The 288358-nt window shown below is 39.2% G+C and overlaps 1 non-coding gene across 1 annotated transcript; it reads left to right on the top strand.

Moving 5' to 3' along the window:
* The first annotated feature begins 24200 nt into the window (after positions 1-24200).
* On the top strand, positions 24201-24307 carry LOC131228288 (small nucleolar RNA R71). The gene has a single exon (XR_009162798.1). It is a non-coding gene; the product is annotated as a small nucleolar RNA R71 (small nucleolar RNA).
* The last annotated feature ends 264051 nt before the right edge of the window (positions 24308-288358 follow it).

The following is a 288358-nucleotide window of genomic DNA, read 5'->3' as shown; positions in this document are numbered from 1 at the left end:
CAGTTGAAATCATTTGGTCAATCATATCAATGACAGACATAGAAACCGCATTATTGTAGAATATCCATATTTTGTCTCCTTCAACTTCATTAGAGATGGAAGAGTGAAAACCGAGCCTCAGCCCTATGCTCACTCTTCTATAATCTCTGGCCATCGGTTCCAGGATGGCAAAAATGGAAGGCTTGAAACTCAAATAATCCTTCTCGTAGTCCAAATCATGGGCGCATTGGCCATGCCTCAAGCATTCCACGTAAGGATGATATCCGTCAGAAACATTCCCTGAGATAGCAGCCCTCCATTCCAACCTTTTAAACTTGTTCTTCCAACCACCCTCAGTTACAAAAGTCTTGCCTGACAAAGAGCTAAACGCTCCCATTCCCTCCTGATGAATGTTGGGACGACCTCCCTCACTATGGTGAATGTGATACAGGGAAATATCTACTGTAAGATCTAAAGGCTTATAAACCCTCGATGCAGCCATCTGTTAGGGCTGATTAGCCCCCTCAGTCTGAGTAAGCAGGACAGGGGAATGATATGGAGAATCAACATCACCATTCTCCCTATCATCCTCTGAGTCACTTAGAGATTGGACAGGGGAATCCCCTACCAATCTTGAGATGTAGAGGACACATCTAGCATTAGCAAGAGGCTTAGCTGAAGTGGGAGAAATGCACATATCCGAAGGTAATGGTAGGCTATAGGGAATGATTTCTTCAAAGGAGGCAGAGGCAGAGTTTTTGCGCACTTGATGGTGAAATTGTTTATTTGTTGCTTGAGGTAGAGCTTCTTATTGCCCATGAGACGCACCATTGGTCAGGGCCACCGCAGAGGGTTGCCGACGGGCTGTATAGTCTCTAGCAGGATTGGAAGTGGCTGGAGTCCTCTGAGCTGGGGAGGCAGAGTATTTCAATTCTGCTGTTCTGATAGGTGCAAGATAGATCATGGAGGTGTGGCATGGAGGTAGTAATTGCACTGAGCTGGTGTTGCCACTTATGATAGGAGATGATCGGGCGGAGGTGTTCAGATTATCCATCTCTATTACATCAGGTATTCGGAGAGGAGGTAGGTTCTGAACGTCTCCTGCGTGTGAACTGTTCACATCATGCCCATCATTCCCAGTGGCATTTTCACAGTCATCTTCTGTGCATATCGCAGACGTGCTCTTGGGTCCCTGGAATCTGGTTAATACCAATTCTTTAGTGTTGCCATGATCAAGGATAATCTTCTCAAGTTGAACATTGGTCGGATGGTTAGAGGTATCTTCTTTAACGCCTTCTAGCTAAGCCTGGATTTGAAATGGTTTCCCATTAACATGTAGGGTTTGGGTTGAATCGGAAAAGAATCCCATAACCATCTGGACCTGCACTTTAGCAAACAATTGGAAAATCCCAAATCTCGCACAAGTGTCCATCTGAACAACTTCACCGTAGGAAGATGCTAGATCCGTAATTACTAATTCTAGTCATGCATATGTGGGGATCCCAAACAGACAAATCCATGTAAATTTGGAGGCAGGGTATATCTCAGTCGACCACGGGCTGACCTCCACCAGCCCTAGAGATTCCCAAAAGGAGGAGTGCGCCACAAAATCCCTGAGCTCTGTTTTTTATTTAAAGATGATGAGGAAGCTTGTTTTGGATATCCTTGTCACATCGATGGTTGAAGCCCTAAATATGGAGGTTTTGATCCCATTAAGGATCGGTAGAATCAAAATCACCTTATCACCTGATCTGCCGTCTAGGCCGAGTTGCAGCTCATGGAGTTTTTGGGAGATGGTTACAAGGTCTGCAGTTATTGAAACACGAGTGCTCAAAGATTCAAAAGGGCGAGCAGCCGGTTTTTCCCATCCTCTCTGATGGGGGATTTCATACCCATGGCGTGTCGTGTCTGTAGATCTGGCTTCCGTATTGCTCTTCATTTCCAAAACAGGTGCCTCTTCGGGAGTATGGCGACGAGCCGAGATGAGGCGAGCATCTCTGACCGACACCACTCTTCCATCAATTTTCTTCCCAGCTAGGACCCCCTTGGCAGCTCTAGCGTCATCTTCATACATGAATTGGATGAATCTGAATCCCTTAGATTTGTTGGTACCAAGGAAATGGGGGAGATAAACTTCTGAGATTTTTCCATATCGTTAAAAATTTTCCACACATCCTCAGTCGAGCAACTGAAAGGAAGGTTACCAATGAAAAGGTTCTTCCCTTTCTCCTAGTCTATTCTCCGTCGAAATCTGCTCCTCCGAGATCTAGGGGTGGAGGACGCATGATCTCGGTGATATGTTAGCCCTGTCATGCCCTCAAATCGCGTTCGCCCATACACACACACACACACACATATATATGTATACATGTATATACACACACACACACACACACACACATATATGTATACATGTATACACACACACACACACACACACACACACACACACACACATATATATATAATATGCCACTATGTGAAAAATGGGAAAAAATGACGGATTTAGAGACGGTTCTAGACCGTCTCTAAAATTGCTTGGTTTAAAGACGCTTTAGAGACAGCCATAAACCGTCTCTAAACTTTTAGACGGCCCTTGACCGTCCTTATTATTGTCTTGAAAATTTGAACGTCCACAAATCATTTAAGATGGTCGAAAACCGTCGTTAACTGCAGATAGAAGACGACCATTGACCGTCTGGAATAAGAGAGTCCCTGACCGTCTTATATGCCGAAATTTGAGACGGTCATTGGCCGTCTCTTACTGGTAATTTGAGACTGTCAAGGACCGTCTCGATCGTTGGCCGTCTTTTCTTGTAATTTGGGACCGTCAAAAATAGTCTGTATTAGGGACGGTTCTTAGCTGTCTCTGTTTGAGACTGTCAAGGACCGTCTCTATTAGAGACAGTCATTGACCGTCTTGTATTGGTAATCTGAGAGTGTCATGAACCGTCTCAATTATTGACGGTCAACGGCCGTCTTTTACTACTTTCGTAACGCAGTAAAAAATAACCTGCATTATGGACGGTCCTTAGCAGTCCCTATTTGAGACTGTCAATGACCGTCTCTATTAGAGACGGTTCTTAGCCGTCTTATTGTGGTTATTTGAGACTGTCAAAGATCGTCTGTATTAGACTAATGCTCAAGTCAAACATTAAAAACAAAAAAAATTATGAATTTCAAAAAAAAAAAAAAAAAGTTCAAAAGCTTAGAAAAATAACTAACAATGTTTAAGAAAAAAATTTAGATTTTGAAATAAAAATTAAGAACTTTTAATAAAGTTGATAATTTTGAAAAAAAAAAAGTTTTGATAAGAAAATGATATTTTGAAAAAGAAAATTTTAAAAATTAAACAAAATTGCAAAAAAATTATCAAATTGTAAAAAAATATATGTTTTAAAAAAGAAAACTAGATTTTGTATTTTGAAAAGAAAAATTATAAAGTTGTATAACAAAAGTGATATTTAAAAAATGATACTTTGAAAAAGAAAATTTTAAAAATTAAACAAAATTGTGAACAAATTGACAAATTGTAAAAAAATATATATATTTTTAAAAAGAAAACTAGATTTTGTATTTTGAAAAGAAAAATTAAAAAGTTATATAACAAAAATGATATTTAAAAATGATATTTTGAAAAAGAAAATTTAAAAAATTAAACAAAATTGTGAAAAAATTGACAAATTGTAAAAAAATATATATTTTAAAAAAGAAAACTAGATTTTGTATTTTAACAAGAAAAATTTAAAAGTTATATAACAAAAGTGATATTGAAAAAATGATATTTTGAAAAAGAAAATTTAAAAAATTAAACAAATTGTGAAAAAATTGACAAATTGTAATATATATATATATATATATATATATATATATATATATATATATATATATATATATATATATATATATATTAAAAAGAAAACTAGATTTTGTATTTTAACAACAAAAATTAAAAAGTTATATAACAAAAGTAAGATTAAAAAATGATATTTTGAAAAAAAAAAAAGAAATTAAACAAAATTGTGAAAAAATTGAAAAAATGTAAAAAAATATATATTTTTTTTTAAAAAGAAAACTAGATTTTGTATTTTGACAAGAAAAATTGAATAAAAAAAAGGATCTATACCAAATTGAATGGATGTGGCCTACAATACACAAGTTGGGATTAAAAATATGTAAACGTGAAAAGAAAAAAGAAAAAGAAGAAGAAGAAGAGTGTTAACTCGAGGTTAAAAAAAAATATACACGTTTAACAAAGAGGAGTGCAAATCAAAGTTCCTCAATACCTTGGTAAAAAAGAAAATGGTCTAAATTCAACGGTAATATCAGATGGTTGAGATTATCCAATCATTGTGATATTAAAATAAGTGTTCTACCCAACATAATAGATATGCCCTTTAACATAAGTGCAGACCAAAGGAGATTGAAGCATATAGATGTTTAAAAAGAATAGTACAAGTCAATGTTCCTCAGGATAGTCAAAAAGAAAATGGTCCAAATTAATCCAACGGCAATTTCAGACAGTTAAGATCATCCAATCAGTGTGAACTTTGGAGAGATACAGGTATGCCAGGTGTTGCCAACATTAAGAATTGGTACCAAATGCATACATTAGTATAGGCCATTCTCATGTTATCATTTTTCGGCTATTAACTCGTCTCCAAAGCAATGAGATGTAAACTTGCACAACTTAGATATAGTTTAAGCTGCTTGTTAATTAAAAAGGAATTGGAATATAGTTTAAGCCAAATGGAATCTCAAAAAAAAAAAAAAAAAAAGACGACCGACATACCAAGACCACCAATCAAATTTTGTATTTTAACAAGAAAAATTAAAAAGTTATATAACAAAAGTGAGATTTAAAAAATGATATTTTGAAAAATAAATTTTAAAAAATTAAACAAAATTGTGAAAAAATTGACAAATTGTAAAAAAAAAAAAAAAATAAATAAAAATAAAAAAAAATTAAAAGAAAACTAAATTTTATAAAAAAAAATGTTAAATTTATTTATAATAAAAATGATATTTAGTTAAAAGAGTAAAAAAATATATGCATTTTGAAAAAAAAATGTTAAATTTATTTGTGAAAAATGAAATTACTAAATTATTAGGCACATCCACTAATTGAACCTTTAATCATTTTTGGACAATCTAATCAGTTCAAATTGAAGAGTAAATAACTTCAGATGTTTAAATTCAGTGTTGGTCAATCTTGTATGCCCAATATCTTTCTCATATATATGTAGCCTGATTGAGGCGAGTAACTAGTCAAATTGAGAATTAATTAGTAAAATAGAGTGAATGAACTAGACATGTAAAATGGGCCAAATATTCTGGTTAAAATTGTGACCCAACTTATAACTGACCATGTGAGAACCTAAGAATTGATGTTAGTAAGTTTTGTGGGCCTCATCATGATGTGTGTCGAACATCAACATCGTGGATTTGATGTGTCCCATTTATAGTTATGAGATATCTCAAAAATCATCGGAAAACGAAACTCGAGTGGGCCATACCATTTAAAACTATGTGAAGACATCCTAAAAAATATAAAAGCACTTGCTGGGGCCCAGATGAGTTTTGGATGCGGTTGAAACTTGGTCTAACCCCTCATCCAAGTGGGACACACATAATGAGTGGGTTGGATATGTGAATCACATTTAGGCAGGCCCAATATATGATTATGAATGTTTTAAGGAAACCTTTCTCCACTACATTTAAGTGAATTACTCGTTACCTTTATCAGAGTAAACTTTGTGGGGTTCACCGTTATTTATTTATTTTATCCACTCCATTCATCCATGTAAACAGATAATTTGAGGTCTAAAGAACAAACAGGAAGCATATCCAAAGCTCAAGTGGACCACACCACAGGAAATAGTGTGATTGAACCTCTACCATTTAAAATTTCTTGGCGGCTATAGAAGTTTTAGATCAAGCTGATGTTTGTGTTTTCTATTCATTTATATATTTTTGATATTATGAACAACCTTTAACTGTTTTTGGACAATCTGACCAGTCCAAACATGAAAAGTAAATAACTTCAGATGTTTAAATCAAAATTCACTCAAATTGTTGATCAATCTTGTTTGCCCAATATCTTTCTCATACGAAATATGATCGATGCGAGTAACCGTTTTTGGATGTTGGTTGGTGCTCTATGGGTCCCACCATGATGTATGTATTTCATCCATGCTGTCCATCCATTTTTACAAATCATATTAGGGTCAAATACTAAAAATGAAAGGGATATAAATCTCAGGTGGACCACACCACATGAAAACAATAGTGATTGGATATCCACCATTAAAACCCTACTAAGGCCCACTGTACCTTTTATTTGACATCCTATCTGTTGATTAGGTCATACAGGCCCAGATGAAGGGGAAAAAAATATCAGATTGATCCATAACTTTATATGGCCCCCAAAAGGTTTTTAATGGTCGACGTTCATTCAACACTGTTTCTTATAATGTGGTCCAGTTGAGATTGGGATATACCTCATTTTTTGTCTCATACCATAAAATAAAATGAAAAATAGATGGATGACAAGGATGAAACATGCACATACATCATGGTGGGGCCCACAGAGCACAGACCATGTGACCCATGATCACTCGTAAGAGAGACTCGCTCTCTGTCCTCTCTCACTCTTACTCTCGTGCCCTCTCTCACTCTCTCGCGCTCGCTCTCTCTCTCTCTCTCTCACAGATGGACGATGTGGACATAATGGACCATACCACAGGAACACATTAGGAATAATGATTTCCACCGTTGAAATCTTCCTATGGCCTACAATGATTTTTATTTGTCATCCAACCTGTTCAATAGATCACAAATACATGGATGAAGGGAAAACTAAAGTATCAACTTGATCCAAAACTTCTGTGGCCTTACAAATTATTTTAATGGTAGACGTTCAGTTTATATTATTTCCTATGATGTGGTCCACTTCAGATTTTTATAGGCTTCATTTTTGAACTTATGTAATAAAATTATATGTTAAAATGGATGGATGGAGTGGATAAAATGAATAAATTATGGTGGCCCCCATAGGATTTACTTTGTACGCTTGAGAACGGATTGACTACTCCCCTAACACTAACCAATGACTAGTGTTTAGTGCTCTATGGCTCCCACCACGATGTATGTGTTTCATCCATGCTGCCCATATATTTTTACAGATAATTTTACAATATGAGACCAAAAATGAGATATATGCATATCTCAAGTGGACCACATTACAAGAAACGTGTTGAATGAGCGTCGACCATTAAAAATATGATCAATAGGCATAAAAGTTTTGGATCAAGCTTATTTTTGTTTTTTTCCCTTCATCTGGTCCTGGATGACCAAATCAACAGATTTGATGTCAAATAAACAGTACAGTGGGCCTTAGGAGGATTTTAATGGTGGATATCCAATCACTATTATTCTCATGTGGTGTGGACCACCTGAGATTTATTTCCCTTTAATTTTCAGCATAAAGCCCTAATATGATTTGTAAAAATGGATGGACGGCATGGATGAAAATCATACATCATGGTGGGGCCCACAGAGCACCGTCCAATCTACCCCAAAATTGGGCGCGCGCTCAAAAGAGCCGCGCTCGCCCAAGCATTTTCCCTCTTCTCTCTCTCTCTCTCTCTCTCTCTCTCTCTCTCTCTCTCACCCCTGCCCTCCCTCAGCGAGGGCTCTCTCTCTCTCACCCCTGCCCTCCCTCGGCGAGGGTTCTCTCTCTCTCTCTCTCACCGCCCTCCCTCCCTCGCCGCCCTCTCTCACTCACGCGCATCCTCTCTCTCTCTCTCTCTCTCTCTCTCTCTCTCTCTCTGTCCACCGCGCCCTCTCTCTGTTTCTGTCTCTCTCGGTGCTCTCTCTCTCATACATCCACATGAGGTATCTCTCTCTCTCTCTCAATCTCAATCCAATTGAAACGATTTGGGGATTTAGGGATTTGGGGATTGGGGATTTAGGGATTTTGGGATATGGGGATTTAGGGATTTAGGAATTAAGGTGGGCCCTATTGAGTTTACTCTGTACAATAAGAGCGTGCTGAGTAACTCAGTATGCAATCCGATTTCGTCTGCAGCACCACCATGATCTATGGCCCCACCATGATGTATATATTTTATCCATGCCATTCATCCATTTTTACAGATCATTTTAGGGCTTTATCCCAAAAATTAGAGCTAGTGCTTTTGATCAGTTGAAACAGAATGCAACTAAGGGCCTGTTTGGATGCCTGTAACTTTTCTAAAATGTAAGTAAGTTACAGGTGACTTAGTTACAGTTGGTGTTTGGGGGAGGAAAGTCACCTGTTTGGGGTGAGAGGATTTTAATACACAAAAAAAAAAGAAAATAGTTGCCAACAATTTTATGTGCATAGATGGTTCTCCTACACAATAGGAAAAAGACTGGAGGATTTTTTGAATGTAAATTCTAAGGACCTGTTTGGGTTCCACTTAAAAATGAATGCATATCTTTTTAGTCGATCTCTAATTCATTTCTTATAATTACATGAACTTGGATTACACTCTAAAAATCAGTTTATGTAATTCATATTTCGGATCTGACATTAATAGAGATGCAGAACTTGTACAAGCACTTCTGCAGAAATTTGTCTGATATGTGCTCATGCATAGTATCTTTGAGCTGACTGTTCCAAGATTGTATTCCTCCTGCCTGTTCTTGGCAATGCTGGGAGCAATACATTGAAATCATACATGATGAACAGGGTATACTATTTGCTGGAAGTTCATTGAAGCAGAAGTGGCAGTGAGTTTCGCGACATTGTTTCAATGCAATCTGCAAAACACTGTAACAAGAAGCATACACAGATTTAGTGTACTAGGTCTTAACCAATCAGACATTTTGAGAACTGTACAATGTTTGTTTTGTTATTCATCCCTTAAGAACGAAATAAAAATACATATAAAATCTTATTGGGTGCAAAGAGAAAAACAAGGCCCATTGGACCAGTGATGCAATCAGCTGATGTAGCATGCCACATTAGCATGTAGTTCCTACATTGCTTATTCTTTACCACTGTTTCCAAGGATTTTGTTGTAGGAAATGAGGATTTACAAATGATATTGATTTTCTGCTGTTGTATACTCGTTCCTTGCTCATTCTATTGCCTTGGTTAAGGAAATGAGTACAGATTTTGCTGATTGGTTTCACTTGTGTTAATATCTTGATTGATTTTGGTTAAAAAATGAACTGTGTTTGTCTTAACACGCTGTTTTTCTTGTTGGTTATTCACGTTTTCCCTGATATGATTGGATTTTGTTGCAAGCAAAGAGATTTGAGCTGTTTTTTGTCCCCATGAAGAACTGTTGAATCAAACTGTAGAATCTTGAGTTAGCTCTTCTTCTTCTTCTTTTCTTTTTTCTAATCGGCAATGAAAATTTCATTTCTCAAAAAGAAAAAGAAAAAGGAGGTACCTATCCATTGAGGCAACTGATAGGACAACAGAAATGGATCGAACATGACCAGTCATAGCATTGTTTACAATACAACCTTCCACCACAATACTGAAAAGAATGGGAAAGAGGATCTCATTTCCTCAGACCCCTGGAATTATCGAATGTTCAGTCAAATGTCTAAATGGACCTGAGATCTCTTTGCTTTTCAGAGGCATTGGGTAGATTTTGGTATAAAACAGTCACCAAACTCATCAGTGTACATGTTCATTTAATGTGGACTGGGCAATTTTTGACACCATCAATTGCTTTAGCACTCTACCTGATGATTTGACCCACCTGATCACCAAACATTAGGCACCCCTGATGTTTTTCTCAGATGACCCAGACATGTGACTATGCGTTGCCTTCGTAAAGCTCTGTAAATACAAGAAAAATTGCATGGCTATTTGCATTCTTACAAAGTGCTCTGTAAATACAAGAAAAAAAATTGCATGGTTGTCCTGTTTAAGATGCTATTTTCTGGATACATACAAATGTGATGCAATCAGCAGTTGCAGGATTTTTCTTGACATCACAGTGTGACTTTTTCTTCCTTCATCAAACTGATCTGAATCCGATTGGTTCATGGAGATCCTGGTCAAGTGTCTTTATTTTCAAGTTCTTTAGCTTTGCTGTACATTCTGTCTAGAACACTGTTAGGACCTGAAAAAAAAGGCCCTCGTTTGCTTTAAATGAAATGTTTAACCTGGCCTGGATCCCAAGAAAAATAGCTGGAAAGTTATGGGGATCTATGAGAGTTACTGTGCTTGCATGTTGTACATGTAAAGCTGCAATTCTCTTGATCCTTTGATGTTTGATTTTTTGGGGATCCAAGTGTTGCGGTTGTGCATAGAGGTCTGTTTTTTTTTTTTTTTCATTATATAGCTTTGTATTGAGGGGTTAGTTAGGGCCATCCCCTATATAGGTGTATCTATTTTGTTTCATGAAATATACAAAGCAGTGGCAGTGTGGTATTATTATTTATTATCATGACTCCCTTATAAAAATTGAATGTGATTTTTTCTTTCGGTGCTGATGCCTCAAAAATTTTAAATCATAGGTATGAGTTCAAAAGCAACCATGGAGAATGGGTCATCACAGTGAAACCCGATTTAGGTCCTGGAATATCTAAACGAGTTTCAAATTTGTACATTAGTTCCAAATTTGTTAATGCTGTCAGTTCTGCTTGTCTTTTGGTCAGATAAAATATGTTTATGTCTACATAACACTGCTTGTTTCATTCTGTGCTTTTCCCAACATTTTCACATAAAAAATCATTTGTGCTGTATCCACAGCTATATGGAGTCAAACCCTGTAAAAATTGCAGCAGAAGGTGTAGAACGATTTAAGAAGGAAAATTGTGATCTGATAATTGTAGACACAAGTGGACACCACAAACAGGAAGCGGCTCTGTTTGAAGAAATGCACCAAGTGTCTGAAGCAACGGTATTCATTTTCTTATCCTAAAGGTTTATCACTCTTATTCATTTATGTTGGTTGCCAACATGCTATCTATATCTAATTTAAGTTCCTTGATGTTGTAGAAACCAGATCTTGTTATATTCGTTATGGATAGCAGTATTGGCCAAGTAGCATTTGACCAAGCTCAAGCTTTTAAACAAAGTGCCGCGGTTGGTGCTGTGACTATTACTAAAATGGATGGCCATGCAAAAGGAGGCGGTGCACTTAGCGCGTTAAGTGTTGTTTTGAAATCCACTACACATATGGGCCCCACATTGATGCATGCGTTTATCCCTAAGGTACTAGATAGTCTTCTACTTGCAGTACTGGCACTAAAAGACACCAAAGTACATAAACAAGGTAAGAAAGACAGGGCAATACTTGAACAGAAATAGGTAGCTTTGTTAATATAGATGAGTAAATAGAAGTACGTATAGTGAGTAAGGGGCTTGGAATTGTTAGGCAGGAATGGTCCATTAGGTAAGAGTGTCACTTAGTGAGCACACCTCTCCATGTATCAACATGGGTATATGCATCAAATTAGATGTGTTGATGCATTGAAATGGATGATCAATCTTAATGGGACAATCATTCTCCTTATGAGTGTCTCAAGATTTACCGGCAAGCTTTGTAGGCCATGCAGTTGCACAAATTGCCTAACTTGGTAGACATGATTAATGTGTCAGTTATGCATTGATGTGTATTGTGTTTATGTTGTAAGTTAAAGTTGTAACAAACTTATGGTATGCATTGATGTGTATTGTGTTTATGTTGTAAGTTAAAGTTATAACAAACTTATGGTATGTAAGCCATACAGTTACAACTTTTTTCTCATTTGAATTGTAACAAACTGTATCGGTTGCATTTTTCTCTGTCATACAGGTTGTGGCTATCAAAGATATAATATCCCATCCTTATAGGGAAACATTTAATGATGTGTACAGGTAAATTCATTTTTTCTTATTCCTTATATTGTTTCCCAGTTATATTCCAAATGTATCGGTTGCATTTTTCTCTGTTATACAGGTTGTGGCTATCAAAGATATAATATCACCTCCATATAGGGAAACATTTAATGATGTGTACAGGTAAATTCATTTTTTCTTATTCCTTATATTGTTTTCCAGTTATATTTATGTTGGTTTCAGAGTACAGGTAGAAATAGAAAGTGTTGGTCGATTGTGGCTTATAGACAAAAGGATGAGTAACCAACAATACGAATATGAGAGGCCTTCCCCAGGTATCCAGATGCTTTTAGATATAATTATGTTGTTTTTAAATGTATTAGCTCGAAATTGATGGAGCAGACCCGGATGTGCGTCGGAGCTATCCGGATGTTGAGCGGGGGTCTTTAGAAGGTAGGAACCGCAGTTATGACAATGATGAAGCTGTCCATTTCCTATAGACAATGTTGGAGGGGCCTGACCATTTGGACATACCGTGTTTATATATTTGATCGAAATTAGTGGAGCATACCCGGATGTGTGTCGGAGCTATTTGGAAGAGCGAGGTTCCCTGAAAAGAGGGAACTGCTATTATGACCATGATGAAGTTGTCCGCCGGATGGCCATGTTTATATCTATATTTGCAGGGACCATACCCTTAACCTAAACCAAAACCTATGACCTAAAACCTTAACCTATAACCTAAACCTCAACCTTAACCTAAACCTAAACCTTAACCTAAAACCTAAACCTAAACCTAAAACCTAAATGTATTCTCAAATCCCTAAACCTAAACCTACACTTAATCCTAATCTTAACTCCCTAACCTAAACTTATACCTAAACTTGAAAACCCAAACATAAACCCAATCCCGAACCCGAGCCTAAACCTTAACCTTAACCTATTCTCAATTCCCTAAACCTATATCTTATAACCTAAACCTAAACCTAAACCTAAACCTTAACCTATACCTATAACCTTAACCTAAACCTAAACTTAAACCTTAACCTAAACCTATAACCTTAACCTAAAACCTAAACTTATAACCTAAACTTAAATCAAAACATATAACCAAAACCAAAACCAAAACCAAAACCTGTATCCTAAACCCAAATGCATTCTCAAATCCTATAACCCATAATCTAAACCTAAACCTAAACCTATAACCTATAACCAAAACTAAAACCTATAACCTAAACCAAAGCTAAAACCTACAGCCTAAACCCGAACCCATTCTCAAATCCAAAAACCTATAACCTAAACTGTTAACCTATAACCTAAATCAAAACCTATAACCTAAACCAAACCTAAACCTAAAACCAAAACCTAAAACCTAAACCTATAATCTATAACCTAAATTAAAACATATAATCAAAACCAAATCCCAAAACCCAAACCTAAACCTAAACTTAAACCTAAAACCTAAACCTAAACCTATAACCTAACGTCAAATCCCTAAACCTAAACCTAAACCTAATCCTATAACCTAAACTCAAATCCCTAAACCTTAACTTATAACCTAACCTAAACCTATACTTATAACCTAAAACTATTCTCAAATCTCAAAACCTATAACCTAAACCTAACCTTTCCCTAAACCTATAACCTAAACTCAATTCCCTAAACCTAAACCTAGACCTAAACCTAAACCTAAACCTATAGCCTAAACTCAAATCTCTAAACCTTAACCTATAACCTAACCTAAACCTATACTTATAACTTAAAACTATTCCCAAATCCCAAAACCTATAACCTAAACCTAAGCTTTTCCTAAACCTATAAGCTAAACTCAATTCCCTAAAGCTAAACCTACACCTAATCCTAATCTCAACTCTCTAACCTAAACCTAAACATAAACTTAAAAACTCAAACTTAAACCCAATCCTGAACCTGAACCCGATTTCCTAAACCTAAACCATAACCCATTCTCAAATCCAAAAACCTATAACCTAAACCTAAACCAAAACCAAAACTTATAACCTAAACCCGAACCCATTCTCAAATCCCAAAACCTATAACCTAAACCAAAACCAAAACCTATAACCTAAACCTGAACACATTCTCAAATCCCAAAACCTATAACCTAAATATAAACCTTAACCTAAACCTATAACCTATAACCTAAACCCGAACCCATTCTCAAATCTCAAAACCTATAACCTAAACCTAAACCTTAACCTAAACCTATAACCTATAACATAAATCAAAACCTAAGCCTAAACCTAAAACCTAAACCTATAACCTATAACCTAAACCAAAACCTATTACTTTTCCCTAAACCTTAACCTAAACCTATAACCTATAACCTAAATCAAAACCAAAACCAAACCTAAACCTAAACCTAAACCTATAACCTATAACCTAAACCTAAACCTATAACCTAATGTATTCTCAAATCCCTAAACCTAAACCTACACCTAATCCTAATCTCAACTCCCTAACCTAAACTTAAACCTAAACTTGAAAACCCAAACCTAAACCCGATCCTGAACCCGAACCCGATTTCGTAAACCTAAACCTTAACCTATAACCTAACCTAAACCTATACTTATAACCTAAGCCTATTCTCAAATCCCAAAACCTATAACTATAACTTAAACCTTAACCAAAAACCTATAACCTAACCTAAACCTAAACATATAACCTTAACCTAAACTTAAACCTATAATCTTAACCTTAACATATAACTTTAACCAAATCCTATAACCTAAACCTATTCTCAAATCCCGAACTCGATTTCCTAAACCTAAACCTTAACCTATTCTCAATTCCCTAAACCTATAGCTTATAACCTAAACCGAAACCTATACCTATACCTTAACCTAAACCTATAACCTATAACCTAAACATAAACCTAAAACCTAAATGTATTCTCAAATCCCTAAACCTAAACCTACACCTAATCCTAATCTCAACTCCCTAACCTAAACGTAAACCTAAACTTGAAAACTCAAACCTAAACCTGATCCTGAACCCGAACCCGATTTCCTAAACCTAAACCTCAACCTATTCTCAATTCCCTAAACCTTAACCTATAACCTAACCTAAACCTAAATCTATAACCTAAACCTAAACCTATAACCTAAGTGTATTCTCAAATCCTTAAACCTAAACCTACACCTAATCCTAATCTCAACTCCTTAACCTAAACCTAAACTCGATCCCGAACCCGATCCCGATTTCCTTAACCTAAACATTAACCTATTCTCAATTCCCTAAACCTATATCTTATAACCTAAACCTAAACCTAAACCTATAACCTATAACCTTAACCTAAACCTAAACTTAAACGTGTAACCTATAAACTAAACCTAAACCTATAACCTATAACCTTAACCTAAACCTAAACTTAAACCTGTAACCTATAACCTAAACCTAAACCTAAACCTAAAACCTAAATGTATTCTCAAATCCTTAAACCTAAACCTACACCTAATCCTAATCTCAACTCCTTAACCTAAACTTAAACCTAAATTTGAAAACCCATACCTAAACTCGATCCCGAACCTGAACCCAATTTCCTAAACCTAAACATTAACCTATTCTCAATTCCCTAAACCTATATCTTATAACCTATACCTAAACCTAAACCTTAACCTAAACCTATAACCTATAACCTTGACCTAAACCTAAACCTAAACCTGTAACTTATAACCTAAACCTAAACCTATAACCTAAATGTATTCTCAAATCCCTAAACCTAAACCTACACCTAATCCTAATCTCAACTCCCTAACCTAAACCTAAACCTAAACTTGAAAACCAAAACCTAAACCCGATCCCGAACCCGAACCCGATTTCCTAAACCTAAATTTTAACCTGTTCTCAATTCCCTAAACCTATAGCTTATAACCTAAACCGAAACCTAAACCTATACCTAAACCTAAACCTAAACCTAAACCTATAACCTATAACCTAAACATAAACCTAAAACCTAAATATATTCTCAAATCCTTAAACCTAAACCTACACCTAATCCTAATCTCAACTCCCTAACCTAAACCTAAACCTAAACTTGATAACCCAAACATAAACCCAATCTGAACCCGAACCCGATTTCCTAAACCTAAACCTTAACCTATAACCTAACCGATACCTAAATCTATAACCTAAACCTAAACCTAAAACCTAAGTGTATTCTCAAATCCTTAAACCTAAACCTACACCTAATTCTAATCTCAACTCTCTAACCTAAACCTAAACCTAAACTTGAAAACCCAAACCTAAACCCGATCCCGAACCCGAACCCGATTTTCTAAACCTAAACATTAACCTATTCTCAATTCCCTAAACCTAATCTTATAACCTAAACCTAAACCTAAACCTAAACCTATAACCTATAACTTTAACCTAAACCTAAACCTAAACCTAAACCTAAAACCTAAATGTATTCTCAAATCTTTAAACCTAAACCTACACCTAATCCTAATCTCAACTCCCTAACGTAAACCTAAACTTAAACTTGAAAACCCAAACCTAAACCCGATCCCGAACCCGAACCCAATTTCCTAAACTTAAACCTTAACCTTTTCTCAATTCCCTAACCTATATCTTATAACCTAAACCTAAACCTGTAACCTATAACCTAACCTAAACCTATAACCTAAACCTCAACCTATAACCTAAATGTATTATGAAATTCCGAAACCTAAACCTACACCTAATCCTAATCTTAACTCCCTAACCCAAACCTAAACCTAAACTTGAAAACCAAAACCTAAACCCGATCCCAAACCCCAACCAGATTTCTTAAACTTAAACCTTAACCTATTCTCAATTCCCTAAACCTATAGCTTATAACCTTAACCTAAACCTTAACCTAAACCTAAACCTAAACCTGTAACCTAAACCTAAAACCTAAATGTATTCTCAAATCCTTAAACCTAAACCTACACCTAATCCTAATCTCAACTCCCTAACCTAAACCTAAACCCGATCCCGAACCCGAACCCGATTTCCTAAACCTAAACCTTAACTTATTCTCAATTCCCTAAACCTATTACTTATAACTTAAACCGAAACCTAAACCTATACCTTAACCTAAACCTAAACCTAAACCTATAATATATAACTTAAACATAAACCTAAAACTTAAATGTATTCTCAAATCCCTAAACCTAAACCTACACATAATCCTAATCTCAACTTCCTAACCTAAACCTAAACCTAAACTTGAAAACTCAAACCTAAACCCAATCTCGAACCCGATTTCTTAAATGTAAACCTAAATGTATTCTCAAATCCCTAAACCTAAATCAACACCTAATCCTAATCTCAACTCCCTAACCTAAACCTAAACTTAAACTTGAAAACCCAAACCAAAACCTGATCCCGAACCCGATTTCCTAATCCTAAACCTTAACCTATTCTCAATTCCCTAAACCTATAGCTTATAACCTAAACCTAAACCTAAACCTATAACCTATAACTTAAACCTAAACCTGTAACCTAAAACCTAAACCTAAACCTAAAACCTAAATGTATTCTCAAATCCCTAAACCTAAACCTACACCTAATCCTAATCTCAACTCCTTAACCTAAACCTAAACTTGAAAACTCAAACCTAAACCCGATCTCGAACCCGAACCCGAACCCGATTTCCTAAACCTAAACCTTAACATATTCTCAATTCCCTAAACCTATAGCTTATAACCTATAACGATACCTATGCCTAAACCTAAACCTATAACATATAACCTAAACCTAAACCTAAAACCTAATATATTCTCAAATCCCTAAACCTAAGCCTACACCTAATCCTAATCTCAACTCCCTAACCTAAACCTAAACCTGAACTTGAAAATCCAAACCTAAACCCGATCCCGAACCCGAACCCGATTTCCTAAACCTAAACCTTAACCTATTCTCAATTCCCTAAACCTATACCTTAAAACCTAAACCTAAACTTAAACCTAAACTTAAACTTTAATCTAAATCAATAACCTATAACCTAAACTTAAACCTAAATCTAAAACCTAAATGTATTCTCAAATCCCTAAACCTAAACCTACACCTAATCCTAATCTCAACTCCTTAACCTAAACCTAAACATAAACTTGAAAACCCAAACCTAAACCCGATCCCGAACCCGTACCCAATTTCCTAAACCTAAACATTAACATATTCTCAATTCCCTAAACCTATAGCTTATGACCTAAACTTAAAGCTTAACCTAAACCTAAACCTAAACCTATAACCTATAACCTAAACCTAAATCTAAAACCTAAATGTATTCTCAAATCCCTAAACCTAAATCTATACCTAATCCTAATCTCAACTCCCTAACCTAAACCTAAACCTAAACTTGAAAACCCAAACCTAAACCCGATCCCGAACCCGAACCCAATTTCCTAAACCTAAACCTTAACCTATAACCTAACCTAAACCTAAACCTATAACCTAAACCTGTAACCTAAACATAAGCCTAAAACCTAAACCTAAACCTAAAATCGAAATGTATTCTCAAATCCCTAAACCTAAACCTACATGATGTTTTATTTAAACCAACACGATTTAAATGATTTTTAAACTCGCAAGTATACGAATCAGATGCAGATACGGTACGTATTACGAGATCGTTCCCACGAGGACTGGTCGTCACAATTCAAATCTATGATTCTCCTTAACTAATCCAACAAATAATGGAATGAATTACTAAGCACAATTTTATGAAAAACAATTAATTAAGAACAGGGAAGAAAATTCAATCAGAGAGAGAGCACTAGGACTTTCGAATCCACCCCTAATTATCCTAACCCTTGTTTTGTCTGTTGATTCACCTTGATCTAGATTGATACCACTTATACAGAGAAAGCACAATCTGTGTCCTTAATCGTGGCATACAGACTGTCTAATTCCTTTAAGCAATGCCATGAATGACATATCCCATATCCTTGGTCGGGTACATGGAATGTACATTCATTAAAGCACCCTGTTTCTTCCTCTATAGGAAACTTGTTCTTGATCAGACACAAGCACCTATAATAAGCATCCAAACAACATCCATATATATACTTTAATCAAGTTCATAGATGGAGAAGTATAGAATTTAAACCCATAAAGCCCACTTAGAGAAAGAAACAAATTAATTGATATTCAAAGTAAATCAACCAAAACAAAAGCTAATCAAATTAGGGGCTTCATCTCAGCCCTAGCTGAGAGATTAGTGACCCATAAAATTCATAAAAATAGATGAAATAAAATTCATAAAAATAAGGAACATCAAACCGATCGATCTCTCTCTTCTTTCTTCTCTTTCTTCTCTTTCTTCTCTCTCTTCTCTCTCTTCTCTCCCTTGCTCTAGGTCTGGAATTCCCTCTGGTTCTGAATGTCTTTCCCACGTCCAAAACTCTCCTTCTATAGCTGCTGGATGGGGATCGGTGGGCGAGTCGTAGAAGGACTCGAAGTGTAATTTTTCGCAGCCGTGATAGGTGGGCCCCACAGGGGTATTTTCGGAAAATCCACCCCATCCATTGGATTCGGATGAAATTTCGATCAAGAATGAGTGGATTCGAAGGTCCATTAGCGCGGCCCACGGAAGAATCTCAAAAAAACTCGGTTGTGAACGTCCCGGGGCACTCTTTGGCCTCTGTACCGCACACGTGTGTACGCATGGGCGAGGAATGTCAACATGGTTTTGAAGCTTTCGAAGCCTTCTACACGATGGACGGATCAGATCTTCCATCTGATCGAAGATGGTGGGCTACAACCGCCCGGAAGTCAGTTCTTCGCGGACGTGCGTAAGCCTTCGCACGTCCGGCGCTGTGATGCTCGGTGGGCCCCACATAAGCTTTTTCGGGGAAATCCACCCCGTCCATTGGATAGAGGACGAGATTTCGATCAAATATGGATGGTTTTGAATTTGCGTGGACGCAGCCCAGAGAAGAAATCAGAACAAAATCAGTTTTGAACGTCACAAGACGGCCTGTTTGTGGCCTCTGTATCACGCACGTGTGCACGCATGAGCATAAACGGAAAACATGGTTTTGTAGATATTGAGCCCTTCTACACGATGAACGGTTTAGATTAACCGTACGTGCTACCGGTGGGGCCCACAGCGGTCCGTAAAAAATGGATTTCCGTCCGTTACGCGCGCTGAAACGGAAATCTCCGTTTTTGAAATAAGAAAGTCGGGTCAGCGCTGCTGACCGACTTTAGTCCGTTCGGTGCTCAAGCAGTGCACATGTGCACTGTGTACACACGCTATAGATATAGGTCCACTGTGATGATTTCGAGAAATCCGCACCGTCCATCCTTTTTCTCATATTATTTCCACCGTCAGGACCAAAATTGATGTATATCCAGATATCCAGCGGGCCCCACTTAATGAATTAAGGGGCTGATCTGGCCGTTAGACCACTTCCCGAGCTCTTCAATGGCTGAAATTTAATATGTACGGTTAATTTACGGCCCTCATCCCATGTATGAAGTTTCGAACTGATCGGATAGCGGGAACCATGTGATCTTGCATTCTGGACCCTTTTCGGGCCCCTTTGATTACTTTCCTCAGATCTCAGGCGTGTAAAATCTTCATTATTGATTCCTTGGAGTCCATCCCGTGCTCTGGAGACTTTGGATCATGAAATCCATGCCTTTAACATCAATTTTCAATTAACGCTCCTGACTTCATTCTGTAACAAAAATACAATTAAAATACTCTATTAAGCATTTTTATATACGTAAAATCTGGTAATTACTGGGGTCTGATATGCAATATTTGACCCTGATCACAACCCCCAACCAGCATTTTGCTAGTCCCGAGCAAAGTATGCGAAAAATAATTTTATAAATAAAAGATGATTCCTGTAACTCAAGTAACTTGTGAACAGACAGCTGAGATGTGAAAATTCTAAGATTCATGAATGGTAAGTAGAATTTTCTCCTGAAATCAAGCTCACAGTAAACTTCATAATCGAGTTCAACATATTAATCCATTAATTAGAACATTTCTGAACATCGAGCTCCATGAATGTAAAGTGTAATCTCGACTTACAAACATTAAGAGATCCAATTGTCAATCTCATGATATCATTGGTAATTCGTGACAACCAAGCTTGAAACCAACACTTATCTCACAGATTAATTTTTAATTTTACCAGCCTTTGATTTTCTTTATGAGCAGTAACGCAAATGAGGGGAATCAAGTTCTTACCTATAGGGAGCAAACCTATGGCGAAAACTCGTCGCCTCATTTTTTATAAGTCAACTATGGAGAATCAAATCTATACCTATAGGGAGCAAACCTATGGTGAAGATTATGTGACTTAGCCTTTTAATTCTTCTTTTTACCAAGTTAATCATTCAGTTATTGAACCGAAAGCTTAATGTGTAAGCGAGATGTGATGTGTGAAATCATGACTCAATCAATGTTTACAACGTCTAATCATGGATTAACAAATCAAAATGGACTGTGAAATCAAGCAGATGGCCGAATCCAAGAGTCATTAGTTACCAACATCATGTATCTTATAATGGTAAAATCACAACTATCCTTCAAAATCACTTTGAATTTAATAGAAATTCAGAAAAAATTTAAAATTTTCACAAATTTTGCTCAAGACCAAGAAAATACTGATTAGGTAACCTAATCTCCCACCCCCAACCTAAAATCTACATTGTCCTCAATGTAAAAGAAATAATCATGCGATGCACATGGAACAACGAATAATAAAAGAGGAATGAGGGAAAGATAGTACCTGGACGGAGAATCAAGAGGCTTCCCAAAATTATCAATGTAAGAGCAAGTTAGGGCAAGAGAGAAATTAACAGAAGCAAAAATAACAAAAAGAAAAAGAAAAGAAGATCCTACCTATACCACTTTCGCAGGTGCTCTCGATTGCATTTAGCGCATGCAACAAGCCTTTAAACCCCTAGGTTACCCCTAGTGGATGAGTTGTAGTCTCGTGAGGGTTTGCAGTAATGTTACCCACAAACATTGAAGTAACTAACTAAGAAAAAGGAAAATGAATGCAATAAAAAGCAATACAATAAAGCAAAAGGCTGGGTTGCCTCCCATGAGCGCTAAGTTTAACGTCTTCAGCCAGACAAGAACGGACCATGAATGAAATAATCTTTATAACCAGGGTCCGCCAAAGAAATTACCTCAACACTTTCATTAACCGATCCCAGACAAGTGATGTGAGTTCCCATGAACTGAGCTATCTGAAATAAGGCAACTGACACTGTCGTCAAATAATTTAAGGACTTCTGCTCGAACGACTTCTTCTATGTTAGGATCACGCTTCCTTTGCATGTTATGCGATATTACCACAGCATGATCCATCCATACAGTGGGGCATACTCCCTGGATTTTTTCTATCTTTCGTTCAATTGCTGCCTTATATGCTCTAAGAACATTAAGCAGCCTGCTCGCCTTTGTCTTCTCAGAGTTACAAACTGTGTTGTCAGGAAGAGTCTCAGAGGGATGAAGAGGTTCCACTTTCGCTCTCCATTTTTCAGTCTCCAATATAGGAGTGGAGTCGAGCAATGCATTGACTTCATGGATGGGACTATCAATGTCAAAATCCATGCCCGATTGTGCTAAGCAGGTCTCAAGAGGATCTTCAAAAGATGTACGGAAGGAGTCCTGCACAAGGCTCTCGATCATGTCCACTTCAAATATGTCATCCAAATCTGAGGATTGTTGTTCTGCATTAAAAACATTAAGTTTAATATTCATGTTACCAAAGGACAATTTCATAACTCCATTCCTGCAATTGATAATAGCATTAGATGTGACCAAAAATGGACGACCCAAAATGACTGGGATCTGACTATGAAGATTCTGGACAGGCTGAGTATCTATAACTATGAAATCCACTGGAAAATAAAATTTATCAACCTGGATTAACACATCTTCAATAACACCCCGGGGCACCTTGACAGATCTATCGGCTAGTTGTAATGTTACCTTAGTCGGTTTCAACTCCCCAAGTCCTAGCTGCTCATAAACCGAATATGGTAACAAATTGACACTCGCCCCTAAATCAAGTAATGCCTTCCCGATCTTATGATCTCCTATGCCGCAAGAAATGGTGGGAGCTCCTGGATCCCTAAATTTAGGAGGGGTGTTATGTTGAATCATGGAGCTGAGCGCTCTGCAAGGAAGACTTTCTTATGAACATTCTGCTTACGCTTTTGAGTGCATAAATCTTTAAGAAACTTAGCGTAAGCAGGGACTTGCTTGATAGCGTCAAGCAACGGGATGTTGACTTGCACTTTTTGAAACACATCCAAGATTTCATCACAGTTATTTCTTTTCTTTATTGGTGCCAGACGTTGAGGAAAGGGTGCTTTGGGCACATAAGGTGGCACATTAGTGGCTCTTGGAGAGTCAGAGAGCTTTTGGACTTTGGATGCATTGGTATGGCTTTCTGCTTCATCTTGATCTTCTGTTTTAGAATTTGATTCATCCCCAGGCATCTCTATTCTGTTATCAATCTGCTTGCCTGACCTAAGGGTAGTGATTGATTTGGCCTGTTCATGATATTGCCCTTGGTTGGAATTAGAGCCAATCTCATACTGTCCCTTTGGATTAGCCTCAGGTTGGCTAGGGAGCTTGCCCTTCTCTCTCTCACTCAATGTGGCAGCTAGTTGACCCAATTGTACTTCCAGCTTGGCAATGGATTGTGCATTTGCATGTAAGCTTTGCTGGTTGGCCAGTAAGGTTTGTTGGGTGTCTTTTTGGAATTGGAGAGAACTCTGCATGAAAAGATGGAGTGTATCCTCAAGAGATGGTTTCCTTGATTGTGTAGGTAGTTGTTGATATTGTGGAAACTGTTGAGGTTGTTGACTGCCAACTTGGGAGTAAGGTTGCATAGGAGGATTTCCAGATGGTCCTCCTTGTTGTGGTCCTTTTGCCCAAGAGAAATTTGGATGTCTAGCCCACCCTGGGTTGTATGTGTTCGAGTAAGGATCATTCCCAGATTTTTGAAAAGTGTTCATAGCATGAACTTATTCAGAGAGAAGTTCTGGGAATGCTGCACCAGATGGACAAGACTGCATAGGATGGGCAGGACTAGAACATGTGGCATATGCCTCGACTTGAGCTGTTTGTGGTGGTCCACTATTTAATACCAGAGCATCAACTTTCTTTGTCAGGTTATCAAGCTTGGCGCTCAGCTCTGGCATGACTCCTATCTCATATATACCACCTCTCTTTTGTGGTTGGGGACTTCTGTCACCTCTATTTGAATAATCCCATTGCTGGGAATTTTCGCACAAGGTTTCAAAGAAGTTCCACGCTTCGACATCACTTTTGGTCATGAATGACCCTCCACTGGTGGCATCAACCATGCGACGGTTCTGTGGTGTCAGACCGTCATAGAAGTATTGAACTTGTTGCCACTTCTCAAAACCATGGTGAGGACATTTAAGAAGTAAGTCCTTCCATCTTTCCCAACATTCATGAAAGTGCTCGCCCTCTTTTTGTGTGAAGTTAGTAATTTCTCTATGGAGGGCATTGGTTTTGTGAACGGGGAAGAACTTGTTTAAGAACTTCTTAGACAGTTGGTCCCATGTAGTGATAGATCCAACTTCTAGAGAATTCAACCATGCTTTCGCCTTATCCTTCAAAGAAAAAGGAAATAGGCGTAGGCGGATCGAATCGTCTGAGAAGTTTTGAAACTTAAAGGTGGAGCAAATGTTTAAGAATTCTTTCACATGATGATATGGGTCCTCCTTGTCCAATCCATAAAAGGATGGCAACAATTGTATGACTCCAGGTTTAAGTTCAAAGTGTGCTGCCGTAGTGGTTGGCAACACTATGCATGAAGGCGCATTAAATTGGACAGGAGCTGAATAATCTTTGAGAGCTTTAACTTCAGTCTCATTCGCCATTTCAACAGGATTATTTCTCAATCTTTCACGAATTGTTCTTTCAATCTCAGGATCAAACGGTGCTAGTTCTATATTAAGAGATCTACGTCCTAGCATAAACTATGTTATTGCAATGTAAGAAAGAAACTAAACTAAGAAGCAACCTAAGAGAAATAAAACTAGACCTAGAAACTAAGAGATTCTAAAACAAGTTAAAACTATGTAAATAAGAATGGGAAGAAAGAACCCGGAAAAGGAGATGATTGATGTATGAAGAATAGGGAGCTCCTCCTTTTGAATACAATGTTATTTAGCAGCTTCCTTCCTCAATTCCTGTAAACAAAAAGAAAACAAAAATAAATTAAATTTACTAAAATAATGCTAGAAAAAAAAATCCTAAGCAAGGGAAAATTTCTAAAAAATAGGAAATTAGAAAATAAGAGAGAAACTTTCTAAAAAAAATAAAACCTAAAGACTCTTCTAACAATAATAAAACTTAAACTAGAAAATAGAAAGTTACTTGAAAGAAGAATCAGAATCTAGAATTAGAAAATAGGAAAAAATAAAATAGCTTAGAAATAGAAACTTTCTAAAAAAAAAAAAAAAAAACCTTAATTCTAAAAATAGAAATTAGAAAGAAAAAAAAAATAGAAAATTTGGAAAGAGATTACCAAATTAGTAGTGTATGTCAGGTCCCTACAAAACAGGAAATAGGTTAGTTTCTAAAAAAACAAAATTTAACCTAAAGGTAGTAAAAAACCTAAGACTATGAATTATGATAAGAGAGAATCTTAAATCCAATTGGACCGAAACAGTCCCCGGCAACGGCGCCAAAAACTTGATGTTTTATTTAAACCAACATGATTTAAATGATTTTTAAACTCGCAAGTATACGAATCAGATGTAGATACGGTACGTATTACGAGATCGTTCCCACGAGGACTGGTCGTCACAATTCAAATCTATGATTCTCCTTAACTAATCCAACAAATAATGGAATGAATTACTAAGCACAATTTTATGAAAAACAATTAATTAAGAACAGGGAAGAAAATTCAATCAGAGAGAGAGCACTAGGACTTTCGAATCCACCCCTAATTATCCTAACCCTTGTTTTGTCTGTTGATTCACCTTGATCTAGATTGATACCACTTATACAGAGAAAGCACAATCTGTGTCCTTAATCGTGGCATACAGACTGTCTAATTCCTTTAAGCAATGCCATGAATGACATATCCCATATCCTTGGTCGGGTACATGGAATGTACATTCATTAAAGCACCCTGTTTCTTCCTCTATAGGAAACTTGTTCTTGATCAGACACAAGCACCTATAATAAGCATCCAAACAACATCCATATATATACTTTAATCAAGTTCATAGATGGAGAAGTATAGAATTTAAACCCATAAAGCCCACTTAAAGAAAGAAACAAATTAATTGATATTCAAAGTAAATCAACCAAAACAAAAGCTAATCAAATTAGGGGTTTCATCTCAGCCCTAGTTGAGAGATTAGTGACCCATAAAATCCATAAAAATAGATGAAATAAAATTCATAAAAATAAGGAACATCAAACCGATCGATCTCTCTCTTCTTTCTTCTCTTTCTTCTCTCTCTTCTCTCCCTTGCTCTAGGTCTGGAATTCCCTCTGGTTCTGAATGTCTTTCCCACGTCCAAAACTCTCCTTCTATAGCTGCTGGATGGCTGGGGTCGGTGGCAGAGTCGTAGAAGGACTCGAAGTGCAATTTTTCGCAGCCGTGATCGGTGGGCCCCACAGAGGTATTTTCTGGAAAATCCACCCCATCCATTGGATTCAGAACGAAATTTCAGTCAAGAATGAGTGGATTCGAAGGTCCATTAGCGCGGCCCACAGAAGAAATCTCAAAAAAACTCGGTTGTGAACGTCCCGGGGCAGTCTACTTTTGGCCTCTGTACCGCACACGTGTGTACGCATGGGCGAGGAATGTCAACATGGTTTTGAAGCTTTCGAAGCCTTCTACACGATGGACGGATCAGATCTTCCATCTGATCGAAGATGGTGGGCTACAACCGCCCGGAAGTCAGTTCTTCGCGGACGTGCGTAAGCCTTCGCACGTCCGGCGCTGTGATGCTCGGTGGGCCCCACATAAGCTTTTTCGGGGAAATCCACCCCGTCCATTGGATAGAGGACGAGATTTCGATCAAATATGGATGGTTTTGAATTTGCGTGGATGCAGCCCAGAGAAGAAATCAGAACAAAATCAGTTTTGAACGTCATAAGACGGCCTGTTTGTGGCCTCTGTATCACGCATGTGTGCACGCATGAGCATAAACGGAAAACATGGTTTTGTAGATATTGAGCCCTTCTACACGATGAATGGTTTAGATTAACCGTACGTGCTACCGGTGGGGCCCACAGCGGTCCGTAAAAAATGGATTTCCGTCCGTTACGCGCGCTGAAACGGAAATCTCCGTTTTTGAAATAAGAAAGTCGGGTCAGCGCTGCTGACCGACTTTAGTCCGTTCGGTGCTCAAGCAGTGCACATGTGCACTGTGTACACACGCTATAGATATAGGTCCACTGTGATGATTTCGAGAAATCCGCACCGTCCATCCTTTTTCTCATATTATTTCCACCGTCAGGACCAAAATTGATGTATATCCAGATATCCAGCGGGCCCCACTTAATGAATTAAGGGGCTGATCTGGCCGTTAGACCACTTCCCGAGCTCTTCAATGGCTGAAATTTAATATGTACGGTTAATTTACGGCCCTCATCCCATGTATGAAGTTTCGAACTGATCGGATAGCGGGAACCATGTGATCTTGCATTCTGGACCCTTTTCGGGCCCCTTTGGCTTGCTTTCCTCAGATCTCAGGCGTGTAAAATCTTCATTATTGATTCCCTGGAGTCCATCCCGTGCTCTGGAGACTTTGGATCATGAAATCCATGCCTTTAACATCAATTTTCAATTAATGCTCCTGACTTCATTCTGTAACAAAAATACAATTAAAATACTCTATTAAGCATTTTCATATACGTAAAATCTGGTAATTACTGGGGTCTGATATGCAATATTTGACCCTGATCACTACACCTAATCCTAATCTCAACTCCCTAACCTAAACGTAAACCTAAACTTGAAAACCCAAACCTAAACCAGATCCTGAACCCGAACCCGATTTCCTAAACCTAAACCTTAACCTATAACCTAACATAAACCTAAACCTATTACCTGCACTTATAACCTAAACATAAGCCTAAAACCTAAACCTAAACCTAAAATTGAAATGTATTCTCAAATCCTTGAACCTAAACCTACACCTAATCATAATCTCAACTTCCTAACCTAAACTTAAACCTAAACTTGATAACCCAAACCTAAACCTGATCCCGAATTCGGACCCGATTTCCTAAACCTAAACCTTAACCTTAACCTATTCTCAATTCTCTAAAGCTATAACCTATAACTAAAACCTAAACCTTAACTTAAACCTATAACATATGCCTAAACCTTAACCTAAACCCAAACCTATAACCTAAACCTAAACCTTAACCTATAACCTATAACCTATAACCTAAACTTATAACCTATAACCTAAAACTTAATCCTAAACCTAAACCTAAACCTAAAACCTAAAACCTAAACCTAAACTTATGTTAATGATCAATTTTATTTTTAAAAAGTGCCCACTTTTTTGGAAGAAGTTTATGCAATTCTTCATGATTCTGAATTATAATGTTTTGTTGGTTTAAATTTTTTTTTTCAGGTGAAAGACAAAAAGAAAATTGTTGCTGATTTTTTTTCTTTTTTTATTTATGATGTTAAACCTATATATATTTATGTGTGGATGAATGTAATGTGGATAAGATTGCTTGTGTTTGGATGGATGTAGTTTATGTTGGATTTACGTAGTTTGGGTTGTTTAGATGGATGTGAATGTGAATATGATGAAATATATTATATAACAGGTGTATATCAGGAAGAATACGATGAAATATATTGTAACAGGTGTATATTGACCCTTTAATAAAGGACGGTCCATGACAGTCCTTTTTAAGGACGGTCCATGATCGTCCTTTTAAAGGACGGTCTATGGAGGCCCATAAGAGACGGTCCATGACAGTCCTTTTTAAGGACGGCTCATGACCGTCCTTTAAAAGGACAGTCTATGGCCGTCCTTTGAAGGCGTCCTTTAAAGGCTTATAAGAGACGGTCCGAGATCGTCCTTTTTAAGGACGGTTCACGACCGTCCTTTTTTAGGACGGTCCATGACCGTCTTTTTTTCGTCAATAAAAATGACGGTTTTCGACCGTCCTTTAAGTAATACGACACGTCAAAATTTGACGGCCCTTGCGACGGTCCATGACCGTCCTTTTTGGTCATTTGAGACGGTTTTTGGACCGTCCTTTTTTCGCAGTTTTGGCGTAGTGTGCTTACTTGCACACCTATATATGTGCACACTCATGGGCACCTTTGCACATCTGTCTTAGGCAAAAAATCTAAATGGTCCATGTGATGCGTCACCCCTCGAAACTCTATGAGCCCAATTTTCAGCTTGATCGAAAACTCTAGTAGACCATGGAAAAAGGCTGAAAATTGGGCCCATAGAGGTTTGAGGGGTGCTGCATCACGTGGACCATTAGATTTTGTGCCCATGTGACACGTGTGCAAGGTGCGTAGGTGAGGATTCCTCTCTCTCTCTCTCTCTCTCTCTCTCTCTCTCTCTCCCTCTCTTTATATATATATATATATATATAGATATCTATATATATATCTATATATATATAGATATATATATAGATATCTATATATATATATATATATATGCACACACACACACACTAATGTGCTGCCCTCTGGAAATTGATTTAGGCCAGGTACGTCTCACTTATCTTAAGTGCCAGGATTCAGAGAGAGGGTCACACATAGTCGTCTCTATTTTGGCCCGGTTTTCTGTTTTTTGCGTCTCTTCTTTTAGGTTTGACCTTTTGTTGAGTTAGTTTGGTAATTTCCTTTTTACAGTTAGTTTTTAATCAGGAAGTTATAGTATTGTTAGGTTTAGCTTGGATTATTTGAGGGTTAATTATGATTAACATACTAATCACTAAATTAGTTATATGTTAGTTAGGGTTAATCTATAAATAGAGAGAGAGAGAGAGAGAGAGAGAGAGAGAGAGAGAGAGAGAGAGAGAGAGAGAGAATATTCTCCACCTCTTGCTCCTGTTGAGATTAGGTTGCACTCTAGACCCTCGCGGACCACCCAATCTTGGAAGATTTCTGATGGCCCATGCTAGAGAGAGAGAGAGAGGAAGAATATTCTCCACCTCTTGCTCCTGTTGAGATTAGGTTGCACTCTAGACCCTCGCGGACCACCCAATCTTGGAAGATTTCTGATGGCCCATGCTAGAGAGAGAGAGAGAGGAAGAATATTCTCCACCTCTTGCTCCTGTTGAGATTAGGTTGCACTCTAGACCCTCGCGGACCACCCAATCTTGGAAGATTTCTGATGGCCCATGCTAGGTACGGTCGTTGGATTCGGATTCCTCATTAAAGGAAGCTCCACCGTGGATTTGACGCACTCTATCTGCATCACGTGTGCCCGAAACTTTAGCCGGAGGGGGCTCCTACCACACACAAAAAAAAAAAAAAAAAAGAGTAGATAACAACACGACGTTCCTGATGGGCTAGCCTCAAAACGTAGTTTGGCGTTAGCCTTTTGGACGAGGGCCCGATCTGAAATCTAGGGCCGTATATAATTGGACTGTTCCCAGGCGACAAATTTGAAAGCTTTCCTTTTCAGCCCTGACGTAGCCCGCATGCCATTTACATTTATGGCTCTCTTGGGCTGTGTCGGGATCTGACTTTCAGGCCCACGAACTAATTAAGCCTAGCTGAGGATAGCCAAGGCCTAGTCCAACTACAATCCTATAGAATGAAATGAACTCGACCACATTAGACAAGTGACTCACCGCTCTTGTCGTTCCCTATCGAGTATACACTTCCGAAAGAGAGCCCGGTGAAAAAGAGGAAAGAGGCTTGATAGCCCACCCAGCCTCTCCTAATCCGTGTTTAAACGCACCAAATACCACCACGTGTGAACTTTCCAAGTGTGGGATATGCACCCAGCGCATAAGATGGCCTCCACAGTGAAGATAACCATTTAAAAATAATAATAAATAATAAAATAAATAAATAAATAAATAAATAAATAATACTCGAGTCTACTCTCAGTTGGGCCCTCTGGCTGAAGAAAGTTCAAAGTTTCCAACCGTGCGTTCTCAACGTGCACTTGTAGAGATACTTACGAGTAGACTTCTTTGCCTATGGTCACGTTCAGACTCGGATGGTCGACAAAATTGGCAGTTTGGCACGTGTGATGATTGTGTACACATGCGTGTGAAGAGGCCGCGTGTGTGCTATCCTGCTCCCAAGTGGGGTGTGTACTTACGTGCTAACCAAAACAAAACTAAAAATAAAGGCCGCGTGTGAGGCCAGGTACCTTAGAAAGTAGAAAGCGACAAAAGAAAAAACATACTCTTGTTTGGCCGATTACCATAAATAGCGTAAAAAGTACGTGTATGATTGCATCGAACCATCATTCTCGTAATCAATACCTCTTGTTAGGAAGCATACACGTTGAAAGGGAGAAGACCAAGGGGACTAATAACGCTGATATTTTGAAAATCTTTCAATAATATCACCAAAAAAATACAGTAAATGATAATAACGAGAGATTACAAAAATTCAGAAGATTTAAAAATAGTAGGACACAATATCACAATATTATCAAGAAAAATAGTATTTAAAAATAATAATAATAATAATAATAAATTGTTATAGAAATATAATTGCATTTTTTAAATTTCAATAAACAAATTTATTTTCAGCTAGATTTTCGAAATAACTTTGTGAGGAAAACTTCAAAATTTGAAAATCTCCTGAAAAATTTTCAAGGCTAGGAAATTATTGAGACGGAGCTGATACAATGTTCCATGTAAATTTGTACACAACCTGTAAACACGTATCATGATATTATCCCGTGGAATTTTGACCGGTTTCATTATTAGTTTCGGGTAATGGATATAGACTCATTGATGCCAATCCAACAAGCAAGAAAATAAAAAATGCCACGAAATTGATAGAGAAGAAAATAAAAGATACTTTCTTTGATTAAAAATGGATGTAATAATACACCATATATATATATATATATATATGTGTGTGTGTGTGTGTGTGTGTGTGTGTGTGTGACAGGATTTGTTAGGTCATCTCAAGTATAGGACTGCGTTGTAGTAATAAATTTCGTAATACTGAGGTCGATCCACAAGAAATTGGTGAGAACACATTGACAGCTAAATGGTTTTTTGGGTTTTCAATCTAGTAAATAGTTGAATAAAGGGTATAAACAAAAAATAAAAGCAAGGATCCAGGAAGTCTCAATCAATAGAACTTAAACTTAATTCGTCTTCTCGAGTTCAGAACTTAACTAGAACCAAATTCCAATCCATTCTGATCGAAATATCATGTGCACTAGGCACATTATCATTCCAGTCATTAGATTATATTCAAAATCTCTTGAATTTACAGAAATCAAGCTTTTTAAAAAATTAGCTCAAAAGTTCTTCATTCAACAAAAATCAACAATAATTAAAGATTTTTCAAAAGAAAAAATCACCCCAAACTAAATTCTACATTGCCCTTAACGTATGAAATATATTTAATGTAAATAATAAGAGAGCAACGAAATAAAGAGGAGTGCATGAAAAAAGAGTACTTGAAGAGCGATGAATACAGAATGTGAACTTCATTTATTGGTGCTTCAACAATGAAAAACAAAACAAAGAAAACAACCTACTCTACTAATGAAACTAATTCCTAAGAAAACAAGAGAAATGGATCTCTATCAGACCAGGAGATTAATCCTAGTAGACAGAATCTTCCTAAGGTATGGACATGTTCTCTGGAAAAAAATATTTCCACAATTTGTCCATTTACTTTGAAAATATTACCATTTTTAGGATTCTCTATCTCGACAGCCCCATGAGAAAATACAGTTCTAACAATGAAAGGCTCGGTCCATCGAGATCTCTACTTACCAAGAAAAAGATGTAGTATCGAATTATACAAAAGGACTTCCTGATGTGGCTCAAACTTCTTAAATATATTCTTATCATTGAATATCTTCATCATTTCCTTGTATATCCAATTAGTCTCATATGTTGTTGATGCAAACCCTAAGTGTAGAGTTGCAATGTAGTTTTACTCGATGAGACTAAGGTCGAACCCACAGGGACTTATATTTGTGCATTTTCTAAACCATTTTAGAACTATCACTAGAACTAAAACTAATTATGAGATTGGATTTTAAGAAAGAAAGATTAAAACTACGATAATTTCAAAGAAAAATCAGTAAATAAAAGCACTAGAGTGCCAAGGATCCACTTATAACCATTCTTAATATCTAATTATCTTTATTCAATTAAATTACTCAATTGAAATCAAAGTCCTATCTTATCCAACTGGATAATAAAGCGGTTAAATTATCATTCACAAACCAAAATAGATCTGAACTTCTATTGAATTGGTTATCACATAAAACACCAAAGTATTGATCACATGGAATTTAAAGTATCTATCATGCCCTTTATTTATGATAGATCAATAAACTTTATATATCAATCGCTTACAAAATAGAAAAGCAATCACTCTTATCTTTCCTAAGCATCCAATGTGCCCGAAGTCGACAATAGATCAAAGTAAATTAAAAATAAATCTTCATTCAAACCAAATAAATATTTATTCCTAAGAAAGCAGTAAATAAATAAATGGACCTCCATCTTGACCAGAAGGTTAGTCCTGATAGACATGATCTTTCAAAGGGATGGACGTATCCTCTTAATCAAAGTTTTTAGCAAATGGTTTAAGGTGGCGACTATTTACTTTGAAAAATATTACCATTCACTAGATTTTCTATCTCGATAGCCCTATGAGGATAAACCATTTTGACTTTAACGGGGCTGGTCTAACGAGATCTCAATTTTTCAGGTAAAAGATGAATTCTTGAGTTATACAAAAGGACATTTTGATATGGTTCAAAAGTTTTCCAAAGGATGCTCTTGTCATAGAACACCTTCATCTTATCCTTTATATCCGAGAGTTCTCTTAAGCCTTATTCCAGATTTCATCAAGTTCATTTTATTATAACTTGTATAGTGAGCAAGATTTTTTTTAGATTGAAATTGAAATTCTTTATAGCACAAAATGCCCTATGTTCCAACTCTACAGGCAAGTGACAAGCCTTCCCATAGACAAGTCTACAGGGTGACATACCAATGTTAGTGCACTGATTTATGCATCTTATTTGTCAATCACATGAGTTAATATGTTATGTAGTCGATTGAGCCTTTAAAAAGTAAAGACTTAAGACAGAAGAAGACAAGAGCATCAATGAGCAAAGAACAGATAAATAGGGTGCCTTAGTGACCCTAACCCTTAACCTAAAATAATCCTTAAACATTTACATGATCTTATCTTAATAGGTAAATCTTATTGATCATCCCTTAGCCTTAAAAACATAATTAGAATATGATAAGAAATGATAAAAGAGCTGCGAAGCTGTTGTGAAATCATACGCCCAAAAATAGCAGACTTCGAGTGCTTCATGATCCCATCAAGCAGACCTCGAAAGGTCTTCAGTGACATCAAAGATCCCTGTGATGGCATCGATAGAGAATTTAAATATGTCCAGTAAGAATTCATCATTTTATCTAATTTTCTTAATGACATCGAGGTCTCCTTCGATGGCATCAAAGGCTTATCTCGATGGCATTGAAGAGAACTCAATGGCATCGAAAGGTAACTCAGATATATCTAGAAAGAAATAAACATATTATATGATTTTCTCGATGGCATCAAGGTACCCTTCAATGGCATTGAAGGTTCATCTTGATGTCATTAAAGATTAATCGATGGCATCAACGGACCTATTAAAACGTAAACTTCTTATAAATGACATTCAGTTCTTAGGCATTTGGATGGATTTTTGGTGCAATAAAAGTCTAGGATATTCCATGATCATATCTTTCGTCCCAAGCCTCTAAGCCAATGAGTTCTAAAGTCATCTTCCATGAGATTAACAATCGAATGAGGATTTCAACCTCAACCGTAAAAATGTTCTTAAACTCTGCTAATTTCTATAAATTAGACTCAACCTCTATATAGACACCATTGTCTAAATCATTTAGAAGATACATATATGTGAACTCCCTAGGAATTACAACTTCCCATTAGTTGTAAGAGATTCAACCAAAATCCCATCACCTTGATCATCGCACCAGAACACTACATGCAAGGTTTTTAATCTTGGATTTGAAGCATTGGTAAAGCATCAACATCACAATCAGGTGAGCAAAGGGCAGCTGATTGAAGCATGGGAGAGCATCGATCAAGCTACCTAATAAATTACTACAAAAGGGGCTCAATCCAACATGTTGTAAATTATGAGAGTTTGTATACTCTCTTTCCTTGTATAGGAAAAAGTGTAAGAGTTTGTGACCCAAACTCGACTACATTCTTGTATAGGACCTTGGCTCTTGTGTAAGGCATAAATACAGGTTCTTATGTAAGACATTGGCTCTTCTACAGGGTCGCAATGTAGTAATAATCTTAGTGAGACCAAGGTCAAATCCACAAGAACTAATCTGATGAGTATTCTGAGAGTAACCAGAAGTAGAACTAGAAAAAGATGTAAACCTAAATTTAGAAGTGTAGAGAGAGTAATTGTGAATTATTTAACTAAAACTTAAGAAATTCAAAGGTGAAAACTAGGGTTTCCAAGGATCTACTTGTAGAGATCAGAAAGATCTATTATTGATTCAAGAACACAGCTGGAATTAGAGTCCAACCTTATCCAATTGGAAGATATCTCAGTAAAACCAAATCTAAACTTCCTTTGACCTAATTCTCAATGGATGAGAGTTGTGAGAACTGGAAGTGATTCCATCACAAAACCATGCCCAAGAGACAGTGACTCACAATAGGATATACCAATCTCATAATTAAACATAAGAGAATTATGAAGATTAAAAGGGATTCCATCATCCATCCATGCCTAAAGGATGATGGTGAACAATAGAATTTCCTAATTTCATAATCTCAATACATGAAAAGAGATACTCAAAGCTATTGCAGATCTACTGTAATTTGAGTCACAATAAACTATTAAAAAATGAAAGTATTTCTCAAATATCAAATTAGAATAAAAGAGAGTTCAGTTAAAAACATGAATCAAAGCAACAAAAAATATCCCATCACGCTACAAGCTTCACCTCTTAGCCCTAGCTAAGAGGTTTAGCTAACCATGGATATGATTGGATCTAAAACCTAGAAGAAAGCATGAAAAACTAAGATAGAAAGAAGAAAAATGCTTAGTGACGACTCTCCATCCTTGGGCTTCGCTCCTCCAAACCCTAGATTGGTTAGATAGTTGCCCAGGGATGCCCTGGGGACTCCTATTTATAGTCATGTAACACCTCCTTTCGCATCCCTTTGTAAAAATCTGGAAACTGCTTCAAATTTATGCACTCTACATAACTTCGCGTGATTTGTTCGATGACATCAAACAGGCTTCGATGTCATCGAATGTATCTTTTATACGTGCATTTTTTGTTCTTTTGTAACTTCATCCAGACTTTATAACCTTCTGTGTCATCGAACCTACCTTCGATGTCATTGAAGAGGCCTTCGATGTCATCGAACACTGTTCGAGGAATCGATAATGTGTCCAAAACAATCCAGAGAGTTATTCCCATTTCTCTAATAAATTCAATGTCATTGAAGAGACCTTTAAGGTCGTCAAGCAGATTTTCGATGTCATTGAGGATTGCTTCGAGTAATCGAAAATGGTGCCCAATATGTCTAGCGAGTTTTGCCAAAATCTCAAAGAAAATTCAATGTCATTGAATAGGTCTTCGATGTCATCGAGTAGAGCTTCGAGTCATTGAACAAGTTCTTGAGTCATCGAAAAATGTCTTCAATTTGTCCAGTGACCAACTCGATTTTCCTTCATAAATTCGATGTCATTGACCCATTTTCGATGTCATCGGATGTGTCCTCAATGTCATCGAACAGTGCTCGATGACACAGTTAATGTGTATTCTGCACTTGTTCATTCGGCTTCGTTCATTCTTTACTTGGTTTTCTTGAATCTTAGGAACTTGATATCTTTAATCTTTGTATCCTAAGATCCATTCCTCGGTGATCTCTAAGTGTCAAATCCATGCTTTTAGAACCTTTTCCAATCCAAGCTCTCAAATTCACTTTGCAACACAAACATGAGTAAAATATGACATTAAGCAGTATCATGTTCATAAAACCAAGATATAAATGGGGATCAATATGCAATATTTGACCCTCAACACAATTCCCAACCAGCATTTTGTTAGTCTCGAGCAAAGTCTGCATGAAATAAATCTCAATGCTTAATGTTAGGAATCTTTTTCAGAAAATGATCTTTTGTGCACTCAAGTATGAATGGGTAGAAATAAGATATGAAAGTGAGATTTTGAATACCTAGAACCAAATCACATAAGCAACCAATCAATAAGTTCTTTATCCATTAAATCGAAGTATAATTTATATATCGAGTTTTTTAATGTTCTTAGTGAAAGTCAATTTATTTCCTATACAAATACTATCAATTCATCATGTGAGTTATGCTCATTACTTCAAGATCAGTTTGAAACTCAAGTACTGATTCCAAACTTATCTCATTTTCCTTCTTTTTCTAATTTTTGATTTTATATCGACAGTCAATTTTTATTCATTCTTTTTTACTTTTGCATTCTTTTCCTTCTTTTTCATGACCTCTTTGTTGATCTCATGTTTTTTAACTGGTTCTTTATATATATATATATATATATATATATATATATAAAGTTGGATAAAATTCTCCAGATTTGCTTCTTACCATCTATTAATGATTCACATACTAACAATAAAAAATTCTAGTATATCTTACAGAAGGTAGATTGAGTGTGTTTTTATTTAGATAAACATGATATTTAAATTTTCTCTTAATTAATTAAGCGTAATAACTTAGGTGATAGATTACTTAGATGGTTAGACTCCGGCAATTCAAAATTCAATCTCTATCTTATCATACTCAAAGCATTCTTAAGTACACAACTCATTTCTTCCCAAATAGATTTCAACTTTGCAACATTGAAATTTTTTTAAATTTTTACTCAAATATGAGAAGACACTGATTAGTTTACCTAATCCCCCATTCCCAACTAAAAAATCTATATTGTCTTCAATATAAAAGAATTAAGCATATAATGCAAAAGAGGCAATGAAAAGAAAAGGGAAGTGATGGAAAGGTAATACCTTCAGAAAGAATTTTGAGGTTTTTCCAATAATCTTAGTGTAAAGATGGGGTAGCACAAAATAAAACGCAATAGAGTATAAGTAAACTATGCTAAACAGCTGAAGCAAACTACCGTAGTCCTATGAAAGCGATAAACCTACCTATACCTCCATCAGACTAGAAGATCAATCCTAGAACACAAGATCATTCAACGGTATGGACATCTCTTCTGAAGCAAATTTCTTAACAAATGGCTTTAAGCGATGTCCATTTACTTTGAATTTATTACCAATGTTTGGATTTCGAATCTCAACAGCCCTATGAGGATAGACATTAGTAATAGTGAAAAGCCCGGTCTAATGAGATCTAAGTTTACTTGGAAAGAGATGTAATTGAGAATTGTACAAGAAGACCTTTTGACCTGGTGTGAATGATTTCCAAAGAATGTGTTGATCATGAAACATCTTCATCCTATACTTATAAATTCTCAATTTTTCGTATGCATCATTCCGGATCTCTTCAAGTTCATTTAACTAAAGTTTGCGCGGCGAGCCAACATTGTCCAAATTGAAGTTCAGATTTTTTTATAGCCCAATAAGCTCTATGTTCCAACTCCACATGCAAGTGGCAAGCCTTCCTATAGACGAGTCTAAAGGGTGACAATCCAATAGGGGTTTTGAATATAGTACAGTAAGCCCATAAGGCATCGATCAATCAGATTGACCAATCCTTATGGTGAGGGTTAACTATCTTTTCCAAGATGTGTTTAATTTTCCTATTGAAAATCTCAGCTTGCCCACTTATTTGTGAGTGGTATGAAGTGCTCACTTTGTGTGAGATGCCATTTCTTCATTAAGTTCGCAAATGGCCTATTACAAAAATGCAAACCTTCATCACTAATGATGACTCGAGGTGTTCCGAACCGGGAAAAGATGTTCTCTTTAAAGAATTTAATGACCGTTTGATGATCATTTTTTCGGCATGGAATTGCTTTGACCCATTTAATGACATAGTCTACGGTGAGAAAAATATATAAATTCTCAAAAGATTGGGGGAATGGTCACATAAAATCGATGCCCTAGCAATCAAATGCTTCAATGATTAGAATGGGATTCAAGGGCACCATATTTCAACAGGACAATGCTACCAATTTTTGACAACGATCACAAGCTTTGCAAAACTCATGAGTGTTCCTGAACATAGTGAGCCAGTAAAAGCCACACTGCAGAATCTTAGTCATGGTCTTTTTATCAAAAAAGTGACCACCACAGGCCTGGGAATAACAGAAGGAAATGACACTTTGGTGTTCATTGTCTAGCACACACCTCTCTAAGATTTGGTTTGGGTAATATTTAAACAAATATGGTTCATCCCAAAAGAATTTACGTACCTCGGTAAAGAATTTCTTCTTATCTTGCATACCAATGTGTCGGCGTGAAACCTATAACAAGATAATTAGCAATATTTATAAACCAAGATGAGTGGGAGACTATGAACAATTGTTCATCAAGGAACATGTCATTTATATGTATCATCTCAAGGGAATCAGAGAGATCAAGGCGGGAAAGATGGCCAGCCATTGCGTTCTCTACTCCCCTTTTATCTTTTATTTCCAAATCGAATTCTTAGAGTAAGAGGATCCATCTTATCAGGTGGGCTTAGCACTATTCTTAGAAAGAAGATACTTGAGCGCTGCATGATCTGTGTAAATGACGATCTTCTATCCGATCAAGTAGGACCTAAATTTGTCCAAAGCGAACACTATAGGTAAAAGTTCATTTTTCATAGCAGAGTAGTTCACTTGGGTAGGATTTAGAGTATTACTTGCGTAATGAATAACATATGGCCTCTTTTCTTTTCTCTGGCCTAAAACCATCATAAGAGCATAGTTAGATGTGTCGCACATAAGTTTAAAAGGAAGGCTCTAGTCGGGTGGTTGCATGATAGGTGCAGTGGTTAACATGCCCTTGAGCTTAGTAAAAGCATCATGACATTGCTTAGTCCACTCATATGGTGCATCCTTTTATAGTAGATTACATAGAGGATGAGAGAGGTAACTAAAGTCCTTTATAAATCTCATATAAAAACTGAAAGTGCCCTGGTTTGTCAATCAGTGTGAAGGTTAAGTCGGTGAGTCAAGTGAGCCTCATATGAAGATCGTTTAAGCCATTGGCTCAACTGGATGCGTGGTCCGAGATCGTCACAGGTAAATTTAACCTCACATTCCACGTCCCAAAATACCTAGGTAAATAAATCCTTAAAAGCCTTATAACATCATGGGAATTAAAAGTCTAAAAACTTATTCTTAATAGGAAAATGTTCTAAGTTTTTCAGCTTAGTTCGATAACATCGAGCTTTCATCAATGACATAGAAAACTCAATGTTAATGATATCGAAATGGCTTCGATAATATCAAATTGGCTTCGATAATATCGAATTGAGACATTTTATGTCCAACAATCACAAAGTATTTGGATAGGATTTTTGATAAATTGAATATACCTTCGATGACATCGAACTTCAGTAATCGATGATATCGAAGGTAAGTCGATAAAATCGAAGGCCTTAGAGCATTATCCAGCAAACCTTCTTGGTAAATATTCTGATACTGCTTGAGGAATCGAAAGGAAATTAATGTCATTGAAATTTAAATCCCGATGTCATCGACATGATCTCGATAACATCAAATTGGGACAAGTTATGTCCAACAAGCTTCAGAAGAAAATCATCTAAAATGTTCGAGGAATCGAAACCTTACTCAATGTCATCGAATTTCAAATCACGATAATATCGAGAGAGTCTCAATGAAATCGAATCAGGACATAACTATTCCAGCAAGCCTATAAGGAAAATGATGTGAAAATAATCGAGGAATCGATATAGTCTCGATGACATCGTAATTCAAAAATTGATGATATCGATATATGATCGTTGACATCGAATTTGGACAAAAAAATGGCCAGCAAGCTTCGTCGAAATATCCTCAGAAAAGATCAATGTATCGAACTAGTTTTCGATGATATCAGAGTTCAAACTTTGATAACATCGAAGCAAGCTTGATGACATCGATCCTCAGTAAAAAAGTTCCAGGTATGTGCTTTAGTTGAGTTCATATCATCGAACTTTAATTCGATGGTAACGAAAGTATACGTTCGATGACATTGAATCAGGTCTAATATGATCAAACTCAATCAAATTCTGACATCTTTATTACTGTTGCGTCTTTTTGTCTATATAAGGATAGGTTACTCTTGGTTGTAAAAAAAATATAGAGTGAGAGAAAATTGAGAGAGTTTTGAGAGAGTAATTGCATATCACCTACTTCAAGCTCATTTCTCTTATGGAAGTTCATCCCTCAATCCACCCTCATCATTGATAATTAATAGAGTGGATTGATGAATGAACTTCCCCATTCAAGGATCATCCAGCTAATAGCTTAATGGAAAATCATTAAGCTGGGATGTAACGACCTTGGAAATTTTTGTGCTAATCTTTCCTTAAGTAGTTGTTTTTGGGGTAATTAGCGCTTTACTTGATTGCTTGTGAAATTCGCATCAATCACTTTAAATTGTATCTGCATAGCTCTAAACGTGTAGATTAGTGAGCGCTACGTTACTCTGAAATCTGGGATCCATCGCTAAATCCAGTTGTTCTGGGGAATTTTTGGAAGATCTGGATCGGACCTAGACCGCGCGTCGAAAGTCCGATGGCGATGATCTTAGGCTGTTGCGGTCACTGAGTTGGGCTTGGTCTTCACCTCAAAAATCAAGTCGATCTGATGTTCTAGGTCGATTTGGTTGAGCTCGGAGTGAAGAGTGTGAGAACGGTTGGAATTTATTAAGCTTTTTATGAAATCTGAGTCGTGTCGCTTGCGCGACGATTTTAAGCTATCTGACCGTTGGATTCTGACCCAATTTCACCCTCTGACATAGTTGGCCCATGCATATCCTAGTGCTTGTGGACTGATCGAGTTTCCGTGACCGTTGAATTGAGTGTGGTCCGCCACTACTGATCTCAAGAGCCGGTCGGCACGAAAACTCACTGACCTAGATCCATGGTCGGTGAGCTTAAGTCCGACCTTTCGTGGTTATAGGCCCACCGAAGTGCTTCGTTGGATCGAGAAAGGCGTACTTTGGTTATAACCTAAGTATACCTTGACCCTGGGGTTATTTCCATCATTTTAAGGCCTATATATAGTCCTTAAACCCTAGCTCTCATTTCCATACGAATTTTCTCTAACCCTAGCTTGGAAAGAGAGTGGAAAAGAGAGAGTTAGTGAGAGAGATTGGTTGGTGAATCACCTTGATTCTTCCTTGTTCTTCTTCACCTTTGAATCTTCACTTTGAATCGTTCCTCTGACGATTCTGAGTTCTTTTGGGGTAAGTTAACCTAACCCTAACCTGTGTTAGAGCTTAGATTAGACTTGGTGTTGTTGTATCTCATTTCTATCCTTATTTTAGGGTATTCTAGCGCCGTTGACGAAGACAACTCGTCTAAATCAGTTCGGCGGTTCTTTCTTCGCTTAAGGTGCGGACTTTAAGTGTATAGGTTATGGTTTTCAAGGCTTTCAATCCCAGTTAGTGATTTATTCTTGTTATGGATGAGATTTCACATGTCAAATGTTATGTTTACATTGCTTTCCTGATATGCATGTGCTATATTGAGATTTGTGTATTTTAAGTGTATTTATAAAGTACCGTATACGTATAAAATACGCACTTGTGTTTGCCATGATTATTGGTCATGTATGTATGCTAGATGCATGTATGACAACTCCTTGGGAAAAGGAATTTTCTAAGTGCACGTATTTCAACATGCGTCATGTATGTTGTTCCATGTATGCTAAGTGTTTGTAGAAATGCATGAATGATCTAAGTGTAACTGATTACACTAATTGTGGGCGTTGAGAAGTGATTCTCAATACTCCTATTGATGCGCATGATTTCCTTTATGCAAGTTACATTTCAAGTTATTTAAATTCAAGCATTCCTATGCTTACATTTATATTAAGTTGATTATTCTTCAGATGTGTATGTAACATGATTTGAGTTGTTGATCCATTACTGTTTTACATTCCATATGAATATCTGTCGTAGTGTAGGATGTTTGGGACTATGCCTTAGTCCAAGAAATCGGTAATTGACCCTATGGTCGTGGTTGAGATTGCTTTCGCCACGTGAGACGCATTAGACGAACCCGAGTCGTATTAGAGTTGTCGGCAGTGGTTCGACCACGCGGAGTGTTTGCGCACTCCATGTCGTTCAATTCAACGTGCGCTCGTGCTAGTCGAGTTCGTCAAATAACCCGATTGTCCAGTGTATGTTAACCATGTATGGACGCTACTGCTTGAATCTAGGGTACCGAACTTACCAGTGAAATCCTAATAACCATGGTACCTGATCCGCTAAGACTCATGAGCCGGACATGGTGGTATGGGACACCGTGGTCGAGCTGTCGGCCTACGCTGGGGTGACAAGCCTCCCCGTAGTGACCAATGAGCAACTAAACTCGTGAGCCGATTATGGTGGTATGGGACACTATATTCGTGCTGTCGGCCTACATTGATTGGTGACGAGCCCTTTGTAGTGACCTCGAGCATACCTGGATACCGCAAGGAGGTGACGAGCCGATCTGTGGTAGTAACGGCATGAAAGGCGTGCATTGATTGGTGACGAGCCCTTTGCTACGACCTCAACTATATGATCGTATGCGATATCTAGGATTGACGACCCTAGTATGGATCACTGTTTGGATGGTGATATGAGGAAGGTATCTTAGCTTCCCAATCCTGTTGTGTGAAATGGACTAATAACAACTTGGTAATCATAACCATGCACCGCATTTGCATGTGCTTTGTAGATGTGGCGCACTTTGAGGCGATGTCATGCGTAACGTAAGATGAAGACGCTGAGGGTGTACGTGTGAGGGCACGCATCATATTGCATTCATACCTGCATTAATAAGAGTAATTAGGCTTTATTTAAGTGTTATGCTTTATCATTACTGTTTGATTGAACTGATAGCATGTTAACCAGTGCCTTATTGTTCCACTGAGTTGATCACTCACTCCCACGTTTCTGGGGCGGTGTTTCACACCCACCAGACTCTGTCTTAGGCCCTGATGTTGCAGATGTGGATGCGACGTCTGAGGCAGAGCGGGAGCTGGATGACGACGAGGCTGCCTTCTCCTATATGCAGTTTTCAGACGGGTTCTAGCGAGCCTCGGTCTGTTGCACGGGATCTATGGGATTACTATTTTGGGAACTGAAATGATGTAACTTGTACTTATAATTTTGATAAATAACACTTTTACACAATCTGGTTGTATATGAAATTCAGGGACTTACACTTGTACACATATTTTACTATAAGTCTTCCGCTTGCTTTATTCACTTATCCCTGAATCATATCTGCGTTTTGGCTTAATCTATCCCATGTTTATGTGCTAATACAGTCAACATACATCATTCATTAATTATGTTGCATAAGTGATGTTTTGAAACTCGGGAGCTGAGTTATGCTCGACCCCCGAATTTCAGGGCGTTACATGGGATACCTTGAATGCTTAATAACTTTGAATCTCTACTTCTTTAAAATATGAAAACATTTATTAAAGTAGGATTCTAACATAACCTTGACCCAATCCGTTGCCTTTATTGGAGCATCATCAAGTGTTGTGAATTAAGGGAGCTGAAAAATCTTCATTATCTAGGAGGAGATCTTCATCAACATGCTAGAACGGAGCTCATCTACTTATCTATAAGTAACTAGAGTCCAAAGATCCAGTTAATCATTTCTTATGTAGGATTGGGTCACAGGTGGTTCTCACCCTTTCAAGCCCTCATAGGAGGCCTTCAACAGGAGAGTACAGTTGGGTGCTATGTGTTGACCCTTGCTCTTATATAGGGTAAAAACTTAGAGATAAGCATACTCCTTGTTCTTGCTCAAGGTGGGAAGAAATCAGCACCGGGTATATTTCATCTTAACCTAAATAGACGTATTTCAAATAAGAGGGAAAAGTTTCAGGTCAAGCTTTGGTGCCTTGTGTCACACCCCAAACTCGAAAACCGGGCTCACAAAATTTTTGATTGCCGAATCCGGTGCCGACAGCCTCCGCAGTACCCCATTCTCGGCTCCCAGTACTCATACGCCAGATTCTAATCCTGAGATCCTGCTAGGAGAATTTTCAAACGTACATTTATCTCGTAGAAGAATATTCATAAGTTCACCTAAATCACAAAGGAAACATCATCTTCACATATCCACTAACATAAACATTTAAATACAATGCTGAAAGGGAAATAATATATTGAAAATCAAAGCTTCAGAAGATAGCTGCATGATCCAGGCTCAATGCCACTCCAACCTAAAGCCACCTGCACGCATCTATTGTGCAAAGCTTATAGAAAGCATAGAGGGTGGTGAAAGTGTGTGCGCAAGGTAAGTGCCAAGAATGCAATATCAGAGCAATACGAAAACATGCTGGTAAGTCCATAAATATCATCAGCCATATCCAGGCTATGCGATGAAAAAATATAATAAGCTAATATCATATATTGAGGATACAATATAGATGAGTAATGCAATGAGGAGACATAGTAAGCCAAATATCATATACCAAGGATGCAATGTAATATGCAAATCTTGACGAGTCCACGAATACCGTCAACCTCATTTAAGCCATATAAAATATAGAAGTATAATAAACCAATTGATATGTGCTGAGGATGCAATGTAATATGTGGTGCAAATGAAATGACTAAGTTGGAGTGTGAAGTCGGGATGATAATACGCAGTATTACAAGCTATGAGGTTCATCATATGAAACTTCTATCCAAACCAGTCCCATACCTAAATTTGGATAGATAAACTCAATATGGTAAACTCCTGATCTCAGGTTGGTCGCGCACCCCAACCGAAATCTTGGCCATTGTGAAGGTATATATATCAAATTAGTTGCGCAACACTAGCCCGAGTGGATGGTGAAGGAACGAATGAATGAGTAAAATGCTGAGTATGCAATTCATATTCAATAAGTCCACATATCAGTATTGTATATCTCTGAGATATCACTGGGGTCTAGTACACTCTACGCCAGCTTGCCGCCCTTATTTGAGCGTACAACTGGGTAAGTGAAAGAGACCTTACTATCTGCCTGCCTATATCGGGCCCGGCTCATCGATAGAGGACCCATTCCTCAAGCTGGTCAAACTTAACCTAGATATTACCCCCTCACTTAGTGGGTAAGGTCACACCCCCTCCCAACCGACCACGACACATTAGGAGACATGGACTACTGGTATACAGACCTCATGCGCCTATATATATCCACTCAATCTCGACATTGGTGCATCTCTTGACTACGGAGGTTTAGGGATTTTCACCTAGGGATATCTATGGTGCCCGTATGCTAGAATCAAATATTTTCAGTGTCCTATCTGGCCACCCATGACATGCCTGTGGAGGTCACGACCCTGATATCGCTAGGGCGGATAGTAGTCATGTCACACCCTAAACTCGAAAAACGGGCTCACAAAATTTTCGATCACCAAATCCGGTGCCGACGGCCTCCGTAACACCCCATTCTCGGCTCTCAGTGCCCATATGTCAGATTCCGATCCTGGGATCCTACAAGGAGGGTTTCTAGTATGAATTTTTTTTGTAATGAAGCATAACCACAAGCATAACCAAGTCATAAAACAACATCACCACATATCCACTATATCAAAAACTTTAAGTACAATACTGAAATGGAAATACATATGTCAAAAATCAAAACTCCAAAAGACCGCTGCACACTCCAAGCTTAACGCTGCTGCAACCTAACATCACCTGCACGCATCTATCGTGCATAAGCTTACAAAAGCTTAGAGGGTGGTGAAAGTGTGTGCACAAGATAAGTGCCAAGTATATCATAAAGTCCATAAATCATACATCATTAGAATAAACAGAAATACTTATAAGATCATGAATCATACGATATCAGAGTAAGCGAAAATATACTGGTAAGTCCATGAATGATATCAATCGTACCAGGGCTATGCGATGCAAAACATTATAAGACAATAACAGATGCTGAGGATGCAATGCAATATGCAAATCCTGACAAGCCACAAATACCATCAATAACATAGTAACCCAAAATGCTAAGTACTATGGACGCAATGTAATATGTGGTGCGAATGAAATGAACATGCTGGAATGTGAAGTCGGGATGATAGTACGAAGTATCACAGGCTCTGAGGTCCATCACAAGGGACTTTTATCCAAACCAGTCCCATACCTAAATTTGGATAGTAAAAAATAATGTGGTAAACTCTTGATCTCAGGTTAGTCGCGCGCCCAACCAAAATCCTAGCCATGCGAAGGTACACGTAACAAATAGTTATGCACCACCAGCCCGAGTGGATAGTGAATGAATGAATGAATGGATATGTAATTCCTGCTCAATAGGTCCACGTATCAGTAAGGTTGCTCTCTGGGGAAATCATCGGGGTCTATTACACTCCACACTGACTGTCTCCTCCCTAGCTACACAACCCTGCAAGTGGAAGAGACCTCACTATCTCCCTAACTAGCAGTTTGCCAATACCTACTCGGCTCTTTGATAGCAGACCCATTTATGAGCTGGTCATACTCAGCCTAACTTAGAGCCCCCTCACTCGGGCGGATAAGGCCACACCCCCTCCCAACCGACCACGACACAGTGGAAGATGCGGCTTACTGGTATTCGGCACTCAGGCGCTCATGTTCCACTCGGTCTAGACGTTGGGGCACCTCCTGGCCTCAGAGATTTTGAGATTTTCACCTAAGGACATCTTAATGCCTATAGTGCTAAAACTAAGTATTTTCGGTGTCCCATTTAACCATCCACAATGTGCATATAGAGGCCACGGCCCTGATGTCGCTAGGGTGTATAACGATCGAGTCACATATATGTGAGATGCATGAGTCACACTATCCAGTCATGCAACAATCCTGCACGTACGGCGAGATAACGTGAGTAGTCCTCTCACAAGGAGTCCCGTAAATAGTCTGCCCAATGGCATATGCTATGATCAAACAATCCTCATATCAGGCATACATATGATGCGTATGGGCATGAATCATGGTGTTATACTAAGCATGTTATAAAGTGATGAACTGTCCTTACCATGAAGATGGGCATAGATGGCCTACACACAACAAGTATGAGCCTATCACTGGGCCCTAGGGAAAGTCATAATGTGGACATTTAACCAACATTATTCTTACAATGTGGACGTCAAACCAACATTGCTCTTAAGGCACAGCCCGCCATAAACATCATTACCTGCATTATAGTGAAATCACACATTACATCGGGTGCACATTCCTCACATTGAGCCGCGTGTACACCACATTGGGCCTAGCCATGCAGGCCACAAATACCTCAAGATGGGCCTCATCACATGGGCTGGAAATATATCAAATGGGCCATAACATATGAGCCGGAAACACATCACAATGGGCCTTAACCCATGGGCCCTAACACATCACAATAGGCCTTAACCCATGGGCTCTAAATACATCACAATGGGCCTCAACCCATGGGCCCTAATACATCATAATGGGCCTCAACCCATGGGCCCTAATACATCACAATAGGCCTCAACTCATGGGCCCTAATACATCACAATGGGCCTTAACCCATGGACCCCAAATATATCATAATGGGCCTCATAAATATCAAGGTGGGCCTCAACAACAGCCCATAAATACATCAAGGTGGGCCTCCTCAAATGGGCCTTATGTATATACCAAGGTGATTTCAGTGGTAGACGTTTCAATGCTCACATTTCCATGTGGTCCACTTGATAAATAGATCGGTCAACTTGATAAATAGATCTGTCTTATATTTCGTTTCAAGCCTTAAAATGAGCTTGGTCAAAAGGTTAGATGGTTTGGGTGCAACACATGCATCATGGTGGGTCCCATATAGATGGATGACATGGATGAAACAGGTGGGTTCCATGAAGTGCCCACCATCAGGTATATATTATACATAATATATAATATATACAATACAATACACACACACACACAACACACCAGGTGCAGGCCCCACACGTGGGGTGGGTCCCACCATCCAGTACTATGGACGGTGTGGGTAAGACACATACACCATAGTGGGTTCCACGTCTAGTCATCTGGACAGTGTGGAACATAATACATACATCAGTGGGTCTCATGTGGGGCCCACCATAATGCTTATATGCCGTCCAACTTGTTGATAAGGTCACGCTGACCTGGCTGGAAGGAAAAATAAATTTCATATGGATTCAAAGCTTCTACAACACAAAAAGGGTTTTAATGGCAAACGTTCAATCCCTGTTGTGTGGGCCACCTGAGCTATGGATACAGCCGATTTAAGGGGGGGCCACCGTTTGAAAAGTGGCCCACCAGATGCACGGTGTTGATGTCCCACACACATCACGTGGTGCGCATGGCTGGGACCTGTGGTCCCTGCCCATCCAGTGTCAAACACAGCAGGACGCCTGCTGCAATGTTAGCAGTGCCTACTGCCTTAAACATTTTTTTAATGGAGTTTTCTTGGGGATTTTTCCATGTAGGGCCCGCGTCAGGTGGATCCGACCCAACCATTGGTCGCTATGGCTCAAGACAAGCCAAATGAGCCCAATATGCGATGTGTTTTGGCGCGTAGAAATATCCGGTGGCTTTTCAATGGTGAAAACCACCGTTTTCTATGCTATGGCCCACCAGATACTCGGATCAGCTTCATTTTTTGGCTCAACAGGTAAAATGATCTAGAGCATGGAATGGACGGCATGGATTAACAACATGCATCAAGGTGGGGCCTGTATAAGTGGCCCTCTCCAAAACCTTTATATCTATACATTTTTTTATTTTTCAGTACACTCACTGACAGTTCACGCATCACTTTGACGTCCATCGTCTAGGGACACTGGACGGTTTTGGATACCACATATTAAGGTGGGCCCACCTTCAGACGTGTTGTCTAGGTGGACCACTATAGGCACAGATGGTGTGGATAAAACATACACCAAGGTAGGGTCCATCTGAGTGGGCCACACGGCCATCTATCACAAAGCAAAAATGAAAAGAAAGGGAGAGAGAGAAAGAGAGACACACGTGCGATGGAGGGGCCCCAGCACTATGGGCCCTCCGATCCATGCATTCAATCATACATCAATGGGTCCCATTACACGTGGGCCCACCAAATCAAAGATCAACGGTAGAGGTTCCTTCTCCACCTAAATGGAAGGTCTAGATGACCTCTATCCACGTGAAGAAAATAAACATCATGATGGGGTCCATGGAGAATGGCCCATGGAATGATCATGAGAATCAAGGTGGGCCATCAGCCACACCTAGGGTCCAAAGTGAGATCCATACCATTAATCGGTAGGCCTCACTTGGCCCTTCATAAAAAAAAAAGGAAATATAGGCCTAATAGAGCACCCACCGTTTGATCTTCTTGGTCCGTTGGAAAGCCGATCTCCTTGTGCTTCACTTTAATGGAGGGTGATGAGATTTGAATGGCTAGGATGATAACTTTAGGGAGAGGAAGTGGGCAACACAAACTCACTTTTCTCTTATGGAAGAGTTTGGATGTGAGCCTCTTCTCTTGCTTGGAATTTGTGAAGAGAAAGATAGAGAGAGAGAGAGAGAGAGAGAGAGAGGATGTAAGGAGAGAGAGTGATGGGTGATGGAGTGATGGATGTGAGGTGAGTGATGGGTGAGGTGAGTGATGGGTTGACTTTGGTGGTTACTTAACTTGTGGAGAAAGAAAGCATGGGTGCTCTTGTACTTGACATGAGGTGATTGATTGATTGATGGGACATGTTGTAGAGATTCTCTTGGGATTGCAAATGCGCGATGTTTTCTTTGAAAAAAACATCAGCCCACATCTCCTCGCCAGGGTATCGGATCGGTGCGTAAGACGCGGTGGCGGTGCGGTCATAATGGTACATGTCTCAAATTAAGCTAATTGAAATCTATGGGATATGACTTAGGGTCGCATGCAAACATTAATTATCGGTCGCAGGTTGCTGGAATTCGACAGGAAGGATCGCAGGAGTCGACGGAACAGTATAAAGTAGGATACGAGTCTTATAAGTCATAACACAAAATGCAAGATACATGAGTCACACAGTTCAATCATGCGTCAATCCTGTGCATACCATGTGCTCATGTGGGATGACTCCGCCTATCAGGGAGTCCCATGAACAACCTACCCTATAGCATATGCAATGGTCAACCACATATCATAAAAACTATGCAGATGATGCGTATGGGTATGTATCATGATGTTATGCTGTCACATACTTATAATCAGTATTAATAACCAGCACCGATAATCAACATCGATAATTGGGACTGATATAGCATCGACAATCAGCACCAATAATCAACATCGATATTCGGCCTCAATAATCAACACCAATAATTGGCATCGATACTCATCCCTGATAATCGACATCGATGAGAATGAGCCTAACAAGGCCTAAGGGAAGGTCACAATGTGGACATTCAACCATCATTGTCCATCAATGTGGATATTCAACTAACATTGCTCCCAAGGAGTGGCCCTCATAGGGCCAAACATATAGTGGGCCCATGGCCTCACATAAGGGCTCAATATACATCACCATGGGCCTCACTCGAGGGCCTAATACACAGCACGATGGGCCTCACTCATAGGCCTAATACACATCACATTGGGCGTCATCAAATGGGCCATAAATACATCATATTGGGTCTTATCACATGGACCTCGCATATCACAATGGGCCATATCACATGGGCCTCATATACATCAAGTGGGTCGCATACAATCACAATGGGCCTAGCCTTATTACACGGGCCTATACATCACATCGGGCCTCATCATATGGTCCATATATACATCTCATTGGGCCTCACCAAATGGGTTACAAAAACATCACCACGGGCCTCATCAATGGGCCTCAAAGACATCATAATGGGTCTAATCACCTGGGCCTTAAATACGTCACAATGGGCTGCATCACGTGGGCCTAAGGGGCAGCCCATGATCCAGAAAATGGATGAATGGTGCGTACATAACACATACATCATGGTGGATTGTAGCCCATGAACGACGTGCATACAAAACATACCTTAGGCGGGTCCCGCCCCAGCTAGATGGTGCCGATAAAATACATACACCACGGTAGGGCCCACCGTCCTATAGATGGTGTAGATAAAACACATACATCATTATGGGACCCATCGTCTACGTACTAGACAATGGATGGTGTGGATTAGAACATTTATCATGATGGGTCACACCATCCCACGTACAAGGATGGTGTAGATAAAACACATAGATCAGGACCCCACTGTCCACGTAATGGATGGTGGAGTACAACACATATCATGTGGGACCTACAAAACTTACTGACGTGATAAAATAGGACGGTGGAGTACAACACATATCATGTGGGACCTACAAAACTTACTGACGTGATAAAATAGCTATGCTGCACATAGGTCCTAGATGAACAGTTGGCATATAACACATCCCTAATTAGACCCACAGAACTACTGACTTTAGTACAACAGCTAGGTTCTAGGAGGGTAGTCCTCATCATCTAGATGGACAGTTGGGATATAACATATATCTCATGATGGGATGCACAGAACTTGCATGACGTCAATACATCAGCTGTGTAGTTGGTGTGCGGTAGACCAACCTGTAACGCCCTGAAATTCGGGGGTCGAGCATAACCCAACTCCTGAGTTCCAAAACATCACTTATGCAACATATTTGATGATGGATGTATGTTGTCTGTATTAGTGCATAAAACATGGAATAGATTAAGCCAAAACTCAAATATAATTCAGGGATAAGTGAAGAAAGCAAGCGGAAAACTTATAGAAATATATGTGTACAAGTGCAAATCCCTGAAGTACATACACAAACCAGGTCATTCTGAAAGTGTTACTATCAAAGTTACAAGTAATGAGTTACATCATTTAATTTCTCAAAAATAATCCCAGAATCCCGCGCATCAGAACTAGGCTCGCTAGAACCCGTCTGAAAACTGCATATAAGAGAAAGCAGCCTCATCATCATCCATCTCCCTCTCTGCCTCAGAAGTCGCATCAACATCTACAACATCAGAACCTAAGACAGAGTCTGGTGGGTGTTTAACACCGCCCCAGAACGTGGGAGTGAGTGATCAACTCAGTGGAACAATAAGGCACTGGTTAACATGTTATCAGTTCAATCAAACAGTAATGATAAAACAGAACAATTAAACAAGTCTTAAGTACTCTTGTTAATACAAGGATGTATGCAAAATGTTGCGTGCCCTCACGTGTACACCCTCAGCGTCTTCATCTTACGTTATGCATGACACCACCTCAAAGTGTGCCACATTTACAAAGCACATGCAAATGCGGTGCATCGATATGATTACCAAGTTGTTATTAGTCCTTTTCATACAGCAGGATTGGGAAGCTAAGGTACCTTCCTCATATCACCATCCAAATAGTGATCCATTCTAGGGTCGTCAATCCTAGACATCTCATATGATTATATGGTTTGAGGTCGTAGCAAAGGGCTTGTCACCAATCAATGCACGCCTATCATACCTTCGTTACTACACCAAGGCTCATCACCTCAATGTGGTATCCAGGTATGCTCGAGGTCACTACAAAGGGCTCGTCACCAATCAATGTAGGCCGACAGCACGAATATAGTGTCCCATACCACAATAATCAGCTCACGAGTTTAGTTGCTCACTGGTCACTACGGGGAGGCTCGTCACCCCAGCGTAGGCCGACAGCTCGACCACGGTGTCCCATACCACCATGTCCGGCTCATGAGTCTTAGCGGATCAAGGTACCAAGGTTAATAGGATTTCATTGGTAAGTTCGGTACCCTAGATTCAAGCAGTAGCGTCCATACATGGTGAATATATATCGGACAATCGGGTTACTTAACGAACTCGACTAGCACGAGCGCACGTTGGGTTGCACGACATAAAGTGTGCAAACACTCCGCGTGGCCAAACCACTGCCGACAACTCTAATACGACTCGGGTTCGTCTAATACGTCCTACGTGGCGAAAACAATCTCAGCCACGATCTTAAGGTCGATTACCAATTTCCTGGACTAATGCATAGTCCCACACACATTACACTACAACAGATATTCATATTGAATGTAGAACAGTAAAGGAACAATAACTCAAATCATGTGGTACTCAAGCATTTGAAGAATATCAACTTAACACAAATGTAAGCATAAGTAATGCTTGAATTTAAATGACAAGGAATGTAATTAGCAAGAAGGAAATCATACACACTAGTGGGAGAGTTGAGAATCGCTCCTCAATGCCCATACTATGTTCAAATATCACACTTTAGGTCATTCAGACATTTCTACAAACACTTAGAATACACAATACAACATATATGACGAATGTTGAAATACACACATTTGGACAATTCCTTTTGTCAAGGAGTTGTCGCACATACCATTAGCATAAGTACACGACAAATAATCATGGCAATCACATGTTCATATTTTATACGCATACGGTACTTTATACATACACAGAATACGCAAATCTCAATATAACACATGCATATCAGGAACGCGGAGTAAACACAACATATGGCATGTGAAATCTCATCCATAACAAGAATAAATCATTAACTGGCATTGAAAGCCTTGAAAACCATAACCTATACACTTAAAGTCCGCACCTTAAGCCAGAAGAGAACACCGAACTAATTTCAGACGAGTTGTCTTCGTCAACGACGATAGAATAACCTAAGGCAAGAATAGAAATGAGATACAACAACACCAAGGCTATTCTAAGCTCTAACACAGGTTAGGGTTAGGTTAACTTACCCAAAGATGAACTCAGAATCGTCAGAATAACGATTCAAAGTGAAGGTTCAAGGATGAAGAAGAACAGGAAAGAATCCAAGATGATTCACCAACTTCTCTCTCACTTTCTCTCTCTTTTCCACTCTCTTTCTTAGGTAGGGTTAGAGAAAATTCGTATGGAAAAGAGAGCTAGGGTTTAAGGACTATAAATAGGCCTAATATTGATGAAAATAACCCCAGGGCCAAGGTATACTTAGGGTATAACCAAAACTTGCCTCTCGCGATCCAACGAAGCACTTTTGGTGGGCCTATAACCACGAAAGGTCGGACTTAAGCTCTTTGACCATGGATCTAGGTCAAGCTGAGTTTTCGTACCAACCGGATCTTCAAATCAGCCATGGCGGACCACACTCAAATCAACGGTCACCGAATCTCGATCAGGTCTACAAGCACAAGGACATGCCTAGGCCACCTTCCCTGATCAGAGGGTGAAATTAGGTCAGAATCCAACGTTCAGATTGCTTAAAATCGTCGCGCAAGCGACACGACTCAGATTTCATAAAATCTTATTAAATTTCCAACCGTTCTCACACTCTTCACTCCGAACTCAATCAAATCGACCCAGGACATCACATGGACTTGATTTTCGAGGTGATGGTCAAGCCCAACATAGTGACCGCAACAGCCTAAGATCATCGCTATCGAACTTTCGACGCGTGGTCTAGGTCTGATCCAAAACTTCTAAAAAATCCTCAGAAGAACTGGATTTAGAGTAACATAGCGCTAACTATTCTACAAGTTTTGAGTCATGCAGATCCAATTTAAAGTGATTGATGCAAATTTCACAAGCAATCGAGTATAGCGCTAATTACTCCAAAAATAACTACTAAGGAAAGATTAGCACAAAAATTTCCAAGGTCATTACAATCTACCCCCCTTAAAGAAAATTTCGTCCTCGAAATTCATACCTTCCCAAATTCCTCAAGGATCTGAGGGTAGCTCTTTCTGACCTCAGCTGCTGATTCCCAAGTAGCCTCTTCCTCACTATGATGATTCCATAGCACCTTCACAAGAGGGATAACCTTGCTACGCAATACCTACTCCTTCCTATCGAGAATACGCGTCAATCGCAGTACATAAGTGGCATCCTCATTCAACTGCACTTGCTCCCAACTGATAGTATGCGAAGGATCAGGAACGTGCTTCTTCAGCATAGAAACATGAAATACGTTATGCATGCTCGCAAGAGGTGTGGGCAAAGTAAGGTGGTATGCTACCACTCCCACTCGATCCAGAACTTGAAATGGACCAATAAATCTCAGCGTCAGCTTCCCCTTCTTACTGAACCACAGAACTCCCTACATAGGAGAGACCTTCAGAAAAACATGGTCTCCAACCTCAAACTCAAGCGGTCGATGCCTTGTATCAGCATAACTCTTCTGCCTACTCTGGGCTGTCAGAAGTCGATGTCGAATGATGTCAACCTTCTCTGAAGTCACCTGCACCAATTCCGGGCCAAGCAAACTACACTCGCCAACTTCTGCCCAGCAATGTGGTGCTCTGCACGGGTTACCATACAACGCCTCATAGGGAGCCATGCCGATACTCACCTGGAAACTATTATTATACGCGAACTCTGCATGTTGAAGACAATCATCCCAACTGTCCTTGAAATCTAAAATACAAGCTCGCAAGATATCTTCCAAGACCTAATTCACGTGCTCCGTCTGCCCATCTGTTTGCGGATGAAACCTGGTGCTGAACTTTAGTTTCACACCCATCGCTTCCTGAATACGAGTCCAGAAGATAGATGTGAAATGCGTGTCTCTATCAGGCACAATCTCCAGGGGAACTCCATACCGACATACTATTTCCTTGATATACAACCTAGCCAACTCGTCTGCAGATTTTATGACTCTGATTGGTAAGAAATGCACCGATTTTGTTAATCGGTCGACGATCACCCAAATAGAGTCTTATCCCTTCCTCGTTCTCGGCAACCCAGAAATAAAATCCATAGAGATGAAGTCCCACTTCCATTCAGCTATGGGCATGGGCTGTAACAACCCAGGAGGTCGGCGATGCTCTGCCTTGACCTGCTAGCACGTGAGACAACGAGAAACAAATTCAGCAATTTGGACCTTCATATTGTCCCACCAATAAGATCTCCTCATATCCTGATACATCTTCGTGCTACTTGGATGCATCGCAAGCTTAGAACTATGGGCTAACTCGAGAACCTCCCGTCTTAAGTCAGGGATGTCAGGAACATATAACCGGTCACGAAATCATAAGACCCCATCAGAACTAACACTCCAGTCGGAGTTCTCATCTGTACCAACCCACTTTCTCATCTTCACCAAAAGCTCATCATCTGCCTAAGCTGCAACGATCCTCTCGTCGATAAGGGGCTGTACACGAATGTGTGCGATAACCTCATACGGCTCAACCACTGTAAGCTTCTACTCAAAATCTCGCACGAACTCCAACATATCCCACTCTGCTATCATCAGCGGAGCCGTAAACTCAATAGCCTTCTTGCGACTCAACGCATCTGCCACAAGGTTCGCCTTGCCCGGATGGTAAGAAACATTGAACTTAAAATCTTTCAATGTTTCCATCCATCGGCGCTGCCTCATATTCAAATCACGCTGCGTGAAAATATACTTAAGGCTCTTGTGGTAACAAAAGAGCTCGAACTCCTCACCATAGAGGTAATGTCTCCAAAGCTTTAATGCGAATATGATAGCTGCTAACTCCAGGTCGTGCGTAAGGTAATTCTCTTCGTGTTTTCTCAACTGACGCGAAGCATAAGCAATCACCCTGTCCTTCTGCATAAGGACACAACCCAGACCAACGCGAGAGGCGTCAGTATATATAATATACTTAACCCCTTGCTCTAGCAATACTAGTACAGGGGCGAACGTCAACTTGTCCTTCAGCTCCTGAAAAGCTAACTCCGCCTTCTCATTCCAAGCAAACTTCAAATCCTTCTATGTTAGCTGCGACAACGGTCTGGCAATCTTCGAGAAGTCTTGAATGAAGCGTCAATAATAGCCTGCAAGACCCAGAAAACTCCTTACCTTAGTAACTGAACTAGGCTACTTCCAGTCCTGCACTGCAGCTACCTTGGCAAGGTCGACAGCTATCCCTTCCTTGCACACCACATGTCCCAGGAACTTGACTTCCTCTTTCCAGAAATCACACTTCTTGAACTGCGTGAAAAGCTGATTCTTCCTAAGAGTATCTAAAATCGCTCTTAAGTGCTCATCGTGTTCTTCCTGGCTCGCCGAATAAATCAAGATGTCATCGATAAAGACAATGACGAATCGGAACAGGAATGGCCGAAACACCCTGTTCATCAGATCCATGAACACGGCCGGTGCATTCGTAAGAGCGAATGACATCACAAGGAACTCATAATGACCGAAGCTACTCTTGAAAGCGGTCTTCTGCACGTCCCCATCCTTGACGCGCAACTGATGATACCCTGACTGCAGATCAACCTTCGAAAAGTACCGTGCCCCCTTCAATTGATCAAACAGATCATCAATCCTGGGCAAAGCATACTTATTCTTCACAGTTACCAAATTCAGCCTGCGATAATCAATACACAATCACAAGGAACCATCCTTCTTCACAAACAGAACAGGTGCTCCCCAAGGAGACACACTAGGCCGAATAAAATCCAAATTCAGCAAACCATCTATCTGCTTCCTCAACTCCTCCATTTCACTCGGAGGCATACGATAGGTGGGTAATGAAATGGGCGCCGCACCAGGCATGAGGTCGATAGCAAAATCAATCTCACGCTGAGGAGGTAATCCAGGAATCGACTCAAACACATCTTCAAACTCCCGGACTACCGACATGCTAACTAACGCCGATTCAGCAATACTCTCCATTAGAGAAGAATAATAATCAATACGAAGAGGGTAACTGACTTGAACTGGGAAAGTAACTGTCTCGCCCTCAGGTCCATGGATCGTCACTGATCTAGCTTCACAATCAATCTTAGCTCGCATCCTCATGAGCCAATCCATACCCATAATAACATCGTAATGATAAAGCGGTGCGACTAAAAAATCAACACGGATCGATCGACTTCCTAGATCGACCAAACAATCCATACAACGCTTACCTAAAGCAGAGGAAATCCCCGTAGCGGTAGTAAGCGTGACTCCTTGCATAGGAACAGATCTCAAACCCAAACGCCTAACTGCCGCATATGATATAAGACAAGTAGTGGACCCTATATCCACCAACATAGAAACGGGAATACCTTCAATAAGCGCTGTCACCTCGAAGGACCTTGGCACCAAGTCAGACATAGGCGCTTCAGCTGAAAGCGCATGAACTCGAGCCTACTGCTGAAGATTCGGCGGAGGAACCATGGGCCGCTGAGGTGGCCTGAAGTTAGGAACTGCAGGTCTGAAGGATGGAGGAGCTGGCGCTGATCGAAGAGGTGGAGGAGAAATAACCTGAGGCATCGGACGGCTAATCCTCTGAGGTGGAGTAAAACCACTAGCTCGCATACGGGAGAAGCAAAAATGGTCCAAATACCCTGTCTTCCCACAATATGAACAACGAAGATCAGCTCTCATCTGCTGAGCGGGCGGTGCTGAACGCCTAAGAGGAGAATCTGCTCGCAGTCTCATGCCTAGAAAAGGGGCACCCTGAATGTCCAGTCGTGGCCTAGGAACCATCGGTGCTCGCATGCGGGACGACCTATCCCCGTCCTGCTCTGCTCGCAAGGACATGCTCACCAGCTCCGTATAAGAAGAAATGCTAGCACAGCAAATCTTCGATCGGATCTCAGATCTCAATCCCTCAGAGAAACGCCGCATCCTCATCGGCTGATCGCCGAGGATTAAAGGAACATACCGACCCAGCTCAGTGAACCGGATCTCATACTCTGTCACCGACAACCCTCCTTGGCGGAGGCGAAGGAACTCACTTTCCTTCTCATGTCGGTACGTAATCGAAAAATACTTCTCGTGGAAGCGTGCCTCAAATGCCTGCCACGACCACTCAAAACCTTCCTCGACAGTGCGAAGAACACCGTCCCACCACAGACTGGCCTCCTTCTCAAATATGAAGGAGGTAAGCTCAACCTGCTCGACCTCAGAGTAGTGCAGCGGTCTCAACATCTTAGAGATGTGATCGATCCGATACTCGGCCTCCTCGGGTCTATGAGAACACGTAAATGTAGGAGGTCGCAAGCGCTAGAATCTCTCAAAAGTGCCGCTGACGCTGGCGCTCCCAGATGGAGGCATAGGTGAAGCAGGTGGAGTCGCCCCACTGACTGAGTAAAGATGCCAGCCATGGAAGAGAGGAACTCCTACTGCTGGTGCTGGTGCTGCTGAATCTGCTACTGCTGCATCAACAGCATCATCTACTCAAACCTATCAGTAGGCGGAGTAGATGAAGGTACACGACTTGGCTCAGGAACTAAGGGCGTGATTGGAGGAGCCATAGGTATCGGCCCAACATCGGCATGAGACGGGCCCGCCTATGGATCCGTCTGGCTATCGCTCAAGGGAGGAACCCCAGCAAGCGACTCAACCAAAGAGAGATGGGACGAAGTCTTCGAACCCTTAGGAGGCATCCCTACATTCAACAGAGGATGCAACCTGTCAGATTCTACGTCTACATAATCCATCCACACAGCATTCACAGCACAACTCCAAAGATAAACAACATGTATTCCATTAAACAAATCGTCGTAATACAAGTAGTGTAGCATTACATGAATCACGACTAGGAAAGCATGAGAACAACAACATCTAACACTTCAAGCAACAACAAATAACTACAAACAACTCCAACTACAAAGCCAACAACAGCTACACACAGAAAGAAAATAACAAATAAAGCAAAGGACGGCCACGACGACAGCTACTCATCAGAATCAGGAGATGGAGGCGGGGCACCCTTATCCTGAAAGCAATATAGGATAGACTTCAGAGTTCGAGTCACCTTCTTAAACTTATGCTTAACAAGGCCTCGAAGATCCATAATATCCTGGCGTAGAACAGCCTGCCCTTCTTCAAGCCGAGCAATAGGAGCATCTCTGGCAGTCTGCTCTGCGCTCTGCTCTAGCGCCACAGGAGGAGAGCTATCACTCGTATCTTGTGCCTCATCCTCTTCCTCGTCCTGCTCTGTTTCTTCCTTAATCTCAGCATCACCTTCAGCATAACTCTCTTCATCATCGCTCTCTGACTCAGCCTCACTCTCTGAGGCATGTCGACCAAAACCGATCTCCATCTGCTTAAGAGTCCTCAGATTAATATGACGAACAGGAACCGGCTTCTCTGCTCCAAGCCTATAACCAAACTCATGCGCAAGCTTGCAAATGAGGCGGCCAAATGGAAGCAACTCCGTCCTCCTAGACGAACGAGCGATGAGAATAATCTGGCGCAGGATGTACATCGGCACACACAACTTCGCTTCTTGCCCCACTTGATATAGAAAATCCACCATCAGGCGCGTACACTCGCTACGATTGCTCCACCTTGGGTATACATTGAACGTACACATGTGGTGAAGCAAACGAAAGTCGTCCGTCCTGTAGGTAGCCAGAAGACTCCTATTAGGTGGCCATTCGATCAGACGACCACACAAGGATCGGGTGTGACGATCCCTCTCACGCACACTGTTCACATTCTTCTCGCTGGCATGCACCTTACCAAGTGGCACATTCAGGAGTCAGGATATCAAAGCAACATTGACTATAACTTCCCAACAACTACCATAAGGAATCTTGAACTGCAGAGGCTCCAGCGAAGGGTCACGAATATTGGCATAAAAAGCTCGAACAGTACTAGCATTCGCGCGATACTCACCTTCAAATAAGGGACACTAACCAGCCCCTTCCAGGCGCTCCAACAACAAAAACTCGCCATACAGCCGTGGATCAACATGACCCTCAAAAAGGACTCTACGGCCTTCATAGACTCCATGCAATAGCTCCGCCAGCAAAGTTCTACCAATGGGAGCTCGAGGATCGAGGTCCCGCTTGGTCTGAAATTCACGAGTGGAGGACGTGCTAGCGGCGGCACCTCTTGGCCTCCGTGCACGGGTTGGGCGGCTAGGCCCGTCTTCATCCACGGGCGCTCTCTTCTTCCCCATCAAAGAAAGAAGGGAGGAAATGGAAAAGATGGCCGTGATAATCTTAAAGAGGGCCATGAGAAATGAGAGAAAGAGAGAAATAGGAAGATGGTGAAGCTTCCACACACTTGAGAGCCCAAAAGGGAATGTGAGAGCTCAAATGAGAAGGAAAGGAAGGGTAAACAGCAATGGGGGTGAGGGTTTTGAGGTGGGGTGATGGGGTTTGTACGAAAATGAAGAAAGAAGAAGATTTGGAAGAGATTTGGAAGGGTTTGGAGAAGGATTTTAAGAAAAAGAGAGCTTGGGAGGGGAGTTTGTGAAGGAAGTAGGGTGTAGGAAGGGTTTAAATCAACGAACCTTGGAGGGGTGGGCCACATTAGGCCTAAAATGCGTCGGCCTACACCGGCCCGGCCCGCTGATCGACGAGCCCTCGCCGAACCGGCGATGGCATCGCCGGTCTCTGGACTGACCAGCGATGCCTTGCCGTTTGGGCAAGGTCCTCCTGGTCCCCCATGCTCAGAAAGATGTGGTTCCCCCCCTGGGCCGCACAGGAAATGCCCCGATCGGCCCCTTGCATGATTTGACGCCTATCGGGCCATTCTGGCAGAAATCTGATTCAAATAAAGATTTCTTGAAGGTTAAAGGGTTGAAATGGGAAGATAGACCATCTAAACTCATTAATAGATGGTCTAGGAAAGGTTTCGGGTCTCTGTGTGTGATCAGGAGAGAGCATAGACTCGATCTTGACGATCATTTTTAGGAAACTTTCGCCGATAGAAGCTACGGAGCACAAACACACAATCTACGATAGACTCGCACCCAAATACACTAAAGTGGTGACAACGTGCAGTGTGTGACTATAACCCAGGTCCGGTTTAATCTAGATCATGCTCTGATACCAACTTGTAACGCCCTGAAATTCGGGGGTTGAGCATAACCCAACTCCCGAGTTCCAAAACATCACTTATGCAACATATTTGATGATAGATGTATATTGTCTATATTAGTGCATAAAACATGGAATAGATTAAGCCAAAACTAAAATATAATTTAGGGATAAGTGAAAAAAGCAAGCGGAAGACTTATAGAAATATATGTGTACAAGTGCAAATCCCTGAAGTACATATACAAACCAGGTCGTTCTGAAAGTGTTACTATCAAAGTTACAAGTAATAAGTTACATCATTTAATTTCCCAAAAATAATCTCAGAATCCCTCGCATCAGAACAAGGCTCGCTAGAACCCGTCTGAAAACTGCATATAAGAGAAAGCAGCCACATCATCATCCATCTCCCGCTCTGCCTCAGAATTCGCACCAACATCTGCAACATCAGAACCTAAGACAGAGTCTGGTGGGTATTTAACACCGCCCCAGAACGTGGGAGTGAGTGATCAACTCAGTGGAACAACAAGGCACTAGTTAACATGTTATCAGTTCAATCAAATAGTAATGATAAAGCAGAATAATTAAACAAGTCCTAAGTACTTTTATTATGCAAAATGATGCGTGCCCTCACGCGTACACCCTCAGCGTCTTCATCTTACATTACGCATGACACCACCTCAAAGTGTGCCACATCTACAAAGCACATGCAAATGCGGTGCATGGATATGATTACCAAGTTGTTATTAGTCCTTTTCATATAGCAGGATTGGGAAGCTAAGATACCTTCCTCATATCACCATCCAAACAGTGATCCATTCTAGGGTCGTCAATCCTAGACATCTCATATGATCATATGGTTTGAGGTCGTAGTAAAGGGCTCATCACCAATCAATGCACGCTTATCATACCTTCGTTACTACACCAAGGCTCATCACCTCAATGCGGTATCCAGGTATGCTCGAGGTCACTACAAAGGGCTCGTCACCAATCAATGTAAGCTGACAGCACGAATATAGTGTCCCATACCACCATAATCGGCTCACGAGTTTAGTTGCTCACTGGTCACTACGGGGAGGCTCGTCACCCCAGCGTAGGCCGATAGCTCGACCACGGTGTCCCATACCACCATGTCCGGCTCATGAGTCTTAGCGGATCAAGGTACCATGATTAATAGGATTTCATTGGTAAGTTCGGTACCCTAGATTCCAGTAGTAGCGTCCATACATGGTGAACATACATCGGACAATCAGGTTATTTGATGAACTCGACTAGCATGAGCGCACATTGGGTTGCACGACATAAAGTGTGCAAACACTCCGCGTGGCCAAACCACTGCCGACAACTCTAATACGACTCGGGTTCGTCTAATACGTCCTACGTGGCGACAACAATCTCAGCCATGATCTTAAGGTCGATTACCAATTTCCTGGACTAATGCATAGTCCCACACACATTACACTACAACAGATATTCATATTGAATGTAGAACAGTAAAGGAACAACAACTCAAATCATGTGGTACTCAAGCATTTGAAGAATATCAACTTAACACAAATGTAAGCATAAGTAATGCTTGAATTTAAATGACAAGGAATGTAACTAGCAAGAAGGAAATCATACACACTAGTGGGAGAGTTGAGAATCACTCCTCAACGCCCATACTATGTTCAAATATCACACTTTAGGTCATTCAGACATTTCTACAAACACTTAGAATACACAATACAACATATATGACGAATGTTGAAATACACACATTTGGACAATTCCTTTTGTCAAGGAGTTGTCGCACATACCATTAGCATAAGTACACGACAAATAATCATGGCAATCACATGTTCATATTTTATACGCATACGGTACTTTATACATGCACATAGAATACGCAAATCTCAATATAACACATGCATATCAGGAACGCAGAGTAAACACAACATTTGGCATGTGAAATCTCATCCATAACAAGAATAAATCATTAACTGGCATTGAAAGCCTTGAAAACCATAACCTATACACTTAAAGTCCGCACCTTAAGCCAGAAGAGAGCACCGAACTGATTTCAGACGAGTTGTCTTCGTCAACGGTGATAGAATAACCTAAGGCAAGAATAGAAATGAGATACAACAACACCAAGGCTATTCTAAGCTCTAACACAAGTTAGGGTTAGGTTAACTTACCCAAAGATGAACTCAGAATTGTCAGAATAACGATTCAAAGTGAAGGTTCAAGGATGAAGAAGAACAGGAAAGAATCCAAGATGATTCACCAACTTCTCTCTCACTTTCTCTCTCTTTTCCACTCTCTTTCTTAGGTAGGGTTAGAGAAAATTCGTATGGAAAAGAGAGCTAGGGTTTAAGGACTATAAATAGGCCTAATATTGATGAAAATAACCCCAGGGCTAAGGTATACTTAGGGTATAACCAAAACTTGCCTCTTGCGATCCAACGAAGCACTTCTGGGGAGCCTATAACCACGAAAGGTCAGACTTAAGCTCTTTGACCATGGATCTAGGTCAAGCTGAGTTTTCGTACCAACCGAATCTTCAGATCAGCCATTGCGGACCACACTCAAATCAACGGTCACCGAATCTCGATCAGGTCCACAAGCACAAGGACATGCCTAGGCCACCTTCCCTGATCAGAGGGTGAAATTGGGTCAGAATCCAACGGTCAGATTGCTTAAAATCGTCGCGCAAGCGACACGACTCAGATTTCATAAAATCTTATTAAATTTCTAACCGTTCTCACACTCTTCACTCCGAACTCAATCAAATCAACCCAGAACATCACATGGACTTGATTTTTGAGGTGATGGTCAAGCCCAACATAGTGACCGCAACAGCCTAAGATCATCGCTATCGGACTTTCGACGCGCGGTCCAGGTCCGATCCAAAACTTCCAAAAAATCCCCAAAAGAACTGGATTTAGCGATGGATCCCAGATTTCAGAGTAACATAGCGCTAACTAATCTACAAGTTTTAAGTCATGCAGATCCAATTTAAAGTGATTGATGCAAATTTCATAAGCAATCGAGTATAGCGCTAATTACCCCAAAAATAACTACTAAGGAAAGATTAGCACAAAAATTTCCAAGGTCATTACACAGCCAATCTGCTTCCATTATCAAGGAAGGCCCCACGTGTAGGGTGGGTCCCATCATCCAAGCAATGGACAGTGTGGATGTCCACGTACTTCATGGTAGGCCCCACCGTCCACATGGACGGTGAGGATACGACACTTACATCTATGTAGGGGCCCCACCATCCCATCTGGACAGTGGGATGAAATAAATACGTCACGGTGATCCAGCATCGCCCCTTGTTGGACGGTGTTGATACAATACATATAGTAAGGTGGGTCCTACGTGGGGCCCACCACATAATATTATATATATATACACACACACACACTTGGTGGGTCACACCGTTTAGGAGACTGGACAGTGTGGAGTGAGGGACGTTAGCCAATCAACTTCCATCTCACCGTCCACAGATGGACAGTGAAGATAAAAATAAATATATCAGGGTGGGTCCACCTTAGCGTGGCCCACCAAAGTTCTGAATCAAGCTGGTATTTATTTTTCCATTTCATACGGTCTAGTAGTAGTTGCTGCTAGATGCATGAACTTGGATGGTCAAGACCAGATGGGCCCATGGTCTAGACAAAATGGATGGACATGTGGATGTGGGACACACATCTTAGTGCGTCCAGCAGGCACACATCAAGGTGGGTCCACGCGGTGGCCCACTGGAGTTTGGATTAAAATGATATTTGTGTTTTTCCTTTATCCAAGCCTGTCTAAATGGACGGGCAGCAAGGTGGGTCCCTCAATTGGACAGCGTAGATCATACATGTATCGTCAGGTGGGCCACACATCAGAGAGAGAGAGAGATGAGATGGAGGGAAGGGGCTCTGCCATTATGAGCCCTCCCCCGGTGGGCCATGTAAATACAATACATATATCAAAATGGGTCGAACATCATGTGGGCCTTAAATCAAAATCACTATCTAATGCTATGCACACCCATCGATTTCGATCCTTCTTGGCTCCTTGGACTCCTAAACTCCTTGGCTTTCCCTTTGATGGAAATTCATGATAGTTGGATGGCTAGGATGGGAAATGAGAGGGATAGAAAGCGGGCCACACTTGGCAAAATCTTAGAGCTTGGAATGCTTAGATGGTTGCTTCTCTTTGGTTTGCTTTGGATGAAGTGAGAAAATGAGAGAGAGAGAGAGGGGTGGTGATGGATGGAGTAATGGGATGAGAGGGGTTAGTCCTGTTGACTTTTGGGTGAGAAGGAAATGGGTGTCATGCCTTGTTGGTAAAAAAGGGAAGGCTAGGTATGGGTTAGTACTTGACTTGATTGATGTGAAGTTTGATAGAGATTCTCTCGAAATTTGCAACGCGCGGTATTTTTTCTCAAAATAAATGGGGGCCGACAAGTCCTAACCTAGGTATCGCATCGGCGCGGGAGATGCGGCGTTGGAACCGTGGCGATGGCGCGGTCGCAAGGGTATAAGTGTAACGCCCTAAAATTCGGGAGTCGAGCATAACTCAGCTCTCGAGTTCCAAAACATCACTTATGCAACATATTTAATGATGGATGTATGTTGAAATACAAGCATTTGGACAATTCCTTTTACCAAGGAGTTGTCATACATACATCTAGCATACATACATGACAAATAATCATGGCAAACACAAGTGCATATTTTATATGCATACGGTACTTTATACATACACATAGAATACACAAATCTCATTATAACACATGCATATCATGAACGCAACATAAACATAACATTTGGCATGTGAAATCTCATCCATAACAAGAATAAATCATTAACTGACATTGAAAGCCTTGAAAACCATAACCTATACACTTAAAGTCCGCACCTTAAACCAGAAAAGAACACCAAATTGATTTCAGATGAGTTGTCTTCGTCAACGGCGATAGAATACCCTAAAGCAAGAATAAGAATGAGATACAACAACACTAAGACTATTCTAAGCTCTTAACACAGGTTAGGGTTAGGTTAACTTACCCCAAGATGAACTCAGAATCGTCAGAATAACAATTCAAAGTGAAGGTTCAAGGATGTAGAAGAACCGGAAAGAATCCAAGATGATTCACCAACTTCTCTCTCACTTTCTCTCTCTTTTCCACTCTCTTTCTTAAGTAGGGTTAGAGAAAATTCGTATGGAAAAGAGAGCTAGGGTTTAAGGACTATAAATAGGCCTAATATTGATGAAAATAACCCCAGGGCCAAGGTATACTTAGGGTATAACCAAAACCGGCCTCTCACGATCTAATGAAGCACTTCTGGTGGGCCTATAACTACGAAAGGTCGGACTTAAGCTCACCAACCATGGATCTAGGTCAAGCTGAGTTTTCGTACCAACCGGCTCTTCAGATCAGCCGTGGCGGACCACACTCAATTCAACGGTCACTGAATCTCGATCAGGTCCACAAGCACAAGGACATGCCTGGGCCACCTTCCCTGATCATAGGGTGAAATTGGGTCAGAATCCAACGGTCAGATAATTTAAAATCATCGCGCAAGCGACACGACTCAGATTTTATAAAATCTTAATTAAATTCCAACCGTTCTCATACTCTTCACTCCGAACTCAATCAAATCGACCCAGAACATCACATGGACTTGATTTTTGAGGTGATGGTCAAGCCCAACATGGTGACCGCAATAGCCTAAGATCATCGCTATCGGACTTTCGACGCACGGTTTAGGTCCGATCGAGAACTTCCAAAAATTCTCCAGAATAACTGGATTTAGCAATGGATCCCAGGTTTCAGAGTAACGTAGCGCTAACTAATCTACAAGTTTTGAATCATGCAGATACAATTTAAAGTGATTGATGCAGATTTCACAAGCAATCGAGTATAGCGCTAATTACCCCAAAAACAACTACTAAGGAAAGATTAGCACAAAATTTTCAGGGTCATTACAATCTACCCCCCTTAAAGAAAATTTCGTCCTCGAAATTCATACCTTCTCGTATTCCTCAAGGATCTGAGGGTAGTTCTTCCTGAACTCAGCTTCAGATTCCCAAGTAGCCTCTTCCTCACTATGATGCGTCCATAGCACCTTCACAAGAGGGATAACCTTACTACGCAATACCTGCTCCTTCCTGTCAAGAATATGCGTCGGTCGCAGTACATAAGTGGCATCCTCACTCAACTGCACTTGCTCCCAACTGATAATATACGAAGGATCAGGAACGTACTTCTTCAACATAGAAACATGAAATACGTTATGCACGCCCACAAGAGGTGTGGGCAAAGCAAGGCGGTATGCTACCGCTCCCACTCGATCCAGAACTTGAAATGGACCAATAAATCTCGGCGTCATCTTTCCCTTCTTACCGAACCGCAGAACTCCCTTCATAGGAGAGACCTTCAGAAAAACATGGTCTCCAACCTCAAACTCAAGCGGTCGACGCCTCGTATCAGCATAACTCTTCTGCCTACTCTGGGCTGTCAGAAGTCGACGTCGAATGATGTCAACTTTCTCTGAAGTCACCTGCACCAACTCCGGGCCAAGCAAACTACGCTCGCCAATTTCTGCCCAGCAATGTGGTGCTCTGCACGGGCGACCATACAATGCCTCATAAGGAGCCATGCCGATACTCGCCTAGAAACTATTATTATACGCGAACTCTGCATACTGAAGACAATCATCCCAATTGTCCTTGAAATCCAGAACACAAGCTCACAACATATCTTCCAAGACCTGATTCACGCGCTCCGTCTGCCCATCTGTTTGCGAATGAAACGCGGTGCTAAACTTCAGTTTCACACCCATTGCTTCCTGAATACGAGTCCAGAAGATAGATGTGAAATGCGTGTCTCTATCAGACACAATCTCCAGGGGAACTCCATGCAGACATACTATCTCCTTGATATACAACCTAGCCAACTCGTCTGCAGAGTTAGTGACTCTGATCGGTAAGAAATGCGCCGACTTCTTTAATCGGTTGATGATCACCCAAATAGAGTCATCACTACGTGAAAAATGGAAAAAAAGGACAGATTTAGAGACGGTCCTGGACCGTCTCTAAAATTGCTTGGTTTAAAGACGCTTTAGAGACGGCCATAAACCGTCTCTAAAATTTTAGACGGCCCCTGACCGTCCTTAATATTGTCTTCAAAATTTGAACGTCCTCAAATCATTTAAGACGGTCATTGACCGTCTTATATGGGTCATCTGAGACGGTCATTGGCCGTCCGCATTAGAGACGGTCTTTGACCGTCTTATATGCGGTCATCTGAGACGGTCATTGGCCGTCTCTATTAGAGACGGCCCTAGACCGTCTTTACCGTCTTATAGCCCCGCCAAAGACCGTCTCTATTAGAGACGGTTCTTAGCCGTCTTATAGCCCTGCCAAAGACCGTCTTTATTAGAGATCTCAAAGACTGTCTCTATGGGAGATCGTCAAAGACCGTCTCTATTAGAGACGGTCCTAAACCGTCATATAGCTCTGTCAAAGACCGTCTCTAATGCTGAGGTCAAAAATTAAGAAGCTTAAAAAAATTATGAATTTTGAAAAAAAAAGTTAAGAAGCTTAGAAAAATAATTAACAATGTTTAAGAAAATTTTAAATTTTGAAAAAAACTGTAATTTTATAAAAATCTAGATTTTGAAAAAAAAATTAAGAACTTTGAATAATGTTGATAATTTTGAAAAAAATTCGATAAAAAAATGATATTTTGAAAAAAAAATTTAAAAATTAAACAAAATTGTGAAAAAATTGACAAATTGTAAAAAAATATATATTTTAAAAAAGAAAACTAAATTTTGTAAAAAAATGTTAAATTTATTTACAATAAAAATGATATTTAGTTAAAAGAGTAAAAAAAAATATATATATATATATACACTTTGAAAAAAAAGAAGTTAAATTTATATGTGAAAAATAAAATTACTAAATTATTAGGCACATCCACTAATTGAACCTTTAATCATTTTTAGACAATCTAATCAGTTCAAATTGAAGAGTAAATAACTTCAGATGTTTAAATCAAATTTCACTGAAATTGTTGATCAATCTTGCATGCCCATTATCTTTCTCATATGTAGCTTGATTGAGGCAAGTAACTAGTTAAATTGAGAGTATTGATAGTAAAATAGAGTGAATGGACTATACATGTAAAATGGGCCAAATATTCTGGTTAAAATTGTGACCCAACTTATTGAACTCGTGATAACATAAGAATTGATGTTAGTAAGTTTTGTGGGCCCCATCATGATGTGTGTCGAACATCAACACCGTGGATTTGATGTGTCCCCTTTAGGTTATGAGATATGTCAAAAATTATCAGTAAACGAAAATCAAGTGAGCCATACCATTTAAAACTATGTGAAGACATCCTAAAAAATATAAAAGCACTTGGTAGGGCCCACATGAGTTTTGGATGCGGTTGAAACTTGATCTGACCCCTCATCCAAGTGGGACACACATAATGAGTGGGTTGGATATGTGAATCACATTTAGGCACCAATATATGATTATGAATGTTTAAGGAATCATTTCTCTACTACATATAAGTGAGTTACTCGTTACCTTTACCAGAGTAAATCCGTGGGGTTCACCGTTATTTATTTATTTTATCCACTCCATTCATCCATGTTAACAGATAATTTGAGGTCTAAAGAACAAAAAGGAAGCATATCCAAAGCTTAAGTGGACCGCACCACAGAAATAGTGTGATTGAACCTCTACCATTTAAAATTTCTTAGAGGCCATAGAAGTTTTAGATCAAGCTGATGTTTGCATTTTCTATTTATTTATATATTTTTGATATTATGAACAACCTTTAACTGTTTTTGACAATCTGATTAGTCCGAACATGAAGAGTAAATAACTTCATATGTTTAAATCAAAATTCACTCAAATTGTTGATCAATCTTGTTTGCCCAATATCTTTCTCATATGTAGTATGATCGAGGCGAGTAACTAGTCAAATTAAGGGTAATGATCAGTAAAATAGAGTGAATGGACAGAGTCGATATATATAAAATATATCAAGGTGGGCCCTACACGGTTAGAGTAACACCCACGAAGGAGTTACCTAAATAATGAAATGGTATTATAAAAGGTCACCTCATGGGAACTTCCCATGAAGTTAATCTGTGCGCCCAACCATGATGTGTGTAGAACATCAACACCATGCATTTGATGTGTTCCCTTTAAGTCCAAAAATCAGTTGTATACAAAACTCAGGTGGGCCATAGCATGTAAAATTATGCGAAGACATCCCTAAAACATATAATAGCATTTGGTGGGACACACATAATGAGTGGGTTGGATATGTGAATCACATTTAGTCAAGCCTAATATACGATTATGAATGTTTTAAGGAAACACCTCCTTACTCCATTTAGGTGAGTTACTAATTACCCTTAACATACCGAGTAAACTCTGTAGGGTCTACAATTATTTATTTATTTTATCCACTTTGCTCATCCATATTAACAGATAATTTGAAGTCTAGAGAACAAAAAGGAAGCATATCCAAACTTCAAGTGGACCACACCACAGGAAATAGTGTGATTGAACCTCTACCAATGAAAAATTCTTGGAGGCCATAGAAGTTTTGGATCAAGCTGATGTTTGTGTTTTCTCTTCATTCATATCTTTTTGATATTATGAATAAGTTGGATGGCAAATAAACATTATTGTGGGCAAGGAAGGTATTAACGGTGGAAATCATTATTTCACGTTGTTTCGTGTGGCATGGTTCACTTGAGTTTTGGATTTACTGAAAATTCAGGATCAACCCATACCGTTCATCCATTTTTCGAGATCATTTTAGAGAATTATCCAAAAAATGAATCATATCTAAAAATTAAATAAACCACACCACAAATAAGGGGAACGATTGGCTACGTTCCCTTACACCAACCATTGGCTAGTGGTTGGTGCTCCATGGGCCCCACCATGATGTATGTGTTTAATCCATGCCATTCATATATTTTTAAAGATCATCTTACAGCATGAGACCAAAAATGAGGTATATCTCAATCTGAAATGGACCGTTACAGGAAATAGTGTTGAATGAGCGTCAACCGTTAAAAATATTCTGGAGGCCATAAAAGTTTTGGATTGAGATGATTTTCGTTTTTCCCTTCATCTAGGCTTGTATGACCTAATAAACAAATTGGATGTCAAATAAACAGTATACAGTGGGCCTTAGGAGGATTTTAGTGATGGATATCCAATCACTATTATTTTCATGGGGTGTGGTCCACCTGAGATTTATATCAAGCTCATTCTTAGGGATCAACCCTAAAATGACGTTAAGAAATGGATGGATGGCGGGGATAAAACATATACATCATGGTGGGACCCATAGAGCCTACCAGATTCAAAGCTCAACGCTACCGGATCCAAAGCTCAACCGGTTGGTTTTTTATTGTACAGTGACAATGTGTGAGTTTTGTATTTGATGTAAAATGGTGGTGACTCATTCAGAACAATGGTGGCAATGAGATGGTGTTATCCAGACCATCTAAATGATGGGTCTAGTTGTAAATGGCTAATATTTATACTTTTTTCCTATAGAAGACTATCTTAATCATCTGTAAATGGTCCATTATATGTACGGCTTTTAATATAGTTTATTTTATAAATGATGAAAAACTCACAACTGTTGGATTTGAAAGTTACATTCATTTTAGAAGAGGGTTTCCGAATCCATCTTCCAAATCCATCTTCCAAGTAGAGGAGGCCGCGCCTCCCTTCAAACAAAATTCGCTGGAATTCCTGTTTAGACATTCATTTACGTTGCCAGGAATTTGCGATCGGGAGATTTTCAGGTACCTCGTTTCGATTTCCTCCTCTTTTTCTTTCTATGATTTATCATAATAGAAGAAAATCTCTGCATTTTGGTGTAAATTTTCCGAAGCAGCGATTTTTGGGGTTTCATAAACGCCATTTGATTTTTCCACGGTTTTTGCATTTTCTTTCTTCCAAATTTTTTGGTTTTCTCGAGTTTTTTTCCGTTTGAATGTCTCAAGGTCAAGACCCTAGCAGGTTTGGCTATGATTGATGAGGGGGAGCTTGATTGGAAAATAGTTGCAATATCGTTGGACGATCCGAGAGCTTCGCTCGTGAACGATGTTGCTGATGTTGAGAAACATTTTCCGGTATGAAATATTATCATTATTTTCTCCTTTGATAGTAGGTATTTTACAGATGTTGGATTAGTTATAATGTTGTGTCCTTTCTGGATTTTGGAGACAATATTGGATTTGTAATCATTTCCAGATATCTGTGAGCATAGCCCACATGGGATGTATGCCAAATGTGGACGGGAGCTTGTTTACCGGTAGATGAGAAATGATTGAGATTGGACCCAGCACTTTATCATTGCATTCTTATGGAGCAGATTTTGAGGATTGGGGGTGTTTAGCCCATCTTATCATGTCAATTTTGTGGAATACATGGGCTCTGCTTCTGCGAAATGCAGATGTCCTCGTTGGATGATAGCAGTGAGACCACTCTGGGTCTCCTGGTGGATGGTCAGATGGTCCTGCATCATTAATGCTTTTTAATTTTTGAGGATGGAGATTGAAGTGGCATAATCCATATATCGTATTTGCAAATGTTTGATCATTGTGCGCTAATGCATAAGACTCCTTCACTTTGATTATATGGATAGATATTTTATTTCAATGAATGTTGACTTCATTTTCTTCTCATATGATTTTTTCAGCTTTCCTGCTATGTAGAAATTGTACTGATGCCACCATCATATGATAAAATGAAGATTCAACATTGTATTGTCATTTGTCATCTCTAGTGATGCACTAAATCAGTACTCACATGGAATGTATCATCTAATACACGCTGACATGTCTCATTTTGGAGTTTGTTGATACATGTCTGGAGACTGCTGCTTATTTCTTATGATGTGGTTTGAACCATGAAAAACTTTGTTCAAAGTAGGTGAGATACATTCAATGGTCATTTTCATTCACAACTTGGAATTATCCTCTGGCCCTTGATTTCATCTGTTAGTTTGCTTTGATGCAGGGAACTCTCACTGCAATTCGGGACTGGTTTAGAGATTACAAGATTCCAGATGGAAAGCCTGCTAATAAATTTGGTCTTGGCAATAAGGTGGCCAGCAAGGTATATCTACTTTTGGTTCTGTTGTAGCTTTCGAGCTTTTCAATATTTGGGAAGTCAACTTACCATGTCAGCAGAACAATTACATTCACAAAATGTTGATTACTTGGTTTGAACTTTAGGCCAATCCATGTCGGCGGGACAATTACATTTAGTCATGTGATTAGCTAGATTTCCATTAGCTGGCCATTAATTTTGACTTATGGCCTGCCCAATGAGTAGATTGGCCCAATTTCTATAACAAGTTTCATGGTATGTGACTCACCTTTTGCATGTATTGAATATTTTGCAAATGCAACTCTGGTGGGAAAAAATGCAGAATGTGAAAGTTCATATATAGTTGCTGTATGTGATGATTTTGTGAACGCAACTCTGCCCTCCAATCATGTGCAAGGTATGTGCTACCCTCCAAACATCTAGATGGTCTTGACTGACATACATGAATGCTAAATGCACCATTTAAGAAACAGTGGATAGCATATATACAACTATGCTATTTTGAAGGATTGCAAAAGTCACATCCTTTTTTTTTTTTTTTTGAATGCAATAGTTGTGATTTTTTACATTCACTAGATTGAATCTGAAATGGTTTTTTATGTTTTAATTTTATTGTGATTTTCATTTGTTCTTGCATTAATGAATGGAATGTTGCTTTTCAGATTCTTTTCATTGAATCCGGATTATTTTTTTTTAAAATTTTAATTTGTTGAATTTATTTATTTTGGGTTAAATGAGAGAATAGCAACATTCTTCTTTTTCTTTTTCTTTTTGATGAGTAGACCAACCTATAAGGTAAGAGTCCAACATCATGGCCCCAACACCCATCCACCCCTTCCAACAGGTGCACCCGGCCCCATCAATTCTTTTAGATGTACAAAATATCAATTTCTCTCAAATCATCAGGTGGGCCACACAAATTCTTATTTTTTTGGGTGGCATATAATTGGATCTTTACAATGGATTGCCGATCTAATGATCCCATCAGCCTCAATTTTGAGCCATGAAATCTACCAAGTGGGGTTTAACTGATGAGTGATTCTAATCTTAAATAAGTATTCTTAGCTTATGAGTGTAAGCTTAGGGCACTTTTAAATTATATTCCTGGGAGTCATTCTCATTCTATAGTTTGAAAAGAAGAAAGACAGTTGGGTCCGCATTAGCATTCCCCAGTGCAACGGCAATCACTTTCTTTTTCTCTAATTTATTCCAATCTACTATGATGTAAAACCCAGTCTACCTAGGTATGAAACATCATAGGGTAATAAAAATATCTTAAATGTATATTTGTATGATGGATAACATGTGTTGGCTTGATTGATTTAAATTAAACATATATAGGAAATAAATATATTTTTGCCTCTTTTTTATTTTATATATATATATATATATATATATATATATATATATATATATATATGGAGGTAGCAAGAAACCAAGAACTGCGACAATTAGGAGTGGGTCAGTTCAAGTTGAAGGCTCTAAGGGAGAGGCCCCAAAGGATATGGGTGGAGGTAGTAAGTTTTTTAAAAGAGGAAAGTTTTTTAAAAGGATGACTGGGTCCACAGGTAAATACACCTGGGTTTTATATATGTTATGGACCTTTATCCCCAATTTTTCAGCCATTTATCTTTGTTTCATGCCTTCTTTATTTGCCCCTTACCCTTTAGTTTTTCCTTAGTATAAGGCATAATATGTAATTTTTCATTTTCTTCTAATATTATAAATAAGAGTGAGCTGGACATTCCAGCCCCATATGCTCTTTTTCTCACAAATTCTCTCCTGCTTCTTAACATGTTATTAGAGCCTAAGGGCTCATAGGATTTCTTAATCTTACTTTTTTGTTGGTATGTTCCTTTGTACTTGCAACCTTATTAGAATCTGTGACCTATCTAGCAATGTTACAAAAACTCCTATATTCTGTTTCAACCAAATATGCTTGCTTGTCACACATGCCAACACACTTATTTGGATAAGATCTATCTTTTTTTTTTCGTTATTTTTTGTTTATCGTTTAATTACCATTGCCTTAGCTCCTCTTATAGTTAACAGTTTACTATTAGTGCAGTTTTAATTCACATGTACCACACTAAAAAACTTTCTTAATAATTTGCACTTGAATGATCTAATACTTACAAATGGGTTTCCTAGAGCTGCAAAAACTTTCTCCACAAGCTTCATCCTTTTCTAAGTTATTTTCAGTGTGCACATTGTGACCTGATTCCATAATGTTCTTTCTTCAAATCTAGCTTCTAATCATAGGGTAGATTTGAAATACCTCAGGAATCTAGAGCTGGCAGAAAGATTTTACATGAAATTGTGATTCAGTAATCTACTTTCCATTATTTTGTACATTCCAAATTGTACCAGTTAAAATTTGATTGTGATGCAATTAAGGACACTCAAAGAGATGGAGGAGAGTATATCATCACTCCTTGCCTTGAGAGTACAAACCCTGTGAAATCCACATACAAACCCTCATGCATGAAATCCACCACTGCATATGGTCAGTAACTATTTCTTTCTTTTTATGAAAGACAATTTAAGAAGTTAATATATATAGTGACAAAGGCATGACTGTTTGTAGCTGATTAGCATGCCAGATTCCCAGGATTAACTGATTCTTTCATTTCTGATGATGAAACCAATATATTTTAGTGTTAGATGCAAATTATATATGACATGGCAGGTTGAAATGCTGCATGCATAAGATAGGTGGCATGAGGATCTGAACGAGCTTACCAGATGAAAAAGGACCGAATCACCTGCAACAAGCCTCTTTGCACTTACACACTCCATCCAGTTGCAAGAAGATGTTGCTTGGGCTGACTTGCATTATAAATGGAATCAGGTAAGTACTGTTGTGGCTTAGATGATAATGATGATGATGATTTATTATGCCAGCAGGTCTTAGACATGTTTGCCCTAGCAATTAGTTTTGCTAATGGAGAACCATGGTCAGATCGTTCAAGCCATTTAATGAGGATTTTTCTGGTTGAATGCGGGCTATAGCTTATTTCTATCCATGGGTGTTCATTTGTTAACTGTTCTAACTAATCATGTGACTTTTAAAATGTGTAGCAACATGAAAAGGCCCACCTGATTCACTACTTGGATCTCATTCTGAATTGTAAAGTGTGACTTTTAAAATGTGTAGCAACATTCTTGTTGGAGTTACCAAAAGAATTAGGGAATTTCAAGAATTTGGTTGAGTTGATGTTGCTACGAAACAATCTGACTGGTCTGATTCCTCATGCTTCGAGTAATTTGAGAAACCTTGCATTGTTACCTTACATTGTTGTTGGTTCGATTCCTCCTGCAGCTAAGCTTGCAACAGTAATTTGTTTATAACTACAGGTATATGTGTGGCCTTTTGGATTATTAATAAAATTCCATCATTTAAAAAAATGACACAACTGTGTAAATATCTAGGATGATTACATAGCTGAAATGAGAATGTTCAGATAGATTATCAGATATTTCTCATATTATTTATGTGAAGTATATCATTTCATGATTTAGATAATGCTGCTTGTTTATTTAGTGTCCAATTTGACAGAGTTGTTTTGCCTTCTATTTTCAAGGTTTGCAAAGTGAAAATCTGGCCCTTTTGAACCTTCCCTAATTGCACAAGTGGCTGAACCGTCTCTGTAAGTTACACATAATTTGTCATCCACTAGTTTCTGTAAATGAAAATAAGAGGATTGATTTTAACAGTATGGTCGTCATGCACATGGACAGAAAATGCTTGCAATGAATGTTTATGAGTACTTGGTAATTTTGGAGTCCTTGGTTAGGGTTTGGGCTGAAAGTACGAGTGCTGGAGCTGACGCTTTCGAAGTCCGAACTCATTCTTTTGAAAAATAGAAAAATGGAAATATTAGTAAATATGGATTTTCTTATTAAGAAAAAAATGGAAGGTAAAGAAGAGACATAATTGAAACTTTGCCCTGTGAAAAGTAATATTAACCATGTTACTTTCCCCATTGAATTTGACGTTCAGGAAATGGACCTTTTCCAGAAAACCATGGATTTAAAACCATTAAATCCTTCTTAGAAATCTGAGTTTATTGAACCAAATTGAATTATTACAATTCAATTTTGTTGAATATCCAAACGCAAGGTTTCCATGAATTAGGTAAATGAATTCATTCTAACCCATTTTGTTGAATAACCAAACGCAAGGATTTTTTATTATTTATTTATTTATTTATTAATTATTATTGTTATTATTATTTTTTGTGATATGCAATAGCTTTTCAGAATTCATATGTAGGTGCATACTTGTGCTCATTCACATGGACTTTGACTATCTTTCTTAAATTTCTTTGGTTTTTCTAATTTTTGTATCTAATTTTGACTTTCTAGGCCCTAAAACAAGATTCGAGGTGCCGTCAACAATGCTAACAGAATCCTCCAGGTCAGATTATTGATTGGACCTGATTTTATTTAAATGATCTTGATAATCCATTTTATTTAAATAAGCAGACTCGGATGTGCGTTTGAGCTATCCGGATGTTGAGCGGGGGTCCGTGAAAGGTGAGAATTGTCGTTATGACCATGATGAAGCCGTCCATTTCCTATGGACAACATTGGAGTGGCTTGGCCATTTGGACAGCCATATTTATGTATTTACTCGAAATTGATGGAGTAGACCGGATGTGCTCGAGCTATTCGGATGTTGAGCGGGGTCCCTCAAAGATGGGAATCGTTATGACCATGATGAAGTTCTTCCCATTTCCTATGGACAGCATTGGAAGGGCCTGGCTATTTGGACAGGCCGTGTTTATGTATTTGATCGAAATTAATGGAGCAGACCCATGTGCGTCGGAGCTATTCGGAAGAGCGGGTTCCCTGGAAAGAGGGAACCGCTATTATGACCATGATGAAGCTGTCCATTTTTTATGGACAGCATTGGAAGGGCCTCGGCATTTGTGTCGGATGGCCGTCTTTATATCTGTATTTGCTTTGCAGGGACCATACCCTTAACCTAAACCAAAACCTATGACCTAAAACCTTAACCTATAACCTAAACCTCAACCTTAGCTAAACCTAAACCTTAACTTAAAACCTAAACCTAAACCTACACTTAATCCTAATCTTAACTCCCTAACCTAAACCTATACCTAAACTTGAAAACCAAAACATAAACCCAATCTCGAACCCGAACCTAAACCTTAACCTTAACCTATTCTCAATTCCCTAAACCTATATCTTATAACCTAAACCTAAACCTAAACCTTAACCTATGCCTATAACCTTAACCTAAACCTAAACCTAAACCTATAACCTTAACCTAAAACCTAAACCTATAACCTAAACCTAAATCAAAACATATAACAAAAACCAAAACCAAAACCTATATCCTAAACCCAAATGCATTCTCAAATCCTATAACCCATAATCTAAACCTAAACCTAAACCTATAACCTATAACTAAAACCAAAACTTATAACCTAAACCAAAGCCAAAACCTATAGCTTAAACCCGAACCCATTCTCAAATCCAAAAACCTATAACCTAAACCGTTAACCTATAACCTAAATCAAAACCTAAAACCTAAAACCTAAAACAAACCTAAACCTTAAACCAAAACCTAAAACCTAAACCTATAATCTATAACTTAAATCAAAACATATAATCAAAACCAAATCCCAAAACCCAAACCTAAACCTAGAACCTAAACCTAAACCTATAACCTAAACTCAAATCCCTAAAACTAAAACTAAACCTAATCCTATAACCTAAACTCAAATCCCTAAACCTTAACTTATAACCCAACCTCTTATAACCTAAAACTATTCTCAAATCCCAAAACCTATAACCTAAACCGAACCTTTCCCTAAACATATAACCTAAACTCAATTCCCTAAACCTAAACCTAGACCTAAACCTAACCTATTCTTAATTCCCTAAACCTATATCTTATAACCTAAACCTAAACCTAAACCTAAACCTAAACCTATAACCTATAACTTTAACCTAAACCTAAACTTAAACCTGTAACCTATAACCTAAACCTAAACCGAAAACCTAAATGTATTCTCAAATCCCTAAACCTAAACCTACACCTAATCCTAATCTCAACTCGCTAACCTAAACCTAAACCTAAACTTGAAAATCCAAACCTAAATCCGATTTCGAACTCCGAACCCGATTTCCTAAACCTAAACCTTAACCTATTCTCAATTCCCTAAACCTATAGCTTATAACCTAAACCGAAACCTAAACCTAAACCTAAACCTAAACCTATAACCTATAACCTAAACATAAACCTAAAACCTAAATATATTCTCACATCCCTAAACCTAAACCTACACTTAATCCTAATCTCAACTCCCTAATCTAAACCTAAACCTAAACTTGAAAACCCAAACCTAAATTTGATCCTCAACCCGAACCCGATTTCCTAAACCTAAACCTAAACCTCAACCTATTGTCAATTCCCTAAACCTTAACCCATAACCTAACCTAAACCTAAATCTATAACCTAAACCTAAACCTAAACCTATAACCTAAGTGTATTCTCAAATCCTTAAACCTAAACCTACATCTAATCCTAATCTCAACTCCTTAACCTAAACCTAAACCCGATCCCGATTTCCTAAACCTAAACATTAACCTATTATCAATTCCCTAAACCTAAACCTAAACCATAACCTAAACCTAAACCTATAACCTATAACCTTAACCTAAACCTAAACTTAAACCCGTAACCTATAACCTAAACCTAAACCCAAAACCTAAATGTATTCTCAAATCCCTAAACCTAAACCTACACCTAATCCTAATATCAACTCCCTAACCTAAACCTAAACCTAAACTTGAAAACCCAAACCTAAACTCGATCCCGAACCCGAACCCGATTTCCTAAACCTAAACCTCAACCTATTCTCAATTCCCTAAACCTTAACCTATAACCTAACCTAAACCTAAATCTATAACCTAAACCTACACCTAATCCTAATCTCAACTTCCTAACCTAAACCTAAACCCGATCTCGAACCCGAACTCGATTTTCTAAACCTAAACATTAACCTATTCTCAATTCTCTAAACCTATATCTTATAACCTAAACCTAAACCTAAACCTTAACCTTAACCTAAACCTAAACCTAAACCTATAACCTATAACTTTAACCTAAACCTAAACCTAAACCTGTAACCTATAACCTAAACCTAAACCTAAAACCTAAATGTATTCTCAAATGTTTAAACCTAAACCTACACCTAATCCTAATCTCAACTCTCTAACCTAAACCTAAACTTAAACTTGAAAGCCCAAACTTAAACCCAATCCCGAACCCGAACCCGATTTCCTAAACTTAAACCTTAACCTTTTCTCAATTCCCTAACCTATATCTTATAACCTAAACCTAAGCCTAAACCTAAACCTTAACCTAAACCTAAACCTAAACTTGTAACCTATAACCTAAACCTAAACCTAAAACCTAAATGTATTCTCAAATCCCTAAACCTAAACCTACACCTAATCCTAATCTTAACTCCCTAACCTAAACCTAAACCTAAACTTGAAAACCAAAACCTAAACCCGATCCCGAACCCTAACCCGATTTCTTAAACCTAAACCTTAACCTATTCTCAATTCCCTAAACCTATAGCTTATAACCTAAACCTAAACCTAAACCTAAACCTGTAACCTACACCTAAAACCTAAATGTATTCTTAAATCCCTAAACCTCAACCTACACCTAATCCTAATCTCAACCCCCTACCCAAACCTAAACCCGATCCTAAACCCGAACCCGATTTCCTAAACCTAAACCTTAACTTATTCTCAATTCCCTAAACCTATTGCTTATAACCTAAATCGAAACCTAAACCTATACCTAAACCTAAACCTAAACCTATAACATATAACTTAAACATAAACTTAAAACTTAAATGTATTCTCAAATCCCTAAACCTAAACCTACACATAATCCTAATCTCAACTCCCTAACCTAAACCTAAACCCAAACTTGAAAACCCAAACTTAAACCTGATCCCGAACCCGAACCCGATTTCTTAAACCTAAATCTAAATGTATTCTCAAATCCCTAAATCTAAACCAACACCTAATCCTAATCTCAACTCCCTAACCTAAACCTAAACTTAAACTTGAAAACCCAAACCAAAACCCGATCCCGAATCCGAACCCGATTTCCTAATCCTAAACCTTAACCTATTCTCAATTTCCTAAACCTAAACCTATAACCTATAACCTTAACCTAAACCTAAACCTAAACCCCGTAACCTATAACCTAAACCTAAACCTAACACCTAAATGTATTCTCAAATCCCTAAACCCAAACCTACACCTAATCCTAATCTCAACTCCCTAGCCTAAACCTAAACTTGAAAACCCAAACCTAAACCCGATCTCGAACCTCTAACCCGATTTCCTAAACCTAAACCTTAACCTATTCTCAATTCTCTAAACCTATAGCTTATAACCTATACCTAAACCTAAACCTAAACCTAAACCTATAACATATAACCCAAACCTAAACCTAAAACCTAATATATTCTCAAATCCCTAAACCTAAACCTACACCTAATCCTAATCTCAACTGCCTAACCTAAACCTAAACCTAAACTTGAAAATCCAAACCTAAACCCGATCCCAAACCCGAACTCGATTTCTGAAACTTAAACCTTAACCTATTCTCAATTCCCTAAACCTATAGCTTATAACCTAAACCTAAACCTAAACCTAAACCTAAACCTAAACTTAAACTTTAACCTAAACCAATAACCTATAACCTAAACCTAAACCTAAAACCTAAATGTATTCTTAAATCCCTAATCCTAAACTTACACCTAATCCTAATCTCAACTTCTTAACCTAAACCTAAACCTCAACTTGAAAATCCAAACCTAAACCCGATCCTGAACCCGTACCCAATTTCCTAAACCTAAACATTAACATATTCTCAATTCCTTAAACCTATAGCTTATGACCTAAACCTAAAGCTTAACCTAAAGCTTAACCTAAACCTAAACCTATAACCTAGAACCTAAGCCTAAACCTAAAACCTAAATGTATTCTCAAATCCCTAAACCTAAACCTAAACCTACACCTAATCCTAATCTCAACTCCCTAACCTAAACTTGAAAACCCAAACCCAAACCCGATCCCAAACCCGATTTCCTAAACCTAAACCTTAACCTATAACCTAACCTAAACCTAAACCTATAACCTAAACATAAGCCTAAAACCTAAACCTAAACTTAAAATCGAAATGTATTCTCAAATCCCTAAACCTAAACCTACACCTAATCCTAATCTCAACTCCCTAACCCAAACCTAAACCTAAACCTAAACTTGAAAACCCAAACCTAAACCTGATCCCGAACCCGAACCCGATTTCCTAAATCCAAACCTTAACCTATAACCTAACATAAACCTAAACCTATTACCTGCACTTATAACCTAAACCTATAATCTAAACATAAGCCTAAAACCTAAACCTAAACTTGATAACCCAAACCTAAACCTGATCCCGAACTCTGACCCGATTTCCTAAACCTAAACCTTAACCTTAACCTATTCTCAATTCCCTAAAGGTATAACCTATATACTATAACCTATAACTAAAACCTAAACCTTAACTTAAACCTATAACCTAAGCCTAAACCTAAACCTAAACCAAAACCTATAACCTTAATGTTAACCTATAACCTAAAACCTAAACCTAAAACTTAAAACCTAAACCTAAACCTGTTTTAATGATCAGTTTTATTTTTAAAAAGTGCCCACTTTTTTGGAAGAAGTTTATGCAATTTTTCATGATTCTGAATTATAATGTTTTGTTGATTTAATATTTTTTTTTTCAGGTGAAAGACACAAAAAGAAAATTGTTGCTGATTTTTTTTCTTTTTTTATTTATGATGTTAAACTTATATGTATTTATGTGTGGATGAATGTAATGTGGATAAGATTGCTTGTGTTTAGATGGATGTAGTTTATGTTTGGATGAATGTAGTTTATATTGGATTTATGTGGTTTGGGTTGTTTAGATGGATGTGAATGTGAATATGATGAAATATATTATATAACAGGTGTATATTAGGAAGAATATGATGAAATATATTGTAACAGGTGATCTTCTCAAATTCTCAAAAGGGACGGTCCATGACAGTCCTTGTAAAGGACGGTCTATGGCCGTCCTTTGAAGGCTCATAAGAGACGGTCCATAACAGTCCTTTTTAAGGACGGTCTATGGCCGTCCTTTGAAGGCTTATCAGAGACGGTCTACGACAGTCCTTTTTAAGGACGGTCCATGACCGTCCTTTTAAAGGACGGTCTATAGCCGTCCTTTGAAGACTCATCAGAGACGGTCGACGACAGTCTTTTTTAAGGACGGTCGATGGCCGTCCTTTAAAATCTTATAGGGGACGGTCCAAAACCGTCCTTTTTAAGGACGGTTCAGGACCGTCCTTTTTTGGGACGGTCCATGACCGTCTTTTTTTTCGTCAATAAAAATGACGGTTTTCGACCGTCCTTTAAGTAATACGACACGTCAAAATTTGACGGCCCTTGCGACGGTCCATGACCGTCCTTTTTGGCCATTTGAGACGGTTTTGGACCGTCCTTTTTTCGCAGTTTTGGCGTAGTGCTTATCCCTTTCTCGTTCTTGGCAACCTAGAAATAAAATCCATAGAGATGAAGTCCCACTTCCATTCAGCTATGGGCATGGGCTGCAGCAACCTAGGAGGTCAGTGATTCTCTACCTTGACCTGCTGGCATGTGAGACAACAAGAAATAAAATCAGCAATTTGGACCTTCATATTGTCCCACCAATAAGATCTCCTCATATCCTGATACATCTTCGTGCTACCTGGATGCATCACAAGTTTAGAACTATGGGCTAACTCTAGAACCTCCCGTCTCAAGTCAGGGATGTCAGGAATACATAACCGGCCACGGAATCGTAGGCCCCCATCAGAACTAACACTCCAGTTGGAGTTCTCATCAGTACCAACCCGCTTCCTCATCTTCACCAAAAGCTCATCATCTGCCTGAGCTGCAACGATCCTCTCATCGATAAGGGGCTGTACATGAAGGTGTGCGATAACCTCATACGGCTCAACCACCGTAAGCTTCTGCTCAAAATCTCGCACGAACTCCAACATATCCCACTCTACTATCATCAGCGGAGCCGCAAACTCAATAACCTTCTTGCGACTCAATGCATCTGCCACAAGGTTTGCCTTGCCCAGATGGTAAGAAACATCAAACTTAAAGTCTTTCAATGTTTCCATCCATCTGCGCTGCCTCAAATTCAAATCACGCTGTGTGAAAATATACTTAAGGCTCTTGTGGTCGCAAAAGAGCTCGAACTCCTCATCATAGAGGTAATGTCTCCAAAGCTTTAATGCGAATATGACAGCTGCTAACTCCAGGTCGTGCGTAGGGTAATTCTCTTCGTGTTTCCTCAACTGACGCGAAGCATAAGCAATCACCTTGTCCTTTTGCATAAGGACACAACCCAGGCCAATGCAAGAAGCGTCAGTATATATAATATACTTAACCCCTTGCTCTTGCAATACTAGCACAGGGGCAAACGTCAACTTGTCCTTCAGCTCCTGAAAAGCTAACTCCGCCTTCTCATTCCAAGCAAACTTCAAATCCTTCCATGTCAACTGCGACAACGGTCTGGCAATCTTCGAGAAGTTTTGAATGAAGCGTCGATAATAGCCTGCAAGACCTAGAAAACTCCTTACCTCAGTAACTGAACCAGGTTGCTTCCAATCCTGCACTGCAGCTACCTTGGCAAGATCGACAGTTATCCCTTCCTTGGACACCACATGTCCCAGGAACTTGACTTTCTCTTTCCAGAAATCACACTTCTTGAACTGCGTGAAAAGATGATTCTTCCTAAGAGTATCCAAAACTGCTCTTAAGTGCCCCTCGTGTTTTTCCCGGCTCGCCGAATAAATCAAGATGTCATTGATAAAGACAATGATGAATCGGAATAAGAATGGCCGAAACACCCTGTTCATCAGATCCATGAACATGGCCAGTGCGTTCGTAAGACCGAACGACATTACAAGGAACTCATAATGACCGAAGCTAGTCTTAAAAGCGGTCTTCTGCACGTTCCCATCCTTGACGCGCAACTGATGATACCCTGACTGCAGATCAACCTTCGAAAAGTATCATGCCCCCTTCAATTGATCAAACAGATCATCAATCCTGGGCAACGGGTACTTATTCTTCACAGTTACCAAATTCAACCTGCGATAATCAATACACAATCGCAAGGAACCATCCTTCTTCTTCACAAACAGAACAGGTGCTCCCCAAGGAGACATACTAGGCCGAATAAAACCCAAATTCAGCAAACCATCTATCTGCTTCCTCAACTCCTCCATTTCACTTGGAGGCATACGATAGGTGGGTAATGAAATGGGCGCCACACCAGGCATGAGGTCGATAGCAAAATCAATCTCACGCTGAGGAGGTAATCCAGGAATCGACTCAAATACATCTTCAAACTCCCGAACTACCGGCGTGCTAAGTAATGCCGATTCAGCCATACTCTCCAACAAAGAAGAATAATAATCATTAGGAAGAGGGTAACTGACCAAAACTGGGAAAGTAACAGTCTCGCCCTCAGGTCCATGGATCGTCACTGATCTAGCTTCACAATCAATCTCAGCTCGCATCCTCGTGAGCCAATCCATACCCATAATAACATTGTAATGATACAGTGGTGCGACTAAGAAATCAACACGGATCGATCCACTTCCTAGATCGACCAAACAATCCATACAACGCTTGCCCAAAGCAGAGGAAATCCCCATAGCGGTAGTAAGCATCACTCCTTGCATAGGAACAGATCTCAAACCCAAACGTCTAACTGCCTCATAAGATATAATAGAAGTAGTGGACCCTGTATCCACCAACATAGAAACGGGAATACCTTCAATGTGCGCTGTCACCTCGAAGGATCTCGGCACCAAGTCAGACATAGGCGCTTCAGCTGAAAGCGCATGAACTCGAGCCTGCTGCTGACGATTCGGCGGAGGAACCATGGGCCGCTGAGGTGGCCTGAAGCTAGGAAATACAGGTCTGAAGGATGGATGAGGTGGCGCTGATCGAAGAGGTGGAGGAGAAATAACTTGAGGCATCGGACGGTTAATCCTCTGCGGTGAAGTAAAACCACTGGCCCGCATACGAGAGAATAAAAAATGGTTCAAATGCCCCGTCTTTCCACAGTACGAACAACGAAGATCAGCTCTCAACTGCTGAGCGGGCGGCGTTGAATGCCTAGGGGGAGAATCTGCGCGCAGCCTCTTGCCGAGAAATGGTGCACCCTAAAAGTCCAGTCGCTGCCTAGGAACCATCGGTGCTCACATGCGGGACAACTTATTCCCATCCTGCTCTGCTCGCAAGGACATACTCACCAGCTCCGCATAAGAGGAAATGCTAGCACAGCAAATCTTCGATCGGATCTCAGGTCTCAATCCCTCAGAGAAACGCCGCATCCTCATCCGCTGATTGCCCAGGATCAAAGGAACATACCGACCCAGCTCAGTGAACCAGTTCTCATACTCCGTCACCGACAACCCTCCCTGGCGGAGGCGAAGGAACTCACTCTCCTTCTCATGTCTGTATGTAACCGGAAAATACTTCTCGTGGAAGCGTGCCTCAAATGCCAGCCACGACCACACAAAACCTTCCTCGACAGTGCGAAGAACACTGTCCCACCACAGACTAGCCTCCTTCTTAAACATGAAGGAGGCAAGCTCAACCTGCTTGACCTCAGAGCAGTGCAGCGGTCTCAGCATCTTAGAGATGCGGTCGATCCAATACTCGGCCTCCTCGGGTCTATGAGAACCCGTAAATGTAGGAGGTCGCAAGCGCTGGAATTGCTCAAAAGTGCCGCTGGCACTGGCACTCCCAGATGGAGGCATAGGTGAAGCAGGTGGAGTCACCCCCACTAACTGAGCAAAGATGCTAGCCATGGAAGAGAGGAACTCCTGCTGCTACTGCTGAATCTTCTGTTGCTGCATCAAAAGCATCATCTGCTCAAACCTATCAGTAGGCGGAGTAGACGAAGGTGCACAGCTCGACTCAGGAACCGAGGGCGTGACTGGAGGAGCCATAGGTGTCAGCCCAACACCGGCATGAGACGGGCCCGCCTGTGGATCCGTCTGGCTATCGCTCAAGGGAGGAACCCCAGCAAGCGACTCAACCAAAGAGAGACGGGCCGAAGTCTTCGAACCCTTAGGAGGCATCCCTACATTCAACAGAGGATGCAACCTGTCAGATTCTACGTCCACATAATCCATCCACACAGCATTCACAGCACAACTCCAAAGATAACAACATGCATTCCATTAAACAAAATTATCGCAATACAAGTAGTGCAGCATTACATGAATCACGACTAGGAAAGCATGTAAACAACAACATCTAACACTTCAAACAACCACAAACAACTACAAACAACTCCAACTACAAAGCCAACAATGGCTACACACAGAAAGAAAACAACAAACAAAGAAAAGGACGGCCACGACGACAGCTACCCGTCGGAATCAGGAGATGGAGGCGGGGCACCCTTATCCTGCAAGCAACACAGGATAGACTTCAGAGTTCGAGTCACCTTCTTAAACTTATGCTTAACAAGGCCTCGAAGATCAACAATATCCTAGCGTAAAACAGCCTGCCCTTCTTCAAGCCGTGCAATACGGGCATCTCTGGCAGTCTGCTCTGCGCTCTGCTCTGGCACCACAGGAGGAGATCTATCACTCGTATCATGTGCCTCATCCTCTTCCTCATCCTGCTCTGTTTCTTCCTCAATGTCAGCACCACCTTCAGCATAACTCTCTTCATCATCGCTCTCTGACTCAGCCTCACTCTCTAAGACATGTCGACCAGAACCGATCTCCATCTGCTTAAGAGTCCTCAGATTAATATGACGAACAGGAACCGGCTTCTCTGCTCCAAGCCTATAGCCAAACTCATGTGCAAGCTTGCAAATGAGGTGGCCAAATGGAAGCGACTCGGTCCTCCTAGACGAACGAGCGATGAGAATAATCTGGCGCATGATGTACGTCGGCACACACAACTTTGCTTCTTGCCCCACCTAATACAGAAAATCCACCATCAGGCGCGTACACTCACTGCGGTTGCTCCACCTTGGGTATACATTGAACGTACACATGTGGTGAAGCAAACAGAAGTCGTCCGTCATGTTAGTAGGCAGAAGACTCCTATTCGGCTGCCATTCGACCACACGACCACACAAGGATTGGGTGTGACAATCCCTCTCACGCATACTGTTCAAATTCTTCTCGCTGGCATGCATCTCACCAAGTGGCACATTTAGGAGTCGGGATATCAAAGCGACGTTGACTATAACTATCCGACCACTACCACAAGAAATCTTGAACTGGAAAGGCTCCAGCGAAGGATCACGAATATTGGCATAAAAAGCTCGAACAGTACTAGCATTCGCGTGATACTCGCCTTCAAACAAGGGACACCAACCAGCCCCTTCCAGGCGCTCCAACAAAAGAAACTCGCCATATAGCCGCGGATTAACATGAGCCTAAAAAAGGACTCTACGGCCTTCATAGACTCCATGCGATAGCTCCGCCAACAAAGTTCTACTAATGGAAGCTCGAGGATCGAGGTCCCGCTTGGTCTGGAATTCACGAGTGGCGGACGTGCTCGCGGCGGCACCTCTCGGCCTCCGTGCATGGGTTGGGCGGCTAGGCCCGGCTTCATCCACGGGTGCTCTCTTCTTCCCCATCAAAGAAAGAAGGGAGGAAAAGGAAAAGATGGCCGTGATAATCTCAAAGAGGGCTATGAGAAATGAGAGAAAGAGAGAAATAGGAAGATGGTGGAACTTTCACACACTAGAGATCTCAAAAGAGAAGGTAAGAGCTCAAATGGGAAGGAAAGGAAGGGTAAACAGCAATGGGGGTAAGGGTTTTGAGATGGGGTGATGGGGTTTACACGAAAATGGAAGAAGAAGAGGATTTGGAGAAGATTTGGAGAAGTTTGGAGAGAAACTTGAAAGAAAAGAGAGCTTGGGAGGGGAGTTTGTGAAGGAAGTAAGGTGTAGGAGGGGTTTAAATCAACGAACCGTGGAGGGGTGGGCCACACAAGGCCTAAAATGCATCGACCCACGCCGGCCCGGCGATGGCATCGCCAGTCTCTGGACTGGCCGGCGATACCTCGCCATTGGGGCGAGGTCCTCTTGGTCCCCCATGCTCAGAATGATGTGGTCCCCCCTGGGTCCCACAGAAAATGCCCCGATCGGCCCCTTCCATGATTTGACGCCTATTGGGCCATTCTGGCAGAAATCTGATTCAAATAAAGATTTCTTGAAGATTTAAGGGTTGAAATGGGAAGATAGACCATCTAGACTCATTAATAGATGGTCTAGGAAAGGTTTCAGGTCGCTATGTGTGATCAGGAGAGAGCACAGACTCGATCTCGGTGAACGTTTTCAAGAAACTTTCGCCGATAGAAGCTACGGAGCACAAACACACAATCTACAATAGACCCGCACCCAAATACACTAATGTGGCAATAACGTGTGGTGTGTGACTATAACCCAGGTCTGGTTTAATCCAAATCATGCTCTGATACCAACTTGTAATGCCCTGAAATTCGGGGGTCGAGCATAACTCAACTCCCGAGTTCCAAAACATCACTTATGCAACATATTTAATGATGGATGTATATTGAAATACAAGCATTTGGACAATTCCTTTTACCAAGGAGTTGTCATACATACATCTAGCATACATACATGACAAATAATCATGGCAAACACAAGTGCATATTTTATACGCATACGGTACTTTATACATACACATAGAATACACAAATCTCAATATAACACATGCATATCAGGAACGCAACATAAACATAACATTTGGCATGTGAAATCTCATCCATAACAAGAATAAATCATTAACTGACATTGAAAGCCTTGAAAACCATAACCTATACACTTAAAGTCCGCACTTTAAGCCAGAAAAGAACACCGAATTGATTTCAGACGAGTTGTCTTCGTCAACGGCGATAGAATACCCTAAAGCAAGAATAAGAATGAGATACAACAACAACAAGACTATTCTAAGCTCTTAACATAGGTTAGGGTTAGGTTAACTTACCCCAAGATGAACTCAGAATCGTCAGAATAACAATTCAAAGTGAAGGTTCAAGGATGTAGAAGAGCCGGAAAGAATCCAAGATGATTCACCAACTTCTCTCTCACTTTCTCTCTCTTTTCCACTCTCTTTCTTAGCTAGGGTTAGAGAAAATTCGTATGGAAAAGAGAGCTAGGGTTTAAGGACTATAAATAGGCCTAATATTGATGAAAATAACCCCAGGGCCAAGGTATACTTAGGGTATAACCAAAACCGGCCTCTCACGATCCAACAAAGCACTTCTGGTGGGCCTATAACCACGAAAGGTCGGACTTAAGCTCACTGACCATGGATCTAGGTCAAGCTGAGTTTTCGTACCAACCGACTCTTCAGATCAGCCGTGGTGGACCACACTCAATTCAACGATCACTGAATCTCGATTAGGTCCACAAGCACAAGGACATGCCTGGGCCACCTTCCCTGATCAGAGGGTGAAATTGGGTCAGAATCCAATGGTCAGATAGCTTAAAATCATCGCACAAGCGACACGACTCAGATTTCATAAAATCTTAATTAAATTCCAACCGTTCTCACACTCTTCACTCCGAACTCAATCAAATCGACCCAGAACATCACATGGACTTGATTTTCGAGGTGATGGTCAAGCCCAACATGGTGACCGCAATAGCCTAAGATCATCACTATCGAACTTTCGACGCGCGGTCCAGGTCTGATCCAGAACTTCTAAAAATTCTCCAGAACAACTAGATTTAGGGATGGATCCCAGGTTTCAGAGTAACATAGCGCTAACTAATCTACAAGTTTTGAATCATGCAGATACAATTTAAAGTGATTGATGTAGATTTCACAAGCAATCGAGTATAGCGCTAATTACCCCAAAAATAACTACTAAGGAAAGATTAGCACAAAATTTCCAGGGTCATTACAATAAGTCTCAGGCCAAGCTGACTCAAATTGAAAGGATGCGACTTAGGATCGTGCGCAAATGCTATCTACACGTCGCGGGTTAATTCGACCGGGAGGACCATGGGAGTTTACGGAACGGTACGGTCTAAGATACGAGTCTTATGCCTTAAGGTTGGACGCTAGAGGCACTACATTAGTTTGAGGTAATTCTTTAAATTGTGGCCTCCATTGGTTAACTTCAAGTACCGACACAGTATCAAGCATGACATCCGTCTCCCTAATCATATCATCATCTAAATCATGGGAGTGGTCTAGGCACATCTCTAGAGGTTCAGAGGATAAGGTCATTAGAGTTCTATCCTCCACGAAAGATTCAATCAAGTTAACATCGTGGGCATCATCATCATCCTCTACTTGTTTGCTCGTATTGAAAAAGATATTCAACTCCAATGACATTTCTAAAAGACAAATTCACGACTCCATTCCTGCAATTAATGATTGCATTAAATGTGGCATGGAATGGGTGACCAAGAATGGCAGGAATTTGAGTGCTCATGTCCATGATGGGTTAAGTATCCAAGATGATAAAATTTACCAGGTAGTAGAATTTGTCAACCTAGACCAACATATCCTCAATTACCCCACTCAGTATACGAACTGAGCGATCAGCTAGTTATAATGTGATTCGTTTGGGTTTTGATTCACCCAAACCTATCTATTCGTAAATCGAGTAAGGAATCATATTTACGCTCGCTCCTAAGTCAAGAAGTGCGTGATTAATTCGGTAGTTCCTAATTACACAAGGGATGGTTGGGCTACCGGGATCTTTATATTTTTATGGCACATCTTGCTTGAGAATGACACTCACTTTTTTGTCAGAAAAATTTTCTTTTTGATACTTTGCCGCCTCTTAGTCATGCATAGGTCTTTAAAAATTTAGCATATGAAGGAATTTATTACGGCATCCAGGAGTGGGATGTTGAACTTCACTTGTTTAAGCACCTCTAAAATGTCTTGAGAGTTAGAGAGAGGTTTTAGTGCAATCAACCGTTGGGGGAATGGAGTAATTGGCTTGCTTAGAGGTTTCGGTTCTAATCCATGTGAAGTGTTGCTAGGTCTATTAGTTTTATCTAGTTCCGGGTCCTTAGACTTTTCAGCCCTTACCGGAATAAATTTATCAATTATCTTCCCACTCCTAAGAGTGGTGATAGACTTAGCTTGCTTTAATTTGAAGAGCTTGGATCACTTATTTCGTATTGCAGTTTAGGATTGGGGAAAGGTTGAGCAGGATGCATCCCCCTTTCTATAACCATAACATGTGAATCCATCTTTTGCATAAATTTTGTAAGTTCTTGTATTGCTTGATAAGCTCTTGGTTTTGAATATGTTTCTAGATCAGATCCTCTTGAGGTTTCCCTTGATTCAAGAATTGGTTAGGGATTCCTTGAGGAGTAGCAGTTTGTCCTTTCCTCTAACTAAAGTTCAGATGATTTCTCTAATTAGAATTATATGTGTTAGAGATGGGTCTATTGAAAGGTCTTTGGTAGTTGTTCACGACATTCGATTGCTCATTTAGTGCCTCTTGAAAAGGAGGTATCATTGGGCAATTTTCAGTTGTATGTATGTTGCAAGCACAGATACTGCAAACAACTTCCTTAGCCTTATCCTTCTTAAGTTCCATGGCCTTAGCCTTCCTTGAGAGACTGGCCACTTTAACATTTATATCATCATCCTCTTTCAGCATGTATATCCCACCCCTCTCCCTTGCTTGAGTAAGCTTAGATGTGATGTTAGATTTTGGGGAGATGTCCCATGATTGTGCGGTTTCAGCAAGTTTGTCAAAGTAATCCCACGCCTCAATGACATTTTTGTTCATGAACTCCTCATTGTACATTATCTCGAGGAATTGGCACATAGAAGATGTCAGTCCATCATGGAAGAAAATTGTTATGCGCCATGTTTCAAAACCATGTTGTCGGCATAAACTGATGAGATCCTTGACTACTCCCAACATTGGAACAATGTTTCATCTTCCTTTTGGGCAAAGTTCATGATCGACTTCCTGATGGTGTTCATCTTATGGTATGGAAAGATTTTTTTTATAAACTCCATTATGTCATTCCATGTGCCAATAGATCGCAGACGTAGTGAATGTAACCACGTCTTAGCTTTTTCTTTCAAGGAGAAAGGAAAGAGTTTCAACCTGATCATGTCCTCAGGCACATTAGGAAAGTATAAAGTGGCTATAACCTCGTCAAATTCTTGCAAGTGCAGGTATGAACTTTTAGATTTAAGTCCAAGGAGCTTTAGAAGGAGTTGGATCACTCCAAGCTTAATATCCATGTTTCCTGTGTTTCCTGGAAAAACTATACAAGAGGAGGTGCTCACCCTCGCCAGTTGTAAGTAATCGCATAAAGTACGAGGCGGGGGTGCTTGATGCACCTCATTCTCATCCTGGACTTCCACAACTTAAGGTTGTGGTTGATTCATCGGTTGATTTATAGGTTGATTTGCAGCCATAACCTCAATTAACTCTGAGGATCTCGAGTGGTGTCTAATCCTGTGATGGATAAATAACCCCTCAACCAATCCTCCTTCACTCAAGAGACGTCGAGTATTGTCACAGACCCACTTAGGCATGAAACCCTCTTAGCCCTTAATTTCAAAATCTAACCTAAACCTAAAAGAAAGAAAGAATTAGAAATCTAGAAATAGAAAGAGAGAGAATTAGAAAGAGGTTACCAAATTAAAAGGTTCTATGCTGGGATCCTGTAAAAGAAAAATGAAAGTGAGTTAGTTTCTAAAAAGGAAATAAGGAAAGTAACCTAGTTTCTTGAAAAGGCTGAGCTAAACGTCCTAGGAGGGGGGGGGGGGGGGGGGGTGAATAGGACTATGCCAAATTAAAAATAAATGCTGAATTGAAAGATTGATAGAATAATCAAATAATAAAGAATCACAAGTAAATAGCAACCTCAAATGCACTAGTCCTGAGAGGTTGAGACAAACTTAGTTCTAAGGACAACCTAACACCAAAAACTAAAGGCTTATGGCAAGACAACCTTACTAGAACATTTGTAAGTATCAAAAACCCAAACTAATAAAGAGGTAAAAAAATAAACTAAGTTATTACAACATTCACCACAAGTGCATAAAATAAATTACACCATTCACCACAAATGCTCAAATTAAATTACAACATGCACACACATAAGCACATTCAATCATCCACCATAACTCCAGGAATTATAGTGGTTCGTTTGAGTGTACACCAACTGTTAAAAAACAGCCACACAACTACTCCACTCCCAATATCCACACCCACGGGATATTGGTTTTCACTATGAAAAAGGTTTTTCAAGGTTCACCTTAAAACCTTTACAATTGTGTCTTTAGATGAGCTTACACAATTACAAAAACTCTACACTCTGTGATTTTTTGGTTTACCTCAGACAAAACCAAAAATGATATTTTTCTAACACAACCTCACAAACCACAAAAGATATATAAAATATAAATGGTACTTATCTGGAAAAACTCCTTCTGAAGAAGCTCGGTAGAACCAATCCAATATAGACAAAGATGTTCAATGTCCAGTCTCACAAATGAAAAGGTTTTAAATCTAAATGATTTTTGGATTAATTCAGCCTAGGCTAGCTTGATTTGATTTTGATCTCAAAGAGGGTAAAAATCACAATTCCTTTCTTTAAAGAATTATAGTTGAATAGAGATCAAAAAATCAAATGCATAAAGCTATTAAAGAGAATTTAAAATGAACACAATATAACTTAAGAAATGCAGGAACTTGTCTCTTAGAGTGATGGTTTGCTATTGCATGAAATGAATGAAAAACTCTAAGATTCGTCCTCTATTTATAGGTGAAAATACTATTCTCTTGACTGGTCTAAGGGTTAGTTCGACTAGTCGAAGGACCAACTAAATTTCAAAATTTCTGGTGTGATAAGATAAGGTCGTTACTCGACTGGTCGAGTGGCTTGTTCGATTGGTCGAGCAATGCACTCGACCGGTCGAGTGGGACCAGAATATGTTACTAGACTTTGAGTCAAGTCTGCTTGACTGGTCGAGCATTGTTCACCTACTTGTTGAGGGTCCAAAAGAAAATTTCAAAATTTTGCAACAACTCTTGAACTAGTCAAAAAACTCTTGGACTGGTTGACCTAGAGCTTGGACTAGTCGAACAAAGACTAGGACTGGTCAAGGAAATGACCTATAAACTTATGAAATGACCCACATTGCATATGCAATGAATGTGACCTAACGTATGGTCAATCTAGGGTCATTCATACCTTTTTTGTGAGTTTGAACAATTGAAACATTGTTCGCTCTATGAATGCACACACTTGAAGTACTTGAAGCTTGTCTTTAAATCTTGAACTTGAGCTTGAGTAAAGACTCTAGTTCTTGAGTCTTTAAAGTACCGAACTTAGAGATTATACTCGAACTTGAGCCTTGAACTTGTACATGTACTTAAGCTTGAAATCTTGAACTTTGACAATGCTTCTTCAGCTTGAATACATAGAGAAGTTCGACGAAGACTTGGACAACTTTAAAATGCACGAAGTTGATATAATCATCTCATCAAAACATGATACAGATTCTAAATGATTTAGCACAACAAAATTTGACAAACCTGGGTGCTAGATTTACAATATAGCATTTACAATCTCCCCCTTTGTCAAATTTGTGATAAAACCAAATAAAGAATCATGCACTAGTTATAAACAAAAACATGCACATGCACAATAAAGAATCACGCACCATATGTGTAACAAATACTCTCCCCCTCAATCCATAACTCCCCCTCAATCCTAGCAAGGTGATATGTAAAACCTATATACATCAAATACATGTCAAATCCAAAAAGAAAAAAACACCATATCTGCAATCACGCATCCCCAATCATCATAAAAACCTTAAAAACATTCCACATTTTCTCCCCCTTTTTGTCACAATATGACAAAGCAAAGAAAAACAATAAGATAATATAATTAAAGAGATAGTAGAAGGATAAGAAATAAGAGAGTAAACCATAAACATGTTCAGCAAAATATATTCAAGAAACATAAAGTCATACTCACAAGCCCAAATATTATCCAAGTTAAAAGTTAATAGTTAATACATGCCCAAAACAAAAAGAGGCTAATCAAAACTAAAAGGAGCAGAAATAGAAAGATCAATTTGATGTAATCCCTTATTGATGCACCTAAGATATTTGCACATATATTTGAATTGAGTTTCTTGGGATACATGCAAACCTTCCACCTTTTCCTCTAAGGTTCGTAATCGCTCATTAAAATCAGAAGGCTGAAAGTCAGGATCAGCCTCAGATTCAGATTCCAATTCATTAAATAAATCATCCATATTAACATCATCAGGAGCTAAAGCATCTTCCTCTCCAGCTTCTTCAACAGTTCCTATATCACCCTATCAACTTGGCCGGGTATCAACCTCAGATTCATCTTATTAATGTCAGAATTATTGAAGGGTAAATGGTTAATAGGAGCTTCTCCAACAAGCATGACCACAAGACTATGAATGGCTAGTGTGGTCATTAGATATGCAAAGGGAATATCGTTATGGCCAGGATGGAGATAAAACTAAATAATGATATAGCAAATAAGAGAAGGAAGGCATATTAGAACACCGGAAACAACCGAGTGAAGTATGCGAGCCATGAAAGATGTTAGCTTAGTTTTGTTACCAGACTTAGGATACACATTAGAGATGAAAACAAGATGAAGAATCCTATATTTGGGTAACATATTTTTAGAACTGAGCACAATACCAGAGTTTCATTCAGCATTCATGTTGTATAACACTCTAGTTAGCATACATTTTTCATATTCAGAAGGTCTTGCCACTAAAGTAGAGATAGGTATTTCTTCATCATTCATAGGAATATCTATCAATCCAGATATTAAGTGACAGTCTACATCAACTAGACCTTCTCTAGTTGAAACAGTAAAAGTTAAATTCTCAATCGAAAAGTCACTTATACAAGCAAACATGGCCTGCGCAATGGAACAGTAAGCAGGACTGCCCCAATTAAAAATGTTATCCCATCCTACATCTTCAAGGAGGGGAACATTATTGAAAGGACTTAAATGATTGGAGTTAACTGTCCGCTCAACAATTGCATTACAGAGACGAATATCCTTCACATATTCGAGGTCCTCTTCGGGTAATTGAAGGATACACACCGTAATTAGTGCAGAACGAGAAGAGGAGGGACCACGAGAGGATCTCTTCTTATATCTACTCTCCATTACATAATACATAAAAGAAATGTAAGAGAGGAAGGGAGGGTTTCTCCCAAATCAGATTTTAACCTAGAAAACATAAGAAACCACTAAAAAACCTGAAATGAACTAAAAAATCAAGGAAATAGAAGTGCAAAGATCCTAAATTCAAAAGGAAAATGGAAAAGATGCACTAACCAAGTAGCAATCGAAGATGGGTTCGACCGATTGTGGAAGGGTTTGTTGGAGAAGATGAGAGGAATGAAGAAAAGTTGCTTTTTGCACTTTAAAAAACCCCTAACTCAAGCTACTCGGCTGGTCGAGTACATACTTGATCGATCGAGCTACGACTGGTCGAGTATGCACTCGACTGGTTGTGTAACTCAAAAATTTTATAATTTTTCGTTAATTTTTAAAATTAAAAAATTAACAAAAATAAAAATAATAATGTTACAAGCAAAAACAATTAACTTAGATCATATTACACATACCAATATCTAATTTCAATTTAACAAACCTGTTTCTGTCAAGTGGTTTTGTGAAGATGTCTGCAAGTTGAGTTTCTATTTGAATATAATCCAACGAAATAATCTTATCTTCTAATAATTCATGAATATAATGATATCTAATGTCAATATGCTTAGTTCGTGAATGCTGGATTAGATTTTTAAAATGTTGATTGCGCTAGAATTATCATAATATAGAACCATAGAATCTTGTGCAAATTCATAATCATTTAACATCCTCTTCATCCACACAAGCCAAGTGCATACATTACTAGCTGCAATATACTCAGCATCAACTGTGGAAAGTGATATGTAACTCTGTTTCTTACTATGCCACGAAACAAGACAGTTCCTGACATAAAAACATCCACCGCTAGTAGACTTGTGGTCATCAATATTACCAGCCCAATCAGCATTTGTATAACTGGCTAATTGAACATTAGTATCATAGGGATACCAAAGGCCAAGATTAGTCGTACTTGCGAGATATCTCAAAATATGCTTAACAACAATCTGGTGAGATTCTTTAGGGTCAGATTGATATCTAAAATAGATTCCTACGCTGAATGCAATATCAGGTCGGCTCGTAGTTAAATATAATAAACTACCTATCGTATTACGACACAACTTAGGATCTATACTTTTACCTATTGAATCCTTAGAGAGCTTAAGTGTCGTACTCATAGGAGTATCAAAATTTTTACTGCTATCGAATTCAAAATTTTTCACCAAGTTTAGAGCATACTTGGTTTGAGAAATAAAGATTCCGTTGTCAAGCTGTTTCACTTGCAGAGCTAAAAAATAATTCAATTCTCCAACCATGCTAATTTCAAACTTGGACGTCATCAAATCTACAAACTCAATAGACATGTTAGAACAAGTAGATCCATAAATAATGTCATCAACATATATCTGAACTATCAGTATGTGATCACTATGTTTCTTTACAAATAGTGTCTTATCAACATTTCCCATTACAAATTTATGACTTAATAGAAACTTAGCCAATTTCTCGTACCATGCCCTGGGAGCTTATTTTAATCCATAGAGTGCCCTTTTCAAGCGATAAACATGATCAGTATGTTTAGGGTCTTCAAAACCAGTAGGTTGTTCTAGCTATACTTCCTCATGTAGATCACTGTTCAAGAAAGCACTCTTGACATCCATTTAATAGATTTTGAAATTTTTGTAAGAAGCAATGGATATGAACAGTCTGATAGATTCAAGACAAGCTACTAGGGTAAAGGTTTCATTATAATCAATGCCTTCTATCTAAGTGTACCCTTGTACAACCAATCTAGCCTTGTTTCTTATAATGTTACGTAATTAATCAAACTTATTTTTAAAGATTCATTTAGTTCCAATAATATGTTTATCATTAGGTCTAGGAACTAAGTACGATACATCATTCCTTACGAATTGATTAAGTTCATCTTGCAAATCATTATCCAGTTTTCATCAGCAAGCACTTCTTTTACATTGGTCAGCTCAATCCGGGATGTAAAACACACATAATTACAAATGTTTTCTAATTGTCTACGAGTGCACACACCAGTAAGAGGGTTCTTAAGAATTTGATCAGTTGGATGGTCTTTAACTAACCGCGTTTCAGTGTCATTTTGACTAAATGAAGAGTCGGGTTTATCAAATAAAGAGACTTCATCATCTTCTGAACTTGAGACAGGTGTATTTAGGTGATCATCTATAACTATATTAAAGGACTCTTGAATTACATTGGTCATCTTATTGAGAACATGATACGCTTGACTATTTAGCGCATATCTTAGGAAAATACCCTCATAACTTTTAGTGTCGAATTTGCCTAGATTTTCCTGGTCACATAGAATATAGCATTTTCTGTCAAAAACTTGAAAGTATTTGACTGTTGGTTTCTTATCGAACCATAGTTCATATATAGTCTTATTATTTGACTTTTTAATATAAACACAGTTAATAATATAACAAGTCATATTCACTACTTCAGCCCAAAGATTTTTAAGAAGTTTCATGTTGTTTAACATCACATCAGCCATTTCTTGAAGCACACGATTTTTTCTTTCAACAACCCCATTCTGTTGAGGTGTCTTAGGAGAAGAAAATTCATGCGATATGCCATGATTGCTACAGAAATTCTTAAAATTGTTATTGTTAAATTTAGAACCATGATCACTACTGATTTTAGAGACATATGATTCCTTCTCAGTTTGGATACGATTGAGTACCCTTTTCACTTCATCGAGAGTTTTAAATTTCTCTCTCATGAAAACTACCCATGTATACCTGGTAAAATCATCTACTATTACTAGAATATATTTCTTACTGTCTCGACTCTCCGTTCTTGTCAATCCAGCGAGATCCATTTGAAGGAGTTCAAGGGGTTTGGATGTGGCATTAGAGTTCACTTTCTTATGAGCACTCCTAGTTTGTTTTCCAATTTGACATTCGCCACAAATTTTATCCATTTTCTTTAACTTGGGTTGACCTCTTATTACTTCACCTTTACTCATTCTATAAAGATTACGGTAGTGTACATGTCCTAGGCGTTTATACCATAGTTCGATCTCACTGGTTTGGACCATGTAACACTATAACTTAGACGAGCTTGAATCACTGACTATATATCAGTTCTCAAATGTTCTGCAGTCAGTTAATATCACAGAACCATTCTCATTAGAAATCTCACACCCTTGGTGAATTTTACGTTGTGTTTATTATCACAAATTTAAGAAATGCTTAAGAGATTATGCTTAATGCCCTCTACAAACAAACCATTCTCAAATGGAGAAAGATTAAAGAGTTGAACCGTACCTTGGCCAACAATTCTACAGTTGCTACCATTACTGAATGTGACTGAGCCATATCTTTAAGATTGGTGAACAAATCTTTGTCACCTATTATGTGTATAGAACAACCACTGTGTAGGTACCACTTTGATTGACTTGAAGCCTTGAAAGCAATGTGGGCAACCAGACAAGCAACCTTAGGGACTCATTTCATTATAGTTTTGGGTTTTGGAGCATAGTTAGTTTTTCTATGGTTGTAATTGTTATATATTCTACCATTTGAGTTAGATTTTAGAAGCTCCTTGAGTAAATCAACAATTTTCTCAGTTAAGGGGTTTTGATTTTGATTTCTATAATTGATATGGTTGCTTTTAGGTTTCATAGCCTGAAAATTTTTAAGATTTTTAAAACTATTTTGATTCAAACTCTTCCCTTTTGAGTTAGAGGACTCCCCTTTAGCAAACTTAGGTGGAGTGGACTTACTCTTAGGAGATGTATTCTTATTCGTAACCCAGACCAAATCTATCGCCACATTTCCTTGATCCGGTTAGTAGACTTTCTAGTTTAGGATCACCATGGGCATACCTCCAAGTTTCTTTCAAACTCAAGAGAGGAGACTTCTAGTTTTAGTTTTTCATTTTCTGATTTAAGGTTTTTAACTTAAGATGTTTTGAAATCTAAATCACACTTAGCTTTTTCAAAACAATCAGAACAATGCGATTTTTCTAAAACTAAGTTATCAAAATCTTCTTTTAACTATAAAAACTTTTCTTTTGAAGTTTTAGTTTTACAACTATCTTGCAACTTTCCCTGTATAGGGCATTATAGGCATCTTCTAAATCATCATCATTTTCAAGGTCACTTCTCAGATTTTCATCATAAGTTGAATTACAACTGTCTAAGGAAGTGACTCTGGCTAAAGTCATCAAGGCCTTAACCTCATTAGTAGACTCGGGTTTAGAATCATCTAACCCAGAAGAAGATTCAAAGCAAGATGACTCATCCCATGTGGCCAACATACCTTTCTTTTTAGGTTTTTTCCTCTTTGGACATTTGTTTACCAGATGCCTGATTTCATGGCAGTTGAAATATTGGTTGTCTTTAATAGATTTTCAAGTTTTAGATCTTGTTCTTTTCTTTTCAGAAGGTTTTTAAAAATCTACCCTCTTTTTGCTTTTGAAAATTTTATAAAACTTCTTGGCTAATAGTGTCATATCATCTTCAAAATTTTCACAATCTGAATTACTAGCTTTATCATGAGAAATATTTTTAGAAGACTTAAAGGCTATGGACTTACCTTTAAGAGCCTTAAATTTTAACTCGTAGGTTTGTAAAGAACCAACAAGCTCTTCAACCCTCATATTATCCGTATTACAAAGTTCCTTAATGGCAGTGACCTTAGAATTGAACCTATCAAGAAATGAGTGCAATATATTTGTACAGACTTTGCTTTCTAGGATACTATCACCAAGACCCCACATAGAGTTGACTATGTCATTTAACTTAGTATAGAAGTCCATGAAAGTTTCACTTTCTTCCATATGTATCTCCTCAAACTGAGTGGTGAGGATTTGAAGTTTAGATTTCTTGATAATAGTCATACCCTTGTGTGTCATTTCTAGAATGTCCCAGGCTTGCTTTATAACATCACAAGATATAATTCTTTTGAATTCATCCAATGATAGTGTGCAAGTGATTGCATTTAAAGACTTTACGTTAGCACTACTCTCATTTTTTCTGAAGTGTGGTCCAAGAAAAATATGGTGTTAACCTTTACAATTTTGGATCCATTAGTGCCAGTCACTTCAGCGGTAGGAGGGGTCCATCTAGTCAACGTGGCTTGCCATACGCTCTCATCTATGGACATTAAAAAGATCCTCATTCTGGTTTTCCAATAGGCGTAATTGAAGCTATCAAAAGGTGGAGGCCTAGTAATTGAGAGGCTATCAAAATTTGGCATCTTATAAGCTCAGATCGATTAGTTGAGGAAGTGAATCCAAATAATAAAAGGAGCTATTAGACTCTGATACCACTTGAAAAGCCCGAGCTAAACGTCCTAGAGGGGGGGTGTATAGGACTATGCCAAATTAAAAATAAATGCCAAATTGAAAGATAAATAGCACAATTAAATAATAAAGAAGCATAAGTAAATAGCAACCTCAAATGCACTAGTCTTGAGAGATTCATACAAACTTAGTTCTAAGGACAACCTAACACCATAAACTAAAGGCTTATGGCAGGACAACCTTATTAGAACGTTTATAAGTATCAAAAACCCAAACCAAAAAAGAGGCTAAAAAAAAAACTAAGTTATTGCAACATTCACCACAAGTGCATAAAATAAATTACACCATTCACCATAAATGCTTAAAGTAAATTACAACATTCACAAACATAAGCACATTCAATCATCCACCATAACTCTAGGAATTATAGTGGTTCGTTTGTGTGTTCACCAACTGTTAAAAAAATAGCCACACAACTACTCTACTCCCAATATCCACATCCACCGGAAATTGGCTTTCATTATGAAAAAAGTTTTCCAAGGTTCACCTTAAAACCTTCACAATTGTGTCTTTAGATGGGTTTACACAATTACAAAAACCCCGCACTCTGAGATTTTCTGGATTACCTCAGACAAAACCAAAAATGAGATTTTCCTGGCACAACCTCACAAACCACAAAAGATATATAAAATGTAAGTGGTGATTATCTAGAAAATCTCCTTCTGAAGAAGCCCAGTAGAATCAATCTGATGCAGATGAAGATGTTCAATGTCTAGTCTCATAATTGAAAAGGTTCTAAATCTAAATGATTTTTAGATTAATTCAGCCTGGGCTAGCTTGATTTGATTTTGATCTCAAAGATGGTAAAATCACAATTCCCTTCTTTAAAAAATTAGAGTTGAATGGAGATCACAAAATCATTTGCATAAAGCTATTAGAGAGAATTAAAAATGAACACAATCTAGCTTAAGAAATGCAGGAACTTATCTCTCAGAGTGATGGTCTGATATCGCTTGGAATGAATGAAAAACTCTGAGATTCATCCTCTATTTATGGTTAAAAATACTGTTCTCTCCACTGGTCTAAGGGTCGGTTCGACTGGTCGAAGCACTAACCAAATTTTAAAATTTCTGGTGTGATAAGATAAGGTCATTACTCGACTGGTCAAGCAATGCACTCGATTGGTCGAGTGGGACCAGAATATGTTGCTGGACTTTAAGTTGAGTCTACTCGACTGGTCGAGCACTGTTCACTCGACTGGTCAAGCAGTCTCCATTATTGGTCGAGGGTCTAATAGAAAATTTTAAAATTTTGCAACAACTCTTGGACTAGTGGAAAAAATCTTGGACTGGTTGAGCTAGAGCTTGGACTAGTCGAACAAAGACTAGGATTGGTCAAAGAAATGACCTATAAACTTATGAAATGACCCACATAGCATATGCAATGAATGTGATCTAACCTATGGTCAATATAGGGTCATCCATACCTTATTTGTGAGTTTGAACAATTGAAACATCGTTCGCTCTGCGAATGCACACACTTGAAGTACTTGAAGCTTGTCTTCAAATCTTGAACTTGAGCTCGTGTAAAGACTTAAGTTCTTGAGTCTTTAAAGTACTGAACTTGGAGATTATACTCGAACTTGAGCCTTGAGCTTGTACATGTACTTTGACAATGCTTCTTCAACTTGAATACACACAAAAGTTCGACAAAGACTTGGATAACTTTAAAATGCACGAAGTTGATCTAATCATCTTATCAAAACATGATATAGATTGTAAATGATTTGGAACAACAAAATTTGACAAACCTGGGTGCTAGATTTACAATATAGCATTTACATTTCTAAAACCGCAAAAAGGAAAGTTTCTAAAAACAGAAAATAGAAAGTTACTAAAAAAATTAGTTTCCAAAAAAAAACAAAGATGGAAAGTTTCTAAACCTAGAATTAGAAAGTAGATCTAAAAAAAAAGTTTCTAAACCTAAAAATAGAAAGCAAAGTTAATTTTTAAAACAACTCAGAAAAAATCCTAACCTAAAAATAGAAAATAGAAAAACCCTAATCTTAACCTAATTCCAAAACTAGTAAATCTCAGAAAAATGCAACTATTAGTCCCCAGCAACATCACCAAAAACTTGTTCACAACCCCAAGTGTAGGGTCGCGATGTAGTAATAATTTCAGTGAGACCGAGGTCGAATCCACATGGACTAATCTCATGAGTATTCTGAGAGTAACTAGAAGTAGAACTAGAAGAAGATGTAAACCTAAAGCTGGAAGTGTAGAGAGAGTAATTGTGAATTATTTAACTAAACATAAGAAATTTAAAGGTGGGAACTAGGGTTTCGAAGGATCCACAAATAGAGATCAGGAAGATCTATTCTTGATTCAAGGACACAACTAGAATCAGAGTCCTATCGTATCCAGTTGGAAGATATCTCAGTAAAACTAAATTTAAACTTCCTTAGACCTAATTCTCAAAGGATGAGAGTTGTGAGAATTGGAAGTGATTCCATCACAAAACCATGCCTAGGAGACAATGGTTCACAATAGGATATACTAATCTGATAACTAAACATAAGAGAATTATGATGATTAGAAGGGATCCCATCATCTAACTATGCCCAAGGGACAATGGTGAACAACAAGATTTCCTAATTTCATAATCTCAAAACATGAGAAGAGATACTCAAAGCTATCACAGATCTACTATAATTTGAGTCACAATAAACTATTAAAAACTGAAAGTATTTCTTAAATATCAAACTAGAATTAAAGAGAGTTCAATCATAAACATGAATAAAAGTAATAGAAAACATCTCATCACGCTACAAGCTTCACCTCTTAGCCCTAGTTAAGAGGTTTAGCCAACCATAGAAATGATTAGATCTAAAACCCTAGAAGCAAGTAGGAAAAATTTAGGAAGAAAGAAGAAAAATGCTTAACGACGCCTCTCCGCCCTTGTGATTCATTCCTCCACCTAGATTGGTTAGATAGCTGCCCAGGGATGCCTCGGGGACTCCTATTTATAGTTGTGCAACACCTCCTTTCACACCTCTTTGCAAAAATTTGGAAACTGCCTCAAATTTACGCACTATGCGTAACTTCGCACGATTCGTTCGATGACATCAAAGCATGCTTCGATGTCATCGAAGGTGTCTTTTATATATTCTGTTTCCATGCTTTTGTAGCTTCATCTGGACTCTACGACCATTTATGTTATCGAACCTACCTTCGATGTCATTGAACATTGTTCGAGGAATCAATAATGTGTCCAAAATAGTTCAGAGAGTTATTCTTATTTCTTCAATAAATTCAATGTCATCGAAGAGACCTTCGATGTCATCAAGCAGATCTTCAATGTTATCGAGGAGTGCTTCGAGTAATCAAAAATGGTGTAAAATATGTCTAGCGAGTTTTGCTGAAATTCCACAGAAAATTTGATGTCATCGAGCAGGTCTTCGATTTCACCGAGCACAGCTTCAAGTCATCAAAAAAATACTCGAGTCATCTAAAAACTGTCTTCAATTTGTCCAGTGACCAACTTAATTTTTCTTCATAAATTCAATGTCATCAACCCATGTTCGATGTCATCAAATGTGTCCTTAATGTCATTGAGTAGTGTTCGATGATACAGTCAATGTATATTCTGCACTTGTTATTTCGGCTTCGTTCCTTCTCTACTTAGTTTTCTTAAATCTTGGGACCTTTAAATCTTTAATATTTATCTCCTAAGATCTATTCTTTGCCTTGGTGATCTTTGAGCATTAATTCCATGCTTTCAGTACCTTTTCTAATCCAAGCTCTCAAATTCACCTTGCAACACAAACATGAGTAAAATAAGACATTAAACAATATCATGTTCATAAAACCTAGATATAAATGGGGTTCAATATGCAATATTTGACCCTAAAAAAAATTACATATATTTTCCCTATTTATATCTTGGTTTTATGAACATGATAATGCTTAATGGGTATATTTTATACATGTTTATATTGTAAGGTGAGTCTAAGAGCTTGGATTGAAAAGAATGTTAAAAGCAAGGATTTGATGCTCAAGATTCACCAAGGCAAGGGATGGATCTTAGAAGACTAAGATTGAAGATTTCAAGACCCTAAGATTCAAGAAAACCGAGTAGAGAAAGAAGAAAGTCAGAAGTATAAAGTGCAAAAATTAGTGCAAAAATTCATAGAATCTGAACTTCAATGTCATCGAAGGCTATTAAATGACATCGAAGCCAATCTTCGATGACATCGAAGAATTACAGAAAATCAAGTCCGGTTGCTGGACAAATTGGATGCATTTCTTGATAACATTGAAGCCCTATTCGATTGCTCAAAAACCTATTTGATGACATTAAAGGTAGTTCGATGACATCGAACTTTTTGCAGATTTTTGGAACAACTCACTGGAATACTCTGGACACATTTTCGATGGATCAAACACCCTTCGATGACATTAAAGGACTGTTTAATGACATCAGATACAGGTTCGATGACATGCAAAGTTACGCAGTGCGAAAAGGATCAACTTTTGGATTCAAGTTACCTTCGATGTCATCGAAGGCTGCTCGATGACATCGAAGGTGTTACGTAGACTACGTAAATTTGAGGCGGTATTTCAATTTTAGACAGACAAGGCTATAAATATAGGTTTTCCTATGAGTTCTATCACGCCCCAAACTTGGAAACCGGGCTTACAGAATTTCTGATCACCAAATTCAGTGCCGACAGCCTCCATAACACCCCATTCTCGGCTCCCAGTTCCCATACGCCAGATTTCAATCCTGGGATCCTACAAGGAGGATTTTTCAATGTACATTTATCTCGTAATAAGCATAACCACAAGTTTACCTAAATCACAAAGGCAACATCATCATCACATATCCATTAATATAAATAGTTGAATACATCGCTGAAAGGGAAATATACATACATCGAAAATCAAAGCTCTGAAAGACCGTTACATGCTCCAAGCTCAAAGCTGCTGCGACCTAACACTACTTGCACACATTTATTGTGCATAAGCTTAGAGAAAGCTTAGAGGGTAGTGTAAGTGTGTGCATAAGGTAAGTGTCAAGTATGCAATATTAGAGCAATGTGGAAACATGCTAGTAAGTCCATAAATACCATCAACCTTATTCAGGCTATGAAATATAGAAGTATAGTAAACTAAATTTTATATGTTGAGGATGCAATGCCATATGTGGTGAGAATGAAATGATCAAGTTGGAGTGTGAAGTCAGGATGATAGTACGTAGTATCACAGGCTATGGGGTCCATCACAAGGGACTTCTATCCAAACCAGTCCCATACCTAAATTTGGATAGTCAGACTTAATGTGGTAAACTCCTGATCTCAGGTTGGTCGCGCGTTGTGAGACCCATATCCTAGCCCATATCATTTCGTAGGCTTCTACAGTCCTCCCAATCAAATTCCGGTGACCCAGGATCTGTAACCGGGGTTTGTACACCATCCTAAGTCGTGTCCCGTATTCCAGAATCGGTTCGACCCGAGACTTGTATCCTTACGACCGCGCTGTCATCGCGGTTCCAACGCCGTGTCTCGCGCACTGATGCGATATCCTGGATAGGTTTTGTGGGCCCGCGTACATTCCGAAGAAATGCTATGCGTTACAAATTCTGAGAGAATCTCTATAACACGTCACATCAATAAATCTATGTACAAGTCAAGTACATATCCCATCACACCCATCCCTCTCTCACCCAAAGTCAAAGCAACCCATTCTTAACCCATTTCTTTCTTACCAAAAGTCAAGAGTACCCATCCCTTTTCATCCCATCACCACTCCTCCCTCTCATTTTCCCATTCTAAGCAAATCTCATAGGGAGATCCAACGTCCAAGCTGCCTAAGAGAGAACTTAGAGTGTGGCCCACCTTCCTACCCCAAGATCTTCCATCTCCACCCTCTAAACTTCATCATCTCCATTAAAATAGAAGCTTAGGAGCCAAGGAGTCCATGGAGATAAAAAAGAAGACGATCGGTGGGTGTCCATAGCATTTGATTTTGATGTCGGGTCCACATGATTTAGGACCCATCTTGATGTATGCATTATATAGGGAGGGCCCATAGTGGCGAGGTCCCTCCCCTTCTCACGCATCTCTCTCCCTCTCTCTCTCTCTCTCTCTCTCTCTCTCTTTCCCACATTTCATGGACCCCACCTATGATGTACATGTTCTATCCAAGATGTCCGTACGTGGGGTCCACATGTTTGTATGTGTGGTATCTGGACCATTCAGATGGTGTGGACCCACCTTGATTTGCACATGTGGCACACCACATTGTCCAGTAATAAGGACGGTGGGTCCCACCATATCCAAGCCATCCATCAGCAATGTCTAGAGGTTGGACTTGTACAAGTAATAAAATAATAATATCATATTACAACATCTAGAGGCAGGACGTTGTTATAAATAATATAATAATATTATAATTATATAATATATGGTGTATCTATATATATCAGCTCCAAGCTGAGGTGGGCTACATGTGTGGACCCACCTCTGATGGAGGTATTCACCTCTACTGTCCACAGTCCATTGCTGGACGGTGGGACAGGTGATGTATGTACCCTAAATCCTAGCCGTCCGTTCAGGGTGGACGCACGTGAGATCAGCCACTGGGTGGCCATCCACGTGGGACGTACGCCCACCTTGCTAATGTGCGGATCGTCCATCTGTGCATGTGAAGACTCCATGTTGATGTATGTGCGTATGTGGTGTCCACCGTCCATTGCAAGATGGTGGGACCCACCTAATATATGTACCTTGTGTCCACGCCATCCATTACCCAGTCGTGGGACCTCACCTTGATGGATGGGTTGTAATCCACACTGTCGTGGATCCCACGTGATGTATGTGTTACATCCAAGCCATCCAGTTGATGGATGTGGGGTCCCACCTTGAGATTTTGTGTTTTATCCATCGTCGAGAACGCTGGATGGTGGGACCCATCGAGATGTATATGTTATATCTACACCGTTCAGGGCTAGCAGGCCCAACTATGATGTATTTGGTACCTGGGTCATTCAGGACTAGTAGGCCCATTTGCTGTTGTAATGAGGCCCATTTGCTGCTATAATGAAGCCCACTTGTTTATATATGAGGCCCGTTTGATGTATGTGCAAGCCCAACATGAGGCCCATTGTGATGTGCAAAGCCCATTTGATGTATTTAAGACCACATGATGCGACCGATTTGATGTATTTAAGGCCCACATGATGCAACCCGATTTGATGTATTAGGCCCACTATGTATGTGTGAGGCCCACTTGTTGCATATGAGGCCCGTGTTTGAGGTCCGATGAGATGTGTACGTGGCCCTAGTGATGAGACTCATGGTGATGTATTTGAGGTCCAAATATGAGGCCCATTATGATGTATTTGTGACCCATTTTGCAAGGCCCATTACGATGCATATGCAGCCCATGAGTGAGGCCCATGGTGATATACATTAGGCCAATGTGTGAGGCCATGGGCCACTATATGTTTAGTCCTATAAGGCTACTTCTTGGGAGTAATGTTAGTTAAATGTCCACATTGATGGGAAATAATGGTTAAATGTCCATGTTGTGATCTTCCCTTAGGCCCTTTATTAGGTCGATTCTGATTGTCGAGACTGATTATCGAGGCTGACTCTGATTATCGAGACTGATTCTGATTGTCGAAGCCAATTCTGATTGTTGAGGCTGATTCCAATTGTCGAGGCCGATTCCGATTATTGTGCCAATTTCGATTGTCGAGGCTGATTCCGATTGTCGAGGCCGATTCTGATGTTGAGGCCGATTTTGCTTGTCGAGGTCGATTCTGATTATCGTGGCCGATTCTGATTGTTGAGGCTGATTATCGAGGCTGATTCCGATTATCAAGGTCAATTTTGATTGACGAGTTTGATTATTGAGGCCGATTCTGATTGTCGAGGCCAATTCTGATTACCAAGGCTGATTCTGATTATCGAGGTCGATTGTATAGGCCGATTATCAATGCCAGTTGTCGATACCGATTATGAGCATAACATCATGATACATGCCCATACGCATCATCTGAATGTTTATTATGAGATGTGGTTGACCATTGCATATGTCATTTGACAGGTTGTTATGAGACTCCCTGATAGGCGGAGGTTATCTCACATTAGTGCACGGTATACGCATGATTGATGCATGACTAGAATGTATGACTCATGCATCTTGCATTGTGTGTTGTGATTACTATAGCCCTAGTGACATCAAGGCCATAGCCTCAACAGACATGTTGTGGATGGCCAGATGGGACACCAAAAATTTGTTACTAGCATCGGGCTAGCATAAATATCCCTGGGTGAAAATCTCTGAACCCACTTGGTGCCAGAGGATGCCCCAACATCGAGACCAAGTGGATATATATGAGCATATGAGAGTCGTATACCAGTAGGTCATGTCTTCCACTGTGTCGTGGTCAGTTAGGAGGGGGTGTGGCCTTACCCGCCCGAGAGTAGTGGGCATAGTTAGGCTGAGTTCAACCAACTCGTGATTGGGTCCGCTATCGACATGCCGGGTAGATATTGGCTAACTACTGGCCGGCAGATAGTGAGGTCTCTTCCACTTACATGGTTGCACGTCTAGTGGGCGGTGATTGCATGTAGAGTGTACTAGATCCCGGTGATGATCCCAGAGATGTACAATACTGATATGTGGACTTAACGAGCAGGAGTTGCATACTCATTTATTCATTCACTATCCACTCGGGCTGGTTGGGCGTAACTATTTGTTACATGTACCTTCGTAATGGTTAGGATTTCGGTTGGGGCGTGCAACTAACCTGAGATCAAGAGTTTACCACATTGAGTATGACTATCCAAATTTAGGTATGAGACTGGTTTAGATAGAAGTCCCTTGTGGTAGACCCTGTAGTATGTGATACTACGTACTATCATCCTGACTTCACACTCCAGTTTAGTCATTTCATTCGCATCGCATATTACATTGCATCCTCAGCATGTAGCACTTGGTTTACTATGCTTCGGTATTGCATGGCCTAGATAAGGTTGTTGGTATTCGTGGACTCGGTATTTGATATTTGGCTTACTATGTCTCCGCATTGTATAGTTGTTCTACATTGCTTCCTCAGTATATGATATTGGTTTATTATGTTTTTACATCACATAGCTTGGATAAGGCTGATGGTATTTATGGACTTACCAGCATATTTTCAGATTACTCTGATATTATATGATTTATGGATTGCCAGTATTTCTACTTACTTTGATATCTATATGCTTGGCACATGCATTGCACACACTTACACTACCCTCTAAGCTTTCTATAAGCTTATGCATGAAAGATGCATGCAGGTGACGTTAGGTTGTAGCAACATTGAGCTTAGAGCGTGCAGCGGTCTTCTAAAGCTTTAAATTTTGACATATGTATTTCCCTTCCAACATTGTATTCAAATGTTTATATTAGTGGATATGTGATGATGATGTTGCCTTTGTGATTTGGGTGTACTTGTGGTTATGCTTCTTACGAGTTAAATGTACATTGGAATCTTCCTCGTAGGATCCCAGGATCGGAATATGGTATATTGATGCTAGGAGCTGAGAATGGGGTGCTATGGAGGTTATCGGCACCGGATTCGGCGATCGAAAATTTTGTGAGCCCGATTTCTGAGTTTGGGGCATGACACGCGCCCCAATCGAAATCCTGACCATTGCAAAGATACACATAACAATTACTTGTGCAATACCAACTCGAGTGAGTAGTGAATGAATGAGTATGCAACTCCTGCTTAATAAGTCCACATATCAGTACCGTATATCTTTACGATCATCACCGTGGTCTATTACACTATACGCTAGCTTGCCGCCCCTATTCGAGCGCACAACTGGGTAAGTGGAAGAGACCTCACTATCCGTCTGCCAATATCGGGCTCGGCTCATTGATAGCAGACCCATTCCTCAAGCTGGTCAAACCCAACCTAGATATTTCCCCCTCACGTAAATGGGTAAGGTCACACCCCTTTCTAACCGACCACGACACAATGAGAGACGTGGCCTACTGGTAAACGGCTGTTGTGTGCTCTTGTACCCACTCAGTCTCGACGCTAGAGTGTCCTCTAGTGCCAAGAGGGTTTATGGCCTTTCACTTAGGGATATTTATGACAACCTATGTAGAAAAGATTTTTGGTGTCCCATCTGGCCATCCAAGATATGCTTGTGGAGGTCACGACCCTGATGTCGTTAGGGTAGACAACGTTCATATTACAAAATGCGAGATGCATGAGTCATACCATCTAGTTATGCATCAAAACTGCGCATGTCGTGTGCTCATGTGGGGTAATCTGTCTCTTAGGGAGTCCCATAATAATTCGCCCAATAGCATATGCAATAGTCAATCACGTCTCATAACAAACATACAGATGATGTATATGGGCATGTATCATGATGCTATGCTATCACATACTCATAATCGATATCGATAACCGGCACTGATAATCAGCATCGATAATCATCTTCAATAATCAGCCTATATGCAAGGTGGAGTCCATAAATGAACAGCAAATCTAAACCAAAATATAAAGATTGGCCCTCGGCCATGGATATGCCAAATCCAGTAGCACGAAGCCATCTGTTTACGACGATGATGGACCATGCAACATCAATGGGGCCCAATAATTTGGATTGACACAGAATAATGAGAATGGGCCTAACAAAGGCCTAAGGGAAGGTCACAATGTGGACATTCAACCATCATTATCCATCAATGTGGACATTTAACCAACATTACTCCCAAGGAGTGGCCCACATAGTGCCTATCATATAATGGGGCCCATGGCCTCACACAAGGCCTCACATACATTGTAATGGGTCTCACACAAGGGCCTTATATACATCACAATGGCCCTCACTCAAGGGTCTAATATACATCACAATGGCCCTCACTCAAGGGTTTAATATACATCACAATGGGCTTCATTGCCTGGCCCCTAAATGCATCACAATGGACTTCATCACATAGGCCTCACATACATCACACCGGGCCTCATCATATGGGCCAAATATTCATCACAATGGGCCATAAATACATTACATTAAGGTGGGCCCTGCACATTCCAAATGGGCCAAATTATATCACATGGGCTCATCAATGGGCATCAAATACATCACATTGGGCCTCACTCATGGGCCATATACAACACATCGGGCCTCATCACATCACATCGAGCCTAACCAAATGGGCCTCATCACATCGCAATAGGCCCTCATTACATGGGCCTACTGGGCATTACAAAGGGTGGCCCACAGATGGGCAGCCTGGGTAAAACACACATCACAGTGGGTCCCTTTGGATATGGGCCAACTAGAAAAATAGGCCAGTTGCTTGGCCCCTCCACAAACATCACAATGGGGCCTAAAAGATTTTAATGGTGGGCATTTAATCACTGCAGTCTAACAGCGTTTAGATTGCTGTTAGACGGTATGAATGAAATACATACTTCACGTGGGCCCCACAGCCGCTAAACGACATAGGATAAAACACATATCATGGTGGGGTCCACGCTAGTGGACTTGATGGCTAGATAAAACATATGCAACATGATGTAACCCACCGTCTAGTAATCTGGACAGTGGAGAATAAAACACATATATCATGGTGATCACACATGCTGGGTACAACATGGTAGGCTCCACTTAAAATTTGAATCCGCCTCATTCCCAGGCCCATGGCCCCGGATGGCTGGATGGATGGTGTAGATGTAAGGCACATAAGTCCAAGTGGGGTCCACGTCAGTGTGGCCCACATACATTCAAGATGGGTCCCACGTATGTGCTGGCCACACGTGCCATTAAGGTGGATCCCACATATGTGTGGACCACGCATACCATCAAGGCCAGCCCACAGCTGCTAGACGATGTAGATTTAAAACACATACATCATATATCATATGGGACATGTCCACAGAACTTGTTGATGTCACTGCAGTGGGCCCATCATCCTGAAAACTGATGGTCGACTGGGATGAAATACATATATCAAGGTGGGTCCCATCCCACATGTGTAGTACATGTGGGGTGGGCCCCACACGTCTAGAAATAGACGGACAGTTATGGATGTAACACCTACCATATGATCAGACCCCCCTGCTTATTGACATCCTATACAGCAGTTATATAGCTGTATGAGGTACAATAACCAATCCGTTTTCACATCAAGTGGGTCCCACGTGGGGTGTAAGGCCCGTATCCTAGTCTGTACTGTTCCGTAGACTTTTGCGATCCTTTCCCATGAATTCTGGTAACCCCTGACCTATAATCAAAGTTTGCGCATGACCCTAAGTCGTATCCCATATATTTAAGTCAGCTTAATCTGAGACTTGTACTATTACGACCACACCGTTGCCGCGGTTCCAACGCTACGTCTTACATACCGATCCAATACCCGGGTCAGAAGATGTGGGCCCGCATTTATTTTGAATAAATGTCGTGCATTTACAATCCCAAGAGAATCTCTACAACATGTCCCATCAATCAATCACTCACTCAATCAATCAATCACCTCATGTCAAGTACAAGAGCAACCCCAAACTTAACTCTCTCTCCCCCTCTCTCTTACACACCCATACATGTCAAGTATAACTATCACCTCACATCCATCACCTCTCTTACAACCACCCCTTCTCTCTTTCTTTCTCCTCACACTTTCTAAGCAACACCAAAGTGGTGGACATCTAAGCATTTCTAAGAGAGAAAGTGAGATGTGTGTGGCCCACTTCCCACCCCAAGCTCCATCATCCTATCCCTTCATTTCTCATCATCTCCCATCAGAGTGAGATACAAGAAGATTGGCGTTCCATCGGACTAAGAAGATTGAATGGTGGGTGTTCTATAGCCCTAGATTTAATGCTTTGATGATGGGCCAAGTGGGGCCTACTGATTGATGGTAAGGATCTCACTTTGGACCCTAGATGTGGCTGATGGCCCACCTTGATTCTCATGATCATTCCATGATGGGGCCATTCTCCATGGACCCCATCATGATGTTTATTTTCCTTGCACAAATAGGGTTATCTAGACCTTGCATTTTGACGGAGAAAGGATCTCTACCGTTGATTTTGATCGGTGGGCCCATATGTAATAGGACCCACTTGATGTCTGTTGTGATGTACGGAAGGGAGGGCCCATAGTGCCGGGTTCCCTCCATCACTCAATCTCTCTCTTTCTTACTCTCTTTTCCCTTGTTATTGGCCCCATGATGTATGCATTTTATCCATGTCATCCACCTTCGTGGGATCCACTTGATGGACATGTTAGATCTACACCGTCCAAGCCATGTGAGCCCTACCTTATGGTGATGGGAAGACACAAGTATAAGATTGATCTAAATCAAGTGGGCCACGTCCATGTGGGACCCACCTTGATTTATATGTGAGCACAGTCCGTTCAGCGTCCCTGGACGCTGGACGTGTTCACTGAAGTGAGAACAAACTGTGGATTGTACTCACAACACAAAAATATATATATTTATTTAAGCTTTTTAGGTGGGCTGCTCATGCAGGCCCCACCTTGATATATGGATCTAATCCAAGCCGTCTATCCCATTCCCCTACTCATTTTAGGCGTTGAGCCGAAAAATGAGGCCAATCTGAGTATCTGGTGGGCCATAGCATAGAAATAATAGTTTTTACCATTAAAATCCACTCTGATATTTTTGTACACCAAAGCATATTGAATATTTGGCTCGTTTGGTCTGTCTTGAGCCGTAGAAGCCAATGGGTGGGGTGGATTCACCTGATGCGGACCCCACCAAGGAAAAACCTCAAAAACACTATTTTAAAAAAAAACCAAGTAGCAGAAGCTGTTGCTGGACGTCCAGAGGACGCACAACAGCATCTTGCTGCGTTTGACGGACGGGTAGTGGGTCCCAGCCATGGGCCCCACCGTGGTGTGTGATGCATATAAACACCGTGGACTTGATAGAGCCCCATTTAGGTAGTGGGCCCTCCAAAAATTAGCCATACTAGGAGCTCAAGTGGCCCACACAGTAGGAAACAGTGAAGATTAAGCGTCTGCCATTGAAATCCTTTTGGATTTCATGGAAGTTTTGGATCCTTATAAAATTTATTTTTCCTCTTTATCAGGGTCTGTATAACCTTATCAACAGTTTGGATGAAAAATGAACATTATGGACCCCACATGGGACCCACCTGTAATGGATTGGATTGACACGTGTACCACACACTAGCCATATGGCTATGATGTGGCGGGTTATGTGGAGCTCACCTTAGCGATATGTGTGGGACCCTTCATGATGCATGTATTGTATCCATACCGTCCCACCATTTGGCAATCTTGTCTTACAGGCTTGAGACAAAAAATAAGTTAGACCTAAGGTTCAAGTGGACCCCACCATTTAAATAGAGGACAGTGACGTCCACCATTCAAACTTCTAGGGGTCACCGTAGTTTCCCATAAAGCTGATATTTGTTTTCACTTCATCTATTACTATCTTAACTTATGATTAGTTGGATCTCAAATACATCACGGCGGGCCACTCCGTGATGTGTCCAGCCATCGATCAGGTGGACCACACTACAAAAATAGTGGGTTTAAATGTCCACCATTAAAACCCTTGGGCTACAGGGTTTGGACCTATATGATATTTGTTTTCCCCTCTTAATCCAGGTCTTTATGACCTTATGATTAGATTGGTTGGGAAATAAACCTTATAGTGGGCCCTGTGATTTATTTAACCATGAAAATTATCATCTCCATTGGTATTGGTGGTATGGTCCAAATGATCCTTCAATATGATTCATTTTTGGGAATTTATAAGGCCCATTATTGAGGCCCACCTTGATGTGTATAAGGCCTGTTGTTGAGGCCCACCTTGATGTGTATAAGGCCCATCCATTAAGGGCCACCTTAATATATATAAGGCCCATGTGATGTGGCCAATTTGATGTATTTGAGGCCCATGGGTCGAGGCCCAATGAGATGTATATAAGGTCCATTGTGATGTGTAATTCCACCATGGTTTATGTAATGATGTTTATGGCAGGTCGTGCCTTAGGAGCAATGATGGTTTGACATCCACATTGTAAGAATAATGTTGGTTAAATGTCTGCAATATAACTCTCCCTAGGGCCCATTGATAGGCCCATACTTGTTGTATATAGGCCATTTAGGCCCATCTTCGTTGTAAGGATAGTTCATTAGCTAGTAACATGTTTAGTGTAACTCTATGATTCATTCCCATATGCATCATATGTATGCTTGATATGAGTAGTGACTGATCATAGCATATGTCATTAGGCAAACTATTCATGGGACTCACTGATAAGAGTTACCCACATGAGCGTGCGATACGCGTAGGATTGTTGTATGATTGGATGGTGTGACTCATGCACCTTGCATATGTATGACATGATCATTGTGCGCCCTAACGACATCAGGGTTGTGGCCTCCACTGGCACACCATGGATGGCCAGATGGGACACTGGAAATACTTGGTTCTAGCAATGTGGGCACTTCGGATGTCCTTGGGTGAAAGTCTTAAAACCTTCGAGGCCAGGAGATGCCCCAACATCTAGACCGAGTGAATGCATGAGTGCCCGAGTGCCGAATACCAGTAGGCCACATCTCCCACTGTGTCGTGGTCGATTGGGAGGGGGTGTGGCCTTAACCGCCCTAGTGAGGGGGCTGTAAGCTAGGCTGAGTTTGACTAGCTTGCAAATGAGTCCGCTATCGACGAGCCGGGTAGGTATTATCAAATTACTGGTCAAGCGGATAGTGTGATCTCTTCCACTCGTTGGTCTGTGCAGCTAGGGAGGCGACAGTCAGTGTGAAGTGTAATAGACCCCGGTGATTCCCCAGAGAAGAACGGTATTGATATGTGGACTTGATATGAGGACTGACATGATATTATGACACCCTGTCACTGTTGCACATGTGGGCGGGTGCACATGGGTGGACGCTGATGTGGGGCGGGGCTGAGGCTTAGGCGAGCTACCAATGGTTGGCAGGCTACTATGTTGGCAGGTTACGGAGCAAGAGTTGCATACTTACTCATTCATTCATTCACTATCCACTCAGGTTGGTAGTGCACAACTATTTGTTACGTGTACCTTAGCATTACCATGATTTCGGATGGGCGCACGACTAACCTAAGATCAAGAGTTTACCAAATTGTGTTTGACTATCCAAATTTAGGTATGGGACTGGTTTGGATAGAATTCCTTTATGATGGACCCCATATCCTGCGATACTACGTATCGTCATCCCGACTTCACTCCAGATTGGTCATTTCATTCGCATCGCATATTACATGTCATCCATGACATATGACATTTTGGATTGCTACATTTCTGCACTTATATGGCTTAGATGGACTTGTCGGGATTTGCATATTGCATTGCATCCGCAGTATATGATATTTGACTCATTATGATCTGCATTGCTACCCTGATATTATATGACTCATGGACTTACCAGTATATTTTCGCTTACTCTGATATTGTATGATTCATGATCTTGTCAGTATTTCCTCTTATTACGATGATGTATGATTTATGGGCTTTATTGTATACTTGACACTTGCCTTACACATACTTTCACCACCCTCTAAGCTTTCTATAAGCTTATACACGATAGATGCAAGTAGTGGCGTTAAGTCGTATTAGCGTTGAACTTAAAGCATGCAGCGGACTTCTGGAGCTTTAATTTTGATACATATGTATTTCCCTTTCAGTATTGTATTCAAATGTTTATATTAGTGGATATGTGATGATGATGTTGCCTTTGTGATTTGGGTAAACTTGTGGCTATACTTATTATGAGACAAATGTATGTTGAAAAATCCTCCTTATAGGATCCCAGGATCGAAATCTAGCGTATGCATGCTGGGAGCCGAGAATGGGGTCCTACGGAGGCTGTCAGTACCAGATTCGGTGATTGAAAATTTTGTGAGCCCGATTTCCAGGTTTAGGGCGTGACATGGGGCCCATCATAATATAATATAATATAATATTATATTATATTATTTATACATTTCATAAGAAATGCGGATGGCTTAGAGGAACACCTTCATCACGTTGGTGGCCCACACCACCGTCCAGATGGATGGTGTGGATATAAAACATATACATCAAGGTGGGTCCCACCTGCCCACATGTGTCACACGTGTGGGGGTGGGACCCACGTGATAAACAGATGGACAGATGGATATCAGACCGTTAAAACTTGCTAGCGTCATTAAGTAGGTAAAAGCTGGTGTGAGGTACTCCAGCCAATCCCACCTCTCACCGTCCAGTCCCTGGACGGTGAGGATACAACACATCCATCATGTTAGGCCCCACACTCCACACGTGCAAAACGTGTAGGGTGGGTCCCACCGTCCTGGATAATGGGCGGTGTGGATAAAACTCATAAGTCATGGTGGTCCCACATCCAGTGGGCCATACGTTTGGATCAAGCTGATATATATATATTTTTCCTTCATCTAGGGCCTGCTAAAAGGCAGCAACAAGGTGGGGCTCTTGATTAGACAGTCTGGATCAGGTGGGCCACACGTCAAAAAGAGAGAAAGAGAGAGGGCCCTCGCCACTATGGGCCCCTCTAACACATGCATCAATACATACATTACATTAATATAGGTCCCAAATCATGTGGGCCCTAAATCAAAATCATCATCTCGTGTTATGAACACCCATCGATTCTGTTTCTTCTAGGCTCCATGGACTTCTTAGCTCCTAAGCTTTCCCTTTGATGGTGGAAGATGAAGGTTGGATGGCTAGGATGGGAGATTGAGTGGTAGGAGGTTGGCCACACCTAACTTCTCCTCTCCTTAGAAAATTACTTGGACAATTCCTTTCTTTAGCAGCATGGAATGGAGTGAGAAATGAGAGAGAGAGGAGTGGTGTGTATGACATAGGAAGCATGGGTCTCATGACTTTTAGGATGAGATGAATGGGCTAAGCATGGGTTGCTTTGACTGGATGAAGAGAGAGGTATGGGTGAGTGATGGGTTGTGATGGGATATACTTGACTTGATTGATGTGATTGATTTGATGGATTCTATTGGGTTTTGCAAATGCGCAGCATTTTTCTGAAATATGCGTGGGCACACCGCTCCTGGCCTGGGTATCCCATCAGTGTGTGAGACGCAACAATGGCACGGTCGCAAGAGTACAAGTCTCGAGTCAAGTCGACTCGGTTTGACAGGGTGTGACTCAGGGTCACACGCAAATGTCGATTACAGATCGCGAGTAGTTGGAATTCGACAGGGAGGACTACAAGACTCTACGGAACGGTATGGTCTAGGTACAGATCTTACAACTTCTAAAGATATCTAGGGTTTCAAGGAATAGAGCCAAAGGGTGGAGCAGCCTCCCAAGAGTTTTTCTTCCTTCTTTATTTACTTTTAATGCTTTCTTTTAAGGTTTTAGATACAATCATGTCTATGATTGGCTAAATCTCTTAGCCAGGGCTAAGAGGTGATGCTTGTAGCATTTTTGGATGCTTTTCTTACTTTGATTCTTATTCTTGATGAACCTCATTGATTTCTAGTTTGATATTAAAGGAATATTTTCAGTTTTCTATGATTTAATGTGACTCAAATTATAATAGATGTTGCGATAGCTTTGGATATCTTTTTTTCCTCTTTTGAGATTAAAAGATTGGTAAATTCTATTGTTCATCATCGTCTCTTGGGCATAGTAGGGTGATGGAATCCCTTCCAATCATCATAATTCTCCTCCATTGAGAATTAGGTCAATGAAAAGTTCAGATTTAATTTAAATTGCTTTATCTTCTAATTGAATAGGATAGGACTCCAATTCCAATTGTGTTCTTGAATCAAGTAAGGTAACATATTGATAACTACAAGTGGATCCTTAGCACCCTAGTTCCCTCCTTTCAATTAATAGTTTCAAATCAACATTATTCACAATTACTCTCTTTTATTCCAGAATTAAGTTTAGATCTTCTTCTAGTTCTAGTTCTAGTTATTTTCAAAATATGTACAAGATTAGTTCCAGTGGATTTGACCTCGGTCTCACCGAGATTATTACTACATCATGAGCCTACACTTGGGGTTGTGAACAGTTAGCCTAAGTAAAATGAACTAAAGTCTCTTATGGGACCCTCCGATGGGAGTGTATGATAGTATGAACTTGTATAGGATCGAGGTTCATAGAGAGCTTATAAAAAAACATGTAGAGTCTCTTGCGGTTGCTAGTCCTTATGTAGGATTGTAAAATTTAGAGGTCCACCTAATTTAAAACCTCCTATAGTGAAATCCAGCACACTCATGGGTTGGGTGCGTCTGCCGAGAGTGGAGTAAGCAAACCAAACTACTATCCATACTTGTATTTAGGATTATTATTTGAGCACTTATTTTATTATGATTATATGATTTAATTAATTATATGTATGCATGATTAAATGAATGATAGGAGTTAATACTTAGTACATCCCATACACATATGTAACTATTGTTTATACACAGTTGCTCAATTAGCATATCATTTGTAGTCTATGTGATTAGACCCTCTATTGGCTTGGAAGCCTTAGAGTTAATTTTCTTTCTTAGCTTGATTTGTAGATCACCTTAAGTACATAATTGGGTTTAAAAAGATATAAATTTTAATTGCTCCTAATCACCCATCTCTAGGACATAGTCATCATTCTTTAGCTCTGCCAAGCTTTCGCACGCGCAACTGTGGTAATCACATTACACCATAGGTGAATTTTTAATTGGTATCAATGACTCTTTTAGTGTTGAAGACCTTAGTCACTTATGTGTCTTATCGGCCTACACCGTAGCATCTCTCCCTGGAGATTTGAGAGACCATAACACCTCAAACAGGTAACCTTAGAAGGTGCCTTTGGGCTAAATAGTTATATCAAATGATCAAGCCTTATCTTTAAGCTTAATTGATAAACCTGAGGATTTTAGCCTCATCTATGAGCATACTCAATAAATACAAGGTTTTCAGCCTCATACTTGTACTATATAGTTAAATCAGAGGGTTTAGCCTCGTATTGAGAATACTTGTAAATCTGAGGATCAAGCCTCATTTTCATTGATAGTTTAAACTTTAAATTGGTTAAATGTTGGTATCATATGCTTTAGCTTAGACTATCATTCGTCATTCTCACTTTAATTGGTATTTCTTTTGAATGACCATAATTAGTATGATCCATGTTTTTAATGATAATATGTACCTTTAACCCCTGTTAGTATAAGCCTCATAATTGGTAAATTAATGACTTATAAAGTAGTTCCATGCTGTGTTTGTTTATTAGTATATTTAGTGGAACTAACTCTTTGTAAAATATTAACAAAAAAGGTAGTGTAAGGCCCGTATCCTAGACTGTACTGTTCCTTAAACTTCCATGATCATCCCTATCAAATTTCGACGACCCACGACCTGTAATTAGGGTTTGCGCGCGACCCTAAGCTGCACCTTGTAGATCTGAGTTGGCTCGACCCGAGACTTGTACCCTTGTGACTGTGCTGTCACCGCGGTTCCAACATCGCATCTTGTGTACCGATGCGATAACCAGGCCAGGAGTTGTGGGCCCCCGTATATTTCGAGAAAATGCCACGCATCGCAAATTCCAAGAGAATCTCTACCATCCATCACATCAATCAAGTCAAGTACAACCCATACTTCTCCCATTCCTAAAGTCAACCAAGCCCATACCTCTCATGTCATTTCCCTTACAACACCCATTCCTCCCATCTCCCTTACAATAAAAAAAAAAACTATTCTATCTCTCATTCTCTACCCATTCCAAGAGAGAGGACCGTCCAAGCTCTAAAGAGAGTAATGAGCAAAGTGTGGTCCACTTCCTACCCCAAGATCTCACCATCCTCCATCAAAGAGGAAGCTTAGGAGCTTAAGAGATTAAGGAACCTACAAGAAGTGAAAATCAATGGGTGTTTTGTAGGGTTAGATTACAATTTGGTGATAAATCAAGTAGGGCCTACCGATTGATGGTATGGATCCCATTTGGGGCCGATCTTGATGTATGTATTGTAATCTTAGGAGGGCTCATAGTGGCGAAGCCCTCCATCATCACACACACACTCTCTCTCTTTCTTTCTCTCTCTCTCCCTCTTATGATGACATGTGGCCCACCTAATCCAGACCGTTCGATCATGAGGCCCACCTTGCTGCTGCCCATTTTTGGGCAGACCCTGGATGTAGGAAAATACAAATATCAGTTGATCTAAAACTTTGGTGGGCCACCACGTGGACCCACCTTAACGTATATGTGTATACCATCCACTGTCCAGCCTGCTGGATGGTGGGACCCACCTTTGTTTATGTATTTAATTTACACCCTCTAGCAGCAGGCGCTACTGGAGATGGCAAAACACAAATATCAATTTGATTGTAAACCGAGTGGGCCACATACATGTGGACCCACCCTAATGAATATGTTGAAATCCACCCCGTCCATGCATGGGACGTGGGGCCCACGTTAATGACGTGCTGAGTGCAGCATGTGGGACCACCATGATGCATGTGATTGATCCACCCCGTCCAGCCTCCTGGACAATGTGACCCACCTCAATGCACATATATATAATATAATAATATATTAATATAATATTATGGCGAGCCCCATGTGGGACCCACCTGCAGTAGAAGCAGATCAGCTGGTGTATCTCACATCACCTATATAGCTAATGTATTGACGTCAGCAAGTTCTGTGCATCCAATCATGAGATGTGTGTTATATCTGCACTATCCATCCTCGCTGCTGGAGAGGCAGTGCATTCACACGTGTGGAGCCTACCTTGATGTATATATGTATGTGTGATGTCCACCATCCATTGTAGGACGATGGGACCCACCTTGGATGCATGTATTGTACAGCCACGTCGTCCATCTATTTTGCATGTACACCATCCTACAACCCACCTTGGATGCATGTATTGTACAGCCATGTCGTCCATCTGTTTTGCATGTCCACCATCCATTGTAGGATGGTGGGACCCACCTTAAATGCATGTATTGTACAGCCACATCATCCATCTGTTTTGCATGTCCACCATCCATTGCAGGATGGTGGGACCCACCTTGGATGCATGTATTGTATAGCCACATCATCCATCTGTTTTACTGGGGCATGGACCCACCCCACATGTGCTGCACATGTGAGGGTGGGGCCCACCTTGATGACGTGTTATATATTCGCACCGTCCATCCCTAGACGGTCCTATTTGGGGCCTACCTTTGATGAATGTATTGTACGACGTCGACTCCACCATGATTCATGTGTTGTACTGGCACCATCCACTTGGGACGTGGGCCCCACGTGATGTATGTGTTGTATCCACTCCGTTCGGCCACGTGGGACATGGGGCCACCATTATATATGTGTTGTATACTCACCGTCCACAATGATGTGTGCGTTGTACATCCATATTGTCCATGTTCATTTGGTGGGACCCATTTAGGAGGTGCAGGCCCACCTGCTGTATGCAGGGCTCACCTAATATACTTGAGGCCCATTGTGATGTATATTGGGCCCAAGTGATGAAGCTCGATGTGATGTATGAGACCCATATAATGTAGCCCATTGTGATTGTATAAGGCCTATTATGATTGTATGAGGCCCATTGAGATTGTATGCGACCCACTTGATATAATGCGGCCCACGTATGAGGCCCAATGTGATGTGTTTGTGGCCTTGGATGAGACCAGATGTGATGAATGAGAGGCCCATATGATGAGATCCATTGTATTGTATATGAGGCCCATATGATGAGGCCCAATGTGTTGTATATGAGGCCCATATGATGAGGCCCGATGTGATGTATAAGGCCCATGTGATGCGGCCCACTTAATGTATGAGACCCTTATGTAAGGCCCATTGAGATTGTATATGAGGTCCATTCGATACGGCCCATTGATGTATATGAGGGCCATGTGATGTGCCCATTGATGTATATGAGGACCATGCGATGCAGCCATGCGATGAATATGTGTAGCCTACTCGATGTATGAGACCCTTGTGTAAGGCCCATTGAGATTGTGTGGCCCATTATGTTGTGTATGAGGCCCTTGTGTGAGTCCATGGTCCCACTATACGTTTAGCTCTATGTGGGCCACTCCTTGGGAGCAATGTTGGTTAAATGTTCATATTGATGAGAAATTATGGTTAAATGTCTACATTGTGACCTTCCCTTAGGTCTTGTTGGGCCCATTCACATCCTTCTCTAAGTGGGTTGACCCTAATCATTGGGCCCCATTAATATGTGCACGACCCATCTATTCATATTAGGATAACCCATAATTTGGGCCCCCATTAGTTACTAGTAGGATTGTTTTAATCTTGGAGTCCATCTGTGGACCCCGCCTTGAATATAGGCCGATTATCGATGCTGATTATGAGTATGTGATAGCATAACATCCTGATACATGCTCATACGCATCATCTGCATGCTTGATATGAGACGTGGTTGACCATTGCATATACCATTGGGTAAGTTGTTATGGGACTCCCTGTTAGGTGGAGTTATCCCACATGAGTGCATGGTATGCAGAGGATTGATGTATGATTAGTTTGTGTAACTCATACATCTTGCATTGTGTGTTGTACGCCCTAGCGATATCAGGGTCGTAGCCTCCACAGGTATATTGTGGATAGCCAGATGAGACACTGAAAATCTTTTTTAACATGTGGTCCTATAGATGTCCCTCGGTGAAATTCCCTAAACCCTCTTGGTACCACATGATGCTCCAACATCAAGACTGGATGGAAAACAAGAGCACCCGGATGCCAAATAACAGTAGGCGGCACTCCCACTGATCGTGGTCAGTTGGAAAGGGGTGTGGCCTTACCTGCCTAAGGGGTAGGGGGCATAGCTAGGTTGAGTTTAACCAGCTCATAAATGGGTCCACTATCGACATGCCAGGTAGATATTGGCTGACTACTAGCCAGGCAAATAGTGAGGTCTCTTCCACTTACATGGTTATGCATCCAGTGGGCAGCGATCTGGTATAGAGTGTACTAGAGCCCTTGATGATCCCAGAGATGTACAGTACTAATATGTGGACTTACTAAGCATGAGTTGCGTACTTAGCATTTAACTCACTCATTCATTCATTCACTATCCACTCTGGCTGGTGGTGCGTAACCAAACCATTATGTTTACCTTTGAAATGACCAAGATTTCGGTTGGGGCGCCTGACTAACCTGAGACCAGGAGTTTACTACATTGAGTCTAACTATCCAAATTTAGGTATGGGACTGGTTTGGATAGAAGTCCCTTGTGATGAACCCCACAGCTTGTGATATCACATTCTATCATCTCGACTACACACTCTAGCTTTGTCATTCCTTTGCATTGTACCCTTAGTATATGACATTTGGGTTACTATGATTCTACATTGCATGGCCTAGATATGTCATTAGCCTATTATATTTTTGTATTACATATTCTGGATAAGGCTGATGGTTTTTATGGACTTACCAGTATGTTTCTACATTGCCTTGATATTGCATACTTGGCACTTACCTTGCGCACACACTTACACCACCCTCTAAGCTTTTTATAAGCTTATGCATGATAAATGCATGCAGGAGGCGTTAGGTTACAGTAGCGTTGAGGTTGGAGAATGCAGCTATCTTTTGGAGCTTTGATTTTTGATATATGTATTTCCCTTTCAGCACTGTATTCAACTATTTATATTAGTGGATATGTGATGATGTTGCCTTTGTGATTTGGGTAAACTTGTGGTTATGCTTCTTACGAGATAAATGTACATTGAAAAATCCTTCTTGTAGGATCCCAGGATCAGAATTTAGCATATGGGCGCTAAGAGCTGAGAATGGGGTATTAAGGAGGCTGTCGACGTCAGATTCAGCGATCGGGAATTCTGTGAGCCCAATTTCTGAGTTTAGGGAGTGACATAGAGAAAGATCAAGTCCTACCAAAATAATGAATTATATCTTGCAGGGTTTGTTTGTTATTACAAGGATTGATGAGATAGGGGAGCAAGTATGGGGGAGCATTGCAAGTGTTACATATCTTGTTTATATTGAGTTGTAAATTATTTGTAATTTGACATGTAATATTTTTTGTTGTTTTGGTATGTCATTAGTATGAATCTTGAAATTGTCTATGTTAGGTTTGTCTCATTTAATTGACGAAGCGGGACATTGTTAGTGCACTAATTTGTGCATATTATTTATCAATCACATAAGTCCATTGTCAAGTAGTCAATTGAGCCTTTAGAAGCTGAAGTGTAATGCCTTGAACTTTTCGATACTCGAGCATCAAAAGTTCTCAAGCATTACTATGAGATTCAACATAATATATACATGTGTACGATACTAATCCAACAATACTAGCCTTACATCCTTGCCCTAACACAAACCTAACCATTGGGAATGGTCTTCATTCGTAAATCAAGTCCTCCAATCATTGATCTTATGGTTGTACCTTTCCTTGACTGAACCATTGAATAACTCTTTATCCATAATAATTTAAATATAAGTGATTTTTGTAAAAATTACTTAGAAACGTGCCTACAACTATGTAGAACCCTTAGATTTCACAAAAGTCTTAGATCAACAATATTGACGAAAATGCCATTAATGTAGACCACTGAATTCTTGATCACATGTTTCTCATGATCCATTTAAAGTGAAACTTTACACTATGTTCTTGTATCATAGATTAGCCATACACCTCAAATTTCAGCCCTTAGATCATTATATAAGTAACCCAATCGACAGATCACCCTTAACCGTTGATTTTGGTGTCCATCAAATGTCATGGGTAGTCATAGTAAGATATTTTCCTTCATCTAATTCTGTATGATCTTATGGACAAGTTGGATGACAAATAAACATCACTAAAGGGTCTAGAAAAGTTTTAATGGTGGGAACCATAAGTCACACTGTTTCATGTAGTATGGTCCACCTGACCTTTGGATATGCTCCAATTTTAGGTTCAACCCCTTGCATTAGATGGAGAAACGAATGAACAGAGTAAATCTCTTGAGAGGTCACCCTAAGTGGACCCCACATCAAATGGAGTGTGCACACACAAAGGCACACCTGCACTGTACCGAGACATGGAAAACGGTAAAACTCTGTTTAACCACAGGAAATCAAGAAACGGAAGGACTTCTCCTTCCCGTTTATTCCCACCCTTAGCGTTTCAAACGTGAGCCCTTCGACCAAATCTGATGTGGGCCACCATCGTGGATGGATGGGAAATCAGAACCGTCCATCATCCAGCCCTTTAAATTTCATCCGAGAGGGGTCATGCACACAAGGGGAGATCATGGCCCACATGTTGATTCCGGCAACACCGCAGGCCATGTGGAAGCTCCAACAAGAGTTTTCATTTACTTGCGTTTCGAACCACTCTTCCATTCAAGGAAATATTTGGATCCTTTCCAAATAGGAAAGAGAGATCACACATGGTCTCACTAGCTTTCACGGCTACTCCACCAGATTTTAAGCTACTGTTCGAAAAGAACTCCCGCAACAGCTCAAAGAACTTATGCCCACCACAGATCTGATGGGCCAGGTATGATTGGATGGCCAATCCGGCCCACCTAGAGACGTTAGAATGAGAGAGAAGTGGGCCAGGATAGATCCACCATTGAAACTGGGACCTCTCCCACGTGCAAGACGGAAGTCCTAGATAGCAGAAACATGCACCAATGGGAGATCTGATTGGTTCAGATGGTGGGCCATCCAAAATTGACCCAACACTGATAGAAAAGAGGAGGAAGTTTACCTGGAGATAACCTTGGTCTTATGCAGCCGTTCGCATGAGGTTTCCTCCGCGTGCAAAATACGCAAGCCTCCACACGCAGCTTACGCGATCCGATTGTACAAGAAATGTCCTACGTATAACATACGCAGGAATGTTTGGGAGTTCAGATTAGTATAAATACCCATGTCTCCACACCATAGAACGCACACCATAAAGAGACATAGAGAGAGAGAGAGGGGTGGAGGGAGCAACTGCGAGCCCTACCGGACGTACCAGCAAGAAAAGGAAGAAGGAAGGAAAGAAAGAGAAAGAGAGAGAAAGAGAAAGAGAAAGACAAGGAAGGAGAAAAGAAAGAAAGAAAGAAAGAAAGAAAGAGAGGAAGAGAGTCGAAGTGCCGAGTCGACTCATAGAATTCTGGACGGGGTCAGCACCAGAATTGGGCCAGTTTTGGTGAGGGTTTTATCCTTTAAGCTTACATTAATTTAAGTTGTTATATTTATCTTGCCTTTTACATGCCTTCATTTTATTTTATCATGCTTGTTACATGCCCTGATATTACTTTGAATTTTCCCTACAATTATATATTTTACAATTAATTATTTACTTCTAGCTTACAGTATAATGTTGATTACAAGTGATCTTTCTGAACTTATGTGGGGCCATGGATACAAGCCTTGCCCTTGCCTTATCAAATTTATTGAATTGGCCCTTCCACTCATCTCTTTATTGAGTTGGCTATTGCCACTCTCCTTATTATTGAATCATCTGTTACCAGTCTTTTATTTGTTAAGTTAGCCATTGCTACTCTTCTTTTATTGAGTTGACCATTGTCACTCTTCTCTTTATGTTATTGGCCTTATGTTATCTATCTTTAAAGGGCTTGGGCATGTGTCTTGATATTCCTGAACTCTCATGATTCAATGGATTTCCCATTTTTGGTGCAAGTACTATGTTGGGGATCCCTCTTCTAGCGATCGAATAAATATCATAGACGTAATGCGTTTTCGGTTGCGGCCCTGGGGCGACACATAATTCCATGTTTCATGGGTGATGATGCACAAATTGGTGTATGTAAATCGTTATATATACGTGATACATCAATTCTTTCTTTCAGGGGTTGGATGTCTCAATTAGTCGCTCAAATTCAATCTTTTCTTTTGGAGGTTGGATGTCGCAATTAGTTGCTCCAATCTAGGTTGCGTGATTCACCTGGTCATGTGTTGTACTCGTCTTAGGATAACCGCATAAATCCATGTCAAATGTGGGACATGTTGTCGAATCTCCGTAGTATGGGATGCAGGGTGAGTCGGATAACTCTAATCATATTCCACATTGTGGTGATCATTAAGTGTGATAAACTACATATACTTTGTTAGGCATGCATCTCATATAGATTACTTGCGCATTGATGCTGCTTGTAATTGTGGAGTACGAGACGTATTAGAACCTTTACATTGCTTTTATGAGCCTCTTTAATTACTGTTAATCTTAAAGGATGACCATTACTATGAGTTGGGCATTGACCCTCTCTCAACCGTACAAATGATGTAGGTGATGTACAACTTGAAGACCTAGAGGATCATCTCCCTATAGAAGACTACACAGAAAGAATACGAAGATAGTTTTATTATTTAGTTTTATACTTCCACTTCGAACTCGATTAATGTAATAAGCTTCCATTCAAAAAGGCAATTAATTATTTATTGAATTTGTTTACTTCGATGAAATAATCAATCCACTCAATTTTATTTTTGTAAATGTTACCTTCATGAATGTATCTGGATGTAATCCAAATGAAAAAAAAAGGTGAGATTTTTAAAGCATCCAAGTTTACATTATTTTCTCGAGCACTAGTATAAACTCTGACCGTGAAAATTCAATATGTTATATGAAGACTAAAGACACAAGAAGGCAGGAGCATTAAGGAAAAAAGAACAGGTAAATGAGGTGCCTTGCTGAGCTTAACCCTGGACCCAAAGCAACCCTTGAACCTCCACAGAATCTTGGCTTAATAGTTAAACCTTGTTGATCATCCCTTAGCCTTAGAAATCTAATTGTCACATGATATGAATGGCTAAAAGAGATGTGAAGCTGTTGTGAAATCATACAACCAAAAACATCAGACTTTGAGTGTTGGTCGATCTCATCGAGCAGACCTCAAGGAGTATTTGATGGCATCAACAGAGAATTTAAATGTCTAGTACAAATTCATAATTTTATATGATTTTCTCAATGGCATTAAGGTCTCCTTCGATGCCATAAAAGGCTCACATCGATGGCATTAAAGACCACTCGATGGTATTGAAAGGTAATTCAGATATGTCTAGAAAGAAATAAACATATTATTTAATTTTCTTGATGGCATTGAAGGTTCACCTAGATGTCATTGAAGACCAATCGATGACATCAATAGAGCCATTATCTACCAATTTTTTGACCGTTGGAACTTAAACTTCTTATAAAGGGGATTCATTTCTTAGGCATCTGGATGAGTTTTGGTGCAATAGAAGCCTAGGATATTCCATGTTCATATCTCTCATCAAAAGCCTTTAAATCAATGAGTTCTAAGGTCGTCTTCCTTGAGATTAACACTCTAATGAGGATTCCAACCTCCACCTTGAAGATGTTCTTGAACTCCATTTTTTAGAGATTAGACTTAACCTCTATAAGCATACCATTATTTAAATCATCTACAAGACCCATCTATATGAATCCCATAGGAATTACAACTTTTCATTAGTTGTAGGAGATTCAACCAACCTTCCATCACCTTAGTCACTACATCGAATTATTACATGTAAGGTGTTTAATCTAAAAGATGAATCCATGGCAAAGCATTGATATCATGATCGGGGGAGCAAAGGGAAACTGATTAAAGCACAGGAGAGCATCAATCATGCTACCCAAAAAGGTGTTATAAAATGGGCTCAATTTGACAAGTTATTAATTGCAAGAGTCTATATACTCTCTTTCCTTATGTAGGATTAAGGGTTAGAGTTTGTGACCCAAATTCTATTATGTTCTTGTGTAGGATATCGACTCTTGTGTAAGTCCTAAATATAGGTTCTTATGTAGGACATTAGCTCTTGCATAGGGCCTAATTTCGAATTCTTGTGTAGGACCTTAGCTTTTGTGTAGGTCCCAAATCCACTCCTTGTGTAAGCCACCGAGCACAACTATTTGCATGTAATTTTTTTGTGGGAGACTCTGGTAGGAGTAAACATATGTCCTTAGATTAGGACCGAGGTTGTTGGTTAGTCTAAGCGAAACGAACAAAAGTCTCTTGCGAGAGCCTCCGACAGGAGTGTACATCAATAAGATCTTGAGTAGGATCGAGGTTCATGTCGAGCATATAGAATACCATGCAAAGTCTCTTGCGGGAGTTAGTCCTTGTGTAAGATTGTAAAGGTTAGAGGTCCACCTGATTTAAAACCTCCTATATATAGTGAAATCCAGTACACTCATGGGTTGAGTGTGTCCGCCAGGAGTGGACTTAGGAAATCGAGCCACTAAATATGCTTATGTTTAGGATTATTATTTGAGTGCTTATTTGATTATGATTATGTGATTGAATTAATTATATGTATGCATAATTAAATGAATGCTAAGAGTTAATACTTAGTACATCTCTCATTCATATGTACACTATTATTTATGACCAATTGCTCAATTGGCACATCATTTGTAGTGTATGTGATCAGACCCTCTATTGGCTTGGAAGTTATTCACAACCCCAAGTATAGGGTCGCGATGTAGTAATAATCTCTGTAAGACTGATGTCGAATCCATGGGGAAAGAAACTTATACATTTCTGAATTTAATTAGAAGTACAACTAGAAGAAGATGTGAAACTAATTCTAAAGTATTTGAGAGACTAATTGTGAATAAAGTAATCAAAGCTAAGAATTTAAAGGTGTGAACTAGGGTGCCAAGGATCCACTTGTATTGATCAGGGAGCCCTCTTGCTTGATTCAAGTAACACAATTAGAATTGGAGTCCTATCATATCCAATTGGAAACTATATCAATAAAACCAAGTCTGAACTTTCATTAACTTAATTCTCAATGAAGGAGAACTATGATAATTAGTAGGGATTCCATCACCAAACCATGCGAAGGAGACAATGGCAAACAATAGGATTTACCAATCTCATAATCTCAAAACAGGAGAATTGTAAAGATTAGGAAGGATTCCATCACCCTACCATGCCCAAGGGACGATAGTGAAGAATAAGACTTGCTAATTTCACAATCTCAAATTAGGAAACTAAGATACTCAAAGCTATTGCAAACCTACTGTAATTTGAGTCACAATAAACCATTAAAAATTGAAAGTATTCCTTAAATATCAAATTAGAATCCATAGAGTTCAACATAAACATGAATAAAAAAAATAGAAATATCCCATCATGTGACAAGCTTCACCTCTTAGCCCTACCTAAGAGGTTTAGCCAACCAAAGACATGATTAGATCTAAAACCCCAGAAGAAAGCATGAAAACAACTAAGGAAGAAGAAGAAAAACTCTTGCCGGTGACTTCTCCACCCTTTTACTCTACTCTCTAAACCCTAGAAGATACCTTGGAGCATTCCAGGGAGTCCTATTCATAGTTGTGGAACTTCTACTTTCGCACCTAGTTGGAAAGCTTTAGTAACCGCCTCAAATTTACACAGTTTACTAAAATAGACTTCACTCTACCCAGTTTCTCAAAATAGATTTCACTCTGCACAATTTCACAGAATGACTTGGAGTTTCAGAATATGCTTTTTCAGGACAATTTCAGGATTTCTTTTATTCATTTCAAATCTTTGATTCTCTTCATTCCACTCTTGGTTTTCTTGGATCTTTGGCATGTGAATTCTTCAATCTTAGTCTCCTAAGATCCATCCCTTGCCATGGTAATTCTTGAGCATCAAATCCATGCTTTTAGCACCTTTTTCAATCCAAGCTCTTAAATTCACCTTACAACACAAACATGAGTAAAATAAAACATTAAGCATTATCATGTTCATAAAACTAAGATATAAATGAGGAATAATATGCAATATTTGACTCTCAACACAATCCCTAACCAACATTTTGCTAGTCCTGAGTAAAGTATGCGGGAAATAAATCTCAATGCTTAATGTCCAAAACCTCTCTAAGAAAATAATCTTTTGTACACTCAAGTATGAATGGGTAGAATTAAGATACAAAAGTGGAGTTTTGAAAACTTAGAGCCAAACCACAAAAGCAACCAATCAAGTAAATTCTTTGTCCATTAAATCGAGCATTATTTGCATATCAAGTTTTTTAATGTGCTCAGTGAAAATCAATATACTTCATGTATAATTACTATTAGTTCATCATGTTAGTCATACTCATCACTTTAAGATCAGTTTGAAACTCAAGTACTGATTCTGAACTTATCCCATTTTCCTTTCTTTTTCCAGTCTTTGATTTTATATCGACGGTCAATTTTTTATTCATTTTTTAATTTTTACATTCTTTTTTAATTTTTCATTCTTTTTTTCCTTTTTCATAACTTCTTTGTCGATCTCCTGGTTTTTTTTAACTAGTTCTTTTTTTCTTTTAAGGTGGATAAAATTCTCCAGACTCGATTCTCACCATTTATCAATGAATCAGAACTTCTAGCATGTCTTACAGAAGACAAATTGAATGTGTCTTATGATTTAGATAAACATGATATTCAAACTTTCTCTTAATTAATTGAGCACAAGAACTTAAGTGATAGATTACTTAGTTGATCAAACTCGAATAATCCAAAATTCAATCTCTATTTTTATCATACCCAACGCATTCTTAAGTACACAATTCATCATTTCCCAGATAGATTTCAACTTGAAACATTGAAAATTTTAAAAAATTTTGCCCAAAACTGAAAAAACACCCCCAACTGAAAATTCTACATTGTCCTCAGTGTGAAAGAAATAAGCACGTAATACAAAAGAGGTAATGAAAAGAGAAGGGAAGTGATGGAAAGGTAATACCTAAAGACGAAATTTTGAGACTTCTCAAATAGTCTCAATGTGAAGATGGGTTAACATAAGAATTAAACCAACAGAAAGCAAACTATCCTAAACAATGGAAAGCAAACTATCCTAAACAGCGAAAAGCAAACTATGCTAAATGGCGAAAAGTAAACTATCCTAATCCTAAGTTCTTTGAAAGCAATAAATCTAACTAGGAAAATAAGGGAAAGGTACTTAGTCATGTTGAAAGTGCAAGTGCTATATTGGAAATCCAGCACCCGAATTTGTCAAATTTTGTTGTGCCAAACCATTTAGAATCTATATCATGTTTTGATAAGTTGGAAAGATCATCTTCATGCATTTTAAGTTGTCCATGTCATCATCGAACTATTCTACATACTCAAGTTGAAGAACGTTGACAAAGTTCAAGTCTACAAGCTCAAATACAAGAACAGAAGTTCAAAGCTCAAGCTAAAGTTCAAGATCACTACCGTAAGTTTAGCTCAAGTTCAAGACTTCAAGGACAAGCTTCATGCACTTCAAGTAATCGAAAGCGATTGATGTTTTAATGTTTCAAACTCACAATCAAGGTATGAATGACCCTATATTGACCATAGGTTAGGTCATATTTATTGCATATTGAATGTAGGTTATTATATATATTTATAGGCTTTTCTTTGACTAGTCCTAGTCATTGTTCAACTAACCTAACCACTGGCTCGACCAGTACAAAGTGTTTCTCAACCAATTCAAGATTTGTTGAGAATTTTCAAAAAAAATTTAGTAGTGGCTCAACCAGTTGTGGACACTGCTTGACCAGTCGAGTGAACAGTCTCGACTAGTCGTGAAGTGCTTGACTCAAACTCCAGTAAGCTTTTCTGGTTCCACTCGACCAGTTGAGTAAGCCACTCGACCAGTCGAGCAAGTCACTCGACCAGTCAAGTAACGAGTTTATCTTATCGTGCCAAAAATTTTAAAAATTGGTTGGTGCTTCGACCAATCGAACCGACCCTTAGACTAGTCGAGGGAACAAAATTTTTTACCTATAAATAGAGGACGAATCTCAGAGTTTTTCATTCATTTCAAGCCTAATCAAGCCATCACTCTAAGAGATAAGTTCCTGCAAATTGTGAAGCTATTACTTATTCATTTCAGATTCTATATATAGCTTTTTGTATTTGATTTTGTGATCTCTATTTAGCTCTATTGCATTAAAAAGGGGAATTATGATTTACCTTTTTAAGGTCAAAATCAAATCAAGCTAGCCCCAGGTTGATTTAATTTAAAAATTATTTAGACTTAATTTAAAAACTATTTAGACTTATAACTCTTTCATTTGTGAGATTAGACATTAAATATCTATATCTACATCGAATTGGTTCTACCGGGCTACATTGGAATCTTCAGATAAGTATTTTTTTTTTTGTAATTTTTAGTTTGTGAGATTTAGCCAGGAAAAACTCATTGTGGGGTTTTTGTGATTGTGTAAAGCCCATTTGAAAAACCCAATTATGAAGGTTTTAAGGTGAACTTTGGAAAACCTTATTTCATAGTGAAAGTCAATATCCCATGGGTGTGAAAATTAGGAGTCGAGTAGTTGTGTGGCTATTTGTTAACAATTGGTGTATACACAAACGAACCACTATAATTCCTAGAGTCATGGTGGATGATTGTATTTAATTATGTGTGTGAATGTTCTAATTTACTTTATGCAGTTATGGTGAATGGTGTAATTTACTTTATGCACTTGTGGTGAATGTTGTAATAACTTAGTTTATTTTCTTTGCCTCTTTATTAGTTTGGATTTTTTATACTTATAAAAATTCAAGTAAGGTTGTCCTTAGAACTCAGTTTGTATCAGCCTCTCAAGACTAGTGCATTTGAGGTTGCTATTTACTTGTGTTATTTTATTATTTAATTATGTTATCTTTCTTTGTGTTTCACATTTAATTTTTATTTGGCAAAGTCCTATTCACACCCCCCACCCCCTTTAGGACTTAGAGCTCAGCCTTTTCAAGTGGTATCAGAGACTAATAGCTCATTCATTTGGATTCATTTCCTAAGCTAACCAATTTCGAGCTTATAATATGTCAAATTTTGATAGCCTCTCTATTACTAGGCCTTCACCTTTTGATGGCTCCAATTATGCTTATTGGAAAGCCGAGATGAGGATCTTTTTGAGGTCCATCGTTGAGAGTGTATGGCAAGCCACAGTGACTAGATGGAACCCACCCACGTTTAAAGTTCTAGTTACTGATGGAACTAAATTTGTTAAAGTTACACCTTATTATTCATGGACCAGAAAAATGAGAGTAGTGTCAATGTCAAAGCTTTAAATGCAATCACTTGCACACTATCACCAGATGAATTCAAAAGAATTATATCTTGTGATACTATAAAGTAAGCCTGCGATATCTTAGAAATGAACACAAGGGTACAACTATAGTTAAGAAATCTAAACTTCAAATCCTCACCACTAGGTTTAAGGAAATACATATAGAAGAAAGTGAAACTTTCATGGATTTCTATACTAAATTGAATGACATAGTCAACTCAATGTGGGGTTTTGGAGATAGCATCTCAGAAAGTAAAGTTTGTACAAAGACACTGCACTCATTGCCTGAAAAGTTCAATTCTAAGGTTACTGCCATTTAGGAACTTCGTGATACGGATAATATGAGGGTTGAAGAGCTTGTTGGTTCTTTATAAACCTACAAGCTAAATTTCAAGGCTTCTAAAGGTAAGTCCATAGCCCTTAAGTCATTTAAATGTATTTCTTAAAATAATTATAGTAATTCTGATTGTGAAAATTTAGAGGATGATATGACACATTAGCCAAGAAGTTTTATAAAATTTTCAAAAGCAAAAGGAGAGTTGATTTTCAAAAACCCTCTAAGAAGAAAAAGGATAGATCTAGAAATTGGAAATCACTTGAAAATAGCCAATGTTTCAACTATCATAAATACGGGCATTTAGCATATAAGTGTCCAAAAAGGGACAAGCTAAAGAGAAAAAGCATGTTAGCCACATGGGATGAATCGTCTTGCTCTGAAGCTTCTTCTGAGTCAGATGATTTTGAACCCGAATCTTCTAATGAGGTCAAAGTCTTAATGATTCTAGCCAGAATCACTTCCTCAAAGAGTTGTGACTCAACTTATGATGAAAATCTGAGGAGTGACCCTAAAAATGATGAAGATTTACAAGATGCCTATAATGCCCTATACAGGGAAAGTTGTAAGATAGCTGTAAAACTTAAACTTCAAAAAGAAAAGTTTTTAAAGTTAAAAGAAGATTTTGAAAATCTAGTTTTAGAAAATCGCATCTTTTTTATTGTTTTGAAAAGGCTAAATGTGATTTAGATTTTAAAACGTCCCAAGTTGAAAATCTAAAATCAGAAAATAAAAAACTAAAACAAGAAGTCTCTTCTCTCTTAAGTTTGAAGGATACTTGGAGGTATGCCCAGGGTGATCTTAAACTAGAAAAATTACTAACTGGATCAAGGAAATGTGGAGATAGATCTGGTCTGAGCTATGATGAGAATACACCTCTAAAATGTAAGTCTACTCCTCCTAAGTTTGTTAAAGGGGAGTCCTCCAACCTAAAAGGGAAAAGTCTTAATTAAAATGGTTTTAAAAATCCTAAAACTTTTTTGACTACTAAATCTAAAAACAAGCATATCAAATTTAGAAATCAGAATTATAACCCCTTAGTTGAGAAAATTATGGATCTACTCAAGGAGCTTCTGAAATCTAACTCTGATGGTAGAATGTATAACAACTAAAAGCATAGAAAAACAACATTGCTCCAAAACCCAAAATAGTAATGAAATGGATCCCTAAGGTTACTTGTTTGGTTGCCCACACCGCTTTCAACACTTCGAGTCAATCAAAGTGGTACCTAGACAGTGGTTGCTCTACACATATGACAGGTGACAAAGATTTGTTCACCAACCTTAAAGATATGACTGATGGTTCAGTCACTTGCAGTGATGGTAGCAACTGCAGAATAATTGGCCAAAGTACGGTTCAACTCTTCAATCTTCATCCTTTTGAGAATGTTTTATTTGTAGAAGGCTTTAAGCATAATCTCTTAAGCATTTCTCAAATTTGCGATAATAAACATAACATTAAATTCACTAATCAAGGGTGTGAAATTTCTAATGATAAAGGTTCTGTGATATTAACTGGTCGCAGAACATCTAAAAATTGCTATATAATTAGTGATTCGAGCTCATCTAAGTTATCGTGTTACATGGTCCAAACCAATGAGACTGACTTATGACATAAATGTCTGGGACATGTACACTACCGTAATCTTTATAGATTGAGCAAAGGCGAATTAATAAAAAGTCTACCCAAGTTAAAGAAAATGGATAAAATTTGTAGCGAATGTCAGATTGGGAAACAAACTAAGAGTACTCACAAGAAAGTGAACTACAGTGCCACATTCAAACCCCTTGAACTCATCCACATGGATCTCGTTGGACCTACTAGAATGGAGAGTCAAGGCGATAAGAAATACATTCTGGTAATAGTAGATGACTTTACCAGGTATACATGGGTAGCTTCATGAGAGAGAAGTCTAAAACTCTCGATGAAGTGAAAAGGATACTCAAACGTATCTAAACTGAGAAGGAATCAAATGTTTCAAAAATCCAAAGTAGCCATGGATAGAAATTTAATAATAGCAATTTTGAGAAGTTCTGTAGCGATCACGGGATATCGCATGAATTTTCTACACCTAAGACACCTCAACAAAATGGGGTTGTTGAAAGGAAAAACCATGTGCTTCAAGAAATGGCCAATGTTATGTTAAACATCATGAAATTACCTAAAAATCTATGGGCTGAAGCTGTGAACACTGCGTGCTATATAATAAACCATGTTTATACTAGAAAATCAAATGATAATACTGCATATGAACTGTGGTTCAATAAGAATCCCACAGTCAAATACTTTTGAGTTTTTGGCAGTAAGTGGTATATTTTGCGTGACCATGAAAATTTAGGGAAGTTCGACACTAAAAGTGATGAAGGAATTTTTCTAGAGTATGCTCCAAATAGTCGAGCGTATCGAGTTTTCAAAAAGAGAACCGGTGTTAATTAAGAGTCCATTAATGTAGTTATAGATGATCACTTGAATACACATGTCTCTAGTTCAGAAGATGATGAAGTCTTTATAGTTGATAAACTAGACTCTTCATCTAGTCAAAATCACATTGAACTGCGGTCAGTTAAATACCATCCAACTGATCAAATTCTTGGGAACCCTCTCACTAGTGTGTGCACTCGAAGACAATTAGAAAACATATGTAAATATGTGTGCTTCACTTCCAAGATTAAGCCGGCTAATGTAAAAGAATCACTCACTGATGAAAACTGGATTGTGGCTATGCAAGATGAACTAAATCAATTTGTAAGGAATGATGTATGGTATTTAGTTCCTAGACCTAATGATAATCACATAATTGGAACTAATTGGATCTTTAAGACTAAATCTGATGAATTAGAAAATATTATAAGAAACAAGGCAAGATTGGTTGTACAAGGGTACACTTAGATAGAAGGCATCGATTATAATGAAACCTTTGCCCCAGTAGCTCGTCTTGAATCTATCAGATTATTTATATCCATTGCTTGTTTCAAAAAGTTTAAAATCTATTAAATAGATGTCAAGAGTGCTTTTTTGAATGGTGATTTATATGAGGAAGTATATGCAGAATAACCTAAGGGTTTTAAAGACCCTAAACACACTGATCATGTTTATCGCTTAAAAAAGGCACTCTATAGTTTAAAACAAGCTCATAGGGCATGGTATGAGAAGCTGAGTAAGTTTTTACTAAGTCATAACTTTGTAATGGAGAGTGTTGATAAGACATTGTTTGTAAATAAACACAATGATCACATACTCATAGTACAGATATATGTTGATGATATTATTTATGGTTCTACATGTTCTAACTTATCTACTGAGTTTGCAGAGTTGATGAAGTCTAAGTTTGAAATGAGCATGGTTAGAGAACTGAAATATTTTTTAAGTCTACAAGCGAAAAAACTTGAAGATGGGATTTTTATCTCTCAAACCAAGTATGCTCTAAACTTGGTGAAGAAATTTGGTTTTGAGAGCGGCAAAAACTTTGATACTCCTATGAGTACGATTCTTAAGCTCTCTAAGGATGCAACAGGTAAAAGTGTAGATTTTAGGTTGTATCGCAGTATGATTGGTAACTTATTATATTTAACTGTGAGCCGACCTGATATAGCATCAGCATAGGTATCTGTGCTAGATATCAATCAGATCCTAAAGAATCTCACCTGATTGTTGTCAAGCAAATTATGAGATATGTTGTAAGTTCGGTCAATCTTGGTCTATGGTATCCATATGATACTAATATTTAGTTAGCTGGTTATACGGATGTTAACTAGGCTGGGAATATAGATAATCGAAAGTCTACTAGCGACGGATGTTTTTATGTCGGGAATTGTTTAGTTTCATGGCATAGTAAGAAATAAAGTTCCGTTTCACTATCTGCAGCTGAGGCTAAATATATTGCAGCTGAAAATGCATGCACTCATCTTGTGTGGATGAAAAGGATGTTAAATGACTATGGATTTGCACAAGATACTATGGTTCTTTATTGCGATAACTCTAGCGTTATCAACATCTCTAAAAATCCCATCTAACATTCACGAACTAAGCATATTGACATTAGATATCATTATATTCATAAATTAGTGGAAGATAAAATTATTTCATTGGATTATGTTCAAACTAAAAACCAACTTACAGATATTTTTACAAAGCCACTTGACAGAAATAGGTTCGCTAAATTGAAATTGGATATTGGTATGTGTAATGTGATTTGAAATTATTATCTCTTCTTGTATCATATTTTATATTGTTATTTTTGCAATTTATTGGATTTCAAAAATAGATAAAAATTATACATTATCGGGTCTACATGACCAGTCAAGTACACACTCGACCAGTCATGGCACGACCTATCGAGTATGTGAAAGTGCCTTGGTTTGTCAATTAACATAAGAGTTCAGTCAGTAAGACAAGTGGGCCCCATAGGAAGATCATCCAGCATCTGCCTCAACTGGATGTGTGCTCCGAACTCATCAAAGGTAAACTTAGCCTCACATCGCATGTCCCAAAACATCCAGGTAAACAAAAGCCTTAAAAGTCTTAAAACAACATATGAAAGTATGTCTGTAAAATTGAGTTTCAGAACATGAAAATCTTTTAAGTTTTTTAGACTATATTCGATGGTATTGAGTATACATCAATGGCATCGAACACTCACATTCGATGATATCGAAAAACCACTCGATATCATCGAATTAAGCCATTCTATGTCCAGCAACCACAAAGTATTTTAGACAATATGTTTGATAACTCGAAGAGCATTTCGATGATATCGAAATTTAAATATCGATCACATCGAAGGAGAATCGATTATATCAATTTACTTTGACCCTTGTTTAGTAACTTTTGAAAAATATCCTAACATTGCTTGAGAAATCGAATCATCTTCGATATCATCTGAATTCAAACTTCAATGATATCAAGATGCATTCGATATCATCAAATTCGGCCAAGTCTTTGCCCAACAAGCTTCGGAGGAAAATCATTTAGAAAGATCGAGGACTTGAAACCATACTCGATGTCATCGAAAATCAAATATCGATGATATCGAAGGTATATCAATGAGTTCGAATCTGGACAAAACCATTCCAGCAATCCTTCAAGGTAAATCATATGGGAATGATAGAGGAATCGATAGTTGCTCGATAAGATCATAATTTAAACATTGATGAATTCGATATATGATCAATGTTATCGAGATGGATCAAACATTGTCCAGCAAGCTCTTTTGACAATCATATGAAAATGATCGATATATCGAACAGATTGTCGATGAAATCAGAATTCAAACTCCGATGACATCAACGCCTGCTCGATAGCATCGATCCTCAGTCAAAAAGTTCTAGGTGTATTCTTTAGTGGAGTTCATATCATCGAACCTTGATTCGATGGCATCGAAAGTATACGTTCGATGACATCGAAGTAGACCTGATGAGATCGAACTCAATCAGATCTGACATTGAAGCAAGCCCTTTTTCTCATGGAAGTTCATCCTTCAATCCACTCTCGTCATTGATATTAAATAGAGTGGATTAAGGAATGAACTTCGCCATTCAAAGATCATCCATGTACTATTTTAATGGTAAATCATTGAGCTGGGATACCTTAAATGCTTGGAATCACTCCTCTTAAAAAGAAAAATATTTAATAGAGTAAGATTCCAATATAACCTTGACCCAACCTGCCACCTTTTTTGGAACATCATCAAGTGTTACAGATCAAGGGAGCTAAAGAATCTTCGCCATCAAGGAGGAGATCTTCATAAATGTGCTTAATGGGGCTCACCTATGTATCTATAAGTCATTAGAGTCCATAGACCCTGTTGATCATTCCTTGTGTAGGTTTGGGTCACAGGTGCTTCTCATCCCTTTTAAGTCCTCATAGGAGGCCTGTAACGTCTCAAATTTTTTGCCAACTTGGAGTTAGACATCCTTGGGTAATGGGACAATCATAACCCCTTATTGACTTCTCAGAACTCAATCCTAAAGCCTCAAATCCCCTTTTAACTCATTTTCTTCAGAATCTCACCTTCCACCACCTTATTCTTCAAATTTTTCTAAGTACTTTTATATTAGACATTAATCCTAGAGTTTAAATAATGAAGAATAATACTTAAACTAAAATTTACTAAAAATAGTAAATATATAAATAAAATGGGATTTTGACCATTAACATTATGGAATGTCATAAAATAAATAGGTTATTTGGATAGATCAGTTTCCCCTACCCTAAATTTATATATGGCATGTCCTGTAACTTATTCTGAATTAAAAGATATGCCCATCTCAAAATCCACATGACAAAACCACCACCAAGCGAGCGCGATGGCATCGCGCCGACCGCGATGCATCGCGGGTCCACTGAAAATTCGGTGGATCCTCGCTGCGAATTTCTGCACTTTTCGACCGACTTCAAAAAGTCATATCTCCCTCATTATAACTTTGATTTATGTGATTCAAAAGATAGATTGAAGCTTGATAAGTCTAATTTCATATAAAAATAAATAAGAAATATAATAAAAAATTTAATATAGTTACATCTAGGTTGATGTGACAACTATCCAAAAATTATTAGTTCGGACATATGCTACTTCTAGAATTTTTAGAATTTTTATACAACATGAAATCTAATGAAATTTGATAGAGATGAAGTAAACTTGATGATGAACTTTTAAAAAATTAATTAAAATAATATACTGGCTAAAAGTGCAAAAAGGGGCATAGAACTACCCTAGGACCTTATTCAGTCATAATTATGGCAAAATTTAGTTAAGTACTAAACTAAACGATCGATGGATTTGGCTTGAACTACTTTATATACAAACTACAAGACCTAAAACAATTAAAATTACTAACTCAACATTACTTAAAAACCTAGGAGCAATCTCAAAACCCAGTTGCTCTCAAGAGCACATTGAAACTCTGTATCGGACCTGGACCACACCTCGGAAGTCCGATTACCGTGAAACTATAAGGTTATGACCGCCATACTAAGCTTGACAACCATCATGGGAATTAAATCCAAATAGTATCCAGAAATGCATAACTTGAGCCTGGAGTGGAGTGTGTGAGAAACGGGAATATCTTTAGAAAATGAACTCAGACTTAAGTGAATTGGGTCGTTCACTTGTAGAAAAAATTTAAGGTTTCAGACTGTCAGATTTTGACCCAACTACACCCTTGGATCAGAAAAATTTTCCTGCACATACCGGTATACTTGTGGCCCCGATTGAGTGACGATGACCATTGAACTGATACGGGTCCTTCATGGTTGATCCGCTAACCCGATCACACTGAAATTATAACCTAGCTTAGATTCATGGTTAGAGAACTTATCCTATGCCGTAAATGAGTAACAGACCACCAGATGAGCCCTGTTTGTTAGAAATAAGTACTCTTTGGTTATAACCTAAGTATACCATGGCCCTTAGGCCATTGACATCAGTTTTGAGCCTATATAAGGCCCTTAAACCACCCCTTCTTTCCCTCATAAGAATTTCCCAAATAACCTAGGAGGGAGAGAGAGAAAAGGAGAGAAAAGAGGAAGGAAGGAAGAAGGATTCTTGGAGATAGTTGCTAGGATCTTTTCCCACAACTCCTCACACCGATTCACCTCTCTACACGCTACTCAACCTGTTTTGATTTTGATTTGGGTAAGAAATCCTAACCCTAATTTCATTTTAGGAATCTAAATAGAGGAATCGATGAAGTAGCTAACTTCTTTCGTACTTTAAGTATATTAAGATGGGATTCTTAGTTTCCTTAGTCATATGAATAAGTTTTCTTCATGTTTTGTAAATTATCACTGCATGATTCATGAATAAAATGCCTATGTATGATAACATGTTCTATGTGTTTGATAAAATGCTCAAATGATTATTATTTTTGAATTATTTGTCAAATGCTATTATGATTACCACATGTGTTTACTTATTACAATTGAGTATGCTTGGGACTACCACCTAGTCCAGGCAATTGGTAACGGTTACTATTTAAGTGGCCGAATTAGTTTCACCACATTGGATACGTTCGACGAATCCAAGTTGTACATTGATTGTTGATAGTGGTTAGGCCACGCGGAGTGTTTGCACACTCCATGTCGATTAATTCAGTATGCACTTGTACCAATTGAACTTGTCAAATAACCCGATTGGCCTATTGTATGCTTAACTTGTATGGACCCTATTGCTTGAATCTAAGGTACCACCTACTAATGTAAAGCCTGTTTCAACCATGGTACCGATCCACTAAGACTCATGAGTCGGGTATGGTGGTATGGGACACCGTGGTCGAGCTATTGGCCTACGCTGGGGTGACGAGCCTACCCGTAGTGTCTAGTGAGCGACCCAAACTCGTGAGCAGAATACGGTGGCATGGGACACTGTATTTGAGCTGTCGACCTACGTTTAGGTGACGAGCCTACCATAGTGACCTCGAGTATAAAATAGGCCTACGCGGATGGTGACAAGCCTCCCGTAGTGACCTAGAGTGTAAACTTGCGAACTTGTCTATCCACTGCTATTCAAATCAGGGGTGATGTTGCCCTATAACTTGCCTATCGTATGTGATTAACTAGGATTGACGACCCTAGATGGATAATTATTTGTGTAAATGATATAAAGTGAGGTACCTTAGCTTCTCGAATCTGCTATATGAATAAGCCTAATCAAGAACTTGGTTAACACGTGTTTGCACCGCATCGCATGTGCTTTGGCAATGAAGGCACAGTGGGAGTAGCATGTGCAACCGTGAGATGGTGTCGCTGAGGGAGTGCAGGCGAGGGCATGCATCATTATAGTATATCATTCCTGCATTAACAAGAGTACTAGGGACATGATTGTTGTACTGCTTTATCATTACTGCTTGACTGAATTGATAACATGTTAACCTTTACTTTATAGTTCCACTGAATTAGCTACTCATTCCCACCTAGGATGGTGTTTTAAAACACCAACCAGACTCTATTGTAGATGCAGGCTATGTAGCTAAAATGGACATCATGGACGAGGAGGAATTCTCCTATGTTCAGCTATCATACCGGTCTTCATAAACCTTATTCTGATTCGACGGGATTATAGGTTTACATAGATTAGTTGGACAGTTACACTTTGATAGTTTGTAAATTTTGGAATCATACATGTATGTATTCAACGCTGCATCATTACCATACTTTGGAGGTAGATAACCGCTTACTTATCTCAATATATATATTTCAGTCTTTCGCTTGCTAAATTACATTATCTTTGAAGTATGATATGATGTTTTAGTGTAATCCCACTTATGTTTAACTCATTTAGATGGACGAAATCTAAACATCATCATCCATGTTGCATAAGTGATGCACCGGACCTCGGGAGTTGAGCTTCGCTTGACCCTCGATTTTCGGAGCGTTAAAAGGCCTCTGACGAGAGAGTACGTGTGGGTGCTATGTGTTGAATCTTGCTCTTATGTAGGGCATAAACTTAAGGTCCTTTGTGTAGGTCCTTGGTCTATGTGGCCTAAAATCTAGGTTTCTTATGTGGATCCTTCACCACTGTGGTCTAAAGTTAGGTTCATTGTGTGGATCCTTGACCTATATGATCTAAAAGGTAGATTCCGTATATGGATCCTTTGATCTTGTGTAGGGCATAAAACCTAGGTGCTTTGTGTTGACCTTTGGTCTTGTGTAGGGCATAAACTTGTGCCTCTGTGTAGGCATGTTGGGTACCTTGTGTAGGTCCTAGAGTCAGCCTTGTGTAGGTTGTACTGGTTTGAGGTAAACCTAATTTAAAACCTCCGTTAGTGAAATTCGGAACACTCAAGGGTTGAGTGTTGTCTGCCAGGAGTGGAGTAGGCATATAGCCAAACCACTATAAAATGATTGTGTTTGAGATTGCTATTTGTATATTCTCTTATTATGTTTACTTTGAATGATCACATGATACATGATTGTTTAGAACTGATAAGTATCACATCTCACTCACAGTCACTCAGTGCATCCATCATAGACTAAATTTATATACAGTTTAAATATTGACTAGTCTTGTGATTGGATCCTCTATTTGGCTTAGAAGCCATTAGAGTTAAGTTGAAGATATCTTGATAAATTGTTATATTAGATCAAGATAATGGTAATAGGATTTTAAATTGTCATAATTTTTTATAAATTCCTATTCACCCCTCTCTAGGACACTTTGACCTATTCCTACTTCTACTAGAGTGATCATTACCACAATTTCAATTGGTATCAGAGCAGGTCTCTCTTAAGGGCCTAACTTCCTAGAGAGTGATTTTGACTGAAGTTGAAATCATGGCCAATAGTGTGGGACTAGAGAGTGTGAAAGGTAATACTGCAAATATCCAAAACAAACTGTACTCTGAAACTCTCAAACTACTAGGTACTGCCAAACAAGATAAAAGTCAAAACAATTACCTAGTAATCTATACTGCTCTGAAAGTCGGTAACAGTTCAAAATGGTACCTTGATAGTGGGTGCTCTAGACACATGACCGGTGACCAAACCCACTTGTGTGAGTGTTCAGATTTTGATGGTGAGTCAGTCACGTTTGAAGATGGGAGCTCTGCCAAAATAATTGGGCAAGGAATAATAGTTGGACTGGGACTCCCTAAGATTAAAAATGTTCTTTATATAGAAGGTCTAAAACATTATCTCCTTAGTATCTCACAAATCTATGACAAAGAACATTTTGTCACCTTGTCAAAAGGTGTGTGTAAAATCTTAGATCAAACAGGAAAATCTATCATGAAAGGTCTACCCACAAGTGACAACTGTTATGAAATTGAAAGTGGTAATGAGAATGTATTGTCTACAAAATGTAATATGGCTATGAAAAGTGAATCCAAACTGTGGCACCTAAGGCTGGGACACGTTCACTACCAAAACCTAGCCAAGTTAAGTTCAAGGAACTTAGTAAGAGATCTTCCTAAGATTAGAAAGGATGAAAAGATTGTATGTGGTAATTGTGTAAAGGGTAAATAGATAAAAATTGGACACAAAAAAGACAACCATCATAACAACATCAAAGCCATTGGATTTGTTGCACATGGACCTAGTAGGTCCCACCAAAGTAGAAAGCCATGGTAGAAAAAGATACTTCTTGGTGGTAGTAGATGATTACTTCAAATTTACTTGGGTCACCTTTCTTCAAGAAAAATATGATGCCTTTGATGAATATGTAATTATGGTAAAGCGACTCTAAAATGAGAAAGGATACTGCATAAATCGTATCAGGAGTGATCATGGTGGAGAATTTGAAAATGAGCGGTTTCAAAGATATTGTGATGAGAAAGGAATTCACCATGAATTCTCAGCCCCAAAAACTCCACAGCAAAATGGAGTTGTTGAAAGAAAGAAGCGAGTATTGCAGGAAATGGGCTCAGTGATGCTGAATGGAAAAGATATGGCCAAAAGCTTCTACGTTGAAGCAGTCAATACCGCCTGCTACATAATAAATAGAGTATACTGAGAGCAGGTTTAAACAAAACACCATATGAGCTATGGTACGGAAAACAATCTAGTATGAAATACTTCCAAGTCTTTGGCAGTAAATGTTACATCCTGAACACCTCAGTAAGTTTGAGTCTAAAAGTGACGAAGGAATCTTTCTAGGTTATGCCTTGAATAATTGAGCTTATAGGGTATACAATCTAAGGACTCTCACCATTCAAGAATCAGTTAATGTGGTGGTTGATGACCAACCCCATGAAGAAGAAAGTCCCTTAAATGAATTAGAAGATGATGTGGATTCATGCATTCTAGGTAAATTAGATAATAAAACTTCCACTTCTAATGAACCTCAACCGTCGTCTAACAGACCCATCATCAAGGATCACCCTCTAAATCAAATCATTGGAGATCCTAATGATGGTGTGAGAACTCAACGTCAGATAGAAAATATTTATAGTCATTTTTTCTTCACCTCAAAAATTAAGCCCACGAATATTGTGGAAGCTCTTCAAGATGAATATTGGATAAATGCTATGCAAGAAGAACTTAAACAATTTCAGAGAAATGAGGTATGACAACTCGTTCCTAGACCACTTGATACAAATATCATTGGAACCAAATGGATCTTCAAGAATAAATCCGATAAATCTGGGAATGTGATTAGGAATAAAGTAAGATTGGTAGCTCAAGGATATTCTTAGATAGAAGGCATTGGATTTGATGAAATATTTGCTCCTGTAGCTCGCCTTGAGTCAATCAGGATTCTCATGTCAATTGCATGTGCCCTAAAATTTAAACTATTTCAAATGGATGTTAAAAGTGCATTTCTCAATGGGATACTTGATGAAGAAGTTTATGTGGAACAACCTAAGAGATTTTCAGACCCCAAGTATCTTCAACATGTCTATCGATTGAGCAAAGCACTTTATGGCCTCGAATAAGCACCACGTGCTTGGTATGAACGGTTGATGTAATTTATCTTGGACCGTAAATTCTATAAGGGTAGTGTAGATAAAACTCTATTCACTCAAAAGACAGAGAATTCATTGCTCATTGCCTAGATCTATGTGGATGACATAGTCTTTGGTTCCACATGTGAAGACACTGCTCATAACTTCACTGATCTCATGAAATCTGAATTTGAAATGAGTATGGTCGGTGAGTTGAACTTCTTTTTAGGACTACATGTGAAGCAATTGTATAATGGGATCTTTGTATGTCAAACCAAGTATGCAAAAGATTTAGTAAAAAGCTTTGCACTTGAATCTGTTGTACCTATCATACTCCCATGAGCACCACACTTAAACTTTCCAAAGATATAAATGACAAAAGTGTGGATCAATACCTGTATTGAAGCATGATAGGAAGCCTATTATATCTAACTGTAAGTCGTCTAGATATATCATTTAGCAAGGGAGCATGTGTGCGATATCAGGCAGATCCTAAGGAATCTCACCTAACAACAGTTAAAAGAATCATCAAGTATATGGCTAGAACAACCTCTTTCGGTCTATGGTATCCATTCAAAACATTTACCATCAATGCTGGATATTCAGACGTCGATTGGGCTAGAAATTTAGATGATCATGAATCAACTAGTAGCGGTTGTTTCTATATCAAAAATTGCTTGTTGTCTTGGCAGAGTAAGAAATAAAATTCAATATCCTTGTCCACTGCCGAAGCCGAATACATCGCTGCAGGTAGTTGTTGTGCACAACTCCTTTGGATGAAACAAATGCTACTGGATTGTGGGATTGAGCAATCCATAATGACTCTCTTCTATGACAACACTAGTGCCATCAATATTTCAAAAAATCATGTTCAACATTCTCAGACCAAGCATATTGACATTCGTCATCAATTTATCTAAGAACTCGTTGAAGAAAAGATCATTGTGCTGGACTATGTGTCTATAGAAAAATAACTCATTGATATCTTAACAAAGCCTCTTGATGCAAACAAGTTCAGTGATCTTCATAAATCAATTGGAGTATGTGCAAATTAATGGAAAGCCCAGTCAAAATAAACTGAATAGGCATATCTTAGGACTATGGTCCTCATGTTTGTTGAATGGTTAATTGTACATGAACAATATAGGCATATCTTCATGAATTAACCATGATATTTATGTCAAGAGAAATGATTTTTTGACATACTTGATGATATCGAGTATTTCTCAGTATCATTAATATTTAAATACCGATGACATCGAACTACACCATCGATGTCATCATTGGCTCTCGGGAAGACAAGTGTCCGTTGGACTTCCCCAACGGTCATATTATATCTGCTGGTTCTTCCCAACCATCATTGACACAGTTTTCAATGAATTATGAGCCCAAGCTCGATGACATCAAATCGGTTTCGATGTCATCGACACTCTCTGCTATAAAAAGGGAACGAGAGCATGAAAAATCTATCTTCTCTGGTTCTCTCCTTCCTTTCTTCTCTGGTTTCCTCCTTTCTCCTACTACCTTTCAGATACCCAACAAGAAAAAAAATGGTGAAAGACAAAGGTAAGGATCTTTCTTCCTCTTTGAAAACCAAGAAGGGTAAAAATGTAAAACCGACAGTAAATAGCTCTCCTCCAAACCGATCAGATTGGGAGCAAGTCACGATTGAAAATTGTATTATTTTGAATACGTTATTGATCCATACGGAGTGGATCTTCTGTTGGAAACAATAGGATGGTAGAATACACTTAGCCTTGGTGGTCTGTTCCAATATGAGATGATTCATCAATTTTTCAATAGTTGCCACATTGTTCGTGATGACCCTCCCTATATTCATTTGGAGTTCATGCATCAAACCAAACTCATTACTCTAGTCAACCTAGGTCATCTTCTAGACGTAGGTGTGACTCGAATTCCAGTCACTAAATGGAATCTAAATGGGTTAGGTATGTGGGGGGAAATTACACGTGCATTATGTCAAGGTGTCACAATTCCTAGAAATGATGAAAATATGATTCATGTCAACTATCTTGGAACCACATTCAAAATCCTCCACAATATCCTCAGTACAAATGTGTATCCATGTAACACAAAAGAAAAGAGTCTCAACTCCTTTGTACTCAATGTTCTATACAATGTGTATCAAGAGGTCCCTGTGTGCCTACTGACTCTCATTCTTGAGCAATTGATTTGGATAATCAAAGGGGATCACCTTGATACCCTCTCATTTCCATCCCTCATATGTAAGCTAGCACATTTTGTGAGCCTGCCGCCTACTTTGGACAAAGTGCAACCAGAGGTATGGTTCAATGATGATGCAATTCAACAATTGTACCTCTCCACTTATTCTTAGCCGGATAGTCCTCTCCTATGGGAGAAAACAGTCAACAGCCAAATCCACTAACACCGTGGCGATCCAATGGGACACCACTCCATAGTCCTTAGTCAGTTACAAACTGTCGGCATCACGTTCTTGAATATCATCTGCTAAATGGACAAGCCGGGATTGACGAGCGTCTTCACAACTGCAAGAGGCATTTGACTGGGATCGAGGACAAGATCGATGCACTCCAACATGCTACACAACAAGTTGTTGACCGGCTGATGGATGGAGAAACTCGAGCACCCTACTTGGTGAAGGAATAGTCGGTGTGAATGTGTCCATACATGGACAATGTGATTACTTTTTGTTGGTACAAAATGATTTTTGTCTGGGGTTGGATATTTTGGATTGTTCATTCTTTGAATGAGGAAAATACTTTTGTTTTGATATGCCCTTGGATAGGCTGAATATTTTGATGGATGATTGTTATTAAATGCTCTAAATTCTGCTAAGTTTGGGCAATTCTTTTGAATACTTCTTGCATGAATGATGATATATTTCTGTTGATTTTAAATGCAGCCGATCTAGTTGTTCATATTATTTACTAATGATCTGTTTGAGCTTTATAGGAACTATCTATGGGATGCATGATATGTGACAAATGATAATTGATCCTCTATTGATTATTAAATGCCCATAGAAGTGGTTTATTGTGTGTGGTTTGGTGATTCCATGCTTTACAACGTATATCTATCTTGAAATGTTTTACTGATTATATGCTCACATGGGAATTATCAGTCCTCCTATTGTCGTAATTCTCCCAGTTTCTTTAATGTCAACTTCAATCATTCGATCTGGCATTGGTATATTAACCTTTGTCAATGAATGACAAAAAGGGGGAGAACAAATCCCACCATGAGAACACTGCTTGGTATATGGTTTTGAGCATGGTGATGTAGGTGATAGGGGGAGCAGCCACAAGAAGATAGGAGGAGTAGCTGTCTGGATTAAGATTGTGTGTGAACTTCATAGTATCTTTGTAAAATTGTGTAAAGTTCATGTACACATAATTGAGGATGTTGTTCTAGGTGTGCTTTAAGTGTTTTGTCACGTAATTGACAAAGGGGGAGATTGAAAGTGCCCTGGTTAGTCAATTAACGTGAGAGTTGAGTCGGTAAGACAAGTGGACCCCATATGAAGATCATCAAGCATCTGCCTCAACTGGATATGTGCTCCAAACTCATCAAAGGTAAAATTAGCCTCATAGCCCAAATCCCAAGACACCCAGGTAAACAAAATCCTCTTAGAACAACATAAGAAAGTATGTCTGTAAACTTGAGTTTCAGAACAGGAAAATCTTTCAAGTTTTTTAGATTGTATTCAATGCTATCAAGTAAACATCAATGGCATCAAATAATCAAGTTCAATGATATCGAAAACCACTCGATATTATAAAATTAGACCATTATATGTCTAGCAACCGCAAAGTATTTTAGACAATATGTTTGATAAATCGAACAGCATTTTGATGATATCGAAATTCAAATATCGATCACATCGAAGGAGAATCGATTATATCGATTTACTTTGAGCCTTGTCCAGCAACTTTTGGAAAATATCCTGACATTGCTTGAGTAATCAAATCATCTCCGATATCATCTGAATTCAAACTTTGATGATATTAAGATGCATTTGATATCATCAAATTCGGTCAAGTCTTTGCCCAGTGAGCTTCAAAGGAAAATCATCTAGAAAGATCGAGGACTCGAAACCATACTTGATATCATCAGAATTTAAATATCGAAGGTATATTGATGAGATCGAATCTGGACAAAACTATTCCAACAATCCTACAAGGTAAATCATATGGGAATGATTGAGGAATCGATAGTAGCTCGATATGATCATAATTCAAACATTAATGAAATCGATATATGATCGATGTTATCGAGATGGATCAAAGATTGTCTAGCAAGCTCTTTTGAGAATCATATGAAAATGATCGATGTATCAAACAGATTGTCGATGAAATCAAAATTCAAACTCTGATGACATCGATGCCTGCTCGATAGCATCAATCCTCAGTCAAAAAGTTCCAGGTGTATTCTTTAGTGGTGTTCATATCATCGAACCTTGATTCGATGGCATCGAAAGTATACGTTCGATGACATCGAAGCAGGCTCGATGATATCGAACTCAGTCAGAATCTGACATCTTTATGACATCTTTATTACCATTGGAGCTTTTTGTCTATTTGAGGAGAGTTTGTTCTTGGTTGCTAAGTGAGAAAAAGAGAGAGTGCTTTAAGAGTGTTATTGCCTATCATCTATCCTAAGCCCTTTTTCTCATGGAAGTTCATCCTTCAATCCACCCTCATCAAAAAAATGAATTTTAACTAGAGATTTATGCAACATGAACTCAGATTGGAGTTCTAAGATTGCACTTCGATCCAATCACATGTTACCTAGATACAGAGTTCTTCAATTTATCTTTATCTCAAATGTTTCCCCGAGATCTGCTAACAAGACTAAATTAACTTCTTTCATGGTGCGCATTCTTCACTCTGTTATTTATGGTACTCAAGTGTGTGTTCCATCTCTAATTTGCTATATGATAATTCAACTTCATCTCCATCCGGGCCATAGCGATATACCTTTCACTTACTTGATGACCACCCTTGCTACTCATTGTCTTGTGGTCATTCCAACTGAAGAAGCTCCTATTTCCCATCTTCCCTTCAACAATTCCAACATTAACAAGATGAATCTGAAGTTGGCTCCTGGCCAAGTTGATAGGGATGCTGGAGGAGCTACTAAAGAAGCTAGAGAGGAAGAAGCACAACCTCCTGATGATGTGACAATGGATAATATATTTGATGAATTAGAATCTGATTCTGAGGCTGCTCTTGATTATCAGCCATCTGATTTTGATGAACGGTTGAGAACCTTAGAGGAGAAGGTGAAAGGTTTGCATGTATCCCAAGAGACTCAATTAAAATATATGCACAAATACCTTCAGCGTATTAACAAGGGATTACATCAAATTGATCCACTATTCCTACTCTATCTTCTGGTTCTGACTAGTTTTTATTCATGTTGGGTTTGTAATAATTCTTAACTTTACTTGTGCTTGAATAGTACTTGGACATGTTTGGTTTATGCTTCATGATGATAATTTTAACATGTTATTATGCTTCATGATGATATTTTGATACTAATTTATGGACATGTTTATGTTATTCACTCTCTTAAATCATACTCTTCTCTTATATTTTATTTAATCCCCTCTTTCATTTTCTTTCTTTTGTCATATTGTGATAAAAAGGGGGAGAAATGTGGTATGATTCTTGATGGTATATGTATATGTTGATCGTTGGAGATGTGTGATTGTGGAGATATATGGAGATACTTTTTTTTTGGATATGTATTTGATTAATACAAGTACTCTACAAATCACTTAGCCTGGATTGAGGGGGAGTATTGGATTGTGGGGGAGTTGTAGTGAGTTGCAGTAGCATTACTAGTGCATGATCCCTTATTGAACTGGTGCATGATTCTTTAATTGGTTTTGTCACAATTTTGACAAAGGGAGAGATTGTAAGTGCTATATTGGAAATCCAACACCTAGATTTGTCAAATTTTGTTGTGTCAAACTATTTAGAATTTGTAACGTGTTTTGATAAGTTGGAAAGATCATCTTCATGCATTTTAAGTTGTCTATGTCATCATCGAACTTTTCTACATACTCAAGTTGAAGAACGTTGACAATGTTCAAGTCTACAAACTCAAGTACAAGAACAGAAGTTCGAAGCTCAAGCTAATGTTCAAGATCACTACCTTAAGTCTAGCTCAAGTTCAAGACTTCAAAGACAAGCTTCATGTACTTCAAGTAATTGAAAGCGATCGATGTTTCGATGTTTCAAACTCACAATCAAGGTATGAATGACCATAGATTGACCATAGGTTAGGTCATATTTATTGCATATTGAATTTGGGTCATTATATATATTTATAAGCTTTTCTTTGACTAGTCCTACTCATTGTTCAACTAGTCCAAGCACTGGCTCGACCAGTCTAAAGTGTTTCTGAATTAATCCAAGATTTGTCAAGAATTATCAAAAAAAAAATTGTTGTGGCTCGACTAGTCGTGGACACTGCTCAACTAGTCAAGTGAACAGTCTCGACCAGTCATGCAGTGCTCGACTCAAAGTCCAGTAAGATTTTTGGTCCCACTCGACCAATCGAGTACATTGCTAGACTAATCGAGCAAGCCACTCGACCAGTCGAGTAATGGGTCTACCTTATCAAGACAGAAATTTAAAAATTGGTTGGTGCTTCGACTAGTCAAACCGACCCTTAGACCAGTCGAGGGAACAAAATGTTTACCTATAAATAAAGGATGAATCTCAAAGTTTTTCATTCATTCCAAGCCTGATCAAGCCATCACTCTGAGAGATAAGTTCCTATAAATTGTGAAGCTATTACTTATTCATTTTAGATTCTATATCTAGCTTTTTGTATTTGATTTTGTGATCTTCATTCAACTCTATTGTATTAAAAAGGAGAATTATGATTTACCCTATTGAGATCAAAATCAAATCAAGTTAACCCCAGGTTGATTTAATTTAAAAATCATTTATACTTAGAACCATTTATGAGATTGTACAATGAATATCTACATCTACATCGAATTGGTTCTATCGGGCTACATCAAAATCTTCAGATAAGTATTTCATTTTCTGTAATTTTTGGTTTGTGAGATTTACCCAGGAAAAACTCATTGTGGGGTTTTTATAATTTTATAAAGCCCATTTGAAAAACACAATTGTGAAGGTTTTAAGGTGAACCTTAGAAAACCTTATTTCATAGTGAAAGTCAATATCCTGTGGGTGTGGATATTGGATGTGTAGTAGTTGTGTGGCTATTTACTAATAGTTGATGTACACACAAATGAACCACTATAATTCCTGGAGTTGTGGTGGATGATTGTATTTGTTTATGTGTGTGAATTTTCTAATTTACTTTATGCACTTGTGGTGAATGGTGTAATTTACTTTATGCACTTGTGGTGAATGTTGTAATAACTTAGTTTATTTCCTTTGCCTCTTTATTGGTTTGGGTTTTTATACTTACATACGTTCTAGTAAGGTTGTCTTGCCATAAGCCTTTAGTATTTGGTATTACGTTGTCCTTAGAACTCAGTTTGTATCAACCTCTCAAGACTAGTGCATTTGAGGTTGCTATTTACTTGTGCTATTTTATTATTTAATTGTGCTATCTATCTTTGTATTTTGCATTTAATTTTTATTTGGCATAGTCCTATTTAAACAACCCCCCCACCCCCCTCTAAGACTTGGTGCTCGGCCTTTTCAGAAAGGTTCCTCCTCTAGCCAGTATCTGAAAGTGTCCTGGTTTGTCAATTAGTGTGAGTGTTGAGTTAATGAGTCAAGTGGGCCTCGTATGAAAATTGTTCAAAACATTGCTTCAACCGGATGTGTGTTCAGAGCTCACCATAGGTTAACTTAGCCACATATCCCAAATTCCAAAACACCCAGGTAAACAAAAGCCTTAAGAAAAACTTAGAACAACGTATGTGTTAAAAGTCTGAAAACCTGGTTTCAAAATGGAAAATTCTTTCGATATCATCGATTCTTAGTCGATATAATCGAACACTCATTATTGATATATCGATATGGTATCGATAACATCGAATTGAGTCCTCTTTATGTCTAGCAACCATAAAGTATTTTGGACAAAATATTCGATAAATTGAAAGTACCATCGATAACATCGAATTTCAAATATCGATGATATCGAAGGACAATTGATGCTATCAAAAAGTCTTGGAGCTCTATCCAGTAAAGGCTTGGTAAATATTTTTGATATTACTCAAGGAATCGAAGGATAATCGATATCATCGAAATTAAAATCTCGATAATATCGACAAAGTATCGAGGACATCGAAATGGGATAAGTTGTGTCCAGCGAGTTTTTGAAAGAAAATCATCTAAATGTTCGAGAAATCGATACCCACATCGATAACATCGAAATTCAAATTACGATGATATCGATATAGAGTCGATACGATCGAATCTGGACAAAACTGTTCCAGCAAACTTGAAAAGGAAAATCTTATGTGAATAATCAAGGAATTGATATTGGCTCGATATGATCGTAATTCAAAAATCAATGAAATCGATATGGGTTCAGTATCATCGAATTAGGTCAAAAAATGTCCAGCAAGCATTCTTAAAATATTCATTAAAAAGATTGATAAATTGAAACCACTGTCGATGATATCAGAATTCAAAATTCAATATCAACAACGCATTTTTGATGCCATTGATCTTCAGTTAAAAAGTTTTGGGTATATGCTTTAGATGAGTTTGCATCATCGAACCCTGGCTCGATGGAATCAAAAGTATACGTTCGACGACATCAAGTCAGGACCGATGAGATCGAACTCAGTCAGACTTAACATATTTATTACTATTGGGACTTTTTGCCTATATAAAGGAAGCTTGCTCTTGGCTGCTAAAGTGAGAAAAACTGAGAGAGCCTTGAGAGAGTGTTGCATACTATTTACCATAAGCTCTTTTTCTCATGGAAGTTCATCCTTCAATCCACCCCCATCATTGATATTAAATAGAGTGGATTGAGGAATGAACTTCCCCATTCAAGGATCATCCACCTACTACCTTAATGGCAAATCCTTGAGCTGGGATACCTTAAATGCTTGAATGCTTGGAATCACTCCTTCTCTAAAATAGGAAAACATTTAATAGAGTAGGATTCCAACATAACCTTGACCCAACCCGTCGCCTTTATTGGAACATCATCAAGTGTTGCAGATCAAGGGAGCTAAAGAATCTTCATCATCAAGGAGGAGATCTTTATCAACATGCTTAATGGGTATAAGACCCTACCCCAAGTATCTATTTCATTCCCCTAGGTCTCGTGGTCCTACCAGTCGAATTCTAGTGACCCGCAACCTGTGGATAGCATTTGCGGTCATTCTTGAGTTGCGTCATGTAGACCCAACCTGGATCGACCCGAAACCTATGTCATTATGTCCGCATCAGTGCCACGGTTCCAATGTGACGTCTCATGTATAAATCCGACATGTACATCTTATGATTTCAGCCCAAGCATTTCTTGGTCATTCATGATGTGGTGGGGCCTACCTCCTAGACCTACAGGTTTTTCAAGGTGGGCCCACCTAGTTATAATTTTCTAGAAGGCCCACACCTAGGCATTCTGCTGCCCTACTTCCTAGCCTCTTACACCTTACAAATAATCATTATTTTTCTTCCCCATAAGCAATCATGACTACGCTCTTACGAAGCAATCATACCTAGCCCCTACAACTCATCATAACCTACCCTCTCTCTCCTTATCTCTCTCCTTCCCTCTCTTTCTTCTCATTTCTAGCAAGCTAGAGCCCTCCAAATGTCCATGGCTTCCACCCCATCTCAGCCCATTGCATGCTCCATCTCTCCCATCCCAACCCTCTAAATCTCATCCTAACCATAGAATCTTCTTCCTTGAATCTTGGAGAGTCCCAATATTGAAGAAGGAAGGAGTAATCTTGAGGTGGGTGCTCCATCAAGCTTCTTCATCTCTTATTCTTCTTCCCTTTCTTCTTTTCTTTTTCTACATGCATGGAAGCATGTAGGACCCACCAATCAATGGTGGAGATCCTACATGGCTCCTAGGATGAGGCCATGGGCCTAAATCCTCCATATTTTCATCCATGGTGGGCCATTCTCTATGGACCCACCATGATGCTTTCTCCTTCTCATTTCTTACACCCTATGGACCATCTAGGCTTTGCATGCATGTGGAAAAAATGATCCCTACCCTCCAGAAAGTTCCTTTGATGTATTATAGCATGCATGTATTATATAACATATTGGATGGTGTGGATTTGGGTGTGGGAGGTCCATTAGTGGCGGGACCTTCCACCAATGGCCGAATTACTTCTTCTCTCTCCTTTTCTCTCTATTTTTCTCCTGTGTATTCTGATGATGTGTGGCCAACTAAGGAGAGGTCAGCAACATCTCAAATCCTTAGTTAGATGGGACGTCCAAGCCCACCTTGATTGGATGTCTAAGCCCACCATGCATGCATGGTTTGGGTGGCCTCCAAAATGGCTTTTTCATGGAGGTCTGAGTGAACTCATAGGTCTAAAATTTTGTTAACCTATCAAGGTGGACCCCACATGTCGAATCAGGACCATAAACCCTTTGATTAATTTGTATGGGCTGAAATATGGACAGCCTATGTTGCTGTCCAGATTTTAGGCCTGGTTAGAGCATGAGTTTTGAGCTATTGTTTAGACCTATTTGTAGGCCTTTCTGTCCAAAATTTCTTTAGGGGTTTTCTTGTGTGTGGATCCCACTTTTATGTAGAATGGGGCCTATACCCTATCTCCCATGATTGAGGCCCATGGGATGGGCCAAAGTAGGCTAACTGTCCAGAACTTTATGGACAGTTCAACAACACAACAAGGTGGAAATGTGCATGTTTACCTAATTTTTTAGAATAAGTGGGCCACCCCAGTGGGCCCCACTTATTTTCCATGAGTAGTACCACCATTCCCATAAATTTTCCAAGGGTTTGGGTAGGTTTAGACCCACTCCATGTGATCCCAAACATAGAGACAACAAGATTTTTACACAACCAGATTTTTCTTATATGTATTGTTGTCCTATTTCTTAAAAATACTTAACATGCTTAATAAATTCAAAAATTTATTCTTGAGGTAGCCCACCCTTGATGGGACCCACCTACAAGATTTAGGGTCATTCGGGCCACTGTAGATTTGAGTGCAGTGGCTGGACCGGCCCACCTGGCTGGACGTCCATGGTGTTGACATCCAGTAAGGCTGGCCATCCCACCCTCCTAGAGCCCACCATGATGTAATGTTTCATCCATGTATCCATCCATTTGGTGTGGCCCACATGGGCGTGGTCCACCCCTAAGTGGGACATCCATGGTGGGGCACACCTTGAGCTTTGACATGGGCTAGGCCGTCCAAGCCTTGGACCGCACACCCCTTGTGGGACGCCCACTACTTTGGGCTGCTGCTGGACTTTTAGTCTAGCAGCAAGGTCCACCTGATTTATGTGTTTTGTATTGACTCCCTATGTGATGGGGCCCCCTATTCATGTTGATAGACCACCCTAGACTTGTATCTCAGTCAAAAATCTATTTTTATTGGGCTCCAACAGGCCCAGATAGCTGGTGGGTTGAAAATCCAGCATGATACTCTATAAATGTGCATTATTTATGGCTAGAGTTTAAAAGTGTGGGGCCCACCATATTGTGAAGATTTTGTAGGGGTAATTCATGCCTTTACTCCCCTAATTTTGGGCTTAATTAATGCATCATTGAGGCCCACTTGGGTTGGGCTATATGGGCACTTATATGTAACCAAATTTTTGGACTCTTTATGCCAAATGGGCTGGAACTTTCTAGATAGGCCTAGTGGACTCTTGGACTGATTTCCCCATGATATTATGTTGGGTTAGTGGGCTGGATTACACAAATGGTTAGGCTCTTGGTTGCCCACCAAATCAAATATATCCTTGGGCTAGAATGTAGGCCCAACTTGCTTGGCTAGAACATGATTATTACCCATGTGGTTAAGGTAATGGGCTCCCCACTAGGCCCACCACAATATGTAGATTTAGTGACCCTTATGCTAGGCCCTAACCTCCCTTAAGGGCCCGTAGTATTGCATATGGGTTGGGCTATGTATGTTATCCTTTGGACCTATGTATTGAATAGGCCTTAGCCCATTTATTTAAGGCCCAATATGAATGTAGGTGGAATGTTATGGCTATCCATTTCTTATTCATGGTGACGTTTGGGTCTTGGGCCTTGATCCTTGGTAGATTATTATTGGGCCGCCTTCAAGGGATAATGGTGGTTGAAAGCCCCCATTAGTGTACCCCTCTAGGCCCTTGTTAGGCCCATTCTTACTTCTATTGGTGGTTAAAGGTCCACCTTAGACCATTTCTAGGCTCATTCTTATTATTTAGGCCCATGCCATTATCTATCTAGTCTCATGGGCTACCTCAAGCTATTGGGCCCCCACTAGAGGTCAATTCCTTATGAAAATTCGTCTAAGTACCTAGACCTAATCCCTTCTAAGGTAGGAGAAGAGTACGACATCGTCCATGACCGCATGATGCATCTTGTTCATCTTCATGACCCATATACATCATTGTGTGCTTGGTTGGCATTGTGTGTGTGTGGTCATGGTTGTGCCTTTGGGCAAGATATTATAGCTTCCTAGAGGAATGGAGTTCCCCTCTTGAGCACATAGGATTCTTGGAGCTAATGCATGATTGGTATGCATGATTCATGCATCTGGCATTTCATTACATGGTTTATATCTGCCCTTACTTCATCAAGGTCGTAGCCTCCACAAGAGTATCGTAGATGGCCATATTGGCTACCAAAAATATCTCTTAAGCATTTAAGGCACGTAGGATGTCCTTGGGTGAAAGCCTATAAACCTTCATGGTACCAAGAGATGCCTCAACACTGAGACTGAGTAGAAAACATGAGTGCCCGAGTGCCTTATACCATTAGGTCGTGACTCTCACTGTAACGTGGTCGGTTGAGATGGGGTGTGGCCTTACCCGCCTGAGTTAGGGGGTAATAGCTAGGCTGAGTTTGACCAACTCGTGAATGGGTCCGCTACCGTCAAGCCTTGCTAGTGATTCATTGTCCACAAGCAGGTAGTGAGGTCTCTTACGCTCATTAAACTTTGCGGCTAGGAGAGCGGTAGTCGGCTAACAGTGTATTTGACCCTGGTAGTTTCCCTATATTGGAACTATATATGATTTTTGGACTTGATATGAGGACTGGCATGTATTGCATTACATTGGCATTGGCTATATAGGCCTTTTGTGCATCACCTCAATATGGCGCCCAGTATTCATGTAATTCTTTGCATAGGCTTAGTATGGCTTATTGCATTCATGATTATCACAACTTAGCCTTGGTATGGCTAGTAGCGTTGATAGTGTTCATGGTTCATGCCGAGCTTCTGCATTCTCTGATATTTCTTCCGGCACTAGTATTACACACAATGACACCACCCTCTAAGCTTTCTATAATCTTATGCATGATTGATACGTGCAAATTATTCTAGGTAGTGGCAGTAGCTAAGGAGCTTTCGGAGCAGGCTGAGGACTTGTTGGAATTTTCCCTTATTCTGCTTATGTTTTCCCCTTTTGAGCCTTGTACCTGTATAAAGTTTTAAATTCCAGTGGATTTGTTATGTGTTCCTATGGTTACTATCTGTGGTTACTATGTTATGATCTTCGGGATGCTCTTATTGGATTTAAACTTATGTTATAAATCCTCCTTGTGGGATCCCATGATTGAAACCTGGTGAATGGGTGTCAAGAGCCGAGAATGGGGCCATACGAAGGCTATTGCGGCTGGAACCGGCTATTGGGTTCCTTTTGAGTCCGGTCACCGAGTCTGGGGCGTGACAATGGGGCTCACCTACTTATCTATAAGTCATTAAAGTTCAGACACCCTGTTGATCATTCCTTTTATAGGTTTGGGTCACAAGTGCTTCTCACCCATTTCAAGTCCTTATAGGAGGCCTCCGACGGGAGAGTATGTGTGGGTGCTGTGTGTTGACCCTTGCTCTTGTGTAGGGCATAAACTTAGATCCTTGTGTAGGTCCTTGACCTATGTGGTCTAACACTTAGGTCCTTGTGTAGGTCCTTGACCTGTGTGGTCTAAAAGTTAGGTTCCTTGCGTGGATCCTTGACTTGTATGGTCTAAAAGGTAGGTTCCTTGAGTGGATCCTTTGCTCATATGTAAGACATAAAACTTAGGTGCTTCGTGTTGACCTTTACTCTTGTGTAGGGCATAAACTTGTGCCTCTGTATAGGCATGTTAGGTACCTTGTGTAGGTCCTAGAGTCAGCCATGTGTAGGTTATACTGGTTTAAGGTAAACCTAATTTGAAACCTGCATTAGTGAAATCCGGTACACTTAAGGGTTGAGTGCATCCACCGGGAGTGGAGTAGGCATATAGTCGAACCACTATAAAACGACCGAGTTTGAGATTGTCATTTGTATATTCTCTTATTGTGTTTACTTTGAATGATCACATGATGCATGGTTATTTAGAACTGATAAGTATCACATCACACACACACACTCACTCATGCATCCATCATAGACTAAATTTATATACTATTTAGATATTGAATAGTCTTGTGATTGGATCTTCTATTTGGCTTGGAAGCCATTAGAGTTAAATTAAAAGATATCTTAATAATTGTTATATTAGGTTAAGATAATGGTAATAGGATTTTAAATTATCATAAAATTTTATGAAGTCCTATTTGCCCCCCTCTAAGACACTTTGACCTATTCCTAATTCTACTAGAGCGGTCATTACTGCAATTTCAATTAGTATTAGAACGGGTCTCTCTTAAGAGCTTAACTGGCTAGAGAGTGATCTTGACTGAAGTTGGAATCGTGTCCAAAGGAGAGGGTTCATCTATAACTAGACCTCCTGTCTTTGATGGTTCAAATTATGCGTACTGGAAAGCTAGGACACACTACTTTTTGCGATCTCTGAATCATGAGGTTTGGGAAATAGTTGAAAATGGATATGTACCACCAACTGACAATGTAGTACTTGAAAATGGTACAACTATCTCCAAACCTAAATCCAAAGAAATGTGAATGGTATACGACAATGAAAAACAAACATCAGAAGCAAAAGCAATGAATACTATTTATTGTGTTGTATCCCAAGAAGTCTTCAACCAAATTAGTATGTGTGGCACATCTAAAGAAGCATTAGATCTGTTGGAAACAACCCATGAGGGAACAAGCATAGTGAAAAACTCCAAGCTGTAACTCCTAACTTCACAATTTGAACATCTCAGAATGGAGGAATATGAGACCTTCATGGAATCCTTTACAAAACTGAATATCATCTGTAATTCCATGGGTGGACTTGGAGAGAAGGTTCCGGTATCAAAATTTTGTAGAAAAATACTAAGATCCCTACTAGAACGGTTCAACTCCAAAGTAACAATTATTAAAGAGTGTGGAAATGTGGATGAAATGAAAGTAGAAGAACTCATAGGTTCCTTACAAACATTTGAACTACACTTTAAACCTGCTCCCAAATCCAAAAATAATGCCCTCAAAACTTCAAAACACATTACCACAAATGTGGAGGAGGAAAGTGAAATGGAAAATGAAGATGAAGAAGTGGCCCTTTTAGCTCAACGGTTCAGAAAATTCTTTCATAAAAACCGTGGCCAACCATTTAAAGGAAAATAGTTGGACAACAAGCATTATATAGGTAAACCTATTAAAAGGTCTAAAGAGCCACAATGTTACTCGTGCTGAAAGTTTGGGCACCTGTCAACTGAATGCCCCAACAAAAAAACCAAAGGAAAGGTTATGGCAACCACTTGGGTTGATACTGAAGAATCAAACTCAGACTTCAGTGATTTAGAGAGTGATGAAGACCAGAAATCCTTGAAAATCCTTATGGCATCCACATCCTCCAACATTCCCATAGAGACTGAGAAAATTAAAGAACCTCAAGTCACAGGATCATTTCCATCTGATGATGAGGAAATAGAGATAGAAGAAGAAGAAAAGGATAATTTACAGGATGTCTATAATCAACTTTACATACATAGCATCAATATCCTTAAAAGACTTAGCATTACTGAAAACAAGAATAAATTGCTGCAAATGGATCTGGATAAAATCTTAGAGAATAATACACACATAATTAATGATCTTCAGTAATACCACTTAGATCACTCAGATAATGATAGGCTAGAAAGAATTAACTCGTTTCTCAAATCTAAGTCAGTAAAACTAACCAAACAGATTGAACTATTGAAAGATGAAAACATGCATCTTAAGAATGAAAATCACACACTTATCTTTGATGCAGAAAAATCAAGAAAATCTATTGAGCTTAGTTATAAATTCTCCCAGAGTAGTGAAAAACTAGAAAGACTCTTAGGGATGGGGAGACATCAAAAAGCCAAGAGAGTACTAGAATATAAAAAATTCAAACCAAACCTCACTCCTGCAGCACCAATGGTAGGAAAAAGTGCTACATCAGGAAGTAACACGAGGATTGCTCCTATTTGTCATTCATGTGGTGACTCTGGTCATTATTCAAATGCCTTGCTACTGGGAGAACTCAATCCAATTCCAGTTTGGACCTTACAGGAAAATGCAGATCAACCAGAAGAATGATACAAACTGTCAAGAGTTCACCAAAGTACATGGAAAGAGGTAAGCCACTTCCGTCCCCACCTGAAATGACTAAGAATATGGAGAAGCTACTTAGTCAGGTAGCTCAACTAAATCAAAAAACAAATGAATTAATGAAATAAGGAAAAGTGATTCAGCTACCCAACATACCCAAACAAGTTCAACGCATGGTAAAAACAACACCTTCAGGTAAACTTGCCTAGTAACTCATTCAAGTCCAAAAACAAGAAATAATACTAAGTGGTACTTAAATAACGGGTGCTCAAGACATATCATAGGTGACAAGACACTTCTCTCCAACTATTCCACTCTTGATGATGGGAAGGTTACTTTTGGTGATGGAAGCACCGCTAAGGTACTAAGGCAAGGGACTATTGTTGGATTACAGATGCTCAAAAATGAGAATGCGTTTTGTGTAGAAGGTTTGACACACAACCTTCTAAGCATCTCTCAAATATGTAACAACAAGCATGTGGTAACATTCTCCACACAAGAGTGCAAGATCTTGGACCAATTAGGAAAATTAATTATGAAAGGTCTTTGCACTAATGATCAATGCTATGTCATTAGAGGCAACAAGAAGGATGATTCTTGTGCCTAATAGTGTGGGAGCACAAAATAATGACTCCAGGCTACAACATCCAAAGCCTTGGACATATGTGTGAATTGATGTATTTTTGTGATTATCATGATATATCCATGGAAAATATTTCGTAAAAAATTCCTTTTTGAGTATAAACAATGGAAATGTTTATAATTTTAGGGATCACTACATTTTGTACAAATTTTGATGTGTATTCAAGCTGATATGAAAATATACTATGATATGCATGTATGAAAGATCATCGAAATGCTCAAATCAATGTCATACTTTTTCTCTTTGATAAGTCAGTCGATGAACTAATCCTCGATTATATTGAAAAAATATCGATATCATTGACGACCTTTCAGAATCAAAAGTGTCACACGTTATAAAGTGTTATCGAAGACATCTTCGATAACATCGACTTACGGCGGTCGATGAGATCGATGTATACTTGATGTCATCAAGAAATTATGCCCGATAAAAGTCGGGTGAGTGGGAAGTTTCTATTTTCATTTCGGTTTTTGGGATTTCTTCTTCCCAAGGGCTCTCCACTGCCATTAACGAAGGAGCGGTTTTCATCCAAAATACAGAGTCCCATATGCATTTTTCACTCTCTTCACTTAAGGTATTCATCCTTTGATTGAGTCTTTCTAGGGCAATTGATTTCAGTTTTTCCCTTCTTTGCATTCTGAACTCCAGTTGGTTCGAAAATCTATGATTCCAATCCCAATCCATGTCTAGAGATAAGGGAAAATTTCCCATCACTGGAGAACCCTCACATCCTACTCGATAGAAGTCTCTGTCCCTATGGGAAAGAGCCAGAGCTGTTAAGTCGCCAGCTCACTGTCGTGGAACCACGGCTCAACAATCGGGTGCGGTGAGGCCACAGCTCTTGCACAAGCTCCTCCTCCAGCCACTATCATTCCTTCGCCGCCCGCCAATATTCTGGAAAAATACTTGGGTGGGAGGCTTGTGCACGAACGCCGAGTAGACAAGCAATGTATTCATTATTTTAATCTGGAATCCCTCCTGTCTATGGTGGATTGGTCACCCATTTTGGATTTCGGTGGACTATGTCATGATGAGAGGACATATCGTTTCCTCACTTATTATCATTCCCCGATCCTTGAGCTTTCATCAATCATAGTCACGGTTGGGGAGATGGATGTTGAAAGCAGTTCTGAGTCTGTCGCCCAATTACTTGGTCTCCCTCTTTCTCCCATTAGCATGTCTGATCTTGATATGGAAGATCCTACTGTGAGATCCAAAGTAACCAAATTTCTATGCCAAGGGAGAGATATTCCCTGGTAACAAGGCAATGCGCTCAAGCCAAATATATGGAACCAAAATATCGGGTTTTGCATGGGATCTTCTCATCAAGCGTGTACCTAAGGGGAACCAATCGAGCCGTTCTTACTGGCTTCATGGTCTGTGTTATGTATAGCATCTCTTCTAGTGTCAAATTATGTCTACCTACCCTCATAGTGCATCAATTAGCTTCTGTTATTCACACCTCTTGAGCAACTCACCTTCCATTCCCTCACATCATCCATATGATAAGCAATGAAATGGGACTTCCTCTTATGGACAATCCTAAGCGTCCGCTATAACATTTCAATAAGATCAACATCCAAAAGATGGACCTTAAGTTCCATAAGTTTACAAAAGAACAACTCATGGAAGAGATACAAGGAGAAGCAGAAATGGGGGCAGGAGAAGCACCTACTGAAGGAGAACCACAGGAGCCACGACCTGTTCCGACTACGCCTGATACCACACAAACTCAGTGATACAAATTTCATCAGGATCGGGTCAGGGCAACCTTACGAGGAGTGGCGAGGATTGAAGACAGGCTGGATAAACAAGATGAGTGGCTCTCAAGCTTAGAGCGGTTGGTGGTCGGATTACAACATATGGCCCAACAGTTCGTCGACTTGTTGATGTGCCATCGTGATGACACTGCTCCTTCCAACTCAGCACCATTGTTTTGTGGATTGCCCCATCACATACACATGTTCCTCACTCATGCTTAGGGAATGGATATCTTTTTGGTTGCCCTAAGCACTTATGAGTGTATGTGATAGTCCACTAACTTGTATAGTCTAACAGTTTCATGTGTCTGTCTGGTCCATGGAGGGACCAAAGATGGTAAAAGTATTGGGTTATTTTTTTTGGATTCCATAGTTGGATTTCTTTTTGGGAAATGTGTGCCCATGAATGGGCTGGATGATATATTTTTGGATGCATATATCCTGCCATGTTTGGGCAATTTCTTTTGATTGCTCTTATTATTTTATGATGATCTTTTGGAGCTATTTGATCATGTGTTGAATGTTTATGGAATGAATGATGATCTTTTGGAGCTATATGATCATGTGTTGAATGTTTATGGAATGAATGATGATATTTCTACGCTTGAAATTTCAAATTACCTATGCAAATGCCTCGTGTTTGTCCAATACTAAATTTTACTTGTCATATGCTCATCTAGATGAATATTGATTATGGGATGGTAATTGGTTTACCACTATCATTATGCTTATAGAAGTTGTTAATTCTATTATGACATAATGATTCTGGGCCTTATGGCTTACTGCATATCTGTCTGGAAGTGTTTCTTTGATTATATGCTCACATGGGAATTATCAGTCCTCCTATTGCCTTAATTCTCCCAGTTTCTTTAATGATAACTTCAGTCATTCGATCTATTATTGGTATATTAACCTTTGTCAATGACTGACAAAAAGAGGAAGAACAAATCCCACCATGAGAACACTACTTGATATATGGTTTTGAGCATGATGATGCAGGTGATAGGGGGAGTAGCTACAAGAAGATAGGGGGAGCAGCTGCCTGGATCAAGATTGTGTGAACTCCATAGTATCTTTGTAACATTGTGTAAAGTTCATGTACACACAATTTAGGATGTTATTCTAGGTGTGTTTTAGGTGTTTTGTCATGTAATTGACAAAGGGGGAGATTGAAAGTGCCCTGGTTTGTTAATTAGTGTGAGTGTTGAGTTAATGAGTTAAGTTGGCCCCATATGAAAATGTTCACGATATTGCCTCAACCAGATGTGTGTTCAAATCTCATCATAAGTAAACTTAGCCTTACATCCCAAATCCCAAAACACCCAGGTAAACAAAATCCTTAAGAAAAACTTAGAACAACATAGGTGTTAAAATTCTGAAAACCTGGTTTTAAAATGGAAAATTCTTTAAGTTTTCAGCTAAGTTCGATATCATCGATTCTTGGTCGATACAATCGAACACTCATTCTCGATATATTGATCTGGTATCGATAACATCAAATTGAGTCCTCTTTATGTTCAGTAAACAAAGTATTTTGGACGAAATATTCGATAAATTGAAAGTACCATCGATAACATCAAATTTCAAATATCGATGATATCGAAGGACAGTCGATGCTATCAAAAAGTCTCAGAGCTTTATCCAGCAAAGGCTTGGTAAATATTCTTAATATTGCTCTAGGAATCAAAGGACAATTGATATCATCGTAATTCAAATCTCGATAAGATCGACACAGTATCGAGTACATCGAAATGGGGCAAGTTGTGTCTAGCGAGTTTTTGAAAGAAAATCATCTAAATGTTCAAGGAATTGATACCCACATTGATAGCATCAAAAGTCAAATCATGATGATATCGATATAGACTCCATACGATCGAATCAGGACAAAACTGTCCCAGCACACTTGAAAAGGAAAATCTTATGTGAATAATTGAGGAATCGATATTGGCTCGATATGATTGTAATTTAAAAATCGATGAAATCGATATGGGTTTGATATCATCGAATTGACTCAAAAAATATCCAGCAAGCTTTCTTAAAATATTCATTGAAAAGATTGATAAATCGAAACCACTGTTGATGATATCAGAATTCAAAATTCGATATCAACAATGCATTTTCGATGTCATCGATCTTCAATCAAAAAGTTGTAGGTATATGCTTTAGCTGAGATCGCATCATCAAACCCTGGCTCGATGGAATTGAAAGTTTACATTTGATGACATCGAGTCAGGACTGATGAGATCGAATTCAATCAGACTTGACATATTTATTACTGTTGGAACTTTTACCTATATAAAGGAAGCTTGCTCTTTGTTGCTAGAGTGAGAAACAAAGAGAGCCTTGAGAGAGTGTTGCATACTATTTACCTTAAGCTCTTTTTCTCATGAAAGTTCATCCTTTAATCCACCCTCATCATTGATATTAAATAGAGTGGATTGAGGAATGAACTTCCCTATTCAAGCATCATCCATCTACTGCCTTAATGGCAAATCATTGAGCTGGGATACCTTGAATGCTTGAATGCTTAGAATCACTCCTCTAAAATAGGAAAACATTTAATAGAGTAGGATTCTAACATAACCTTGACCCAACCCGTCGCCTTTATTAGAACATCATCAAGTGTTACGGATCAAAGGAGCTGAAGAATCTTCATCATCAAGGAGGAGATCTTCATCAACATACTTAATGGGGCTTACTTACTTATCTATAAGTCATTAGAGTCTAGAGACCCTATTGATAATTCCTTTTTTAGGTTTAAGTCACAAGTGCTTCTCACCTCTTTCAAGTCCTCATAAGAGGCCTGTGACGGGAGAGTACGTGTGGGTGTTGTGTGTTGTCCCTTGCTCTTATGTAGGGCATAAACTTAGGTCCTTGTGTGGGTCCTTGACCTATGTGATCTAAAACTTAGGTCCTTGACCTGTGTGGTCTAAAAGTTAAGTTCCTTATATGGATCCTTCACCTGTGTGGTCTAAAAGGTATGTTCCTTAAGTGGATCTTTTGCTGTTGTGTAGGGCATAAAACTAAGGTGCTTTGTGTTGACCTTTACTCTTGTGTAGGGCATAAACTTATGTCTTGTGTAGGCACGTTTAGGTACCTTGTGTAGGTCCTAGAGTCAGCCTTGTGTAGGTCATACTAGTTTGAGGTAAACCTGATTTGAAACCTCCGTTAGTGAAATCCGGTACACTTAAGGGTTGAGTGCGTTCATCGGGAGTGGAGTAAGCATATAGCCGAACCACTATATAACGACTGAGTTTGAGATTGTCATTTGTATATTCTCTTATTGTGTTTATTTTGAATAATCACATGATGCATGATTATTTAGAACTGATAAGTATCACATCTCATACACACTCACTTAGTGCATCCTTCAAAGACTAAATTTATATACTGTTTAAATATTAAATAGTCTTGTGATTGGATCTTCTATTTTGCTTGGAAGCCCTTATAGTTAAATAAAAATATATCATGATAATTGTTATATTAGGTCAAGATAATGGTAATAGGATTTTAGATTATCATAAAATTTTATAAAGTCCTATTCACCCCCTCTAAGATACTTTGACCTATTCCTACTTCTAATAAAGTGGCCATTACCGCAATTTCAGTATCTTGATCAATTTCTCAGTAGGTTTCGTAACAAGATCATCCAAAAATCCTTTTTGCAATAGGCTTGGATGCCCTAGAGTATGATTTTTCAAAGAAATTTGTGGACCTCAGCATAAAGTTTCCTTTCAATCTCCTGAGGTGGCCAAAGTACATATGATTCACCTGAGACAGAAAAAGTTTTAAAGTTAGCGCAACATGGTGAATCACAGACTACAAGTGTTAAGACTCAAATAATGCATAATTTTCCACCTTTATATCTTGGTTTTATAAACTTGAATTAGTTTAATATTCTATTTTACTCATATATGTGTTGCAAGGTGAATTTAAGAGCTTGTATTGAAAAAAGGTACTAAAAAGCATGGATTTGATGCTCACGAATTTACATGCCAAAGATCTACGAAAACCAAGTGAGGAATGAAAAGAATCAAAGATTTGAAATGAAGAATCCTGAAATCGTCCTAAAAAAATGTATTCTAAAGTTTCAAAGTCTATTTTGAGAAATTATGCAGCGTAAAGACTATTTTAACGAAACTGTGCAGTGAGAAGTCTATTTTGGAAAATTGTGTAAATTTGAGGCGATTTCTAGAGTTTTCTAACTTTGTACGAAAATTGGAGTTCCCCACTTATAAATAGGGCTTCCTAGGGCATTTCTAAGCATCATTTAAGGCATCCCAAAGCAAAATTTAGGGTTTTTAAAGAGTTTTTAATTTTATTAAAGTTTTATAAGTTATTTTTTTTTATTTTAGATCTTTTCTATTTGCATTTATTTCTTTCTTCTTATTTTTTTATTTCTGTAATTTAATTATGTTTTTCTGAGTTTCTTCTAGCCCAAGTTAGAAGGGAAGAACATGGGTTTAATAATTCTTTAAGTTATGATGATTGATTGTTTTAATGATGAGAAGAATGGTGTATGCATGTTATCTATTGTCTAGGTTTTATTTTTATCCTCTTGTGAGATATATATGTTTCCATTATATGAGATCCACATTGATGGATAGGCTTATGCTAGATCAATCAGATTTCCTAGATAGGAGAGGTTCTCAACCTGTTATATTTCTTTGATTTTCAGTATCTCATTCATATTGAATTCTTAAAATCATTGACACTTGAGAATATATATCAATGGTGCAAATCCATGATTTTCTAATATTTTATAACACTTATGAAAATATTTAAACTGTTTTATTTTCCGATTAGGCTGACCATAGTGCTCAGATCCTAGTTGTGTTATCCAAGTCATCATGATTTTGGAACATTAACCTATGTGTGGAACTTTGAAGCTTGGGTGTAAGTTTAATTCAGTTGAATTACATCCATTCAAAAATCCTAAAATTAAATCATCAGTTTAGTTTTTATTACTTAGTTTGTTTTGCATTTAATTTTTTCCTTCTCACAATTTATCTCCCTATGGGATCGACCCTGTATTCACGGGATACTACTTATGAACCTTTGCACTTGGAGGCAAGCAATCAAATTTTTAGCGCCGTTGCCTGTGAGAGACAGAGAGATCAGATCTGTGCAAGATAACTAAGGTAAGTTCTTTTCTAAGGTAAGTTCTCTTTTAAACCCTCTAAATTTTCTGTAGATTTTTTTCTTTGAAAGTAAATTCAGTTGGGTCTTTCAAGCACTAACTATGACATAAGGTGGCCCTGTTTGGGATTTTATCACACAAGTGTTATGGTTGTCCTATAGTTGCTATTTGATCACAAAGATCATCCATTGAATCTATTTTCCAAATTAACATAGTTTAATTTCTGCATTAGTTTTTTACTTTTGTTGATTTATTTATTTATTTATTATTTTTATTATTTTATTTTTATGGATTGAACCCTCTTGGTCAGCCCTACCGCCTGGGTTGTTGATTTATTTTTGCTTTGTAACCTGAACCCACATGATCAGCCCTGCTGCCTGGGTTGTTGATTTATTTTTGTTTTATGGACTAAACCCTCATGGTTGGCCCTGCCGCCTGGATTGTTGATTTATTTTTCTTTATGGACTGAACTCTCATGGTCAGCCCTGCCTCCTAGGTTGTTGGTTAAGTTTTTATTTTTATTTTAAGTATCATACTTGTTATTTGATTTAGTGGTATTTGTTGTGTGGTGTGGATGGTTTATATCCCGTTGGAGTAGGGATCAAAACAATTGACTCTCTTCCGAAGGCGGAATAGTTCCAGGCCTTGATCATTCACTTAGAAGAGGCACTCAACATCACTTGGATTCCATGGCAGACCTAGTTGATAATCCAAATCCAAATCTATCAGATCTAACTATAAATCAAAACAGAGAAAATCAACCTAATCCTCCTTTTGAGGATGAAAATGAAGTTCATAGGAATATGCTAAACCTACCACGGACTTTACATGAACATTTGCACCCTAAGAGATCAACTTTACCATCTTGCATACTGTTCCCTACTCACACAAGGAACATTAATTTTAAATCAAGTGTGATTCAATTAATTTCTAAATTTCATGGCTTGGATTCTGAAAGCCCCTATATGCACCTCAAGGACTTTGAGGAAGTAATTGCAACATTACAAGTAAATATGGTAATGGGAATGTACTTAAGCTTAGGTTATTCTCATTTTTTCTAAAGGATCGGGTCAATGCATGGTTCAACCCTCTAAGACCTAATACCATCACTACATGGTAAGCCTTGAGTAGAAAGTTTTTAAAAAAGCTCTTTCCCGAGCACAAAACAAATGTACTAAAATAATAAATCATGTCATTCTCTCAAAAGGGGAATGAACTATTTTTTCAAGCTTGGGAGCGCTTTAAAGACCTTCTAATTACTTGTTCACATCCTGGTTATGAACCATGGCACATGATTGATGCGTTCTGAAAGGGGCTCACCATGGATACCCGTCAGTTCATAGAGATGATGTGTGGTGGAACCTTTCTTGACAAATATCATAATGAGGCTTAGAATTTTCTAGATATGTTAACAGAGAACACGTAGACATGAGATGTCTCTACTAAACCAAACCAAACTAGACCCATTCCTAAAGAGAAAGCGGGGATGTATGTCCTACGAGAGGAAGACGACCTTAATGTAAAATTTACTGCATTGGCTAGAAAGGTCGAAACCTTAGAAATTAGGAAGGTTAATATGGTTAAAGTAAACACTTCCTTAGGTAATTTTTGTAGCATTTGTGGTGGTACAGACCATGACATAAAGGATTGTCAAATAATTTCAGTTGTACAAAATATCACTCATGAGCATGAGTAAGTAAAAGCTATAAATAACTACTAAAGGTCAGTTATGCAACCAATGGGAAACACATATAATCTAAATTGGCGTAACTATCCTAATCTTAGTTGGAGGAATGGACCACAAATTAATGCACTCAATGCACCTCAAATGCCTCCACAAAACAACTTCTTTGGGGCACCTAACAATGCACTACATGTACCCCCGCCAAAGTGATTATCTATGGAGGATGTATTGACTGCATTCATGAACTCTTAAGCTTAAATGAATTAGTCTCTAATATAATCAAATCAGGAATTAAAGATGGTCGTAGCTAGGATTGAGACTTAACTAAATGCTACGGAAAAAGGCACCCTTCCTTCTCAACTTGTGCCAAACTCTAGAAACACACATTTCATTAGAGACTCAAATCCAAGTGAGCTACATCATGAACAAGCTAAGGCCATTATTACCTTGAGAAGTGGAAAAGAGGTCGATAACAAGATAATACAACCGGTAGAAATACCAGAGGATGAGCCACTGTCTCAAGAGAATGATGAACCGATTATGATTTAAGAGCCGCAACAACAAAAGGATTAAGAGACTATCCCTATGAAATATCAAGAGGTGTTGGATGTGCTCCAAAAGGTTATTGTCAATATTCCTCTACTTGATGCCATTAGACAAATTTCATCATATACTAAATATCTCAAGAACTTGTGCACTGTAAAGAGAAAATTAAATGTACATGAAAAGGCCTTCCATATTGAGAAAGTGAGCACTATTATTCAACAAAGAGCCATACCCAAATACAAAGACCCGGAAAGTCTCACTATTCCTTGTATTATTGGAAATTTTTAAATTGAGCATGCTTTGCTAGATTTGGGTGCAAGTGTCAACTTAGTACCTTATTCAATTTATAAACAAATGAGGTTAGGCGAGCTTAAACCAACCAAGATTACACTCCAACTCACTGAATGCTCCATTAAGGTACCAAGGGGAATTTTAGGATGTGCTAATCCAAGTGGAGAAATTCTACTTCCCCGTGGATTTTATTATACTAGACACTGAACCATGTGTAAATGTTAACGCTCAAGTTCCCATCATTTTAAGTCGCCCATTCCTAGCAACTTCAAATGAAATCATAAATTGTAGGAATGAAATGATGAACTTGTCTTTTGGTAACATGCATGACTCTAGAGCTAAATATTTTCAATCTATGTAAGCAGCCTATAGATAATAATGAGATCCATGAGCTGAATTTCATGGACTGCTTGATAGAAGAAGAGGAATTGGAACCTAGTCTGACTGAGGAATTGATTCAAGTCATTGGGGACTTGAAAAATTCTGATTTAGAAAAAGTGCTTGCTGAAATTTGTGATGATAATGAGAGCACTACCACCCAGGACATTAGTATGTACTAATAGAGATCGTGCACTCAAATCTTATCTATCGAGGACTCGCGACCTCTACCATCACCAACCAATGTTCCAAAGCTTGATTTAAAACTACTACCAAATGAGCTTAAGTATGTATACTTAGGTGAAAAAAAAACTTATCCTGTGGTAATCTCTTCATTTTTAGAGAAGGATCCAAGAGATTGAATTGTTGAATGTTATAAGAGACCACAAAGGAGCCTTGGGCTGGACCATTTCTGATATCAAGGGTATAAGCCCTTTTATATACACCCATCGGATCCACCTCGATGAGGACACCAAACCAATTAGACAACCTCAAAGGCATCTTAATCCAAATATGATAGAAGCTATAAAAAATGAGGTGATTAAATTGTTGGATGTGGGAATCATCTACCTAATATCCGATAGTGTTTGGGTGAGTCCAACTCAAGTAGTCCCAAAGAAATCTAAAATAACTATCATGCAAAATTCTAATAATGAACTCATACCAACACATGTCACCACTGGTTGGCGTGTTTGCATTAACTATAGAAAATTAAACCAGGTCACAAAGAAGGACCATTTCCCTCTACCATTCATTGATCAAGTTTTAGAGAGGGTATCAGGTCACTCCAATAGTTTCCTTGATGGATATTTCGGATATAACCAAATAGAGATAGCCCTGGAAGATCAAGAGAAAACCACGTTCACTTGTCCATTTGGCACGTTTTCTTTCAGACGGATGTCATTTGGATTGTGTAACGCCCTATCAACTTTCCAAAGATGTATGTTAAGTATTTTTTTCAAATATGGTTGGGAAGTCTTTTGAGGTTTTCATGGATGACTTCTCTGTATTTAGGAGTAGTTTTGAGGAATGCCTCAGCAATTTATCTCCTGTCTTATCTAGGTGTGAAGAGAAGCACCTTGTCTTAAATTGGGAGAAATGTCATTCATGGTTCAAAAGGAAATTATTTTGAGCCATATTATTTCTAAAAATGGAATCGAGGTAGATTGCTCAAAACTAGACATATAGCTAATCTACCTATCCCCTGAACTATTAGAGATATTAGATCACTTATAGGGCATGCTGGTTTTTATAAAAGATTCATCAAGTACTTCAGTGTCATTACTAGACACTTGACTAATCTTCTTCAAAAGAATGTTCCATTTAAGTGGACAGATGAATGTGCAAGTGCCTTTGATAAAATTAAATCATCCCTTACCACTACACCTATCATGTGTCTACCAGATTGGACACTTCCTTTTGAACTAATGTACGTAGCAAGTGATTATGCCATAGGTGCTATTTTAGGCCAAAGGAAAGATAAACGACCTTATGTTATTCATTATGCGAGTAGAACTCCATACTCGGCCCAAGTAAACTACTCAACAACTGAAAAAGAATTACTTGTAGTAGTTTTTTCTTTGGATAAGTTTAGGTCCTACTTCCTAGAATCTAAAGTGGTCATTTTCATGGACCACTCAGCTTTGAAATATTTTCTATCTAAGAAGGATGCAAAGCCGAGACTTTTGAGATGGATCCTTCTACTCCAAGAATTTGACTTAGAGATAAAAGATAAAAAAGGAGTAGAAAACGTAGTGACTGATCACCTTTCCAAATTAATGTTAGATGATTCCACTGAGAAGATACATATCCAAGACACTTTTCCTGATGAACAATTATTTGAGATCTCCAAATTACCTTGGTATGCGAATATAGTGAAATATCTTGTAACGAAAAAAATGCCCTATCATTGAAAGTCACAAGATAGGAAGCATTTTGAAACCGAGGTTAAAAAGTTCTTCTCAGATGACCCATATTTATATAAATATGGGTCTAATAAGATTTTTAGACATTGTGCTCCAAAAGATGAAGTTTAGAGTGTTATTTCTTTTTGCCACATGGAAGCATGTAGTGGCCATTTTTCTGCTAAGAAAACCACAGCAAAAATCCTACAATGTGATTTTTACTAGGCCACCATGTTTAAAGACACCCATGTTTTCTGTGTTGCTTGCGATAAATGTCAAAGGTTGGGAAGAGTGTCCCAGATTAACATGATGCCTTTATTCCCGATTTTACGATTGGAGATATTTGATTTTTGGGGTATTGATTTTTTGGGCCCATTTCTATCTTCTTTTGGATTCTTTATATATTGGTTAGTGTGGACTATGTTTCAAAGTGGATTGAGGCAATTCTGAGTAGGACTAATGACAATAAAGTGATCATACAATTCCTTAAAAAAAATATTTTTCTAGATTTGAAACTCCAAAGGCCATCATTAGTGATGGCAGGTCTCACTTTTGCAATAGGACATTTGAGGCTTTAATGAAGAAATATGGCATCAAGCATAAAGTGACCACCCCATACCACCCACAAACGAGTGGGCAAGTTGAGATTTCTAATCGAAAAATCAAATACATTTTAGAGAAAACTATAAGGCTAGATAGAAAGGATTGGTCCCTTGGACTATCCGATGCTTTCTAGGGTTATAGGACTGCTTATAAGACCCCGATTAGAATGTCTCCATATAGATTGGTGTATGAGAAGGCTTGCCACTTGCCTGTGAAATTGAAACATAAAGCCTACTGGGCAATAAAGAAATTAAACTTTGACATGAACCAAGCATGTGGACAAAGGAAATTAGAGTTGAATAAATTAGAGAAGCCGAGAAGAGACTCCTATGAAAATTCTAAAATCTACAAAGAGAGACCAAAGTTTTTCATGACAAAAACATCTTGAGGAAGAATTTTAAACCTCAGCAAAAGGTCCTATTGTACAATTCTCGTTTTCAATTCTTTCCGAAAAAGTTAAGATCAAGATGGACAGGCCCCTTCATTGTGAAGAATGTTTATACTCATGGGGCTACTGAAATTAAGAATCCACGTAATGGCAATGTCTACAAGGTTAATGGTCAGAGATTGAAGCCTTATGCGAAAAACTTTCATTTGGGAGCGGAGTTCATCCCTCTTCATAAGCCAGAATATTCAGATTGATTCTCCTAGTTTGATGGAGTATTTTTATAGGATTTGTATCATATTCAATTCTTTTTAGTGTCACATAACAAGTGAGTTTTTCATAATAGGTACTATCCACCCTTTCTTTTATTTTTATTATTCTCTACATTACATTATCATTACATTGGGGACAATGTAGATTTTAAGCTGGGGAGTGTGGATAGTCATCCATATTAGTTTTTCTTTTTAGGTTTTAGTTTATTTTATTATTATTTTTAGGTTTCAGTTAGGTTTAAGTTTATTTTTTTAAGCTTACGGGGAAATTTTTTTGAACATTTTCAAAATAATATATTTATATACAAGAATGTAAACATGATATTATGCGAATTCCAAAGGCAAAGTTAATATTTATTCTAGGTTGATAGTAGTCAGAATTCTGATAACTGAAAATTATAGACTTGAGTTCAATTATCTAATCACTAGGTTAAAGTGAATTGTAATTTGATATACTAAATTCACAATACACCCTAGCTAACTAAGTGAGGAATATGATATGTGAAATAGAATAACAAATTTTAATTCAAAAAAGGTTGAATGAACTAGTACCATTAATATATGCTTAAAAGAGAGAATGTTGAAAGAAAAAAAGTAATGGAAAAAGAAAATTTTACTATAGAGCATGAATGCAATGACCATAACAATCGTGTTAGTAATCCGGAGTAAGGATACTAAGTATCTATTGTTGTTACCATTACAAGTACGATACCTTAGGTTATGAAGCAAACTTGGTAGGAATTATCATCTAAGGGTGGTCTATAATAATGAGGATATGATGATAAAAGAAGAAATGTCATGAAGGATAGAGAATATACATATTTCTCAAAATTAGACTAGTGTCACAGAGCACCTAAGTATATTGGATCATAACTATTCTAAATTTTGATTATGTCTCTGAACTCAAGGATGTAATAAATTAGGAAATTGAGATTCTAACTAACTTCAGACTTAGGGTAAGTATTGTTTTGTTTTGAAATTCATATGATGAATGAAAGCATAATTGTATAAATTTCCGAGTGTTGAACTATTTTTAATGTTTTCCATGTTTGTGGGTAACATTTCTGGAAACCCTCACGAGACTATAACTCTTCCACTAGGAGAAACCTAGGGGTTAAAAGGCTTGTTGCATATGCTAAATGCAATCGAGATTACCTGCGAAAATAATGTAATTACAATTTTTTCATTTTAATTTTGTTTCTAAAATTAGTTTTTATTTTTATTTTTACTTTTCTTCACTTATTTTGCTCAGGATTAGCAAAATGCTGGTTGGAGGGTGTGTTAAGACTCAAATAATGCATAATTTTCTCCATTTATATCTTGGTTTTATGAACATGAATCAGCTTAATGCTCTATTTTACTCATGTATGTGTTCCAAGATGAATTTAAAAGCTTAGATTGAAAATTTGTGCTAAAAAGCATGGATTTGATGCTCAAGAATCACCAAGGCAATGGATGGATCTTAGGAGACCAAGATTGAAAAATTCATATGCCAAAGATCTAATAAAACCAAGTGAGGAATGAAAAGAATCAAAGATTTAAAGTGATGATCTTGAAATCATCCTGAAAAAGTGTATTTTAAAGTTCAGAAGTCTATTTTGGAAAACTGCGAAGCGTAAAGACTATTTTAACAAAACTGTGCGGCGAGAAGTCTATTTTGGGAAACTGTGTAAATTTGAGGCGGTTTCTAGAGTTTTTCGACTTTGTACAAAAATTGGAGTTTCCCACTTATAAATAGGGCTTCCTAGGGCATTCCTGAGCATCATTCAAGGCATCCCAAAGCAAAATTTAGGATTTTTAAAGAGTTTTTAATTTTATTAAAGTTTTATAAGTTGTTTTTTTATTTTAGATCTTTTTTATTTGCATTTATTTCTTTTTTCTTATTTTCTTATTTCTGCAATTTAATTATGTTTTTCTAAGTTCCTTTTAGCTCAAGATAGAAGGGAAGCACATGGGTTTAATAATTCTTTAAGTTATGATGATTGTTTGTTTTAATGATAAGAAGAATGGTGTATGCATGTTATCTATTATTTATGTTTTATTTTTTATCCTCTTGTGAGATCCATATGTTTCCATCATATGAGATCAACATTGATGGATAGGCTTACCCTAGATCAATCAGATTTCCTAGATAGGAGAGGTTCTTAACCTGTTATATTTCTTTGATTTTCATTATCTCATTAATATTGAATTCTTAAAATCACTAACGTTTGAGAATATATATCAATGGTGTAAATCCATGATTTTCTAATATTTTATATCACTTATTAAAATATTTAAACTGTTTTATTTTTCTATTAGGCTGACTATAGTGCTCATTTCCTAGTTGTGTTATAAAAATCATCATGATTTTGGAACATTAACCTATGTGTGGAACTTTGAAGCTTGGGTGTTATTTTAATTCAGTTGAATTACATCCATTCGAAAATACCAAAATCAAATCATCAGTTTAGTTTTTATTACTTAGTTTGTTTTACATTTGATTTTTTTCTTCTCACAATTCATCTCCTTGTGGGATCGACCCTGTATGCACGGGATACTACTTATGAACCTCTACACTTGGAGGCAAGCAATCAACAAGTAGATAAAATTTAGAAAAATTCTCAGTAGGTAATGTAGTCTCAACATATTTTGATGTTTCAGGCTTTAGTTTAACTTTCAGCTCTCCCTCCCTTAATGGTAAACATTCAAGATCTATGGAAGGAGGGGCTTCAGAATAAGGGTTCTCTTAGTCAGTAACAACCACCGAGGTATTATTTTGTAAAGGCCTCCATAATTTCTTTTATCATGAGACCATTTAAATCCACAAAGTGTGTCAAGCAATCTTTGAAACATTCAGTTGAAAGTAGTTCATTCACCACATCGAGATCTGTGATGCTATGCCCAATAACTCCTTTATCTTTTTCAAGAGTGGAAATGAGCATACTCTCTTGTTTTTTCTCAAGGTGGGATGAAGTCACCACCAGGTATATCTCTTCTTGACCTAAGTAAACCTGTTCAAGATCAACAAGCAAAGATTTTAAGTCAAGCTTTGATGTCTTGAAGCTAGACAGTTGAGGCATTACATCAGTTTGGGGCAAATCCTTAAATTGTGGCCTTCACCAGTTAACTTCAAGTGTGAGACCCGACCCGAGTTCGCATGTGTGCATATGTGTGTGTGAGTATGCATTCCGTCCATCTTGATCCCGAGATCCTACCAGTCGAATCCCGGTGACCTGTAACCCTTGGATAGTGTTTGCGGTCATCCGTGAGCCCAGTTGTGAAGACCCAACTTGGATTGAGTTGAGACCTATGCCATTGTGACCGCATCGTCGCCGCGGTTCCAATGATGCATCTTGTGTGTCCATCCGATGTATGGATCATAAGTTATGTACATCTCATTTGTAGCCTTTGAGCATGATCATGTGGCCTACCTAGTGTGGAGGGCACGTTTTTCAAGGTGGCCACCCTCTTTTGTGCAAATTTCAACACACACTACCCATACACTACCTAAACCCCCAAATCCTACACCACCCACCACCCACACACTACCCATCCCTACTCTAGCCTAGCAACATAGTTTATATCACCATAGGCTATGATGATTTTTCTCTTATCTAGGAGAGAGAGTGATGATTACTTTTCCTCTCTCTCTTTTCTAGCAAATTTCCATACTCTCCCTCTCATTTTCTCTCTACTCTCTTCTCTCTTTCTTTCTCTCTTAGAAAAAAATCCAGCCCCATTTTCCCTCTTCTCCAGCCCCTTCTCCCTCAAATCCTCTCCCATCTAACCTTCAATAATCCATCTCACCCATTGAAACATGTCCCTTGGAGCATAAAGAGAAGATTGATGTAACTTTGGAGTGGGATCCATTAAGGTGGGTGATTATAATTTCTAATCTTGTTTTCTACCCTTTGATCTTATTTTTCTTCCTAGATGGATCATGTGGGACCCACCAATCCATGGTGGGGATCCCATTTGATCCCATGGATGTGGCCCTTTGGCCCATCCTACATGCATGTCATGATCCATGATGGGGCCGTTCTCCATGGACCCCATCATGATGTATTTAATGATCCACTCCATCTTAAGGTCATCTAGACCCTAAGGATCATGTTGGAATGGCATCCCAACCATCCATAACAATTATAGATCATGCATGTAGTGATTTTATGTTGCATGTACAATCAATGTAGTTGTATGGGTATGATTCACTCTTGGGAGGGCCCACTAGTGGCGGGGCCCTACCCCCATGACCGGATTACTCTCTTTTCTTCTTCTCTTTTCTTTGATGTATGAATGATAATGTGTGTGTGGCCCATTTAGTGGGCCTTGGATGTCCCAAAATAAATATATAAAAAAATCCAGCAAGGTGGGATGCCCTTACCACCCAACTCCATGATCATTGGACACCTTAATCAATGCATGCAAGTGTCCTAGTCCTAGTATGTGATCTGGGCTTATGTGGGGCCCATTGAGGAAGGCCACACACCCTTTTTATGGCTGAGATTATTGAAATATAGGCTGATGTGTCGCGCCATGTATTGCTGTCCAAAAACCTGAACTGTTGCATGGATTGTCATGTTCAATCTTTGGCATGGATTTTTGGATCATGATTGTCATTATTTTCTTTATAAGTATGGGGTGTAATGAGAAGGTGTGGACCCCACCATGAGGTGTGATGGGTCATACCTCAGATGGTCCATGATATGGTACCCAAAAAGGAGGCCCATAGGGGTGGGCGGTCCACCTTGTTGGGCTGTCCAACCCACATGTATGGAGGGAAAACATACACTTCAGCTTGGTTTCTCTAAAGGATGGGCGACTTTTATGGACTCCAACTTACTTTATTTTATGAAGAAAATACTAAACCTCCATTTTCCCCCTCTTGGATGAAGGTTGGGCCCACCTTATTGGGTAAACAATGCATGGACAGCAACATCTCTTCCTAGACAGATTGAAATTTCTAATTTAATTAAAATATTTATGAGTATCCAAAAATCATAAAATTTTGCATAAGGGTGTTTCACTCATGTTAGGACCTACCTACAAAATTTGGGGGCCAATGGACACCTGTACACACCATGGTGGTGGCTGGACTGGCCCATTACAATATGGTGTCCAGATCAGTCCGATTTTCTGGACAGTCTGTTTCATTTAAATAAATTAAAATATTTTTAAGTGTTCAAAAATTCTGAAATTTTTGGAAATGTTACCCACCTATAGAAGTATCACTCTACAAAATTTTAGGCCTAACGGACATTCAAGCTGACTGTGGTGCGGCCTGTAAGTTTGGGTTAGTTTGGGCCAAATACCCAGGCCCATATGGGACGCCCCATGTGGGCTACCTGCTGGACTTTTGTCTAGAAGTGTGGCCCACCTACTCCCTTGTGTAGTATGATGTAACCCTATATGGTGGGGCCCTCTGACTTGATAGCTGGACCACTTGGGCTGATGTCCTAATCAAATGAAATAACTACTGGACTCCAATAAGCTCATAAACCTGTTGGGTTAAAAATCCAGCAACTTGTTATAATTATGATTGGCCTTTGGCCTGAAATTTTGAGAAGTGGGGCCCACCACATTATGAAGATCTTAGAGAGAATAATTTATACCTTTGGTTCCTTAAATGTTGGGCTTGATAAATGCACTTTTGAGGCCCACCACAGTTGAATTTAATCGGCTCCATGGGTGTAGCTGGTTGTTGAATTCTTTAGGCCCAATTGGGCTAGAACTTTCTAGATAGACCCATTGAACTCTTGGGACATTTTTACCATACTATTGTGTTGGGTTAGTGGGCTGGATTACCTAAGTAGATGGGCCCTTAGTTGCCCACCAAATCAACTTTAATACTTGGGCCAGGTTGTAGGCCCAACTTACTTGACTAAGGGCATGACATTTGCCCATGTGGTTTGAGCAATGGGCTACCCACTAGGCCACCACAATATATGGGATTAGTGGCCTTTATGTTGGGCCCTAACCTTTCCCCTATGGGCCCATAGCGATATATATGGATTGGGCTATGTGTGTTTCCCTTGGACCCATGTTGTAGATAGGCCTTGGGCCGCCTTTCTGAAGCCCAGCATGAGTATTTGTGATATGATTATGGCTATCCGTTTCTTATTTCTGATGTTGCGTGGGCCTTGGGCCTTGATCCATAATCAATTAGAGATGGGCTAACTCTTGGGGACCAATTGTGGTTGGATGTCCACATTGGTAGCCCTAAGGTAGGCCCATGGGCTTCTATAGGTGGTTAAAGGCCCACCATAGACCCTTGCTAGGTCCGTTTCATCTATGTAGGCCTATACCATTAGTCTCATGGTCCTTAGTCTAGGTCCTTAGTCTCGTGGGCTACCCCAGGTGTATGGGCCCCCACTAGAGGTTGTATTCCTTATGAGGAATTGGTTAAGTACCTAGACCCTTCATAGTTAGGTAGAGAGTTCATCTTCACCTCATCGGCACCCCTATTCATCTTCATGGGCTACTCTCATACGCATCATATGTATGCTTGGTTGAGGTATGATTGGCCATGGCTGTGTCATTGTGTAGGACATGTTGCTATCTCCCCAAGAGATGGATGCTTGAATTGATGCATGGGTGATTGTGTGATTCATACATCTGGCATTGCATAGCTTGTGGATATCCGCCCTTACTTCATCAGGGCCTTGCCTCCACAGGGGTATTCGTGGATGGCCGTATGTGTGGACACCAGAAATATTAGTTGAGCATACCGGGTGCATAGGATGCCCATGGGTGAAATTCTCAAAACTTCCATGGTACCAAGAATCTGCTCCAATGTCGTGACCGGGTGGAATACATGAGCGCATGAGGGCCTTATACCGTTAGGCCGCAACTCCCACTGTCATGTAGTCGATTGGATAGGGGTGTGGCCTTACCTGCCTGGTGTGAGGAGGCATTGCTAGGCTGAGTCTGACTAGCTCGTAAATGAGCCCACTACCTTCAGGCCTTGTTGGTGATTGGTTGTCCACAAGCGGGTAGTGAGGTCTCTTACGCTCGTTTGACTGTGCGGGGTCTGCAGAGCGGCAGTCAGTCAGCAATATAATGGACCCCGGTGATTTCCTTATGATTGAAAATGTACTTGACATATGGTTTGGATATGAGCACTGACATTACTTGCATCGATTAGCATTGGCTGTACAAGCCCCCCCTTCATACATTGCCTTGGTATGGCACCCATTACTTATTGCATCGCATTCATGTGAGGCCTTGGTAAGACTAGTGATATGTTCATTGATCATGCTTCTCTCCTTATACCTCCCACTATGCTTCTATGCACCATTGTCACACACTTACACCACCCTCTAAGCTTCTATAAGCTTATGCACAATTGATGCGTGCAGGAGACTCTAGGTAGGTGCCGTAGCAGTAGAGCGTGGAGTAGAGTTGAGCAGTGAGGACTCCAGTGTTGTTGATTTCTCTCTCTTTTCCTTTGATTCTCATGTATGTCCTTTTGGACCTTTTGGATGATTGTAAAAGTTTAAATTTTTAGTGGATTTTGCGATGTGTGCCTTTGTTATTCTCAGATATACTTGCTGTGATCTTGGGTATGCTCGTATTGAAAATGATTATACTATTATGAAAATCCTCCTTGTAGGATCCCAAGATCGGAACCTACCTCAGGAGCCGAGAATGGGGTACTATGGAGGCTGTTGTGGCCAGAACCGACCATCGGGTTCCTTGTGAGTCCAGTTACCGAGTTTGGGGCGTGACATCAAGTATCGGCACAGTTTTAAGCATGACATCCATCTCCCTAATTGTGTCATCGTCCAAATCAAGGGACTGGGCCAAACACATTTCAAGAGGGTCAGAGTATAGAGTCAGGAGCGCTCTATCTTCCACGAACGAGTCAATCATGTTAATGTCGTAGGCCTCGTCATCATCCTCTGCCTGTTTGCTCATATTGAAAAAAATATTGAGCTCCAATATCATATTTCCAAAAGATAAATTTATGACTCTATTCTTACAATTAATGATTGCATTTTATGTAACCAGGAATGGGTGACCAAGAATGATAGGAATTTGAGTGCTCATATCTACGATGGGTTAAGTATCCAGGATGATAAAATCTACTGGATAATAGAATTTGTCAAACCTAAACCAACACATCTTCAATGATCCCTCTCGGTACACGAGCTGATTGATCAGTAAGTTGTAATGTGGTCTGGGTGGGTTTTAATTCACTTAGGTCCAATTATTCATAAACCGAGTAAGGAATCATATTAACACTCGCCCCCAAGTTAAGAAGTGCATGCTCGATTTGGTAGTTCCCAATTACACAAGTGATGGTTGGACTACCAGGGTCTTTGTACTTTTGTGGCACGTCTTGCTTGAGGATTACACTCACTTTTTCTGTTAGAAAAATTCTCCGTTGAATAGTCTGTCATCTCTTGGTAGTGCATAGATCTTTTAAAATTTTGGCATATGAAGGGATTTGTTTAACGGTGTCCAATAGAGGAATGTTGACCTTCACTTGCTTAAGCACCTCTAGAATATCCTAAGAGTTTAATAGAGGTTTTGGTGCAATCAACCGTTGAGGGAATGGAGAAATCAGCTTGCCTTGAGGTTCCAGTTCTAATCTATGTGGAGCAATGCTAGGTCTATCATTTGTGTCTTCTTCCAAGTCCTTAAGACTTTTTAGTCTTTACCGAAATAGATTTGAAGGTGTTTTAAGACTGGATCCTCTTGAAGGTTCCCTTGATTTAGGAATTAGTTAGGAAATCCTTGCGGAGTAGTGTCCATTTCTCCAGCTTGAGTAGTATGTATTTAAGGAAGGTCTACTAAAAGGTCTTTAGTAGTTGTTCATGACATTTGACTGCTCATTCAAAATTTTTTAAAAAGCAAGTATTGTTGGACAATTTTCAGTTGTATGTATGTTGCGAGCATAAATACTGCAAACTTCTTTCTTAGCCTTATCCTTCTATTGTTCCATGGCCTCGACTCTTCTTGTAAGATTGGTCACCCTTGCACTCAAGTCATCTTCTTCTTTTATAGCATACATTCTTTTAAGGAGAAGGGAAAGAGTTTCAGCCTGACCGTGTCCTTAAACACATTAGGAAAGTATAAAGGCTATTATCTCATCAAACTCTTTTAAGTGTAGATATGGATTTTTATATTCAAGTCCATGAAATTTTGGAAGGAGTTGGATCACCCCCGGCTTGATAGTCATATGTCCTGCATTCTCTGGAAAAACCTACAGGAAGGTGTGCTCACCCCCACCGGTTGTAAATAATCTCATAAAATACGAGGCGGGAGTGCTTAATGCACCTCATTCTCATCCTGGATTTTCTCAACCCTAGGTTGAGGATTTGGAGGTTGATTGGCCGGTTGATTGGCAGTCATAACTTTAGTTAACTCTATGAATCTCGAGTGGTGTCTAATCCTGTGATAGATAGATAACCCATCATCCAATCCTCCTTTACTCAAGAGATATTGAGTGTTATCACGGACCCACTTGGGCATAAAACACTCTCAGCCCTCAATTTTAGAATCTAACTTAAACCTAAAACAAAGAAGGAAAATAGAAATCTAGAAATAGAAAGAGAAAGAGAGAGAATTAGAAAGAAGTTACCAAATTAGAAGTTTCTCTGTTAGGATCCTGCAAAAGAAAAAGGAAAGTGAATTAGTTTCTAAAAAAGAAATAAGAAAGTGTCTAAAAATAGAAAGAAAAAGATGAGTTTGTATCTAAAACTAAAAAGGAAAGTTTTTTTAAAAAAAAACAACCTAGTTTCTAAAAATGAAAAAAGGAAAGTTTCTAAAAGCAAAAACAAAAAAAATAAAAAATTGCAAAGTTTCTAAAAACAAATTAGGAAAGTTTCTTAGAAAAAGTAGCCTAGTTTCTAAATACGAAAAAGGAAAGTTTCTAAAAACAAAATAGGAAAGTTTCTAAAAACAAATTTGGAAATTTTTAAAAAAGCAACCTAGTTTCTAAAAATGAAAAAGGAAAGCTTCTAAACCTATAAATAGAAAGTTAAGTTAGTTTTTAAAAACAAAATAGGAAAGTTTCTAAATATATAAATAGAAAGAAAAGTTAGTTTCTAAAAAAAAAAGTGAGAGAAACCCTAACCTAAAAATAAAAAGTAAATAAATCTTAATCTTAACCTAATTCCAAGACTAATTAAATTCAGAAAATGCAACCATTAGTCCCTGGCAACGGCACCAAAAACTTATTCATAACCCCAAGTGCAGGGTCGCGATGTAGCAATAATCTCAGTAAGACTGAGGTCGAATCCACAGGGACTGAAACTTGTATGTTTCTGAAATTAACTAGAAGTAGAACTAGAAGAAGATGTGAAACTAATTCTAAAGTATTTGAGAGAGTACTTGTGAATAGAGTAATTAAACCTAAGAATTTAAAGGTGGGAATTAGGGTATCAAGGATCCACTTGTAGTGATCAGGGAGCCTTCTTACTTGATTTAAGTAACACAATTAGAATTGGAGTCCTATCCTATCCAATTGGAAAATATATCAATAAAACTGAATATGAACTTCTATGAACTTGATTCTCAATAAAGGAGAACTATAATAATTAGCAGGGATTCCATCACCAAACCATGCCCAGGAGACAATGGCAAACAACAAGATTTACCAATCCCATAATCTCAGAGTAGGAGAATTGTGAAGACTAGGAAGGATTCCATCACCCTACCATGCCCAAGGGACGATGGTGAAAAATAGGACATACTAATTTCACAATTTCAAATCAGGAAAATAAGATAATCAAAGCTATTGCAGATCTGCTGTAATTTGAGTCATAATAAACCATTAAAAACTGAAAGTATTCCTTAAATATCAAATTAGAATCCATGAAGTTTAACATAAACAAGAATCAAAGCAATAGAAACATCCCATCATGCTACATGCATCACTTCTTAGCCCTAGCTAAGAGGTTTAGCCAACCATAGACATGATTATATCTAAAACCCTAAAAGAAAGCATGGAAACAACTAAGGAAGAAGAAGAAAAACTCTTGGCGGTAGCTTCTCCACTCTTTAAACCCTAGAAGATACCTTGGAGCATCCCAAGGAGTTTTATTTATGGTTATGGAACTTTAACTTTTGCACCTAGTTGGAAAACTCTATAAACCACCTCAAATTTACGTAGTTTGCTAAAATAGACTTCACTCTGCGCAGTTTTCCAAAATAGACTTTACTCTATGCAATTTCATAGAATGACCCAGAGTTTCAGAATATGCTTTTTTAGGACGAGTTCAGGATTCCTTTTCTTCACTTCAAATCTTTGATTCTCTTCATTCCTCACTTGATTTTCTTAGATCTTTGGCATGTGAATTCTTCAATCTTGGTCTCCTAAGATCTATCCCTTGCCTTGGTGATTCTTGAGCACCAAATTCATGCTTTTAACACCCTTTTCAATCTAAGCTTTTAAATTCACCTTGCAACACAAACATAAGTAAAATAGAACATTAAGCATTATCATGTTCATAAAACCAAGATATAAATGGGGGATAATATGCAATATTTGACCCTCAACAAAAGCCTTAGCATTAATTGCATTGCTTAACTTAATTTGTAGATTAGCTTAAGTAGGCAATTCAGTTTAAAAGGACATAAATTTTATTTGGTCCTAATCACCCCTTATAGGACATAGTCATCATTCTTTAGATCCGCCAAGCTTCTACAGATGCAACATAGTAGTCCCATTACACTAAAGGTGAATTTTCAACTAAATGGGGTTTCATATGTCATACGGTAAGCCCATAGTGCATCGATTAGTTAAAGTGACTAATCCTTTTGATCTAAGTTAATTGTTTTCTCCAAGATCTGTTTAATCTTCCTATTTGATATTTCATCTTGGTTGCTCGTTTGAGGATGATAATGGGTGTTCACTTTGTGTGAAATACGATATTTCTTCATTAATGTTTCAAATGGTCTATTACAAATGTGAGATCCCCCATCACTTATGATGGCTCAATTTGTTTTGAATATGAATAAAATATTTTCTTTCAAAAACTTAATGATCGTGCGATGGTCATTATTCTGACATGGAATTACCTCAACTCATTTAGAGACATAGTCAATGCCAAGAAGAATATATAAATTCCCAAAAGATGGGGGGAATGGTCCCAGGAAATTGATGCCGCAGTAATCGAATACTTCAATTATTACAATGGCATTCAATGACATCATATTTTAATAGGATAATCCTCCTAATTTCTGACATATCTCACATGCTTTGTAAAGTTCGCTAGTATCCTTGAACATAGTGGGCCAATAAATGCCGCACTATAGAATTTTTGTTGTGGTCTTCTTAGGCGAAAAGTGGACACCACACACATGAATGACAAAAGGAGACAATACTATGTTGTTCATGATTACGTACACATCTCCTTATGATTTGGTCTGTGAAATATTTGAAAAGATAAGGATCATCCTAGAAGAAGTTGCGTACCTCGATAAAGAATTTTTTTTCTTATCGTGCACAGACCAATGAGTAGGAATTATGCTTATTGCAAGATAATTGGCAATGTCAACTTACTAAGGTAATAAGAAAACTTTGAAGAGTTGTTCATTAGGGAACATGTCATTGATAGGCATTGTCTCCATTGAATCATACTGTCTTCGATACCATCGACAGAGGTTCGATTGCATCGAAGAATATAAGTAAGATATATTGGAAGATAGATAAAATAATCACATAAGTTAGACAATAATAGGAATTCAGATTAAAAAACTATGTGACGAGCCAACACAACATGACATGTATATATGTATCAAATATAAATGCCCAAAATTGGCATGAATATCTAGAGAAAAATATCATCATCCAAAACCCATAAGCCCAAGTAGGGCACAAATATCCAAAATCAAATATCCCATAAAGGAACAAACATATACACATCACCAATCATCTGATTTCATGATATACAAAGATAAATCAAATTAGATGGGCCAGGACATCTAAAAAGATATCCAATGTCATTGACCAAAACCTATACTTGTGCATCACTAAGCTGGACCCGGAATAGTTGGAGCATCCTCATGGGGAGCGGTGTATTCTTGACGACTCAGAGTCAGCTCCATGAGTTCTATTGAGCTTATAGCATCAGTTCTATGCCGGTAAGTCTGGTTTCACACCGACCTACATGCTCTTTTATGCTTGATTGTCCATGGAGGATATGCCTGATGAGATCATTGCGGCGCAGACAATGTACATGAGAATTCTTATAGACTTAAGGCGCGCTACTGGGGCAAAGGTCTCATCAAAATCAATGCCCTCAATTTGTGAATAGCCTTGCACAACGAGTCTAGCCTTGTTTCTTACCACATTCCCAGATTCATCAGACTTGCACAATGAGTTTAGCATTATTTCTTACCACATTCCTAGATTCATCAGACTTGTTCTTAAAGATCCATTTGGTTCTGATGATATTTGTTCCTTATGGCCTAGGAACTAACTGCAATGCCTCATTTCTTTCAAATTGAAGTAGCTCATCTTGCATTGATGTGATCCAGTATTCATCCTTGAGCACTTCAACAAAATTATTGGGCTCAATCTTAAAGGTGAAACAGAGATTACTAAATGATGGCTCAAGTTATCGCCGAGTTTTCACACCAGCATTAGGATCTCCAATGATTTGATTGAAGGGATGATCCTTGATAATTGGTATGTTACCCAATGGTTGAGACTAAATAGGAGTTGTGGATTTATCAATAGAGTTACCTATCAAGCTTGGATCTGCATCCTCCTCATCAAAAGAATGCCCATTATTGTCATGTGGTTGGTCATCAACAACCACATTGACTGATTCTTGAATGGTTAGGGTCCTTAAGTTGTAGACTCTGTAAGCATGACTGTTTATACAATATCTTAAAAAGATGCCATTGTTTTTAGAGTCAAATTTGCCTAGATGTTCCCTGTCTTTAAGAATATAGAATTTACTACCAAAGACACAAAAGTATTTAACACTAGGTTGTTTCCTACACCAAAGTTTATATGGGGTTTTGTTCAAACCTGCTCTAAGGTATACTCTATTTATTATGTAACAAGTAGTGTTGACAACTTCAGTGCAAAAATTCTTGGCCATATTTTTACTGTTGAGCATAACAGAGCTCATCTCTTGCAACACCCTATTTTTTGCTTTTAACCACTCCATTTTGTTGCGGGGTCTTAGGAGCTGAGAATTCATGCCAAATTTCATTTCCATCATAGTACTTTTGGAATTGATCATTCTCAAACTCACCTCCATGATCACTCTGAATTTTATTTATGTGATATCATCTTTCAGTTTGGAGTCATTTTGCAAGTTTCTTAAATTCCTTTAATGCATCAGATTTTTCCCGAAGAAATGCACCCAAGAGAATCTGGAGTAATTATCCACAATTACCAAGAAATATCTTTTGCCACCATGTCTCTCAACTCTAGTGGGACCCACTAGATCCATATGCAATAAATCAAGTGGTTTGGAAATTGCTATGGTATTTGTCTTTTTATGTCCAACTTTTATATGTTTACCCTTGAGACAATCACCACAAACAATCTTCTCTTTCTTCCCAATCTTAAGATTCCCCTTACCAAATTTTTCGAGCTTAATTTGGCTAAGTTCTGGTAGTGTACATACCCAAGTCTTTGGTGCCATAGTTCAGACTCATTATCACAGGCCATGTGACATATAGTGGACGGAGCATTTTCTAAACTAGTTTCAATTACATAGTACTTGTTGCTAGTGTGGAGACCTCTCATAATAAATTTACCTATATGGTCCGAGATCTCGCACATGTCCTTGGAGAAAGTGACTGAGTGTTCTTTGTCATAGATTTGGGAAATACTTAGTAGATTATGTTTCAGTCCCTCAGCACAAAGAACATTCTCAATCTTGCACAATCTGGGCCCAACTATCATCCCACGTCCAACTATCTTAGTAGTGCTCCCATCACCAAATGTAACTGACTCACCCTTATATTCAGTATAGTCACAAAAATGGTTCCGCTCACTTGTCATATGTCTGAAGCAACCGCTGTCATACCACTTTGAACTACTGACTGCCTTAAGTGTAATATGTATCACAAGGCAAATTGTTCTTATCTTTTACTACCCATTTGGTAATCATCCTCTTTGGAGATGATTTCTTTTCTCCTTGAGGGTGATTTACCATGGGTGCTTTGGATTTAAGGAGCAACTGATCCGGATTTCCTTGATCCAGCAATTCTTTAGTTTTCGGATTCAGTTGATCAACTTGTTTTAGTCATTTTAGGAGTAGGATATTTCCTCATCTCATTCTCTATTTTCTTTGGAGGACTCTTATGATTCTACATCATATTACTGATTGGTTTGGATTTACCTATATAGCCCAAACCGAAAGTGGAGTGGTCTAAGTGCAAGACATTCAAATTTGTAATTCCCCATATCTCTGTATGCATGGCAGAATGGAGTTGCCTATTGTTTGCTACCTGAAGTAGTAGATTTGTTAGTCACAGGAAGTGTAAGAGAAGCACTAGATTTATTAGTTTCATAGCCTAAGCTTCTCCTATCCTTAGAGTTTCTACCCAAGCCTATAAGTCTTTCTAATTTTTCATTGCTTTGGGTGAACTGATGACTAAGTTCTACTGATTGTTTGTATTTTTGAACATTTAGTTTTAGTTTTTGATTTTCAGTTTTCAACTTATTGTTTTCTATTTCTAGATGTTGAATCTTTTTAGCTATATCCTTAATTTTTAAATCCGCATCCGCAACTTCTTTTCTTAACATGTTTTTCTTTGTAAAAAATCAACATTATCATTGGCTAGCTTATTGTTGATAACAGATGCCTCATCCAACATTTCTTTAAGGAATTTAATTTCATCATTTGCCTAACCAAGATTTTTTATAGTGATTTTGTTGTGTATATAAAGGCCTTATGGATGTCTTCTTCTTCTTCTTCATCAAAGGAAGGCGCCTTTTTGGTTTGTTGTTAATCCAATTCTTCAACGTCCCCTAGATCGGGGGTGACAGTAGTGGTGGAGGCCATAAGTATTTTCAATCATTTTTGGTCTCCATCACTTTTAGACTAACTTGAATCAGATTCGGAGTCTTCAGTGTCATCCCATGTGGCTGTCACGGCCTTTCCTTTCAATTTCTTTATGGGACATTTGGTGGATAGGTATCTGTTGGAGTATAAAAAATAATAAGGAGAGAAGAAAATATGAAGAAAGATGAAAATTCATAATTGTCTATTGTGCGATGCGCAAAAGGAGTTTGGAAGACTCATTATGCGACGCGCAAATGAAGTATGCGAGCAATGAAAGTCCCCACGCAATAACATTAGGAACGCAATGGACATATCTGTGTAATGATATATTGTGCTAGTTTGATTGCACGGAAAGAAGGGTCGGCACATGTGGGAGGCTATAAATACCCCATCACCTTCTTCATTTGTAGAAATTGAAGTATTCCTAAACAGCAGAAGAGAGAAGATTTTCTAAGATTTGTCCAGGTACTTAAGAGCACCTGTTGCCTCGGTGCGCAACAGGTGTCCCGCGCAAGGAAGTGGTCCACGTAGTCAGTGGTCTGCGTAACAGGATGACAATATTCAACTTTTGACCACACAACGAGTCTATTGCGTGGACAATGGATTTCTAATGATGAATTATCATCTTGAAGATGTCAAAGAATGCTCAATTCATGCTACAGAAATGAAGTTCTTCAAGACCATAAAGTCGATTGGAACGATATCATTCCCCCACGATGATTTATATGAGCGAAAATCATATCATGATCCAGAATGCTGCTGAAATTAATATTGAACTGATTTAATACTTGTATTCTTTAATCATAAGCATTTTATCTTGGGATCAAGGGATATAAAGGATGTAAACGTATGTAGAATAAATAAAAATATGATGATTATTCTTTGCATCTTTTCTTTGTTATAATTGAATGAGATAATTCCCAAATCAAATACCTTTCATTTCTTGTCGAAACAAAATGGCGACTCTACTGGGGAGTGATTATCTTACTCAATAATGCATAGAAAATGTATACAAAGAATTTCATCATTGTTTGGCGTCATGCAGATGCCAAAATGGTAATTCTCAACGGGAACATCCTCCCTTTTATCTCTAAGATAAAATATTCCTTTATATAAGTACTAATTGATATTATTTTGCATTCTCAAGCCAAAACTACAATGCAACAAACATATTACAACTACAATCAATGGTGACCGCTACAAGCAAAACAATTTTCTATTTCACTCTAAATGGATTTGTAGTGGAATATGTCTGTAATCAATCTTCAGGCCTGAAGAACCAGCGGATCTAAGAAAGGCCAACTCTTGGTAAGAACGATGCTTCGTGAGCTATTGTTGGAGTGATATTTGAATAACCACTCACACAGGATAAAGGAAATGAATGGATTGTTGTCTCTTGAAGGAAGACGAAGGTCCATGCAACTGTCAAATTAACTCCATCACAAATGATCAGAGGCCCAGTAACAAGAAATGCAGTTAGACAGAACCCCACGCTCGCTCCTCCAGCGTTGTATCCTAGAAAATCCTCGTACTCTCTAACATCACAGGATTTCCCAACTTTACCTGCTACAAATGTTCAATGGACGAGAAAAGAAAAAGGCAAATCACTTGTAGAAAATTCATCAGCCTCGATATCTCCGCAAATAGAACTTTAAAGAGCCATATCACAATCAACTGAATCATATGGAAGTGTAAAAGGACTCAACGAGACTCATCTCTTATTGATCCCCACCACCCCGATACACTTTTATCCTACTCCGACAACACCTTCGTCAGGGAGTGGAGAAGCCACCGTATACATGGCAAGAACAAGTCAAGGTCAATTACCGACTGTTGATGAGCGTATGACTGAGATGGCAAAAACCCAAAGGACTCCGATGGAAGAATGTCAAAGTCTTCGAGATGCTTTAACCACTCTTGCTCATAATGCGGCTCAGGTTATAGCCCCACCAATGATGGCTGCTACAGATGGACACAAACAACAACCTAAAGGTTCGCAACCGTCGAGAACAAGATCACATGGCTCTGCCCCTACTATGAGAGCAATAATCCAAGAGGAAATGTGATAAGTGGTAATAGAGATAGTCAGAGAATGTTTCGACAAGAAAACAAATGCATTTGATTTGGGAGATTTATTCAATAATAACAAAGAATTTGATGAGAGATCAATGATCACAAAATATCTTATTCTGAGTTCATTTACATCCTCAGATTCCCTTGATTCTGAAAATAGAGTACAATCAATAAGCGTAATGAATGAAAGATAAGATAGTCTTATGGCAATTTCAGCAGCATTTCAATGCTTTTGATGTTCATTGCCAAGGCGGAAAGGTTGTGCGGGCTTGAAACCCTTGATCTGGCCATGCGATAGGTTCTGATCATCCTTCCAGTCATCCTTTCAGTCATACGGATTCTTTCTTTTGGAATTATCTTTCTATACTTCACATTTCCTTCATTTTCCTCTGAAGGTGGAGCGCATAACCCTTGAAATGTGGAGCACACAACCCTTAAAATGTGGAGTGCACTTCCTTAAAATGTGGAGTGCACAATCCCTTCAAATGTGGAACGCGCTTCCTTAAAACGTGGAGCACACAATCCCTTGAAATGTGGAGCGCACATCCTTAAAATGTGGAGCGCACAATCCTTTGAAATGGGGAGCGCACTTCCTTAAAATCTGGAGTGCACAATCCCTTGAAATGTGGAGCGCATAACCCTTGAAATGTGGAGCGATCATCCCTTGAAACATGGAGCGATCATCCCTTGAAGCGTGGAGTGCACAATCCCTTGAAATGTGGAGCACACAATGCTTGCTTTAGGACAAGTCCCCATGAATAATGGTGCAACAGACTTTCTCCAAGACATGTTTCCTTAGAGAATGGCATGAAATCCATGCATTTGGACATGTTCCCTATTCAAATGACATAAAAGCCATATCGTAGGACATAAATCCATGTAAAGTGGTGCTAGAGCCAAGCTTCAAGACATGGTTCCTCACATAGTGGCGCAAGGAGCAGTCTTCAGGACATGAAAAGCCTGTCTTCAGGACAACATTCCATGTGAAGTGGTGCATGGAGGAGGGCTCTAAGACAACAAAAGGCTTGCCTTAAGATAAGGGAGAGAAAAGTGGCACAAAGAGCAACTCTCCAAATGGATTGCGCGGTTCGCGCAATGGGATTCCTTGCAAAGTGAGTTGCGCGGTTCGCGCAATGGAATTCCTTTCAAAATTGAGTTGTGTGGTTCACGTAAGAGACTCATTTTACAATGCTCCATAAAAAGGCATATGGGTTATCTATTAAGACAAGAAAAGCCTTGCCTCAGGACACGCTTTCACATGGAATGACACACAAAGGCCTATCCTTAAGACAATGCCCCTCACAAAGTGGCACAAAGGCTTTTTACATAAATGGTTGCGCGGCCTCATGAAATGGATTTCTTCACAAAGTGGTTGTGCAACCCATGCAATGACTTTCGCTTACAAATGTAGTTGCGCGGATGGCATAATGGAAATTTCTACACAAAGGGGTTGCGCGACCCGTACAATGGCTTTCCCTCTCTCTCTCTCTCTCTCTCTCTCTCTCTCTCTCTCTCTTGTCTTCCTTCCTTCTTGTCTCCCTGTCAACAACAACCTTGTAATGAGGAGAGGAAGGGGTATTTATAGGCATTCCTCCCTTACACAGTGGTGTTCACTACCACTTCTTTCCTCATACAACTTCCATCTCTTTCCTTAAATAGTGGTGTTCACCAACCTCTCCCTTAAATGATAGTGTACATACCTTCTTCATTAAAATGACATCCATGCAGCCTTTTTTACTAGAATACCCTCTTCACCTCTTTTTACCAAAATACCCCATTCACTCATTTTTACCCAAATACCCTCTTTCACTCATTTTTACTAAAATACGCTCTTTCACTCATTTTTACCAAAATACCCTCTTTCACCCATTTTTACCAAAATAAGGAGTGAACAACCCTGAAAAGGATCCGCACCATGGAATTCTCTGAACAATGCAATGGCCATGCAATGAATATTTTTGTGCCTCAATAGATGCCCCCTCGATCCTTCTTTGATTGATTCATGAAATTAAATGGAGGATCAATCTTCTTCCAACCAAAGAACTGAATGAACTGCAACTGAAGGATGACTGGATGATCATGTTTGACCAAAAGATCAAATGATCATGCTCGAATGGAAGAATGGAATGCTCACGATCAAATGGAAGACTTAAATGATCGCGCTTGAATGAAAGAGTTGAATGATCGCGCTCGAATGGAAGATTTAAATGATCACACTCCAATGGAAGACTTGAATGTCCCCCTGCCAGCAGCATCGAGCGAATGCTTCACTAGAGAGGATAAAATTCTCTCTTCATCGAAACTTATCGCTGTAACAGCTGTGACAACTTCGTCTCTGAATATCTTAGTCAGACAACTATCTTTCAATGTTGTTACTGCTGCAACAGTCTCTTTGATCAACCCTGGCAACTCTTTCTTTGAATTTCGTGTCTAGGGAGTTGTTCTTTAATGTTACTCCTGCCGTAACAACTTTTTCAATTGCTTCCTTTATTCATGATTTGCATAACCCAAGCTTTCGAATGATAGTGTTTCTTACCAAATTAACTATAATTAGTATCTTAAGACATTATAATTTTAGCTTCATGAAGTATTTATAATTTTGAAATATATTAAAAGCTTCTTCTCTTTTTAGGCTGATTGTGATATTTGCAATATGATAATGATTTAATCATTTTATCTTTACGCTTGTCATCGTACTTCACATTTTATTCTTTGTATTCTTTACTCGTGCTTTTGGAGATGTCATTTTCAGCTCCAAAGGTACAACCGCTGAGTCTTTCACCGAGTCTTTTCTAATTTGTGCTCCTTGGCATTTCTTCATAGACTTTTCCTTGGATCTTTACTAATTCTTATCTCCATCAGATCCGGTACTTGGAGTCTTGCGATACCATTACTAGAGCAATGAGAAGTTAAGGCATTGGGCCATATAACTGGGCCTTGATATAGAAGCAACTATTGAATGTTCACGCTGAACCATGCTTCATAATTCTTGGCATATAAATTCCTCCACCTCGCATAAGAAATTATTAAAAAACCAAGGCATAGATTACTTTGAAGGCATAGATCATGCCCCCTTTCCAGGTCAACTTCGCATAAATATTTCTTTAGAAGATAATACTTCTGAAGTGAAGCCTGCTGATACCCTTGAAGGATGGATAATCTTTGCTGCTCCTTTAACGAATTCAAAGAATATATCTGAATCTTTAGATTGTCCGGAAGAGAATGATAATTCTTCACTAGTTTATTCTCTACTGCCTTTAAAAATCTTATGCGATAATATTTCTCTATCATTAAGAAGGCAAGAGATAAAAAAACCTCACGGCTCTTGTCAATATACTAATTAATCTTGAAGATTTAAACTTTTGAATAGATAATTGCCAATATCTTGAAGGCATTTGCTGTTGCTGTAATTTGTTTAAAAGAAATGTATTTTTGCATGTTGTTTACTCAATATTTAAAATTTTTAGCAGACAATATATATCTACAGCATTTTAAATGTTACACATAGTTTATGCTTTTTGAGCAGTGGAGCTAATGCACTTTTGACTGACTATACTTTAACTGGATAAGACTGAACTTGTCTTAACTTGACTGGACTTGACTTGACTAGTCTAAATTAAACTAGATTGGACTAGACTGACACTATTGGACTTGACTAGATTGACACTACTAGACTAACACTTACACACACAGCTTAAGCTCCTGAGTAGTGGAACAACACACAATTTAAGCTCTTGAGTAGTGGAACCGATACAATTTTTTAGACTCTTGAGTAGTGAAGTCAGGTCTCACGTGATGGTCTCTGTAACTCTTATCAATTCACTGGACTTCTCACTGCCTGGTGAGTTCACAAACCAAGATCCATTAGAGGGGCCTAGTGAAGCTATCGGGGCTGTGAACTCAGTTGGATTTACACAGAGGGTTGGCCGCAGTAACTCTCTAAAGTTCACGAGCCGCACAAGGCGACCTTTGGGGTACCAAATCCAAGGTTGTCAGTCCATCAATGAGTAGGTTTAGGCCCTTCCTCATGAGTTACTACTAAAATGAAGTCAGAGATCTCGGGGGTCTTATGCATGGTTGGTCTATCTATGGACATGGTCAAAGAGCTCACACTGCAGCCCGTATTTTCTTTGTCTGCAAGGTCAAACCAATTCACGGGAGGGCAAGTTCATCCGTTCCTCATAACACAGTTAGAAAGCTATAGAGACGACATTGGTCTCACGCGTGACTGGCCGTTGAGGACTTTTTGGCCTTTTAGGGATTTTAGTCACTAGCTCCATCCACTACCCGCATGGGTATGCATATGATGGCCTTCACGGGCTTTTTAGGGCCACTGGCTTCTCACTGCTGCCCGAATGGCAATGGTGATAGGCCTTATACGTAGTTGGTCGTATAGGGCTTGGCTAGGCTAGCTTGAATGATAAATTGTTGTCGTTGACGTGATAGGTGATCATACAGGCTTTGCTGAAGATAACAAATTAATAACTGAAGATAACAAATCAATGATTGATATATCCCCCTTACTGCTGTTGATGATATTATAAAATTTGGTCTAAATGGAGCTTTATCTTGGTAATAATATCAATTTTGATAAACTTCGACAATAGAATAATCTTCATGTTAGCGATTTGGCAATGACAATGGTAACTACTATTGATTTAGTAATAACCGTCAGCACTTGAATATAATATGCCTGAACTTGATGTGCCTGAAAGTCTTCCTTTTCTTCATGTATAGCATCAGCATTCTAGGACTTAGCATTCCTGAGACTTTAGATTCCTGAAACTTTGGTTATCTGAGACTTTAGTTATCTTGGTATTCTACTTATCTTGCCCCCTTCTGATTTGGAAGTAATATGCTAATAATCTTCGAAATTAAAACTGTAATTTATCTTTAAGGATAACATATTTTATATGCTTTTGTCTACCCCTTGAATAATTATTCCATGAATCTTCTAAGTCAAAAAGCAGTGAATCTTCTTGGTATTCAGGGATGATATATTTTGCTGAACTGGCAGGTATATTGATTTAAATTTTCCCCCATGATGAATATACTTGTCTTGTTTCTTCATGCATGTTCTTCTATTGAGCAAATATTTTCAATCGGGACCATATGCCATTAGTTCCATATATCTTTTTCATGACAATTTTGACTACCGTTGGTTATCTTTGATATAATACCTTTTCTTCTTTTTTTGTTTTCTTTTTTTCCTTTGATTTTCTTTGCAGCTAGCCATTAATTCCTCATAAGAAGTATATCTTCTTCTTCAATTGTATATTTCCCGTAGTCTATGAATTGTCCGAACTCTTTCTAAACTTTCTTAATTATAGAATCATTCGTATTTTCTTTATCAAAAGATTTGATACTTTACTTTTGACGATCCTTCATTTTGCTTTTCTTTATTCAGCAACATCTATTGCTATTCTCATGAGACTTTAAAATAGCCGATTCATATCAGAGTTGAGCAGCTTCACTTTAACTCTTTTCAAATTGACTTGCTCTCCTACTCTGGTAAGTTTTGATGATGCCCACAGGGTTCTCTATTGGCTGATGAATTTGTTAATTGATTCATCTCCTCATTGGCGAGCAACGCCTAATTCAATCGAACTAACTTCTCATCTGAAGGCTTTCCTTAGGGAGAAATGGTGTTCACGATAGTCATTGTTGGAAAATTAGGGTCTTCAGTAACATGTTCATCTGATGAAGGCTGATTAACATTTGGCAGCAGCTTTTTTATTTTCTATACACTGCAAATGTACTGATATCAAAGGAAAAAGTGAAAAATTCATTGTTGATGCCGTCAAGGAGGATGAACTGAGTGAGTGAGGTAAAACCGCACCTTATAACATTTCACATGATCGACCTATTATCCATACTCAGCAGATCGAACCCTTTGTCTTTTGGCTGTTACCATTATCCATCTTTTATCATCTTGCTGCACTATTGGTCAAGCAAAAACTATTCTAAACATTTCCTGGCATTGTTTGTCCTTAATCGTAACTGATTTGATCTCCTCTGATCCTTTCTAGTGGAAATCCGTTTGATGTGAAGTAGATAACCACGTTAGTCGGGAGAAAGGCTATCGTAGTATACCTGTTATCCAGAACAAAGTGTTAGTCATCGTATTTAAATAAAATTGTTTATTTTTAGAGATGAAGGGGAGGATGTTCCCACTGAGAGTCACCATTTGGGCATCGACGTAGACGCCAAAAAGTGATAAATGTTCTCTGAATTTTTCTAAGTTATCATTGAAAAGTATCCCCAGTAGAGTCACCATTTTGTTTCGACAAGAAAACAAATGCATTTGATTTGGGGGATTTTGCCAATGATAACAAAGAATTTGATGAGATAACAATGATCACAAAATATCTTATTCTGAGTTCATTTACATCCTCGAATTCCCTTGATTCTGAAAACAGAGTACAATCAATCAACGTAATTAATGAAAGATAAGATAGTTTGACGCTTTTAATGTTCATCGGCGAGGCGAAAAGGTTATGCGGGCTTGAAACCCTTGATCTGGCCATGTGATAGGTTCTGATCATCCTTCCAGTCATCCTTTCAGTCGTATGGATAGATTCTTCTTTCTTATAGAATTATCTTTTTGTACTTCACATTTCCTTCATTTTCCTCTGAAGGTGGAGCACATAACCCTTGAAATGTGGAGCACACAACCCTTAAAATGTGGAGCGTACTTCCTTAAAATGTGGAGCGCTCAGTTCGTGTACCAAGTGGGGTAATTGAGGATATGTTGGTCTAGGTTGACAAATTCTACTACCTGGTAGATTTTATCATCTTGGATACTTAACCCATCGTGGACATGAGCACTCAAATTCCTGTCATTCTTGGTCACCCATTCCTTGCCACATCTAATGCAATCATTAATTGCAGGAATGGAGTCATGAGTTTGTATTTTAGAAATATGGCATTGGAGTTGAATATATTTTTCAATACGGGCAAACAGGTAGAGGATGATGATGATGCCCACGATGTTAACTTGAGTGATTCTTTCATGGAGGATAGAACTTTGATGACCTTATCCTCTGACCCTCTAAAGAAGTGCTTGGCCCATTCCCATGATTTAGATGATGATATGATTAGGGAGACAAGTGCCATGCTTGATACTGTGCCAGTACTTCAAGTTAACTGGTGGAGGCCACAATTCAAAGAATTGCCCCAAACTGATGTAGTACCTCTGCCGTCTAACCTCAAGGCACCAAATCTTAACCTAAAACCTTTGCCCTCTGATTTGAAATATGTCTATTTAAGTTAAGATGAGACATACCAGGTGGTGATTTCTTCTCACCTTGAGCAAGAACAGGAGAGTATGCTCATCTCTACTCTCATTGAGCATAAAGGAGCCCTTGGATGGTCGATTGCGGATCTCAAGGGAATTAACCCTTTAATTTATACTCACTGCATTCATCTAGAGGATAATGCGAAGACCTCATGATAACCACAATATAGACTAAATCCAAACATGAAGGAAGTAGTTAAGGCTGAGGTTCTTAAGCTATTGGATGTGTGTATCATATACCTTATATCTAATAGCCAATGGGTGAGTCCAACTCAGGTAGTTCCTAAGAAGTCCAGAATCACCATCGTAGCCAATACTAACAATGAACTCATGCCAACTAGAGTTACTACTGGTTGGAGAATGTACATTAACTACAGGAAGTTGAATACCATCACGAGGAAGGACCACTTTCCTTTACCCTTCAATGATCAAATTTTGAAAAGGCTAGCTGGTCATTCCTCTTATTGTTTCCTTGATGGATATTAGGGCCACAATCAAATCGAGATAGCTCTTGAAGATGAAGAAAAGACTACGTTCACATGTCCTTTTGACACCTTCGCTTACCGAAGGATGCCATTTGGACTATGTAATGCTCCCGCCACTGTTCAGTGATGTATGATGAGTAATTTTTTTTAATATTGTGGGACAATATTTAAAGGTCTTTATGGATGATTGCTCGGTTTTTGATCCATCCTTCAGCGAATGCTTAGAAAATTTAAAAAATGTGTTGAAGCGATGTGACGAAAACAATTTGGTACTAAATTGGGAGAAGTGTCATTTCATGGTTCGTAAGGGAATTGTCCTTGGACAATCATCTTGTCTAAATGAATCGAGGTAGATAAGGTTAAAATTGATCTTATCTCTAACCTACCTTTCAGGCCTATATCCTAGCCCGTACCGTTCCGTAGACTTCCGCGGTCCACTCGGTCGAAATCGGGTGACCTGTGTCATGTAGATAGCATTTGCGCATGATCCTGAGTCGTATTCCATATTCCTGAGTCGGCTCGACCTGAGACTTGTATCCTTGTGACTGCACCATGCCACGGTTCCGATGCTGTGTCTCACGTGCCGAGGTGATACCCAGGTTAGGAGATGTGGGCCCACGTTCAGTTTAAGGAAAATGCCCCGTGTTGTAAAACCCAAGAGAGCATGTCCCATCAATCTCATTAATCAAGTACATGTCCCATCCCCAATAGCAACCCCTAAAGTCAAATCTCTCTCTCTCTCCACCCATACATGTCAAGTACACCTATCACCTTTCACCCATCCCTCACCCATCACCCACCCATCTCTTTCTCTTACAACCTTTCTCTCATCTCTATCTCTTTCCTATTACGGCCCACCTGGTGAACGTGTGGATCCACATGTCCAGCAGATCTTAACGGCGAGACCCACCTATTACATCCAGGCCGTCCGTTTTGGATAGGCTTGATGAAGGGAAATATAAATAATAGCTTGTAACTGTAAGTGCTATGGTCTCATGCTCCTTTGATTGTCAAATTTTGTTGTGCCAAAACCTCTGTGTCTTGTGTTTGTATGTTGATATGTATATGATCAAGACACTGCATCACAATGGTTCAAGACATGTACAATGCTCTACTTCAAGAAATGTAAAGTCATGTACTTTAAGCATCAATGTTCAGAGCTAAATTGATAAGAAGAGTACATTTCAAGACTCAAGTACAACTAAAGATGAAGTTTAAGTTCAAGCTTTTGAAGATCTCAAGATCAAGCTATATCAAAATAGAGATCTCAAGCTTCATAAGGTTCAAAGGTAACCTACATCTGAAAGGATGAAGTTCAATGTTCATACTTCATGCCCCAGGTATGATAGACCTTAGATTGACCTTAGGGTAGGTCATTTTGTATACATAATTCAAAAAGAATCTATTTATATGAATTGGTCTGTTCTAAAACTAGTCCTGGACCTTGTTCGACTAGTCCTAGCACTGGTTCGACCAGTCTAAGAAATTTCACGACTAGTCCTAAGTTGTTGAAGATTTTTAGAATTTTTTTTGTTACTCTACGACCAGTCTTGGAGACTGTTCGACCAGTTGTAAGGAGGTCACGACTTGAACTTCGACCAGTCCTAGAACTACGACTCAAACTCCAGTAACCAAACCTGGTTGTCCACGACTAGTCCTGGGTCTGCTAGGACCGGTCATAGGTAGTCTAAGACCAGTCGTAGAAATCCTAAGACTAGTCGTAGAACGGTTTTCAAAGATCGTACTTAAAAATTCAAAATGCCGTTGAAGCTACGACCAGTCGAAGGGTTCCTAAGACCAATCATAGACGTGATCTTTTCATCTATAAATTGAACACGAATTTCAGAGTTTTTCATCGATTAATTTCAAGTAAATTCAAGCCTCCACTCTGAGATGAGTTTGTTCATTTTAAGCTACGCTGTGCCTATTTAATATTCTTTTTGTTAGCTTTTCTTATTTGATTTTATTCCTATATTCCAATCTTATTTGAAAAGAGGAATTGCTGTATTAATCAAAATCAAATAGAGCTACGCCCATTTGATTTAATTTAAAATTAATTAGAACTTAGAACCATTGTAAAGTGAGTATTGGACATTGAACATTTATTCGAACATCTACTCTGATTGGTTCTACCGGGCTACTACAAAAAGGAGAAATCCAGGTATTTTACATTTATGTAAAATTTCTATTCTTTTGGTTTTTGTTTGAGATTCACCAGAAAAATCTCATTGTGTGGTTATCTGAGGAGAGCTAGAAAAGTCAGACAGTGTGGGTTTTTGGATTATGTAAGCCCATGTTAAAAAGACACAATTATGAAGGTTTTAGGTGAACCTGTGAAACCTATTTTGTTAGTGAACGCTAATATCCCCTATGTGAGGATATTAGGAGTGGAGTAGCATTCTGTATGGCTGTTGTTGAACAGTTGGTGTACACACAGGTGAACCACTATAATTCTTTGTCTTGTGGTTTGAATGCTTGCTTAAGTTTTATATCTTTTATCATTCAGATTTGTGTAATGTATGTGTGGATGTGAATGTTGTAAAATTTACATGTCAAGCACATTGGGAATGTTGTAATAATTTAGATTTAAATTCCTGCAATTTATTTCAATTCTTTGTTATTTATTTATTCCCCTCCGGTTTGAATTTTTGATACAAAGGACGTTCTAGAAATAAGGTTATCTTGCCATAAACCCTTGGTTTTTATGGTGTAAGGTTGTCCTTAGAACTAAATTCGTATCAACCTCTCAATCCTTGTTTATTGAGGTTGCTTTTATTTCAGCATTGTGAATTGATTTATTTTATTTGGTTATCATATTCATATATTTTGTTGTTAAAGTTTTATTTTGGCATTGTCCTATTCACCCCCCCTCTAGGACGTATAGCTAGGCCATATCAAGTGGTATCAAAGCCTAATAGCTCGCTCTTATTGCTTTTTATTTGGATTTATATCTTGAGCTAACGATCTAAGCTATTTAATAGATGTCAAATTTTGATAGCCTATCAGTCACTAGGCCTCCACCCTTTAATGGCTCCAACTATGCCTATTGGAAAGCCAGGATGAGGATCTTCCTCAAATCAATGGATGAGAGTGTGTGGCAAGCCACAGTGACTGAATAGAACCCACCTACCATTGAAGTGACTGGTATCGATGGTTCAAAATCAATGAGAGTAACACCGTATTTCTCATAGACTACTCTTCAGAAAAGTGAGAGTAGTATCTATGCAAAAGCACTAAACGCAATCACTTGTGCACTATCACCATATGAATTCAAAAGAATTATATCCTGCGATACTGGAAAGCAAGCTTGAGATATATTAGAAATAACACATGAGGGTACATTAATTGTTAAAAAATCTAAAGTCTAACTCCTCACAACCAAATTTGAAGAAATTCATATGAAGGAAAATGAAATGTTTATGGACTTTTACACAAGATTAAATGACATTGTAAACTCAATGTGGGGTCTTAGCGATAAAATCCCAGAAAGTAAAGTGTGTGCAAAGATACTACGCTCACTTCCTGAACGGTTCAACTCTAAGGTAACCACGATCCAGGAACTTCGTGATACGAACAATATGAATGTAAAAGAACTAGTTGGTTCTTTACAAACCTATGAGTTAAACTTTAAAGCTCCTAAAGGTAAATCTATCACTCTCAAATCTTCTAAAGAAAACTTTGATTCTTAAGATGATATGGCTCTTTTAGCGAAAAAGTTTTACAAGATTTTTAAGAGTAAAAGGAGGGTTGATTTTTAAAAATCAAATGATAAGAGAAGATCAAAACCTAAATCTAAAACTTGGAAGTCTTTGAAAGATAGTCAATGTTACAACTGCCAAGAATATGGGCATTTAGCAAACAAATGTCCTAAAAAGGACAAACCCAAAAAGAAGGGTATGTTGGCTACTTGGTATGAATCATCTGATTCTGAAGCTTCTTCTGAATCAGAAGATTCTGAAACTGAGTCAGGTAGTGAAGTTAAAGCCCTTATGACTCTAGCTAAATTCACTTTTTCAGATCATGATGATTCAACTAGCGAAGAAAATCTTAATAGTGATTACGAAAATGAAGATGATCTTCAAGACACTTACAATGCCTTATACAAGGAAAGTTGTAAAATTATTGTCAAACTTAAACTTTAAAAAGAAAAAAATTTTAAACTCAAAGAATGTTTTGAATCTCTTATTTTAGAAAAATTCCAAATTTCAGATTGTTTTAAAAAATCAAAATGTGACTTAGAATTCAAAACTTCCCTAATTAAAAAATTGAAATCTGAAAATGAGAAACTTAAAAATGAAGTATCTTCTCTTCTGAGTTTAAAGGATATATGGAGGTATGCCCAAGGAGATCCAAAGTTAGAAAAACTTTTATCCGAATCTAAAAAATGTGGCGACAGATCTAGGTTGGGCTACGATAAAAATGTTCCTCCTAAACAAAAGTATACTCCTCCTAAGTTTGTGAAAGGAGAGTCCTCTAACTCAAAAGGGAAAAATACTAGTCAATATTTTTCTAAAAATACAAAAGCTTTTCAAAAATCTAAAAGCAACTATGTCAACTTCAAAAATCAAAACAGAAACCCACTAGCTGAAAAGATAGTTGATTTACTCAAGGAGCTCTTAAAATCTAACTCAGTAGGTCATTCTTATAACAACAGACAGAAGAAGACCAACTATACTCCTAAATCCAAAACAGTTCTGAAATGGGTTCCTAAGGTTGCCTGCTTGGTTGCCCACACCACTTTCAAAGCTACAAGTCATTCAAAGTGGTACCTAGATAGTGGATGCTCCAGGCATAAGACAGGCGACAAGGCTTTATTCACCGATCTTAAAGATATGACTGATAGGTCAGTTACTTTTGGTGATGGAAGCAATTGCAAGATAATTGGCTAAGGTACGGTTCAACTCTATAATCTTCCCTTATTTAAGAACGTTTTATATGTTGACGGGCTAAAACACAACCTGTTAAGCATATCCTAAATATGCGATAACAACCATAGTGTGAAATTTTCCAATCAAGGTTGTGAAATCATAAACAAAAAGGGTTCTGTAATATTAACTGGTCGCATAACTTCTAAAAATTGCTATATTGTAAGCGATAGTAGCTCATCTAATCAACAGTGCTACATGGTCCATACCGATGAGAAAGAATTATTGCATAAATGCCTTGGACATGTACACTACCATAATTTATACAGATTGAGCAAAGGAGAACTAATTAAAGGTCTACCAAAGTTTAAAGAGTAGACAAAATATGTGGTGAATGCCAGTATGGTAAACAAACTAGGAGCTCTCACAAAAATGTGAACTCCAATGCCACATCAAGACCACTCGAGCTGCTCCACATGGATCTTGTAGGACCAACCAGAACGGAGAGTCAAGGTGGTAAAAAATATATCTTGGTTATCGTAGATGATTATACCAGATTCACTTGGGTTACGTTTTTAAGGGACAAATCAGAAACCCTTAATGAACTGAAAAAGATCATCAAACGAATCCAAATTGAAAAAGGTTCTCATGTCAGTAAGATCCATAGTGATCATGGATCAGAGTTCGAAAATAGCAATTTGAAAAGTTCTGTAGCGATCAAAGAATATCACATGAATTCTCTGTGCCCAAAACACCACAACAAAATGGAATTGTAGAGAGGAAAAATAGAGTGCTTCAAGAAATGGGAAATGTAATGTTAAATAGTATGAAGCTCCCTAGAAATCTTTGGGTTGAAGTAGTGAATACTGCCTACTATATTATTAACCGAGTTTATACTTGTAAATCTAATAATAAAACAACTTACGAACTTTGGTTTGATAAGAAGCCTACTGTCAAATACTTTTGAGTTTTTGGCAGCAAGTGCTATATTTTACGTGACCGTGAAAATTTGGGAAAGTTTGACACTAAGAGAGATGAAGGGATCTTTTTAGGATACTCTTTAAACTGTCGTGCATATCGTGTACTGAACAACAGGACTGGTGTGATTCAAGAGTCCATTAATGTGGTCATTGATGATCAATTGAATACACCTGCCCCAAGTTTAGATAATGATGAAGTTCTTTTAATTGACAAACCAGATACTTCATCAAATCAAGAAAACTCTGAACTGAGGACTGTCAAAGATCATCCAACCACTCAAATTCTTAAAAACCCTCTCACTGGTGTGTGCACTCGTAGACAATTAGAAGACAGATAGAACCGGTGAACGTAAAAGAAGCTCTTTCTGATGAAAATTGGATAGTTGCTATGCAGGAAGAACTTAATCTATTTGTTCGGAATGATGTCTGGTATCTCGTTCCTAGACCTAAAGATAAACACATTATCGGAACAAAATGGATTTTCAAAAATAAGTCTGATGAACTTGGAAATAAATTTTGAAATAAAGCAAGGCTGCTTGTACAAGGGTGCACTCAAATTGAAGGCATCGAATACGATAAAACCTTCGCCCCAGTTGCTCGCCTTGAATCAATCAGACTTTTTATATCCATTGCATGCTATAGAAAATTTAAGATTTATCATATGGATGTAAAGAGTGCTTTTTTGAATGGCGATTTACATGAAGAGGTATATGTTGAATAACCTACGGGGTTTGAAGACCCTAAGTTTACTAATCATGTATATTGTCTTAAAAAGGCTCTTTATGGTCTAAAACAAGCTCCCAAAGCATGGTATGAGAAATTGACTAAGTTTTTACTTAGTCTAATTTTCAAATGGGCAATGTCGATAAGACGCTTTTTGTTAAGAAAAACAATAATGATGTTTTAATGGTTCAGATCTATGTTGATGATATTATTTATGGATCAACTTATACTAACATGACTATTGAGTTTGCAGATATAATGAAATCTAAGTTCGAGATGAGCATGGTTGGGGAATTATATTATTTCCTAGGGTTGCAAGTAAAACAACAACCTGATGGAATTTTTATTTCTCAAACCAAGTACGCTTTGAACTTGATTAAAAGGTTCGGATTTGAGAATGGTAAGAATTTTGATACTCCCATGAGTACATCTTTAAGACTCTCAAAAGACTCTACAGGTAAAGATGTAGATCCTAAATTGTATCGTAGTATGATTGGCAGTTTGCTCTATTTAACTGCTAGTAGACCTAATATAACTTTCAGTGTTGGCATTTGTGCAAGATATCAGTCTAATCCTAAAGAATCTCATTTAACTGTTGTTAAGAGGATTATTAGATATGTTGCAAGTTCTGTGCATTTGGATCTTTGGTATCCATATGATACTAGTATCCAATTGGCTGGGTATTCAGATGCTGATTGGGCTGGTAATATTAGTGATAGAAAATCAACCAGTGGTGGTTGTTTTTATATTGAAAATTGCTTGGTTTCTTGGTTTAGCAAGAAGCAAAGTTCTATATCACTCTTAACTGCTGAGGCTGAATACATTACAGCTGGAAATGCATGTACTCAACTTATTTGGATTAAACGTATGTTAAGCAATTATGGAATTACACAGGACTCAATGGTTTTATATTGTGATAATTCCAATGCAATAAATATTTCTAAAAACCCAATCTAGCATTCACGTACCAAGCATATTGACATTAGGTATCATTACATTCGTGAATTAGTAGAAGAAAAAATAATATCTTTGGAATATATTCCTACCGAGACTCAACTTGCGGATATTTTCACTAAACCGCTTGACAAAAGTAGGTTTAATAAATTAAAGTTTGATCTTGGTATATACAATTTAAATTGAATATTCTTACATTATTGTTTCATATTATATATATATATATATATATGTTTATTTATCTTTTTGGTTGAATTTTAAAATTAGTTGAAAAATACAATTTTTGGCCGGTACTCAACCAGTCGTGAGTATACACGACCAGTCTTGGTACGACCAGTCGTGTATATCCACGATCAATCGTGGAACTCATGAAATCTCTTTAAATTAGGGAAAAGATTCTTCTTCTTCATTTCCATTTCACTCTCCAACGAGCCTAAGCCCAACCGGTCGAACCCACCATCATTTTCCTTCAAGGTTAATGGTTCTTTTACATTTTCTTTGTAGAATCTTGCTTATTATATCTCATTTTTCACTCTTGTGCACTTTATTTGGTCTTTCAGTGCAAGATTGGGGTTCTTTTTAAAAATCTGATCTATCAAAACCCATTCCATATTTTTTGAATCTTGTTGTTTTCTTGTATCTGGTATTGCAAATGGATCCCAAAGGGAAAAAGAAATCTTTCCATGGTCCATCTTCTTCTAAATCAACTCCTATCACACAACTCCATCTTCAGTCTCCCGAAAATGATCCATCTGATGTACGGGATTTACGTATGCATAATGTCATCATTGAATGTCCAGTTAATCTTAACTACATTGCTCAATTTAGTATCCTACCTCTACTCCAATATATAGGTTGGGATAACATCTTACATTGGGGTGGGCCTGCATACCAGTCTATTGCTCAATCCATGTTAGCATGTATCTCTGATTTTTCATATGAGAATTTAACATTTAAAATTGATACTAGAGAAGGTCTATTTGAAGTAGATCGACATTTAATAGCTGGTCTCATGGAAATCCCTGTTAATGATGAGGGTATTCTCATTCATACATTATCTGAAAAACCCTTTGAATCAGAAAAACAGATGCTCACTAGAGATTTATGCAATATGGAAGTGCAATGGACCATAAAGGAAATGTGCTCCCCTTAAGGTATTTGTTACCCAGATATAAGGTTCTTCATAGAATCTTTATCTCAAATCTGTATCCGCGGTCTGGCAACAAAATAGAACTAACTGCCTTTATGGTTCGTGTTTAGCATTGTGTCATTACTGGGGTAAAGATCTGTCTACCTTCTTTAATTTGTCGTTCCATCATTCAGTTTCAAATCCATCTTGGTCATAGTGATCTTCCATTTGCCTATCTTATGACTGTTTTAGCTACTCACATGCTCATGGCTATGCCTGTTAGAGAGGCCCCTATTCATCATCTTATTTTTAACAATACAAATATTAACAAGATGAAATTTGGATTGTCTCCTGGCCAAGTGGATGTTGGTGGTAGTGGTACTAAAGCTAGGAATGAAGTAGAAGATGTTGGCAATCTTCCTGATGATGTTGATATGATTGATATTTTCGATGAACTTGATTTAGATTCTAGAAATGATCCTGACGATGAGCCATCTGAGTTTGATGCTCATCTTCATGCTCTAGAGGAAAAGGTAGAGAATATGAATGTTGCCCATGATCTTCAGTTTAAATATATGCGCAAGTATCTTAGGCGCTTGAACAAGGGGATGCATAAACTAGATCCTACCATTCTTGCTCCATCTTCAGGATCTGATTGAATGATTTTAATTCTTGGTCTATATTAACTTTCATACTTATGTTGGATTGTGCACTTTAGTTGGTTTGCTGACTTTTTAGTTAAACTGGTAAATGGATTGTGAACTTTTATTTACTTATTTATTATCATTTAAATCCATCTATTTCTCTATCTTTTAATCCTTTACATTATTTCTTCCTTTATCATTTTGTGACAAAAAGGGGGAGAAGGCTTTTGGTAGCTCTTTTGGAAGTTTTTGGTTTGATTGCTTATGGATATGAGTAGTACTATAATATGTTTAGCAATCATTACATTTTTCATATGTGTGCTGCTACTCAGGGGGAGTAAGTATAGATGAATGTTATATGCTTACTAGTTTATGACAACTGGTGCATGATTCTTTATTATGCATGTGGTGTTTCTCTTATTTTTATATGAGTGTGTTCTGTCACAAATTTGACAAAGGGGGAGATTGTAAGTGCTATGGTCTCATGCTCCTTTGATTGTCAAATTTTGTTGTGCCAAAATCTCTATCTGTGTCTTGTGTTTGTATGTTGATATGTATATGATCAAGACATTGCATCACAATGGTTCAAGACATGTACGGTGCTCTACTTTAAGAAATGTAAAGTCATGTACTTTAAGCATCAATGTTCAGAGCTACATCGATAAGAAGAGTACATTTCAAGACTCAAGTACAACTAAAGATGAAGTTTAAGTTCAAGTTTTCGAAGATCTCAAGATCAAGCTATATCAAGATTGAGATCTCAAGCTTCATAAGGTTCAAAGGTCAACCTACATCTGAAAGGATGAAGTTCAATGTTCATACTTCATGTCCCAGGTATGATAGACCTTAGATTGACCTTAGGGTAGGTCATTTTGTATACATAATTCAAAATAAATCTATTTATATGAATTGGTTTATTCTAAGACTAGTCCTGGACCTTGTTTGACTACTCCTAGCACTGGTTTGACCAGTCCAAGAATTCCACGACCAATCCTAAGTTGTTGAAGATTTTTGAAATTTTTTTTATTAATCTACGACCAGTCCTGAAGACTATTCGACCGGTCATAGGGAGGTCACGACTCGAAATTCGACCAGTCCTATAACTACGACTCAAACTCCAGCAACTAAACCTGGTTGTCTACAACCAGTCCCGGGTCTGCTACGATCGGTCGTAGTGGTCTAAGGCCAGTCGTAGAAATCCTAAGACTAGTCGTAGAACAGTTTTCAAAGATCGCGCTTAAAAATTCAAAATGTCATTGAAGCTACGACCAGTCGAAGGGTTCCTAAGACCAATCGTAGACGTGATCTTTTCATCTATAAATTGAAACGAATTTTAGAGTTTTTCATCGATTAATTTCAAGTAAATTCAAGCCTCCACTCTGAGATAAGTTTGTTCATTTTAAGCTATGCTGTGCATATTTAATATTCTTTTTGTTAGCATTTCTTATTTGATTTTATTTATATATTTCAATCTTATTTGAAATGAGGAATTGATGTATTCCTTCTTCTTGGAATCAAAATCAAATAGAGCTACGCCCATTTGATTTAATTTAAAATCAATTAGAACTTAGAACCATTGTAAAGTGAGTATTGGACGTTGTACATTGATTCGAACATCTACTCTGATTGGTTCTACCGGGTTACTACAAAAAGGAGAAATCCAGGTATTTTACGTTTATGTAAAATTTCTATTCTTTTAGTTTTTGTTTGAGATTCGCCAAAAAAATCTCATTGTGTGGTTATCTGAGGAGAGCCAGAAAACTCAGACAGTGTGGATTTTTGGATTGTGTAAGCCTAAGTTAAAAAGACATAATTGTGAAGGTTTTAGGTGAACTTGTGAAACCTATTTTGTTAGTGAACACTAATATCACCTGTGTGAGGATATTAGGAGTGGAGTAGCATTCTATGTGGCTATTATTGAATAGTTGGTGTACACATAGGCAAACCACTATAATTCTTTGTCTTGTGGTTTGAATGCTTGCTTAAGTTTTATATCTTTTATCATTCAGATTTGTGAAATGTATGTGTGGATGTGAATGTTGTAAAATTTACATTTCAAGCATAATGGGAATGTTGTAATAATTTAGATTTAAATTCTTAAAATTTATTTCAATTCCTTGTTATTTATTTATTCCTCTCTGGTTTGAGTTTTTGATATAAAGGACGTTCTAGAAATAAGATTGTTCTGCCATAAACCCTTGGTTCTTATGGTGTAAGGTTGTCCTTAGAACTAAATTCATATCAACCTCTCAATCTTTGTTTATTGAGGTTGCTTTTATTTCAGCATTGTAAATTGATTTATTTTATTTAGTTATCATATTCATTTATTCCGCTGTTAAAGTTTTATTTTGGCATCGTCCTATTCACCCCCCTTCTAGGACGTATAGGTAAGCCATTTCAATAATCTCTTGAAAATATCCGTACAAAGACCCGGATACGACCTCAGGCGAAATAACCCAAGGACCGCACCCGGTTGTATAATTTAAACCGGATTTAGTTAAAATATTAGATAATCCGTGGATTAAGCTTGGGCCACCATTTTCATAAATGGGGAGGCCCAAAACCATGAGTACCACTGACCCAATGCCATCTTAAGACCTAGGAAAAATCCCAAGGGCCTGTCACTCTCGGGAGTACATTAAAACTCTGTAATGGACCTAGAACGCACATCAGAGGTCCAATGACCTTGAAATTATTGGACGATGTCCGTCCTGCTGGGCTTGACAATCATTGTGGGAATCAAGCCTAGATTGTGTCCAGAAATGCCCAACTTAGGTCGTGCGTTAAGAGTGTGAGAAATGCGAATATCCTAAGAAAATGAATTGAAACTTAAGTGAATTGGGCCGTTCACTCTCATGCAAAGTTGAAGAATTCAGATCGTTAGTTTGTGACCAAACTTCACCTATGGTGAAAGGAAATTTCCCTGCACCTATCCATATAACCGTGGCCTCGATTAGACACGTATGACCATTGATCTAACACAGGCTCTCCATGGTCGATCGACTTATCCTATCACACCGAAATTGTGTCCTAGCATGGATCCAATGTCTGGGAGCGTACCCTATGACGTAAATGAGTCATGGGCCTCCATATGAGCCCTGTTCGTCAGAAATGGCCACCCACAGGGTATAAACAATGTATAAGGTGGCCCTGGGGCCATTTGTACCCCATCTAAGGCTATAAATAGTTCCCAGCTCACCCCATCTCTCCCATATACGAATTTCCTAAACCCTAGAGGGAGAGAGGAGAAAAGAGAAAATAGAGAAGAGGAAGTTTGGGAGATCGCTACAGGAAACCTTCTCCCATAAATCCACATGCCTAATCAACGTCCCTTTGTGCTACCAAACCTCTTTCAGCAATAATTTTGGGTAAGAAATACCAACCCTAATATTGACATAGAGCTCCCGGATTGTTTTTTCATCAACCTAGCTTACTAGTTTCATCATTTAAGTACCCGACATTTCATTTTTGGAAACGTAGAATTTGGACCGAGTCCAAGTCGAGCGTACTAACAAAAGGTGCGGACTATAAATGCTTAGGTTACAGTTTATCCATGCTTTCATATCAGCTAATGATTTATACTTGCCTTGATTGCTACTGTATTGTCTTTAGATACGTCGATTTTTGTATAAGATACACCTATGAACTGTGATAAGTAAATGATGCAACCTATGTGTTTGTTGAAATGTTTAAATGAGAAATGGAAAATGATTAGTGCTTGCCATGAATACTAATTAAGGATTCATCATTGTCATATGCATATAGATTTCTCTATATAAAGTATGGTAACTAATGTAGTCTATGTGTTTGATAAATTGTCTAAATGAGAAATTGTTGATGATTTGTATTTACTATGAGTATTAAGATGGGATTTTTATTGTCTTATGCATATGTATAATTTCCTCTATGTAATCAATTGATAAAATGCAAGTTGTAGTTAACATGGTGTATGTGTTTGATGAAATGCCCAAATGAGAAATCCGTATGGATTGTTTGTTGAATGCTCGGATAAATATTACACGTAGTTGTTAGTAGCATTTGGATAGGATTAAGGCTACAAACATAGTCTAGTCAATCGGTAAACGTCTATGTTTGGGTGGCCAAATTAGTCTCACCACCTTGGGTAAACTTGATGAATACGAGTCGTACGATGACTGCCGATAGTGGCTAGGCCACGAGGGGCACTTATGCGCTCCATGTCGATTAAGTCAATGTGCGCCCATACCAATCAAGCTTGCCTAACAAACCGGTTGACCTATTGCATGTTTACCATGTATGGACGCGACTATTCGAATCTAAGGTACCCCTCACCAATGTAAAGATCCACTTTTAACCATGGTACCACGATCCTAAAGACTCGTGAGCCGAGCATGGTTGTATAGGACACTGTGTTCGTGCTGTCTGCCTATGCTGGGGTGATGAGCCTCCCTGTAGTGACTGCGCACACCACTTCTTACAACTTGCCTAACATATGTGTTTATCTAGGAGTGACGAACCTAGATGGTCCAAAACATAGGAGTAGGACTGCTGCGGTTGTCCAATGCCTGATGTTTGATTTGGGTCAATATTAAAAAGGGAGTACCCTAGATTCCCAAACTTACTATATGAATGAGTATAATTAATCAGTTGGCTAACACGACCATGCATCACACTGCATTAGTTAGGACGTGCCAAAAAGGCGTTGGAGTTACACATTGAGGAAGTGTTATCATATGCGAAATAGACGGTCGGAGTCACGTGTTAAGGGAGCATTGATGGGTGAGGGCATGCATCATTACTTGCACTTCATTCCTACATTAAAAATAGTTAGGAAGTGATTATTATGATTGCTTTATCATTACTGCTTTGATTGACTTGATAACATGTGTAACTTTTGCCTTACAGAACCACTGAGTTGATCACTCACTCCCACACTGGGACAGTGTTTTAAAACACCAACCAGACGTTGATTTAGATGCAGGTACAGATGACGTCTATGCTCTAGAGTAGGACTTCTTGGATGAGGAGGAGGAATTCTCCTACTTTCAACTCTCGGGCAGGCTGACCTAGGCTACCTACCGTTACGTAGGGAACACTGGGCATCAGGACTTAGTTGAACACATTTACATTACCATATTTTGTACCTTTTGAAATTATACATGTATATATTGAACCCGGTCACGTACTCATACTCTGGAAGAAATTTTATGAAACATCAGCATACTTACATAGATATGTTTTAAAACTCCACACTTGCTTAACATCATTAAATCTGGAGTATGATATGATGTTTAGTAAAATTTCATGCATGCTTAATCAATCAACATGGGAGAAATCAGAAAACTATCTTTCACATGACATAAGTGATGTTCGGAATCTCGAGAGTCGAGCCTTGCTCGACCCTAAAATTTCAGGGCGTTACACAGCTCGATACAGCGTGGGACCCACCTATTAGAGGGGCTGGATTGGCTGGTTACTGTACACCAGTTATATAGCTGATGTACGATGTCAGTAAGTTTCATGGGTCATGAGGTATGTGTAGTACCCAAACTTTCCATCTGTTTAATCCTAGCCGTCCAGTTGTCTGGACGTGATTGTGGGATTCCACAATGATGTATGTGTTTTATCTAAACTGTCTGTTAGTTTGGACACATGTGGGGCCCACCCCACAGGTGTGACACGTGTGAGCTGGTGGGAGGCACCATGATGTATCTGTTAACCCTAGCCGCCCATCTATCCAGCTGCATGGCAGATACACCAACGTCTGCAAGTATGTGGGCCCCACCTTACATGATATATGTGTTTTATTAAAGGTCATCATTCCGTCCCTGGCCGTGGGCGAGGGATTGAAATAGATCCAACTCTCTAGTGGGCCACCACGTGGACCTCACCATGATGTATGTTTGTATCTGCACCATCCAGTTGTTGGACGGTGCTGTGTAGGCCCCACCTTATATGTATGTTTGCATCTGCACCGTCCATCTGGACGGTGCTGGACAATGTCTGGATGGTTTTGATTTACATGGACAATGTCTGGACAATGCTGATTTACATGGATAGTGTCTGGACGGTGCTAATTTACATGGACAATGTCTGGACGGTGCTGATTTACATGGACAATGTATGGACAATGTTGAATGAGGGACCCACCTTCATGTGTGATTGATCTACACTGTCCATTGCTCAGGACGGTGCTGTGTGGGCCAACGTGATGTATGTGTATATCCACACCTTCCGTCCATTTTCCTTGGATGTGGGGCCACCTCACATGTGTGACTCGTGTGAGGGTGGGGCCCACTTATATGTGTGTATTTTATCTACGCATCGTCCATCTGGACAGTACATGTGAAGACACCCACCATCCGTTGATCCAGACCATCCCCACCAGGTGTCCAAGGATTAGATTATATATATATATATATATATATATATATATATATATATAATATTATATATCTGTATAACTGGTGGGCCCCACGTGGATAACCCACTAGATGTATGTATTGTATAAGCATACTGTCTGTCCAGACAGTGAGACCCACTTTGATGTGATATTCTATCTACATCGTTCATTCCTGAACGGTGAGGTCTCCTTGATGGATGTGTTGTACATCCACCATCCATGCATGGGATGTGGGGCCCACCTTATTGCTGCCATGTGGGGTCGGGCCTGCTGTAATGTATTTGGTGCATCCACACCGTCCACTGCTTGGGACCGTGGGAACCACACCTTGATGTATCTATTCCATCCCCACCGTTCATCTGTCCAGGACGGTGGGTGACATCACGAGGTCTGTGTTTCATCCAGACCATCCGTCCATTCTTCAGATGAGGTGGGGTCCACCTTGATTTATTTATTTTAATATCCACACTGTCCAAATAGTGCTGGATGGTGCTAGACAATGTTTGGATAGTGCTAACCATCATTAGTGAGCCATGTGCCCCATAGAATGATAGCGTACAGTGATACACATGTTGCAACTGCAACCATTGAAATGATTTCAAGCGACCCACATCATAGTGGGACCCACTATGATGCGAATGTTATCCAAGCCGTCCTTTGGCTGGACCGCTGGTAGGCCCAGCTGTGATGAGTAGGCCCACTAGCTGCTTATGCAAGGCCCACCTATGATGTATATTTGAGGCCCACTTATGATGTATATTGGCCCATTGGTGTGGCCCATTGATGCTGCCCACTTGATGGATATTAGGCCCATGTGATGCGGCCCACTTGATGTAAGAGACCCATGTGCAAGGCCCATTATGATGTGTATTGGACCCATATGATGAGGCCCATTATGATGTATTTACGGCCCATATGTCTGGCCCATTGTGATATATTTTTGGCCCATATAACGAGGCCCGATGTGATGTATTTATGGCCCATGTGTCGAGGCCCATTATGATTTATATCAGGCCCATGAGTGAGGCTCATAGTGATGTATATTAGGCCTTTGTGTGAAGCCATGGGTCCACTATATTCTTGGCTCTATGTGGGCCACTTCTTGGGAGCAATGTTGTTTAAATGTCCACATTGATGGGCAATGATGGTTAAATGTCCTCATTGTGACCTTCCCTTAGGCGATTGTCGAGGTCGATTCCGATTATCGAGGCCAATTCCGATTGTTGAGGCCAATTATCAAGGCCTATTCTAATTGTCGAGGCCGATTTCGATTGTCGAGGCCAATTCCGATTAGTGAGGCCTATTGTTAAGGCCGATTTCGATAGTCAAGGCTAATTCTGATTATCGAGGAGGATTCCAATTATTGAGGTCGATTCCGATTGTTGAGGCCGATTATCAGGCCGATTGTATAAGCCGATTATTGAGGCTAATTATCAATGCTGATTATTGATGTCGATTATCGATACCGATTATGAGTATGTGACAGCATAGTATCATGTATATGCCCATAAGCATCATCTGCATGTTTATTATGAGATATGGTTGACCATTACATATGTCATTTGGCAGGTTGTTATGAGACTCCTTGATAAGCGGATATTGTCTCATATGAGCGCACGATATGCGTAGGATTGATGCATGACTAGATTGTATGAATCATGCATCTTGCATTGTATGTTTTGATTACTGTATGCCCTAGCGACATCAGGGCTGTAACCTCCACAAGCATATCATGGATGGCTAGATAAGATACCGAAAATATTTGGTTCAAGCATCTAGGCACTTTAGATATCCGTGGGTGAAAGTCCCTAAACCTCCGTGGCCAGGAGACACTCCAATGTCTAGATCAAGTGGATTGCATGAGTGCCCAAGTGTCGAATACCAGTAGGCCGCATCTCCCATTGTGTCATGGTCAGTTAGAAGAGGGTGTGGCCTTATCCGCCAAATTCATAGTGGGAAAAACTAGGCTGAGTTTGACCAACTCATAAACGGGTCCACTATCAAAGTGCCGAATAGGTATTGGCTGACTACTGGCCAGGCGGATATTGAGGTCTCTTCCACTTACCTGGTTGCGTGTGATGGGGCGACAGTCTGGTTTGGAGTGTACCAGACCCCAGTGATGATCCCAAAGATGTACGGTATTGATATGTGGACTTATTGAGCAGGAGTTGCATATTCATTCATTCGCTATCCACTCGGGCTGGTGATGTGCAACTAATTTGATATGTGTACTTTCGCAATGGCAAGGATTTCAGTTGGGGCACGTGACCAACTCGAGATCATGAGTCTACCACATTGAGTCTGGCTATCTAAATTTAGGTAGGGGGCTGGTTTAAATAGAAGCCCCTTATGATGGACCCTAAAGTCTGTGATACTACATACTATCATCCCGACCTCACACTCCAACTTACTCATTTCATTCACATAACATATTGCATTACATCCGCGGCATATGGCATTTTGGGTTGCTATGTTTCTACACTTATATGGCCTAGACGAACTTAGCAGGATTTACATATTGCATTGCATCCTCAGTATATGATATTTGGTTCATTATAATATGCATTACGTACTCTGATATTGTATGACTCGTGGATTACCAGTATGTTCCCGCTTACTTTGATATTGTATGATTCATGACCTTACCAGTATCTCCAACATTGTATGATTTATGGACCTGCATTGTATACTTAACACTTATCTTGTGCACACACTTACACCACCCTCTAAGCTTTCTATAAGCTTATGCATAATAAATGCATGCAGGTGGCGTTAGGTCACGACAGCATTGAGCTTGGAGCATGCAACGGACTTCTGGAGCTTCCGATATTGTTATTGTATTTCCTTTTATGCATTGTACTTAAAAGTTTTGATATTAGTGGATATGTGATGATGATGTTGCCTTTATGATTTGTGTAAACTTGTTGTTATGCTTCTTACGAGATAAATGTATGTTGGAAAATCCTGCTTGTAGGATCCTAGGATTGGAATCTGGCATATGCACGCTAGGATCCGGGAATAGGGTCCTACGGAGGCTGTTGGCACCGGATTCAGTGATCGAGAATTTTGTGAGCCCGATTTCTAAGTTTGGGGCGTGACACTACCTCCACCCAAGAACATACGAGACATGCGTTCCTTCCTAGGACACGCCGGGTTTTACAGAAGAATCATAAAGGACTTTAGTCACCTCTCTCGCCCTCTATGTAATCTACTTCAAATGGATGCACCATATGAGTGGACTGAGCAATGCCAGGAAGATTTTACTAAGATTAAGGGCAGTTACCCACTGCACCTATCATCAAGCCACTCGACTGGAGCCTTCCTTTTGAACTTATGTGTGATGTGTCTGGCTATGTCATGCCCCAAACTTGAAAATCGGGCTCACAGAATTCCCGATCGCCGAATCCAACGCCGATAACCTCCGTAGCGCCCCATTCTCAGCTTCCATCATTCATACGTCAGATTCCGAACCTAGGATCCTACAAGGAGGATTTTCAAACGTACTTTTATCTCATAATAAGCATAACCACAAGTTCACCCAAATCACAAAGGCAACATATCATAACATATCCACTAATATAAACAATTAAATACAATACTAAAAGGGAAATATACATATATCGAAAATTAAGCTCCAAAAGACCAATGCACGCTCCAAGCTCAACACTGCTATAACCTAACATCACCTACACACATTTATCATGCATAAGCTTATAGAAAGCTTAGAGGGTGGTGTAAGTGTGTGCGCAAGATAAGTGTCAAGTATACAATATCAGAGATATGCAGGAACATAGTAAACCAAATATCATATATTGAGGATGCAATGCAATATGTGGTGCGAATGAAATAACCAAGCTGGAGTGTGAAGTCGGGATGACAATACATAGTATTGTAGGCTACAGGGTCCATCACAAGGGACTTCTATCCAAACCAGTCTCATACCTAAATTTGGATAGATATACTCAATGTGGTAAACTCCTAATCTCAGGTTGGTTGCGTGCCCTAACCAAAATCCTAGCCATTGCGAAGGTACACATAACAATTAGTTACGCACCACTAGCCCGAGTGGATGGTGAATGAATAAATGAATGAGTATAATACTGAGTATGCAACTCCTGTTCAATAAGTCCACATATCAGATCGTACATCTCTGGAATCATCACTGGGGTCCATTACACTCTACACCAGCTTGACGCCCCTATCCGAGCGCATAACTGGGTAAGTGGAAGAGACCTCACTATCCACCTGCCAATATCGGGCCTGGCTCATCGATAACGGACCCATTCCTCAAGCTAGTCAAACTCAACCTACATATTGCCCCCTCACTCAGGCGGGTAAGGTCACACCCCCTCCCAACCGACCACGACACAATAGGAAACGCGGCCTACTGGTATACGGGCCTCATGCGCTCATATATATCCACTCGGTTTAGATGTTGGGGCGTCTCCTAGCCACGGAGGTATAGGAATTTTCACCCAGGAACATCTATGGTACCCGTATGTTAGAACCAAACATTTTCAGTGTCCCATCTGGCCATCCACGACATGCCTGTGAAGGCCACATCCCTGATATCGCTAGGGCGTATGGTGATCATATCACAAAATACGAGATGCACGAGTTATACCATCCAGTCATGCAGCAATCATGCGCATACCATGTTCTCATGTGGGCAACTCCTCCTATCAAGGAGTCCCATAATAATCCACCTTATGGCATATGCAATGCTCAACCACATCTCATAACAAACATGCAGATGATGCGTATGGGCATATATCATGATATTATGCTATCACATACTCATAATTGGTATCGATAACTGGCATTGATAATCGGCCTCGACAATCGGCATCGATAATCGACCTTAATAACTGGCCTATATGTAAGACAGGGTCCATAGATGAACAGTCGATCTAAACCATAATATAAAGATCAGCCCTCGGCCATAGATATGTCAAATCTGGTATCATGAAGCCATCTGTCTACGGCGATAATAGACCATGCAAGATTAATGGGACCTAAAGATTTGGGTTAACCAACGTAAAGAATAATGAGAATGGGCCTAACAAGGCCTATGAGAAGGTCACAATGTGGATATTTAACCATTATTGCCCATCAATGTGGACATTTAACCAACATCGCTCCCAAGGAGTGACCCATGTAGAGCCTAACATAGAGTGGGCCCATATCCTCACATAAGGGCCTAATATATATCACCATGGGCCTCACTCAAGGGCCTAATACACATCACGATGGGCCTGACTCACGGGCCACATATGCAACATATTGGGCCTCACTCATGGGCTTCATATACATCATAGCGGGTCTCATCAAATGGACCACAAATACATCATATTGGGCCTCAACATATGGCCAACATATATCACATCGGGCCACATCAAATGGGCCCCAAATGCATCATATTGAGCTTCGCCAAATAGGCCACAAATACATCACCTGGGCCTCATTAAATGGACCTCATATACTCAAGTGGGCCGCATCACATGGGCCTTGTATACATCAAGTGGGCTGTATCTCATGGTCTTCATACACATCACAATGGGCCCTATTACTTGGGCCACAACGAGCCCCACATATGGCTATAATGGGCTTCACATACGGCCATAATGGCCACACATACATCAAGTGGGCCCTACATATAGCAGGTGGGCCCTACGCACACAGCAGGTGGGCCCTGCAAATGAACAGTGTGGATATACATGCATCAAGGAGGGTTCTCACGGATGCATATCGTGATTGAAGCAAACCCAGTAGGTGTGGTCTACAGATGGATGGCGTAAATGAAAAGGCCAAGCTATATGTCCTAGAGGGGGGGGGGGTGAATAGGACAATGCCAGATTTAAAATAATAACAGGGAAATTAAATAATGAGATAGCCAAATAAAGGAAATCAATTCACAATGCTAAAATGAAAGACAATCTCAATAAACAAGTATTGAGAGGTTGACACAAATGTTGTTCTAAGGACAACCTTACACCAGACAACCTTATTTCTAGAACGTTCTTCGTATCAAAAACTCAAACCAAAGAAGAATAAACAAATAGCAAGGAATTGAAATAAATTGCAAGAATTTAAATCTAAATTATTACGACATTCCCCACAGTGCTTGAAATGTAAATATTACAACATTCACATCTACATATACATTCCACAAACTTGAATGATAAAAGATAGGAAATATAACTCACACATCCACAAAACACAAAGAGTTATAGTGGTTCTCCTATGTGTACACCAACTGTTAAACAACAGCTACACAGCTTGCTACTCCACTCCTAATATCCTCACACAGGGGATATTAGTGTTCACTATGAAAATAGGTTTCACAGGTTCACCTAAAACATTCACAACTGTATCTTTCAAATAGGCTTACACAATTCAAAAACCCCACTTCTGAGTTTTCCTGGCTCTCCTCTGATAACCACTAGATTAAGATTTTTCTAGCTTAATCTCAAACAAAAACCAAAATGAAGGAAATTTACAATACAGTAAAATACCTGGATTTCTTCTTTTGTCGCAGCACGAAAGAACCTATTGGAGTAGAAGTTTGAATGTGGAAGTTCAATGTCCAATACTTACTTTGAAATGGTTCTAGGTTCTGATTGATTTTAAATTAAACCATTTGGGCTAACTATATTTGATTTTGATTCCAAGAAGAAGGAATACAACAATTCCTCTTTTCAATTCAGATTGGAATATAGAAACAAAATCAAATTAATAAAGCTAACAAAAGAGAATATTAAATATGTACAATGTAGATTAAAAAAGAACACAAACTTATCTCAGAGTGATGCCTTGATTTTACTTAAAATTCGATATTAAACTCTGAAATTCGTGTTCTATTAATAGTTGTAGAAATCTCATCTACAACTGGTCCTGAGGAAACTACGACTGGTCATAGAAGAACAGATTTTTGAAATTTTAAACGTGATTGGATAAAACCATTTCACGACCGGTCGTAGGGTGTCCACGACTGGTCGTGAGCCCTCCACGATTGGTCGTGAGCATCCTACGACTGGTCGTGAGAAACCAGGAAGTAGGTCCAAGACTGGGCGTAAGACGAGTCGTGGACTGTTCACACAACTGGTCGAATAGAGTCCAGGACTGGTCGTAGCTCAACCAAAAAATTTCAAATTTTGTAATAACTTAGGACTGGTCTTGGAATTTCTTAGACTAGTCGAGCCAGAGCTAGGACTAGTCAAACAGAGTTCAGCACTAGTCTTAGAACAGTCCAAATACATGTAAAGTAATTCAATTTGAATTATGTATACAAAATGACCTACCCTAAGGTCAATCTAAGGTCAATCATATCTTGAAAGTGAGGTATGATCACTAAGAGTTCATTTCTTCAGATGATAGTTGACCTTTGAAGATTATGAAGCTTGAGATCTCTCTACTTGATGTAACATTGAGCTTGAGATCTTCTAGAGCTTGAATTACACTTAATCTTGAGTTGTACTTCTCGGAGCTTGACTTACACTTGACTTAGGTCTTGAACAAGATCACTTCTTCCGTTATAGCTTGTACTTACATTTCTTGAAATGGTTTGAAGTAGTTCTTCGTTCTTGACTTGAAGCAAAGTGTTTAGAGAGGTGATGAAATGTCTTGATCATATATACCAATAAGCTACACAAGACATAGATTGATGTTTTGGCACCACAAAATTTAACAACCAAAGGAGCATAAAACCATAGCACTTACAATCTCCCCCTTTGTCAAATTTGTGACAAAATACACTAAAAAAATAAAAGAAGCACAACATGCTCAATAAAGAATCATGCACCAATCAATCATGCACTAGACATATATAAGAGAACCAGTTACAGCCTGGTTAAAGAATCATGCACCAGTTGTCATTAACTAGCATAAATTTTTCCTTACTTATTTACTCCCCCTGAGTAGCACACACATATATATCATAAAAGTTATGTTACTACCCTTCAATCCATATCCACTATCCATTCCAATCAATCCAAACTACTTGAAATCTTCTCCCCCTTTTTGTCGCAATACGACAAAGGAAGCAAATAAGAAATGGAAAAGGATAATAAATGGGAGTAAGAAAAGGATTAACTAGACAAGATTTAAGCAAATTAAAGTCCACAAACTATTAAGCAGTTCAAATCCACAAATAAAGGCCAGTTAACCAAACTGAAGAAAAATCAAAATTCACACACCAACAAAGGTAAAGCAATATTAGAGTTAATACAGACCAAAGGATAAAACACTTAATCAGATCCAGATGAAGGAACAAATATGGTAGGATCAAGTTGTTGAAGGCCTTGTTTATACGCCTAAGGTACTTACGCATATATTTAAATCGAAGATCATGGGCCACATTCATATTTTTAACTTTCTCCTCAAGTGCATGAAGATGAGCATCAAAATCAAATGGCTCATAATCATGATCATTAGTAGAATCTGATTCAAGTTCATCAAAGATATCATCCATATTAACATCATCAAGAAGATTACCAGCTTCATCTTCATTCCCTGCTTCAGCTCCACCACCAACATCTACTTGGCCAGGAGCTAATTCTAATTTCATCTTGTTTATATTTGAATTGTTAAAAATAAGATGATGGATAGGGCCCTCTCCAACAGGCATAGCAACTAATATGTGATTAGCTAACACAGTCATAAGATAGGTAAACGGAATATCACTATGACCTGGATGGAGATGAAACTAAATGATGGAATGACATATCAAATAAGGCAGACAAACTTTAGTACCAGAGATAATAGAATGCAAAACCTGAACTATAAATGAAGTCAGTTCAATTTTGTTACCTGAATGAGGATAAAGATTTGAAATAAAGATTCTGTGGAGAACTCTGTATCTGGGTAACAAATACTTTGAGGGGAGCGCATTCCCTTTATGAGTCCATTGTACATTCATATTACATAGATCTCTAGTGAGCATGCGTTTTTTCGATTCTGAGAGTTTTTCAACTAAAGTATAAATAGGAATACCCTCATCATTGACATGTATGTCCATAAGACCCGAAATCAGATGGCGGTCTACATCAAATGGACCTTCTCTAGCATCAATTTTAAAAGTTAAATTCTTAAATGAAAACTCAGAAATGCATGCAAACATGGCATGTGCAATAGATTGGTATGTAGGCCCACCCCAATGTAAGATGTTAGCCCATCCTACAGCTTGGAGAAGAGGAAGAATAACAAAAGGAGCAATGTGCTCAAGATCAACAGGTCGTTCAACAATGACATTGCGCATACGTAAATCCCGCACATGTGAGGGATCATCTTCGGGTGACCAAAGATGGCGCCGAGTGATAAGAGTTGATCTAAAAGATGATGGACCACGAAAAGTTTTTTTTTCCCTCTAACATCCATTTGCATGAAGAAACTCAAAGAATCAAGAAGATGTAAATAGGATAGAGTGGGGTTTATAAAGATCAGATTTGGGTGTAGAAAATCCCAAAATCTTCAAGAGAACTTGAAATCAACCACTCTAAGGAAAAAAAATGAAGTGATTAAAGCATAAATCTACAAGGAAAACTGAAATGATGCACTTACCTTGAAGAATAAAGCAGTTGGGTATAACTAGTCGTGCCACACCAGTTGGAGAAGAAGGAAGAAATGAAGAAGAAAATGTTCTTCCCCAATTTTTAAAATGACCAGCACACTCCATGACCGGTCTTGAGCAGCCCTCGACCGGTCATACCCGGTCGAGCACATCCATGACTGGTCGTGCACAAACAAAAGCATGCATTTTTCATGAAAATTTAAAATTTAAGCACATAAATTATCAAATATATATACACTATGATACATACATGCATGAATAATCAATTTTGAATGCACATACTAAGATTAACTTTTAATTTATTAAAGCTGCTTTTGTCGAGCGGTTTAGTGAAAATGTCAGTAAGTTGAGTCTCGGTCGGAATGTATTTCAAAGATATTATTGTTTCTTCCACTAATTCACGAATGTAATGATACCTAATGTCAATGTGCTTGGTACGTGAATGTTGGATTGGATTTTTTGAAATATTTATAGCACTGGAATTATCATAAAATAATATCATTGATTCCTGTGCAATTCCATAATCGCTTAACATACGTTTCATCCAAACAAGCTGAGCACATGCATTTCCTTCTACGATGTATTCAGCCTCAGCAGTTGAGAGCAATATAGAACTTTGTTTCTTGTTAAACCAAGAAACTAAACAATTTTCAATATAGAAACAACCACCACTGGTTGATTTCCTGTCATCAATATTACCAGCCCAATCAGTATCTGAATACCCAGCTAATTGAACACTAGTATCATAAGGATACCAGAGACCAAATTTAGCAGTACTTGTGACATATCACATTATCTGCTTAACAGCAGTTAGATGTGACTATTTAGGATCAGACTGATATTTAGTGCAAATACCAACACTAAAAGCAATATCAAGTCTACTAGCAGTTAAATAAGTAAACTGCCAATCATACTATGATATAATTTAGGATCAACATTTTTACCTGTAGAGTCCTTTGAGAGTCTTAAAGTTATACTCATAGGAGTATCAAAATTCTTACCATGCTTAAATCTGAACTTTTTAATCAAGTTCAAAGCATATTTGGTTTGAGAAATAAAAATACCATCGGGTTATTGTTTTACTTGTAACCCTAGGAAATAATTTAATTCCCCAACCATGCTCATTTCAAACATAGATTTCATTAAATATGCAAACTCAACAGTCATGTAAGAACAGGTAGATCCATATATAATATCATCAATGTAGATCTGTACCATTAAACTATCATCGTTATATTTCTTAACAAACAAAGTTTTATCAACACTTCCCATTTAAAAATTATGACTTAGTAAATGTCATGGGAGCTTGTTTCAAACCGTAGAGAGCCATTTTAAGGCAGTAGACATGATCAGTGCTCTTAGGGTCTTCAAAATCCGTTGGTTATTCAACATACACTTCTTCATGTAAATCGCCATTTAAGAAGGCACTCTTCACATCCAATTGATAATTTTTGAATTTTCTAAAGCAAGCAATGGATATGAATAGTCTAATTGATTCAAGACGAGCTACTGGGGCAAAGGTTTCATCATAATCAATGCCTTCAATTTGAGTGTACCCTTTTACAACCATTCTAGCCTTATTTCAAATAATATTACCAAGTTCATCATACTTATTTTTAAAAATCTACTTAGTTCCAATAATATATTTATCTTTAAGTCTAGGAACAAGATACCAAACATCATTTCTCATAAATTGGTTAAGCTCTTCTTGCATCGCAACTATCCAGTTTTTGTCAGTAAGAGCTTCTTTTACGTTTACCGGCTCTATCTGGGATGTAAAGCATACAAAATTACATGTCTTCAAGTTGTTTACGAGTGCACACACCAGTGAGAGGGTTTCCAAGAATCTGATTGGTTGGATGATCTTTAACAGTCCTCAATTCATAATTATTTTGACTTGATGAAGTATCTGGCTTGCCAATTAAAAAAACTTCATCATTATCTGAACTTGGGGCAGGTGTATTCAAGTGATCGTCTATGACTACATTAATAGATTCCTGAATAACATAGGTCCTTTTGTTCAGTGCGCGATATGCGCGACTGTTTAAAGAATAACCTAAAAAGATCCCTTAATCACTTTTAGTGTCAAACTTTCACAAATTTTCACGATCACGTAAAATATAGCACTTGTTGCCAAATCTCGAAAGTAATTGACAGTAGGCTTCTCATACACCGTTTTATTATTAGATTTACTAGTATAAACCCGATTGATTATATAGCAGGCAGTATTTACGGCTTCAGCCCAAAGATTTTTAGATAGCTTCATACTATTCAACATTACATTAGCCATTTCTTGAAGCACTCTATTTTTTCTTTCTACAATTCCATTTTGTTGTGGAGTTTTAGTAGTAGAGAATTCATATAATATTCCTTGATCCCTACAGAACTTCTCAAAACTGCTATTCTCAAATTTAGATCCATGATCTCTACGGATCTTACAGACTTGAGAATATTTTTCCATTTGGATCCGTTTGAGAACTCTTTTTACTTCATCAAGGGTTTCTGATTTATCCCTTAAGAAAGCTATCTAAGTAAATCTGGTATAATCATCCACGATCACCAGTATGTATTTTTTGCCACTTCGACTCTCCATCTTGGTTGGTCCTATTAAATCCATATGGAGATGCTCGAGTGGTCTTGATGTGGCATTGGAGTTCACCTTCTTGTGAGAGCTCCTAGTTTGCTAGCCAATCTGGCATTCGCCACATATTTTATCTATTTTTTGTAATTTAGGTAGACCTCTTATTAGTTCTCTTTTGCTCAGTCTATACAAATTACGGTAGTGTACATGTCCAAGACGTTTATCCCACAAATCAGTCTCATCAGTGTGAACCATGTAACACGTTTGACTAGATAAGCTAGATTCACTAATAATATAGCAGTTTTCAGAAGTTCTGTGACCAGTTAATATTACTGAACCCTTATTATTTAGAATTTCACAACCTTGGTTAGAAAATCTTACACTATGATTATTATCGCATATTTGAGATATGCTTAACAGATTGTGTTTTAATCCTTCAACGTATAAAATATTTTTAAACAAAGGGAGGTTATAGAGTTGAACCGTACCTTGGCCAATAATCTTATAATTGCTGCCATTGCTAAATGTGACTGACCCATTAGTCATGTCTTTGAGATCGGTGAATAGAGCTTTATCACCAGTCATATGCCTTGAGCATCCACTGTCTAGGTACCACTTTGAATGGCTTATAGCTTTGAAAACAGTGTGGCAACCAAACAGGTAACCTTAGGAACTCATTTCATAACTGTTTTGGGTTTAGGAATATAGTTGGTCTTCTTGTATTTGTAATTGTTATAGAAATGACCCACTGAGTTAGATTTTAAGAGCTCCTTAAGCAAATCAACTATCTTTTCAACCAAAGGGTTTTGATTCTGATTTTTATAGTTGATATAATTACTTTTAGGTTTGAAAGATTGAAAAGATTTAACATTTTTAGAAAACTTTTGATTAGAACTATTTCCTTTTGAGTTTGAAGATTCTCCTTTCACAAACTTAGGAAAAGTATTTTTCTACTTAGGAGGAACACTTTTATCGTAGCCCAAACCAGATCGGTCACCAAATTTTCTTGATCCAGACAAAAGTTTTTCTAACTTTGGATCACCTTGGGCATATCTTCATGTATCCTTTAAACTCAAAAAAGAAGAGACTTCAAGTTTAAGTTTTTCACTTTCAGATTTTAGGTTTTAATCAAGGAAGTTTTGAACTCTAAATCCCATTTTGATTTTTCAAAACAATCTGAAATTTGAGATTTTTCTAAAACAAGTGATTCAAAATTTTCTTTAAGTTTTAAAAACTTTTTTTTTTGAAGTTTTAGTTTTACGGCAATTTTACAAATTTCCTTGTATAGGGCATTGTAAGCATCTTGAAGATCTTCTTCATTTTCATGATCACTATTCAGATTTTCTTCACTAGTAGAATCATCATGATCTGAAAAGTGAACTTGGCTAGAGTCATAAGGGCTTTGACTTCATTGCCCGACTCGGTGTCAGAATCTTCTGATTCAGAAGAGGCTTCAGAATCAGAGGATTCATCCCAAGTAGCCAATATACTCTTCTTTTTGGGTTTGTCCTTTTTAGGACACTTGTTTGCTAAATTGTAACGCCCTGAAATTCAGGGGTCGAGCATAACTCAGCTCCCGAGTTCCAAAACATAACTTATGCAGCATATTTAATGATGGATGTATGTTGTCTGTATTAGTGCATAAAACATGGAATAGATTAAGCTAAAACGCAGATATAATTCAGGGATAAGTGAAGAAAGCAAGCGGAAGACTTAGAGAAATATATGTGTATAAGTGAAAATCCCTGAAGTACATATACATACCAGGTCGTTCTGAAAGTGTTACTATCAAAATCTTATTAAATCCAACGGTCAGATTGTTTAAAATCGTCGCGCAAGCGACACGACTCAGATTTCATAAAATCTTATTAAATTTCCAACCGTTCTCACACTCTTCACTCCGAACTCAAACAAATCGACCCAGAACATCATCTGGACTTGATTTTCGAGGTGATGGTCAAGCCCAACATGGTGACCGCAACAGCCTAAGATCATCGCTATCAGACTTTCGACGTGCGGTCCAGGTCCGATCCAGAACTTTCAAAAATTTCCAAGAACAACTGGATTTAGCGATGGATTCCAGATTTCAGAGTAACATAGCGCTAACTAATCTACGGGTTTTGAGTCATGCAGATACAATTTAAAGTGATTGATGCAAATTTCACAAGCAATCGAGTATAGCGCTAATTACCCCAAAAAGCTACTAAGGAAAGATTAGCACAAAATTTTCAGGGTCATTACAATCTACCACCCTTAAAGAAAATTTCGTCCTCGAAATTCATACCTTCTCATATTCCTCAATGATCTGAGGGTAGCTCTTCCTGACCTCAGCTTTAGATTCCCAAGTAGCCTCTTCCACACTATGATGCGTCCATAGCACCTTCATAAGAGGGATGACCTTGCTACGCAATACCTGCTCCTTCCTGTCGAGAATACGCGTCAGTCGCAGTACATAAGTGGCATCCTCACTCAACTGCACCTGCTCCCAATTGATAATATGCGAAGGATCAGGAATGTACTTCTTCAGCATAGAAACATGAAATACGTTATGCACACCCGCAAGAGGTGTGGGCAAAGCAAGGCGGTATGCTACCGCTCCCACTCGATCCAGAACTTGAAATGGACCAATAAATCTCGGCGTCAGCTTCCCCTTCTTACCAAATCGCAGAACTCCCTTCATAGGAGAGACCTTCAGAAATACATAGTCTCCAACCTCAAACTCAAGTGGTCGATGCCTCGTATCAGCATAACTCTTCTGCCTACTCTGGGCTGTCAAAAGTCGACGTCGAATGATGTCAACTTTCTCTGAAGTCACCTGCACCAACTCCGGGCCAAGCAAACTACGCTCGCCAACTTCTACCCAGTAATGTGGTGCTCTGCACGGGCGACCATACAACGCCTCATAGGAAACCATGCCGATACTCGCCTGGAAACTGTTATTATACGCGAACTCTGCATACTGAAGACAATCCTCCCAACTGTCCTTGAAATCCAAAACACAAGCTCGCAACATGTCTTTCAGGACCTGATTCACGCGCTCTATCTGCCCATCTGCTTGTGGATGAAACGCGGTGCTGAACTTCAGTTTCACACCCATCGCTTCCTGAATACGAGCTCAGAAGATAGATGTGAAACGCGTGTCTCTATCATACACAATCTCCAGGGGAACTCCATGCAGATGTACTATCTCCTTGATATACAACCTAGCCAACTCGTCTGCAGAGTTTGTGACTCTGATCGGTAAGAAATGCGCCGACTTTGTTAATCGGTCGACGATCACCCAAATAGAGTTATATCCCTTCCTCGTTCTCGGCAACCCAGAAATAAAATCCATAGAGATGAAGTCTCACTTCCATTCTGCTATGGGCATGGGCTGCAGCAATCCAGGAGGTCGGTGATGATCTGCCTTGACCTGCTGGCACATGAGACAGCGAGAAATAAACTCAGCAATCTGGACCTTCATATTGTCCCACCAATAAGATCTCCTCATATCCTGATACATCTTCGTGCTACCTGGATGCATCGCAAGTTTAGAACTATAGGCTAACTCGAGAACCTCCCGTCTCAAGTCAAGGATGTCAGGAACACATAACCGGCCACGAAATCGTAGGCCCCCATCAGAACTAACACTCCAGTCGGAGTTCTCATCTGTACCAACCCGCTTCCTCATCTTCACCAAAAGCTCATCATCTGCCTGAGCTGCAACGATCTTCTCGTCGATAAGGGGCTGTACATGAACGTGTGCGATAACCTCATATGGCTCAACCACTGTAAGCTTCTGCTCAAAATCTCGCACGAACTCTAACATATCCCACTCTGCTATCATCAGCGGAGCCGCAAATTCAATAACCTTCTTGTGACTCAACGCATCTGCCACAAGGTTTGCCTTGCCCGGATGGTAAGAAACATCGAACTTAAAATCTTTCAATGTTTCCATCCATCGGTGCTGCCTCATATTCAAATCACGCTGTGTGAAAATATACTTAAGGCTCTTGTGGTTGCAAAAGAGCTCAAACTCCTCACCATAGAGGTAATGTCTCCAAAGCTTTAATGCGAAAATGACAGCTGCTAACTCCAGGTCGTGCGTAGGGTAATTCTCTTCGTGTTTCCTCAACTGACGTGAAGCATAAGCAATCACCCTGTCCTTCTGCATAAGGACACAACCCAGGCCAACGCGAGAGGCGTCAGTATATATAATATACTTAATCCCTCGCTCTGGCAATACTAGCACAGGGGCGAACGTCAACTTGTCCTTCAGCTCCTGAAAAGCTAACTCCGCCTTCTCATTCCAAGCAAACTTCAAATCCTTCCGTGTCAACTGCGACAACGGTCTGGCAATCTTCGAGAAGTCCTGAATGAAGCGTCGATAATAGCCCGCAAGACCTAGAAAACTCCTTACCTCAATAACTGAACCAGGCTGCTTCCAGTCCTGCACTGTAGCTACCTTGGCAAGATCGACAGCTATCCCTTCCTTGGACACCACATGTCTCAGGAACTTAACTTCCTCTTTTCAGAAATCACACTTCTTGAACTGTACAAAAAGCTGATTCTTCCTAAGAGTATCCAAAACCACTCTTAAGTGCTCCTCGTGTTCTTCCCGGCTCACAGAATATATCAAGATGTCATCGATAAAAACAATGACGAATCAAAACAAGAATAGCCGAAACACCCTGTTCATCAGATCCATGAACACGGCCGGTGTGTTCGTAAGACCGAACGACATCACAAGGAACTCATAATGACCGAAGCTAGTCCTGAAAGCGGTCTTCTGCACGTCCCCATCCTTGACGCGCAACTGATGATACCCTGACTGTAGATCAACCTTCGAAAAGTACCGTGCCCCATTCAATTGATCAAACAAATCATCAATCCTAGGCAAAGGGTACTTATTCTTCACAGTTACCAAATTCAACCTGCGATAATCAATACATAATCGCAAGGAACCATCCTTCTTCTTCACAAACAAAACAGGTGCTCCCCAAGGAGACATACTAGGTCGAATAAAATCTAAATTCAGTAAACCATCTATCTGCTTCCTCAACTCCTCCATTTCACTCGGAGGCATACGATAGGTGGGTAATGAAATGGGCGCCGCACCAGGTATAAGGTCGATAGCAAAATTAATCTCACGCTGAGGAGGTAATCCAGGAATCGACTCAAACACATCTTCAAACTCCCAAACTACCGGCGTGCTAACTAACGCCGATTTAGCCATACTCTCCAACAGAGAAGAATAATAATCAATATGAAAAGGGTAACTGACCTGAACTGGAAAAGTAACTATCTCGCCCTCAGATCCATGGATGGTCACCGACCTTACTTCACAATCAATCTCAGCTCGCATCCTCATGAGCCCAATCCATACCCATAATAACATCGTAATGATAAAGAGGTGCGACAAAGAAATCAACACGGATCGATCCACTTCATAGATGGACCAAACAATCCATACAATGCTTGCTCATAGCAGAGGAAATCCCCGTAGCGGTAGTAAGCGTCACTCCTTGCATAGGAACAGTTCCTAAACCCAAATGCTTAACTGTCGCATATGATATAAGAGAAGTAGTGGACCTTGTATCCACTAACATAGAAACGGGAATACCTTCAATGTGCGATGTCACCTCGAAGGACCTCGGCACCAAGTCAGACATAGGCGCTTTAGCTGAGAGCGCATGAACTCAAGCCTGCTCCTGACGATTCGGCAGAGGAACCATGGGGCGCTGAGGTGGCCTGAAGCTAGGAACTGCAGGTCTGAAGGATGGATGAGCTGGCACTGATCGAAGAGGTGGAGGAGCAATAACCTGAGGCATCGGACGGCTAATCCGCTGAGGTGGAGTAAAACCACTGGCCCGCATACGCAAAAAGCAACAACGGTCCAAATGCCCCGTCTTCCCACAATACGAACAGCGAAGATCAGCTCTCATCTGCTGAGCGGGCGGCACTGAACGCCTAGGAGGAGAATCTTCTTGCGGCCTCTTATCGAGAAAAGGTGCACCCTGAAAGTTCAGTCGCGGCCTAGGAACCATCAGTGCTCGCATGCGGGACGACCTGTCCCCGTCATGCTCTGCTCGCAAGGACATGCTCACCAGCTCCGCATAAGAAGAAATGCTAGCACAGCAAATCTTCGATCGGATCTCAGGTCTCAATCCCTCAGAAAAATGCCACATCCTCATCGGTTGTTCGCCCAGAATCAAAGGCACAACTGACCCAGCTCAGTGAACCGGTTCTCATACTCCGTCACCGACAGCCCTCCCTAGCGGAGGCGAAGGAACTCACTCTCCTTCTCATGTCGGTACGTAACCGAGAAATACTTCTTGTGGAAGCGTGCCTCAAACGCCTGCCACGACCACACAAAACCTTCCTCGACAGTGCGAAGAACATTGTCCCACCACAGACTGGCCTCCTTCTCAAACATGAAGGAGGCAAGCTCAACCTGCTCAACCTCTGAACAATGCAGCGGTCTCAGCATCTTAGATATGCGATCGATCCAATACTCGGCCTCCTCGGGTCTATGAGAACCTGCAAATGTAGGAGGTCGCAAGCACTGGAATCGCTCAAAAGTGCCGCTCGCACTGGCGCTCCCAGATGGAGGCATAGGTGAAGCAGGTGGAGTCGCCCCCACTGACTGAGCAAAGATGTCAGCCATGGAAGAGAGGAACTCCTGCTGCTGCTGCTGGTGCTGCTGCTGCTGAATCTGCTGCTGCTGCATCAACAGCATCATCTGCTCAAACCTATCAGTAGGCGGAGTAGACGAAGGTGCACAGCTCAGCTCAGGAACCGAGGGCGTGACTTGAGGAACCATAGGTGTCGGCCCAACATCGGCATGAGACGGGCCCGCCTGTGGATCCGTCTGGCTATCGCTCAACGGAGGAACCCCAGCAAGTGACTCAACTAAGGAGAGACGGGCCGAAGTCTTTGAACCCTTAGTAGGCATCCCTACATTCAACAGAGGATGCAACCTGTCAGATTCTACGTCCACATAATCCATCCACACAGCATTCACAGCACAACTCCAAAGATAAACAACATGCATTCCATTAAACAAAATTGTCGCAATACAAGTAGTGCAGCATTACATGAATCACGACTAGGAAAGCATGTGAACTACAACATCTAACACTTCAAACAATCACAAGCAACAACAAACAACTCCAACTACAAAGCCAACAACTGTTACACACAGAAAAAAATAACAAACAAAGTAAAGGACGACTACAACGACAGCTACTCGTCGGAATTAGGAGATGGAGGCGGGGCACCCTTATCCTGCAAGCAACACAGGATAGACTTCAGAGTTCGAGTCACCTTCTTAAACTTATACTTCACAAGGCCTCGAAGATCCATAATATCTTGGCGTAGAATAGCCTGCCCTTCTTTAAGCCGAGCAATATGGGCATCTCTGGCAGTCTGCTCTGCGCTCTGCTCTGGCACCACAGGAGGAGAGCTCTCACTCGTATCCCGTGCCTCTTCCTCTTCCTCGTCCTGCTCTATTTCTTTCTCAATCTCAGCACCACCTTCAGTATAACTCTTTTCATTATTGCTCTCTGACTCATCCTCACTCTCTGAGGCATGTCAACCAGAACCAATCTCCATCTGCTTAAGGGTCATCAGGTTAATATGACGAACAGGAACTGGCTTCTCTGCTCCAAGCCTATAGCCAAACTCATGAGCAAGCTTACAAATGAGGCGGCCAAAAGGAAGTGATTTGGTCCTCCTAGTCGAACGATCGATGAGAATAATCTGGCGCAGGATGTACATCGGCACACACAACTTCGCTTCTTACCCCACCTGATATAGAAAATCTACCATCAGGCGCGTACACTCACTATGGTTGCTCCACCTTGGGTATATATTGAACGTACACATGTGGTGAAGCAAACGGAAGTCGTCCGTCATGTTGGTAGCCAGAAGACTCCTATTCGGCTGCCATTCAACCAGACGACCACACAAGGATCGGGTGCGATGATCCCTCTCACGCATACTCTTCAAATTCTTCTCGCTGGCATGAACCTCACCAAGTGGCACATTCAAGAGTCAGGATATCAAAGTGACGTTGACTGTAGCTTCCCGACCACTACCACAAGAAATCTTGAACTGCAGAGGCTCCAGCGAAGGATCACGAATATTGGCAGAAAAAGCTCAAACAGTACTTGCATTTGCGCGATACTCGCCCTCAAACAAGGGACACCAAACAGCCCCTTCCAGACGCTCCAACAACAGAAACTCGCCATACAGCCGCGGATCAACGTGAGCCTCAAAAAGGACTCTACGGCCTTCATAGACTCCATGCAATAGCTCTGCCAACAAGGTCCTACCAATGGGAGCTCGAGGATCAAGGTCCCGCTTGGTCTGGAATTCACGAGTGGCGGATGTGCTCGCGGCTGCACCTCTCGACCTTCATGCACGGGTTGGGTGGCTAGGCCCAGCTTCATCCACGGGCATTCTCTTCTTCCCCATCAAAGAAAGAAGGGAAGAAATGGAAAAGATGGCCGTGATAAACTCAAAGAGGGCCATGAGAAATGAGAGAAAGAGAGAAATAGGAAGGATGGGAAGTTCCACACACTTGAGATCTCAAAAGAGAATGTGAGAGCTCAAATGAGAAGAAAAGAAAGGATAAACAATAATGGAGGTGAGGGTTTTGAGATGGGGTGATGGGGTTTGCATGAAAATAAAAGAAGAAGAAGATTTGGAAGAGATTTGGAAGAGTTTGGAGAAGGATTTCAAGAAAAGGAGAGCTTGAGAGGGAGAGTTATGAAGGAAGTAGGGTTTAAAAGGAGCTTAAAACAGCAAACCGTGGAGGGGTGGGCCACATAAGGCCAAACATGTGTCGGCCTACGCCGGCCCACCCGACCTGGCGCTAATCGGTGAGGCCTCGCCGAGACGGCGATGGCATCGCCAGTCTCTGGACCTTCCAGCGATGCCTCGCCGTTTGGGCGAGGTCCACCTAGTCCCCCATGCTCAAAATGATGTGGGTCCTCCCTGGGCCCCATTGGAAATGCCCCGATCGGCCCCTTGCATGATTCGACGCCTATCGGGCCATTCGGGCAGAAATCTGATTCAAACAGAGATTTCTTGAAGGTTTAAGGGTTGAAATAGGATGATAAACCATCTAAACTCATTAATAGATGGTCTAAGAAAGGTTTCGGGTCGCTGTGTATGATCAGGAGAGAGTGCAGACTTGATCTCGGTGAACGTTTTCAGTAAACTTTCACCGATAGAAGCTACGGAACACAAACACAATCTACGATAAACTCGCACCCAGATACACTAAAGTGGTGACAACGTGCATTGTGTGACCATAACCCAGGTTCGGTTTAATCCAGATCATGCTCTGATACCAACTTATAACGCCCTGAAATTCCGGGGTCGAGCATAACTTAGCTCCCGAGTTCCAAAACATCACTTATGCAACATATTTAATGATGGATGTATGTTGTCTGTATTAGTGTAAAAAACATGGAATAGATTAAGCCAAAACACAGATATAATTCAGGGATAAGTGAAGAAAGCAAGCGGAAGACTTAGAGAAATATATGTGTACAAGTGCAAATCCCTGAAGTACATATACATACCAGGTCGTTCTGAAAGTGTTACTATCAAAATTACAAGTATTAGATTACATCATTTATTTCCCAAAAGAAATCCCAGCATCCCGCGCATCAGAACAAGGCTCATTAGAACCCATCTGAAAACTGCATAAAAGAAAAAGCAGCCTCATCATCATCCATCTCCCGCTCTGCCTCAGAGGTCGCCTCAACATCTGCAACATCAGCAGCTAAGACAGAGTCTGGTGGGTGTTTAACACCACCCCAGAACGTGGGACTGAGTGATCAACTTAAAGGAACAATAAAGCACAGGTTAACATGTTATCAGTTCAATCAAGCAGTAATGATAAAGCAGAACAATTAAATATGTCCTAAGTACTCTTGTTAATGCAGGGATGTATGCAGAATGATGCGTGCCCTCACGCGTACACCCTCAGCGTCTTCATCTTACTTACGCATGACACCACCTCAAAGTGCGCCACATCTACAAAGCACATGCAAATGCGGTGCATGAACATAATTACCAAGTTGTTATTAGTCCTTTTCATATAGCAGGATTGGGAAGCTAAGATACCTTCCTCTTATCACCATCCAAACAGTGATCCATTTTAGGGTCGTCAGTCCTACATATTTATACGATCATATGGTTTGAGGTCGTTGCAAAGGGCTCGTCACCAATCAATGCATGCCTATCATACCTTCGTTACTACATAAGGCTCGTCACCTCGATGCGGTATCCAGGTATGCTCGAGGTCACTACAAAGGGCTCGTCACCAATCAATGTAGGCCGACAGCACGAATATAGTGTCTCATATCACCATAATCGGCTCAAGAGTTTAGTTGCTCACTGGTCACTACGGGGAGGCTCGTCACCCCGGCAACAACTCAACCACGGTATCCCATACCACCATGTTCGGCTCATGAGTCTTAGTGGATCAAGGTACCATGGTTAATGTCACGCCCAAACCCGAAAATCGGATTCACAAATCCCAATTGCCGAATCCGGTGCCGAACCTCCGTAGTACCCCATTCTTGGCTCCTAGCGTCCATATGCCGATTCGATCTTGGGATCCTACAAGGAGGATTTTTTCCAATATATATTTAACTCGTAATAAGCATAATCACAAGTATACCCAAATTACAAAGACAACATCATCATCACATATCCACTAATATAATCATTTGAATACAATACTGGAAGGAAAATACATAAAAAAAAAATCAAGCTCCAGAGGACTGCTACACGCTCCAATGCGGCAACTTAACATCACCTGCACGTATCTATCGTGCATAAGCTTATAGAAAGCTTAGAGGGTGGTGTAAGTATGTGCACAAGGTAAGTGTCAAGTATTCAATACAATGCCATTATCATACAAACTGAAAATACTGGTAATCTGTGAATCGTACAATATCAAAATAAGTAGAGATACTAGCAAGATCATGAATTATCTAAGTAAGCAGAAATACTGATAGGAAATCAATACAAGAAATGAAATATTCACAAGATCATAGATCATATGATAACGAGTAAGCGAAAATACGAACAAGTCCATGAGCCAATCAATATCGGAATACGCAATATAACAGTTATGCAAACGAGGAGTCATAAAGAGCCAAATATCAAATGCCAAAAATGCAATGGGGTATATAATTCCTTATGTGTTCACAAATAGTCATATCTAGACCATATAAATGCGAAATAACCTAAGATGTCATATGCCGCGAATGTCATGCAATATGCAGTGCGAATGAGATGACCATACTGGAGTGTGAAGTCGGGATGATAGTACGTAGTATCGTGAGCTATGGGGTCCATCACAAGGGACTTCTATCCAAACCAGTCCCATACCTAAATTTGGAAAGTCAGACTCAATGTGGTAAACTCCCGATCTCAGGTTAGTCGCGCACCCGAACCGAAATCCTGGCCATTGCGAAAGCACACGTAACAACTAGTTGCGTACCACCAACCCAAGTAGATAGTGAACGAATGAATGCATGAATGAGTATGCAACTCCCGCTAAATAAATCAGGATAGTTCATCTCTGGGATCATCACCGGGTTTAGTACACTCCAAATGGCACCGCCACTCTCCCAGCTCACACCAAGTGAGCGTAAGAAACCTCACTATCCGCGGCCAATAGTCGCCAATACCTATCCGGCACGTCGATAGCGGACCCACTCACGAGCTGGTCAAACTCCCTAGTATTGCCCCCTACCTCGGGAGGGTAAGGCCACACCCTCCCAACCGACCACGACACGGTGAGAGAGCCTCACGGTATTCGGCACTCGGGCGCTCATGCATCCACTCGGTCTCGACGTTGGGGCGTCTCCTAGCCACGGAGGTTTAGGAATTTTCACCCAGGGACATCTATGGCGCCCGTATACTAGAACCAAACATTTTCGGTGTCCCATTTGGCCATTCACGATATGCCTGTGGAGGCTACGACCCTGATGTCGCTAGGGCGTAAAGTAATCATAATGCGAGATGCATGAGTCATACAATCCAGTCGTGCATCAATCCTGCGCACACCGCGTGCTCATGTGAGATAACCTCCGCCTATTAGGGAGTCTCATAACATGCTCAATGACATATGAAATGATCAACCACATCTCATAACAAACATGCAGATGATGCATATGGGCATGTATCATGATGCTATGCTGTCACATACTCATAACCGGTATCAACAATCAGTATCGATAATCAACCTTAATAATGTGGACATTTAACCAACATTACCCCCAAGGAATGGCCCACATAGAGCCAAACATATAATGGACCCACAGCCTCACACAAAGGCCTGATATACAACATAGTGGGCCTTACTCAAGGGACACATATACACAACAGGCAGGCCCTGTTCATTGGCCCTAAATACATGACATGTGGGCCCTACACATGGGTCTCGAACACATCGAATGGGCCATGCATCATGGGCCATGAATACATCACAATGAACCCTAACTATGGGTCGCATATACATTATATAGGTCTCGACAATCGAAATCGACATTCGGAATCGGCCTCGATACTCGGCCTCGATAATCGGGATCGATCGATAATCAAAATCGACAAATCAGTCACGACAATCGGACCAATCGATAATCAAAATCGGCAAATTGGTCACGACAATCGGGATCGATCGACAATCAGAATCAGCAAATCAGTCACGACAATCAGATCGATCGATAATCAGAATCGGCAATTCGGTCATGACAATCAGGATCGATCGATAATCAGAATCAGCAAATCAGTCAAGGCAATCAGATCGATCGATAGCTAGAATTGGCAAATCGGTCACAACAATCGGGATCGATCGACAATTAGAATCGGCAGATCGATCACGACAATCGGGATCAATCGATAATCAGAATTGGCAATTCGGTCATGACAATCGGGATCGATCGATAATCAGAATCAGCAAATCAGTCAAGGCAATCAGATCGATCGATAGTTAGAATCGACAAATCGGTCAAGATAATCAAAATCGGTAATCGGTCTCGATCGATAATCAGCCTCGATCAGTATTCGGCAATCAGCTAAGACAAATCAACACATAAACAAGGCGGGGTCCATTGATGAACATCCGTTCAACCATAATGTAAAGATTGGCCCGCGGTCGTGGTTATATCAAATCCAATAGCACGGAGCCATCCGTTTATGTGAATGGGGCCCACCGATTAGGGTTAACCCACTAAGAGAATGATGAGAATGGGCCTAACAAGGCCTAAGGAAAGGTCACAATGTGGGCATCCAACCATCATTGCCCAACAATGCGGACATCTAACTAACATTACTCTCAAGCAGTGGCCCACATAGAGCCAAACATAAAGTGGGCCCATGGCCTCATACAAAGGCCTAATATGCATCACATGGGCCGCACCGGTGGGTCTCATATATATCAACCGGGCTACATCAATGGCTGAACTAATGGGCCTTATATTCATCAAGTGGATCGCATTAATGTGCCTCATGTACACAACAGGTGGGTCCTTTACATGAGTCTCAAATACGTAACATGTGGGCCCCATACATAGGTTTCATATGCATCAAATGGGCCACACCAACGGACCTAATACATTTCACAATGGGCCGCACGATATGGGCCTATTACACATCAAGTGGGTTACATCAATGGGCCGCACTAGGGCCTCCGATTCAAGCAAGTGGGCCCTATCATATGGGTCTTAAATAAAGGTGGGCCTATCATATGGGCCTCAAAATACAAGGCAAGGCTCTGTCACATGTGTCAAAGGTGGGCCCTATCATATGGGTCTTAAATACAAGGCGTGGGCCTATCATATGGGCCTCAAAATACAGGGCAAGTGCTCTGTCACATGTGTCAAAGGTGGGCCCTATCATATGGGTCTTAAATACAAGGCGGGGGCCTATCATATGGGCCTCAAAATACAAGGCAAGTGGTCAAAATACAAATAAATGGGCCCGCGCATGGGCCATAAGTATATCATGATGGGCCTCATGGCCGCAACAATGGGCCTCAAGTGAGTTTAGACCGCACCAAAATTCATTTCAATAATTATAGGTGTATCTGTGTATTACGATACACAATTATAGGGGTACATGGTTCACCAATGCGATCAGCACAATTCCCAAGTAAATTAGCACCACCCAAACATTTCATGTAAATCGGCCCGCCAAACACGCATAGTTTTGCAGAAAAGCGGGTGGATGAAACAAATACACCGTGGTGGTCTCATCCGGCAAAACAGATGGATGGCTTGTATAAAAGAAAATCAAAGATGGGTCCACCAAATGAATCGATGGATGGTTGAACACATAACTCAAGGTGGGGTCCACGTCACCTGGATTAGACGGCGTGGATGAAACACATGCAGCGTGGTGGTCCACACACCACCTTCCAAACGTTGTCCAGCACCGTCCAGACAGTCTGGACGGTGTGGATGAAACAAATATATCAGTGGTGGTGTCCACTGTTAAACAATGGATGGTGTGGAATATCATATATATCATGGTAGTGTCCAAGGAATTTACTGACGTCCCACACCAGCAATTGCGCCAGCCAATCTGTCCTACCAGTGGGTCCCACCAGATGTAATGGAGTATAACATAATATTATTTGCTATATTTTATTATAATAATAATAATAATAATAATAATAATTATCATCAAGGAGAGCCGCAACGTCCAGCGTCCAAAATGGACGGCTGGACAGGAATACATGCATCAAGGTGGCCTGCCGTCCCAGCTCTGCTGGACGGACGGCTTGGTACAGGGCACATACGATTGGTGGGTCCCACGCGGGGCCCACAATAATGTCTGTTTTCCATCTAATCTGTTGGTAGGGTCACCCGGACCTGGATGAAAATGAGAAAAAAATAAATTTGACATAATCCAAAACTGTTGGACGCCCAAATGAGGTTTCAATGGCAAACGTTCAATCAACACTGTTTCCTGTGATGTGGGCCACAACACCATATGGCCCACCTACACTTTGGCTACCCTGAGGGGGACCCATGAAATGCAAGGTGTTGATGTTCCACATCACATGGTGGGGCCATGGCGGGACCCGTCCCCGTCGTGGAGCGGACGTCCCTCCTTTGCTATTAGAAGCAGGCGCCGCTTGCTTGTTTTTTTTTCTTTCTTTTTTTTTTTTTTCTAAGGATTTCTGGGGGGGTACTGGTGAATCCATCCATTAGCTCCTATGGCTCAAAAAGCCGAACCCAATTTGTTTTTCGGTGTGTAAAGGTGAGAAATTTTTAACGTGAAACTACTTTTCCATGTTTGGCCCGCAGGGATCATTGGCTTATTTTTTGTCTTAACCATAAAATGATCAGATGGGATGGAGGTTGGTTTGCAATACATTTAGGTGGGCTATGAGTGGCCCACATCAACAAAAGAAGCAAAGGGTGATGAACAACTTTAATTCCTAGTTTTTTTGTTATCAGTGCGGCTGTGTTCATTGAGGCCATCAGGATTGGGACACTAAGATACCTTCCTCATGTCTCCACACAGGGATCCATTTTAGGGTCGTCGACGTCCACATACTTGGATCAATACGATCTTATGTTTCAGGTCACCAAAGGGTTCACCAATCAATGCATGCGTATCATGGTTAACATACATCAAGGCTCGGGGTCTATCTCGATGCGGCTCATCACAGGTCATCACAATGAAGGACGACAAGAGGAGCACCACCTATCTCGCTATGCTCTCCGCCACGAATCATAGATGTCTCAACCACATAACTTTTGCGGTCTCAGATGTTTTGAGGTTGGATGAGTATACGGAAGTGAGGCCCACACAAAGCTTAGGCGAGGCTGACACGGTATCCGAATTCCACCGAAATGTCAGAAGCCAACTAGTCTATGTGGACACAGGTCTTATAGTTAATAGGATTTCACTGGTAAGTTCGGTACCCTAGATTCAAGCAATAGTGTCCATACATGGTGAACATACATCGGATAATCGGGTTACTTGATGAACTCGACTAGCACGAACTCGACTAGCACGAGCGCACATTGGGTTGAACGACATAGAGTGTGCAAACACTCCGCGTGGCTAAACCACTGCCGACAACTCTAATACGACTCGGGTTCGTCTAACACGTCCTTTATGGCGAAAGTAACCTCAGCCATGATCTTAAGGTTGATTATTGATTTTCTGGACTAATGCATAGTCCCACACACATTACACTACAACAGATATTCGTATTGAATGTAGAACAGTAAAGGAACAACAACTCAAATCATGTGGTACACAAGCATTTGAAGAATATCAACTTAACATGAATGAAGCATAAGTAATGCTTGAATTTAAACAACAAGGAATGTAACTTACATGAAGGAAATCATACACACTAGTGGGAGAGTTGGGAATCACTTCTCAACGCCCATACTAGGTTGATATATCACACTTTAGATCATTCAGACATTTCTACAAACACATAGAATACATAATACAACATACATGAAGTATGTTGAAATACACACCTTTGGACAATTCCTTTTACCAAGGAGTTGTCGCACATACAATTAGCATAAGTACACGACAGATAATCATGGCAATCACATGTTCATAATTTATGCGCATACGGTACTTTATACATACACATAGAATACACAAATCTCAATATAACGCATGCATATCAGGAACACAAAGTAAACATAACATTTAGCATGTAAAATCTCATCCATAGCAAGAATAAATCATTAATTGGCATTGAAAGCCTTGAAAACTATAACCTATACACTTAAAGTCCGCACCTTAAGCCAGAAAAGAACACCGAACTGATTTCAGACGATATGTCTTCGTCAACGGCGACAAGATAACCTAAAGCAAGGATAGAAATGAGATACAACAACACCAAGACTATTCTAAGCTCTAACACATATTAGGGTTAGGTTAACTTACCCAAAGATGAACTCAGAATCATCAGAATAACGATTCAAAGTGAAGGTTCAAGGATGTAGAAGAACAGGAAAGAATCTAAGATGATTCACCAACTTCTCTCTCACTTTCTCTCTCTTTTCCTTTCTCTTTCCAAGCTAGGGTTAGGAAATTCGTATGGAAAAGAGAGCTAGGGTTTCAAGGTCTATAAATAGGCCTAACATTGATGAAAATAACCCCAGGGCCAAGGTATACTTAGGGTATAACCAAAACCAGCCTCTCACGATCCAACGAAGCACTTCTGGTGGGCCTATTACCACGAAAGGTCGGACTTAAGCTCACTGACCATGGATCTAGGTCAAGCTGAGTTTTCGTACCAACCGGATCTTCAGATCAGCCATAGTGGACCACACTCAATTCAACAGTCATTAAATCTCGATCAGGTCCACAAGCACAAGGACATGCCTGGGCCACCTTCCCTGATCAGAGGGTGAAATTGGGTCAGAATCCAACGGTCAGATTGCTTAAAATCGTCGCGTAAGCGACACGACTCAGATTTCATAAAATCTTATTAAATTTCCAACCGTTCTCACACTCTTCACTCCAAACTCAAACAAATCGACTCAGAATATCATCTGGACTTGATTTTCGAGGTGATGGTCAAGCCCAACATGGTGACCGCAACAGCCTAAGATCATCGCTATCGGACTTTCGACGCGCGGTCCAGGTCTGATCCAGAACTTTCAAAAATTTTCAAGAACAACTGGATTTAGCAATGGATCCCAAATTTTAGAGTAACATAGCGCTAACTAATCTACAGGTTTTGAGTCATGCAAATACAATTTAAAGTGATTGATGCAGATTTCACAAGCAATCGAGTATAGCGCTAATTACCCCAAAAAGCTACTAAGGAAAGATTAGCACAAAATTTTCAGGGTCATTACATAAATGCCCATATTCTTGGTAGTTGTAACATTGACTATCTTTTAAAGATTTCCAAGTTCTGGTTTTAGATATTTTCTTATCATTTAGTTTTTAAAAGTCAACCCACTTTTTACTTTTGAAAATCTTGTAAAACTTTTTCGCTAAAAGAACAATATCGTCTTTAGAATTTTCTTAAGAAATACATTTAGAATATTTAAGAGCGATAGATTTACCTTTAGGAACTTTAAAGTTTAACTCATAGGTGTGTAAAGAACCAACTAGTTCTTCTACCCTCATATTGTCTATATCACGAAGTTCCTGGATCGCAGTTACCTTAGAATTGAACCGTTCAGGAAGTGAGCGTAGTATCTTTGCACAAACTTTACTTTCTGGGATTTTATCATCAAGACCCCACATAGAGTTTACAATGTCATTTAATCTTTTATAAAAGTCCATAAACATTTCATTTTCTTCAATATGAGTTTCCTCAAATTTGGTTGTGAGGAGTTGGACTATAGATTTCTTGACAATTGAAGTACCCTCGTGTGTCATTTCTAAAATATCTCAAGCTTGCTTTGTAGTAACTCATCTGGTGATAGTGTACAAGTGATTGCATTTAGTGCTTTGCATTGGCACTACTTTCACTTTTCTGAACTGTGGTCCAAGTGAAATATGATGAAACTTTTATTGATTTTGAACCATCGATACCAGTCACTTCAGTGGTAGGAGGTTCCATTCAGTCACTGTGGCTTGCCACACACTTTCATCCATAAATTTAAGGAAAATCCTCATCCTGTCTTTCCAATAGGTATAATTGGAGCCATCAAATGGTGGTGGCCTAGTGACAAAGAGGCTATCAAAATTTGACATCTTATAAATAGCTTAGACCGATTAGCTCAGGAAATAAATCCAAATATAAAGAGTTAGAATGAGCTATTAGGCTCTAATACCACTTGAAAATCCAAGCTATATGTCCTAAAGGGGGGGAGGGTGAATAGGACAATGACAAATTTAAAATAATAACAGCGGAATTAAATAATGAGATAGTCAAATAAAGGAAATCAATTCACAATGCTAAAATGAAAGACAACCTCAATAAACAAGTATTGAGAGGTTGATACCAATGTTGTTCTAAGGGCAACCTTACACCATAAAAACCAAGGGTTTATGGCAAGACAACCTTATTTCTAGAACGTTCTTCCTATCTAAAACTCAAACTGAAGAGGAATAAATAAATAACAAGGAATTGAAATAAATTGCAAGAATTTAAATCTAAATTATTACAACATTCCCCACAGTGCTTGAAATGTAAATATTACAACATTCACATCCACACATACATTCCACAAACGAATGATAAAAGATAGGAAATATAACTCACACATCCATAAAACACAAAGAGTTATAGTGGTTCACCTGTGTGTACACCAACTATTAAACAACAGCTACACAGCTTGCTACTCCACTCCTAATATCCTCACACAGGGGATATTAGTGTTTACTATGAAAATAGGTTTCACAGGTTCACCTAAAACCTTCACAACTGTGTCTTTCAAATAGGCTTACACAATTCAAAAACCCCACTTCTGAGTTTTCCTGGCTCTCCTCATATACCCACTAGATTGAGATTTTTCTGGCTTAATCTCAAACAAAAACCAAAATGAAGGAAATTTATGATACATTAAAATACCTGGATTTCTCCTTTTGTAGTAGTACGAAAGAACCAATTGGAGTAGAAGTTCGAAGTAGAAGTTCAATGTCCAATACTCACTTTTAAATGGTTCTAGGTTCTAATTGATTTTAAATTAAACCAGTTGGGCTAGCTATATTTAATTTTGATTCCAAGAAGAAGGAATACAACAATTCCTCTTTTCAATTCAATTGGAATATAGAAACAAAATCAAATTAATAAAGCTAACAAAAGAGAATATTAACTATGCACAATGTAGCTTAAAAATGAACACAAACTTATCTCAAAGTGATGCCTTAATTTTACTTGAAATTTGATATTAAACTCTAAAATTTGTGTTCTATTTATAGTTGTAGAAATCTTATCTACGACTGGTCCTGAGGACACTACGACTGGTCTAGAAGAACAGATTTTTGAAATTTTAAGTGTGATCAAATAAAACCGTTTCACGACTAGTCATAGGGTATCCACGACTGGTCGTGAGCCCTCCACTACTGGTCGTGAGCATCCTACGACTGGTCATGAGAAACCTGGAATAGTTACTAGAATTTGAGTCATAGGTCTAGGACTGGTCGTAGGACGAGTCGTGCACTGTTCACACGACCAGGCGAACAGAGTATAGGACTAGTCGTAGCTCAACCAAAAAATTTTAAAAATTTACAATAACTTTGGACTGGTCTTGGAATTTCTTGGACTGGTCGAGTCAGAGCTAGGACTAGTCTTAAAACAGTCCAAATACATGTAAAGTAATTCAATTTGAATTATGTATACAAAATGACCTACCCTAAGGTCAATCTAAAGTCAATCATACCTTGAAAGTGAGGTATGATCATTGAGACTTCATTTCTTTAGATGATAGTTGACCTTTGAAGATTGTGAAGCTTGAGATCTCTCTACTTGATGTAACATTGAGCTTAAGATCTTCTAGAGGTTGAATTACACTTAATCTTGAGTTGTACTTCTTGGAGCTTGAATTACACTTGACTTGGGTCTTGAACAAGATCACTTCTTCCGTTGTAGCTTGTACTTGCATTTCTTGAAATGGTTTGAAGTAGTTCTTGGTTCTTGACTTGAACCAAAGTGTTTAGAGAGGTGATGCAATGTCTTGATCATATATACCAATGAGCTACACAAGACATAGGTTGATGTTTTGGCACTACAAAATTTGACAACCAAAGGAGCATAAAACCATAGCACTTATAGTATATACAACACATTCATCAAAGTGGGGTCCATCACTGGACGAACGGTGCAACTAAAGCACATAAAGCATGGCAAATCCCACCGTCCATCATAAAACACATACATCATGAGGTGGGTCCCACTTGAAATTTAGATCTATCCCATTCTTTGCAATGCCATAAAAAATGATTTCTACAATGATTGAACAGCATGGATACAACACATGCATCATGCTAGTCCCACCATCCAGTAGGCTGGACGTTGTGGAGTAAAATACATAAATCGTGGTGGGGTCCACGAACGGACGTTGTAGATAAAACCCATGTGGGCCACAAAGATGGACGGTTGGACATAACACACACCTCATGACCCGGCCCATAGAACTCACTGACATCAAAATAACAGTTGAATAGCTAGTGGGAGTCACAAATCTTGTTGCATCAATACAGCAGTTGTATCTGGTGGGACCCACAGAACTTACTGGTGTTAAATGTAGTTGTAGCTGCTGATGGGACCCACATAACTTTGCTGACATTGGTACAATAGCTATTTGCTATTGTGGGACCCACTGACCAGTCTGGACAGTGTGGATCTAACGCATATATCATGGTGGGCATCCACAGATGGACAGCATGGAGGGTATAATACATAAATCACAGCTAGTCCCACACACGTGGCCCACCAGTATCCATAGATGGATGGTGTGATGAAACACATATATCAGTGGACCACACCGTCCTCAGCAAGACGGTGTGGGAAATACATACATTCAAGGTGGGTCCCACGTCCTAGCTGGACGTGGAGATTCCACATGTGTAGGAGGGGGGTCCCACGCCCCTTTGACGGACGATTGGATATAATACATACCTCACGTCCGACCCCCTTCAACCCAGTAGCAATTGTGCTGCATGGGACCCACCATTCAGGGTCTAGATGGTGTGGATCCAGCACATATCAAGGTGGGTCCACTTGTGTGGGACCCACTAGCCTTGGATTAAGCTGATATTGGTGTTTTCCTTCATCATGGCTGGCCCAAAATAGGTAGCAATGCGGGCCCCATTCACTGGACACACAACATGGATAAGAATGCATCATAGCGGGCCTGTTGGCCCTGGACAGTCTGGATGTGTTGTGCACATCAGGTGGGCCACACATCATGATCAGCATCAAAGAAAAAAAGAAAGAGAGAGAGAGAGAGAAACGACGGAGATGGGAGGAGCTCCACCACTATGAGCTCCTCCATGAACATACATCAAGATGGGTCCCATCACAAGTGGACCTTACATCAAGCTCAAGATCTAAGGCTATGAACACCCACCGTTGGATCTTCTAGGCTCATTAATCTCCCGAGCTCCTAAGCTTCCTCTTTAATAGAGGATGATGAGAATAGAAGGCTTGGATAGTGAGGATTGAGAGGGGTAGGAAGTGGGCCACACCATAGCTTCTCCATGAGAAGCTTGAACGTCCTCTCCTTAGGAGGTGCTTGGGAGATGGACTTGAGAGAATGAGAGAGAGAGAGAAGAGTGGTGATGGATGGAGTGATGGGATGAGAGGGCATGGTGCTTGTTGACTTTTGGGTGAGAGAAGAATGGGTGACATGCCTTATTGGTGAAAAAGGGATGGCTAGGTATGGGTTGGTACTTGACTTGATTGATGTAAAGTTTGGTAGAGATTCTCTCAGAATTCGCAACATGCGGCGTTTTCCTAGAAATAAATGCAGACCCACAACTCCTAGCCTAGGTATCGCATCGGCGCGCGAGATGCGGCATTGGAACCGCGGCGACGGTGCGGTCGCTAGGGTGTAAGTTTTGGGTCGAGTTGACTTGGGTTAACAGGGTGTGACTCAGGGTCACACGTAAATGCTGATTACAGATCACGGGTCACCGAAATTTGACAGGGAGGACCGTGGGTATGGACTAGGATATGGGTCTTATAGCTATGCTCTTGGGATGGTTCTAGGCTAAAGAAAAGAAAAGAAGCCCTACGTGATTCATTACACAAGTAAAACTCTAAATCCAGCACAAGTAAACTACTTGACTACGGAAAAGGAACTCTTAGCTGTAGTGTTCACTTTGGACAATTTTAGGTCCTACTTGATTAGATCCAAGATCATCATTTTCACAGATCATGCGATGCTTAAGTATCTTCTTTCTAAGAATGATGCTAAGCCCCGCCTGATAAGATGGATCCTCCTACTCCAAGAATTTAATTTGAAAATAAAAGTTAAAAAGGGAGTAGAGAACATAGAGGCTAACGATCTTTCCCACCATGAGCTCTCTAATTTCCTTGAGATGACACATATAAATGACATGTTCCCTAATGAACAATTGTTCAAAGTCTCACATCACCTTAGTTTGCTGATTTGCTAATTATCTTGCCGCAAATTTCATGCTAATATATTGGACTGCACAGGATATGAAAAATTTCTTCATCGAGGTTTGTAAATTCTTTTGGAATGATCCGTATTTGTTTAAATATTATATAGATCAAATCTTAAAGAGATGTGTGCCAAACAATGAACACCAAAGTGTCATCTCCTTTTATCACTCTCAGACTTGTGGTGGTCACTCTTCTTCCAAAAAGACCACGGCCAAGATTCTGCAGTGTGGTTTTTACTGGCCAACTATGTTTAGGGATACTCATGACTTTTGTAAAGCTTGTGAGTATTATCAGAAGTTGGGAGCATTGTCTCGTCGAAATATGATGCCCTTGAACCTCGTTCTGATCATTGAAGCATTTGATTGTTGGGACATCGATTTCATGGGACCATTCCCCCAATCCTTTGGGAATTATACATTTTGTTACTAGTAGACTATGTCACCAAATGGGTTGAAATAATTCCGTGCTAGAACAATGACCATCAAATGATCATTAAGTTTTTAAAAGAAAACATCCTTTCCCAGTTTGGAACACCTCGCGCCATCATTAGTGATGGGGGATCACATTTTTGTAATAGGTCATTCATGAATTTAATGAAGAAATACGGCGTCTCTCACAAAGTGAATACTCCATATCACCCACAAACAAGTGGGCAAGATGAGATTTTCAATAGGAAAATTAAACACAGCTTGAAAAAAATGGTTAACCCTGATCGAAAGGAATGGTCAATCCAATTGACCGATGCTTTATGGGCTTACCATACTGTATTTAAAACCCCTATTGAAATGTCTCCCTTTAGACATGTCTATGGGAAGGCTTGCCACTTGCCTATGGAGTTAGAACATAAGGCTACTGGGCGATTAAAAATTTGAACTTTAATTTGGACAATGCTGGCTCACTGCGCAAACTTCAATTGAATGAACTCGAAGAAATCTGGAATGATGCGTACGAGAACTCAAGAATTTACAAGGACAGGATGAAGGTGTTTCATGACTAACACATTCTTCAAAAATCATTCACACCAGATTAGAAAGTCCTCTTGTATAGCTCTTAGTTACATCTCTTTCTGGGCAAACTCCAATCTCGTTGGACCGACCATTTCACTGTTACCAATGTTTATCCTCATGGGGCTGTCGAGATTCGAAATCCAAACAATGGCAATGATTTTAAAGTGAATGGACATTGATTAAAGCCATTTGTTGAGAAATTTGATTCAGAGGACATGTCCATACCTCTGAATGATCCTGTTTACCAAGATTGACCTGAAAATCTGACGAAGCTGTAGTTAGGTTTATTGCTTTCCACTGTTTAGGATAGTTTGCTTTGCGCCATTCTAGGATAGTTTGCTTTTGCTGTTTTAGGATAGTTTGTTTTTCAGTTGTTTCACTCTTGTGCTAACATACCTTCATGCTAAGATCCTTTGGAAAAAGCCTCAAAATCTCTTCATCAGGTACTATCTTTCCATCACTTCTCTTTCAATTACATTATCTCTTTTGCAAATCATGCTTTTTTCTTTTACATTGAGGATAATGTAGATTTTAGGTTGGGGATGGGATATTAGGTAAACTAATCAGTATTTTCTCAGTTTTAATCAAAATTTGTGAAATTTTTTTTAAAAAATTCAATGTTTATCTATTTGGAAAGCAATAAGTTGGGTATTTAAGACTGTTTTGAGTATGAAGATAAGATAGAAATCAAATTTTGAAATTGTTGGAGTTGGAGCAACTAAGTAACCTATCACTTATAGTTCTTACATTCAATTGATTAAGAGTAAGTTTGACTATTATGTTATTCAAATTGTTTTCTGTGAATAGTACTAGATTTTCTTATTGTTAGTATGATGATCATTGCAAGATATTAAAAACCAAGTTTGAAGAATTTTATCCACCTTAAAAGAAGAAAAAGAACCAATTAAAAAATAGGAGATTGACAAAAAGGTCATGTGTGGTGAAAAGACTGGAAAAGAATTCAAAAATAATGCAAGGTCTGTAAAAGAATGAGAAATCTAGAAAAAAAAGAAAGAAAAAAGAAAGATGAAAAGACTGAATGAATATAAATGACCGTCGATATAAAATTAAAAACTAGAAAAAGAAGAAAAAGGGGATAAGGTCGGAATCAGTACTTGTGTTTTCAACCAATCTTGAAGTGGTGAGCATGGCTAATGTTATGAAAAGATAGTATTTTTACTAAGCACATTGAAAAGCTTGACATGCGAACTATGCTTAACCTAATGGATAAAGAACTTGATTGATCGATTACTTATGTGATTCAACTCTAGGTCTTCAAAATCGCAATTTCTCATCTTGAGTCTACTCATTCATACTTGATTGCAGAAAAGATTGTTTTCTGAAAAAGGTTTGAACATTATGCATTAAGGTTCATTTTTCGCATACTTTGCTCGGGACTAACAAAATGCTGGTTGGGGATTGTGTTGAGGGTTAAATATTGCATATTGGACTCCATTTATTACTTAGTTTTATGAACATGATAATGTTTAATGTTCTATTTTAATCATGTTTGTATTACAAGGTGAATTTAAGAGCTTGGATTGAAAAGGATGTTAAAAGCATGGATTTGATGCTCAAGAATCACCAAAGACATGAGTGGATCTGATTAAACCAAGAATGAAGAATGCACATACTAAAGATCCAAGAAAACCAAGTCAAAATGAAGAAAATCGGAGTATTGAAATGAAATTCAGTGATTCTCGACTAGTCCTGACGTCGGCTTGACCAGTCCTACCTACGCACGACCCATCTTGGACTCTGCTAAACCAGTCAAGGGTATCTCAACTTGAACTTCAACAACCAAAATAACTAAAATCAGGTCATCCCTGACCCATCGGAGGAAACTCTTGACCAGTTGAAGGTGACCCTTGACCAGTCGAGGACGTTCCACGACCAGTCGAGGGTTACGCAATTTTTGCGCGGACTGTGTAAATTTGAGACGGTTTTCAAAAATTTTCACTCTGTGCGAAAGTCTAAGGCCTAAAACTATAAATAGGGGTCACTAGGGCACTCCTAAGCATCATCTAGGGTTTGGGGGAGTGGACCAAAAGCGTGGAGAAGCCATCACCAAAAGTTTTTCTTCCTTTTCCTTAATTATTTTTATGTTTTTCTTAAGAGATTCTAATTCAATCATGTCTATGGTTCGCTAAACCTCTTAATTAGGGCTAAGCGGTGAAGCTTGTAGCATGATGGGATATTTCTATTACTTTGATTCATGTTTATATTGAACTCTCTTTGATTCTAGTTTAATTATAAGGAATACTTTCAGTTTTTAATGGTTTATTGTGACTCAAATTACAATGGATTTATGATAGCTTTGAGTATGTTCCTTTCATGCAATGAGATTATGAAATAAGGAAATCATGTTGTTCACTATCGTCCCTTGGGCATGGTCGGAAGATAGAATCCTCCTTAACTTTCACAAATCTCTCAGATTGATTTTAGGATTGGTAAATCTTGTTGTTTGCCTTGTCTCCTGGGCATGGTTTTGTGACGGAATCACTTCCAGATCTCACACCTCTCATCCATTGAGAACTAGGTCGATGGAAGTTCAGATTTGATTTTATTGAGATATCTTCCAATTAGATAGGATGGGACTCTGATTCTAATAGTGTAACTTGAATCAAGCATAGATCTCCCTGATCTCTACAAGTGGATCCTTGGAAACCCTAGTTTCCTACCTTTGAATTTCTTAAGTTTTTTCATTAAATCTCTCATAATTACTCTCAAATATTTTAGATTTAGGTTTTCATCTTTTTCTAGTTCTTCTACTAATGGCTTTCAGAATACTCACGAGATTAGTCCCTGTGGATTTGACCTTGGTCTCACCGAGATTATTACTACATCACGACCCTACACTTGAGGTTGTGAACAGCGATATATCATTTATCAACCTATCATTTACAATAGTAGAGTACACATAAGTCCTATATCAGTGATGGCAATTGCAATCAGCTATACATCAAATATTATGTGAGTAATAGTGAGAAGCCAGTGACCCTAAAAAGCCCGAGAAGGCCATTACATGCTTAGACACATGCGGGCAACGGAGTGAGCCTATACAACTAACCATGCGTGAGACCAACGCCGTCCGTACAACTTTCGACAGCTGTTACACCCTAAACTCAGAAACTGGGCTCACAAAATTTCATATCGCTGAATCTGATGCCGATAGCCTCCAGAAGACCCCATTCTTATCTTCCAGCGCCCATACACTAGATTCCTATTATGGGATCCTATAAGAAGGATTTTCTAACATACATTTATCTCATAAGAAGCATAACCACAAGTTTACCCAATTCAAAAAGGCAACATCATCATCACATATCCACTAATATAAAAAATTGAATACAATGCTAAAAGGGAAATACATATAATAAAAATTAAAACTCCAGAAGACCGTTGCACGCTCCAACCTCAACATTGCTGCAACCTAACATCACCTGCACGTATCTATCATGCATGATCTTAGAAAAAGCTTAGAAGATGGTGTAAGTGTGTGCGATGTACGTGCTAAGCATATAGATATCAGAGTAAGCAGAAATACTGGCAATTCATAAATCGTACAATATCAGAGTAATGAGGAAACATGCTAGTAAGTCCATAAATACCATCAGCCTTATCCAAGCTATGCAATGCAAAAACATAATAAGTCAATATCATATACTGAGGAAGCAATGTAGATCAACTATGCAATGTGGAGACATAATAAGCCAAATATCATATACCGAGTCCATAAATACTATCAACCTTAATCAGGTTATGCAATACAGAAGCGTAATAAACTAAATGCTATGTGCTGAGGATGCAATGCAATATGCGATGGAAATGAAATGACCAAGTTAAAGTGTGAAGTCAGGATGATAGTACGTAGTATCGCAAGCTACGGGGTCCAACACAAGGGACTTCTATCCAAACCAGCCCCATACCTAAATTTGGATAGTTAGACTCAATGTGATAAACTCCTGATCTCAGGTTTGTCATGCACCTCAACCGAAATCCTAGCCATTACAAAGGTACACATAATAACTAGTTACGTAGCACCAGCCCGAGTGGATAGTGAATGAATGAATGAATAGGTAAAATGTTGAGTATGCAACTCCTACTCAATAAGTCCACATATCGATACTGTACATCTCTGGGATCATCACCGAGGTCTAGTACACTCTACACGCAATCACCCCCCATTGGACGTGTAACCATGCATGTGGAAAAGACCTTACTATCTGTTTGGGCAGTAATCAGCCAATATCTACCCAGCACGTCGATAGCAGACTTATTTACAAGCTGGTCAAACTCAACCTAGATATGCCCTCTACCCTCATGTGGGTAAGGCCACACCCCCTTCCAACCGACCACGATACAGTGGGAGACCTGGTCTACTGGTATTCGGTACTCGGGCGCTCATGTATCCACTCGGTCTAAACGTTGGAGCATCTTCTGGCCATGGAAGTTTAGGGACTTTCACTCAGGGACATCTAAGGCACCCCATATAGAAAATATTTTTGGTGTCCCATCTGGCCATCCACGATATGCATGTGGAGGCCACGGCCCTGATGTCGTTAAGGCGTATAGAGGTCATATCCCAAAATACGAGATACATGAGTCACACTATCCAATCATGCATCAATCCTACGCATACCGTGTGCTTATGTGGGACGACTCCGCCTATCAGCGAGTCCCATAAACAACCTGCCCTGCATCATATGCAATAGTCATCCACATCTCATAACAAACATGTAGATGATGCGTATGGGCATGTATCATGATGTTATGCTGTCACATACTCATAAACGGTATCGATAACCGACATCGATAATCGGCATCAATAATCGGCCTCGATAATCGGCCTCAATAATCAGCCTAACAAAGGGCCTAAGGGAAGGTCACAATGTGGACATTTAACCAACATTGCTCCCAAGGAGTGGCCTTCATAAGACCAAACATATAGTGATCCCATGACCTCACACAAGGGTCATATATATAACATAATGGGCCACATACAATCTCAACGGGCCTCATACAATCGTAATGGGCCTTGCGATATGGGCCTCACATATCACAATGGGCCGCATCACATGGGCTTCATATATAACACATCAGGCCTCATCATATGGGCCTCATATACTTTAAGTGGGTCATATCAACAGGCCGCACCAATGGGCCTCATATACATCAAGTGGGTCGCATCAACGAGCCACACCAATGGCCTGATAAACACTAAGTGGGCTGCATCACATAGGCTTCACATACAACACATCGAGCCTCATCATATGGGCCTCATATACATCAAGTGGGCCGCATCAACAGGCCGCACCAATGGGCCTCATATACATCAAGTGGGCCGCATCAATGGGCCGTACTAATGGGCCTCATATACATCAAGTGGGCGCATCAATGGGCCGCACCAATGGGCCTCATATACATCAAGTGGGCCGCATCAATGGGCCACACCAATGGGCCTCATATAAATCAAGTGGCCCACATCAACAGGCCACACCATCTACACCATTCATCTATTATTAGAGATCATTCTAGAGCATTTCTAAAAGAATAAATCATATCGAAAGATCATCTAGACCATAACACAAATAGGAGTGGAGATAATGATTTTCACCGTTTAAAAATTCCAGGGCCCACCATCACATTTATTTTCCATCCAGTCTGTTCATAGGGTCACCAAGACCTAGTTGCGAGGAAAAATAAATATCATTTTGATCCAAAACCACTGTGGTCCAAAAAGGTTTTCAATGGTAGGTGTTTATCTCTCCACTATTTTCTGCAGTGTGGTTCACCTGATAGATCTACCTCATATTTAGTCTCAGCCCTTAAGACGGGCTCGCCAATTGGATGAAAGGTGTGGATTTTACACATGCCTCATGATCAGGCTGTTGTCCAAGCCCCTGGATGGACGGCCTGGATATAAAACACATATGTGATGGTGGTCCATGTCAAATGGTAGATGAAACACATACACCATATGGGACCTAAAGAACTTGCTGACGCAACAACAACTATAATTGCTGGTGTGGGGTCCACACGGATGGTCTGGATTATCACAGTACTGCATGATCAGACCCGCAGCTGCTGCTGCCCAAACAAATGGACGGTGTGGAAATAAGACTACATCAAGGTGGGTCCCACCCCCACACATGCCACACATGTGGGGTGGGCCCTCATCTCCAACGGATGGATAGTAAGTATAATATACATACAACACGCTAGCCCACTGATGGAGGATAGATACATCGAGGTGGGGTCCCACCAGCCCACACGTGTCACACGTGTGGTGTGGCCCCAAGCGTCCAAACGGACGGATGGTACAGATATAACTCATACCTCATGGTGGATCTACATAACTTACCGACATCAACGCAGCTATGGCTGCTGGGACCCACCATCCCCTGGACGGTCTGGATTTTCATCATAGGTGGGTCCCACGACTCATACATCACGGTGGAGTCCACACATCCATGTGGACGATGGATAAAACACGTAAGTCATGGTTGGCCCCACCATCCAAGGTTAGGACGGTGGGCTGGATAGATGAAATGCATGCATCATGGTGGACTCCCATGTCTAGCATATTTAGACAGTGTGGATTTAATCTACTCATCAAGGTGGGCTGTAAAGGAAAAAGGAGAGAGAGAGAGAGAGAGAGAGATAAAGATGGACGGCGTAGTGGAGGGACCCCGCCACTATGGGCCCCTCTTGGTTCACAACACATACATCAAAATGGGTCCCATCATAAATGGCCCCTCAAATGAAAATCAACGGTGGATCACCCACCGATTCCGCTTCTTCCTCCCTAGCCTTCTAATGCTCCAAAAGTGCTCCTTCAATGGTGGAGATGATGATCTAAGGGTTGGATTGAGTCGGATCTTACAAGGAAGGGGGTTGGCTTGATGGAGTTTTTGGTCTCCAAGCTTGGACATCCAAAGGCTTTCTCTTGGGAGTTGCTTGGAAAAATGGGTAGGGAAGAGAGAGAGAGGGGGGGAGAGAGAGAGAGAGAGGTTGTAAGGGAGAGGGATGGGTGTGATGGGTGAGAGATGGGTGATAGGTGTTGGGTGGAGTGATGGATGTGTACTTGACTTGATAGTTGACTTTGGATGAGAGAGGGATGGGTGTTGGTACTTAACTTGATTAATTAATTGATGTGATGTTTGGTAGAAATTCTCTTAGGTTTTGTAAATGCACGGTGTTTTCTCGAAATGAACGCGGGCTCACAACTCCTTGCTTGGGTATCACATTGGTGTGCGAGTTACGGCGTTGGAACCGCGGAGACGGCGCGGTCACTAGGGTACATGTCTCAGGTCGAACCAACTTGGGTTGACAAGGTATGACTCAGGGTCGTGTGTAAGTGCCGATTAAAGGTCGCGGGTCACTGGAATTCGACCGGGAGGACCCCGTGAGTCCACAAAATAGTACAGACTAGGATATGAGCCTTACAACAGTGTCACGGGGAAAGGGGAGAGAAAATGTCCTCCCATGAATGGGTCCGACCTTGTAGATGAAGAAAAAGTGAGCTGTAGTGTACACTTTTTAGTTAATGGATAGATAAGCTAACCATGCATAAGACCCCCCAGATTCCTGACTTGATTTTAGTAGAAAATCATGTGGACAGGTCCTCTAAACAAGTTACCCCCTCATTGATGAACTGGCGACATTGGATTTGGTACCCTTAAGGTAGCCTTGCGAGTCCCGTGAACTCTAGAGAGTTACTATGGCCAACCCTGTGCATAAAACCTACCGATTTTACTGCCCTGGTAGCTTCACTGGGCCCCTCTGATGGATCGCGGTTTGTGAACTCCCCAGCTGCGATGGTTCAGCGAACTAATAAGAGTTACAGAAACCATTTGCATAAGACTCAACTCCAACTACTTAAGTGTCTAAAAAACTGTGATTACTCCATTACTCAAGAGCTTAAACTGTGTGTGAAAGTAAAGTGTCAAGTCAAGTCAAGTAAAGTCAAGTCAAGTCAAGTCAAGTTGAGTCCAGTCAAAGTATGTTCAGTCAAAAGTATATTAGCTCCACTACTCAATAGCTTAAACTATGTGTAGCATCAAAATGCTACAAATGCATATATTCGCCTATTTTATTTAATGCTCAAATATGCAATTTCCTGATATGATAAAATAAGTCATGAAAATCCTAAACATTGATTAAAAAACATAAAGAAATGCATTTCTCTTGAATCAGGTTCAAATTACAACAATAAGAAGTTTGTTCAAAATACTTGCTACTTTCTATTCTAAAGTCAAATCCTTCAAAATCGGCTACAAGTCCCCAATTATAGTATGTTTATCCTTTTGAAGAGAGTGATGGCGTTTGTATTGCTTTCCTGATGATGAAGGTTATCTCATAAAATTCACAAGGGCAGAGGAAGATGAAATTGCGAAGAAGCATCATTTTCTTTTGAACGATCTGGAGATTCAGATGTATTCTTCAAATTCTTTAAAGGAGCACCAAATGTTATTCATCCTTCAAGAGTATCGGTAGGTTTCACTTCATAAATATTATCTTCTAAATAAATCTTTATACAAAGTTAACGAGGAAAGGGGGCATGATCTGTTTCTTCAAAGTAAGCTATACCTTGGTCTTTTTTATAATTTCTTATGCGTAGTGGAGGAATCCATATGGCATAATCAACTGGACAATAATTGCGCACTAAGTAATATTGATGAGCCCGCAAACGCATCCAGTAATAAAAAGCATGAACTGGATAGTTATAGCCAGGAATTATGAAGCGTGATCCAGTATGTACATTCAAAAGTTATTTCCATATCAAGGCCCAATTATATGGCCCAGTGCCATGACTTCTCATTGCTCTAGTAACAATATCACAAGTCTCTGGCACAGTTTGATCAAATCCAAACTGATAAGAAAATCTATTTGGATAATATGGTTCGCACCAGAATTTACTACCTTCCCTCAATGTAAGAGTACTGGATCTGATAAAGATCAAGAATGAATTTTCACCCAAAGAAATGGAATCATCGTCAATAACTTCTATGTCCTCTAGAAAGTTAGTGAACAGAAACTGAAAAAAGTCAATAGGATCACTATTCTCTATTTTCCTGGTGACCCAACCATTCGATTTTTCAATCATCTTCCTCAGTTGATAATGCTAAAGTGGAAGTCGATGAGGATTTGAATAAGCTCTTTCTGAATCAGCAAAAGTCCAAGGAAAATACACTCCTAACTAGCCTATGAAGAATGCCAAGGAGCTCAAACTGGAAAAGACTCGGAGATAGAACTTTCAGAACTAGAAATGATATCTCCAAAGGCATGATATAATGAGCAGAAGACCAAATGAGCCAATGAATATTTCTGACCTTCTGCCATCGCACCCGTGACCATAAAGAGAGCTGTCCTGATGATTTCTATTTGTTTTGAATTTGAAAATATCACCAAGCTTAGCCAATAAGCTAAGAAAGTAGTTAGTTCGCAAGAAGGGCTATACTCAGCAGTATTCTTGATATTTTCACAGATAATCCTAAGATCTCGATGATTTTGACCTGCAAAGTTGTCAAGATATTGATGCAATTATTAGATAACTTAGATATATATATATATATATATATATATATATATATATATATAAGATGGAGATTTTGAAGGAATGGAGAAAAGAAAGAAGTATACTGTAAATTTCAAGAGAAATGAGCTAACCAGTCATCAGAATGAATTTCATCAGGATGTGAGAACTTAACCATTTCTCTGAAGAGTTCAAGAGCAGTGTTTAAAACTTCAGATCTATTGTTTCCTGCAAAAGTAAGAGCAAATTCTTCGTTTGAAGGTACATATTCATCAAAAATATTACCCATGATGGGGAAGACCTGCTATGCAAAGGAGATCCCACAAGGTGACACTGATTTCACCTAAAGAAAGGTGAAATGAATTGATAATTAGAGATTAATGATTAAGGAACCATCTAAAGATAGCTACATCTCTATAAAAATGTTCTGACATAGCTATAATTGTGTCAAAAAGGCCAATCTGCTCTAAGATGGCAGTATGTTTCCGAGCAATGGCTCAAGCCCAAGCACTATAGAAATCACGACGAGACAAGAGACCCACTGCCAAGACCCTTTCTGTATTCCAAGATGTTCTTTCCGTAAAGAACTGTTGTTGAGCGGTTTCAAAATAATCAGTAAGAAAAGGATGATAAGGATCATAGCATGAACATAAGAATCGCATCTTATGAATCCTACCGACTCTTTGGTGGGATCCATTCTCTTCTAGATGTCCTTCTAAAATTCTTGATTCCTTTATGACTAAGTTGTGTGCAAAAATAAGATTGTTTTGGGACATTTTGGTTAGCTGGCTCGCAGTAAAGAATTGACCAATGGCGTTGTAAGTTTATAGGAATGATGATCGTTTTATTCTCCGAAGGATTATAGAATTCAAAAGTTTTCTCATGAATCTCCACACAATTCTAAGAGTTTTGAGTAACTTGTCCAGCTCCTGAATGAGATGCATGATTCTTCCTTCTTGAAGATATAGCTCTATTATTAGATATATTTCTAGTTGTATTAAGAAAGATAAGATGAAAGGATATTGGGAAGAATTTGGATATATATGTGTGTGTGTGTGTGTGTGTGTGTGTGTGAGGAAGATTCAGCATGGTTCGGGTACTTAGAAAAAATTTTGAAGCTGACAAGTCTGTTACATCCAAAGTTTTGATGCGCGGAAGTTCAATTACATGCAAAATCTTGTTGCATGCTAGTTCTATAGCGTGGAAATGAATTTTAGCGTAAAAGGAGGTTGGCTATGAAGGTTGGATGGATGAAATGAGGCTAAGTCTTGTTTATATAGTATCGTGGACCCGAGTTCATTGCTCAGACCCGATAATGCAATAGACGTACTGGTTGCGTGCAAAACTATATAAAGAAACATTTTAGAGAATAAGTTGATCCTCCATTTCATCTTTTGAGGAAGAAATCATATAAAGGATTTAGGGGCCATCTGTTGGAGTATAAAAAATAATAAGGAGAGAAGAAAATATGAAGAAAGATGAAAATTCATAGTTGTCCGTTGTGCGGCATGCAAAAGGAGTTTAGAAGACTCATTGGGCAACGCGCAAATGAAGTATGCGCGCAATGAAAGTCCCCGCACAGTAACATTGAGCGGGCAATGATATATTGTGTCACACCCCAAACTCGAAAACTGGGATTACAAAATTTTCGATCGCCGAATCCATTGCCGACAACCTCCATAATACCCCATTATCGGCTCCCGGCACCCATACACAAGGTTCTGATCCTGAGATTCTACAAGGAGGATTTCAAACATGATTTTGATTCGTAATAAGCATAACCCACGAACAATAACCACAAGAACACCATCATAAAATTCACTATGATAAAAAAAATTTAAGGTGCAATGCATATAAAGGGAAATACAAGATAATAATAACGGAAACTCCTGAAGCTCGACTGCATGCTCCTATTGCAGCAAAGCTACGGCTGCGTCCTAGCGTCACCAACACGCATCAATTGTACATAAGCTTATAGCAAGCTTAGAGGGTGGTGTAAGTGTGTGCTAATATGAACGTGCTCAGTATGCAATATCAGAGTAATGCGGAATCATGCTTATGAGTGCATGAATGCAATCAGCCGTACCAAGGCTATGCAGTGATCAAGACCATGCGATGCGAGATGCAACTCAAGCATATCAATCCTTATCCAAATCGACATATCAATGCAGCTCATCACTAGAGCATCAAATATCAGTACAGTTCTCACTCTGGATAATCACTGGGGTTTAGTACACTCCAAATGACACTGCCCATTTCTCAGGCACGCAGTCCAAGTGAGCGTAAGAAACCTCACTATCCGCCTGGACAATAGTCTATCAATACCTATCCAGCACGTCGATAGCAGGCCCATTCACGAGCTGGTCATACTCAGCCTAGCAATGCCCCCTACCCTCGGGCGAGTAAGGCCACACCCCTTTCCAACTGACCATGACACAGTGGGAGATGTGGCCTCCTGGTATTTGGCCCTCGTGCACTCATGTATCTACTCGGTCTTGACGTTGGAGTCATCCTCTAATACCATCGGGTTTAGGAATTTTCACCCAGGGACATCTATGGTGCCTTGATGCTAGTATCAATATTTTCAGTGTCCGATCCAGCCATCCATAATGTATCTATGATGGCCACAGCCCTGATGTCGCTAAGGCATACAGTAATCATGTCATACAAATGCGAAGTGCATGAATCACACTATTAGTCATGCAGTAATCCTGTACGTACCGTGCACTCATGTGGGGTAACTCCCCCTATCAGGGAGCCCATAAACAATCTGCCCGAAGGCATATGCTATGATCAGTCACTCCTCATATCAAGCATACATTGATGCATATGAGCAGGAATCATGGAACTATACTAAACATGTTATATGATGATGGATTCTGTTCATAACGAAGATGGGCTTAGATGGCCTACACACTACAAGTATGGGCCTAACAATCGGCCATAGGGAGACTTACAATGCTGACATTTAACCATCATTGATCTTACAATGTAGAGGTCAAACCATCATTGCTCCCAAGGTATGGCCGCCATAAACATCATTACATACATCATAGTGGAATCTCACATTGCAATGGGCCTCATATATATCACATTCAGCCAACACAAAGGCCTCACATATGTCTCATTGGGCCTCACTCATGGTCCTTATATACATTAAATTGGGCCTCAACCCATGGGCCTCAAATACATCTCAATGGGCCTCATATACATCACATTCGGCCCACACAAAGGCCTCACATATGTCTCATTAGGCCTCACTCATGGTCCTTATATAAATTACATTGGGCCTCAACCCATGAGCTTCAAATACGTCTCAATGGGCCTCATATACATCATGTGGGTCGCTCCAATGGGCCAACATGCATCAAATGGGCCACATCATATGGGCCGCACCAGTGTGCCCATATACATCAAGTGGGCCGTATCAATGGGCTGCACCAATAGGTTTCAAATACATCAAATATGCCACATCATGTGGGCCTCAAATACATCAAATGGGCCGCATCATGTGGGCCTCAAATACATCAAATGGGCTGCATTATGTGGGCCTCACATGCATCAAATGGGCCGCATTATGTGGGCCTCAAATACATCAAGTGGGCCGCATCACATGGGCCGCACCAATTACACAATTCATCTATTTTTAGAGATCATTTTAGAGTATTATCCAAAAAAAAAAGTGAATCATAACAAAAGATCATTTGGACCAAATCACAAATAACAGTGGTGATAATGATTTCCACTATTAAAACTCCAGTGAGCCCACCATAACATTTATTTTCCGTCTAGTTTGTTCATAAGGTCACAAAGACCTGAACTAAGAGGAAAAATAAATTTCATATTGGTCCAAAACCTCTATGACCCAAAAGGTTTCAATGCAGGACGTTCAATCCCCACTGTTTATGGCAGTAAGGTGCACTTGATAACTAGATCGGTCCTATTTTTAATCTTAGGCCTTAGGACGAGCTCACGAAATGGATAAATGGTTTGGATGTAACACATACATCATGGGTGGGGTCCACGTATGTGGCCCACTAGAGATTTTAACCTGCTTCATTTTTAGTTTTTTTTTTAAAGCCTTAGGATGAGCTCGCCAGGAGGATGGACAGTTTAGATGGAACACATCCATCATGGTGGGGTCCCCACAGCCCGTCCAAATGGATGGCATGGAATACAAAACATACATCACGGTGGGGCCGAACATGACACCATCCAGCTGGACGGTGCAGATAATACACATGAATGGTGGGTTCCACGGAACTTGCTAACGTCCCACGTCAGCAGGATAGTTGGTGTGAGATACACCAGCCGTCCCTCTTCTCTCAGCAGGTGGGTCCCACATGGGGCCCACCAGATATTTTATATATATATATATATATATATGTATGTATATTATATATAATATTCATATTTTAATATTATTATTATTATTATTATTATTATTATTTATATTTTTTTACCAAAAGAGGCCAACGTCTAGACCTTAGATGCTGGACGGTGCAGATATATAATACATACATCACGGTGGGTCCCACACACGTGATCCACTAAGATTTAGATCTGTCTCACGTCCAGATGGACGGTGAGGCACAGATGGATGGCGTGGAATATACATCATAGTGGGTCCCACACACGAGGCCCACCAGAATTTTAGATGAAGCTAATACCTGTGTTTTCCTTCATCTCGACTTGTCCAGACAGACGGGCAGTAGGCCTGTCTATTGGATGGGCGTAGATGGCATGGATCAAGCAAGCCATATAATCATCATCATCATTAAGAATAAAAGAAAGAAAGAAGGAGAGAGAGAGAGAGAGAGAGTGGTGCAGTAGAGGGACCCCGCCACTATGGGTCCCTCATATGATTTTATATATTAAATTGGGTCTCATCACAAGTGGGCCATCAAATTGAAAATCAATGGTGGATCACCCACCTATCGGCCTTCTTCTTTAGTTCCTTGGACTCCTAGGCTCCTTAGCTTCGATCTTGATGGAGGATGATGAAGTTTTGATGGTGGGGATAAGAGTTGGGTGGTAGAGAAGTGGGCCACACTTGGGTTGCTTGAGAAGCTTGGATGTTGGATTTTCTTGTTGCGTGGGAGATTGTTTAAGAAATGAGGGAGAGAGAGAAGTGATGGCATGATAAGGGATGGGTGGAATGGATGTTGTAAGGAAGGGATGGTTAGGGTATGGGCTTGATTGAAATTTAGGTGAAAGAGGGATGGGTGGAGAGAGAGAGAGAAAGAGAGAGAGAGAGAGAGAGAGAGAGAGAGTTGACTTATGAGGGGTGAGGTGGCAAGAGGTATGGGTGGTGTACTTGACTTTGATTGATGTATACTTGATTGATTGATGTGACGAGTTATAGAGATTCTCTCGAAATTCGCAACGCGTGACATTTTCCTTGAAATGAACTCGGGTCCACATCTTCTGGCCTGGGTATTGGATCAGTGCACAAGTCACGGTGTTTGAACCGGAGCGATGACGTGGTCGCTATGATACAAGTTTTAAGTCAAGCCGACCTAGATCTACGGGCTGTAACTTAGGATTGCGTGCAAATATCGATTTCAGGTCAAGGGTTGTCGAAATTCGATCGGGAGCACCGCAGAAGCCTACGAAATGGTATGGACTAGGGTACGAGCCTTACAACTCTCTCCTCTAAATAAAAAAATTTCATCCTCGAAATTTATACTATCATTACAAGTAAACATAACTCATAATAGAAGAGGAAACAAACCATCATCATATAAAATCGGAAACAACATACAAGATACAACATATAATCAATCATCAAAGAGATGGGGATAACGCTCTCAAATCTCAGCCTCGCGCTCCCAAGATGCCTCATCAACAGAATGGTGACCCCACTGCACCTTCACCAAGGGAATAACCTTAGACCGGAGGACCTACTCCTTCCGATCAAGGATACGAACCGGCTGCTCAATGTAAGAGCATCCTCACGAACCTCCAGCAGTTGCCAATCAATAACAAAAACTATGTCTGACCCACACTTCCTCATCATAGAGATATGGAACACGTTATGAACCTCATACAACTGAGATGGCAAGGCAAGCTAATAGACTATGACACCAACGTGCCTAGTGATCTCGAAAGGTCCAATGAATCTTGAGGCAAGCTTGCCCTTCGCTCCAAATTGAACTACGCCCTTTATGGGTGAGACCTTAAGATACACTCTGTCCCCAACAGAAAACTTCAAGGGATGATGCCGGTGATCAGTAAAACTCTTCTACCGGCTCTGAGTTGTGCGCATCCTCTGCTTGATGATATCGATAGCTTCTGACGTCTACTGCACAAGCTCGGGACCTAGGAGATGCAGCTCTCTGACCTCGGTCCAACAACTTGGAGATCTGCACAGTTTGCCATATAATGCCTCAAAAGGAGTCATGCCAATGGTCGCCTGATAGTTGTTGTTGTATGCGAATTCAGCCAATCACAGAGGCTCATCTCAACTATCCCAGAAGTCAATCATGCAGGCCCAAAGCATATCCTCAAGGATCTGTTTGACCCTCTCGGTCTGGCCATCGGTCTGCAGATGATACGTGGTGTTGAGCTACAAAACAGACTCCATCGCTCTCTGAAAGCTCCCTAAAACTGAGACGTGAACCTCGAGTCTCGGTCAGAAATAATCGAGACTGGAATGTCATGCAGTCTCATAATCTCCTTGATGAATAACTTCGCATGCCGATCTATAGACCAAATCGCACGAATCGCAAGAAATATACTGACTTCGTCAAACAATCCACAACAACCCAGATGGCGTCATAACCGCGTCGAGTCCTCGGCAAGCCCATAATGAAATATGTTGACACATGCTCCCACTTCCATGTCAGGACATTCAACGGCTGCAATGGACCAGGGGGTCTCTGATGAGCTGCCTTGACACGCTGGCATGTGTCACACTCGGCCACAAAACTAGCGATCTGGCACTTCATCCCCACTCAAAAATATTGCCACCTCATATCACCGTACATCTTCATCAAGCTAGGGTGGATAGAAAACCGTGATCGATGTGCCTCAGCCATAAGATCCCTACGCAACTTAGAAATATTCAAGACACATAATAGACCTCTAAAGTGAAGTCTAACATCAAAACCAATCTGCCAATCTGAATGACTCTCAAATGTCACCTCAGCCTTAAAACTCTACAACAGCTCAATAGCCTGTTAAACCTCGATCACCCTTGTGACAAGAGAAGGTTGAATCGATAAGCTCGATAACTGCATGATAGAAGACTGCAAACTGAACTCAAAATCATATGTTGTCACATCCTCAAGCATCCTCCACTCTTGAATCATCATGTGCGCCACCAGGCCTCGTGGCTGATGGCTGAGGGCATTCGCCACCACAAATGCCTTGCTTCGGTGGTATTGGAGATCAAAATCATAGTCCTTCAGGAGCTCCATCCAATGCCTCTACCTTGTGTTCAGATCAAACTGAGAGAATATGTACATTAAGCTCTTGTCGTAAGAGAAGAGCTAGAACCTAACCCCATAAAGATAGTGCCTCCACACCTTCAGTGCGAAGACGACTACGGCCAGCTCTAAATCATGCGTGAGGTAGTTCAGCTCATGAAAACCGAGCTCACAAAATTCCCGATCACCGAATTTACCGCCGACAGCCTCTGTAGTACCCCATTCTTGGCTCCCAGCACCCATACACCAGGTTCTGATCTTGGGATTCTACAAGGAGGATTTCAAACATGATTTTGATTTGTAATAAGCATAACTATAAGCATAACCCACGAACAATAACCACAAGAACACCATCACAAAATTCACTATGATCAAAAACTTTAAAGTACAATGCGTATAAAGGGAAATACAAGATAATAATAACAGAAACTCCTGAAGCTCGACCACATGTTCCTACTGCAGTAAAGCTACAATTGCGTCCTATCATCACCTGCACGCATCAATCGTGCATAAGCTTATAGAAAGCTTTGAGGGTGGTGTAAGTGTGTACATAATATGAACATGCTCAGAATGTAATAGCGAGTAATTTGGAATCATGCTGATGAGTGTATGAATGCAATCAGCCGTACCAAGGCTATGAAGTGGAATACATGAATGTTATCAATCATATTAAGACCATGCGATGCGAGAGTCAACTCAAGCATGCCAATCCTCATCCAAATCTACATATCAATGCAGCTCATCACTAGAGCAGCAAATATCAGTAAGCTCTCACTCTGGATAATCACCAGGATTTAATACACTTCAAATAACACTGCCCTTTTCTCAGGCATGCAATCCAAATGAGCGTAAGAAACCTCACTATCTGCCTGGCTAATAGTCTTCAAATACCTATCCGGCACGTCGATAGCAGGTCTATTCATGAGCTGGTCATACTCAGCCTAACAATGCCTCCTACCCCCGGGCGAGTAAGGCCACACCTCTTCCCAACCGACCACGACACAGTGAGAGACACGGCCTCCTGGTATTCAGCCCTTGTGCACTCATGTACCTACTCAGTCTCGACATTAGAGTCATCCTTTAGTACTATCAGGTTTAGAAATTTTCACCCAGGGACATCTATGGCGCCTCGATGTAAGTAACAGTATTTTTGGTGTCCGATCCTACCATCCACGATGTGCCTGTAGAGGCCACAGCTCTAATGTTGCTAGGGCGTACAGTAATCATGTCATACAATTGTGAAGTGTATGAATCACACTATCAATCATGCAGTAATCCTGCGCGTACCGTGCGCTCATGTGGGGTAAATCTGCCTATCAGGGAGCCCATAAACAATCTGCCTAAAGGGATATGTTATGATTAGTCATTCCTCATATCAAGCATACATATGATGCGTATGAGCATGAATCATGAAACTATACTAAACATGTTATATGGTGATGGATTCTATTCATAACGAAGATGAGCCTAGATGGCCTACACAATACAAGTATGGGCCTAACAATGGGCCCTAGGGAGAGTTACAATGTGGACATTTAACCATCATTGCTTTTATAATGTGGATGTCAAACCATCATTGCTCCCAAGGCATGGCCACCATAAACATCATTATATACATCATGGTGGAATCTTACATTGCAATAGGCCTTATATACATCACATTCGGCCCATACAAAGGCCTCACATATGTCTCATTAGGCATCACTCATGGTCCTTATATACATTACATTAGGTCTCAACTCATGGGCCTCAAATACGTCTTAATGGGCCTCATATACATCAAGTGGGCCGCATCATGTGGGTGCTCCAATGGGCCAACATGCATCATATGGGCCACATCATATGGGCCGCACCAATAGGCATCATAAACATCAAATGGGCTATATCATGTGGCCCTCAAATACATCAAATGGGCCGCATCATGTGGGCCTCAAATACATCAAATGGTCTGCATTATGTGGGCCTCAAATACATCAAATGGGCTACATTATGTGGGCCTCAAATACATCAAGTGGGTCGCATCACATGGGCTGCGCCAATTACACCATTCATCTATTTTTAGAGATCATTTTAGAGTATTATCCAAAAAAATGAATCATATCAAAGGATCATCTAGACCAAACCACAAATAACAATGATGATAATGATTTCCACTGTTAAAACTCCAGTGGGCCCACCATAACGTTTATTTTCCAACTAGTTTGTTCATAAGGTCACAAAGACCTGAACTCAAACAAATTTCATATTGATCCAAAACTTCTGTGACCCAAAAGGTTTCAATGTTGGACGTTCAATCCCCATTATTTATTCCATGTTCGGCCAAGGTACAATGCATATAAGGGGAATTACAAGATAATAATAACAGAAACTCCTGAAGCTCAACTGCACGACCTGGCGTCACCTGCCGCATCAATCGTGCATAAGCTTATGGAAAGCTTAGTGGGTGGTGTAAGTGGTGCGTAATATGAACGTGCTCAAAATGCAATATCAGAGTAATGTGGAATCATGCTGATGAGTGCATGAATACAATCAGCCGTACCAAGGCTATGTGGTGGAAGACATGAATGTTATCGGTCATATTAAGACCATGCAATGCGAGATGCAACTCAAGCATGTCAATCCTCATCCAAATCCACATATCAATGCTGCTCATCACTAGAGCATTAAATATCAGTACAGTTCTCACTCTGAATAATCACCGGGGTTTAGTACACTCTAAATGACACTGACTTTTTCTCAGGCGCACAGTACAAGTGAGCGTAAGAAACTTCACTATTCGCTAGCCAATAGTCTACCAATACCTATCCAGCATGTCGATAGAATACCCATTCACGAGCTGGTTATACTCAGCCTAGCAATGCCCCTTACCCTCGGGCAGGTAAGGCCACACCCCTTCCCAACTGACCATGACATACTGGGAGATGCGGCCTCCTGGTATTCGGCCCTCGTGCGCTCATGTATCCACTCGGTATCAACATTGGAGTCATCCTCTAGTACCATCGGGTTTAGAAATTTTTACCCAGGGACATCTATGGTGCCTCGATACTAGTAATAGTATTTCTGGTGTCCGATCCTGCCATCCATGATGTGCCTATGGAGGCCACAACCCTGATGTCACTAGGGCATATAGTAATCATGTCATATAAATGCGAAGTGCATGAATCACACTATCAGTCATGTAGCAATCCTGCGCTACCATGCACTTATGCGGGATAACTCCGCCTATCAAGGAGCCCATAAACAATCTGCTCGAAGGCATATGTTATGATCATTCACTCCTCATATCAAGCATACATATGATGCGTATGAGCATAATCATGGAACTATACTAAACATGTTATATGGTGATGGATTCTGTTCATAATGAAAATGAGCCTAGACGGCCTATACACTACAAGTATGGGCCTGACAATGGGCCCTGGTGAGAGTTATAATGCGGACATTTAACCATCATTGCCCTTACAATGTGGACATCAAACCATCATTGCTCCTAAGGTATGGCCGCCATAAACATCATTACATACATCATGGTGGAATCTCACATTGTAATAGGCCTCATATACATCACATTTGGCCCACACAAAGGCCTCACATATGTCTCATTGGGACTCACTCATGGTCCTTATATACATTACATTGGGCCTCAACCCATGGGCCTCAAATATGTCTCAATGGGCCTCATATACATCAAGTGGGTTGCATCATGTGGGTCACTCCAATGGGCCAACATTCATCAAATGGGCCACATCATATGGGCGCACCAATGGGCCCATATACATCAAGTGGGCCGTATCAATGGGTTGCACCAATGGGCCTCATATACATCAAATGGGTCACATCATGTGGGCCTCAAATACATCAAATGGGCCGCATCATGTGGGCCTCAAATACATCAAATGGGCAGCATCATGTGGGCCTCAAATACATCAAATGGGCCGCATTATGTGGGCCTCAAATACATCAAATGGGCTACATTATGTGGGCCTCAAATGCATCAAGTGGGCCGCATCACATGAACTGCACCAATTACACCATTCATCTATTTTTAGAGATCATTTTAGAGTATTATCCAAAAAAATGAATCATATCAAAAGATCATCTAGACTAAACCACAAAGAACAGTGGTGATAATGATTTTCACTGTTAAAACTCCATTGGGCCACCATAACATTTATTTTTAGTCCAGTTTGTTCATAAGGTCACAAAGACCGGAATTAAGAGGAAAAACAAATTTCATATTGGTCCAAAACTTTTGTGACCCAAAAGGTTTCAATGTTGGACATTCAATCCCCACTGTTTATGGCAGTGAGGTCCACTTGATAACTAGATCTGTCTTATTTTTAATCTCAGGCCTTAGGACGAGCTCACTAAATGGATGAACGGTTTGGATGTAACACATACATCATGGGTGGGGTCCACGTATGTGCCCACTAGAGATTTGAACCTGCTTCATTTTTATTTTTATTTTTATTTATTTTTAAGCCTTAAAACGAGCTCGCCCAGAGGATGGACAGTTTAGATGGAACACATCCATCATGGTGGGGTCCCCACAGCCCATCCAAATGGATGGCGTGGAATACAAAACATACATCACCATGTGGGCCAAGGTAGAACCCACTGTAGTTTTTTTTTTTAATTATTTATCATCCAATCTATCTATAAGGTCACGTGGGCCTGGATAGGGCCCACTAATATTTATTTTTCGTACAAAATGGGCCCACTGATATATATATATATATATATATATATATATATATATATATATATATATATATATATATATATATATATATATTATATTATATATAATATTCATATTTTAATAATATTGTTATTATTATTATTATTATTATTTATTATATTTTTTTACCAAAAGAGGCTAGCATCCAGACCCTAGACGCAGGATGGTGCAAATTTATAATACATACATCACGGTGGGTCCCACACACATGATTCACCAAGATTTAGATCTGCCTCACATCCAAAAGGACGGTGAGGCGCCACAGATGGATAACGTGGAATATACATCATGGTGGATCCCAGACATGTGGCCCACCAATCTAGAAGGATGGTGAGGCGACACTTATGTCTCTTACAATTGCCTGGAATCATTGTTTTCTAACTTCATAAATATGCTCTCTATGTTGTTGAACATGTCTTTTATTTACTGTTATGAGTTGTGTACACTCAACCATCCTAGTTGTGCATCAGGTTAGCCTAGCTATGGAGATAACGTGGTCTAAAATTCAGGATGGTCCACTCATTAGGTTAGCCTATGCTTCTGAGGGCAATAGAGGCCCATCTTTCTATCTTCAATCAGAATGCATTTAAAACAAATATTGTTTCTTTAAAAAATAAAATGAAGTAAAAATAGAAGAAAATGGAGTGGTAATGTGGCCATGCTATGAATTCGGTGGAATCCTTATTCATGTAGTTACATGTCGAATTTCTTCGTTCTTTGATTGCCAGTCGACTGTTGTTTCTAGGTAGCTCCAGCTTGATGTAGTTCATGAACATAATTCTGCTAGCTAACAATTTTGGGTATACCAATACAAGTCGTAAGTCTGTTCCTAGTAGTGATTGGATCCTGTGATCTAATTTAAAAAATGAATTGCATCCAGTTTGCACTTTCATGTTGCCAACTGACTCTTAAATGGATTTGTGGAACTTTACCCTGCATATTATCTATAGGACTCTTATGGTGGTTTTTGATATCATATTTGATGCAGATTAAGCAGGATGATTTTTTTCCAGTAGTTCTTGTTCCTTGCTAGTTCCAATCTAGATGGTGTCTTTTACATTAAGGTTTTGTTTCATCTTTCTCTCACTTTTAGAATTCCTTGCAAAATCTATTTACCTTTTCATAATAGAAAAATACTTGCAGTAAGAATATAATGGGAGCTCTTGATTTATGATGTAAGTGATAGTAAGTCTTATTCTTCGGTTACAGACTGGAAATCTTGATGAAGAACAATTTGAAGATCAGGTAAGCTCTTGAAAGCATTTTGGAGTTCTTTTATGAAATCCTTAAAACCAGATTGAACCAATTGCCCTCTATGTTTACACAAAACATTTAATTTCTACAGATTAGGCTCTTATGTGGCAGGTTATAAATTATTCATGTGGTATTTTATTCAATGCCATGTGCAGTTGATATGTTTTTATGCTTGCCTATTGCAATAGCATAGTATCTTTAGAAAAGTGACCTGGTTTGTTTGCAGGATTACATTGGTGAAAAAGTGCAATGTTTTATCTTTTTATTTTCTAGATATATGGTTGCCATAGGAACTTTATGCTGAAGTAATGAATAAGCAACTTTGCCTTTTGAATTTCAGGTTAATTGGAGAAAAGTTTCCTTGGCTGCTCCTCATCATTTATTTGGTTATTAAGGTTGCTCTGACACAAATTTAGATGTAATGACCAGCAACTGAATTGACAACATGCCAAAATAGAAATAGGTTTGTAGCTGGTAATTACCAACTACTTCATGTGCATAAGGTATAAGTGCACAGGATTCAAGTATGCAAGCACAATGGTTCGATTTTTAGATCCATTGCTCCAATGACAACCGAATATCAGATCCAATTAGAATTGGATAACAAAGAAGAAACATGTCTAGACAGAAATGTATTTCAAGCTGGACAATACTCCAAGCAATCATCTTATGCACAATGTGTATTAATCATTTACTTTGTGCTTCCACAAAAATTGGACACATGCCATGATGGTTTGTGATCTGAATTTTTGGTGAGGAAACTTGTTTGACAGTCATGTTGAAGGTGATACTTTTGTCCTTCTTTATCATATGTATGCACTGATGCTTGATGTGGAAATCTAGCCATTTTGAACCTTCCCTAATTGCATAAGTGGCTGAACCAGCTCTGTATGTTACACATAATTTGTCATCCACTAGTTTTTGTAATTATACTGTGCCTTATGTTTCAAAACCCATTATATAAGAACCATCAGCAACTCTCTTCATGGTTGCAATTGTTTGATTTTCTAATGTTTCTCTTCATATTTTCTAGCTGAGGGAATGTGCATTTTCTAGTTGAGGGAATGTCCACATTACACCTAGTAAAGTGCTTAACTCATTAACTAATTACTCCAGTAGATTATGAATGTATAAATTCATGAATTCATAATGTGGTTCTTCATCATGGAAACTGTAGTGTATCAGTTTTCATGCCACAATTGTCCTTGCAAGCCAATTTGATCCAGGATTGAATTGATCAGTCTTTATGGCCATAACTTGAAAGGGGGAATTCTTTGGCATCATTTTTATTTTTTATTTTTCCTATTATGATAAATCATTTTAAATTGCTATGAGTGTGAGGTAATTTTTTGTTCTCACTCCAAAAAGCTTCTTTCTTCTGATCTCATGTATTTTTTTTGAAGAAACAGTTACCGAAGATTTCTCATGTCCATTTTGCTTGGTGCAATGTGCAAATTTTAAGGTGAGATCTATATCTATGTCACTTTTTGAGGTTTCATATGGTTGTAGATAGAATGATAAAAAAAAATTATGTAAAGGTTTTTATTCAAGTACATTTTGGAAGCTTAGGTTTTGGTTTACGATGCACCACAATTTCAGTGTGTTCTTTACAGGGTCTGAGATACCACTTAACCACCTCTCATGATTTATTCAACTATGAGTTTTGGGTTGGTAAACTTCAGCACTTCCAAATGACATTTTGATAATTAATTGTTATTGACTCTTTTACTGAAGCAAGTGGTTGCCTGTTTTGCAGGTAACTGAAGAGTATGAAGCTGTGAATGTTTCTGTAACAACTGATATATGGAGATCTGAGGTTTGAGCTCTCTTCACATTTACAAGTATGCTTCTGTAGGATTCTCGGTTGGCGCTAAATTGCTTGTTATCTCTTAAAAATATACATGTGAGGAAAAACATGTTCCACTATTAATTTAATAAACATAGCTTCGCAGTTATTTCTATTGAGGACAACCAAGTTGATCCTTTATAAGTTTTCTTTCCTTTTAAGAAGTTGTCCTTATGTGGAAAGGATGCTTGAAAGTGCAGCTGTAAGATCTGTGCATTAATGCTTGACTCAAATGGACCTTTTGGGTGCTACCACTATCCAGTTTGTGCCAGTAGTTCCTGAGATTGATGGAGCTGCACTCACCGGTTTAACAGTTATGGTGTGACCTTTGCAGCCACATTCGTGCTTGTAAGACAGAAGAAAGTTGTTGTTTCCAATCTTCTAAAGGACCTTGTCCATCTAAAGTGGTTAGGAGGTCTAGATTCATATTCACATTGTAGTGCATTAGCTAGCTTGTGTGATTATTCTTACCTTAACTCAGTGAAAATTTGTGTCGCTTGTTGTTAATTTTTGTTTATAAATGTTCATGAGTTAGATCAAGGCACACCATGCATTCACATGTTCAAGGCACACCATCATTTACCCATGCTATTTATTTAAACTGTTTAATTGTTGGTAATATTTATTTATATACAGAGTGTTTTGGATGGAGTTAACCCAAGGCTACAGACATTTTCCTTCTGGTAATTTCTATATTTAGTTGCAGTTCTGATCACAATTTAGCCATTTAAAGAGGTTTTTCTTTATGTACATTTGTTCTAGTTGGTTGAAGAAACTTGATTTGTGTGTGCAACTCGAAGCCATGCAGGCGTAGAACATTGAAAAAGCTAGTTCAAAATGCTAAGCATGTACATCCACATGCCAGGAACAGTGCCTCACCTGAAGTGTCCAAAGAAGCTTCTCCTGAGGGTCATTTGGAAAAGGATGCTGGTACGAATTCTTACTACAAGCCCATTACAACATCTTTAAAAGATGTTGAGCCTTCAAACAGATTATTTCTTCAAAGATTTAAGAAGGGTTAGTTACCAATATTCCCTAGGAGCACTATAATATCTTTGAATTATTTCTACCAAATACCTTCTCGAGATGGCTAATTAATCAACTTCATGGTTCAGATGGTGGTTCTAATAAGGATAAAGAGCATAAAATTTTGAAAGCATTTTTCATTGAAAATCATTTGGAAAGCATAAAACTGAATGTTGTGGCTTGGGTTGGGCTGCAGAGGTACAGAAGCCATTGCATCCAGCTCCAATGTTGCAGGTTTTTGCTCTGCTGTAGCACAGGCTTCTGCTAGCAATGAATGTGTGTAGCCCATATCTGCAAACTATCTTGCCCCTTCTTCTATGCTTCAGTTTGCAAAGACAAGGAAGTTACCTGCTGACCGAGATGATCCAAGAAAGTAAGTTTATTCATTTGTTTCTCTAAATTATTTCTTCATGCATTCCAAGACCTCTTTACCTTGTATGTCACTGAAGAATGCATGCCTTTATAGTCGTGCAATTAGCCTGGTCCATCTTCCTCTAGAATTTTTTAATTTTTAATTTTTAATTTTTTGTCATTGCCATATTCATTAAATGTGTTTAAGTGACAATTATTGTTCTCTTTTCTCCAGCCACGCACTTCTTCAGAAGCGCCAGTTCTTCCATTCTCACAGAGCTCAGGTGATGACACTTTTACCTCTTTGATGATTCTGTTGCTTCCTTCCTTCTATACTTAGTTTCTATAAGCACGTTTTATCCATTAGTTTGAGGTTGTTGTATGTTTATAAGTAAATATATATATATATATATATATATGTATGTATGTATGTATATATATATATATGTATATATATATAGATGCATATGTCAGACACACAAACATATATGTGCAGTTTCTTTGGAATTTTGTACACATGCTATTTCCAGCATGTAATATCTTATTTACAGTGCTGGGACTTACAAATGCTTCCTTGTCATCATCATTGTCATTGTCATCATTTTAGCCATCTCAGCTGTTTGGATCTTTCAAATGCTTAACTTCTATGAAGTTAATTCGCACGATGATACTAGATGGCAAGATCTTGATTTGATTTTTAAGGCTTCAAGTAGATCTCAGCACAATTTCAAAGAAACTGTTCCTTCATTCTTTTTTCTATCATTAGAAAATACTACATTTTTTCCATGATATTACATAACTTTGCTTAAGAAATGGAAATCTTTATTGTTGTTGTAGCCCATGACACTTGATCAAGTATTGTCTGATCGGGATAGTGAGGACGAGGTTGATGATGACATTGAAGACTTTGAAGATCGGAGGGTATGATTTGATTATTAAACTGTTTCCATTTCCTTTCTTTTCTCCTTTTGATAACCACATCACAAGGAAAAACATGAGAAAAACTTTGATGCTCTGGCAAATTGTGACCGGTAATATGCAGGCACTTAGAAATTGCTTGTGTGGCATACAAGTAATTCAATTTAAACTATCCAAATTATGTTTCTCGGTTTAGATGTATCATGCACCCAAAATTATGCTTATTTGATAATCTGACTATCAGATTGCTGGATAGTTATTGGACAGTTAAGAATGAACTATATCTAGTGGCCCTCTTTCAACAAACAAGTGTCCAAGAATCAGAGGTTAGGATCTCAAACAATCTCATTTTGGGACTGACTAAGTGACAGTGGATTTCATAATTTAGTTGGTTTGAACTAATGTATCTCAAGTATACAATTTATGGGTGCCTGCGTATCAAACACCATATGCTGCCTGGGTATCATATAACTCCTACCTTTCAAAAAAGTATCATATAACTCACAAGAAAATAATAAGCCATGCAATTTTTATTTCTGAGAGCTAGTTTTGGCCTAATTTCAAAAAGCTCCCATACTAGCCCATTTGTTGTCATCATCATCCAAGCCTTATCCCAATTATTTAAATATCATATTGGTTAGGCCTGGGCTTTCATTGGCTTGAATTTTGAACTGTTTGGGTTGGGTCTTATAGGTAAGGGCTATTCAAAATTTTGATTTTCCTTGGCCAATTTGGGCCCATTGATATTCCCATCCATCCCTAGTTCTCAATTTTTATGTGTGAGTTCTGTCTGTGGTTTTTGTACTTGATATCATTAGCATGTTGTGTCCGATTGTGGATAGGAAATTCTTAATATTTGGAATATGAGGCTTATTCATGGATGGTTAAAATGAG

The sequence above is a fragment of the Magnolia sinica genome, chromosome 15 (genome assembly GCF_029962835.1).
Source record: "Magnolia sinica isolate HGM2019 chromosome 15, MsV1, whole genome shotgun sequence".
NCBI classification, from domain to species: Eukaryota; Viridiplantae; Streptophyta; class Magnoliopsida; order Magnoliales; family Magnoliaceae; genus Magnolia; species Magnolia sinica.
The sequence above is the reverse complement of the archived record's forward strand: the minus strand, read 5'-3'. Positions and strand labels throughout refer to the sequence as shown.